Source organism: Vicugna pacos, chromosome 26 (assembly GCF_048564905.1).
Source record: "Vicugna pacos chromosome 26, VicPac4, whole genome shotgun sequence".
Lineage (NCBI taxonomy): Eukaryota > Metazoa > Chordata > Mammalia > Artiodactyla > Camelidae > Vicugna > Vicugna pacos.
The window spans coordinates 3,109,894-3,356,597 of NC_133012.1; the positions used below are offsets into that span (position 1 = coordinate 3,109,894).

The 246,704-nt window shown below is 45.2% G+C and overlaps 6 protein-coding genes and 2 long non-coding RNA genes across 12 annotated transcripts; 4 read left to right on the plus strand and 4 right to left on the minus strand.

The window, feature by feature from the left end:
- Positions 1 to 2,004: 2,004 nt before the first annotated feature.
- Positions 2,005 to 11,933, minus strand: SMIM19 (small integral membrane protein 19). Its single transcript, XM_072950164.1, has 4 exons — positions 11,794 to 11,933; positions 7,657 to 7,794; positions 6,023 to 6,147; positions 2,005 to 4,158 (listed from the first exon to the last, which is right to left on the minus strand). Exons 2-4 carry the CDS (start codon positions 7,788 to 7,790, stop codon positions 4,094 to 4,096), a joined length of 324 nt encoding a protein of 107 aa, XP_072806265.1. The 5' UTR covers positions 7,791 to 7,794; positions 11,794 to 11,933; the 3' UTR covers positions 2,005 to 4,093.
- Positions 11,820 to 104,049, plus strand: SLC20A2 (solute carrier family 20 member 2). 3 transcript variants are annotated; one of them, XM_072950162.1, is made up of 13 exons: positions 11,821 to 11,958; positions 15,891 to 16,190; positions 17,366 to 17,465; positions 66,273 to 66,826; positions 71,823 to 71,963; positions 73,325 to 73,410; positions 76,360 to 76,456; positions 84,354 to 84,470; positions 88,534 to 88,734; positions 89,670 to 90,243; positions 93,256 to 93,441; positions 94,387 to 94,471; positions 103,253 to 104,049. In XM_072950162.1, exons 4-13 carry the CDS (start codon positions 66,538 to 66,540, stop codon positions 103,415 to 103,417), a joined length of 1,941 nt encoding a protein of 646 aa, XP_072806263.1. In that variant the 5' UTR covers positions 11,821 to 11,958; positions 15,891 to 16,190; positions 17,366 to 17,465; positions 66,273 to 66,537; the 3' UTR covers positions 103,418 to 104,049. The 3 variants fall into 3 exon arrangements, with proteins under 3 accessions (XP_072806264.1, XP_072806263.1, XP_072806262.1); XM_072950163.1 differs by lacking the exons at positions 15,891 to 16,190; positions 17,366 to 17,465 and having other exon boundaries at positions 11,820 to 11,958; XM_072950161.1 differs by lacking the exons at positions 11,821 to 11,958; positions 15,891 to 16,190; positions 17,366 to 17,465 and adding an exon at positions 42,266 to 42,563.
- A 5,644-nt stretch (positions 104,050 to 109,693) lies between these two features.
- On the minus strand, positions 109,694 to 122,485 carry VDAC3 (voltage dependent anion channel 3). 2 transcript variants are annotated; one of them, XM_072950200.1, is made up of 9 exons: positions 122,303 to 122,485; positions 120,050 to 120,118; positions 119,206 to 119,255; positions 115,306 to 115,458; positions 114,262 to 114,314; positions 112,998 to 113,225; positions 111,558 to 111,708; positions 110,607 to 110,664; positions 109,694 to 110,196 (listed from the first exon to the last, which is right to left on the minus strand). In XM_072950200.1, exons 2-9 carry the CDS (start codon positions 120,114 to 120,116, stop codon positions 110,105 to 110,107), a joined length of 852 nt encoding a protein of 283 aa, XP_072806301.1. In that variant the 5' UTR covers positions 120,117 to 120,118; positions 122,303 to 122,485; the 3' UTR covers positions 109,694 to 110,104. The 2 variants fall into 2 exon arrangements, with proteins under 2 accessions (XP_072806301.1, XP_072806300.1); XM_072950199.1 differs by lacking the exon at positions 122,303 to 122,485 and adding an exon at positions 121,642 to 121,782.
- Positions 122,486 to 122,625: 140 nt separating this feature from the next.
- DKK4 (dickkopf WNT signaling pathway inhibitor 4) lies at positions 122,626 to 135,681 on the plus strand. The gene is made up of 5 exons (XM_006215147.4): positions 122,626 to 122,844; positions 132,203 to 132,425; positions 133,479 to 133,629; positions 134,148 to 134,300; positions 135,181 to 135,681. The coding sequence occupies exons 2-5, from the start codon at positions 132,315 to 132,317 to the stop codon at positions 135,429 to 135,431; spliced, it is 666 nt and encodes a 221-aa protein (XP_006215209.1). The 5' UTR covers positions 122,626 to 122,844; positions 132,203 to 132,314; the 3' UTR covers positions 135,432 to 135,681.
- An 898-nt stretch (positions 135,682 to 136,579) lies between these two features.
- Positions 136,580 to 158,130, minus strand: POLB (DNA polymerase beta). Its single transcript, XM_006215148.4, has 14 exons — positions 157,891 to 158,130; positions 157,562 to 157,619; positions 155,157 to 155,223; positions 151,699 to 151,773; positions 151,035 to 151,093; positions 149,597 to 149,646; positions 147,759 to 147,810; positions 146,168 to 146,222; positions 145,998 to 146,070; positions 144,800 to 144,870; positions 144,076 to 144,162; positions 138,426 to 138,490; positions 137,835 to 137,974; positions 136,580 to 136,824 (listed from the first exon to the last, which is right to left on the minus strand). Exons 1-14 carry the CDS (start codon positions 157,949 to 157,951, stop codon positions 136,730 to 136,732), a joined length of 1,008 nt encoding a protein of 335 aa, XP_006215210.1. The 5' UTR covers positions 157,952 to 158,130; the 3' UTR covers positions 136,580 to 136,729.
- Positions 158,131 to 158,202: 72 nt separating this feature from the next.
- LOC140689430 (uncharacterized) lies at positions 158,203 to 171,086 on the plus strand. The gene is made up of 3 exons (XR_012064363.1): positions 158,203 to 158,252; positions 158,754 to 158,911; positions 170,765 to 171,086. It is a non-coding gene; the product is annotated as an uncharacterized lncRNA (long non-coding RNA).
- IKBKB (inhibitor of nuclear factor kappa B kinase subunit beta) lies at positions 170,732 to 217,310 on the minus strand. The gene is made up of 22 exons (XM_031691563.2): positions 217,171 to 217,310; positions 216,489 to 216,622; positions 206,429 to 206,523; positions 205,471 to 205,588; positions 202,956 to 203,025; positions 192,104 to 192,192; positions 191,056 to 191,145; positions 188,893 to 189,017; positions 185,381 to 185,488; positions 184,087 to 184,216; positions 183,609 to 183,803; positions 182,909 to 183,023; positions 182,014 to 182,137; positions 181,343 to 181,494; positions 181,129 to 181,190; positions 179,565 to 179,674; positions 178,386 to 178,435; positions 178,200 to 178,299; positions 177,880 to 178,027; positions 175,370 to 175,491; positions 173,120 to 173,210; positions 170,732 to 172,073 (listed from the first exon to the last, which is right to left on the minus strand). The coding sequence occupies exons 2-22, from the start codon at positions 216,591 to 216,593 to the stop codon at positions 172,008 to 172,010; spliced, it is 2,265 nt and encodes a 754-aa protein (XP_031547423.1). The 5' UTR covers positions 216,594 to 216,622; positions 217,171 to 217,310; the 3' UTR covers positions 170,732 to 172,007.
- Positions 216,515 to 219,315, plus strand: LOC140689428 (uncharacterized). 2 transcript variants are annotated; one of them, XR_012064362.1, is made up of 3 exons: positions 216,515 to 216,613; positions 218,126 to 218,184; positions 218,846 to 219,315. It is a non-coding gene; the product is annotated as an uncharacterized lncRNA (long non-coding RNA). The 2 variants fall into 2 exon arrangements; XR_012064361.1 differs by lacking the exon at positions 218,126 to 218,184.
- The last annotated feature ends 27,389 nt before the right edge of the window (positions 219,316 to 246,704 follow it).

The following is a 246,704-nucleotide window of genomic DNA, read 5'->3' on the forward strand; positions in this document are numbered from 1 at the left end:
CTGCCCCTCATTTGTTTAGGGGTGAGAGGTCCAGGATAAGAGAAAGATGACCAGCTGCTGGAAGTTTCCATGTAGACCTCACCTGCTTAGCTCTTGGCTTACTTCCTTGTTTCCCACTCTCAAATCCTCAGTCAAGACCTGTCTCACCCATACAGACTGATGGGAGGATGAAGAGGGGCCAAAAGATAGATGGGAAATTTTTCAGGAGGAGGATATATATAGTTCAGTGGTAGAGCATTTGCTCAGCATGCATGAGGTCCTGGGTTCAATCCCCAGTCCCTCCATTAAAATAAATACCATTAAAATAAATAAATACATAAATAAACCTAATTACCTCCCCCATCTAAAAATTAAAAAATAAAACACATCTTAAAAACAGAGAAATTTTTCTTGCTTTATAGTTTTGTGTGAGTTTGGCTGGCTTTATTTGGGAGTCAAGAGGGAGGCAGATGAAGACTACGCTCCCATCTCTCTTCTGCGATCTATTTATTTTGCACATAGCTTGGAGATAAGCCAAGTGTCCTTTGTCTTTCCAGTTCTCCAGCACCTATGTCTACTTTGAGTCTGTTATTAGAATCAAATAGCCAACAGATGACATGTGGCTACTTCATAACTTTTTGCAGAATGAATCACCTGGCTCCATATGGTATATTTTGGTCACTTCTCTAATTATATGTTCTAAGATACATTTTTGTGTGTGTGTGTGTGTATATATATATATTTATTGAAGTAGAGTCAGTTTACAATGTTGTGTCAATTTCTGGTGTACAACGTAATATTTCAGTCATACATGAACATACATATATTCATTTTCATATTCTTTTTCACCATAAGTTCTACAAGATATTGAATATAATTCCCTGTGCTATACAGTATGAACTTACAGTGTATCTATTTTATATATATTAGTATCTGCAAATCTCGAACTCCCAATTTATCCCTTCCCACCCCTTTCCTCCCTGGTAACCATAAGTTTGTTTTCTATGCTGAGAGTCTGTTTCTGTTTTGTGAATAAGTTCATCTTTTTTTTTTAGATTCCACACATAAGTGATATATGGTATTTTTCTTTCTCTTTCTGGCTTACTTCACTTAGAATGACAGTCTTAAGGTTCATCCATGTTGCTGCAAATGGCATTGTTTTATTCTTTTTATGGCTGAGTAGTATTCCATTGTATAAATATACCACAACTTCTTTATTCAGTCATCTGTTGATGGACATTTAGGTAGCTTCCATGTCCTGGCTGTTGTAAATAGTGCTGCTACGAACATTGGGATGCAGGTATCTTTTTGAATTAAGGTTCCCTCTGGATATATGGCCGGGGGGATTGCTGGATCATATGGTAAGCCTATGGTCAGTCATTTGAGGAATCTCCATAATGTTTTCCATAATGGCTGCACCAACCAACATTCCCACCAACAGTGTAGGAGGGTGGGAATGTAGTTCAGTACAGCTGTTATGGAAGAAAAGATACTTTTATTCTTAATATCTGAAATTTTATTACCATTTTATCTCTTATTTCTACTCAATGCTTAAAAGTATTTCCAACATCACAGCAATTTTACCATACACTCCGAATCCCCTTTTCTGTTCAATCACATCAGGAACTCCACCTGAGCGGGGAGGGTGCAGCTCAGTGGCAGAGTATACGCCTAGCACACACAAGATCCTGGGTTCGATCCCCAGTGCCTCCATCAAAATAACTAATAAATAAATGTGATCAACTCCCCCTCCCAAAGAAACAAACAAGCAAATGGAAAACCCATCAACAAAATAAATAAAATAAATAAATATATTTTTAAGTATGTGTTATAAAAAAAAAAAAAAAGGGAAAGCCACCTGAAAGGGTGTGAGGTTGACAGCAAACAGCTGTATCCTTGGAGCAGGAGGCTGGCCCCGGCGGGGCACCCAGGGAGGCGGACTCCCCCCGCCCTCTGCCCTTTCGTGCTTACTGCAGAGTATCTTATGCAGTAAAAGAGGAAAATCATGGAAAAGGAGAACACACGTGCTAGCGATCAGTTTATTAATCCTTCCATTTTTCTTCCAAAGAAAACAGTTCCATGGGACCCTTGGCAGATTCGGGGGCAGAAGCAGGACAATAAGCTGGTGTCACTTTGAAGTGTGGCTGCAGGGCTCCCCACCCCCCTTTCCCAGCACAGCTGTTGAAACTTCAAAGTCGGACCTGCTGTTGATCCTGCCGGTGGGAGGGTGCAATTTCCACCAGTGGGCTTAAGAGAAAAAGTGCGGAGGAATCTTCCTCTCTTACTTAGCAGAGTTGGATGCTCTCCAAACGATCTACTAGTTTCTTGTTGTTGTTGTTTTTTAATATTTTATTTTATTTTTTTAGCGGCGGGTGTAGGGACCGGGGATGGAACCCAGGACCTTGCGCATGCTAAGCGTGCACTCTACCGCTGAGCTACACCCTCCCCTGATCTACCAGGTTTTAGTTATGACTGTCTCTACCTAGTGGGTGCAAAGAAAAAAGCCATCCTTGTCACTTTCCTGTGATTTAAATTTATTTGACGCCATTTTTACAGATCAGCTTAGATAGCCAGTTTTCATAATTTGTCCCGATTGTGCCACACTTCAGTGACAGCAGGTAACCACATAAACACTCCTGCTCCTGATTACACAGTAGTTTCCAAAGAGCAAGGTGAAGTTTAAGGAGATTGTCTCCTTGTCTCTCCACTCCCCCCAGACGGTAATTACAACTGTTTACCATACTTCAGTCAGTTTTGCATTCCATGCATAGGTGGTGCATTCAGACTCACACGAGTTATGAAAGTATCACTCCATTTAGTCAACAATTTACCTTCTACTGTATATGTGTATATATATATATACATATATATATATATTTTTTTTTTTGGTAGGAGGAGGTAATTAGGTATATTTATTTATTTATTCTTAGAGGACGTACTAGGGATTGAACCCAGGACCTCATGCATGCTAAGTACGTGCTCTACCACTTGAGCTGTACCCTCCCTCCTCTATTTTCAAATGATACAAATTTTAAAAGCAAATGCAATTTCCCTGAAATGATTTCCTTTGGTCCAAGCTTTTTCCTTTAGAATTTATTTTCTTTACTTCACAATGATGAATGCTTGAAATATTAATTCTAACTCTAAAAATTAAGAATAGTTATTGATTCAAAAACGAATTCTTGGGCACTTACATGGATGGTTAAATTTCCCTGGCACTACCTCTAACCAGCTTTGATTTAAATAAACATGAAAAATTAGAACAAACATTTCCAAATGCTCATTAGCAGGAACATTTCAGTGTACGGTACCGAACGGTACAAGATATGAGAGTCTTCAGGCAAGGCTGTTGTGCTAAAAAAGTGTAAGTAACCAGTTATATTAAATATTGACAGTCATGTGACCAAAGAAGCCAGTCGCTAACACCGATCAGAGGTGCCCACGCACTCAGGACTTCCGGTGGGACACACTCCTGGAAATACCATGAACGGGAACAAATTCCAGGCACAGAAAACTTCCACCATCAGCAGGTGCGTGTGCTTCACGATATCATGATGTAGAAAAAAAGTGTTACTGTGCATATTCTGAAGAAGCAAAGATGGTTAATTCAATTAAGAGGTAGCAACAGGAGTAAGAACACCAATTAGTCCGTTATCCATATGACATTTATCCCAGAATACAATCTAAGAGGAAGTTATTCTGATGCCTGCATTTTTCTTTTTTAATTTTGCAAAACAGGTCACATCAGAGTGGCATGAACACTGGACTCCTGCTTCTGAAGATGGTTTTTTTTTATTCCTGATTGTATCCTGAAGAAGCCGGAGGTCTTCACAAGGTAAAAATCACTGTCTCTGGTTACAGTCTGTCTCCCTAGGCACGTGCAGACTCTTTGTGGTCAGGATTTTTGAGGCATTTTTAATTTGTCTAACAAATGATCTGGAGATGTCGTTTTAACAAAGAGAAACGAAAGACACCAAAAAATGGGGAGAAAGTCACAAGTAAGATGATTTTACGGAGACACAAGTTAAAAATAAGAAAGGGCTGTTCATGATTTAGTAGAATCAGGAGATCACACTCGAACAACCATCACGCACGTTGCTCATTTTCTGAGATGTCATTCCAACGACAGCTGCACACTGTCAGCTTGGTTTTGGGGGTGCTGACAGTCATATTTCCTGGCTGTTAAGAAATAGATGAAACAAAAAACCAAAAAAAAAAAGGAGATTAAAATGAATACAGTATCAAAATAATTACTAGCTCACTTCATCACATCACAGTCATGATTTTCAGTAACGAATCAGCTTAGAATTAAATTTTCTTAAGGATTTTTTTTTGGTGGTAAAACATAAAAACATAAAATTTGCAGCTTCACCATTTCTAAGTGTGTAGTTCAGTGGCACTGACCACAGCCACAGCGTTGCGTTACCACCAACACCATCCACATTTTGACCATCCTGGGCTGAACTCTGTCCTCGTTAAACACGAACTCCCCATTCCTCCTCCCCCAGCTCCTGGCAACCACCATTCTACTTTCTGTCTCTATGAATTGGCCTCATATAAGTGAAATCACACAATATTTGTTCCTGCGTGACTGGCTGACTTCACTTCACGATAAGGATAATTACGAAGCATAATGTCCTCAAGGTTCATCCGTGTTGCAGCTCGTGCCAGAATTTCCTCCCTCTTAGAGGCTGAATAACGTTCCATCTATGTATTTACCACCTTTTGTGTATCCATTCATCATCGGTCAAGAACCCTTGGGTTGTTTCCACCTTTTGGCTACTGTAAATAATGCTGCTGTGTTCTAGTAAGTTTTACTTTTAACTTTTTAAGTTTTACTTTTTATTTTGAACTAATAACACAGGCACGTGATACAAAATGCAAAAGCAACACAAGAGGAAACAGTGAAAAGTGTTATCTTCCTCCTACCTTTCCCCAAAGGAACTGCTGTTCTTAGTTCACAGGATAAAATTTATGCTGAAGAATTTTCTAGAAGCTCTACTTGTGTAAAATACACATATATACTTTTTTTCCCTACTTTTCACCTGTAATTGCACTCCACCTGAGATATATTCTAGTAACATCTTGCTGATCATTCTTTCTTCCTTCTTTTTATGTGTGTGCGTGCACACGCACACACACACACATTTAAGTTTTCACTAGAGACACCCGTCTTTTAAAAATATCCGTCTTTTTCCTTTAAATCCCACAGTGTTCCCATCGAGGTAATGAATGTTATCAATCTGATGTGTATCTTTGCAAGGCTTCCTCCATGCCTATGTAATTACACAGAAAATTTTTATTACATGTAGATAGGGATGCTTGGTCATTTGATTTGAAAGGAGTGGTACCCTAGTAAACGTACAATTAAATCGTGCTTTTTTTCTCAATTGATGACACACTGCGGACACCACACCTCATTTTTTTAAATAAAAGGCTGTGGTTCGGATGTAAGACTCATCCTGGCTCCGAGCACTTTGACCTTTGTGTCTTCCCCACCCTACATACTCACAGCGTTCAGTCCCACAGGACATATTAACACTGAGGCAGGACCTCTGGCCTTGCACGTGGATGCCACATTCTAGAAGCCATTCCCACACTGCTGTGGCGGGCTGTACGCGGTCGCTTAATTGTAACAGAAGCGGCTGCAAACTCTATAAACACAAAATTCAGACCCAAACTAAAAGCCGCCTCAACTCAACTTGCCCTCAGACAGATCCCCAAAATGCTCTTGGCCACTTGGATGTCACTGCCCACGAGGGAATTAGAGCAGGACGAGACAGCAGGCTTCCCCAGCGTTGAAGTGTCTTAAGTTTGGCAAAATCTACAAAAATGCAATCACATGAACACATCGGGGTCTTGGAAGGATCTGGAGGCACTAACTTCACGCCAGCCTGGTTTGCTGATACCGTGAGGAGTAGCTAAAAAAGGCACAAGGTTTTCATTATCAGCTATTTCTGGTAACTTTCACCAACTAGACCCAATTGCCAAAATCCTATTTTAAATTGGTGCCTGTATGTAGTTAAGCACAGATTATACTCACAAATGGAATACATTTCCAGTTGCTGTCTTAAACGGATTTTGCTTATTGTGTCATAAAAGTTGGGCTCCGACAAAGCCTCTGCTGTAGGTGGCACGCTGAATATTCTCATAATTTTCCTTTTATTCCTGAAACACAAAACCAATGCAGAAAAGAGATTTGGATTCACGGCTACAAGACTCTCATGATTATACAAATCGGAAGCTGCATTAAAAGCACATTAGTGGCAGAGTTCGTCTTCTATTTTGTCTCTGTGAGATGCTTCCTTGGCTCAAAGATTCTTTCTCTCATCAAAGTATGAAGTGCCTACCTGTAAAGCCACAGAGGTACAAGAAAAAAAAATAAAGTAGGTAAACATACCTCCCTGCAAAAAAAAAAAAAGCCATATTATATGAAAAAATGCACAAACCGAAAAAATGTGATTTTTTTTTCTTCCTCCCTCTCCTGTCTTCCACATGAAGCTAAATGACTGGGTTGGGGGATAACAGTAGGTGAGCAGACCTTAATTTTGGAAAACAATGAACAAACGGATTTCTTAAACGGAGCAGCCTGGCCTTAGTGGGATCATCTCCTGGTTGAAATTAACAACAGTGCTTTTCTGCTTCGAAAACGGGCGTATGTGGAGGCGGCGGGGGTTAGTTTTAGGGGGAAGCTGGTACCTGTCTGTGGCCCCATGCTGATTTGTGGAGCCTTCTCCCAGCCACCCCCGGAGGGTCCAGGCGGCCACTGGGCCAGATGCTCAGAGGTCCCAAGGTTGGACACGGGGAGTCTGTGTGTCTGATGCCAAGTGTGGGCTCTGAACTATTCCCCAGGGCAAACGTCAATTATTCTTGGATGACTAATTATTTTGAACTGTCTAATGTCTTTTGACCTTGGTTAGAGGACTCCATGAGGCACGCGGCTATGCGCAGAAGCAACTCGGTCCAACTATGACTGTTTTTCCTCTTCCAAGCAGCCACCCCGCCCCCGCCACCTCTTACTCACTGTACTTAGAGGAAAGGAGTCAGGGGATGTGGGAAAGCACAGTTAAATCATGCTACAGCACCTGGAATTAAGGCAGGAAATAGTAATGAGGAGTTACACCCTGTGGCAAGTCAGGGACACAAAGGTCAAAGGTCCTTGTTCTCGGGGGACTGCGTTTTTGTGGGATGGATGGACAAGTAATCAGATCATACCAAAATGATTCCAGTACGTGCTATGACATAGTCATGCACAAGAAACAGAAGGGAAAGCTTGAATGTGCAAAGACAGAACTGCTGAACACGCAGGAATCAGTGTTTCTGAATTTCAGGGACGTGGGCCAAAAACGTGCGCTCATCCAAGGGTGATGGTGAACCCAGGCTGAGTGATAAAACTGAGCTACGTTAGAAATGATAGAACGAGACTCTACAGCAGCTGGTCCAGGCGCCAAGAGCTGCCTGAAATCCCCGGCTCTTGAAGCAACGGGGTTTTCAAAGCCTCATCTCGGGTGTCCCATATTTGAGGGCAGACCTGAGTGTTTTCACAGAGGTGAAAAAAAAAAATGCTGATGAAACGATTTTTGTGTATTTAATTTAGATCGAACAAGCAAACAAAGCAGCCTGCAAAACTGTTAAAGGCCCAGTTTCTTATCTACCCCGAGACACCAAAACATTTACCTCTTGGCATACATGAAGAGCCCAAAGCTGACAAGGATCACGACCAGGTAAACGTTGGTGGCTTCATTCCAGGCCTCGTGTACGCTGTAATCCATGGAGCCATCAGCACCCATCACTCCGTAACCGCCAGGCATGGGGCTGTGGGGCCACAAAGAAAACAGGGTCTCTTTCAGTCAGTGATGGGGTGACCTGGACAGGGGCTGGCCCACGTATGGCCTGCTGGCCAGCTCCAGCCTGCCGTCTGTTTGTGTATCGCCCAGGAGCCAAGAATGGTTTTACAGTTCTTTTATTTTTTTTAAAGAACTTGTTTTACAAATTTATTTTATTTTTATTTTTTTTTTTTGGTGGGGGAGGTCATTAGGTTTATTTACTTTTAGAGGAGGTACTGGGGATTGAACCCAGGACCTTGTGTGTGTATGCTAAGCATGCGCCCTACCACTTGAGCTATACCCTCCCCAACTGCTTTTACATTTCCAAATGAATATTTTATTTTATTTTATTTTATTCTATTTTATTTTATTTTTAAATATAAGATTTTTATCCATAACATAAAAATCTCACCACACATAAAAGAACAATATTTCTATGAAAATATTTATTTTCCTGTCATTTTTTAAAAATTGAAGTACAGTCAATTACAATGGTTAGAAATACCTCCAGAGTAGCTCCCATATTTGCCTCCCAGCCCTCAAAGCCTAAAATATTTGCAACCTGGCTGTTTAAGAAAAAGTTGGCCAACCCCGGTCCGGCTCACTAAGACATGTAACATATTTCCCCTGAGTTTTGGCTTTGAGACATCATGAAAGTTAAAACTCAGGATCAAAAAAATCATATTTCTAAAAGTTTATGGGTTGAAATGTCAGGGCACGGTGTCTAAATTGGAACTATTACTCAGATAAAAGTGACTGAGCACTTGACATCCAGGCTCAAACAACTGGCCGTGATGCTAAAGAGGACAGGGACAGTGTGGGACTGGATAAGATGCCACAGCCACCACCCTGCTCTTCACAGGCCCCTGACGCACCTGGAAAACGTCTGGAGCTTTCTCTAACGGCCTCTCGGCTGAACGGGGCTGAAAGGAGCTGTGGGATAAAAAGTGACTTTTGCTATTTATACAGCTGCGACTTCTGTTTAAGGAAATGCATTCTTTGGATGTTCCCACAGAAAATGAGCGTGGTAACAGACAGTGTATCAGATCGCAAGGGAAAGCGTAATGGTTTCCTATTTGTGTTTGGGAAGTTAAGTGAATTTTTCCTTCAAGAGAAAGTTCCTCCCTTGTGTTAAATCTAAACTAGGTAGGGCTAAGTAAGATGACCTAGTATGTGAAAGAAATTCAGAAGTGTTGTTTGAGACGATTTATACAAAGGAGAAACACTGAACCAATGACAGGGGATAACTGTACTGTAGTTTCTAATGAGAGTCATTTTCTAATACCAAGAAGAAGTATCTGGAAGGTCCAAGAAATTGTTTTGCAATTTTTCCTAGACATTCTACAACAATAAAGCCATCGCAGAAATTCCTCCACTAAAGTATCTTGCAATCTGTCCTATGAGCCTCCAAAGCGTTCTTTAATGCAGATTTGGCTCAGCAAGTTACTAAGCATATATTAAGGGTAAAAAGTCTGTCTTCTTTCTTAGAGTTTGCCTCTGCATAAAATGAGTGAAAGTTCCCCCTGGGGTTGGCTCCCAGGCCAGGTGACATGTTTGTCCCTTTCTGATATCTGAAGTCTCTGTCAGACATTTGGGGACAGGATTCTTCATTTACAATAAACTGAGTACCATAAATGGCCATTTAACTTCAACTCTAGACATCATGGGCAAGAATAATTTCTCTGAAGCATCTTTTGTTGTCTGATGAATAAAAAGATTGGTCTCGTAAAAAATTAGCCAGGGGATAATAAAAACAGGACTTAAATTATAAAAAGTTACAGATGCAAGATCTAAACATTATTTCATCATTAAACCACGTCCAATTCCTAGATAGTAAAGACTAGCTATAGATTTTTTTTTTTAAGAAGAGGAGGAAGCACAGGGAGATTTCACATTTTTGGTTTTGATTCTTGTTCCTTAACACTGAACTCTAGAGTTTCTCTGAATGTAACATGATTTATAGTAAGCAATCAGCCTACTTTAGAAATGGAAACCTTTGGAAGATCAGAGACTGTCTTTATGATTTATGGACTCTAGAATTTTTTTCCTAGATTTTCATTGGTGCCAAAATGTAAAATAAAAATGACTGTGTTTTTGGCAAATAAGAGATGTCTTAGCTGTCTGATCTGAGATGCGGCAGAAGGCCTGCATAACTATGTAGCGAGGGTGTAGGTTTCAGGATGGGGGAGTTACTAACATATCAGAGTAGCATCAGGGAACATATATCACAGTGGCTCCTGGAACATTCTGCAGGTGCCCTTTACTTGACACACTCTGAAGGTGTTTCCGAGCTGTTTTCTAACACCTGACTGGATCTGAGGCAGGTTAATTTCTTGCATCCGTTATTCACAAAATTCTGTTCATGTGCCACTCAATAAATGATGTATGCCTACAGAGCTTGTGTTCCTCCTGCTACAAAGAGGCCAGACTTTAATTACATTTAGAGGATTCTGAAATACTGACAGAATGGTACATTTTTCACGTGCATTATACAGCATACATTATACAATTTCATTAGTATGCAATGACACCACTGTTCCGAAGTTCCAGGGACACGCTCTGGAGTTATTTTTGGTAGTGCAGTTGTGAAAGATTTGCACTGAGGGTAGGCCTTTCCTGCCCAGTCCTCCATCATGACCAAAGGCAGGACTTTGTAAGACTGCCAGGAATAAGGAATGGTCTTGTTCAAGGTCATCATACAGACCCATGGGTCCCATGCGGCCTGAACTATGACCAGTCCCCTCCCAGCCTGCCAGGGTCTAACCAAGTGTGCACACACACACCTGCTGAGTGGTTACTGCATACCACCACAGCCTTCCTCTTGAGTCCAAAGCAGAAGGCCCAGGGGCATTACAGCAGTTCATTCCTGGTAAGTTAATGAATGTTTCAGCAAGATCACCACGTGCTTGGTTTGTCATTCAAAGCTTTTTTGAGAAAAGCGACCTTTTTTCACATATTTTTCCTGTAAAGTAATGCTCGAAATATTTCCGTAAGGAGACGCTATGATGAGCTGAACGTAAGTATCCAGAAAGTTGGCAAAACATGACAACCAGGGCTTGATTTCAGTTAGACAAAGTTTTACGTGGAGAACAAGAACTCCTCGGCTATATCGAAAAATTTTAAAACAGTGTCCTCATTTGGGGTTCCTGATACCATGTCTAGGTGGTTCAGTTTTGAAGATCACTTATCAGCCTATCTCGAATGCTATCAGTTTTGTCTCTCATTTAGAGTTTTGTTATTGCGACACAAATTCAGATTAGAATCACCCATATAGTTTCAAGAGTTCCTTACACCACCATCCAGCGCATAAATGTGATTTTCTTTCTCCCAATCCTCTGAAATGCCAAAGGTTTGGGTTCCGGAAGCCAAAGGGTACAAGCTGACAGGCCTTCAGCCACCAGGGGGAAAGGCAGTTAACACAAAGTCATTTAATTTTCACAACCACCCTGCTGGGAGGCACTAAAGCACCATTTGACAGAAGCACCGGGGATGGAGGTGGTGGTCATTCAACTTGCCCCAGGCCACCCACGCTGGGGAGTGGGAGGGAGGGTCGTCACACGTCCGGCCCCGACCCAGCCGCGGGAGACCGGCTCCTCCCGGGAAGAGATGCGGTGGAGCCGCTCCGTGTCATCGTCTCCCGGGAGCGGCCCGAGCGGCCCGGGCGGGCGCGCGGCCCGATCCTAAAGCGCGCCCGCTACATCCCAACCCTCCCGAACCCTGCCGGGCGCCTCGCGCTGCGAACTCGGGGCCCCACTGTGCCCGGAGGGGCTCCGAGGCCGGGCGCGGCGGCGAAGGAGCAGGGCCACCGGGGGCGCGGGGCTGGGGGCGCCCTCCCCACCCCCACTCCCCTCCCCCACTCCCCTCCCCCACTCCCCTCCCCACCCCCACTCCCCTCCCCCGCGCGGCGGGGCGGGGCGTGTGGCGGGGCGTGGCGGGGGCGTGGCGGGGGCGTGGCCGGCCAGCCGGCGTGTGGCGCGGGTCCACTCACGCTGCTCGCTCCGCAGGCGGCGCGCGGCTCGGCTGCTCAGCTCGGGGCTCTTTCCCCCGCAGCCGCGGCCAGACGCGCGGAGCCGGTTACCGGACGGACCCGGACGACCTCTGCCTTCGTCATTTCCTGCCGGCCCGGCGGCTTCCGGATGGAACGAGGAGCCAGGTCTTTCCCCCCCCACCCCCCTCTCAGGGTTTGAACGGGAGAGACGCCGCGACGGCCCCGGTGCCGCCCCCGGGCGCGTGAGTGGAGCCCGGCCCTTTCCCTCCCCGGCGGCGCGGCGCCGGCCCCGCCCCCGGCCCCTCCCCGCGACCCCGGGCCGCGCGACCCCGCGGCTCCGGTGGCGGAGGGTCTGGCCGTCCCCGCCTGGAGGTCCACGTGGGTCTGGCAGCGGCGAGTCCGAGCGGGCGGGGAGAGGGGACGGGTCCTCCCGGGAGCGCTGCGCTGCTTCCCGCCCCACCTCGGCGCGCCCGGGCGCCGCTCGGCGTGGGAGGGGGGTGTGCCTTGGCCCACGGTGGAGATTAAGCTGGAAACGCGAAGATTTGTCTTTTTTCGTAATGAGGGCATCGGGTTACTTTTACTATTTACTTAGGAAAGCACGTGTTCTCCAAAGTGTCTTTGCATTTTCCCTATCGCAATAAATGATGCATGGCGGAGACTGTTGGAAGTGTTTTAAAAACTGGATGTGCCCAGGATGCTTAATAGTGTCAGTTTAAGCGGCATTGGGGTGTTGAAACATTTTTGTGTTGGAAGAAGTTGAAAAATTCTGGCATGAGACAGGTAATGAATTTATGTAGGATTTCAGCATCAGTATTGAAGTAATCAGATTTCAGGGGTTGGCGCAGCCTTGCAAATAAGTGGCCACTTGTCCACGTGCTTGAGGTCTTAACTACTCATTCTGAGCTAGTTCTCCAGGATCAGCTGACTGCTGATTATAATTCATAGTAGACCATGTGGAGCTTGTGTTAATTGATAAGCAGAGATTAGAGCTAACATTTAACGCTGTACTCCTTAGCAAGTTTTCTCTGCTGCTTTGTGGATTCTGTTACAGTTAAACTCACCTGTGTCTGGATGACGACCATTACTTAGTGCTTAACATAGAAGCGTTATTTTTAGTAGTAACACATACTAGCTTATATATATATACATATGTTCCCACATATATAATTTTATTTTTATTTTATTTTTAAAAATTTCATTTATTTATTTATTGGGGGGCAGTTAATTAGGTTTATTATTTATTTTTAGTGGAGGTACTAGGGATTGAACCCAGGACGCTCTTACATGCTAAGCACAGGACTCTTCCACTGAGCCATACCTTCCCCCTAGCATATATAATTTTATAACTATTTACTTTGACTTCAAGGTTGGAAAATTAGGAACAAAAAGAATGATTAGTGTTGAGTACTAATTGTTTGCCAGGCCTATGCCAAATAGTCTGCGTGCTTTATCTCATTTAATCTTCCGGATTACTTTTTGCATGAACACAGGTTGCACAGAGTTTGATTTGAACGTGTCCAAAAGTGGAATGTGTGCATTTCATTCCTTTGTTTCTGGTTTTGTAAAATATGGGTGTCAGCAATATGAAGTGACTCATAGAGTAAATTAATAGCTTTTTTTCAAGTTAGAAGATGGGTTTCCAATTGCATAGAACTGCAGTGAGTCCCTTTATTTGGCTAGTCAATAGTTTGCAAAGTCCTTTGTCTCTTCTTTATCCAAGTTCCCATGACACATCATTGTTACCCAAAGAACAGGCTACGTTTGGATATTGGAAAAAGGTAAATATTGGGAAAGACTTAATGCCCCTTCTGAAAGGCCCCCTGTTTCCATATTAAGTTTCTAAGGGACGTTTCTAATTAAGGGTTAACAGATGACAATAAAACAGAAAGAGTACTTTTCCAGTACCAAACCAAGGAAATAAAAAACTGGGGGTTGGCTGTTACTTTGTTGATGAGTCTAACATTCATGGGTATAAGAACATTAAGCATGTTAGGTAAACTACATTGTACGAGTTCTACATAATTTTTCAGTTTGCCTTTCAACGTCTTAAACATAGTTAAGTCCAGTACTTTGTGCATTAAGAAGTTACGTTTTGGCTGGATTTAACTGAGTGCTTTTGACTTCCTTCATCAAGAAGTGTATTTTGACTGTGTTTCCAGAGATACGCTTTAATGATTTACGGAGGCATAGCAATGATGAGAATGGTGGTGGGGTCTAACAGTTGGCATCTTGTCAGAGTAAAAGTAGATGAAAGGCTGCAGAGGATGAGGGAAATGTGTCTTGTTTGTACTTGGAGCATATTGGGCTCAGTGTGTCTTTGGATTCTAGTGGTCCATCCCTGGAGAGGGAATGACTGGGAATGCTCTGCCAGGCAGTGTTCAAAAAAGGGTTCCTTTACCTAAAGGCACTCTCTCTGGGGAAGGGATGGGTGGAGAGTTGTCACCAATGGAAGAATGTGAGAAGAAAAAGATCATGTGTTTCTTTTGGAGTTAATACGTCCTCCCATCGTGGCACCACATGGCATCTTCGGGCCCTTTCCTGGCAGGTATTTGATGTTCGTGGGAAAAGGGCCGGAGGAGACAGAATGGGGCTTTAATTGTGACTTTCGTGTGGGCGGCATCCATCAGCTGGGAAAACCGTCCCAATAATACTGACTGTGTGTCTGTCGGTCTCTCATGTTATTCGTGTCCAGAAATTTAGAGGCTATCCCTCTGGTGTGCTTTACGGACAGTGGTACATATTTATTTAGATTACAGTACACGAAAAGTTGTGAATTTCTCACGACAGCCATTTTTGGATGTTCACCATTGTCGGAAGCGGGGGTGACCGCAATGCCGGCGTCAGCTCCTGTGTGTAAGTCCTTTAGGCGAAGATGCGTGTCCTTGGATGGGAAGACCAGCCCTTCTTCCTTCCTTTGGAACTCAGCCCTCACATGACAATTTCATCTTTCCTGGCTTTATATTGTTGCGTGAGTGTTGCCTGGGTTTTGTTTCCCCACCCAAAATACAGGCTGCTTGAGGGCAGAGAAGACACAGTGCTATGTCTGAGAACTTCCTTGTTCACCCAGGGTAACAGTATGTACAGAGTTGGTTTCTTTTTACCTATTGAGTGAACACTAGGTGGGGAAACATCAGAAATATTCAAAATGTGGTCCCAGTCCTTGAGTGGGTAGTATTTTAGTTGAGCAAACGTTGTGTACTCACGTGGGACAGTATGAAACGTTGGCGCTAAATGAAGGAAATAATGATTGATCACATTTATGTAGGACTTAAAACGTGCCTGACACTGCCCCCGGTCCTTCTCCGTGTTACTTTATTTGCATGTCACAGCGATCTGTTGAAGTAGGTACAGTTCTAATCCCATTTTTCAAATGAGGAAACTGAGGCCCAGCAAGGCAGTTAAGTGACTTGTCCAAGATCACAATACGAGCCGTAAGCAGGGAGACAGGCTGTGAGCCCGGGCAGCCTGGGTCCTGAGTCACTGTGGGCCCTCCAGGGAGATTTACTTTATCAAAGGCAGACAAGAGGTCTAAAAGCTGACACTTTTCTCAAATTTCCAAGTAGCACACACAACTGCAGTGGCTCTGGGCTGCAGAAAAAGGGCTGGATTTTCCAGGTGGAAGAGGTTGATAATGAAATAGTGGCGGGGACACTGTATTTTGAAATGACTAAAGGCAAGACGAGAGAAGCTGAATTTTGAACCTCAAAGCTAAGTGAGGGATGTGACTCTCCCTAGGAATGGAGTTCTAGGACAGTGACTCACCGGGACGTAGGGCAGTGATTTTAAGTTACTAATCAGTGTCAAATAACTCATGCGAAATAAAGCAGTACTGAATGACACTTGTTACGACTTTAAAAACACTTTTAAACCCCTAGTGGACATAGTTTCCCAGCGAAGGGGAGTGTGACTGAAGGTTTCCTGTGCACGTCTGTCCATTTGCTTTGTCCATCTGTGAAATCTTGATCCACTTTTTCAGCTTGTCTTGGACAATAGAGAACACACATGGGGCTCAGAGGCCTCTTCAAACCAAGCAATGTTCTTTGGTAGGGGGAAAAAAAACCCCAAACCATAAAATCACGCTGTTGATCTGGTGACAGACCTAGAACGAAGTCATTTTGAAGCCATGTGGAATTGGATGAGGGCCTACAGACAAAATCCAGCAAGAGGAAGAGAAATGATATTCTCTGAAGGCCCAGTCTTGTATCCTTCTTGTCGGGAGCTGACAGTTATTCTGGGGGTGTCGGGCATCAGCAGAGTCCACTGAATCCAAATGACTCAGCAGAGAGGGGAGTCCGCACGTCTCCACACCCACTGCCCTGGAATCAGAGGAGGAAGTACCTTGAATGAATCATGGGCCGCAACCCTGGTCTGACGCCGGGGAGACACCCGCTCTGCAGGTACGGTGCGGGGGGCTGCAGGTCACCTCTTGTGGGAGGTCATGACGGGGGCCTTGGGGGTGGGCAGGGCTTTGTGATTCAAGTAAGAAATGGTCCGTGCTGTGGTCATTTTCGCATCAGCTGGTATTTTGGGAGGGCCTGTCATAGAACCAGCTTCCAGCTATGAATATGGTCCCACAGTTGTGTTCTGTTGTAATATCCGAGGAAATACTTTGGAAAACTTGAGCTAAGATAATCCTTCCTGAAGGGTTTATCCAGTTGGCATGTCAGCCTTAATCTTAATTTCGAGGTCTTCTTGGAACGGAGGCTTTTTAGGGAAAGAGGTGATGATACACCAGTTCATCTGCTTTAAGGCGGTCAAGCTGGGAGAATGTAATGCTGTCTCTCCTGCCCCATTTGATGACTCTGAGAACTAGGTCCCGAACCTGAGCCCCTGGGGCGGTTCTTTAAGTATGAGTGCCCATCAGAATGACCCAGGGTTTATTACACAGTAACAGTAGCAGATGCTTTAGCTTAATCCCACAGATTCAGATTTTTCAGAGCAGGAGCTGAGCTGGGCGTCGGTGTTTTAAACCATCCTCAAATGGTCCTAGAACCTCCCTCCTCCGTGAGAAGAACCAGCCCTGGATTTGATAAGAAAATCAGGGCAAAGTCAAATAAATGACGTGCCTACAGCTGATAGGGTGGTATCAAGATTTTATCACCAGATAGAATGTAATTTGAGAATTTTATGGCTGGAAGAAATTTTCCAGGTCATCGGTGCTGTAGCTCACTTTATAGCTGGATATAAAAACCGTGCTTGTTTGTACCATCGCCAAGAAAGATAGGGATGCAGAGAAAAAGTTGTTCTCTCAAAGCCCATCTTCTGTCCTGGCCGTAGTAAAGATCAAAACGTCCATCACCAGACTTTCTTTACAATTTTGACTGATATTTCCCATTAATTTCAGAAACAGTCAATAATTTGCAGTATTTTTGTCGTATGGCCTATAATGCCCTTTAAAACTTTTTTGACTGTGTAGTATATTTAAAGCTGAAGTGACAGATGAACATTTTTGTTTAGATTGCTTATTTTGCAGTCTTAGGATGCAACAGTGTGAAAATTTTCACTGCTTTATTAAGAGTTTTTTTTTGTTTTTAAAATCTGGTTGATTTTTAACTTTTTTTTTTCCCCCAAGGCATCTTACCGTGGAAACAACACAGTTTGACTTCCATGCCATCTTTGAGGATGGGAGAATCCTAGTTTCAGCGTGTCCTCAGTAGAGACCAAAGAACCAGGTTTGTTCTTTCAAGAAGTGTCCCAATGCCTCGGAACAGGAGCCATTTCCAGAAGTAAATAGTAATGTCCGATGCCTGTGAACCGGACTGTTTGGCCAAGTGACTCGTTAAGATGTTCATGGAAGAATGCTTAAAAAAAAAAAAAAACTGAAGAAAAGGCAATTTTCAAGAAGTGACCCCAATGCTATGTAGGATTTTTGAGCAGCTGAAAGAAGATAGTTCTGCAAATCCGAGTGACAGGACTCTAGCGTGTTTCTTTCCGTGTGTCTTACATTATCTTTGTGAACCCATTGCTTTTGTGTGTGGTTTTCAAGTTAGTTTCCTCTACTGCAATAGCTGGTCATCTGCTTATGATCAGAGTTTTACTGTGTGTGGGTGGAGAAGTAGTAGCTAGAGTAGGAGAAATGGGAGCAGTTCACTGGGGCGGCGGCCCCCAGAAATTGACCTTCCCTGGTGAATAACTGAAGCTGGAGGACGTTGAAGAACTGCTTTGCAGTGATGTGCCGCCGCTTGTTCATAATCTTCGCCACTTCAGTTGCCTCTTTCTTTATCTTCCTCTCGGTCTCTGCGTGTGCCCGTTTTTTTTCCCTGCAGTTTTTTGGACTGAAAATCTGATGACCATATTTTTTCAGCCTAAAAATAAGAGTTAGATGAGTTATAGCTTCATGACTAGACTTTTGATATGGTAGCTCTGTTACCCTGGGTGGTTTTGTGGGTTCGAGAGTAGAATAATTTCCATCCTTGTTCAGAGTGGCCCTTTACTACTTTTATGTTCCTGTTTGGTGTTTTGTTTTCTTCTGCTGTCTCTAGATGGAAATGAAGGATGATGGCTATGTTCTGTTCTCAGTTACCTAGGAGCCCAGAAAAACATGGGTCGTAGAGATTTATAGAAAATTTATAGCATCTTTTCACCATTATTGTTTAAACCTTGTGTGAAGCTTCCATGAAACTTCTTTTTAGCAATCTTGATGTAAATATTACTTTCTTACTCTGCTTTTTGTTTTTTAGGGAGGTAGTTAGAAGCAGGGATTTCTCCAAACCCTTATAAACAGAGAGAAAGAGAGAAAGCTTTTGTGATTAACAAATGAAGCAGTTGGGCATTAAGGTCAGTAATGTGAATGTACACGTGGTTGGTGTGAATTAGTTTGTGAGTTAGAGCTAAGATTGTTAACTGGCCTCAGTAAATTTTATTGCTCTTAGCTCTTTCTTTTGCTACTAAGTCAGTTGACCTCATCAATCATTTTCTCCTCTGTAGTGTTCTTATGACTCAAGTTTTTACCCTGTGGAGAGAAAGAGAAACAAAAGAACAGACTTTAAATTTTAATTTAATAAAGTGAAATTCCGGAAACCATTTGCTTTTTAAAATATTCTCTTTTCAGCCCCATAGGCTTTTTTCACTTCATCCTTTCCTCGCCTTTCTACCCTGTTTATCACCTATTTATCTCACTTCCACGCTTTTTTTTCTCATCGGTCCAGAATTTCTTGTTTGGAGTCTTTGCATTTTGCCTACTTCCTGCCTTGTCTGTGACTCAGCCTCCCATTGAAAATTCTATTCTCCTTACCCTCCGTTTCCTTGGGTGTGCCTCCTTCCTCACCCGTCTAGTTCATCTGTGTAACTCACTGATCTGTCATGAGTTTCACCCAGCTCCGATTCCTTCTCAGCTCTGAATCTGTGTTGTTTTCTCCCTGTACCTTTCAGTCTTGTTCACGTGCTCCGTGAGCTCTTTTTCTATTTCCCCTGTCCCCGGGGGGCAGGTATTACTCGATGGATTTATTGTCAGTATTTGCAGAGAACACAGGTCTTTGCTGTGTTTTTCCTGGGTAGCCAGGATAAATCAATTATTATTAACTTTTCTCAGAACATTGAGCTTCCTGTATTTTCCGCTTCTAAGAATTAGATTGGTGTTCTACAAGGCTAATATTACTTTGAAGGGAGTCAGGACAGAGATATGATGCTGTCATTTTAAACTCTTGATTCCAGAGTTCATGCCGTTTGAATCCACTGCCTTGTCTTAAAAAGTTAAAGATGACATCCAAAGTAGGTTTGGGGGTGGGGGGGGTGGTGTGGAGGATGGGGAGAGAAAGATAAATTCTAGAAAAGGACCCATAGTCAATTTCTAGAACTGGGAAGAAAACTGAAAACACAAACTGCATACTCAAAGATTTATTAGGTAAAAAGACCCCTGAAAGAATAAAAAGTATCAGTAATTCTGTCAACTAGTCTGGATACTAGATCGTCTGTATTTTTATATTTTCCTTTAAATTCCAAGACTTTAACAGAAGAGAAACTTAATCTTATGAATATTTATTTTATTTTGAGAGACTGGATGCCTCCTTAAATGTTAACTTGTATCATTTTGTGAATATGTCGTAACAGCCTCAAAATGTCACTAGGAACTGACCCCGTTAGTTTCTTGTGTAGAAAAGCACAGAAATTGTGTGGTTTTGCCCCTCTGGGCTCTGGAGTCAAATTGTAATGAAAAGGTAGCTTTCTGGCAAAATTTAATTTTATGCAGTTTATGATTTACATTGTCATGTATTTTTTCTTCATCATTATATGTACTATGAATGTGGTGCCATCCTGTAATTTAGTTTTCTGTAATGTGGGTGAACTATTGGAGGTAGACAAATGTGAGTGCAAATGCATTTTTATTAAACGTGAAAAAGAAAAACCCTACACATCACATAATGCATTGTCTAAATACGCTTTTTTTTAATTCTTGTTTTTTTTTATTGAAGTGTAGTCAATTTACAATGTTAGTTTCCGGTGCACAGCAAAGTGATTCAGTTATACATACATATGTATTTTTTTTCAGTTTCTTTTCCATTATAGCTAATTACAAAAAATTGAATATAGTTCCCCGTACTGTACAGTAAGTCCTTGTTGTTTCTCTCTAAATACAATTTTTAAGACCAGCCCTACAAATGGAGGCTGGTCATGTTGAATCTTCCTTCTGCCTGAGCCGGCCCTAATTGTGGTGGTTGTTGGGTGTCTTGAAACTAAAAGAGTGGCTCATGGTTGGGTAATGGTTCTGTCATATTCACCACCTGTGAGCAGCTAGTAAAATCAAAATCAGAGCCACCGTTCAACTACCGAGAAACATATGCAGATATGTGAAGTACAGGACTGTGTCCTGGGGTTTCAGAGAGGAGCTGGGTATGGTGCCTCCTCTCTGAAAGCTCATGACTGAGTGGGGAGTGTTGATAAGTGAACATTTATGGGACAGTGGGGCAGGTGCAAAATGGACGTGTAGCAGCTATTATTGGAACAGATTGATGGGGATAGCCAGAAAGTATCGGCCAGAAACCTCAAAAAGTCAGATATGATGTGTACGTGATGTGTGTGTGTGTGCGCATGCATGTGCGTGCTGACTGTGAAGTAACTGCTGGTCTCCCTTATTACCTGTGTAAACTGGGCAGGTTACTTCAAACTCTCAGACTCAGTGTCTTCACCTTGAAATGGTGATAATTTTCTAGTCATGTTACCTGAATTAAATTAAGCTAACATATGAGGTGCCAGTATGGCCCCTTATTTGATTAATGTTTAAAATTCAGAGAACAAAACAACCAGTAGAGAACATGGTAGACAGATGTACTCTGGTTTTTTTGAAGTGTAGTCAGTTACAGTGTGTCAGTTTCTGGTGCACAGCGTCATGTCCCAGTCATGCTTATGTACACATGTATTTGCTTTCATATTCTTTTTCATTAAAGGTTATTACAGGATGTTGAATATAGTTCCCTGTGCTATACAGAAGAAATTTGTTTTTTATCTGTTTTTTTCTATCGTAGTTAATGTTTGTAAATCACAAACTCCCAGATTTATCCCTTTCCACCCCCTTTCCCCTGGGAACCGTAAGACTGTTTATTATGTCTGAGTCTATTTCTGCTTTGTAGATGAGTTCATTAGTGTCCTCCTCTTCTTTCTTTTTTTAGATTCCACATATGAGTGATACCATGACAAGTAATACTCTTATTGCATAGCTAATATTGTTGCCCAAAATACTTGGAATTCCCATTTTTAAATTTGCTTTTATAGTTTTTAGGAAAACTTACCCTACTTAAAAACCATATAGTTAATCCCCCCCTTTTTTTAACCCAAAGTAGTTTAGCTTGATCCACTTGCCAGATGTAGTTCTCAGTGACAGTTATCTCTTCCCATAAATCATGTCCATTCTCAACATTTGCTACAATTAAGCATATTTGACAAAAATGTGCCACAGGGTTTTCAAGGGTTTAGCTGGGATGACATCATTGGGCCAGATCTCCATCCATGATGACAGCTTTCAGGAAAGCTGGAGTAAGACTTATTGGATACAGACGCTTTGGAGCGTGTTATAAAATCAGTCTTTGTGTCATTGTAATCCCAATACTGGGGTTATATGCACCAGCTGGAATTTTGTTCCTAGATTGTACCAATGTTTTTGTTGTTTTAAAAGGTGTTTAAAGTAACTTCCTGTCATAGAACCAAACTGAACAGTCTGCATTTTCTAATGTAGTGGGAAAAATTGACACAGTGGTTTAATACTGTTTTTGCTTATGGTTGACTAGTTTCTTCCTAAATTAGCAAGTCTTTAAAATATGGGTCTAGTCCTAGACCATATGATAAATCAGGCTGGGTAAACTTTTCTCTTGAAACAGATAATTTTTCTTATCTCCAACAACAAGGTTGTTTAGCCTTGTTGTAGAAGTCCAGTAATTCATAGCATGATTAGACTTGTCTGTTCTATTGTGATTTTTGTCTATTATAAGGGTTGTATTTGGGATAATTAAAAAAAATCAGTATTGGGATACCAGCTCAGAATTTTGATTAAAATCAAAATATATGCCTCATCTAAAACATCACTAGTAAAGTTCATTATTTGTAATTAAGGGATTTGACTAAGTTTTGTATTTTATGGCTGGTGTTAATTTGTATAGACATTACATTCATAATAGGTAGGAAAACTGTATTTCCTTAGAAAGGGAGACTTGGTGCATTAATATTCCAAAGCTTAGTTTCAGCCGGCTGTGGTCGGAAAAGTGGCTTTCACTCGTGTTCTCTGGAAGACTCCCAGCCGGAGTCCTGGGGGCTTGTTCACAGCACTTGGGATCCTGGCATGAATGTCTTATGAGCAGAGGTGTTTGCAGGAATCCCTACAGATGATGTGAAAAGAGCCGAGGTGCTGGCTTTGTCTTCTCTGCTCCCAGTTATGTTCTTTGAGAAATGAGCGTTTTTCTGACAGCGTTTTATTTTTTCTTGGATGTTTATTGATTATTATCATTGGTAACAATGACAGTGACCATGGCGAAGTCTCAGTAGGGCCAGGCTCTTGACATTTGTTGAACGCTTTGCTTCTCTCAGGTAATTTTCTAATAAAATTTCATGTCATGAAACACATTGTGTGTAGTACGTGTTTATCTAAAGTATGCAGTGTGTGTTTATGTTGATGAATGAAGGAGCTGATAAATGTTAGGGCGTTCTGCACATCGTAGGTGTGTTGTCTTATCTCTTTCCCACGTGGAAATGAGGAAGTGGAGGGAGGTTATTAACTGTCCAAGGTCATATAGATGGTAAATGGTGAAACCAGGGTTCTACTCCAGGTCTGATTAAATCCCACGCTTTCCATCACTATTCTGCACTGCCTTTTAAAATACTTCCCCTTGGAAAAGTAAAATGTAGCTGTTTTATAACCACGTTATTTTGAACTTAGGTGTACTCTATTAATTCTGTGCTGGACACCTAATTTTTTCCAAAATAAAATAGCTGTGTTCTTTTTTTTTTTTTTTTTTTAGTTTATATATGTGTACTGATCATTGTTTCTAAGAACAGATTAGAGCTTTAGGTTTTTAAACTTACGTAGTTATCAAAGGAATAAAGCCAACTACAAAATAAGAATCAACAGAATGTGTTAATCCAATCATAAAAGGACAGTCAGATGTGCTTAGTACACATATTGAAGAAATCAGTCATCTAAGTTATAAATAATAAGTAGTAAGTAGTTCATTTATATCCAAAATAACTATGTTCTTGATTTTAGAAGTAATGGGACTCAATGTTAAACTGAATGTACTTCAATTAAAAATATGTATATACAAAAAAAGACAGAAGTAATGGGACTCAATGTTAAAAGTAATTAATGCTTAGTGGAAAACAAAACCAAATAATAGAAAAGTATAAAGGAGGTGGTGAAAATCACTGGTACTTCCACCACCCAGAGGTTAACATTTTAATGTATGGTTGGTCTTCCAGACTTTGGTGTATATGGTGTGTAGACGTATATGTATATGTGTATATGTGTATTTTTAAAAGAAAAATAGACTCATAACATGCATATTGTTTTTAAATTAAAAAAATTTTTTTCAGGGAGATAATTATGTTTATTTATTTATTATTGTTATTATTTTTTTAATGGAAGCACTGGGGATTGAACCCAGGACCTCACGCATGCTAGGCATGCACTCTACCACTGAGCTATCCCCTCCCCCGACATGCATATTGTTTAATAACTCTCCTTTTACTTATATATTGGCCATCATTCCACATCACTGGAAGTGTATTATCTTCATTTAAAATTTTCTTTGTCATTTTAAAAATAATAATCTTTCCATTTCGGAACAGTTTTGGACTTGCAGAAAAATTGCAGAGGCAGTCCGGAGAGTTCCCAGTCTCCCCTGCGGTTAACACCTTAACGTTAGTGTGGTGTGTTCGTCCCAACCGGTGAACCAACACTGATGCACTGTTACTAACTGAAGTCCATACTTCTCTCAGGCTTCCTCAGTTTTTGACCTCGTCTTACTCTTTTCCCGGATCCCGTCCAGGATCCCACACTTCAATCCCCGTGTCTCCTTGGGCTTTGACTGCCTCTGACAGTTTCTCAGACTTTTCTTGGTGTTTCATGACTTTGACAGTTTCAAGGAGCGCTCCGGTCAGAAGTTGTGGAAAGCCCCTCCACTGGGATTTGTCTGAAGGTTTTCTCATGGTTAAATGAGAGTTATGTGTCTAGGACAGAGAGACCCCTGGGGCCGAGTGCGACTCTCACCACATCATGTCCAGGGTCCCTCCTGTCTGCGTGCCGTCTCTGTCCTGGTGTTGACCTTGACATCCTGACCGAGGGAGTGTCAGTTATCTCCACTGTGAAGTCACTCTCTGTCTCCCCTTTCCGTCTTGTGCTCTTGGGAAGAAGGCAGCCCCCCAGGTCAGAAGTGGGGGGTTCATTCTCCACCTCCTTGAGGGCAGGGCAGAGTATCACCTACATTATTTGGAATTCTCCTGCACAGGAGGTTGCTCTGTTCTCACCATTTATTTTTTAAGTCCAATCCTTTATTTATATCAGTGTAGGCAAATGGAGATTTATACTTTGGGTTATAATCTGATACAATACATCTTTATCTAATTGCTCCGGCTTTGGCCATCGAGAGACCGTTCAGTAGGCTCCTGTGTCCGTTCGCCATACCCTGCTATTGGGGGCGTAATATCTTCATTTTTTTTCACGTGGCTGCTTGGTATTCCATTGTAAGAATACACCATAGTATCTTTAATACCTTTTTGATGATAACTTAGGTATCAGATTTGTCACCATCATAAACAATGCTGTGATGAGCCATCTTCAAAAACTATATTTAAGAAAATATTGTTTGTCCATTCAGGAAAAATTGCTGCTTTAAAGGGACAGCCCAGTTTACATTTGATGTGGTCTGCGACTCTTTCTCAAGGATATGCTGAGCAGATGTCTGAGGAGTGAGCATTTTCACCTAACTTAGGAAAACAGTGGCATTTATGACTGTAGTGGCCTCCTTTCTTTCTGATTTTTTTTTCATGTGATCAGAGCTGGCGGCAGAGGTAGGGAGTGTAGAGGGGCGGGGTCCTAGAAACTGCTTTGAGATCACACCTTGTCTTGAGACACCTGTGCGTCCTCAGTGTAAAGTTAGTTTCCGTAGACAGTTAAGATGAATTTAAACTCAATTTGGAAGAACGAAACAGCATTCTCATAGAGTGAAAACTTCAGTACCGGAAGTGAGCTTAGAAGTCACGTTCCATCCCTGCACGTTAGAAATAGGAAACTGCGATCCTGTTGGCTGAGTCATTTGCCTGGGGCTGTGCAGTAGCAGAAGCATTCAGGGATCTGGAAATTTGATAAGCATCGCAGAAGCCGTTGTCACGTGGGCATACTTTACATCCCGTGCAAGGATCCACAGAACTCTCATGCTGGAAAATTTCAAACCTATTTGCATTGGCTTCATCCTAGAATTGCCTGTTTGAGGACATGCTGTTAAACAGTGACCAGAACTGGAGTAGAAGTGTGAAGACTGGCAGGCCTCTCCCTTCTGCTTTTGCTGAACCCAGCAGAAGCCAGTTTTAACTGCAGGATTGTATTTAGAACTATTTTACTGCAAATAAATATTCATCTTGCTGACCCCTCACCTTGCTCATTATGTGCAGATTCCTGTGGTAATTCTGCCCTAGTTCAGATTTTGCCCCCTTGCCTTTGACAGGATTGCCAACTTTCCCTTTTCTTTCTTGAATGGGCTTTGTGGCAGTCCGTCAGCTTTGTTTTCCTCCCGTCTCAAGTGCCCTGCTTGGTGCTATTTCTGAGTTTTGGGGCACTTCTCCCCCACCTATTTCCATTCAGCAAACATCTTTAAAACGTGTTAGTTTTCTTCTCATTTTCTAAGCGAAAATCTAGAGGTTAAAAGAAAAACCACCATTTCAAATACACCTCTGGCTAAGTGCAGTCACTTAACCGAGCCTAGTGTGTCTGTGGATCTTAAGTTCTTGGAAGACAGATCCTTCAGCATGGTATGCTGTGAATGTGGGTGTATCTGAGATTTTTGTCTGTAGCAATTCACTCCTCTGTTTATTTTAAGCTACTTTTTAAACCCCTTCTTGATACAATAGTGACACTTTTTTCCCTTAAAAATCCTCTTTGCTTTGAGATGGTCTTTTCCTAACTTTGACATGGTTGCTCCTTGCTGGCTGTGTGACCTTGATTGAATTTCTTACCTTCTCTTTCAGTTTCCTCATCTGAAAAGTGAGGCTGTCCAGTAGCAGCCCTCTCACTGGATTGAGTGTTGAGTTGAGTGAGATCAGCGATAATGCCTGGTGCATAAATATTATTTCAGCAACTTTCTCTCTCCAGCTATCTGGTCTACCTTTCCCGTTACTTGTTTATGCATCACTCAGATTCAGAAAAATGGTTGATCGTAAATACGTGACCACCTTCCTGTTTTCCTCAAACATGTCTTAAAGTTTTTGCTCTGAAATGGCTACAGATTCACAGGAAATTGGAAAGATACGGAGAGATCCCACGGGTCCCTCTCCTAGTTTCCCCCAAAGATAACTAGTACCAGAAATAGACGCTGGCACAGTCCACAACAGCTCGGTCAGACGTCTCCAGTGTCAGACGCACTCACGTGTGTCTGTAGATCTGTGCGGTTCCATCACGTGTGGTTAGTGTAACCACCACCACAGGTGGGATACAGACCTGACCCATCAGCCCAAGGCTTCTCCTTGCTGCCCCCTTTGTGGCCCTCCCTCCACCCTCCAACCCGTGGGAACCACTCATCTGTTCTCCAGCTTTCTAATTTTGTTATTTTGTGAATATCGTGTAAATGGAACCATGTAGTGGGTGACCTTTTGAGATGGTTTTTAAAACTCAGTCTCATACCCCTGCGATCCCTTCAGCTGATGTGTGTATCAGTGGTTTGTTCCCTTTTAGTGCTGAGTACTGGTCAATGGTGTGGATGTATCACAGTTTAACCATTTCTCCATTGGAAGGACATTTGAGTGGTTTCCAGTTTGGGGGATTAGAAGTAAAGCTGGTGTGAGCATTCGTGTGCAGGTGTTCTGTGTGGACCTGGGTTTTCGTTTCCCTAGGATCAGTGCTTGGGAGTGCCACTCCTGCCTCAAAACCTTTTTGAAGGACCTTTGTAAGAATCTTTGAAAATATATGCTCATACCATCCACACGTGTAGATATATATAAAAGGCAATTATTTCCTAATGCCAGTCATTATAAAATACACTGACCTTTGTTTTAAAATATCTTTCTGTATGATTTGTGGCATGAGTCCAAAGGATAGAATCCTGTCTTTTTGTGCTGTAAAATGATGTGCACTAAATAAATACTGCATTTTGTTAATGAATCCCCTTTTCATATTTCATTGACATTTTTCTCAAGTACGTTACTGTTCTCAGATACTGAATTTGAATGAGGGAGAGATTTCAAGTAACGGTTTTTCTTTTTATCCATTTTCAGCAACGTACTTAGAAAGACTAGCACAAAAAAAACCCCAGAAGTCCATTAATTGATGTTATAATGTCCAGCAACATTTCAAATAATCAGTAGAGTGGTGTTGGCACTCTGGCTTCCAACATAGTGTTTGGATATTTCATAAAATCATAGTCTCCAAGGTTTTATAATAAATGAGAAATCATTATTAAGGTGAAGCTGCAAATACTCTTTGGACATGTGAATGGCTTCTAATTATGATAGCCACAGACTTAAGTAACTTTGTTTAAGTCTAGGTTAGGATGTCAGAAGTCCACATCAGGATAGTGTAAATTCTGGACGGTGGACAGGCATCAGCTGGTTGATCAGTTTTGGTTTTCCCAAATATATCTTCTAGCCTTAAAATAATGATTAAAGAAAAAAGCTCTGTGAAAAATTGGAGGATGGAAAGGAAATGGATGAAATGTAAAAAGCAGTGAACTTAATTAACTCTGTTCGAATGATCTAGGTAGCTTTTCAAACGAAGTAAGTACCAATGTCCAGGCCAGTTAAACCAGAATCTTGGGAAGTGGCACCTGGGCCCTGATATTTTTTAAAAAAACGCTTCCAGGTAATTCTAATGTTTAGCCAAGGTTGAGAACCACCAAAGGGACAGGAACGGCATCTCTGCTCACACGTCTTCCCCTTAGAGTTGCTGCACACATCTGTATTCTACGTGCTGGATGGATATGGATTCCACATCCTTTGCTTGTGTTTATGGCTCTGCTGAGATGCATATTTTCCTAAGGGGGAAAAATTACACTTGTGAGTTGTGGCCACATTTAACCTACAGAACACAGCTGTAATATGGATAACAGAAGAGTGTGGGGACGTGGAATCAGGGACCCAGAACAGCGAGAAACTCAGAATCATTGAGAAGTCAAAAAAAGGAAGTTAGATTTCATCCAAGACACTGTGGCTGGGAAACTTGGGGAAATCAGGTATTTAGAAAACCTGCGTGGAGTGCCGGGGTGAGAGATCTGAGTCTGTTTATAGATCCTGCCATCAGCTTTATTTTGTTTCTTTTCTTTTTTAAAATGTGTTGCTTTGCTAAGGCAGTATTTATTTGTAGCAAGTGAAAGTATGCAAGAGTGAACAAAGAAAACAAGAATTAATCCCCCTCCCGTGTTCACAGCGTGATGTGAATTCGTCCATGTCTTTTTCTGTATTCAGAAAAGTATGTTTCACAACATAAGGTTTGTGAGGGTTTTTGCTTTTTAAATAGGATCATACTATGTTATTCTGAGGCTGGCCTTAATATGTCATTGATACATCATTAATATGAGCTTCCTTAATATGTCATGGATCTCTCTCCAGGGCAATAGATCAGATGTAACTCTTGTTTTCGAAAAAAATGAATAAAGTATTCAGTATACCGTAATTTATTCAACCATCTCCCTGTGAATGGATATTTAGATTTTTTTTCCCCCACTACAAACGGTGGTGCAACACTTATCTTTGTGTTTATAACCTTGGGTGCTTGTGCTTCTGTGTCTGATGGGCTCTTATAGCCTGTGGTTTGGTTCTGGTCAGATTTCTTAGTTTCTGGATACTTTCTCTTGATAGATTAGTGAGTTAATGTCAGTTAATTTCCAGTTAACTTGCTCCTTTTGGGTATTAAGTTGGGCATTAGATAGGAGAGTCAATTATTTTAGAAATGGATTAGATGAATTCTAGTGACCGGAGATGGCTTTCATAGGTCCTAGAATCCTTAGCAGGAGGCCAGTCGATGGGCTTTCTGAGGGTCCAGGAACCGTCTGATACTGACTGCAAGACTGTGTGCATTTTACTGCTTTCATCCAATTTCCAACAGGGCTGCTGCCCGAAGAAAGGCTAAAAATTGATAATATATCAGAGAGTAGTACTTAGCCTAAAGATTCTGTAGAGGGATCTTGGGGATCAAAGGGAACTGAGTTCATCACCGATGGCACGTTTGAATCGCAGTGTCCTCTTTCTGTAAAGATCTGGGTGGAAAGAAGTTTATTTAATTTTCCAGACAACATCAACCTGGGAGAGATGAGTAACCCCACAGACAGCAGACTCCAGATTCAGGATAATCCAAACGGGCTGTCCTGATGTTCCCACATCAGCAAGACGAAGCGTGCTAAGGGTGAAGCACCTGCGGGTGTTGAGGGATGTGCTGATGGAGGACCACCTCCCGCCCACCTGAGACGACAAGGAGCTAGGGGTTTATGACTGCAGGCTTCTGTGAGTCTCCCTGTGACACTGCTGCTGAAAATAGGAGTTGGACCACTCTTGAGGGGAATATGTTTATGCCTGTGACCCATGTTTATGAGAGGCGTTAGCAGGGGAGGGAGACGAGGAGAGTGATGGGTTGAGAAAATGAGGTCACGTGAAGAGTCACTGGGAAAGAAGCTGGGTTGTCGCAGTGGAAGGAGACCAGGTGGGTTGTGGACTGGGAGGACCAGAAGCGTGGAGCGCTGGTTTGTGTGGCTGTACAAGTGCTCAGTGAACGTTTGAATGAATGGAAATTACAAGGCAAAGGATTTTGACTTGACGTAAGCTCTGGTGAGAGTTCTTCTGTGCTGGGCTGGGCGGCCCTGGAAAGTAAGGACTTTAATTGAAGTGGCAGGCGACCAGGACAGGGGCTGGAGGAGGAATCCCTGCTCTAAGTGAAAGGTCACCCAGTAGGACTTCAAACCCCTTTTAATTGGAATGTCCTAATTTCCTCTCTCAGGAGACAGTTCTAGGATAATATTGTAGGCTCTTTTCAAGCACTTTCGTGGAAGGAATGCTTTTAACTCCAAGGCTGCGTGATTGCCAGTTACAGGTATTTCAAAGGTGCTGAAAAGTTGAAACATAACATATTCTGATCTGAGACCGTGGCGCACAAGTTATGCCTCTGTGAAACCTGAAGCAACTAGTCTAGACTTGCAGAGTGTGGTTTAAGACTATTTTTGTAACTTTAGAGAGGAGAAAAGCCACATTCTTTTCAAGCTACAAAAAGAGAATAAAAAGGGAAATTTCACCATTTCCTGGCTCCGTTGTGGCCTCCGGAAGCATAGGACACTATCTCCATTAGACTAATTGTTCTGAATTCTGACTCAGATGATGATAACACCACATGGAACTGTGTCATGCCTGGCATCTGCTTAGGCCTGCTCCTGAGTCTGCACGCCGCCCCGTGAAGTGTCTCTCTCATGCTGCACGTGGTTGAGAGGCAGAGGTCTCTTATTATCCCTCAAATGATTGAAAATATAGAAAAATCCTTTAGGTTATGGAAATGGGTAAATATTGGAAAAATTGTTTATATAAAGCTTAGAAAGAAAAAAGAAAAAAACCCCAGTATCTCCTACACCTTCTATCACCACGGCTCTGACTCAGCTCTTGAGTGCCTGTCTATTTTTTCCAATTAACAGATATTGTCGCCGACATGCCTTGTACTGTCTCGAACACAGCCGATCTAAAGCTAGTTTTTCTATCCCCACCCCCACCCCTTCCTTCTCTCACCCTAAACCTACTTCTGCTCCATCTTCTCATCTCTTCTAATTAACGAGGGCCGCTCTCCAGAGGTGGTACCAGAAGGGTACACCACGAGCTCTGAAATCTTCCTGTCTGGGATGAAATTCTTGTCCCTCCGCTTCACGCCGTGTGACCTTCGACAAGCTACTTAATGTCTCTAAATCTCTGTTTCTTCAGGAATGAAATACATGTGATAGCAACCTGTCTAACAGACTTGGGGAAATTCAATGAGATAAGTACACGTTAGAGTGACGTTAAGGGCTGAGTGTGGTTCCGGACACTTGGGTAAGCACACCAACCCATGTTAGTTTTACAACTCAGGCCAGAGGTGTCGGCGTCCCCCTGAATCCCTCTGCCTTCCCCTCACCTGGGCGTCCTCGGCGCTATTGATCCACCTCAACAGTCTCTCCTCTCCCCAGTCACTGCTCACTGGTCAGGGCTTCTTAACTTGAATCCACTACTCAAAGAGGTTCACAATCCCCTGACATTATAGGCACATTTTGTTTGGACATACATGCATTTTTCCTGAGGAAAGTGCTGTTAGCCTTATCTCTGATAAATACAGGTCAGTGACCCATCAAAGTTTCCCCTCTACTGGCTTCGCCTCATCTCCCGTCTGTAGTCAGTAACCTGTAATTCACCTTCCGCCTCTGGTCTCTGTGCCTCTGACCTGCTCTTCACACCGTTGCCCAGGTGACTGTTTTAACATCCTTACCTCCCCATCCTGCTCAGTCATGTTGACTCTCTGTGGTCTGCAGTGACAGTTCTCAGCCCAGCCACGTACTAGAGTCTCATGGGAAGCCTTTTAAAAGACACTGATGCCCAGGCCCCACCCCAGACCAGTTAATTGATGCTGACAAATACCAGACATCGATATTTTGTTTTAAAGCTTCCCAGGAGATTTTAATACACAGCCAGAGCTGAGAGCCTCGGGCTGCAGGACAGTGGACTAAAGAGTTACCGTGGCACATAAGGAGCACGGCTCTTTCAGCCTGATTGTCCGTCGTCCATGTCCTGTCCCTCACACTCTGGGCACAGACTTTTTGCTATTCCCAGAGCACGCTTTGCACTTTCCTATCTCTGAGCTTTTGCCTGTGCTGATCGCTCTGCCTAAGATGCCTTTCAGCCTTTCTGTGCCTGGTCATTTCCATTGCAGACCCTTCCCAGAAGCCCTGAAGATAGTCGCAGCCCTTATTTACTTTTTTAATTGAAGTATAGTCAGTTACAATGTGTCTGTTTCTGGTGTGCAGCATAATGTTTCAGTCATGTGTGTACATACATAGATTCGTTTTCATATTCTTTTCCATTATAGGTTACTACAAGATATTGAATAGAGTTCCCTGTGCTATAGAGAAGAAACTTGTTGTTTATTTTATATATACTAGTTAACGTTTACAAATCTCGGCTCCCGATTTATCCCTTCTCTCCCTCTTTCCACCCCTGGTAACTGTAAGTTTGTTTACTATGTCTGTGAGTCTGTTTCTGTTTTTCTGTTTTGTAGATAAGTTCATTAGTGTCTTCTTTTTTCTTTTAGCTTCACATATGAGTGATATCATATGGTATTTTTCTTTCCCTTTCTGGCTTACTTCACTTAGAATGACAATCTCCAGGTCTGTCCATGTTGCTGCAAATGGCATTATTTTATTCTTTTTAATGGCCGAGTAGTATTCCATTGTATAAATGTACTGCAACTTATTTATCCAGCCATCTGTTGATGGACACTTAGGTGGTTTCCATGTCTTGGCTACTGTAAATAGTGCTGCTATGAACATTGGGGTGCATGTGTCTTTTCAAATTAGAGTTCCCTCCAGATACATGCCCAGGAATGAGATTGCTGGATCAGAGGGTAAGAGTGTTTTAGTTTTTTGAGGAATCTCCATATCATTTTCCATAATGGCTGCACCAAACTACATTCCCACCAGCAGTGAAGGAGGGTTTGCATCCCTTACCTTTGTACGAACTCCTTCTTGGGGCCTTACACAGTATACTATTTTTCCCTGCGTTTGTCTTCCACACCACACTGAACCCCTAGAAAGTAAGACCCTTCTTTATTTCATCTCTCTTGTGCTTGGCCCCAGATCAGGAAGCTCCCTGAGCGTCTAAAGAGTGAGTAATGGGGAGTGTGAGCAGCAGCTGCTCTGGGAACCAGGAGACTCCCAGGGTTGGGGAGCAAGTCAGTGCGACTGTACCAGATGTGGTGAGGAAGTCTTGGCGGAAGTTTATCCCCCGCCACTGCGTTTTTATACTTTTGTAAAAAGGAAAGATCAAAGCATACAAAGTTTCTCATCTGGGACCAGGAAAGTGGAGTCCAGCATTGAAAAGGCCCCCAGATGTTGTTGAACATAATTGAACATAATAACATGAAATCACACCGTATTTGTGTCCTGAGACGGTGCCGAGCTCTCCAAGCGAGAGTTGGAGAATCAGCCCTCGTGGTGATGGGATGGCAGCGGCTTTTTTCGCCCAGTGGCTTGTCCTAACTTAGTTACTGATTTAAAGATACCCTTATATGGACAGTTCTCCAGACGTTACATGCTTCTAATTTTGATCTCCCCTCTGGCCTTTGTGTTTTAGCTGCTCCCCGGTCCCTCTCTTGGCTATTTTTAATACTTTTTTTTTTCCTTCAGCCTGTCTCAGAATTGTCCAGCACATTGTAAGGAACCATAACTGAAATGTGATTTATTCCTCCTGTTTCTTCAGTGCCCAGAATTAGTTAAATTTTGAGAGAGATGACTGTAGCAAATGATCTCAGAGAGATTCGTTTGGATCTTACTTGGGGGATGTTTGGGGTTGTTTTATCTGAATTATTTCTCCTGAACACTGAGCCACCCCTACACTCTTAGGAGAAGAGATGGCTTATTTAACACTTAGACAGAGAACAGTAAGTACCAGTCTGGTGTCATGATTTGTGTGTATATAATTCTGATATGCTGTGTGCGGACGACCAGAATACCCTGTCTATGTGGCTGTTCATTACCCTGTAATCCAACATCATGTCTTAAAATCGGTGATAAGAACAAGATTTTTCTTATTCAAAATCAAAATGTTAGCTGGAATTTATTAATATGCTGCTCTTCTACCCTTCCATTGTCTTATTTAAAAAGAGGGTTTTTTAAAACTTTTTAAAGTTGAAGTATAGTCGATGTACAATATTTTATAAGCTACGGGTGGACAGTATAGTGATTCACAGTTCTTCAAGGTTCTGCTCCATTTATAGTTGTTATAAAATACTGGCCATATTCCCCACATGAAGCCTTAGAGAACTCTGGATTTATCAAGAACCCCTCCTTTCGATGGAGTTTACATGAAAGGATCTTAATTTGTAAAACTAAAAAGAAGAATTATTTTTAGTTATTTTTTTAAGAGCATTAAAAAAAAAAAACCAAACCAGATCTGACTCAAAGGGCTGGGAAAGGCACCCCTCCTGGCATACGGAGAGACAGGAATCGAATGTCAAGAAAGAGCAGAAACCAAGTTTTACAGTGCAAGCGTTAAGGTCTAAAACGGGTAGCTGTCCCGTTTCACGGTCCACAGTCCACCACAGCCACCCCAGGGCTGTTTGCCCGCCCTTCTTTTGGTGAAGGAACTGGTCTCTGTGTTTCTGAGAATGGCCTCTTGGATCATTACAATTACTGGGCTATTATAGTCCTAAGAGCCAAGTTGTTAATCCTTCTGGGTTTTTGCTTATGGCTGCTACTTTGAAAAATGAGTAGTCACTGGAGTTCTTTTTTAAATGCAATACAGAGTGCTTGAGAGATACAGACATGTAATGTACATTTATCTCAAGACGCCAGGCTTCCTCCTCTGCACTGAACTCACCCCCAACTGGATTCTTGCAGCCAAGTGAAATGAGAATCTTAGGACAATTTCAGCTCTTTTCATTGGAGGGTGATTTTGAACTGCTTACCCTAAAAGTGGCTATTTCTCAGTGTATCTGGTTGGGAACAGACTACATCCATTTACAACAAAACTAGTAAGAATTAGAAAGCAGATCCTTGATTTCCCTGCTCTTGGTAAATCGGTACCAAGTGTGGTGTTCTCCCACACACGTAGGCATCCTGTGAATGTTTGGAGACTGGAGAATGGGATACAGGAGCCCTGGGAACTTATTTGAAATTATTCATAGTAAAACTGGCAGCTTTGGGCTGTTATTAAGAGGGTCCTTTCTGAGGGGGAGGTGACGAGGCTTCTTCATTGATTTCCGCTTGGAGGAGGTGCTGGGGATTGAACCCAGGACCTCCTGGGTGCTGAGCATGCGCTCTACCACTTGAGCTATACCCTTCCCCATTAAGAGGGTCTTTTCAACCTTACCCTGCAATTTTCCTTTAAAAACCCAGAACCCCAAAGTAGGTTCTCTCCTATGTACAGCTGATTCCAACAGGAATTCCCCTTCGTTTTTTTTTTTTTATTTTAAATTTTCTTTTATTTTTTATTATTTTCTTTTATTTTTTCTTTTCTTTTCTTTTTTATGTTTTATGTTGTTTCTATTTGTATTTTTCAGTTTTTGTAGTGGAGGGACTGGGGATTGAACCCAGGACCTCTTGCATGTTAAGCATGTGCTCTACCACTGAGCTATTACCCCCACTGTTGTTGTATATAGGTAAAATATAATATATATTTAAAACACATCCGAGCCAAGAATGGTTCTGAGTGCAGCACGTGCACTAACTCATTTATGTAGCAGTCTGTTAACCTGCCTATGGTTGCAAAGCCAGTAGGAAGTGGCTTTGGAATTTGAATGAACCCATCAGTATGGCACTAATAAAGACCACTCCTACAGCCTTCTTTCCTTAGAAAGTCTTAAGTGTCAAGTTAAAAAGTAGGATAGCCCTGCCCCTAAAAAGATGGTAGATGCTCTTGAAGTGGTCTTGATTGCTTGTGAAGCAGCGTGGGTTGAAATAACAGAAATTAATATTTAGTGCCAATGTACCAAAAGATTTCAGAAGTTAATAGCTCGTTGTTCGATTCTTAATAGTTTTCCTGTAATTGAATGGAGTAAATTGAGAAGTGGGCATTTATGATCAGCAGTTCAAGACAACTCGTTAATTCAGATTATTTTCACCAAGGCAGAACTGACAATAACGTTTGATTTGTGGCAGATGGAATTTTTACTTTTGCGTTGTCTATAAAAAAGGGACAAATAATAATAGTATAAGATTGCAGGAGAATTTGACTTATTTCAACATAGAATATTTTCAAGTACTTTCAAGCAGTATTTTTTAAAATATAGTCTGTTAACTGTCTTTAGTATTTTATCTTAAAAATGGAAGAAATTCAGCTGAACATTTTGTTAGTAGATTCAAATAATAAAACTTTGCATTTAATAATATTTTCGGTTTCAATACGTAACTACTTGAAGCCTAATTAGACTGGAATTAATAAGATTTTGTTAACTCACCTTTTGAGTTACGTAGCTTTAAATATCATGTCTTCCCCCCCAAATCTCAAAGGAGAGGGCATTTAAGGTTTCTTGTTTTAGATTAGCTTGAGTACTAATGAATTACAGAGGTTCAGATTGTACTTAATAAGGCTACACTGCTTTTCCCAGTGAAGGTGTGTCTATTCCCTAAGACAGCAGGACACGTTTGTTTGAACCTGACAGCCATGCTGTGTCTGTCTGGCAATTTCAAGCCCAGCCTCTTACGTGCGGAACTGCTGCCCCAAGAGAAAGGAGAAGGACCAGTCTCTGACCATTTAACCGAATGGAGGCTCGTGTTGGAGCCCGCGAAAACACGTCTGGCCGTTGTGCTCCAGCGCAATTGTCTGTGAACTTCAGACGAATGGTGAACTGTAAAAAATATATTTAAATATATTTAGCACTTACATACAGGCTCTGTCCTGGTGATCTGTATCTGTATGTCGTATTCATACACATCTGTCTGTCTTACTGTGTACACGTGAACGTGTGCGTTTATTTAACAGAAAGTTTATATATTAATCACCATTGTTCTACATGCTTTACAAATATAAACTCATTTAACCGTCATAATAACCCTATGAAGTATGCATATTGTTTATGCCCAGTTTAAAGGTGATGAAACTGAGGCAGTGAGAGAGTGATTGCCCAAGGTCAGCATCTAAGTGATGAGGCCAGAAAAAACCTGAGTTCCGCACTCTCATTGGATACTTCATAGCGTAGACTTGGAGAAATTAAGGAGTTTTTCAGTGGTCAGAACCGCTATTGATTGGTGGAGCTGAAATCCATTCCCCAGACATACATCATAGCCTTTCTTTTTCTCTGTCTTTGCTCATCTTATTGGTTCTGTATAGGGTCCTTTCCGCTCCTTTTGCTGTTGAAAGCTTATCAGCAGGCAGAGGCTCAACTCACATGTCCCTTTCTCCAAGATACCTTTCCCAGCTAACCCCAGTGGAGGCTTCTTCTCAGGTTTCTATTGGAATGGATTTTTACCCTTTGGGCTGCTTCCTCATTACTGTTACATGATAGAAGGTTACATACACTGTCATGTCTCCATCAGTTTATAAGCCTCTTGAGGGCAGAAGTAGTCTTGGGCATCCTGCCATTCGTACAAATCTTGCAGGTGCTTGGGAGTTTCGTAACAGCAGGAAGCAACTGTTGAACAAATGTTTGTTAAATGGATGACTGTTAGGAATGCGCGGTGAGGGTAAAATTTCCCCCATAGAATTCTAAGATACTTAAAAAAATCAGCTCTGTTAAAGTAAGTACACAAACAACAGCAGTAATGATCCGGCCTTTACTGATACGAACTGTTATAAATTATGTGGAATTAGCTCTTTATCAAAGTCTTAAAAAAAAGTCTTGAAGAATTTACTACTATGTATGTATATATTTTTTAGCTTACAAAAAATACTGAAGGAAAAATGATTTATCCTTTTGAGTCAGCTTTCCCTGTTCGTGTGTGTGTAAATTGGGACTCTTCATTCATTTCTGAAGTATTAAGACAGACTGAACAGCTGTGAATGGTGTACAGAGGGAATCCCTCTGAAGGCCAGAAGGAAGAAGTCATTTTTTTAGCATGTGGAGTTGTAGCATTGAAGGCCACATATATTTGTTTCAGATTATAGGATAGAATAAAAGAGCACTTAGCATTTTAGCAGTTTTATAATCAGACTGTATCAGTTTCATTTCAGCCTTGCTTAACATGATAGTTGATGTGACAGCATAAAATGTAGTCATCAGAATTGTGAATTTTTTATAGCTTTGTGAATCTTTGAGACTAAGATGTAAGATAGATGTAGATTAGTCTTACAAGATTTCATTTGGAGGGAAAGGGATGGAATGTTACAGGCCTTCTGAAGATTGTATATCTGCAAGCTGTTGCTGCGTAACAAACCATCTAATTCTAGCCCCTTAGAAAAACGAACATTATGGCTCTCGATTCCGTAGGTCACCCAGGTGGCTCTTCTGGTTGGAGCTAGCCCGGCTGGTCTGTGCAGTTAGCTGGTGGCTTGGCTGGGGCCACATGGCCTGAGTTGCCCTATTCCCCACCCCTCCAGCCCCCCCAGTAGGCAGTCATCTTGCTGGCTGGGGCAGGGCTTCGGCAGCAGATGAATGTGAAGATGAGCAGCCTTGCTCCACGTTGGTCTCTCAGTCTGAGGGTAACCAGGGCGCACCATGCCGTGGTCTCAGGGTCCGAAGCCCAGCAGGGGAGGGTCTGCACTTGCTGGTCTCTGGGCTGTGTTTGCTGCTGTCCTGCTACCTCATGGTGTGGATACCAGGAGGTGGGAGCAAATAGGGGGTTATTTTTCCACCATCTACCGGATACAGAATTTGTACCTACAGTCAGTCAGTGTCCCCAAGTTCTGATCCAGCCTTAGACTCTCAACATGCACTATTATTATTATAAAGAAGAGCTGAGCAGGCTGTCCAAGCTACAAGGTTTTCAGAGGGACAGTTTACAGACCCTGGGTTTCCCTGAAATACTTCACAGTCGTTTGAAGGCCCTTTCAACGTGTTGTTTCCTTGAAGCTCTGAACTGTAAAAGTAGGGAGCCTTTAATCCTCACTCAGGGACACCCCACACTGATGTGCAGCGAGGACCGCACGGGTGGCAGGAGGGGCGTGGCCAGAATGGAGCCGCCATCCCCGCCAGGGAGTCCTCACGCTGCCCCTTGATGTGGGCATCGCCAGCCCTGTTTTACGGGCGAGGAAGCCGACTCACAGGTCAGCTGAGCCGCCCGAGGTCGCGTGGCTGGTAGGTGGGGGCTGCCTTTTGACCCCAGGTCTTTCTGACTCCGCAGCTACAGCCTGGAGAAGAGTTTCTCCCCTAGTGGGCAGGTGATGTCTTTGTCAGCACAGATCCTTTGCTTAGAACTTAGTCATCCTCTGGAACACTGGGAACCATGAGGAAACGTGACTTTTCCCCCCCCTTTCTACTCTTTCCCGACCCTGCACCTTCACTACTTGGAGCAAATAACCAGGTTTGAGTTGAAACTGATAAATAGCTCAGTATGGAAACTTTACTGCTGGTTCAGAAGCATGTATTTGCCAGGGGCGGGGGGTCTGTCCCTCCCACTCAGACGCGAGCTCCTTGAACACAGAGACCTCATCTTTCCTCTCTGTGCCCCCAGCACCTAGTCCCGGGTACTGGGGACATTCCAGTACTCGCTCCAGTACTTATGACTCTATAACTGGAGTCCAGGCCCAGAAAGAAGCTCTTTTCTTCTCCCCCCTTTTGGTCGATTCGTTCTCCTTTTAGACCTTTCTTTCCCTTTCCTAAGCCGGTTTCCTCTTCTCTCTGAGTTCATTAACTTGCCGTGTCTCCCATCATCTCCTTGGCCATGTTTATAGTCAGGGCATGTTGAAATGATAGTACCTTGGATCTATTGAGGTCAATAAAAATATTGTTATAATTGATTTCCCCTGTCTCTTTTCAGTTTTTTGATGTGACCAGAGAACTTTAAATTACACAGGTAGCTGCTCCAGAGGGTTGCTGTCTAGGTTCGTTCATTAATGCGAGTTCATGAAATGAGTTGTTTCTGTTTTAATATCCTGGATCTGCTGGACCGAAGAGCCCACAGGTCACCGCCCTCCACTGGCACAGCTCTGCCTCCCCCATCACCGGCTGTTCATGAGGACGAATTGGAAGGAGTGACCTTGCTTTTAAACGATGCCCAAGGATTTTTTTCTTTTTCCCTCTACTGTCATAGGTGCACCTGGAACAAATGTGTGGTTAACTCTTCAATTCTTTTCACGAAGAAAAAGGAAGCAGCAGAGTGACTAACTTACATTGGAAGATACACTGTTTTCTTTGGAAAGTTTTGGTTCTTGCATTTTGGAACAGGTGTGGCCACTGTTAAAAGTGGAGTCGCACTCAGCCTGTTTGACACGTGAGGAGTTGGAAACCTGCTCAGCATCACCCGCCTCCAGTAGACAGGGGGAGGGGTCATTGTCCTTTGTTTTCTTCTGAGGCTTAAATATTTACGGCGTATTTGCTCTTTCTTTCTGGTTTAGGGAAGAAATAACGTTTTGGCTTAGAGACTCTTTGAACTGTGATATATCAGGATAAAGATAGTTGTGTCAAAAACAGCCTCCTGATGTCTTTTTGGTGTTAAGAATTCTAGAGCCAGTTTGCCCTGGATTCTCCGAGAATTAATCACGTTAATCAGAGGTCAGCCGTCGTTGGTAAGTGCCAACAGAGTGGGGGTCCTGCCTCCAGTGACTCTGGCTGGGGTGGTGGCCAGAGCACACTGGCCGCCGTCTCGTGGGGGTGGACCAAGTCCTGGCTCCATCCAGCTGCCTCAAGTGCTGGGGGTGGCACGCCAGACCGGAGCCAGCAGTTTCCGTAAACAACTGGGAGCAGGGTGGGGGGCATGCTGGTGGTTACCAGCTCACAGCAGGGAAAACCAACCCATTCGCCACATTGCGTGGCATACCACAGGTGGACAGGGCTTTGAAAGGACACGGTCAGGTCCTGTGGCTCCGTGTGGCAGGATGCCTGCCTGTACTGGAGAGTCAGGGAGGGGGATGGCCCCAGAGCTGAGACCTGGGGTTTGGGAGTTGAGTCAAAGAAAGCTCTGGAGATCGAAACTGACATATGACATTTTAAACTGAGGAAAACAAACAGCTCTGAAAAGATCTGTGGGATTATAGCTAAATAGTTAATACGGAAGACATGTCATAGAGCAGTTAGGAGGAGGGCGCAATAATCCCTTGTTGATTCAGAGGGAAGCCTCGAATGTCCCTGTGTACCCATCTGTTTAAAAAGCAAAGTGGGATAATGACATCTCCCAGAGATGTTTGGAGATTTGATTAATGTTCGTAGCATGCTTTGCTATGTTTCATAAAGTGTCCAGTAAGAGCAAAATATGTCATCAGAACTTAAATGTCTATAACAAACTAGTCTGAACCACCGTGAATGGATATTAAGCAGTTCTGTGTCTTTGACTCAAGTTTTACTTAACGAGACAGTTTATATTTTTTCAAAGAAAGTTCCATGTTACTTCAGATTTTCCTTTGAATATCAGCCGTGTACTTGGAGTCTTTAACTGTCCAGTTGAGCCTCAACACGCTTTATGGATGGTCTGTCACCTGCAGAGGACAGTTTACCAGTTCCGGCGAGCCAGGCAGTGAAATGCACTTCAAAATGCTTCTTACCTAGGACGGTGCCTCTTGCGAATATTTGAGATGTTTATTGCCGGTTGTAATTTATTAGTGAACCTGTATGCTCATAACTCCTTGGGAGGTGCAGAAGACAAAGCCAGAAAACAAGTAAATGAAATTAGTTCATCATGTGTCCAGAGGGAAAAAAAAAACCCTTTCATTTAAGGCTATTCATCGATGGGCTTACTGGTGTGTGTGTTTGATGCCTGTTTAATTTCACATCATACCACGTCTGATCGTGCTGTTTAAATAATCCCACAGAACATCCTTTAACTTGGTTTTCCCTCCTGAAGAGCACACAGCACTGCCACCTTGTTGCCAAAGTCCTGTCTGCTCTGAAAGTGCTCAAAAAACCAAGTGAACGCCTGTGGTGAAAAAGAGCTTACTCTTTCTCTTTGTCAGTACTTGCGAAAACAACTTAAAAGAAGATAGTATTATTGGCCTCAATTCAATAATTAGCATAATCATGATGCTATGTATTGTTCCCCAGAGCACGCCCCTTGGCCAGATCGCCCATTAAGAGGACACCGATGTTGTCCCAGTGAATAAATCCCCCGCACACATGATGCAGATCAGCGAGTTCCTGCCTGCTGCGCCGGTGCAGTTAATTTTAGCCGGGGTTTGTTCTAGGAGTTGTAAAACTGTTTACCCAAGTAGAAGTTAGTAAGCTGAAATGTGCCTTTGCGGCCCGACGTGAGAGGAGGTCTATTTTAGACTTCAGATTGTGCTGGTGATCGGGAAAGCAGCCTTCTGAGAAGTTGCAGCTCTGCTTTCCTTTGAAAGGGCTTGTAAGTACTGGGTGAACTTTTAAGATTTCTCTTTGCTCTCTTCTCCTTAAATCTCCCTAATGTTGCTAACAGAGTCCTTGTTTTATCTCTTGGGAAAACTGGAAACTCCGGGGTGACTGCTTAAGAGAGCGCTAAGAATGGTGGCAAAAGGTTTTTCTCTTAAGTGGACCCTTCTGCAGGAAACCTGTCTCACTCAGTTTTCCCAAGAAGAAAGTATTTGGTTCTTACTGTTTTTATCTTCGCAAAAGCAGTCTGTAGATGATTACTTTATTTTATTTGTAAAAATATTTGATTAATGGGATGGTTGTGTCATTGAACTTTATTTTCTATGGTAACGTAACTCCTACAGAGAAAAAAAAATGTTAAAAGTGGATTCCTGTTACATCATACTTACTTGTGAGCTACAAGTTTATGGGCAGAAATAAAGGCAATGGCAAATATAATTTTGTAAAATGTGTATATAGTTGGACAGTTTTTTGGGTTTTATTTTTAAGGAGGATTTTTGTGTTTAAAAGTAGACCTATGCACTCCTAAAGAGAAGTCCTGAAAAAATAAAACACATTTAGAAGGAAGCCTTTGGAAAGCAATTGAAAGCATCCTCTGGAAAATTTAGTTCTCAAAATTTAACTGAAGTCATGAAATCCCCGAATCTTAACTGCTCTTAATTTAACAAGACGTTGCCCACTGACATTTGGACTGAAGAAAACGATAAAGATTTTAGTATAGAATATTTTTAATTAAGTCTGAATCACCTTGCTTAGTTTGAAGTGTGTTTTAATTCAGAGTATCCTGACTTCATGCCAAACAAGTTGCTTAGAACACGGAATCAGGCATTTCTTTATCAATTGTCACATAAAGTCCCCCCTCTGGGAATGTGGATTTTAATGAAGCAGTTCTGATGGGCCGGGTGGTAACTGCTGGCCGGGCTGCGTCTCCATCATCTGTGGGCCTGGAGGAAGGCATTACCCTCAGATGCCATTTTCCGTTTGGAAAGCTTTATTTAAAGACCTCTTTGTTATGATGTATTGTCTGATTTTAAATCCTAACGACCCGAGGTGCCAACAATGAAAGGAAATGTTTCAGTGGTACATTTAGTAGGAAAAGAATGTAAGAGGGAAAAATAGAACTGAGTTCTTGGGCTATTTTTAGAAAGAAACTTAAAAAAAAAAACTTAAGTTTTTTGTTATTGAACAGAAGAGAAATTTGCAGTCCATATTCATTGAAATGATACCAGAAAAGTCTGTCATGTCATCTTCAGCAGTAAAAGAGACTTTTGTTCCAGTATATCCTTCAGAATGTATACTTTAGCCAAAGAAAGTTAACGTTCTTATTCTTGCTTTTCATTGTTAATAAGGCACCATGGGAACCTCAGTGGAGTGCTCTTAAAGGCACACTGCAGTCGGATATTAGATAATTTTCAAGCTATTTTTCATCTGCTCAATTGTAGTTTAGTCCTGCAAAAAAAAAAAAAGAAAAGAAAAGAAAAGAAAAAGCTGTTCAAGATTAATTCAGTTTTTAATTTAACAGATAGTAGTTTCCAAAGATGTATTTCCTACGAGGCAGCTTGCATTCTTTTAGGAGGAGCTGCTAAAACGCTCATAAACACATTCGGGGTGTTTGTTTCCATGATTTATGTGCTGTGAGAGAACGAGATAGGCGAGGAGCTTGCTTCCATTATGTCAGTGTCAGTGTCAGAATTTCTCATGTTTGCTGCTCTGCCCTGCCTGCTGTTCACCCCGTGTACCTGCTGAAGTGACACTGGTTAGGAGAAGAGGCTCTGTGGACTAGTTGTGACCTTGGCCTTGACAGATCCCAGTGAGCTCAGCCCCGAGTCACCAAGCTGGGGGTGGTGTCCAGATGCTGAGAAACATAGGCAGCTGTGTGGCTGCACCTCCCGTCCCCAAATCCCCCCCTCCCCCCCGGACTTTACCAAGTGTGTCTCATCCTCCAGCCCTGCGGAAGCTGCTTTCACTGGCCACCCGCCCTCTCGTCCTTGTCCTCCCCCTCTTAAAATAGAGCCCAGAGGCTCTGATGGAGCAACTCCTGATTGCAGTAGATTTGACTGTTCCTTCATCCCTGGAGAATAGCCTTCGGCTCCGAAGCTTTGCGGGGTTTTCAGGGAAGCAGAGGGGAACCTGTTCTCTGGGTCCCCCTCATCCACCTGCAGAATTTACTAGGTAACTGCATCCCTCGACGGGTATCCGGTTTGGAGAAGCTCAGTCATCACCTCTCTAGAATGATCTCTTATTATTTAACTGAAGTGCCATCAGTTACAGTGTGTCGATTTCCGGTGTACAGCACAATGTCCCAGTCATGCATATACACGCATATAGAATGATCTCTTTCAAGAGGAAATTTTGTCGGAATAGGATTTGTGATACTGAGTTTCAGCTGTTTTCACTGAAATGAAGGGAGGGAGTGGGGAACAGCTCAGTGGTAGAGTATTTGCTTAGCATGCATGAGGTCCTGGGTTCAATCCCCAGTACCTCCATTAAAAATTTAAAAAATGAACCTAATTACCTCCCCTCCCCCCCAAAAAAGCAAAAAATAAATAAGGGGGGGAGGGTATAGCCCAGTGGTAGAGCACATACTTAGCATGCATGAGATCCTGGGTCCAATTCTACTTAAACCTCCATTTAAAAAAAAAATTGAAAGAAAGGGAGCGGTGGGTAGAGGGGTGTCCTCTGCTCTGCCCGTCTTTGCCCAAGTAGCGGTAGTAGGACCTGCCCCTCGGCGGGGGTGCGGATTGCTCCTGGAAATGCTAGCACTGCTGTTATTATTTAGCATGTATTAAGCGCCCCCAGAGCACATCACACAATGCACAAAAGAAAGCATAGTTCTTACTCTCCAGGAACCCACGTGCTCCAATTAGGCAGTCCACAGAGCCTGTGCCCCGACAGACACATGAAGTAAGCTGTTAGAGCAAAGAATGTGAGAAGGAAGAAAAAACAAACAAGATGGGGTGGGGACGGTCGGGGTCGCCCCCGGGCCAGCTTTCAGTTCATCTGGGATTCAGGCGGCTGGTGGTGCCACTGGGCACTGCTTCCCAGCCACTTCCAGCGGGGGGGGGGGGGGGGGGATGAGGGAGAAGGCGGCCCCCGGCCCCAGTTCTCTGAGATGACTCCCAGAAAGGGAGGAGACTCAGTGGTTTCACCTGCACCTAGAACTTTTATTCCACAGAAAAGGAAACTTGATAGCATATAAAAGCCAGCAAGTAGGGGCGTGAGGAGGGTAGAGTGCATGCTTCGCATGCATGAGGTCCTGGGTTCAACCCCCAGGCCCTCCATTAAAAATAAACAAATAAAAAATAAATTTTAAAAAAATGAGCAAAGGTTAAAAAAAAATGGGATGACAGAACCAAAGACAAAGATCTTAAAAAAAAAAAAAAAGCCAATAAATGGAAAAAGTATCTTTCTCCATAGAGTGATACTGGGTTAGAAATCTGAATTTGGGTTCCAGGTTTTCTCTGCCTTGTAAACTGATAACGCGATTGAGCAAGTCACTTAACCCTGCTCTGGTTTGGGACATTGAGTCAACTGTTAAATTAGTTAGAGAAGGGCTTTGAGCTGCTCAGAAGAAAGGCATTACGAAGGTCCCCTAAACATCCCCGCAGCTCATAAAGCAGTCAGCAGGACATGAATCAGAGCTGAAAGGCAGGCTCGGGTATTGGAGGTGAATAAACAGGATTCTGTATGCATCTGTGAGTCATTCTCCCTTTATACTCAGCCTCATCCCACCTCTGGCAAAGGATCTGGATCTAGTTCACAGCTCCACGACAGAGACTTGGAGAGAGCGCCCCAGAGAACCTCAAAAATGATTAAAGGGTTGAAAAATAATGCCTATAATAAGATGTTAGGGAACTTCTGTTATTTAGGCTGGAGGGAAAAAAACTGACCAGGGGACTCTTGAATTGCTACTCAAGTATCTGTGCGCCATGGTACCGGTGCACGGGGGCTGGTCTGTTGAGGATGTCAGGTTCGGTGAGAGCTGTGGTCCTCACAGTGCTGCCACAGTTACCCTCTGCATCAGCACCACCTGGGAGTTCGGGAGAAGTGCACCCACGACCCCTTGATTCAGAAACGATGGGGGTGGGGCCCAGGAGCATCTGTTTTAACTAGCCCCCCAGTGATGTGGATGCATGCTGAAGTTTGAGGACCACGCGACCAGATACAAAGATAACATGAGGGATTTGGGTACCAGAAAATGTAAACTCTTTCCCTGGAGTCATCTAAAAGGGGGCTCATATTTGTTTGCAGTGTTTTCAACATCCTGTCTGAAGCCAGGAGTTAAATAACCTCTCAGAGCCCCCTTCTAGCCCTGACTGTGCTCTGGATTTCCTCTGTCACTTAGGGAAAATTAATCGTTAACCAAGAAAAATTTGCGGTAAACTTTTCTGAACTCAGTTAAGACAGTGCCCATTTCGACAGAGGACCAAATGAGATGTGGTGATGGTAGTAATACTGTGTTATCAGATGCATCCTCCTTTGCTTCATCCCCGTGTTTTTGAGTAGACTCTCTCCTCCCCGTGTGACTTGTCATCATCCACCTGAAGGGAAATTGAGGCAGAGGTTAAAGTGAGGAGCCTTTGATGGTAGGTAACCCATGATCCTTTTGTGTCCCAGATGGCTGCCTGGATCGGCCCCCATGCTCGCAGAGCCCGTCTCAGAAGAAGGGTGGCTGTAAGGAAGGTTTGACCCCACCCCATTTCCCCCCTCTGTCACTTCCAGGGGAGAGGTGGGTCAGCAGGCTGCCGAACCACCTGCAGGAGTACCGTCTCTCTTGGCTGCCGTGGGGGATCCTTCTGACACCGTGGAGGCTGGGGCATTAGGGGACCTGAGTGTATTGTGTTGGTGGGTCTCCCTGAGAGGCAGAGGACGGGATACACGTAGTGGGCACTTGATACAAATAAACAGTTACTGATTCAGTTGAAATGTTCAAGGCCACGGGAGCTCTGCCCTCGCCTGCATAATTAACGATCTCGAGTCAGGAAGTTGGCAGTTCCCACCATCCCCAGTCCAACCAGTCCAAATACTTACTCCTAAGAGTCCTTCTTCTCACCACCACCACCCCTACTTTGTGTATAATAGAAATGCATCATAATTTAGTTGTCTTTGCCCTTTTGTATAGTGTTTTTTTCCTTTGTGCATTTGCTCGAAGGAATCGTCTTGGGTCAAAAACCCAAACTACCGGGAGGGTGTCTGTTTGTTATACTTCGTAGAGCGTTTAGTACAATGAAAGCTTTCTGTGATCTGAAGGAAGGAGGGGTTCTCTGAGGACATGATTTGCCTGCGCTGCCTAGAAAGTGTCACCCAAGGATCACACTGCTCTCTCCAGAGAGGACGTGCCCTGCCTTGGCCAGGGCGCTCGGGCCCTGATGGTTCAGCCCTGAGAATTGGGATGAATAGAACCCCTTGGCTTTTCTAGCTGGAGTTAATTACGCATTTGCAGAGCATTAAAAATTCCTGCAAGCGAGGGCAGCCTGGCTCAGACTCCAGTTTGCCTTGTAACGGGAGATGGAGGGATAAAGGTGGCAAGTGTATATCCTGAGTTTTCAGACCTTGTTACGGTGGAAAACACTGACCTCTCAGACCTGAAGCCACAGGCACGATTATTTTCTACATCTGCACCTACGTGCAGAGTAGGTGTCTCCCAAGTCCTGAGGGCAGAGATAGCTGACGTTTAACACCCTGGATTCGTCCCTGAATATCAAATACTGTCTTGAAAATTCATGAACTCTCAGTGACGATCTGTCCAGTGTTAGAAAACTCCCAAGTGGCTGGTTAATTTGGTTCTTCAGGGGAGCAGGCAAAAGGCTGTTTTCCTTTCTATACCAAGAGAAATTACTCCACAGTCATTCTGTTGGTATTCCACCCTGGCAAAAATCATTTTGTTTCTAAAATCAGTTGTATCTAGTCTGCAGATGTGTCATTAAAAGTGAGCAAGCGGCTTGGGATTAACTTTGTCTCATTATAGTTGTTCAGAAAATTAAACTTCTTCAAAAGGAGAGAAAAAAACTCCTTTGCTTACTATTAGACTACACAAGAATTACTAATCTAATCATTCAATAAAATATCCCCAGAAACAACCTAGTAAGGTGCTAGTTAAATAATTTATGGTGTTACCATATAGTGCCACACCCTGCAGCCATTTGAAATGATGATGTCAGATCTGTAGTGAGTAAAACCAGCAGGTTACAAAATACACGTGTATCACCGCGTTTTTTAAATGGAGGACATTTTTTTAAATGGCTTAATGGTTTTAATTCCTTTTTTAAAAGGAAAGACTGTATATATATTATATATATGTGTGTGTATATATATATATATATATATATAAAAGGAACACTGTGCACCAAATGTAAATAATAGTTATAAGATGAGTGCATGTGTACCATTTTCCCTTTGCTTTTGGCCACCTGCATTTTAGATTTTTTTCTTCCATGAACATGTATTACTTTATGGAATAATGAAAAACCTTCCTTTCAGAAGAAAACTACTGTAATTCATGTTTATTTTCGACTTTCATGTTTTATTAAATTCACCACTGGCCTCTCCATGGCTTCCATCAGTTATGCCTACCCCAGCAGATAAAATTAGTCCACCAAAAAGTGCCCAGAAACAGTGGTTGTTTTGCATTGGTGGGCTAGGAGCGTTTTGCCCTGGTTTACTTTCTGCTTTTCCGTATTTGCAGAAAATTTTAAAAAATATATTGTATTTATTTATTTTATTTTGGGGAGAGGTGATTAGGTTTGTTTATTTATTTAATGGAGGGACTGGGGATTGAACCCATGACTCCGTGTGCTAAGCATGAGCTCTGCCACTGAGCTGTACCCTCCCCCTTTCCCCCTTGTATTTATCTAAATTTTTATCTGCACACATATTATTTTTACAGTGGAAAAATTCAGCTTGTCTTCCAGGCAGAGACATGAGATCTCGGCTCTTAGGGGGAGACCCGCCCAGACTGATGTGTCGTTACTGATGCAGGTTCGTTCTGTGACTTCTGCAGGGTGGAAGGTATTCAGCAAGGGGCTGCTGTCCCTGCCTGGGGCTCTGCAAATTCCACGAGGTCTTAACATGAGTCTCCAGTGGGCCAGGATCTCAGGTTAAGTGTTATCTGGAGAGCAAAGGTGGAGAGCAGGGGAATCCAGCATTTTTTTTTTCTCTTTTGAGTCATGAACATAGTACCTCTAGTGTTACAGTTACCCAGGTAAGTGTTGTAAGGGGCCATCATTCCAGATCTAAGCTGTAGGGTAGTGAGCGGTGGCGCCCGATGTCCTGGGCCTCAGGTGAGACTCGGGGGGACAGCAGTGAGGGGTGACAGTGGTGGCCGAGCTAGGATGCCCACAGCACCGCTCCGAGTGGTGTCAGCGTGGGACTCACCCGTACTTAGTGAGGTGATGGCCCCCTCGGTCATTCCTGCCAGATGCTGCCCGCATGTCCTTGCGGCCTCAATCAGGACGCTCTTTTGGGGAACTGTTCTGGTACTGGTGGCAGTTGATTTCAGAAAATCTTGAGCAGAAACAGTAGGCCTCGCTTGCACCCCCTTTATATGACGACATAAGAGAGTAAGCACTTATGATGGTTATTTAAAGGTTTCTCTTTGAAGCCTGACCCTCGGCCTCAGCCCCAGTGAGTGGACCAGGTTTACCTGGGGACAGAGGTCTGCACTGAGAGTCAGTTGAATCCACTTTCCATAGGACCGATACCTTGAACTTAATTTAAAGCCAAAGTGCCTTGAAAAACCAGAAGGAAGCTAGTTTCTCGTGCAACCTACAACCACATTTTGGCCTAGCCTTTGGTTCAGAACCTTTGTTACTCATCAAGAGCGTTTCCTGGAATCCTTCGAACTGAGAAAGCTGGTTTTTCAAGTCTCCTTCTTACCATTTGCGTCCTTACTGGAGCGCCCTTCCCCTCATCCTCACCTCCCTTTCTTCGTCTTGTCTCTGTCCTGCGATCCTGTGGTAGGAACGATCGCGTCCTCCTTCTCGGCACTCTTGCCTCCCCGAGGAAGTACAGACACACCCTACATGGTGTCTTCAGTGTCTCTGGGAGGGGGTGGGGAGGAGCGGTGGGTGGACCATTTAATGGTCAGATACTCGGTGGATGGAATCCTGTTCCACGCAAGGTTTGTGGTGGCCTCATCAGCACATCGTGGCTGCCAAGCACCTCCAGCCTGCGTGAGTCACAGATCTCTCCGGCGCACAGTGGGAACACAACTCTGTATCAAGATGCAGTAAATGGGTGGTTACAGCTTAATTGCTGCAAAGCTTTGCAAGGGGAGTGGCTCGAAGGAAAAGGAAGAACATCTGTTAAAAGGGGTAAAGCAGGTAAAAATATTTCCTGAGACTCTAGGCTATCTTACAAAAGGCAGAAAACTGGTGGCTGTTGAGGGGAAGGGTGGCTTTTGTAAGAGAAAGAGGAGCATGAATCGTGGCTTAAAATTTTGGATTGAGTTCATTTTCTTCCTTTTGCTGTTTTTGTTTGTTTGTTCATTTGTTTTTGTCTTGTTTTGTTTGTTTTTGCCTTTGCTCCAAAGACTAAAAGCAAAAGTGAGGGTGTGAATGTACTCAACAGAGTGAAGTGGTTGGTTATGGTTGGTTCCTTTTTTTTTTTTTAATATATATATTTTTATTGAAGTCTAGTCAGTTTACAGTGTCTCAATTTCTGATGTACAGCATAATGCTTCAGTCATACATGAATATACATATATTCTTTTTCATATTCTTTTTCACCATAAGTTACTACAAGACATTGAATATATCCCTGTGCTGTACAATATAAACTTGTTGTTCATTTATTTTAAAAGAGCGAGGTGGTTGGGAGTTTTCAGTGAGCACGTCTGTTCTTATGAAGGTTTTAAGAAGGAAGAGTGATTGCTCTCACCCTGATCTGAGATTGAAGTGGCGGCTGGAGCGGGAAGACAGAGTGGCTGGGACGTCCTGTCACTCCATGCCTCAGCCTGCTGTGCAGAGTTGAGCATCCCTGGGGACCTGGCAGGTAGCACTTCTGGTCTCACACCTCCTCTGTCAGGCCTGATTTTTGCCATCTCTGCTTTTGTCCACATTTGATTTATTTTTTATTTTTTATTTTTTATTTTTTTGCCCCTGATCTTGAAGTCATAGTGTCTTCAGGCTCTGTGAGACTTGTCAGTACCAATTTAGTAAATCCAGAATTTTTACCAGAAGAAAACTGACTTGAAGTCGAATCCAGAAGAGACGTCTTTGATCAAGTGTAAAAGTGTGACATTGTCATCCTATTAAGTATTAGAGTGATATGATCTTTAAGTTTAGTTGAATTGTGTTCTGAGAAGAAATGACCCACCATAAGCAATAGTATAATAAGAAAGATTTTGTTTTCTGTCTCCTCATTAAATATCAAGTCGTGAACTTCGAAGAACTCAAATGATCCAATTGGATCCAGCTATGTAAGAGGAATATGTAGGTGTTAGTGGCATCTTAAAAGGCAAATTCAGTCACTTAAAAATTTATATGGAGTAAAACTCACTTTCTCTGGTGTACGTTTTATGAGTTTTTACACATGCTCAGGGTTTTACGACCACCAGCACAGACAGGACGTAGAATAATTCCAACTCGCCAAAGATTGCTGCCTTTTGGGATTCAGACCCCCCCTCCAGCCCTTGCTCTCTGAACTGTGAAAGTGGTCTCTAAGCCCCACACGTTGTGGTAAAGAGTGAAAGTCTAACTAAGGGGGTGCTTAAGAACAACCTTTGACCAGTAAGTGGCTTATGCTGCCCCACGGGTGAACCCTAGCAAGCCAGGCTAAAATACAAAAACAAAGGGAGATATTTGAGCAGGCCATCGACAGCTGTTCGCTGTAGGGAAAATAGACTTTGCAGAGTTAGTTCAGCCAGTAAACAAACAGCCAAACAACGTCAGACCTCTGGTGGGCTGGGGGGTACCAGTGACCAGAGTTACCACAATGTATTATTAAAATGTCCATTTTTCAACAAAAATTATGAGACATGTTAGGGAAAGTGTGACACACAGGAGAAATAAGCAGAGAGTAGAGACTGCTTTTGAGGAGGTCCATTTATAGAACTTAGCGGACAGAAACTGCAAAGTAGCTATTAGTTTATTATTTCAATTCAAGAACTAAAAGAAGCCATTCTTAAAGAATGAAAGAAGGTTCGGTGGCAGTGACTCATCACATAGAGACTATCCTTAAAGGGATAGAAATGATAAAAAGAGTCAAGTGTGGGTATGACACCAAAAGCAAAAGCAATAAAAGTAAAAATAGATAAATTGGACTACGTCAAAATTAAAGCCTTCTGTACATCGAAGGACACAGTCAATAGAGTGAAAAAGCAACCTACAGAATGGGAGAAAGTATTTGTAAATCATTTATCTGATAAGGGGTTAGTATCCAGAATATAAATATATAAAGAACTCCTATGATTTGAACAACAACAACAGCAAATAACCTGATTGAAAAAACAGGGACAGGACTTGAATAGACATTTCTCCAAAGCAGATGTACAAATGACCAGCAAGCATGTGAGAAGATGCTCACCGTCACTGATCATTAGAGAAATGAAAATCTAAATCACAGTGAGATACCACCTCATACCCATTAGGATGGCTACTGTTAAAAATAAGTAGAGATAGAAATAGAATGTTGAAGATAGAAAACACATTGGTAAGGATGCAGAGAACTTGGAACTCTGTGCACTGTTGGTGGGGATGTAAAAAGGTGCAGCTGCTGTACAAAATAGTATAACGGTCCTTCAAAAGATTAAAAACAGAATTACCATATGACCCAGCAATTCCATTTCTGGATCTATTCCTAGAAGAATTGAAAGCTGGGGCTTGAAGAGATATTTGTACACCCATTTTAATAGTACTGTCATGATAGCCAATAAGTAGAAGCAACCCAAATGTCCATCAGCAGACAAATGGATAAACAAAATGTGGTCTATATGTACAGTGGAATATTACTCACCCTAAAAAACAGAAGGAAATTCTGACACATGCTACAACATGGATGAACCTTGAGGACATTATGCTGAGTGAGATGAGCCAGTCACAAAAGGAAAAATACTTTGTGATTTCACTTGTATGATGTACTTAGAGCAGTCAGATTCATAGAGACAGAAGGTAGAATGGTGGTTGCCAGGGAGAATGGGAAATTATTGTTTAATGGGTACAGAGTTTCAGTTTTGTAAGACGGAAAGTTCTGTAGGTGGGTGGTTGTGATGTTTGCACAGCAATGTGAATGTACTTAATGTCATTGAAAATGTTTTTAAAGAATAGAGATTTTGGAGTTGAAAAGTACAGTAACCAAAATGAAACACTCATTTGAGTGATCGGAAGAACGAATCAGCAAACCTGAATGCAGAACAATAGAGATTATGCAGTCTGAAGAACAGAAAGGAAAAAAGATGAATGTAAACAGAACCTCAGAAAAATAGAGGCCACTATTAAGTGTACTAATGGGAATGCCAGAAGTAGAAGAAAGAGGCAGAAAAAAATCATTCAAAGAAGTAATGGCCGACAGTTTCCCAAGTTTGATGCAAAACACTAATCTCCGCACCCTAAATGCGTAACAAATGCCAATTAGGATAAACACACAGAGAGCCACACCCAGATGTATTGTAGTCAAAATTTTGCAAGACAAAGAGAAAATCGGAAAGCAGCAAGGGAGAAGTGACTCATTAAGTGTAAAGGAACCCCAGTGAAACTGACAGCCGGCATCTCATCAGGAGAGAGGAGGCCAGCAGGCAGTGAAGAGACGACTCTAACACAGGGAGCTGAGAGAATCCTGCGTCCTGTAAAGCTATCTTTGAAATAAAAACATTCCCAAGTAAATTAAAAGAGAAAGTCTGCTGCTAGCGGATCTGCCTTACAAGAAAGACTTAAAGAAATTCATTAGGCTGATAGGAAGTGACATTAGACAATAATTTGAATACACACACGCGCACACACATGTGCGCTCCAGTAAAGGTAATCAAGTAGGTAATGATAAAGGGCAGCCTAATTACAAGTTTCTTTTTCTTTCTTCTCTTAACTGATTTCAAACATCAGTGAAGAGCAGCTTCTATCCAGTTGCCTTCTCGTTATTATAAGAAAGCTCTTTATGTTCATATTAAAGCATCCTCGCCAGCTCCAGGTTTTCTGACGGAAACACTGAAGCAAAGGGAGCCAGTGACTTGCCCGGGAGAGCTGGTCTTAATCACACGTAAGGAGTTAAGTGCCAGGAGCACTCTCAGAGCTGGGAAGTCAGTGTCAAAGAAATCTTATAAACTGTCTTCTCGCTCTCATTTTTTTTAAACTTCTATTTTCATGGTTCTTTGAAGGTGATGTCAAGCAAATGCTTATGGTTTCTTAATTTAGTAAAAAAAAATTTAATTTCAGTAGTCACAGTGGGAGATATTTGTCACCCAGTGTACCAGCCAGGTGGACAATTTCTGGACGTACTGCCTTGTTTAGACTGTCTACACTGCCGTTTAGCACATTGTTGGTGGAACTGAATCAAGTCTGCAGACTTCTGATGGGGCCCTTCAGGGACCTGAACAGACTTCGCTGCATCGCAAAGAGCCAAAGTCCAACCAAGTCGATTTAATAATCACTTGTCCTCTCTTGCTTCTGCTACCGAAGAACGGGTGCTTAAAAAGGATGAGAACAAGAAAGATGAGGCTGTAAGCTGAGCATGGAAAACAGCTAAGATAATAATCTCCCATCTATCAACTCTTCTGTTTCCATTACTGTTCCATTAATAGAAATAATATGGAGTGGTATCAGGAATCAAGGTTTTTATAAGCATCATTCACATTTTTATCAAGCTTCCACTATAAATCGGAACAACATTAGCGGATAAATATGTAAGAACCAAGATGTCTATTTATATACATAGTTCCATTTTAAACCGTGGCGGAAGGGAAAGTATGTCCCTAAAATAGCCCCTGGAACTTGGCCGGAGGACAGCTCAACGTTTCAGGGCACAGACCTGGAGCCAGTGGTGCTGGGTTTGCCATTTAATAGAGGTGATGTTAAGTGATTCGCTCGTGAAAACGAATCTATTTTTGGTTGTGAGTGAAGAAAAGTTACCTAGGCTGCTTGGACGGAATCTGTCTATAGGGTATACAGAAAGGGGGAAATATTTAGAAGCCATTTCTGCCTTCGAGCGGGGACAAGTGTCTAAAGCACAGCTCTTCTCGTCCCTTACTTGCAAGGAGTATTCTTAAACACCCCGGCAAGGTTGTAATAATCTGCTTTTCAGATCTCTGCTGCAGGTCATTCTGCATTTTCCAATGGAAACTCCTTTCAGTTACAACTTTTTTTCCTCCTGACTGAGGTTAGTTTTTCTTATGACATTGAAAGACCGCTGTATCTTCAAATTAGGTGAAGAGTGGCTGATAATATATTTCCTTATAGTAACCTTTTCGTGGAATCATTTGCCTTCTCAGTTTAAAATGGAAACAGTAAATACGCGCTTTCTTGCTGTGACCTGTGGTGCAGGCGTTCAGATGCCATGGAGTGTCTCCAAGGACACAGCAGGTGCCCCTCGAGAGGCAGAAGGCTTTAAAAAAAACTCTCAGTGTTTAAAAAATACGTTTAGTGTCAGTCCTGTAGGATGGTCTCTGTCTTCCCTTCTGAATCAGGCCAGATCATCCTAACTCCTTTAACTTTACCTCTTTTTTTATTAATTCTGCTTTTATTTCTTTATCCTTTTAAAATATATTTCCTTACTAGATTTACGTAATGCCTTCCCAGAGAGCCAGAGGCTGTTTGGAAAACAACTAAGTAATACACATGCTCTGTGAGCCAAGAAGAAATTTAAATGTCAGAATGACAAAAATGCGGGACGGAGAATGAATACATCAGGAGTGAGGTCGGGTCCAGGAAGGCTGAGCCCACAGGGTCTGCGTGGAAACTGTAGATACAGGACCAGAATAAGTTTGTTCACTTTCCAGAAATTCACGAAGGCCGTTGATGGCACGGCTTGCGAAAGGGTCAGAAGTTTCCACCCCCTTCTCCCCACAGGACAATCCTGTGGTTCATAGTTCCAGGCCATCCTGCCTCTTCCCGGCCCTGTGGTCTCTGGTGGACATAGAATAATGGAGTTGGAAGGAACTTGAAGGCATCGTCTGACTTTGAAAACTTCCCGGGATGCAGGCTCTGCCGCACTCATAGTAATCCGGTCTCTTCATCACCCTGCCCTCCTTCCCACTGTCTCTGCCTCTCCATCCCTGGCCTAGCTGAGCCTCCAGGAGCGGGAGCCAGTGATGTCAGCCAGGGCGTCACTTCTGGTGCCTTTCATCCAAGCACCTCCCACGTAGCACGTGGACAATCCTAACCCGGACTCTCAAGTATGACAGTCACATCTTCAGGTGACCAGATCGGAACAGGTGACCTCTAAAGTCCCTTCAAGCTCTAATGTTCTATGATTCACTAGTTCTGTGAACCAAAGCAGGATGAAAGAATTCATCATAGGTTGTCAACATTAACCTCAAGTTTGGTGAAGCACTCGGACCATCAAACTAGGACATTTTCTTATTCTTGGGTGAAGTTTGGTCCTCACAGTCAGCTCTCCGGTGAAGCGAAAGGAAGATGAAGGAGGAATCCAGAGAAGGTGCAGGTGTGACTGAGGAGGGATCCTGCACATAGAAGCCCCAAACCACGCAGAGACCTCTCCCCCGAGGGCTCAGAAAGGGGCAGGCTTCAAAGTCAAAAGCAGAGATAAGATAAAGGAAACAGAAACTTTTCACACCCGAAGTTGTAGCTCGTAAGGAAGAAGGAAGTGCCTGTGAGGCCTGGGTTGAAAACAAACAGATCATGTGAAATTCATTTTGTTTATTGGAAAAACTAAGCATATTTTGGTAGTACATTCCTCACTTAAAAAAAGAAAGTAATATGAAAACAAATATATGTATGTATGTGCATGACTGGGACACTGTGCTGTACACCAGAAATTGACACATTGTAACTGACGGTACTTCAATTAAAAAAATTAAAAAATAAAAAAGTAAGAATGATAATCTCACAGAAAGATGGGCAAAAGAAATAACCAACATATAAAAACCTGCCTTTTAAGTATATGAAAAAAAGAATAAGTACTTTGTAGTGTTTTAAATGTTTTTTTCTGTGATAAATGTAGTAATGGCTCCTGTGAGAAGATTTTGATGATATCAAAAAATGTAAAGGAAAGCTAGCAAGAGTCCTGCTTGCCTTGGGCAGCGTTTCTTCAGTCCCGCTGCAGGGTCGAGATCATATGGCCCAGGCCCTGTTCTGTACTGATTTTCCACTAGCATCATTGCTGTGTTCCAAAGTCATGTGAAAACTCTCAGGTGACACCCTTTTAGTGACTGCATAATATTTCATCTTTTGAAATTGCCAGTGCTTTGTCCGCCATACTCCTGTCTGGGGACAGTTGGGTGGTTTCCTCTTTTTTATGATCAGAATAAATGACACTGTCATAAACGCCTTTGAACATGAGCATTTGTTCACATTTCAAAAACTCTGCTTCTTTTCTTGAGCTTCTGAGATGGATATCACAAAGACCACCCATGCCCGGCCTGAGTCCTGGTTCAAGGTAGAGAGCTGGGGTGGCCATGCCTCTGGCCCAGCCTGGCGTGTGTACAAGCACCGTTTCCCATGGGAAGGTAAATGCTGTCGCTTAGAACCTCTGCATCATTTCTAACTGTGCTTCTGGGAGATCGCAGTCAGGCCTGATGGGAGAGTTTGGGATCGAAGTTGCAGACAGGGTGACACTTTTATTGTCTCACACTCTCATTCACTTTAGTTGAAGCTGTGGTACAATGAGGTGTCCACGAGCCCAGATGTAAAGTATCTCCAGGCGGTGACTTTCCGGACAAAAGATGTTCAGCTGAGATGCGTGTGTTGGCCCCAGCCCTGAACGCTGGTGGACCGCCACCACCCCCTGGGTCCCATGGGACTGACAGACGCTGGTCTGCATGGAAAGACTGGCTGTTCTTTCTCTTGGAAGAACCAAGTGCCTGCCCGGCTTCAAGGGTGCTCAGCAGGCTGTCCTGGCAGCAGGCCTTCCTCTCGCATCTCTGGCCTCAGAAGAGCTGTGTCTGAGTCCCTTTCTATGGGGCTCTCCACGTGCAGGGCAGTCCCCTCCTCGAATTGGTCTGTATTTGCTCTTTGCTTCGAGAAGCGTTGCTTTACACAGGGGGCGGCAGCCTGTCCCCGAGCCCTTGCTTGGCCAGTTGCACTGGTGGGTGCTACTGTGTCTGAGGGCACTGGTCCCTCTTTCCTTCAATAAGGGAGCTTCTTTCTAGGGGACTCGGAGGCGGGGAGGGGGGGGACAGGGGTGGCTGTGCAGGAAGGGAAGACCTCCAAGGCGACCAGTCTTGTGTTTTGGTTTTTTTTTTTCCTTTGGCTCTGTTGAGGTGTAATTGACAAATAAAACGGTGAGGTATTTACAGTGTACACAGTGATGATTTGATACATGTACACACGGCGAAAGGATTCCTCTTACCTAGTTAATTAATACATCCATCACTCCACGTATTTATATATATGGAAAAAATCAAGTATGGATTGATCATAGTATTAGAAATAACACGTGTTATATGTATGTATATTTACATGGACGTGTTATTTCCTAATCAGGTTTACTGAGGCATGATTTATATATATTCAGGCCCACCCCTGCAGGTGTACAGTTTCAGGGATTTTGACGTGCACTTGTAGCGGCATAGCCGCCACCAGACTCAAGGCAGAGCACAGAAAGTGTCCCGTGCAGATGTGTGTGTCTTCATTTCTCTTGGGTAAGAGGTCTTGGGGACGGGACTGCTGGCTCGTGTGGCAGACACATGCTTCACTTTAAAAGATACCCCCAACCCGTTTCTTCAAAGTGGCTTTACCATTTCGTGTGATTTTTATTTTCTCCTTTCCTTAGCACCATTTAGAGTTCCCTTTTCTCTGCCTCTTCCCCTCCCTCCAGCCCTCAGGGAAGTCCCTGCGCCTTGCAGTGTCTGTCGGTCCTCAGCCGAAGACCAGACCAGGGCTGGTGCTTCGAGGAAAAAGAGCAGGACGAGAGGGAGGCGGGGGCGCGAGAGTGAGAAAGATCCTTCCAGAAGGATTTTGGAACCTCATGCTGGTTTTCTTCCTGTGGTGATAGCATAACCTCGGGTTGCTTGAGGCCAGCTGCGGTTTCCCAAAACACTTTGCATATGTTAGATCTGATCCTGACATTAATTCTGAGAAGTACATGTGTTATCTCTGCCCCCACCCCTTTTCAGATGATGAAACAGGACGTCCCTGTGGTCACATGGCTGGTCAGTAGCAGAGGCAGGCTTAGGCCTCCGGTCTCCTGACCACAGCCCGGGGCTTTACCTGCTAGCGTGGGCCTTCGCACCACCACGCGGGTACCCTTCCTCCCACGTCCAGGCGAGGCATTTTGCCACTTGCCCAGGGCTGTGTAGCTGGTAGCCGGCTGGCCTGGCGTGGACCCAGGGCCCCCAAGTGGTCCTGTGCTCTTTCCCCTTCTCCCAGCAGGAGAAACAAATGCTCCCCTTAACAGCAGAGAGGAAAGGACACATGAGGCTGAGCGCGTGATGGCAGGCGTCCTTTGCCACTTCTGTTCCAGCTCGCGTGGTTAACCCAGCTCATCTTCTTCCCTCGTTGTTACCAGCTCTGTGAGCATGCCCGGTCCCCCGTGAGCCCACCTGGCCTGCCTCCATGACCTGCATCCTTTGCCCCCGTGTTCCAGGCCGGGCCTCACCTTCTGCCTCTCCCCTCCTCGTCCCCTCTGCCCCTCCCTCCTTCCTGCCTCTGCCCTGCCAGAATCCTCTGTGCCTTCCTCCAGGTGCCTCTGCTCCCAGGACTGCTTTGTTTATTGGTTAAAAAAAAAAAAAGTCATTTAAAGCTAGTTGAGGCAGTTTTCAGACCTGTTCTGGTCATATTTCTGCTTTTTATCACCAGGGTGAAAATACAAAACTCAACTTTTCTAACCTAAATATACTCTGACTTTCAAAACTATTTTTGAAAATTGAAGAATGTACAGGCAGTGTTTTGGGGGGCTATTCAAGAACGAGTTTGCTAATAGAAACTTCTTACGACAAGATCTCCATCCTGAGCATTGAAGGGAGAAAAAAAAGCTCCTCCTGTATTATTCTGCAGATAGGAAGATTCCAAAAGTGAATCTTCCAATTTGTTTTTAAGGTTACCAGGAGAAAGCCAGTGGTTTTAATGTCTGTGCAGTCAGGCTCCCCGCAGGTCGCAGAGAGGCACTGGATTTGACATCGCGTCCCTGACGGGGGTACCTGTGTGCCCATGTGTCCACGTGGTCAAGTGTCAGAATTCAGATCCAGTCCCAGCTTCCAGGAGAGTGCATTTCACATTTTTAGAGAATGGGTGTGAGGCACCCTGGGCCTTAGGGATGTGCTGGAAAATTCCTTAAGCATCCCCGGCCCCCCCGATCATGGGGGACCTGTCTCCTTCCCCTCATGTGTCATGGGGAGAGCCTGGCCCGGGTGTAGTGCACGAACCTCAGGGAAGTGACCCCCCTCTCATAGGCCAGAAGCAACACAGTGAAGATCTCCTGGTCTCTGCTTGTGAGTGTGTTCAGCTACAGAGGATGTAAGAAGCTATTCATTATGACTCAGCTCATGTCCGTAAATAGGATTAAACTTCATCAAGTAGGACCTTGCCCTACTTAAATTGTTTCCTAGCGGACCCACGACAGGAGACATTTGATAGATTTATTGAATTCCTTCTACCTCCCAGCGACAGGACAAGGACTGGAAAGTTGTTGGGTGATACGCGAGGCTGGCTTTCTCAGTATCCTTCCGGATGAGAGGCGTTTATTTTGTTTTTAAAGCAGGATTTGAGATCGACACGTGCGTTGTTGAAAATAGGTGTAAACGTCATCTTTGGGGTTCTTCTCTGAGTGCATGTGAGTTTCTGAACAGCCCACAGTCCACCGTGGACCTGGTTGTCTGGGGCCAGTAGCGCCAAGTGAGGGGATGCTGAGGGGAGAGGCGTGTGGACGGCGGGGCTGGAGCAGACGTCCCGCAGCATGTTTGCTGGGAGGGTCAGGGGTCTCTGCTGATGTCACCTTGGCAGCATTTCAGAGCAGGACCCTCCCACCTAAACGTCTTTTTGCATAAATGTCCATGGAGTGCTGCAACCCTGCAGCATACCTGCTTTTCAACAGCACACATATCCGACTAAAAGTATTCAGAGAATGTGTGTGTTCACTCTTTCTCTACCATTCCGATTTCTGGGGTGGGTAAGAGGGTATTAAGGGTGAAGCAGGACAAGGTGCCAAGATGGTGGAGTAGAGAGACTCCCAGCTCGCCCTTTCCCACAAATACACCAAGAATTACATCAAAAAACCCATTGCATCGCGCAGAACACCTGCTGACCTCTGGCAGAATGTCCCTCGCCTCCAAATTCAGGAGGATTCTCACAAAACCCAATAAATAGCAAGTTCATACTGTAGAGCACAGGGAACTATATTCAATATCTTGTAGTAACTTATGCTGGAAAAAATATGAAAGCAAATATATGTATGTTCATTTATGACTGAAGCATTGTGCTGTGCACTGGAGACTGACACAACATTGTAAACTGACTAGACTTTGATAAAATATATATATACACAAAAATATATATATACAAAAATATACATATATATACACACATACACACAAAAATATATATATATACAAAAAAAAGAAAAGAGTGAAGCAGATGCTTGTAGAGGAAGCTGAAGAGAGAGAATCGATACTGAGTTTTGATTATCAGTAATCGATCATGAACACCACACGTTTGGGAGACAGAACTTCGGAAACCCCTCAGTACCTCTTGCAATGATCCCCAACTCCCTAAGGTCTCCGTGCCTCAAATGCAAGAGGCCAGTGGCATCTGTAAGTGGAAGAATGTCTTATGACCTTCAGTCCTGGGCATCCCAGCCACAAGGGAAAGAGAGGGAAAGAGCTCAGGCACTTGTTCCCACCCCTCCTTCACCTTCACGTTCTGACCTTTCTCAAAAAAAAATCCTGTGGTGGGGAGTTAGAAAGAACACGGCACTAGCTGGAGAGTCTAAAGGCGTTGGCCCTTGTTAAGGATGGTTGCTGAGGAAGAGAAGAGGCGTTTGCAAGTGATGCTGTCCCACTTCGGACCCTTCCACCTGTAGCTGCGTGATTCCTGTGAACTCACAGACATTCATTCTTTCTACTAACTGCCTTCAGTGTCACGTCTAGGGGTCCCCATCCCAATATTAAGTAAAAATTTACCTGTGGCTTTTTTGTTTTAGTTTCTTCAGGTTCCAGTTTTCACATTTAAATCTTTCATTTATCTTGGTGTGAGGTAGGGATCGAACTTCTTTTCTTCCTTGCAGAGAGTTAGCAGCTCGCAAGTTGTCCCAACATCCTTTACTGAACGAGTCACATTTCCCCACGGACGTGACCCCCTGCCTTCAGAATCCTCCTTTTGGACACCAGCACTCTGAGGTGTCATCGTGTCAGGTCTCAGCCGCTCTGGTTTGGGGCCGAGTTCTTGACCAGTGACCGTCTTGGCCTTGTGCGCGGTGGTCCTCGGCCTGCCAGGGGCTGGGTTTCAGCAGATCTTTTTCTGTGCCGCCAAGTGTGTAGTTATTTAAGTGCTTTGTTTTTACTTTGCTCATGTTTGATAAAAATGAATGGACTGGGGAGAAAATCAAGTTGTTGGTACTTGAAGTAAAAACCAGGCCAGGTAAATATCACACAAGATGGAAGTCATTTGGTCTCAAAAAAGTGACAAGCCCTTCTCCTCAACCAGGTGCTTGTTGGACTGGTTGGCAGAGGGTTGGAATATGAAGGAGAAAACATAGGCGTGATCGTGAAAACAAGTTATCTAAGGCCATCTAAGTAGGAGAGGGGAGCCCTGGTCTGACATGGTGCCAGAGGTATCAGAGACGATGAAAACCCTCTCCAAGCAAAGCTGGGCTGAGGGCATCACAGTGGCGCTCCTGTGACTGACCTCCGTGTGCACCATGCCCAGAAGGGACGCGAGGTCAGACCCCCCCCCCCAACCCCCGCCACCCGCAAACAAAACCAAATGCAGCGCAAAAGGGAAAAGACAGCCTACTCAGTGATTTTGCAGCCCAGTCACAGGTCTGTCACCAGCTCTCCTCTCTCAGCCCTGGTTTACAAAGCAGCACGGCGTCCCGTTGGCTTCGGTCCCTGAAACTCCTCTTTCCATCACTTCCCTTTGTCACCCTGGGCTCAGGACTTCCCATCTGTGCCGGGGCCACGCAGTGGCCTTGTGGCCCGTCTCCCCACATCACTGGTGCTCTCGTGACGCTGTGACAGGCGCCTCCTGCTTCAGTAGCACCGACGGCAGCGTGTAGTCTGGAGTGTGTGTTTCTGGTGAGGGTCTGGTCCCCTCCCTGGACGGTGGGCTCCGCCCCCTGCGCAGGGCCACACCCACCTTCACTCAGGTGTCCTGACTGGCTCGGAGGAGGCTCTCGGCAGGTAACTGAGAGATCCATTGGCAACCTACCCTGACAGGCGGGGGTGCATCTAGAATTTTTTTACCTTTCAAGGTAGATGTTATTGTTCCCACATGCTTTTACTTTGTGCTGTCATTTTCAGATTCAGTGTGCCTACCGTGTTACTAAAACTTTAACTCTCTCAGTGGAACATTGTCTTTTGCCTTTAAGGTGATCTTTTCAAGTATCTCCCTTGGGACCTAAATTTCCAGAATCACATGGGCTGCAACTCTTAGGGTCTGTCAGTTTCTGTTTCATTGTAGCCCACAGCACTGCCTCCCCTCCCCTGCCATTCCCAGAACGTGCAGTCACTACATTTCAGTTGACTGTTAAGAAGAATTAACAATCTTTTAACAGAGTAAAAAGTTTTAAAAGTAAAAAAGATTTAAAAGCAAAAAGGATTTAAAAGTAGAAAAGATATAAAAGTAAAAAACATTTAAAAGTAAAAGATTTAAAAGCAAAAATATTTTAAAGTTAAAAAGATTTAAAAGTTAAAAAGATCATTAAAAGAAAAGATGGTCCTCAATAAATATGTATGGACTTATTTATTATATTTTTTTAATTGAAGTCTAGTCAGTTACCGTGTGTCAGTTTCTGGTGTACAGCATCATGTCCCAGCCATGCATATATATATACTATTAGATATTGTTTAATTTGAAAACCACATCACTGCAGTTTTTGGAGGAAAGGAAAAAGTGGCTGATAACGCTACTCAGACTTGACCCCTGTGGTGCTGTTAGTACATTCCCTTTGGGGCCCTTGTATACGCCTTTTAACGTTGCCCTAATCACACGCACGTAAAATTTTCTGTCCTGGTTTTTTTCCCCTCTAAATAACCTTAATCTTGGTTGATCATCACGTTGTGTATGACATGGTCTAGGAGCCTGATTATTCAGTTCAGTTCAGTAAGCATTTATAGGCACCATCCCCTAGGCCTAGTGCCGCTCCACGGACGTGGCACCCCGACTGTATAATGGTAGGACCATAGTTGCAAAGCTTGTAGTGACATTTTTGCTTCACGGATGTGTTCATTTTGTGACGTTTTCTCTCCATCCCACAAAGAGCAGTAGGCAAGAGTTTTCTTTCTTTGTCTAATAGCTTCTTTCTTCATTTATTCAGCAATTTTGTTAGGGCTTACCACGTGCCAGGCACGGTTCTGTGTCCTGGAGACACGGCAGTGAAGCCAGCAAAGTCCCGGGGAGAGGAGGCAGGGAGGGAGGGGGTGAGGGAATGAATGAATGAGGTGATGAGCTGTGAAGACAAAAGGTAGAGTGAGCGGGAGGGCCGGGGGCTGGGCGAGGGCCGCTCCGCTGGTGACCTCTGCGCAGAGACCAGTGCTGAGTGGGCGGCGAGCTGTGCGCAGTCAGGGAGGCTGTTTCTGGCTGAGGGACCAGTGGGTAGAAGGTGCCTGAGGGGAGCCTGCTTGGTGTTTTCAGGGGATAATGAGGAGCCGGTGAGGAAGGGGTGGGTAGGAGCTGAGGTCAGTGAGCCAGGTGGAGGGGGGTCCGGAGGAGGTCTTGCAGGGACTCCGAGGTCTTGGGGGGCCCTGAGGAGATCTTGGGCCCTGAGGGGATCTTGGAGGGGGGCCTCACAGGCCACGGTAAGGCCTCTGGCTCTCCCCCTGAGTGAGGCGGGCAGCAGTGGGGTGGGGACGTGCTCTGGCAGGATGGCCTCTGCTCCAGCTCTCCCCGTTCCTTCCCCAGCTTGTCCCCTGCTGGGCGAGTCACCTCATGCTAGAACCCCGGGATTTGCTTCCAGACATGCGCACGATGCGCTCACGACGTGAAATGTAAACACGCAGGTAGACGGTTTGCCGCACCCCATGGGGTAGTCACTGCTGCGAGAAGTGAGGCACCTTCCACAGATGTGAGGAACTCTGATAAAGCTCTGAATTTCTCGTTTCTTCATCTTTGGCTCCTCTGAGGCCATGTTTTCTTTCTGAAAATAATGACCACATGTATTTTTCAAATTGCATAGAATCGTATCCTATTAAGACTTCCGGTCAGTCTGTAATTACAAAGCGTGCTTCCGCCTCTGATGTTCTGGAAGCCAGCTTTTTTGGGGGAGGGGGCGAGGGGAGGGGGAGTTAACCCAATTATAATCTTCCTTGAGTTGCTTTATGGTCACATCTGCCACAAGCCAGAGTCAGATCCCATTAGTGGTTTCAAAAGACTTATTTTTGACAAAACGAACTGTTGTCTCAGGTTCCTCGGGGTAATTGATGTCTTTTGTCTTCTTTCTGTTGCAGGAGGAGACCTCACAGCTTCCCCAGATCGGGAGGAAAAATATGGAATGTGTTTTACCGCTGACTGAACACAACCCGATGAACTGGCCTGACAGTAGCTGGAAAACCAGCAGTTAGCAGTTCGTGCGGATCCAACACTGCCCAGCACTTTCCAGAGCAAACTCACTGTTTACAAGAACTCTCGGCCTTTACGACGTTCAGAACCTCAAGCTTTGTTTATTTAAAAATTTTCCCGCAAGAGACAAGTACCCAGAACCCACTGTTCAAAATGGCCATGGATGAGTATTTGTGGATGGTCATTTTGGGTTTTATCATTGCTTTTATCTTGGCGTTTTCTGTTGGTGCAAACGATGTTGCCAATTCATTTGGTACCGCTGTGGGCTCGGGCGTGGTGACCTTGAGGCAGGCCTGCATCCTGGCTTCAATATTTGAAACCACCGGCTCAGTGTTACTGGGGGCCAAAGTCGGAGAGACCATCCGGAAAGGCATCATTGACGTGAACTTGTACAATGATACCGTGGAAACGCTGATGGCCGGGGAGGTCAGCGCCATGGTCGGTGAGTAGCACCACCCTTCACACCTGTGGGAAATGTGGCCACAGACCCTCTTCCCTACCAGGCTTTTGTCACCTCCATGAATGTCATTTTCTTTTACTTTAATTTTTTTTTTCATTGAAGTATAGTTGGTGTACAATGTTAGTTTCAGGTGTACAGCAAAGTGATGCAGTTATACACATACATACATACATTTTTTTTCAGATTCTTTTCCATTATATGTTATTACAAGAAACTGAATGTAGTTCCCTGTGCTCTGCAGGAGGTCCTTGTTGTTTATCTCTTTTATGTATAGTAAAGTGTCATGAATGTCATTTTAACTGGGACTTTTCAAACACTGGCTTGATGTTTCTTATTATACTGTGTCTTCTTTTTGTTTTCTGTAGTTTAATTCAATTACAGTTTTGTCAGTGTTCAAGTATCAAGTACCCATTTAGTTTCTCGAATTTGTAGCAGACTTGGCTGTTTAGAAAAGCACCAACGTGGCCAAAATCTGTTTAAAGTACAGAAAGAGATTTGTAGCCTAGCTTTTTCATTTGAAAGTTGTTTGAAAGTTATGGCAGAAGTAACATGTCCGAGTGAATACGTTCGAAAGGTTTACCTAGGAGATTTCCTTCAGGTTTATTTGTATTTTTTCATAGATTTTTCATCAGTTAGGATGCAGTGTTTTGAAAACTTGGGTGCCAGAAATGGTATTTTATTAACTTAACTTTTGTATTCTCAGTGTGAATGTGAGAGCAGTTACCAAATGAATCTTAAGTGCTTATGTTTCAAGAAATTCTGCTCTTCATCATTTGTCATCCTTTTGTCGGCCTTTGTTTTGATTCTCTGATTCCACCTCTGGGAGCTGCCCTCGTCCTTTCTGTTTGGTTTCCAGCCAGAAGACTGTGTGTCACCTGTTTACAGTAGGACCTTTTACTGGTAGCGTCAGGTTGTCTGGATGGAGGAGGAGTGTGGAGGGCAGCGAGCTACGTTAATACGCAGATCGCCTGGTCGGACATGGTCCTCCACCTCCCAGGTGACCACGGACTTGCAGGGCCAGGTACGCCCCCAACACTTGAGCTGGAAAGAAGATCGAGGCCACTGGGCCTTAGGTGCAGCTGACAGGACTCCTCTCTGCATGCCTCCAGGTGGAGGTGACGCCCAGCAGACAGCAGGTGTGCACAGGGAGCGGGCAGGGAGCGGGGAGTCCTGCCACCTCTGCATCCAGCAGGGCACCTGCTTTTGCAGGGAGAGTCCCTTAGTAGGAGGCGGGATGCTGGTGGACCAGGAGCACAGCTGTATCCCACGGGTCCCCTGTGACTTACCAGCCGCTAGCACTTCTTTAGCTCCTGCAGTTGCAGACCATTTCCCTCACTTTGCATGGCCCGCCATCTTTCTGTTCCCAGCCGGTGAGTTTGAAGTTGTTGAGGCCTTTGATTGGAAGCAGATGGATGTACTAAGTAAGGTATTAAATACTGGCAGGCCCAGTAGGCTGGTTGTATGTGCTAAGGAGTTCCTATTACTCAGCTCAGCATTTTACGTTTTAAGGATATAAGGCTCATGATTGCTTTAATTAATAATTATGTTAATATTTAATAACATAACATGTATGCAACACATATAATACACATAATATATAAAAGTATACACTGTAATATATAATACATATTTAATATGTAAAATTATATAATATGTAAATGATGTAATATAAAGTAGTATATAATTATATATAATATAATATAAAATTAATTTAAAATAATTTAATACAACAGCTATTGTAATGATTGACTTTTACTCCCCTTCACAGAACGTACATTTCTCGTCATCAGATACAGTGGAAATTTCTCTTAGAAAAATAACCGTTATTTTGTTAAATTCACCCTTGGTAGTCATGATCGATCTCTAAGACATAATCATATCAAGCAGGAATTAAGATTTTTCCAGGCAGGATGATGCGGACAAGATACGTTGAAAGCAGAGGAGAAATACCGTAGGGTATCACTCATGTGGACTCTACAAACAAAACAAAAAAAGGACACTATGAACTCAGCTACAAAACAGAAACAGACTCGTGGACATAGTAAACAATCTTATGGTTACCAGGGAAAGGGGGTGGGAGGGGCTAAATTTGGGAATTTGAGATTTACTAATGTTAGCCACTATGTATAAAAATTAAAAACAAAATATATTATTAGATTAAAATTTATTTAGTTTTTTTTAAGTTTCTTCTGTATAGCACAGGGAACTATATGTTCAATATCTTGTAATAACCTTTAATGAAAAAAAATATGAGAAAAAATAAAAAAGGAGAGGAGAAATAAAAACACTGATAGAGTTCAGTCCCAGCAGAGGCTTCTCCTTGCGTTGGATGAAAGCTTTGAGGAGGGTGGTACTTATTAAGGGAGATATTCGTGCGGCTGCACCAAGGCCCCGGGTGGACGGAGGGGCCCCGGGGGCTGAGCTCTGCGTCACCACTCGCTTTCCGTGTGGACAGCGTGACTCGTCCAGGTTTTCGGTTTTTTCCAGCCCTGGCCTTTGTCTCTGTACTCAAGAGGATGAAGAACACCGACCTCAACTAGAATTTAGGTTAACCAAAGCAATTTGGGGTTTGGTTGAATAACTCAGTTTTGTTTGCTTTGGGGTTTTTTGTTGTTGCTTTTTTTTTTTTGTGGTGTGTGGGTGGGTTGTGGGTAGATGGCTCTCAAAGCCTATTTTGTTGGGAATTTCTAGATTTTTTTTAATTGGGTTCCTTGCAGATGGGAGCTCTGTAATTTTAAGATGGTGGTATGATTGTTATTGGCCAAAACCAAGGTGATTCTGTTCTGATGCCTGAGTTCTCCCAATCTTCCTCTTTTAAAGTCAACATCCTTTTCTTTCCCTCCTCTCGCCACCCCCTCCCTCGTATTTTCACTCTGTTCTATTTTTTTTCCTTCTCTTTTTCGCTTATAAACTTCGCCCCAAGCCCGTGGGTCTCCGCGCCCTCCGGTGGAGCTGTGGTGGCAGGAAGGTGGCAGGGCAGAAGGAATGTTCATGCCAGCTAACCTTCCTGAACGGGGTATCTCTGGGGTAACAAGGTATCTCCACCCTAAGGTAGCCGTCAGTCCATTTAGTATGAAACCACCAGAAATCTACTGAGAATCCCAGACTCTTCACCGTCTCAAGGGAACACCCACAGCAGCATGAGCAAGCCGGCGCCTTGAACCACCTCGGCAGTGCTGAGTCCTCTCCCCCACGCACCCCCCCGCCCCGCCCCGAGCTCACTGGCACCTGCCCATCTGCCCCTTTTTCATCCTCCAGGAGCCTGGGGCCTCAGAGACGTCTGCCCATCTTAACTCCTACTTTCCCCAGGGTTTGTCTTGCAGCCTTATCCTGTACGCAGGACATCATTGTCTTAGCTTAAACTGCATCTTGTCCCCACTGTTTTTCTTAGTGTTAATGTAATCGCGTTTACCTTCAGAAATGCCAGAGGTCAAGGAGGCATCTCGGCCCCCTCGCTTTGCTGGTCGCCCCCCTCCCCTCCCTCCCTCTCTCGGGCAGCCCCATCTCCCCACCTTTCCTTACAAACCTCCTGCTCCGGGACATCTGTTAGAAATCAGCCAGAGAGAGGGGAATGGCTTTCAGGAGGGAAAATCTCCTGGTCAGAATTCACGTGGGTGGGTTTATCCCCTTCTCTTAACACTGCTATGTTATTTTCATTTTTTTAAGAATATAAATCATAAAGTTTGCTTAAGTTATGGTTCTGTGCTGTGAACCGTGCTCCAAACTCTGGCTTTATTTTTAAAACAACCTGTCCCTGAGGAGCCCAGGGCTTAGATGTCCAGGCTTAGAGGCCTGTCCACGGGGGAGCCGGGTGCTGCCACAGACCTGTCACCAGCTTGGTGCACGAGGCTGGCCCTTCCCCTCCCAGCACACGTTTCAGGGATAGACACAGGGCCACAGCCTGCCTCGGCTCAAAGGTCAGCGTGCCCGGCGCTCGTGGGGCAGCTGTCAGCCTCGCTCCACCAACTGGGACCTGCACGGCCTCTGATGATCCTCTGTGGCGCGGATATTTCTGGAGAAAATGCCAGCCAGGGGTCTGTTGAAAAGTGCTGCGGCTGCCAGGCAACCAGATTTCCAGAATTAACATTTGGGATTAATAACGTGCCCTGCTTACCAGCCAGACCCTTTGTCCCCCTGAGAGCTGCGGGAGCTTTTTCCACAACTGTTTCTGAAAGTGATCTCGCCCCAGCTGACGCTTTTAATACTCACTGCAGAACTTGATCTGCTGGTGGAAACAGCCCAAGTGAACTGTAGCCTAGAAAAAACACGAAGCCTGGAAACGGCGGTGAAATTGAGGTCAAAGGACACAGAGCCAGGACCCAGGGATCCTCTTAGCTCCTGAGAAGTGGACGGCTGGAGGGAGCAGGCAAAGAAAAGGCCCAGCGTGGGGTTAAACGTGCTCCTCACAGGAGAGGCAGACATACGAAAAGCAACGTGGGTTACACACACGCTTGCTCTCTTTTTAATCGAGGGGGAGCCGATGTAACACCACGTTCATTTCAGATGTCAGTATCGTGATTTGACACTTGTATTTTGCACTCAGATATATACAGCGGGTGTCCAGCCTCCTCATTATGTGACCATAAGGCGTGACTACAGCGAAACTGTTCACTAGTCTTTAATCTCCTGCTTGCAAGGTCCTGGCCACACTTCTCAGCACAACCAGTTCCTCTTCCGCCCCCTGACCTGAACGTGACAAAGGCAGCCAGTAACTGACACCAGGAGGCTTTCCTCTAACGACTTTTACATACTTTTCTTTAAATAAGTCGTCATCAGCCCTTCAGGGCGGAAGAATGTTCCTTTGGCTCAAGTCACCTGAGTGATTTTGGTCGGGACTTAGGCACGTTGTAAAGAGATGATCCGTGGACAGTTAACCCCAGGAGGAGTGTTGGGTTTCTCCCTTTGTGGCTGTCGGAGACACCATCCTGTGTGTCTAACTTGTTTCTTCCTTGCTTGTTCTTTCTCTCTCAACCCGTAGGCTCCGCCGTCTGGCAGCTCATCGCTTCTTTCCTGAGGCTCCCGATCTCGGGAACTCACTGCATCGTGGGCTCCACCATAGGGTTCTCCCTCGTGGCAATTGGTACAAAAGGTGTGCAGTGGATGGAGCTTGTCAAGATTGGTAATTGCCCTTTCTTTTACCCCTAAAAGAAGGAAAGTGTACGTTTTCTAGAGTAAGTTGTGTTAAAAAATTACCATTAAAATGTATTTTTCCCTTCACATGTTAAGATTTAGGAGACCCATATGGATAATACACTTTCCCTTAAAATTTCTGTTAACAGAGATCATGAACTGTTACCTTTTAGACAGTTTTTTAACGCCAGGCTCTCTTTCCAATTGTTAACTGGTCAGCTAGCTTTGAAAATCAGTTATCTATCTGTTGGTCACAGGAAGTGAAGAAATGTATCTGGTTGAAATCAGTCTGTGTAGTCAGAGAAAAACTGGGCCCTTGGGGAGTCAGGGTTCCTGGTCGTGGGGGAGTGTGGAGGTGAGCCCCGGGGCACTCACCTCCCTGCGTCCTGGAGACTCCGGTCGGCCTGACGCAGACTCGCCCTGGTGTCCTTCTGGGTTGTGGGCTGCCCAGCAGGGACTGTTCGGAGAGGGTTCATGACCTGCTTCCGAGAGAGAAATCCTTATTCAGCCCTACAGGTACCACCCCGCCCATTGTAACAAACACTTCAGAGGCCCATCCCCATCCTTTTAAGAACCACAGTGGCCTCACTGCCAAGCAGGACACAGGTGGCCAGAACCCGCCTGATCCCAGGAAACTCACCTGATTCCAGGAGACTCAACTTAGCTCCCGGGAAACTCACCTGAGCTCCCAAGAAACTTACCTGAGAGCCCAGGATACTTGCCTGAGTTCTGAGGAAACTCACCTGAGCTCCCGGGCTTCTAGAACAGTGGTTCTCAACTCTGGCTGTGTTGTACAATTACCTGGTGGAGCAACTTAAAGACAAAAATGCCTAGACCCCATTCCTAACCTTTTAAATCAGAATTTTGGGGGTGGGAGGGCAGAGCATCACTAGTTTCTGAGAACTCCCCAGATGTTTCCAGTGTGCAGCCAGGGGCTCCAGGCTGACAGCACCAGGCCGTGGCTGGAAAATGCAGCCCCCTTTTCAGGTACCCTCAGTGCTGGCACAAGGACCAGGTCTCCCTGTGGGACTGATAAAAAGGGCAGGCAGAATGGGCTCAGTAGGGATTGAAAGAACTGTCATCTGAGACCAGAGCTCGGGGTGGCGTGTGTGACTAGGGGCTGGAAGAGCACGCAGCTGGGGGACTGGGGTTTGGGTCTGAGGATAGCGACCCCTGTGTGGAGGTCAGTCTGCCAGGGCAGCGGGGTTTGCTGGGTTCTGAGTTCAGATGCATAATTCCCGGAACGTTTATCAATGGACTTGCTGTATGTTGGTTATCACTGTATTATATAAATAGGACCTGAATTATGTAGAATTTTAACATTCATTAGATTTTTTTTTGATTATTCAGTTGCTTCTTGGTTTATATCTCCACTGTTGTCTGGTTTCATGTCTGGCGTGCTGTTTGTACTGATCAGAATGTTCATCTTAAAAAAGGTAAGTGAGGCTGTCATATATATATTTTTTTTTTAATAAAGTTTTAGAACTAATTTTGGTTCTACTCAGTAGAAATGAAAAGCAAGAGGGGTCAGAGGAATCACTGTATTTTTGTGTTGTCAAGGGCGGGCCCCCTGGAGTTGCAATCATCACGTAGGCGGGAAGAGTCGGGGGGAGGTCCAGGGCACCCCCCCCCCCCAGAGCAGCACTGGAAATGAGGCGTCTTGCCCTATGATTTAGTTCATTGGTCAGCCCTCTCAGGCACTGTGCTCAGACCTCAAAAAGGCCAGGTAATTATTTCCCGAATGGTAAACAGGATAGAGTGAGAGAGTTACGATTTTGAAATTGACTGTCACTAAAAACAGCTGGAGAATTTCTTTCCCCAAATGTAAGGTGTTTTCTGTTTTTTGGGTTTTTTTTTTTTCTTTTCATGAAGAAAGGAAGCTTGAGACACTGGCTTTTTCCCTGTCCTTGAGGCTTAGGATAAAAACAGGGAACTCTACCTCTTGCGGGGGGAGGGGGGTTGCATTTTTATCAAAAATAAACTGAGATGAAAATGAAAATGTACTGAGATAAATATTCTAAGAAAAAAAAAAAAAAGCCCAGGTAGCATTTTTTCTTTGACTGTCCCGGGCTTGTTGCAATATTTTGCAAGCCCCGCCGCTGGCCTGCGGTCCCTGAGTTACACACACGCCGAGCACATCCGGGGCACGCCTGCCTTCAGCGGTCTCCTTGCTTGAAGACGCACTTCTCCTTCCAAGCGTGGCCTGGCAGCCTCCCCCCCCCCCCCCACCGATGGTCACAGACTCACCATCCTTCCCCGGGGCTCCAGCCCTGCTGATACTTGTTTGCATCTTGGAAGGCACCACGTTCTCTTGCCTCCTCACTTGGAGCCCACCCTTGCCGGGCACACTCCTCCTCCTCGTCTGCCGTCAGCTGTCCCTTCCTAGGAAGCCTGTCCTCTCCCCCCTCCCCCCAAGTTCCGGTTGGCATCCCCTCTTTGTGCTCCCACAAGGCTCAGTACTTGGTCGCTGTCGCACCACCAGCAGTGGGCTTTATTTCTGGCTTAGTTGCCTGTTGGCTGTTTGACCGCAGGGCCTGTGAGAGTAGGAGCCAGGACTGCTCGTTCACCTGTCCGCTCCGCTGCCCAGCTAGTGACACCGGCTGAGTATTTGCGAAGAAGGAATGAGGGATGCTCGGGTGGGTGGCAGATGACGGAGGGGTGGAAGGAAGGAAGGAAGGGAAGAAAGGGAGGGAGGGAGGGAGGGGACAGGAGGAGGAGGAGAGATGGGTCTCAGGGAGACAGCTGTCACTTGTGTTTTAGGAATAGGTTATTTGAGAAAGCGTAGGTGATTCAGCTAGAACAGACTGAAGACTTTACACCTTCAGAAGTTACTGGTTGGGAGTCTTTCTTTCGCAACTGTTGTCCCCGAGAAGAAAATGTTCTGGGACCGGAGGCGGTAGGCATGTGAGCATCTCAGCATTTTGTTAGCCTGGGTTCTGTCCGAGGTGCAGGACGGATCAGGAGACCCCCAGCCCTGCCCATCCTTTGTTCGTACCTGTTCCTTACTTGCCCCGTCTCTGACCATGGCCGTGACTCTCAGGTGGCTGAGTCACTTTCCACCCCACTCTTACTGTTCCTTACACAACACGTCCACACAACTCAGGCCTCCTGACAAGTGTGGATGGCTCCTTGAGACTTTCCAGAATGGGTTTTTTTAAATTGACATATAGTCTATTTACAATGTTAATTTCAGATTACAGCATAGTGATTCAGTTATACATACATATATATATGTATATACATATATTTCATTTCATATTCTTTTGCATTCTGGGCCATTACAAGGTACTGAATATCGTTCTCTGTGCTCACAGTAGGACCTTGTTGTCCAGAATGGGCTCTTGATGAGCTGTGCCTTCTGTGGACAGCCTTGATTTCCACGCGTTCACATTTGACACTAGGACTCTGAGGTAGTCAGTCTCTACCCTTACTTCTGTAGCTCCCGTCAGTTTTCCTAGACCTAATTTTCCTTTTATCATGAGTAGGTAATGGATTCATATAAAGGTACAAGAGTGTCTTACATGATTATTAGAAATTAGTCCTTTGTTGAATTATTTAAGGCAACATCTTTGTGCTGGTGAGGCACTGGGGAGTTCTCAGTTCATATTTTCCTTCAAAATCCTCCGTAGATCCAAACTCTAAATTTTTGCTCTCTAAACCCTGCATTTCCAGTATTCTCTTGGGTGTTATTTTGCCTCAAACATGTGCAGTACTGGTCTTGGTGAAGTATTCGATTTAGGAAATGCTATACCGGAAGCCTAAGGTTGTAAAAAAAAAAAATTTTGTTAGACAAAGAACCCACAGTTCTTGTCAGCTTTGCATGGTTGAAGGTTAAATGCTCTACCTAGTGAAAAGATCTTCAGCATCAGAGTGCGCGGTGCTGTATTGGCTTTCTGTATTTCAGCACAGCTCACCTGGCTTGTGTCGCAGAGTCACCTGCAAGCGGTAGTAACATGTGGTGTTGCAGTCACTTGACCCTCTTGGGGCGTCCTCAGAGGCTCAAGCCTCGAAATATATGTTGACAGTGGCTTTTTAGAGCCAACGTGAATGTAGTTAGAGTAGCAAGTGGCCAGGGCTCTGAAGAGGATGCCGGCTCTGGGCTTCGGTCCCCGGGAGCTGGCCTCCCTCACATAACAGCCCTTCTCTGCTCCTAAATCTGCCGCCAGCTCATGTGACCCCAGGGCTGTAGCACATCTGCTGGCCGCTATAGCGGGTCCTTTGGCACAGCGTTTGTGTCTGGAGGTGCACGGAGGTGCACATGTGCAGCCCAGGGCAAGGACAGGGCCCGCGGGATTGGGGGGACCACCCCGTGACAGCGCCTCCTGCCGCTTTGCCGGTGCAGATGCCCTTGGAGTCCTGACCGTCCCTCTCTCATTATCATGCAGGAGGACCCCGTTCCCAACGGCCTCCGGGCACTTCCCGTGTTCTATGCTGCTACAATCGCCATCAACGTGTTTTCCATCATGTACACGGGGGCGCCAGGTAAGAGTCCTTGGAAGCGCGCAGCCGGGGTGTGTTTGGGGCTCGCAGTGCCGGTGGGTTTGGTGCTGGCACCGTTGTGGACGGACAGTAGGAAGCATCACTCCCGGTCATTTGGGAGCATTGAAAAGAGTAAGTGTGCTGACTCGTGTCACGTCCTCGGGAGGTACGGGACGTCCAAAGGCAACAGATGTTCAGGTTTGAAAGGGAAATGGACATCCCTTTGCTGAGTCTCAGAACGTGATCCGGCTGCGCTGGGAGGGCCCGGGGCGGGCGTGGAGCTCGTGTGAGCAGGAGGTCCACGCGGGGTCGGGGGGTGCCCAGTACACACAGCTGGTCAGACCAGAGAACCCAGGGACTGGGGCGAGGCTGTTTTGTTTCCTAAGATGCTGAAACCAATGGTAGTTGTCTTTTTTAGAATTACCCCTTTTCTTCCCAGTCTTATGGCTTTTGCTCTTTTTTACAAGGGTTACATTAGCAGGGTTGAAAGTTCCTTTCTTTCACGCTTTCAGTGAGTAAAGAAAAACGTATACAGTGTATCCTTACTTGCACACATTTCTGTTGATGAACTGGTGACAGTCTGATTCAGGACTTCTGCACACGTTTTGGTGGAGAGGCTTCCCGCTTCTCTTTCTGAGATACGCCTCCTCCAGCCGGATCCCGGGTACGCCCGTTATTGTGGGGCGACCTGGAGTCAGCAGAGATGTTCGCTGGTGTAGGTTTTCTTCCTGTTAACGTCCTTTAAGGATGAAGAGTCAGGTATTGGCCGTATCTGACAAAAACCTCCCTCCCCCTGTTCAAAAGATGACGTTTCTGGGTTGGGGAGGGTAGAGCTCAGTGGTAGAGTGTGTGCTTAGCCTGCATGAGGTCCTGGGTTCAATCCCCAGTCTCTCCATTAAAATAAATTTAAAAATAAATTAACCTAACCCCCCCCAAAAAAACCCCCAGAAAAATGGAAAGTTTTTTTAAATTTTGGGGGGAAGGTAATTAGGTTTATTTATTTATTTATTTAATGGAGGGACTGGGGATTGAACCCAGGACCTCGTGCATGCTGAGCATGCGCTGTACCACTGAGCTATACCCTCTCACCCCTTTTATTAGTGCATGCATGCACGAGGCCCCAATACTACCACTAAAAAAAAATCCCACAAAACTAAACAAAAAAGCCCCACATGATTATTAAAAAAAAAGATAAAGTTTCTGCTAAATGATGTGTCACATTACAGTTGAAAGCGCCCTCTTTCAGAATGGGGGAAAATCCTTGATTTTTCCAAATGGGTTTTCTCAAAGCAGTTTTTCTCAGATGTGAGAGTCGTGTCTAATCGTACGTTTGCAGACTCTGCTCTTTCTGAGTGATTCTTAGCGTCGTGTACCTGTCCACGTTGGCATCTCTGCAGCACTCAGATCGTGGCTCTTCCAGCTTGGATGCTCGTGGTCAGGGCTTTCAGACTTTGGGTGAAAGCTGGCGGGGTGGTGGTGAAGCATCTTCAGGTTGCAGAGAAGGCACGGGGCTGAGCGTCGAGGGTAGAAAGAGAGCTGACACCCTCGCCTCGTCCACAGCAGGCTTATGGGTCTTCGGGCTTGATAATCCAGGGACCATGAAGTGTGTGTCACGGGCTGTTTTCACGATACAGGAAAAAATGAGGCAGAGAGAAAACAGTCCCATGCCGTTAGTGATTTCAGGGACTGAGCGGCTGAGGGCTGGGGTGGGCGGCTTTGTCTGTGAGTCCTGGAAATGGGATTTGGTGTCACTGAAGATCGTTCATTTCTGTTTCTGCATTTGAGTTTTTTTCTAACCTCTCTCCTGGCTGCCTGGTTCTTGGTCCGAATGTCAGAAGACCACACCTGCGTGATTTGGATTAAATTTGACTTTTTCGATCCTTGACCTAGTTTTTTCCATCTCTTCTTTTTCGTTTTCTCATCGTTTGCTGCAGTTCTATTGCAAATGTGTTGAAAAAATCATATTCCTCAGAGAGTGAATTATTCTGGAGCCAATTAAACCGTGTAACGGATGAGGCACGCGGTATGATAGAAACACTTCCCAGAGCAGTTGTGAAGAATAAAGAATAAATCAGTGCTTTTACTGAGCTGAGTTTTACATGAACTAATCCTTTGTGTCCTCTGAGCTCCTCGGAGGCGTTGGTAACGTTGCTGAGTCCCCTGTCCAGGTGGGAAGCACGCACAGCAGTGCTGGCTGGGTCCCCAAAGTCACATAACTGTTAAGGTGCAGAGCCAGACCTTGAAGCCGGCAGCCTGGTCCCCGGCTCTCGGTCGTGCTGTTACGCTGATTCACAGCGCAGCGCGGGTCACACACCCAGTAGGTAGCGCCTGGTACCTGATGTCGCTGAGAATGACAGACTACGTCAGCCTCAGACATCCTTTCCCTTCTGTTCTCTCTTTAAAAGCGGCTTCTGGTACCTTTGGAAACCTGGCTGTGTGTGTTGTGTAGCTGTGTAATATGCAGGCAGGGTCTGGAGGGTGGCCACCTCTTTAGTTAGGAATATAGGAAAGTCAGTCTGAGAACCCCAGAGAGCCTCGCTCACCTGAGAGCACACACGCCCCTCCCGGTGCTGGTGCTGATCCTGAGCACTGTGGTGGGAGCATGCTCGTCTTCGCTCCCGGAGCCTCCAATCGTCCTCACAGTGGAAGGATGTAGGGGGACCCCTGGGGGAGGGAGGCCACGCCACAGGAGGTCCCGCGGGCGGGGCGCTGAGCAGTGTCTGCACCTAACGATGCTGCGGATGCGTCGGTGCTGTTTTATTCCCATCCAGCAGAAGTAGCCTCATCTTCCCAGAGCATCTCTCTGTTCTCCCTACACGGACTGCTATGGGAAGTTCCGTACGGAAAGTTCCCAGGGGGCTGGCACAGAGAAGGGAGGAGGTCAGGACTGAAGGTCCAGCACTGTTCCTCCCCTCAGTCCGAAAAGGACTGTGTTAATGTCTTGGCTCCTGGGGTGTGTTTCTGGAATATCCAGGAGGTGAGTCCAAATCCTATTTTTATTTAAACATGGAAGGGTCACTTTCGCCCTTCAAACTAGACATTATTTACACCCTGCCTCCTCACATGGGGCTTCTCTGCCCGTCCGCTGGGTCCCCTGGGGCCGTGGGGTCACACGCACGCGGGACGTGGTTGAACTGGGAACAGGCACTTCCACAACGGCTCCATCCTCAGCCCCTTTCGGAGTCTGTCTGCGTTTCTACCAGTCGGAATGTACCCCTCCTAGTCCCTTTCTTCCTTAGAATGTTTCTAGTCAACACATAGAGCCGCAGAAATGAAAGAACAAAATTTTCTAACAACAACTAAAAAAAGAGTGGCAGCGTGAACCTTACCGGGTTTCAACTTTCAGATTCTGATCGATAGCATTTTTATGCATGGAGGTGGATTCAACGGGGATGTTGACTTAGAGCGTTGTTTTGACTTCCCCGGCCCGCCTCTCTGAATTATTCTGAAGTTGTTTATATCTTAGGGTTAGCCTGATTTGTTTTACTTTGCGTTTGACAGGACTCTTCTCAGAAGTCATCCTTAACGACTTCAAAGACTGAGTTAGCCCTTGAAAAAACATCGTCTTTGCATTTTTTTTCCTTAAAAAAAAATAATTTGCAAGAAGCAAAAAATAACTTTAGGAAATAAAGTGCTCGCTCGGGTTGGGTTGGACCCAAGCCTGAAGTTTATTGGTAATGAAAGTCTTTGGCTGTGTGGGACCTGGTTTTTGTTCAGCGTTTGACAAATGAACGTGGAGGTTCGTGGCTCGTTGCTTGGAGTCCTCCAAGCCAGTCAGCTAACGCGGCCTCCGGTGGTTGTAGATAAACGTCCGTTTGGAGAACCACTGCTCTAACCACCACTTTACCATAACCTTTTACCATAAACACTGCTGTCTTTTTAGGGTTCTTATGTCAGGGTTGCTCTTCAAAAATTCTAACCAGCCACCTTTGCTCACTCCTTAGTAGCAAATGAATTCTCACACTTAACCAGGCCTGATGCCTGGCTTCCCCAGAGCAGTCTGCGCCTGAGACAGGGTACCACTGCCTCCTCTCTCTCCTCCTCCTCCTCCTCCATCCCCTCCTCCTCTCCCTCCTCCTCCTCCATCCCCTCCTCCTCTCCCTCCTCCGCTTGAAGCTCTTCTGGTCCAGTCCCAAGGAAGTCGGAGCATCAGTCAGCCACCCTGCAGGTCCCTGCTGACTTGGGAGACGGAGCTTTGTTCCCAGAGGACCTCTGTCCCATGGTACCGTTTTTAAGATCCAAGCTATAGAGAAGCCAGGCATTGCAGCTCTGCTGATTCCCAGCTCTGGTGATTGCAGTTGGGATGAAAAGAGTCTCCCGTATCACTAAGGGCTCAAAACAGACTGATTTAAATCCACTTCCTTCTCAGAATTATTATAAATGCACCCTCGTTTGAGAAAGCTGGTACCATATGCAAAAAAAAAAAAAAACCCGATTACAGGACAAAGTAGGAAATAGCATTTTTTTAGATTTCAGAAAACAACGCTTTGTTTTCTTAAAGTTGCTGGAGGATTCCTTTTACACTAGGGAGCTCTTCTGATGCTATGAACATGCTGACCTAAAACAAAACAGAAACTAGAAACTCCATTTATCGGGGAAGGGAGGACTAGTGAAAAGCGATTGTCCAAATGAGGTGAGTGTGTGTGTGTGTGTGGACAGAGGAGGTCCACTCGAAGGCGCACAGCAATATACACGGTGTGATTACATCTATTAAACTTGAGGGGAAATAAAAAGAAATTCTCACAAACGCTCTGCACTGTATGTTTCGTCTAGAAAATGCCAGGAAAGATACAGACCAAGTAGATGACAGTTTCTCTGGGAAGTGGGTTCGAGAGAGGAGGGCGATGAGGAATTTTCCTGTTTGCACATCATACAATTTTATATTGCTGATATGTTTACAATAAGTATATATTATTGATCAAATTAAAACAGAGAGAAGGGAGGGCCCAGGAGAGGCTGAGTAGTATTATGGAACTAACATGAGCTAAACCTTACTGGCTTTACAGATGTTTAATTTATTTCACTCGATTCTAACGATGATTGTTTTATACGAAAAACGAGAGATGGAATGAAGTAATGACCCCAGAGGACTATGAGTGTTTCTAAAAAGCTCTTTGTACCCCTTCTCCAAGTCAGTTGGATATTCTGGTCTCCAGTGGGTTGGGGAGAGAATTGCAAAGATGCTTGAGGTTAGAGCTGAATCACTCTTCATCATATCTCTGCCATTCAGAAAATGAAAGGGCTTGAGATGAGAGGCCGTCGAGGGGCTGGAGCAAAGCGTGGGTTTCCAAGTGCCCCATTTGGGTTCCCAGCCGCCTCCATTGGCCACAGGGCCGGGAGCCAGTCGAGCCGGGTCCTCCTTTGCCTGCCCACAGAGTGATGGACACACATGCCTCGTTGCCCTCTTGAGATGCGATTATTGGAAAACGATTTGAGGTCCTCCCGGGAAGACAACTCAATACAAAGTCGTTTTGTCAGAAATTCTGTTGTTGAAAAAAAAAAAAGCCAACCTTGAATTTTCAGAAGGGAAACAGTTTTCCCCTGGAGGAGAGCACATTGATTCAAGTACTTTTCTATGCTGGGCTTTTGTATTTAATTACTTTTTTTTAAATCTGTAAAACTTGGTTTTAGCTACTTCGTACAGCTTAGGGCTGTGTCCCGTGAGTAACCGTCGGTCTGCGTTTCTCACATGCAGGCTTTAGAAGTGCGTCCTGGTGCCGTTTGATGCTCTTGTCAATGACTGCATTGCTGGAACAATTTATAAGCTCCAAATTCTGTCCCCGTTCTGCTCCTCTCCCCTCTCTTACTCTCCATGGACATTTCCTCCATTTTCCTGCATCCTTTGCCCTCCCCCAATCCCTTGATTTTTCACACCCATCTCCCACCCCTCCCACCCTTGGTGATGTGTTGAGTCCCCGATCTCCTGTCCAGTCCTTGTGACTCCAAGGGTGATGTCAGAGCTTCCAGGCCACTTCCCAGGCCAGAGCGATGGCTGAGGTAGTTGTGATGGTAAGGATTCAAGGGGCAGGTGACATTGTGGCTTATTGTCTGAGAAAAGCATCAGAAGTCTTGTAGCCACCCTCAGTTTTTCCCCTTTTCGGATGCTTTTCCCTCTGGAACCCACGTGACCTCGACAGAACGCCCACGTGGAGCAGCCGTGCTCTGTGTCCGTCATGGGCTCTGCTCAGCATGGAGGGGAGAAAATGCGCCTGGGAGCAAAGCGTTCACTCATTTCAATATTCATATATTTATCTCCCAAATCGCACCGCCCTCCTCACAGCACCCTAAGTGCGCCTGTCTTGGATCAGGTTGACTCAGCGAAGCCAGAAGCAGCACAGAGAACAAATTTGCCATCAACCAAACCAGGAGCCACAAAGGAAAGGGTGAAACGTTTTCAAAAACCACATGCTTCTAAGCTGTAGGTGTGAGCGGTCAGTGGGTCAGTGAGGGGTTGGTCATTCACAGTTACCACTCAGCTGGGCAAGAAACCGCCTCGGAGTGGTCCTTTATCACCTGTATCAGGACACTGATGTGAAGATGTGAAGCAGAAACGGGAAACCACGGCCGCAGGCGTGGCCGGTGAGGTCAGGCTGAGTGGTTTCACAGGCAGCTCCAAGCCTCAGATTCCGGGGCAGAGCCGGCGTCCAGCTGCCTCGATGTAGCCCCACGGGAGCTGGCAGCCCCCTGGTGTAAGTGGGAGCTTAGGGGTGGAGCAGCCTGGTCCCTGTGTGTCTGCTCCCACCAGTGACACCACCCCGCTGGCCACCACTGAGCTGGGTGATTCTGGGGGGTTTATTTTTCATATTTACATATGCTAATTAAACATGCTAATTACAACATTTACATATGTCATACTATTAACTACCCATTCTCCCTCTTACCGTCCCCAAAATGTCTAATAATACCCTAGCTGAGTAATTTTGAGTTGGTTTGTGTATATTAAAAAAAAATGGTTAACAGTGTAACAAAGCCGGCATGATTCTGATTTTTTTGATCCTGTAGCAAGCGTTTAAATAGTTCGCTCCTTTCAAACTTAAAAAACAAAAAAAGTTTCACAATTAACAAAACTGTGTGCCGGTTAGAAATTTTCAGAGTTAATGACACAGAAGTGTTCATAGGGAGAAGTGACAGCCCCTGCCAGCTTCCCGTCTCTCCACAGGCGTGACTGCTGTGTCTTTCCAGAACTTTGTGTGTGTAGTCACACACAGGGCAGGAGTGCACGTGTGGGTTTGTTTTCTCTTTTGAACACAAATTGGATCGTGCTACACTCACCGTTAGCTGGCCAGCCTTTCTTACTGAACTAAGCAGACCTTGGGCCTCTCTTCCTTGTCAGTGCATTTAGATCTGCCTCATTTTTTATGCAGCGGACTCTCCTAATTTCACATGTCCGTAATGACTCAGGTCTCGGTCATCTTGCAAATTCTTACGATCACAAATAATGCTGTGGTAAGCCCTTGGAGCGAGTGTGGGCGTGAATTGTGCCTGTGCCCCCCGGGGGCGGGAGAGGCGTGGAATTGCGAGGCCCGGGCTGCGCAGAGACCACCGGGCTAGGAAGCGTGATGTTCCCCGACCATGTGCACGTCTGCCCTTCTGTTGGCTAATGTCATGGCAACCAGGTGTTCTTGATGGAACATTCATGAAAAGGTTCTCTGTGTTGTAATTCCAGGAGGTGACACTTCAAGGAAGAGTTGAGTTTGAAGGCCGTTTCTACCTAGTGTAGCGTGTCTTAAACACAGCTTCCTACCCCAAAAAGTCGGGCACGTTTTCTTGGTTGAGAGTCTGGTTAAATACAGACGCCAGGTGACTGGTTTCAGGTTTGGGCAGGGGAAAGTATGTGGGTGCGATGCTGCCTTTCGGGAGCGTCCAGTGACAGCCGCTGTGGCACCCCTTTATCCCGCAGTGCTGGGCCTGGTCCTGCCCATGTGGGCCATAGCCCTCATCTCCTTCGGGGTCGCGCTGCTGTTTGCCCTCTTCGTGTGGCTCTTTGTGTGTCCGTGGATGCGGAGGAAGATAGCAGGTAAGGGCTTTTTTATTCTTCGGATTTACAAAAATGCTCTGACTTCTGAGACCTCAGGTATGATTCATGGTTATCGTTACTAACAGAGGGAGGCATGGGGAACCCCGGAACAGGCACTGAGACATGGGCCCAGTCCTTTCTCTTGGCGCCTGACTGCTATCTGGCCCAAGCTTTTCCTTGATAACTTGTGACCCAGGAGAGAGGCAGGTCCTCATTGCCAGGGATAACCGGAAGTTATCAATGCCCGATGGAAAACATTAACCTTCAGGGAAATTTAAATTAACATCACCATAAGATACCACTTCCCTCCCTCAAGAATGGCTAAAAGCAAAACAGACCAGCCATTCCCAGTGTCGATGAGGAAGTGTAGTAACTGGAATTCTCATCCCTTGAGGGTGAAATGGAAACTTGGTACAACCCCAGGGCAGGTTCGTGTAACAGTTTCCCATAAAGTTAAGCAAGCATTTACCATGTGACCAAGTAATTCCACTTTTAGGTATTTACCCAAGAGAAATAAAAATACTTGTATACAAATTGTTTAATCATAATAGCCAAAAAGTGGGAACAACCCCCATGCTCATGAACAGGCAGATGGATAACCAAATTACGGTATATTCATTCAGTAGAGGACAACTTAGCGATGAAGAGAATGAACCACCAGGAGAAGCCAGACACAAAGAGTACACACTATATGGTTGCAGGGAAAATTAATCCATAGTGATAATGACCACTGGTTGCTGGAGACCCGACTGCAAAGGGGCGTGAGGGAACTTTGCAGGGCTCTGTCTTAATTGGAGAACGGTTATAGGTTGTACTCATTTGTCACAGGTCATCTGCCCGCACATTTAAAATGTATGAATTTTATTGTTGAGAAATTTTACCTCAATAAAAGGAGTTTTTAAAAAAGAAGAATATGGCTTAGAAAATTGCCAGAGCTATTTTCCTGTCACTAGCAACATGATTGAACTCCATGCCTTGAGGCCACATGCTTTTACAGGACTCTCAAAAGAAGTATTTACCTTTGGCCTCAAGGTGTACCCCACAATCATGGTTTCATATGGATGTATCTGAATTTGAAAACCCGTATTTCGGGGGGAGGGTATATCTCAAGTGGTAGAGTGCATGCTTAGCATGCATGAGGTCCTGGGTTCAATCCCCAGTACCTCCTCTAAGAATAAATAAATACATAATCCTAATTATCTCGCCCCCACCCCGCCAAAAAAGGGAAACCCTTATTTCAAAGAAGACCAAAACAAACGAGGAGACATACCATGTTCATGAATTAGAAGACTCAATATTGTAAAGATGTCAATTCTCACATTGATCTATAGATTTAACACAATTTAAAGAAAAACCCCAGGAGAATATTCTATAGATTTAGACAAGTCACTTAAAAATTTTTATATGGAAAGCTAAAGGAACTAAAGCCAAAACAATTTTGAAAGAGTAAAGTTTGGAAGACCCATACTGCTCGACGTTTAAGAGCTACTGTAAAGATACAGTGTGGCATTAGTGAAAAGATAAGACACTTAGATTAACAGAACAGAATAGAGTCCAGAAACAGACCCACACAAATATGGCCAATTAATTTCCAACAAAGTACAAAGTCAGTTCAATGGAGAAAGACTAGTCTTTACAATAAATCATTTTGGAACAATTGGACATGGAAAGCTTCAAAAAAAGAACCTTGACCTAGACTTTACACCTTGTAAAAAATTAACTCAAAGTATATCATAGATATAAATGTAAAGTAGAAAATTATAAGACTTTTAGGGGGAAAAAGAAAACTTTTGAGATTTTGGTAAAACAACGTTTTTAGATGTGATGTCAAAAACAATTCATAAAAGAACTTGGTAAATTACACTTCATCAAAATTAGAAACTATTGCTTGGTGAGTAACATCATTAGAGAATAAAAAGACAAGCTACAGACTGGGAGAAAATGTTTGCAAACCCCTCTCTGACAAAGGACTTGAATGCAGAATATATAAAGAAATCTCAGAAAACAGCCCAGTTAAAAAATGAGCAAAATCGAACAGACATGCCACCAAAAAAGATACATGAATGGCAAGTCGATCCATGAAAAGGTGCCCAACATCACCAGCTGTCAGGGAAATGCAAATTAAAATCACAGTGAGTTCCCACTACACGGCTATTTGAATGGCTTTTAGAAACTGGACATGACGAAGTGTGATGAGAGGCTGAGGGAGCACCTGAAGTGCTCTCACGCTCCTGGTGGGGATGCCAAATGGTACAGCCGCTCAGGAAAACGATCTGGTGGTTTCCTATAAGATTAAATATACACTTACCCATGCCTAGGTATTTACCCTAGAGAAATGCAAATTTAAATTCACACCAAAACCTGGATATGAATGTTTGTGGCGGATTGATTTACGATCACCAAAAATCAGAAACAACATGGAGTATCTACAGGACGAATAAACAGACGGTGGTGCCTCCGTGTATTGGAAGAGACCTCAGCAGTGTGGAAGAGTGACCTCCTGATGCCTGTGACAACACAGATGGATCTCGACAGCATTAATTATGCCGAGTAGGAGAAGCCAGTCTCAAAATTACATGTCTTACAGTTTCCTTTATATGACATCTGGAATAGACAGAACTGCAGGGACAGAGACCAGGTCAGTGGTTGTCAGCGTTAAGGGCTGGGCAGCGGGGAGCTCTGATGGCTGATGGAGCCTTTCTCTATCTACCCTGATCATAGTGGGAGGTACAGGAATCTAGACATTTGTTAGCATCGGGATTGTACACACAGAGACAGAGCCAATGTACTGTGTGTAAATTTAGAAACTAATCACAAAAAAACTAGACCAATCCATGCAACTTCCAACCAAGAAGTGAAGCCACCTTGATGATGGGTTGATGTCGCCGCATGTCTCGTTCGTAGCCGCTCCCTGCTCTCTGCTGAAGATAAACAGCACCCCCTCCATTCATACGGAGTATCAGCCCAGGAGGAGCCCCCCCAAGACGGACTCCTTGTCTGATTTAACCACATACAAGTAAAGAACTGTACTCACTTGCTCTGATGTTCAAAGGCTTTTTCTAATAGCTCAGCCTTGATGTCAAATGGACCTTAAAGCTTTGCTTTCCAGCTTGAAGCTGTAATGTCACTGCAGGAAACTGACATTGCTGCCCATTATGGCTTCCTAGGAGATTTTTTTTTTTGTCAATCCCACATATCTTGATATTTCAATGTCTATTTCCTGTTCTATTCTTTTAAGTGCAGACAGACTGCGGCCAAGGGCACAGACATACAGTAAACTGTCCGCACTTCATTACTTGTGTGACCTTTGGCAAAATGACTTCATTTCTCTGGGCCTCCATTTGCTCATTCATAAAATAGAGAAAAATAATACCTGTCTCATGTGTTAACAGGTTTTTTAAAATTATTAGAAGAAGAGCTTAGACATTTGCTCAGGGAAACGTACAAGCAGCAAGATTATAAAGTCAGCAGCGCCGCTCACCAGGTTTGATTTAAAAGAAGGTTATCCAGCTTCAAAACGGCTTTTTAAAAATCCCTGGTTTCTTTGGAAAGGAAAGGATTTTCAAAAGTAAGTAGAATCTCTCTTTTCCGTTTGAGGAAAACGATTTGCTTGTTTCCTAAGACCTGGTGACCTGAAGATATCTGAGACCAGTAATTTATTGAACAGAAGAAAACCACACAGACTGTAACAATATAAATGAAGACAAAAAGGATAAACATTTCAGTGACTCAGAGGTTAGTTTAAGAAAACAGGAGGCTAGTCTAGATGGTTATAGAATTTACAGAACATTTGACCGTGGGGGTCAGGTCGAACCCTCTCTCTTTTGTTGGTTTTCAGATGAGGTAACTCAGGCCTAACCCTCCATCTTTTCCTCAATAAATGAGTTTTCTAGCCTGTGTTTCCCAGCTAATTAATTGAACTCTCCACTTTACTTTCTCTAACTGTGACTTTTTTTCACTGCCCAAGTAAGTAGTAAAGATGAAAATAAATGTTTACTTTATAGTCATTTTTCAATAACAAGAATTCTGTTGCAAAATTTTCAGCTGTGACTGTTTTCTTCAGGTAAATTACAGAAACAAGGTGCTTTGTCCCGCGTCTCTGATGAGAGCCTCCACAAAATTCAGGAGGTGGAGTCCCCGGTATTTAAAGAGCTGCCTGGTGCCAAGGCCAATGATGACAGCACTGTCCCCCTCACGGGGTCGGCTGTGGAGTCTGGGACCTCAGAAGGCACGTCCACGGGACACCACCCCCGGGCCACATACGGTAAGACCCTCGGGCTGGGGTTAGCGTGGGGCAGAGGGCGTCGTCCTGGGAGGGCCAGCCAGCCTGCACGTGGCAGGAAGGTGCCAGTGCACGAGGGTGTCCCCCAGTTTATGCTTTGAGAAAACCCAGGGCCTCATGAGGCCTCCAGGGACCGTCCGGTCTTACAGCAGGCTTATTCTTATCCTGTGACAGTCTTCCAAGAGCCCTCTCTGTACGGTGTCCCAAGCAGCGCCCAGGCCCCTTCCTTGCCACCACACCTCTGAGCCCCTCACCTGTGGCTTCCACCTGCCCAAGGTCGGTTCATCCAGCTTCACGAGAACGCCCTCCTCCTGGGAGGTGCAGAGAGAAAGCTAGAACTGGTGGTCCCATCAGGACCACGGCGGGATCAGGGTGGTAGTCCTTTGTCCCACGGGGTTTGCGGACACTGACAGGTGGCAGCAGCCTCTGCCAGGCCTGCCTCCCTGCACAGGTGCGGCGGCACCACCTCCCAGGGCTGCTGCCTCAGCTTCCCCAAAGAAAGCAAACCAACTTGGCCCACTAATGTGACAGATCCGCCTCGCACTGTCCCCAGTGGCCCTTAAGGAGCACCTAGCATGTGCATCACACAGTGAACCAGGTGGTGCCCCTCTGGTGCCACATTTTTCTAAACTAAGCTCCTTCGGAGGATTCTCCCCGTATTAGTGACTAGAGAAGGAACGAGCGCTATGGTAATTTCTGGAAGACACATTTTAAAAGAGCTTAACATCCTCTTTAAAAGACCCCATTACTAGTTTTACCCCTTGTATGTTTCCAAGTTCCCCTTGTCACCTTAACCAATGGGCACGTCCTTCAGAAACAGCCTGGGGCAAACACGAAAACCGAGTTCGGAGCTTGCAGGGGTGACCCCGGTGACGCCGCGCCCCCTGCCGGGCGCTAAGGCGGCTGTCCCCCTCCAGGCCGCGCGCTCTCCATGACGCACGGCGCCGCCAAGTCGCCCGTGTCCAACGGGACCTTCGGCTTCGACGGCCCGGCGCGCGGCGACGGCCACGTGTACCACACGGTGCACAAGGACTCGGGGCTCTACAAGGACCTGCTGCACCGCATCCACGACGAGCGGCCAGGCCAGGACGGCGGCCCGCGGCTGCTGCGGCGCAACAACAGCTACACGTGCTACACGGCGGCCATCTGCGGGCTGCCCGGGCTGGCCACGCTCCGCGCCGACGCGCCCGCCGCGCCCGAGGACAGCGAGAAGCTGGTGGCCGACGCCGTGGCCTACTCCAAGAAGCGGCTGCGCTACGACAGCTACTCCAGCTACTGCAACGCCGTGGCCGAGGCCGAGATCGAGGCCGAGGAGGGCGGCGTGGAGATGAAGCTGGCGGCCGAGCTGGCGGACCCCGACGGGCCGCGCGAGGACGCGGCCGACGAGGAGAAGGAGGAGAAGGACGAGCCCGAGGTCCACCTCCTGTTCCACTTCCTGCAGGTCCTCACCGCCTGCTTCGGCTCCTTTGCTCACGGCGGCAACGACGTGAGGTCAGTGCCGCCCTCGGCTCCGCGCGCGCGCGGGGCAGCATCCCGGCCGGCGAGGGTGGGGGGGCCGGGGGGCGGGCGGCGGACGCATACAGCCCACCCTTCACCCGCGCGGGTTTGAGCTGCCCGCGTCCGCTCACACGCGGGCTTTTGTCAGTAAATGTCCTTGCATGTTCATGTCACCGATCCCTAAATTTACCCAGTGTGGAGGGAAGGTTTGTGTTGGATTAGTACATCACAACACGTGGAATCGAAAGAACTGGGCTTTGGGGGGCGGGCTCGGCTAAGTGGTATTGCGCATGCCTAGCACGCACAAGGTCCTGCGTTCAATCCCCAGTCCCTCCATCAGAAAAAAAAAAAAAAACTAAATAAATAAACCTAATTACCTCCCCTCTACAAATTAATTAATTAAAAAAAAAAAACAAACCACCCCCAAACCAGGGTTTGAGCCCCGATTCTGGCCACACTGTTTCAGCTTCCCGCCCTGGGGTGAGTCACTCGTCAGTCCCCTTAGTTTTTGAGGCAGAAAGAGATGTCCACGGATTTTCCGCTGCACAGGGGGCCGCACCAAGGCTGGGGACTGCCCTGTCGGACAGGCTGCTGGGGCGGGAGGGCTCGCGCAGTGAGGCCGGAAGGGACTGAGGGAGCAGCCAGAAGAGGGAACCGCAGGAGCGAAGGCCTGAGGGTGGTGTGTTCCAGGAAGAGCCAGGAGCAAGAGAGTGAAGACGGAGAGGTCAGCCAGTCATGGGAGCCCCGATATGTAGGAATACGAGGAATCTACTGTCTTACTGCCTGGGGAGCCCTGGACCCGTCTCCGAGTTTCCCAAAGCCTCAGTGTCCCGAGCTATAAAATGGGGGTAAAACTAATACCAGCCTCATGGGATTTCTATGAAGATTAACTCAGAAGCTTTATATAACGCGCTTTGGACAGTGCTCCTCCCACAGTCAATATCTGTACATTTCACAGTTACCATTGATTCCGGTTACAACGGTTTACGATCACCATGGTTACCACACGGGGCTAACGTTTCTGCCATGGCTGCCTAGTTACCTGGCTCCATTTTACAGCTGTGGGCTTCCACAGCCTACACACGTGCAACTGCCTTTCTGTTTTTTTAAAAAGAAATCTCCCTGCCAGGCAAGAGGCCCGGACAGCTTGTGTTCTGCTAGGTGCTGCCATGTTATTTTGTTTGAGGCACCAAGTTCTGTCCTAACTTTTTTTTACCAACCCCCCCCATCCACCCACCATCAGCCCACTTCCTCCTCCTTATCACAAATTCTTTATTGATGGCCCAGAACTAGCAACGTGCTATGAATTGGGTCCCTGTCCTTTAGAAGTTTAAATTCCAGTTAAGGAGATAAGAAAGACATATAGGTGGGAAAGTCACAGACATTTCAAGGCCAAAGGAAGAGTCTAGGCAGTAATTGCTACAGGTGCCCAGACTCTGGAGCAACTGTTTGCCGTTTGGGGGCTGGTTTTGAGGCTCCTGAGCAGGGATAAGGTCTGATAAAAGCAAGGTTTTAGAAATAATAGTGTGACAGTGAAGAGGGGGCTTCTGTTTGTTCAGCCAGAGGTGATTAAGTTTGTACCAGGCTCAGTGCTCTACCACTTGTAACGTACTTGAATCCTCCTCAAAACAGTCTTTTGTGGTCGTAAGTGGTATCCTTCAACCACGGGGAATCTGAAGCTCAGAAATGGGACATTTGTGGTCACACAGCAGAGAGACACAGACTTGGAAGCCGATTCTTTGTGACTCGGTCTACACAGAGTGGAGGGCGGGCTGGGAGGGGGAGATGCAGCCACAGAAGCCGCTAAAAGCCCGTGAGGAGGAGGAGCCTGGACGTGGTCGCTGCACGCTAACAACAGGTGAAAACCAGAGACAGAAAAATCAACAGCTGTTGTTGGATCCAGAAGAGAGAGAAAGACACCGGGCAAACTACTGCCCCCTAGATTTGGGGGCAGTGAAAACACTCTGTTTGATCGCCTAATGGTGGATACCTGTCTTCACACATTTGTCTAAACCCATAGAATGTCCAACACCAAGAGTGAACCCTAATATAAACTAGGGACTTTGAGGGATTTTGAGAGAAAAAAGAACTTGATGTTTGTGTCCACTTCTTATGATTTTTCAGTACTTAAAAAAAAATTATTACATCACATAACCATTAAGACGACATCTATGAAAACAAAATGCCAAGTGTTGGCAAGGGTATGAGAAATTGGAACTCTAGTGCCCCACTGGCGGGAAAGAAAACTAGTGTGGCCACTGGGAAAACAGTCTGAAGTTTCCTCAGAAAATTAAATACAGAACTCGCATATGATCCAGCAAGTCCTCTTCTGGGTATATACCCCAGAGGAACTGAAAGCCGGGACTCAAAGAGATATATGCACACCCGTGTTCACAGCAGTGTTATTCACAACAGCTCAAAGGGGAAAACAACCCAACTGTCCATCAGCAGATGGATGGATAAACAAGATACGGTGTATACATATATAAACAGTGGGATATTCAGCCTTAGAAAGGAAAGAAGGTCTGTCAGATGCTACACCAAGGATGAATCTTGACAGCGTTATGCTAAGTGGAACAAGCTAGTCACAAAAAGATAAAAACTGGCTGCCTGCGCTCACAGGAGATACCGAGAGCAGTCAGATTCACAAAGACAGAAAGTAAAACGGTGGTTACCAGCGGATGGGGGACGGGGCAAAGGCAATTCGCATTTATTAACTATAGACTTTCAAATTTGCAAGATGAAAAAGCTCTGGTTTCACAATGTGAACAGCCTTAACAGTGCTGAATTGTACCCTTAAAAATGGTCAAGATAGTAAATTTTCTGGGTTTTTTTAACCACAACAAAAATTAATCATTTTTTATCAGCACTAGATTATATTGGCAAGCCACAACTGCGGTTTGATGGGCTATTTCTCAACACAGAAATCACCATGCATTGTGTTCAGTGTCATTTGCCTGTGTGTACAGTGTTTGTAGAATTAACCTTTTTTTTTTCCCTTCCCAGTAATGCCATTGGCCCTCTGGTAGCTCTGTGGCTGATTTATGAACAAGGCGTGGTCCTGCAGGAATCGGTTACCCCCGTCTGGCTGCTGTTTTACGGAGGGGTTGGGATTTGTACAGGCCTCTGGGTCTGGGGGAGAAGAGTGATCCAGACCATGGGGAAGGACCTCACCCCGATCACGCCGTCCAGGTAAGCCAGCGCGGCCAGCCTCGAAGCCTTGTGCCTGACCATCCACCCCAGGGCTCCCCATGCAGCCTCACCCATCACCCTCACACACTCCCCAGCCCCGCTCGCAGTGGCCCTGACACGAGAGAGAAGCAGAAAGGGGAGAGAAAAGGCAGACCCCGCCCGCATCCCCTATTCCACTCCCCCTGGTGGTCTTCCCCAGGTGATGGCCTGAGAGCAGGTGGGGAGGGCGGGCTCCCCCCAGGTTCTCCGCTCACCAGCTCCACCTGCTGGTTGAAAGCAGCTCTCACCTGCATCCCCTGAGGTTGCTCTGCTGGCTTCCCCAGGCTCAGCCACCTGGAGGGGCGCCCCTGCCCTGGGCTTGGGGTCTGGAGCCCCTCCCACGTGGGTTTCTGTGGTCCTGGCTGTGTGTCCTTTAGAGATAGTAGGGGTTAAATAACAGAAATTTACTAGAGCACTTTCCAAATACAACTAAAACTCAGAACTACCTATTGTAAGAGATCCTTTCTCCCTTGAAGGGCATGTTAATGAAGGAGTCTCTTGTAAGGTTGATTTTGAAGAAAAATTAGTAATCTGAGGGAAAAACTCACTCTTTTATCATAAGTACACGTTTTTACATTGAGGCCGTAGTTTCCCCTCTGCCCCTTTAGAAATGCCTCTTTGGCACAGTGGGAATTTCCGCCCCGCTCCCGCCAGCGTGTGGGTTTGGAAGACGTATCAGGACAGCGAGGCTGGTTCGGGCTGTACGCCGCACCATGCCGAGTCTAGTGTGGCTGCTGCCTCTGCGCGGCAGCTCCTTGTTCTGTTGATGTCATCGGACCTGGTCAGCAGCCAGCTGTCCGCCCCAAGAATGAGTTCTGGTGAGAGTGGGCCCCCCGGGGGAGCGGGTCAGCGAGCCCCCGCAGCCCCCCAGAGGCACCTGTGACCGGTGTCCTGTCTCCCCCGCAGCGGCTTCACCATCGAGCTGGCCTCGGCGTTCACAGTGGTGATCGCCTCCAACATCGGGCTTCCCGTCAGCACCACGCACTGCAAGGTGGGTCGTCCACGGTTACCACGGGCCCTGAGGGAGGCGGTGGTGGCGCTCTGCACGTGGTGGTTGGTGGGGAAGTCATCGCAGGTCACTGCAGGATGTGCGCATCCTGTGTCTGCTCGGCGCTCAGCTGCCGGACGCCTCCCTCCTCCCGCGTGTCCTGTGTCCTCCCCCTCCGTCCTCCCGTCCTGTTCTCTCCTCGTGTCCGCAGTGGGTTGTGCACTGAAGTCATGCGTCCGTGAACCTTAATCAGCTTTGTCTTCATGCAGCTGACAGTGGCCACCTTGAACGCAGAGGGCAGTCTGTGGGGTCTTTAATAGGAATTCAGGGTGGTGGTATTAAAGTGTTTTAATTCTATGTTGGGGTGGTTTGGGATTCTTTTTTGCGAATCACCCACATTATTCATCTTTATTGATGACGTAGATGATTACTCACCTAGCCTGTGGATTTGGTACAATTCTCAGGAAATGCTACTGATTTTAAATTTTAGGATTAGAGTTTCTAACCTGATTTTCTAATTCTTGCTCTCTGGTTCTCCTACTTGTCAACAATTCTATTGCTGTCAGTGCCTGGTGATGGACTTAAGCTGGAAACACACTCGGTTTATTAAGAGGGAAGTCAAAGACAGCAAAGAATGTCACTTTATATCAGATGAAGACCTCATCAGTAGAGAAGACTGTGCTCTGGGCTCCTTGTGGTCCAAGTAACATAACTAAAAACATGAGGCAAAACTATTCGAACTCAGACGTTAGTATTTCTAAGTCTGTGACAAATGAAGACAGTACTTGGGAATATAAAGGATTTGAATAGATTGATAGCACTGTGATTAATAAATGTGTATCAAATTTTTACTCAGATTTTTTTTCCTTCTTGTCAAGTATCCATTATGTTATTATAAGAAATTGAATATAGTTCCCCATGCTCTACAGCAGGGCCTTGTTGTTTATCTATTTTATACATAGCAATGTGTGTCTGTTAATCCCCAGCCCCTAATTTATCCCTCCCCACCCTTTCCCCACCTTCCCTCTTTGGTAACCATAGTTTGTTTTCTATGTCTGCGAGTCTGTTTTGGTTTCTAAGTAGAATTTGTATCATTGTTTTTTTTAGTTTCCACATATAAGTGATACCATGATATTTGTCTTTCTGTCTCTTGACTTACTTCACTCAGTATGATAATCTCTGGGTCCATTTATGTTGTTACTTGCAAGTGACATTATTTCATTCTTTTTTATGGCTGAGTAATATTCCATTTTGTGTCTGTGTGTGTGTTTATGTACACACCATATCTTCTTTATCTAGTCATCTGTCAGTGGACATTTAGGTTCTTTCCATGTCTTCGCTAAATAGCGCTGCTATGAACGTTGGGGTGCATGTGTCTTTTCAAGTTAAGAGTTTTCTTCAGATATATGCCCAGGAGTGGGATTGCTGGATCACATAGTAAGCCTACTTTTATATTTTTAAGGAAGCTCCATCCTGTCCTCCATAGTACATTCCCACCAACAGTGCAGCAGGGTTCCCTTTTCCCCAAACCTTCTTCCCTTTCTCCATTTATAATTTGTAGACTTTTTGATGATGGCCATTCTGACTGGTGTGAAGTGATACCTCATTGTAACTTTGATTTTCCTTTCTCTAATAATTAGTGATATTGAGCATCTTTTCATGTGCCTGTTGGCCATCTTGATGTCTTTGGAGAAATGTGTAGTTAGGTCTTCTGCCCATTTTTTGATTAGGTTGTTTTGTTTTTTGATATTAAGTTATATGAGCTGCTAGTATACTTTGGAAATTTTAATCCCTTGTCAGTTGCATCATTTGCAAATATTTTCTCCCATTCTGTAGGTTGTCTTTTCATTTTATTTATGGTTTCCTTTGCTGTGCAAAAGCGTTTAAGTTTAATTAGGTCCCATTTGTTTATTTTTGCTTTTATTTCCATTACCCTAAGAGCTGCTTTGAAAAAAAAATTGCTGAAATTTATGTCAAAGAGTGTTCTGCCTATGTTTTCCTCTAGGAGTTTTATAGTATCCAGTCTTACATTTAGGTCTGTAATGCGGTTTGAGTTTATTTTTGTATATGGTGTTAGAGGTGTTCTAATTTCATTCTTTCACAGGTAGCTGTCCAGTTTTCCCAGCACTGCTTATTAAAGAGACTGTCTTCTCCATTGTATATTCTTGCCTCCTTTGTCGTAGATTGATTGACCCTAAGTGTGTGGGTTTATTCCTGGACTTTCTATCCTGTTCCCTTGTGTCTCTTTTTGTGCCAGTACCACACACTGTTTTCATTACTCTAGTTTTGTGTACAGCCTGAAGTCAGGGAGCATGATTCTTCCAGTTCTATTCTTCTTTCTCAAGATTGTTTTGGCTACTCAGGGTCTTTTGTGTTTTCCATACAAATTTTAAAATCTTTTGTTCCAGTTCTGTGAAAAATGTCATTGGCAATTTGATAGGGATTGCATTGACCCTGTATATTGCTTGGGTAGAATGGCCATTTTAACAATACTGATTCTTTCAATCCAAGAACAGGGTGTATCTTTCCATCTGTTTGTGTCATCTTCAGTTTCTTTCATTAGAGTCTTACACTTTTTGGATACAGGTCTTTTGCCTCTGTAGTTAGGTTTATTCCTAGGTATTTTATTCTTTTTGATATGATGGTAAATGGGATTGTTTCCTTAACTTCTTTTTCCGCTATTTTGTTGTTAGTGTACGGAAATGCAACTGATTTCTGTGTATTGACTTTGCATCCTGCAGCTTTACCAGACTCATTGATGAGCTGTAGTAGTTTTCTGGTGGTGCCTTTAGGGTCTTCTATGTATAGTATCATGTCATCTGTGAACAGTGACAGTTTTTCTTCTTTTCCAATTTGGATTTCTTTTATCTGATGGCTGTGGCTAGGACTTCAAAAACTATGTTGAATAAAAGTGGTGAGTGGGCGTCCTTGTCTTGTTCCTGATCTTAGAGGAAATGCTCCAGCTTTTCACCATTGAGAATGATGTTAGCTGTGAGTTTGTCACATATGGCCTTTATTATGTTGAGGTATGTTCCGTCTGTGCCCATTTTCTGGAGTTTTTATCATAAATGCATGTTGAACTTTATCAAAGGCTTTTTCTGCATCTCTTGAGATGATCATATGGTTTTTATTCTTGCATTTCTTAATGTGGTGTATCATATTGATTGACTTGTGGATATTGAAAAACGCTTGCATCCCAGGGGTAAATCCCACTTGATCATGGTGTATGATCTTTTTAACCTATTGTTGGAGTTGATTTGCTAGTATTTTGTTGAGGACTTTTGCATCTATAAGTGATATTGGCCTGTAATTTTTTTTTAAATATCTTTGTCTGATTTTGGTATCAGAGTGATGGTGGCCTCATAGAATGAATTAGGAAGTGTTCCTTCCTCTGCAGTTTTTGGACTAGTTGCAGAAAGATAAGCATTAACTCTTCTTTAAATGGTTGGTAGCACAGGGAAATATTTACAGGACCTTGTGGTAGCTCACAGAGAAAAAAAAGTGACAACGAATATATGTGTGTGTTCATGTATAACTGAAGAATTGTGCTCTACACTGGAATTTGACACAACATTGTAAAATGACTATAACTCAATAAAAAAAATGTTCAAAAAATGTTTGGTAGAATTCCCCTGTGAAGCCATCTGGCCCTGGACGTTCGTTTGTTGGGAGTTTTAAAATTACTGATCCAATTTCAATGCTGGTAGTTGGTGTGTTCATATCTCCTGTTTCTTCCTGATTCAGTCTTGGGAGATTGTACCTTTCTAAGAAGCTGTCCATTTCTTCTAGGTTGTCCATTTTATTAGTATATTGTGGTTCATAGTAGCCTCTTACGATCCTTTTGTATTTCCGTGATGTCGGTTTTAACTTCTCCTCTTTCATTTCTGATTTTATGAATTTGGGCCCTCTCCCTTTTTTTCTTGATGAGTCTGGCTAAAGGTTTATTAATTTTATTTACCTTTTCAAAGAACCAGCTTTTCGTTTCATTGATTCTTTATTATTTTTTTTTGGTCTCTGTTTCACTTATTTCTGCTCTAATCTTTATGACTTCTTTCCTTCTACTAACTTTGGGTTTTGTTTTGTTCATTTTCACTTGTATCTAAATATTTCCTCTATGATTACTGTTTTTGACGTCACATTTTTACATTAGTTTTGTCTCTTAACTGTTTCAGTAGGCTGCCTTTTCATTTTGTTGATGGTTTCCTTCACTGTGCAAAAGCTTTTTAATTAGGTCCCATTTGTTTATTTTTGCTTTTGTTTCCCTTGCCTGGGAGAACATATCCCAAGAAATATTGCTAAGACCAGTGTCAAAGAGCATATTGTCTGTATTTTCTTCCAGGAATTTCAGTTTCAAGTCTTACGTTTAGGTCTTTAATTCATTTTGAGTTTACTTTTGTATATAGTGTGAGAAAATGTTTTAATCTCATTATTTTACATGTGGCTGTCCAGTTTTCCCAACACTCCTTATTGAAATGATTGTCTTTTTCCCATTAAAAAAGTGACAAGAGTGGGCATCCTTGTCTTGTTCCTCATCTTTGAGGACAAGCTTTCAGTTTCTCACCATTGAATATGATGTTGGCTGTGGGTTTATCATCAGTGGCCTCTTTTATGTTGAGGTATGTTCCCTCTATACCAACTTTATTGAAAAGTGTTATCACAGAAGGATACTGAATTTTGCCAAATGCTTTTTCTGCTACTGAGATGATCATGGGATTTTTATCCTTCATTTTGTTTAAGCTGGTGTCTCATGTTGATTGATTTATCGACATTATACTCTCCTTGCATCCCTGGAATAAATCCTACTTGCTCATGGGGTGTGATCTTTTTCGTGTACTGCTGAATTCAGTTTGCTGACGTTTTGTTGCAGATTTTTGCATCTGTGCTCATCAGGAATACTGGCCTGTAATTTTCTTTTTTTGTAGTGTCTTTTTCTGGTTTTGATTATCAGGGTAATAGTGGCCTCATAAAATGCGTTTGACGTGCTCCCTCCTCTTCTGCTTTTGGAATGGCTTGAAAAGGATAGGTACTAATTCATTGACTGTTTGGTAGAATTCCCTTGTGAAGCCATCTGGTCCTGGACATTTGTTTATTGGGAGTTTTTTTGATTACTGAGTTAATTTCCATTCTAGTTGCTGATCTCTTCTGGTCTTTCCTTCCTGATTCAGTCTTAGAAGATTGTAGTTTTTCAAAAACCTGTTTCTTCTAGGTTGTCCGTGTGACTGTAGTAGTCTCTTATGATCATTTGATATCAGTTGTAGCTTCTCTTTCATTTCTTTTTTTCTTTATGAATCTGGCTAAACGTTTATAAGTTTTGTTTACTTTTTCTAAAAATTAGCCCTTGCTTTCATTCATCTTTTCTATTAGGTTTTTGGGGGGTTTTTTGTCTTTTTTTTTTTTTATTCTCTCTCTGATCTTTGTTATTTCTTTTCTTCTGACTTTGGGCTTTGTTCTTTTTCTACTTCCTTTAGATGGAAAGTTAGATTGTGTTTTTTCTTGTTTCTTGAGGTAGACTTGTATCCTCTTTGATTTCTTCAGTGACCCATTTGGTTTTTTAGTAGCATGTTGTTTAGTCTCTATGTGTTTGTGTTTTTTCTGTCTTTCCCCCCATAATTGATACCTCGTTTCAACCACAAAAGTGGTTGAAAAAGATGCTTGACATAATTTTTATGTACTTAAATTTATGGAGACTTGTTTTGTGGCCTACTACGTGATCTAGCCTGGAGAAAGTTCCCCGTGCACTGGAATGTGTACTCTGCTGTTTTTGGATGGAATGTTCTGTAGGTGATCATCTGATCTAATGTGTCATTTAAAGCCAGTGTTTGCTTATTGATTTTCTGTCTGGATGATCTGCCCATTGATGGAACTAGGGTTTTAAGTCCCCTACTGTTATTGTATTACTGTCAATTTCTCCCTTTATGTCTGTTAACGTGTGTGTCTTTAGCTCTGAACTGAGTCTCCTGTAGGCAGCATATAGATGGGTCTTGTTTTTTCCATCCATTCAGCCACCTATGTCTTTTGATTGGAGCAGTTGGTCCATTTACATTCAAAGTGATTACTGATAGGCATGTACTTATTGCCACTTTGTTATATGTTTTCTGGTTGTTTTTAAAGTTCCTTGTTCTTTTCTTCTTTTAGTCTCTCCTCTTGTAGTTTGATGGTTTTCTTTAGTGGTATGTTGAGGTTCCTTTCCCTTTGCTTTTCGTGTATTGTAGGTTTTTGATTTGTGATTACCATGTAGTTCATACATGTTGAACTATGTCTACTTGTTTTAAATTGATAGTCGTTTACGTCTGAACACATTCTAAAAGCTCTACTTTTTTTTTTTACTCCCCCCTACCTCCCACGCTTTATATTTTGGTGTCATATTTTGCATCTTTATGGAAGAGACAATTTTTATATGTAAAGACTAGAGGGAGTAAAACTGAATAAATAAAAAGTTCAGCCTGAGTAATTAAAGATATGCAAATAAAAGCAACAGTAACATGTTTTGTTGGTTGGTTAGCAAAAAAGGAACAATTCCCAGGACTGTTACAGTGTGCCAAAACTCACAGATTATGGATGACCCTGTACATTTACAGCTGTTTGTGAAACTATTTGGCTGTATGTACTAAGATGTTAAAATAATTAGGAAAGAGCTCTTTATCAAAGTAACATTCCACATGATACATGGGAAGGGAGTTGGTAAATCAACACTTTGCAGCCCCATAACAAAGATTGGATTGCCAACTCTCTAGCAGAAGGGGAGGGGGAGGTTGATAAGGAGCAGGATATTTTCATGATATAAAATGTTTCTTTATGATTTTGGCAAAATGTTAGAAATCGGTGAATCGGGATAAAGGGTATATGAGTTTTTGCAGTTTTTCTCTAATTTCAGTTAATTTTAAGATTTTTAAAATGCCCCCTGTAATTAATAATCCATCTCAGGGAATTTTATTTTTCAAAGCCTAAATATAAGCTATATGAGTAAGTATATTAATCATGAAATTATTTCTAATAGGGAAAAATTGGAGGCAAGTTGGAAATGGTTAAACAAATTAAGGTACAGCCACCTAAAGGGTGTACCACTTCACACGATAATTGTAAAGGCTGTGAGCACTGTGGGAAGATGCTTTTAACATAAATTTTCTTAAAGGAAATTGTGTATCCTATTTACAGGTAAAGGTATATTTATAAAAATACTAAAAAGGAATATATAAATATTGACAATAGCAGTGTTCTGGGTGATTGTCCACTCTTATTACATAAACTTGCTATAATATGTTCATATTACTTTTATGCTCTTAAGAAAAGTGTGTTCAGAAAGGAAGAGTGCATAGATAACCTTGAAACTGGAGAACACTCTCCGTGAGGTAGTCCGGCAAGCTGGTGTGCACTGCAGACGGAGAGTAACAGGGAGGGTTTAATCTCAGAAGCTGGTGTTAGTGGCTCTGACCGTATTTGAGGACCAGCAGAACCTAGCTAATCCTTCTGCAGGGGGGAAGTCTCAGTTGGCATGTTCTAGGAACAGCTGAGCGGGATTATCAGGTTCACACGGTACACTGGGTACAGACACAGAATCTACATAAAGTAGTCATTTTGATGTCCCTCAAACAGCTTGTTAGTTGCTACCTGGAGATGGACGGCATTGCTGATTAATCATGGCTCAGGTTGACGAAGTGTCAGACTAAAGTCAGTCAGTCAGACTAACTGCCTTTAAAAATTGCTGGGTTTGGTGTTCCAGTTTGCTTCCATAAACAATGTAAAATGTTGGATTTTATTTATTCTGTTGACCCCAGAATAGACCCCAGTTGCTATTTGAACCTCACTGGCCACTGCTGAGTCCAGAGTCAGCAGTAGGTCAGCAGGGCAAAGCTTGTTTCATTGAGATCTTTAAGGGCCACCTCCCAGTGGCCAAGGACAGCCTCATGAAGTCTCTGAGCTCCACACCTCCTGCCCCCCCAGCCTGAGTGAGGCATGTGATGTTACATTGTACTTTCTTATGATTTTCATTTTTAGATATTTAAAGTTGTGGGGTGGTTTTTTCCTTTGTAAATTTTCCACAAATCATAAATGAACTACAAGTATTTAGAAAAATACTTGAATCATTGTAAACATTCTGATTCTCAAGTATCATTTTGTGAGGCACAGTTGACAGTTTAGATCCAATAATATTTATGCTCCATTTGCTTATTTTTTAATCAACTAAAGTAGAAAGACTGCAAGGCAGTTGGAGGTAGTGGAGAAAACCAGCGTGAAATCAAGACGCTTCGTGCTAGTCCTCAACCTGCCATGACTTACAAACTCCCGGGGGCCCTAAACCCTCTGAAGATGTTTATTCTCCACAAAATGAGCGACTGCATCAGCTAGTCCCAAAGGTCTCCACGCCCACACGTTATGATGCTGTTATTCGGAGAGAGGGGTACATTACTGCCGTTTCACTGTGCGCTTACAGCAGACGCACATCCTGTAAGCAGTTACCTGGGGAATATTTAAAATCAGGGTGTTCATAGCTAGTTTATAAAGTGCAGGAGAATAGAAAACTAGTTAAGTGGCTGACCTTCCACTCAAATAGAGCAGAATACAGGTGGCAAAGTGCATCTGAACTGTTTATTTCTAAATAGGACAATCCTAAAGTTATTGTAGCTAAAATCTAAAAGTATCTTTAAAGCGTTAAGCACATTTAGGGGAAAGAATTAGTAATTTTATAATGTAGTTGATTTCTTAAGAGTAGCCAGTTAACGTTGGTGGAATGCAGATTTTGTGTCTCACCTTTAAATTTGTACCTGAAATGCTGTGCTCCTACAGGTGGGCTCGGTGGTGGCCGTGGGCTGGATCCGCTCGCGGAAGGCTGTGGACTGGCGCCTGTTCCGCAACATCTTTGTGGCCTGGTTCGTGACCGTCCCCGTGGCGGGGCTGTTCAGTGCCGCTATCATGGCTCTCCTCGTGTACGCGATCCTTCCATTCGTGTGACTGGTCTCCTTCCAGCCGGTGCACAAGGGACGGTCTGGGTGAGTGTGTGTGGACGGTGTTGCCCACGTTCACACGCGCGCCCGTGGGCGGCCCACAGGCGGGCTGCCTCCCAGCCAGCTCCTCCACGTCCCGTTCAGATGTTCCAGACCCCACTGTTCACCTAGGTGTAGAGTCATCCCCCAGAGCTAACTTAACTACTGTACATAATAATGTGCATTAAACTGGTGTCATGGTGGTAGGACATGGTGCAGTTACTTATATATTAAATATATATTGTATACATAGATTACTAGGTAGTGTATTTCAAACATACTCACAATGGGAGTGGAGAGATTTGCCTAGAATGCAATATTCAACAAATTTTTGTACATATTGATTTCAGTGGCAGGTTTTAAGACCCTTTTCAAAGGAAAAGAGAGATTGGAAAATGGTATTTTTCCCCTTTCATATATGTAACGTAAGTGAGCTGCAGGATGGATGATGCAAGTGTGGGCAGGTGTACGTGTGTCAGCGTGCTGTTGAACAATACTGGAACAGGAGTTCACAAGTGCTTTCACTGAGGAATTGTTCATACACTGTGTATTGATTATGTAAAATACCATAATTGCTTCTGTAAATACTTAAAACTGTAATTTTTTTAATGGTGTGCTTCCCTTATACTTTTTTGATCAGAGAATTTTGGAAAGTACCAAAGAGGCAGGGGAATAGTTTGCCAGTATTATATTTTCATATTGTCTCCCTTCCTCACTGATCCTACCGTTAACGGGGATGTAGCAAGACTGCCACGCTCTGCCCTGCCCTGGAGCGGTGTGGATGGTGACGCACCAGCGCCCCCGTGTCCACGTCCCCCCTCCTGGTCCCCCACCCCCACTGCTGCCACCCACCAGCTCTCGGCCCTTCGTTGTTGTCGGTGCAGAGAGCGTAGACGGGAGGACGCGTGGTCAAGCACTACATGTCAAGTCCAGTTTCCATTTCTGCTCCCCTTCTCCCCCGCAGCCTGAAGAACGGAATTCTAAACTCAGACACTGAGGCGAGTGCTCTGACATTCTAGCAGCTCAGGGGTGGGGAGAGTCGGACTATTATTAGACAATACACTGGATTTGAGGATTTCCTTGAGGCCTTGACTAAGCTGAACATCTTGACGCTCTACAGTGGTCCCACTGGAGGCTTCTTTTTTGATTGCGGGAGGACGTACGACTAATGTTAGAGCCTGAAACTACGGAAATGCTGCTAAAATTTTTATATTGACAAACATTTTCTCGGTACTTCATTGTGATTTTTCATTAATCAACCATATTAAATTTATAATAAAAAATGCCCCTCAAAAGTTTGCCTCTGAAGTCTTTTTCTAAATACAATGTTTTTTATTCTGAGTCTCCACAAAAATAAAAGCTAATTTGTTTACTTCTACTTTTCAAATTCCCTTTTTTCCCTTAGTTTACTACTATTAAATGTCTGTGCAGAAAATACACAGGAGCAAGAAGAGTGTGTGAAGAGTGCATGACCCACACAGCCCAGCACCCCGAAAGCCCCGCTGTGTACGTACACACACACACCCACCCACCACCACCACCTCCCCCCCCCTCCCCCCTCCACCCCCCCTGCAGTGATGAGCCGTCCACCTGGAGGCTTTGTCCCCGGATGGGACCTTCGTTAAAGGGACCATCACACTCGGCTCAGCCGTTCCCACTTCGCTCTAAAGTCAGCGAGACTCTCGGGGAAGTCGGGCCGGTCGGCTCACGCGTCCAGGGCTGACCACCCAACGGGCACGCACTCCTGTCCTTCTTGGCTTAGCAGCCGGAAGCAAACCACAGCAAGAACACAGCTCCTCGGAGCATCAGAAGGAAACTCCTCCAGCCTCCTCTCCTTCTGGAGTTAAGAAGGTAAGTGAGGAGGAGAGCTGGCCAGGTGTAAACAGCTCTCCACATCCACAAGGAAACTTGCCCTCTCTGATTTTTAGAACAGCATTTTAGGCCTTTGCTTTTCCCCCCTTCTGATAAAACCGTAAATTCAAGTTCTGCGTCCTCCTAAGCTTTATTTATAAGAAAAACAACAGCATGACACAGCGCCAGCATGCAAGCGCGGCCCCGGCAGCCAGGGTGGCCGAGGCCCTGAAGCAAAGTGGGCCAGAGGTCACCCCCACGCTGGGTCCCCAGTGACTCAGCAGTGAGCAGAGGGGCCGTGCCCATCGCCTCCCCACGTGAGCAGAGGGGTCCCCTTGGAGGGGAGGGGACACTGCTGGAGTCTTTCCTTTGAGTTAATCAGCCTCTTCCTTGGACGAGGGACCCGCCTGCGTCCCTGGCATCTTACCGCAACTCTGTTACCAGATCGCTGCTGTCTGCACACGAGAGGGCGGTGAGGAGCCAAGGCTGAGGGGAACATGACCCCTCCGGGGCGGTCTGCCCGCAGAGAAGCCCGCACTCAGAGGACGAGCTACTTCATTCTCTCCCTTCCAAAAGGACTGAACTTCCGAGCAAATACGTAAACACATTTGTTCATTTCCAACGAGATGATTTTAGAAATAAGTTCTCCCTGGCTCCTTAGAATAAACTGCATGATAGAATTTAAAACCATTCCACTCCTCAGAAAGTGGTGAAACATTCCGAACTATGGCATCAGCGAGCTTACTCAGGACAGAGCGAGGCAGGAAAAGGGCGCTTCCAGGAGATGAGCAGCGCTCCGCTGAGCCTCGGGTAAGGCTGTGTGCAGACTGCTCACCTGTGGGAGGCCGGCCCTGCGATGATTCCTGGGGTCAGTGGAGCTCAGGTTCCTCGCAGGCAGTGGTAAGACCACCGCAGGGAGCCGTGGGAAATCTGGCAGCAGTAGTGAAATGGGCTGCTCCACGCCTGGCCTAGAACAGGCGCCTACGTGAGGGTCTGTCTCCCTCCTCTGTGGGTGGGTCGTTACTCACTGCCTCACTTTTTAAGGGTGATTCCCCTGGGGAGGACTGCTCAGATAGCATTAACTTAAATGATGGAAAAAAGGAACAGAACATACACCATACTTGGCTGAACGAGATGAGGAACTGTACAACAGGTTCTCTGCATGCTTGCTGAGACCTGTAGAATATGGTTAAATTCTCACGAGGCGAAATAAAACTGTTCTCAAGTTAGCTGTCACCTTCTTAAATATAGCACGTCATCCTTTATTATTAAAAAGTCAATAAAATGACCCGGAAGCATAATATTAAGAGAGGAAGAAATCACCTATACTCTTGTCATCCCACTACCATCCTTTTTGAAACACTGGTCTTTGAAACCTGGAGCTGGCTGGGCACTGGGGAGACTGAGGCACAGGATGAGAAAAAGTTTAGCAGCAAAACAGAAACAGGACAGGAGCAGCCCAGGCTGGGGACTGTAGCCAGCCTCTCCCTGTTCAGCAGCTGTCAGACCGTGTCCACCACCGTGGTCCCTAGAAAAAGGACTGGGCCATGGGCGTGGGAGGGAGGGAGGCTCTGAGAAGGAACACGACATGTGACTAAGAACTTGGCTCAGAGGTTTATCCTGCCTGTTTCTGTAAAGGAAACACGAGGAATTAAATCTGATTTTCAGTAAGGAATTTCAGACCCAATGAAGGTGACCACTGTTCTCCAACCCCACCGGCCAGAGCAAAACAAGACCTTCAGCAGAGCCAGACTAGGATGGAGAGCGGCTCTGCCTTGACATTTACAGATTAAACCAAACCCTGAATGTAGGTTCCAAACTGAGTGGGCAGGTGTTGGGGAAGGGAGCGGGGAGGTCAGAAAGATGAGACTGATTGCAAGGGCAAAGGCACAGACCCCCTGGCTGGCCCAGCATCTTCCACTGGCAGCCGCCACAGCGGCACCCAGTGGGCTCAAACATAACTGCAATTACGACCCTCTCCAGAACCTTTTTAAACTGCACCAGTGCAGTCACCTCACAGAGTGATTACAGTTCAGAGTTGCTAGAAATGTCAGGAATCATCTGGGCTGCTTTGATGCCCCAGGGCACTACAAGTACCCGCGGGAGGAAAGGAAAACCTCCGCCCGCACGCAGAAACCCCAAGCCCGGCCCAGCCGCTCCCAGCAGGGCGGAGGGAGGGTCTGGCAACGGCTGAAAACACACACACATGCTGAGCGCCGCACCCCATTCTTCCCGTTTATGATTTAACATACTGCTGGACAGTCTCAACCTGAAGTCCCTACGCTCCTGTCTGGACTATTGTATCAACAGAAAATCTGGTTTCTTAGCTCTGCAAGAACCAATCACTTAAAAGGAATGGTACACGAAGGAAGGAACACTGGCCCAAAGCAATCTCCTTCCCATCTAATTCAGGCCATCAGTGCGACTAACCTCATCACGTAAGTAACAAAGAAGTTGCTCAGGGGAGCATCTCGTCAGCGTTTCCTCGTATCTCCTCATGTCTCCCACCACCGCCGTCATTTCCACCCTGTGTCCTTAACACCCCCAGCCCAGAGAAACGCCCACAGCCACTGCCTCTAACACGGGCGGCTACGCCTCCCACCACAAGGGAGGGAAGGCCCGCGTGGCACGGTCCTCCCAGGAAGACACAGGCAGCAGCAGCACAGAACGGTCCTGATGTTTACCCCCTACTCCCTTTTCCTCTCCTGTTACACTTAATCTCCCGTACTGGAGGGTCACCGCACAAACAGTGAGAAGATAAGACCACATCATGTAGCTGATATCACAGGTATTTTCTGACCCCAGAAGCAGTGGTTGGAATTTGGGTTCCAGTTAAGATAGCCTTCGGTGGTCGCAGGGAGAAACTCCTTGCTGCGCTGAAATTTTCCAAAAGCAACCGTGTCTAGTTGGTTTTAAGATGACTCATTTGCAAATGAGCAAGGAATCCCAACAGGCAAATCAGAGACTCATAAACAATCAGTAAACACATGAGAACAGCTCCATCTCACTGGCCAGCAGGGAAATGCAATTAAAACAAGATACCATTTTTACCTCTAAAACTGGTTAAAAAAAAACAAACCTTAAAATCTGATAACATTCAGTGTTTTCGCAGGTGTGGACAAATGAGCACTCTTCACCACCCTTGGTATAAATACAAATTGGAACAAAATTTCTCAAGGGCGACTGTGTTACTTATCAAACGTGCACACACATGCCATGACTCGGCAGTGCCACTTCTGGAAGCCGGTCCTAGAGACCTGCACCAGCTCGTCCAACAGCCACTACTGGACATGCGGATATTTAATTGCAAAGTTGACTTTTAAAATGAAATATAATTAAAAACTGAGTTCTTCCACTGACCTATTTGCATTTCAAATGTTCAACAGTCACACGAGGCTGGCGCTGCCAAAAGGGATGGCGCAGACACACGGCGCCTTCAGCACCACAGGAGGGCTCTGGGCAGTGCTGCCCGAGGACACTCGTGGAAGTGGGCAGACAGCCTGCGCAGCGCTGTTTGTAAAGCAAACTGAATACAGCAAAAAGGGGAACAGATAAATGTTACATTTACACAAGTATAAAAAGTATGAGGCGTTATCTATATGCCGAACAGAGGACGTGGCTACGGTACCTTTAGACTTATGCTGCAGAGCAAGATATGCATTTTAATATGTATATACGAATAGATGTATATGTAATCACATGAACGTCTGCAAGGATACATGTCAAACTATTAGTGGCAGGGGAAGAAAGGGGATGGAGAGAGGAATGGGAATTTTCACTTTATTCACATCTACACTGACTGAATTTGTTGCGACCAGCATATATTCTGTTGAAAAAAAAGATTTTCAGAAGTTCTACTTTTAGAAAGATGCCTTACTAGTAAGCCCTGAAGTTCTTACAGTCCACTCATTTCTTTTCTAAAGTGGTATTTCCAGCCTTTGGTTTCCGCATTTTCCTGAGGCGGGGGGAGAAGGGTATGGTTCTGGCGGTAGAGCACATGCTCAGCTGCAGGTGCCCCCCCTCCAGCTGGGAGCCCCCTACCAGCCTCTCCCCAGCAGCACGCCCCAGCTGTATGCGCTCCTTCGCCCTCTTTTCCCCCAGTCACACCCCCACTCTTTGCCGGCAGCTGTATAAAACCACCAACAGGATACTATGCTGTGACACTGCAACAGTGGCAAGGACCTCACTGGATGTGCCTCTGCCCCGCAGAACTAAACTCGGTCTCAGCCCTCGGCCTGACTGCGCAGGAGCAGGAGGGAGGCCCGCAAAGGCGGCAGGGGCAGCGGCAGCATGGGCACCTCAGACACAAAACCCCACCGATGAGAAGGGTTTTACAAAACAAAGTCAACCACACCGAATATAAGAAAGCAGCACCAGCAAGTCAGATGAGCAATTATGTTCCAAATGTGACGGGTTTATTTTATTTTACTCTGATGCCAAACCAAAGGTTCCACTACCGCACAGAGACCACTATGTGACAAGCCACGAAGGAGTGGTGTGGGCATGCAGGGCGCGGTGACAGCCAGAGGGCCGGCTCCCTTCCTTTGGAACACGTTTAAAGCAACACTGCGGAACTGAACTGAAATGTGGCACAAACAGGACCACTTCCGGGCGTGCCTTCAAGCACCTCCCTTACCACGGACTCGATCTCTAGCTTCAGTGTGGGGAGGATTACAATTCTTTGGAAGAATAAAAAGTTCACACTTTTGAAATTTCACAGAAGAATTTTAAGGCCAAAACATAGTGGGTTCATTTCTCTTCACCTCCAGGGACAAAGCGGACGCTTTACTCAAAAACCCCCACATTAAGCTTCCAGTTCAAATCCCAGCCCCACCTTGTGACCACCGGCATTGAAGTTCTTTCCATCGATGAGAGCGGACAGGGTCAGCTTGACTCCTAGGAAGAAGGAGACAGACACCACAGTCACTCGTAACAAGCATTAGTCAGAACTGCGCTCTCTGGAAGCAAGGCTGGGTGGATGCCATGGGTTCCAGCTGGCTGCGGGAGTCACGGCTGTTACTGACCCGACACCAGTGACCCACAACCACCCACCTGCAACGAGAAACGCACAGTCGTGGCACACTGTATGTGGAATTCAGGGTTAAGACTAATTAGTGATCAACCAAACTCGTAAGCCAGAGTAACCGACTTGTAATTAGACAAATGTTTTTAAACAAGAGTTCTTGATCTGTTCTTTGAACCAAATGTTACACAACGGTCTGAATCAACCTGCAGGTTGTGGGTTACTTTCATTATTCCTCTGTCTCCTGCTACCCCAACCCAACATTACTCATTCCTTTACTCACCTGGTCGAAGGGTCTGAGTATAACCCAGTCCAATCAGGCTGGCATTGTTTACTTTAGCCTAAGATTAGGAGATGAAACAGAAACAGAGAACAATTTCAATTTCATAATATATCATTCCAACACAACCACTTCACGCATCAGATTTCTAAAGCTGAAACACCTCAGGGCCAATCCAGAATTACTGAAACTGAAAATTAATAGAAGATAAATCTTTCAAGAATTCAGCAAGACTGGTAGGAATGGAGCGGACCTTAAGAATGCATGCTTAGAGGCCTGAAGCAAAATTTTAAAACACTGTGCAGCCAAATACCCCTCCCCGTGAACTGAATTCTTCTGATACCAGTTTACAACACCTGACAGTGGTTAGAGCATGAACTCTGGTGCCAGACAGATCTGGGCTGAAATCTTGGCACTGCCTCTTATTGTGCAGCCTTGAGCAAGTTACCTGACCTCTCTAAGCCTCAGCTCCCTCACCTCTAAAATGGGGATAAGGATACAGTACTCACCAAATAGGATTAAATGAGATAATACACATAAAGCCCTTAGCACAGTACTTGACACTTAAGAGCTCAATTAGTGGTATTAGTAACAAGAATTACTAATAGCAACACGAATAGTAATCGAATCCCAGGAAGCGACAGATAAGAAAATTTTGAGGCCAAAGAGATAAAATGACTCAAGAAGGTCAGACACTGTGCGCCAACTGCACTAACCCCTGGCAGTGTTTTGCTGCCTGTGAGAACAGTGCAGGGAGGTAAGAGGTCCACTAAGGCATTATTACAACAAACACATGGGGAGCTGGGACTAGGACCCGTATGTCCTGACTTCACTACACGATGACTGACTAGCTCAACGTTAACAGAGAACATGCAAACAACAAGCCTTCTGCAGCAGCCTTTACAACGTGGATGAAACCCTAAGAGCCCATCCGGTCTGGCAGCACATTCTTACAGAGAGAGAAGTTCTACAATCCAGCTTGTACTTAGCAGCGATGCCAAAACGGGTGTTGTTACTGCCAGCCGTCCACGCCAGGTTTATTGACGTTTCAATCTTCTCATTCACCTTCTGGTAGATTGACCCTCCAAATTCAGTGCCATCGTTCCTGTTTTCATAGCAAAAGAAAAAGTCATAAAGATCTAGCTTGTACCGTTGTTACAATACAGAAACAAATTCTAAGACCATCTAAACCAGGGTCTCATTTTGCCACTACAGATCTCAGCAAACTTCTAGCACAAATGACTGCCAAACAAAGCAAGGAACCGAATCTAGCTGTGTAATTTATAACCGCCTAATTAAACCACAGTAACACTGGATTCATTCACTTGGCTCCTCCACAGGATATAAATTTCTCAGACACCATTCAATTATGCACAAAAGCAGACACCTCCGGTAAATACGATCTGTGTGTCTCTGAGATGTTCACACTGAGAAATTTCAGAGTAGAGTTCTATAAAGATCCTGCTAAAAAAAAAACTTACAGTGGTACAGGCCAACTCTGGATTTCATTCAAAACACAATCTTAGCGTTAGAAAGCAGCCCCTTACAATCTGTCAGTGCGCAGCCCCAGAGAAGGACCCAAGGTACTGCCTCAGAGCATCCCAGCAGTCAGTCCCCGAGTCCTCATGGTTCCCTAACAGTGCTGTTTCATCAGTTTCAATGCCTCTGTCTACACCACCGCTGACTTTATTTTAGTCATCACAAGTGGATTAGTGTCTAGTGGAGACCGACCTGCAACCCTTCAAAAATGCAAAGCTCATCCTCTGCCGTTCTTCCCGGGACAGCAGCAGTGCCCAGGAAGTCAAGACAGAAAATACCATTTCAAAGTTCAAATTCATTTAACTAACAGACTGCAGCCTACAGACTTGAACCCAGGACCGCTCTGAGGACTTGTGCTACTTCTAAAAGCAACAGGGGTAAACTGGGTTCTGACCAGGACACCTGAAAACCTTCACAGAATTACAGGGGCTGCTCCAGGATGCTCAGTTCAATGAGGGGTTTGTTCTCCCTGATCCAAACAGACCTGCTTCCAGAAACTGCCAAGATGAGCAGGGAGCCAGAGGAAGCAGGAACATCTCCAAAGGATCCCTTCTGACAGGAGGCGACCTATGCCCCGGGCTCTCTCCAACCCAGTGGTTCTTCTACAGATCCTAGGGCAGTCCGAAGTGTGAGGTCCAGGCTCCGAGGCAACAGCACAGCACTGTGCGCCAAGTGCGCTAACCCCTGGCAATGTTTTGCTGCCTGTGAGAACAGTACAGCGAGGTAGGATGTCCACCAAGGTGTTATTACATGCAAATACCACCCCTTCTAACCTTCTCAACATGCTAGCGGCTACCATCTTTGTGGGCGACGGCACCGGCACTAAAGGAGGAAGGCTGAATTATGAACACTCACACGTGAGTGTGCAGCTGGAAGTCTGCAGCCTTGTAACCCAGGGCGAAGTTGTTCTGTGACAGTTTGGATTTGGCTGTGTCAAAACTCATCTGATAGCCAGCAAGCCAACCTTCAAAGGCCAACACAGCCCAGCCATAGATGGTTGGTCCAGAAAAATCTATATCAACATTACTGCCAAGACTGAAACAATCCCGTTTATAGGAAGCCTTCAATTTCCCACTCTTCTTTCTGTAAAAGACAGATAAAAACAACGTAAGTTTTTACTGCTGTCCAGGAATCTTTAGGGTTGGATCCCTTCTCTCCCCCAGAGTAAACACTATTTTCATAGATGGCACATATATAGTAAAAATGTTTCAAATGACCTGGCTCTACAAATATAATTTAGTTAGGATTAGAAATATATATATTATTTTTTAATCTATTCCTCACTATAATTTCAAATGATGGGCATTTCATGATTAATTTCATGAAAGCATAAGGGAAGTACAAAAAGGTGTTAAGAAATTTCAGTACAAATCAATAATCTGAAGGTGTATGTACCTAGATATACAAGAAGCCAAATTTCTTCACATATTCCCAAATGCTATAAAAGGTAACACCCAACACACTTCTAAATGATTAACCTGCCATGCAGAGAAGTGCACTTATTTTTGGTAAGCTTATTTACTTTTCTTAGGTCAGTGTTTTCTCCCTGGATAACGTCAGACGGATGGAAGAGAAGTGTGCATTTCTGAAGGACAGTAGTGAAACACGAAATTAGCTCCCACTGGTTCCTGTGCTGGTCCCATCAGGCCTTTTAGGAGAACCCTTGTCTGAAGATAGTCAAGTGTGGAGCAGGAAGGACACACCTGTCGTCACAGCTGAGTTGTGCCACGTGGCCCCCATCGAGCACGGCTGTCCTTACACAGCACTGCCCATGTCAGCCAGACAGGAAGCAACGTAATCTCCATTTCTCACATGAAATTGAGGCAAGAGAAGTTCGGAGATTTATAAAGGCTAAGAATCAAGGAAGCAGCAGAGCTGCTCTCTGCGGTGTGCTGGTGCCAGGAGACTACTCTCTTCTCTTAGGATATTAACATCGTAGCCAGCATCACCTCCAGCCTAAGAACCATCTAGTCTCAGACCTCGCCCTGCTCCAGGGAGTCTCACCGCAGCCTCCTGAGCACCGCCTGCAGCTCAGCGTCTCACTGCACCTCCCTGTCCTAAACCTCCCTATCCCTTCAGGCCCCAGAATCATTTCAGAAAACGGGGTTTAGATAATTACCCTGTGTTCGGTACAAATATGGTATCAAGAGTCAGTTTCAACCCTTCAGCCAACTGAAAAATAAAGATTTAAAATGAACAATTAGTAATTTTCAATTCTTTTCTTGACTTGAAAAAACAATTCTAAAGTTTTTTCTAACTTCCTCTCTAACAACAACTAAAAGGAAGTCATTAAAGAAAGCCAAATATGAAATTATTTAATAAACTGCCTCTTCATCCTTCCCTGCCCCTACCCCAACTCCCCCCAGGATTCATCATGAATCTCTCACCAAAAAACAGGCTAAAACATACAATTATTACAATCCCTCCCCTATTACAATCAATAATGTGCACAAAACAATAAAATGCCAATACAACAAAGTAATCGTGATACTCCTTTTTCTTCTTTTTATCCTTTAATTTTTTTGTGGGGGCAGGTAGTTACGTTTCTTTATTTTTAGAGGAGGTACCGGGGATTGAACCCAGGACCTTATGTATGCTACACATGCGCTCTGCCACTTGAGCTACACCCTCCCCCCGATACGCTCTTAAAATTATTGTGATAACTGGACCTGTCACAAGCCAGCCTAAGTAACTTATTCAGCCATACGTATATACATTATCTACATATGGTACTGTGCACAGACACAGACAGCAAAAAACAGTGCCCTGAACATAGCAGGCACTTGACAAATATTTGCTGAAAGATTTTCTCTATTAAAAAAATTAAGGAATTTTAGAAACATTCTTCTGTGGAGTCAGTTTTGCAATGATTACAAAACAGAATTAAACTAAATCACTGCAAACAGCTTGGTCTACTCAGGAGAGGCTCAGCTGTGAACAGTCAGAAGAACCATCAGAAAAAAAAAATGTGACAATTACGTGCTCACCAACAAAGCATTACTTTCGAGAAACATGAAACATACCAAAGGCGGCCATGCGTAGAGAAAAAATGCACCAACTGGACAGGGTGCAAGCTCTCATGCAGATTACATCTGGGGGTTTGCTCATCATTTTACCTGCAAGGTGAATTCACCCTACTAATAACCTCTAACACCCCTCTCACCTTATTCTCCAAAGAGATCTCTGTCCCAAGAGTGTTGTCTGTGTTCCACTTCTGGGTGAAGGTGAGCCCATAGTTGCAGATCTTGTATTTGGTCTCCAGGTTGCCTGATGCTTTCCCTGTATCAGTGTAAGCATGACCCGAAGTCGCAAATTCCTGATAAGAAAAAATAATTATTTTAAAATCAGCTCATTCCAGAAACTAGTGTTCAATGTACGGAAACCACAGCCCTGTTCTGCAGTGGCATGTCCCTACTTCCCTTCCTCCATTCTGACCTCTGAACATTTTACCAGCTTTAGATCTTCCCCTTACTCCACCTCTTACTGACACTTCTTGTGCCATATACTCTCTTCCTAAATGGGAATCTCAAACTCTCTCTTTTGGAAGAAAAATACCTTTATTGAAAATAGATGCCTTTCCTAAAAAGACAAAACTATTGAATCTTAAATATTTTGCTTCCACGACCTGAAAAAGACTATCAGTTCACCAAATCTTTTGAACTATTAGTTAATTTTAAGGCCCTTAAAAAACCCAAAACACTAGAAGCCCTAAACTCCCCTCTTTTTGAATAAGGTCAGACCTTTACTGCATTAAAATTTTTTTTATTTTTATTGTGGTGAAATACACTTAATATAAAATGTACCACTTCAACCATTTTTATGTGTACAGTTCACTGGTATTAAGTACACTCACACTGTTATGAAAACTTTATTGCTTCTGTCCACAAAACTATAAAACTTTCAGCATAAAGAACATCAATATTTGAGCAAGGCTATCCTTTAGAATAGAAGGAGAGAGAAAGAACTTCACAGACAAGCAAAAACTGAAAGAGCTTAGCAACACTAAACCCATGCTAAAAGAAATATTGACAGCTTTACTCTAAATAGAAAAAAAACAAGATGTGACAAAAATGAGAAACTCGTAACTGGAAAAGTGATAACTACCATGAATTACAAATAGAATAAACACAAAATTGTAAAAGAAGACATCTAAATCGTTAAGAGTGGGAGAGGGAAGCAAGGAGAGCAACTGTGGAAAACAGTATGGAGATTCCTCAAAAGACTAGGAATAGACTTAACATATGACCCAAGGATCCCGCTCCTGGGCATATATCCAGAAGGAACCCTACTTCAAAATGACACCGCACCCCAATGTTCATAGCAGCACTATTTACAATAGCCAAGACATGGAAACAGCCTAAATGTCCATCAACAGATGACTGGATAAAGAAGAGGTGGTATATTTATACAATGGAATACTGTTCAGCCACAAAAACCGACAACATAACGCCATTTGCAGCAACATGGATGTTCCTGGACAATGTCATTCAAAGTGAAGTAAGTCAGAAAGAGAAAGAAAAATACCATATGAGATCGCTCATATGCGGAATCTAAAAAAAAAAACAACAAAAAAACAACAACAACAAATACAAAACAGAAACAGACTCATAGACAGAATACAAACTTGTGGTTACCAAGGGGGCAGGGGGTGGGAAGGGGCAGATTGGGATTTTAAAATGTAGAATAGATAAACAAGATTATTCTGTATAGCACAGGGAAATATATACAAGATCTTGTGGTAGCTCATAGCAAAAAAAAAAAGTGACAATGAATATATGTATGTTCATGTATAACTGAAAAATTGTGCTCTACACTGGAATTTGACACAATATTGTAAAATGACTATTACTCAATAAAAAAATGTTTAAAAAAAGAAAATAAAGGGTGAAAAAAAAAAAGAATGTCAATATTTGACAGTATCTACCCACTTTACACAACAAAATGGAATGTTGCCAACTCATCCCTCTGCCCCCACCCCCCACCCACTTTTCAGAGTGCGTTCTGTCAAAGTTACTATGAGTGCCTTAAAATATATCCTCTTCCCTAGTTAGGTATCCCTTCAGTCATATGACAATAAGCAATTAGAAATAGCTCTCCTTCTAGGGGGAAACAAACAGTCAACACCTGCCACTGACAATCTATGAACTGTCAAGGAAAAAACATTCTGTTTTTAAAGAACGTTTCTGAACTATGGCCAACAGTAATGAAATGCCACCAGCCCTTGCCAGTTGCTTCACTGACTGCAATACGAGTCCTCCTTTCACCAAATACCCTGCTGCTCCCTAACTCTCGTTCTCCAGGCTGATGAAACAACTGGGGAACTGTGATCTGTTTATCAGCGCTGCACAGAAAGTCTTCAACGGGAGTATCCTGCTGCACACTTGGGGCACGGCTTTGGGAGAACATGATAGAACGTAGTCGTACTTAACAGGTCACATCGCTTTCTTTTAGTAGATCCAGCTACCCAGTGTTATCACTTTTCACATTTACCTTTTATAAACTTGAAAGTGTAGCAAAGATAAACCTTAATTCTGGTGCAAAAACATTAAGGTAAAAGAGTATTTCGTCTACATTTCTTTCGTACCATCATCATTCCTTAGCCTGAAGCTCTGCCAAAATTCTAAAATGCCAGAGGTACAAAACTCAAAGTGAACGCTAGAATTTTCCTAAGCTGAGTTCCAGGCTCATAATTGCTTCAGTTTTTGGTCTAATTTCATAGTTAGATCAAACAGTGCAAAATATATTTATAACATGCAAGTTCTGCATTCAACACTAGTATGTGACAGAACAATCATTAAAATGTTAGTGTTATAGACGGCATGGCACAAAAATATCGAGACAATCTAAGAAATTTGGAGCAATGGATGAAGTTTATCCTAAATATCAGAGAACAAAAGCAGTCATAAAAACAAGCACACAAATATGCTGTTTTTCTTACCATCTGAATGAATATCCCCACACAACAGCAGCATGAAAGGGAGATAAAATTTCAGTTGTTGATTCTTGCAACACAAACCTACCTTGAGCAAGTTCTGAAGCCCTAATCAAAATGAGTATAATTTTTCTGTTTTAACCAATGATATAACAACACCCCATCCTAGTTGGGTAGTTGCACACATACTTAACCACTAGAAAACCCAGGGAAAGAAGAACGGTGACAAACCAGGGTTATTGTAAGACAAAGAGCCATAAATACTCCACATGCTTCCTGCCCTTCTAATTAAATCCTTATGTCCAGAAATAAAATGTGCACTGGTTTGAAAGGTAAATACCAAACAAAAGAGATGCAGCCAGTAAGGAGAAATCAGAGAATAAGGTGAATGTAAAATTGATTTATTTGCTGAGACTCACTCAATAAAAGCTCTGGTTAGTGATGCTTTGATAATGTGCTGATATATCCTTTACCATAGCCTTTTTTTTTGTCTTTTTTTGGGGGGGTAATTAGGTTTATTTACTAATTTTTAATTTTTTAATAGAGGTACTGGGGACTGAACCCAGGACCTTGCGCACGCTAAGCACACACTCTACCACTGAGCTATACCCTCCCACCCTTCCTTTACCATATTCTTAACTTAAAACAAAAAAGACTACTAACACCAATAAAAACTGAAGGCTAATCTTCTACATGCTTTTCTACATTCGTTTTTACTAATCATGAAGGGACAGAGATGAAAATTAATCTGCCTTTGTAAAAGGGCAATAAAGTTTGCATGAAACCCAGTACAATGGAAGCAAAGATTTTAGTGTCCATGTAGATATTCATGAAAGTGTAAAGATATGATATGGGTCAAAATAAACATATACTTTCTGTACCTTCTGAGGATAAGACTCAGAGTATGCTTATTACAACAAACACAAACGGTCTCCCAAATTCAACCTGATTATCTTCGGGCTCAAACCGCCAAGCGGCTCACTGAACTCTGAGAAGAGAGCAAAGTTGCAGGGAAGATGGCGTAGCACCAGAAGTATGCTGTTTCAAGTAATGTGACTAAACAATGATTTTTAAAAAAGGTTCCTTTATGTTACTTACGCTGCATTTATTAATAATATATTAAGTACTTACCACTCCACTACATGACTTGGTTCTCAGATCTATTTTGACCATGCCAAACCCTAGACACACACACAAAAACACAGTAATGTACAAAATGTGACATGCACTCTAGTCTTAGAGATTATGAACTTAGAAATCAGCAACTTAGAAATTAAGAAAATGGTCCATAATACATTCCATGTGGAAAATACAGTGTTCTCATTACATGAGAGTTCCACAAGAAACTGAACTGTAACAAAACAACTTCAGTGTAATTTTTAAGCCCCTCAAAATAGAGAAATATTTTTAAAATACAAATTAAAGAACAAATGAATGAAAGGAATATGCATTATTTTAAGAACCCAAATTATCAGAAAATATTATGCAGATATACATACAATTAACATTACTAGTTAATAAAAAATCAAATGTGTGGGGCACAAAAAGACTAAATTTTAAAAACTAGAAATAAATGTCTACTTGGTTTCAAATACTAAATGTTATTCCAAAGCCAAAAGCTGTGTCTTCACTCTCATGAAAATACTGCCATTATTTGGAGGAGGAAAAATACACTCCCTACTTTAATTGTCCCCAGGGCTAGCCACAGGAGGCATACATATTACAGATTGATATTATTTCACCTAACAGATAATATTAAATACACACAGGTATGTGTTCATGTATACCATGGCTTTTAATGCTGGTGGGACTCTACCTCTAAAGAGGTCTAATAACCTGCTAACAGTTATCCCTTTAAATCTGGTGAAGTAGATTAATGTTGATTTAAGCTTATTTTATTAAGCAGAGTATTTTGCATATAGCAGGCAATTACTGATGCTTACCCAAAACTGGTCATTTACAATAGCATACTTACCATATCCTTTGTTGAAGACATCCTTGGCAGCCTTTCCTAGGTCACAGTAAGTCGGTGTGTTACACATATCTTATAAAGAAAAGTGAGGACAGAAGAATAAAAATAACCATTTAGTATTTACTCACTGTCCCTCAACTGTTTAGTCCTCTGAGAAGACGTATGCAGTTTCTTTCTTCCTTTCCATCATTAATGCTTACACCCTAATGCAAGCAAAGTTAAGAGAAAACATTCTGCTCCTTTAAAAAGAGCTTTCCAGAACACTGGAGAATGAAAGGGTTTTTTCATGAGAGTCACAGAGGTCATCTTTCTGATTGCATTTCAAAGAAAAGAAATTTCTCACAGGCTGAAGGAGATGCTTTGTTAAACTGGGCTTTTACTTCTTAAAAAAATGCAAAAATTTACATTAGAAAAACATTTCTTGGGCTGTTATAAAGCCAAAGAGATGTATAAGATGAAAGGGAAATTTGTTGAGGAACTGTAAAATAGATGCATTAAAAATGAACATTTTTGTCACTCTGAAATTCAGTTCTTAAAATAAGCATTACCATACTAATTGAAATGTATTCATCCAGAATATGCCCTCTCTCAAAGCTCTTCTTAAAGTGCAATAATCTTACCTATTAGCCAGAAATAGGAAAGATTCTACCTACAGTAATCTGCTTACCAAAAATTGGTGTACACTTTGAAAACCCAAGGTGCCTTGACTTTTTCATCCTGCCTACTTAGTATTCAGCCAGCTTTTCTACGGCCAATATGACCCTCACAGTCCTTTGACCCCTGTGCATCACGGGAAATCTCTCCCTGCAGCACCCTCAAAAGCCATATCTAACCAATTGTAGGACCACCTCAAGCGACCCCATTAGCTCCCTTACTACATCAGAAAAATGCAAAGCACCAGTGAGCCCCTGCAATTACTATGCCTGAACCACCTACAAACTCATATTTATTTATATTTAGCCTAGCTCATAATCTGGCCTTCTGTAAGTCTTTGCCTATTTCATCACACTTGAAAACAACACACTATAATGCACTTCTTAACTGTGAATTCATTTAAAATGTGTTCCTTAACCTAACCGTGTCAAATATGACAGACATATGTTAACACACCCGAATACAGTACAAACATATATATATAAAGTTAAGAGGAAAGAGCATAGTAAAAATGAAAGAAGATAAATGTACTGACTCACAGCATAATAAAACCATGTTCTAAGCCACAGGGTTTCATAGTTCACTTTCAAAGCAATTAATTTACAATTCAGTCCCTTGTGTTCAAACGACCAAATTCTAGGTTTTTTACATATTGCCAAACGCAATTTTATATCACTCTTTATGATCACAACTGATGCTGGCATCTGTTGAAATTTTGCCAGAAGTCTATAATTTGGGGAGGTTAAGCATAGAAATGCTAAGGCTTTACCGTCTGGCTTTTTATCTACTGACAAGAGAAAAGACAGACTTAAAAGTTTATAAACATCCATCTAGGGGCTAAATACAATCTTTTAGCATTTTGCTTCTTCTTCAAAGCCACTGCCAGATACTTCGCAAAAGTGTAGGTGGTTTGACCTCAGTTTTGCCTAGTTCAGTCTTACTTTTTCAGTCCCACGATTCTGATCGGAAATGCACTGCTGGTATGATCAAGCAAAAACTCGAGAAGACACAGAGACTTCATTTTACACACATTTTCATTACGAAAGCATTTGTCTGTGGACTTGCAAGGCGCACCGGGGTTGCATTAGCCGCAGTCGGAGGGTGGGGGTAGCGGTAGGGGTGGAGGGTGGGGAGTGGGGGGGTGGGGAGGGGGCTCTGTAACAGCTTTACACAATTACTAACGGACAGTCGGCCCGTTTCGCCTCTTTAAGTTGCACATTCAGCATCCTCCCTTTAGCGGCAGGGAGTGGAAGAGCTTCCCTGATGCTGGAAGCCAATTCTGGAGGGGAAGCCGGGAGCGGGGGTGTGTCTGGGGTTCAAGGACCCAACTTCCCTCGAAACCAGCCTCGCGTCCGGCCTGACGCCGGGACAGAGTCCTGGGGGCCGGCCAGGCCGGGGACAGGTGGCGGCGCGGCGGCCCCGTCACCTGAGGCGGCCAGCGCGGCCAGTCCCCGCCGCCCGCCGCCCGCGGGCCCGCGCCCCGTTACGCGGCCCTCCCCTCGCGCGCCCTCCGTTAGCCGCCTCCCGCCGGGGCCCTGCCGGTCGCCGCCTGCCCCGCCCGCCCCGGCCTGGCCGCCGGCCCGCGAACCCGGTTCGCCTCACCTCCGACCGGAGGGCCTGTCCGCTCCACCAGGGTACAGCTGAAGGTCTTCTTCAAACCAATGCCGTCCGCGCCTGCGCGGCCCCACGCCCGCGGCGCCTGCGCGCCCCGAGCCCCACGCCGCGGCTGCGCCGGAGTGTCGCGCCGGGGTCGCGCTCCGCGGGCTCGAGACCGACCAACACCTCCAACTGCCCGAGCGCGCGCGCGCGTGCGCGGCAGACCCGGCGCGCAGGGCGGGCGGGGGTTGACATGGAGCGCGCAGGCTCGGGGACCGCACCTTTACCCCTAGGTGCTCGCTCTCGCGAGAAGGCGCGGGGGTTACCAGTTACTGTTGCCAGGGGAGGGGCCGCGGGGCCGCCTCGGCGGAGGATGCGGTGGCACCGCCCACTCCGCGGTGGATGCTGGCACCCGACTGCGGCGTTTGGTTCTCTGGCGGGTTCCCAGCAGATCTGTATGGGGATTTCATCTCCGACTGACTAAAATTCAAGAATGTGGCCCTTCGGTCATCTCATCTTAACGATGAGAAAACATAGGTCCCCATGGGGTAAGTGATGTATTCACGGTGACACAGGGTAGAGATAATTTCAAAGGGAGAGAGGAGGTGGAGGAAGGAAAGCGCTTCTTTAGAGAAGAATACCAACTAATACGTGTAGAAGAAAATTATGGAAATAGAAAATCACCACTTTGGAGCCACGGATAATTGATTCGGGCAAAAATTATCGATAGATGCTGGACGGTTGAGGATATTCGTACGGTTCCAAAGCATCATCCCACAGATTACTTATTAAAAAGAAAAGGGTACCTTCACATCAAAGAAATCACCCTTGACCGAGTGATCAAACTTAACATCACCGGGGACGGTACAGACGGACATCATATGCTCCCTTATATGATGCACAGAAGACACAGATAATATTCCTGCCAAAGGGATGATGTCTCTTTATTTCTAAGGAAACAATCAGACAAATGCAAATTGAGTGATTTATTCCACCACCTGGTCTCCTAAAATGTAAAGTTCATGAAATTTTTAAGAAAAAGGCTAGTGAACTGTTCAGATTGAAGGAGACAAAGGAAAGATATGACCCCGAGAGCAATATGATCCTAAGTTGCACCCTGGATCAGAAAACAAAGTTATTATTGAGGATCATTATTGGGACAATTGAGAAAATTCGAATGTAGTCTGACATTATCTGCAGCACACTCTTAAATGGTCAAGAAAAAAATAACACAAAATGTTAACAACTGATGTATCTAGGTGAAGGATATTTGGATGTTCGTTGCATTTTTCTAGAACTTTCCCTGTAAGTAAATTTTTTCAAAATAAAAAAAATGGGAAGAAAAACTCACAAAGCCTTTGATTCATTATTGATTCAAGCAGCAACCTGGTATCAATAATAAATATTGGTGGGAGGGGTATAGCTCAGTAGTAGAGCACATGCTTAGCATGTATGAGGTCCTGGGTTCAATCCCCAGTCCCTCCATTAAAAAAAAAAAGGCAAATACTATTTCCCTGCTATGTATGAGACACACCAGGTTAGTAAGAGACAAATAAAATAAGTCCTCCCAAAGGACTCATAATGTAAGAGTTGGACAAATATCTGCCAAATGAGGTAGAATATGATAAATGTTGTCAGCAAAGCAGTCTAACTTAGTAGGCTAAATAAAATGAGTTTTGGAGTCAAAATTGGCTGGGTTTGTATCTCAGATTGGCCAACTCTGTGGTCTTGGGTGAGCAACTTAACCTCTCTATGCCTCGCTTTCTGCGTCTGTGAAACAGGACTAAGTAAGGTCTACTTTGGAGGATTGTAGTGGATACTAAATGAAATAATCAATCCAGAGCTCATAATAATCCATCTGGCATATGGGAAAATGTTCATAAGCTATTAACACAGATGAAGGTGAATGTGCTATAAGTGATTAAAAGCTACACACGGGCAAACCTGTATTTCTTCACTTACATAGGAATATTAGAGCCATGACTTCAGCCTGTACTTTGGCACAGACCTGGCCTTTGTCCTGTACAACAGGCCATAAAGAGTACTTTGAAGGGGAATTTGGCAATATTCCTTCCTTTGGCTTCTTTATCCAAAGATGGCTTCTGTTCTCCAAAGATCTTTCTTTGGGGCCTGACACCACCAGTCCCAGGTCATGCACGGAGAGACTTCCTCTCTCTCCCAACACCTGATGCCAGAGGCGAGGAGAAAAATCGTTAAGGAAACAGCAGCTGCAAATTTTGCTTCCCTCTCTCTGGTCCTGACAGCTTAGCAGGGTCCACGTTAACATTCAGTGTCTCCTGTCAAGACACGGGCCTCAGGGGGAGGGTGTAGCTCAAGTGGGAGAGCGCATGCTTAGCATGCATGAGGTCCTGGGTTCAATCCCCAGTACTATTTCTAAGAATAAATAAGTAAATCTAATTACTTCCCCCACCCAAAAAATGAATAAATAAAAGTGTTTGAACTCAAACATTAAAAACAGTCCAAATTACTGCCCATTCCCATCCCCCTATCCACCCTGGGCTCTAAACTCTTGGGAAGTGTGAAATTTCTCAGTCCAAATCCTTATTATCCAGCATTCTTCTGTTATCATTTGTGAGACATTTACTAAGTGCTTTCTATGAACAGCAGAGCACCAGGCTCAGAGCTGATGTCCCAGCAGACACCCAATCTGTCTGCGCTCTGTACCTCCCCAGGCCACAGGGAGCAGGTCCCCAGACACACGTCATCTGCTCTAGTCAAGAAAACCTGCTGATCTGCCCCTGTTACCTTTTTGAGAGAAAAATCTCAGAAGATTAGTATAGTTTTACCCTCAGAAATGAAAAAAAAACCAAAACCTGAAAACAGAAGCTCCACTGTGAAGATTTGGTGGCTTGATTGCCTTAAGGGTAAGGAAAATTAAGATTCTGAAGCCAGCCTTGTTATTTAATCCCCTCTTTCTTTAAAGGGCCCACTTGCGTGTTCTCAGGGACTGCAAAATTCTGACGGGGGTAGGGGGGTGAGGATCTCCTAGTTACTAAGGAGCTGAAGGCAGCTTTGAAGAAGAGGAAGTATAAAGCCACATCCCTGGCCCTCCTCCAAGGAGGCAGCAGACAGAGACGGTGATCCAAGGCTCTGTTATGTATTCAGGATATATGTCACCCCCCCGAAATTCGGCATTTGACGACACATCTCAAGGAAACAGTCAGATTTGTGCAAAGATTTCTCTTGAATAGCTTGAATGAATTACAGTAGCCAAAAATTAAAAGCAACCTACATGGCCAACATTTAGAGGATTCATTAAATAAACTATCATATATCCATATTCTGGGATATGGTACAGCCATGGGCTCTAATAATATGTTTGATGATCTGGGTTAAAAAAAAAAGAGGAAATAAAAGTTTAAGAACAGTGTAATCCCATGTCTGTGTGTGTGTGTGTTTTACCTTAAGAAGAAACAAGGGAATGATAAAAATAAACATCAGTGAATACCTTTGATGGGAGACAGACCGATTAGGTAGAAGCAGCTCATTTGGGTAAATCTAGGCATTAGTAATGGCTAGTTCTGGAGCTGGTGATAAATCCATGATATATTATACATATATATTAAATAAGTAAGTGCTATATATATGTTCATGCATTGAAAGAAAATCGGGAAATTTTCCCCCCAAAATTTGACAGTGACTATCTCTGCTGCATCAGAGTACGTGTGATTTTTATTTTCTTCACACTTGTCTGTGTTTTCCAAAATTTCTAAAATTTGGAAACACATTTCTGTTGCAATTAGGAAAGTTAAACTCCCTTTCATAAGGTGGGGAAGTACCTAGGTTCATGAGAGGAGAGGTGCTAGTCCCTGGGGAATTTCCACCCAAAATTGGGAAATGTACCTGGAATTTACATGGGGTATTCTGGGCGCTCACGTCACTCTTGGCCACTAGGGGGCGGAAGGAAACAAGGTAAAAGATAAGCTAACCCTGCTGTGTGTGCCGGGCCTGGGATGCCAAGTCAGGGGTTGGCTCCTGCCCTCCCCTTGCCCCCAGAGCCTCCTCCAAGTTCTCCACAAGGTTGTGAACACACTTCCCTACTGAAGTCAGAGTCAAGTTAAATGTCAAAAGGGTAGCAAATATTTGGAAATTGTTTTTATGAGGAAACCAATGTTGTCAAGGCTCCTCGGGTGGATCAGGGAACAGCCTGGCAGACACAACCTGCGACTTCGCTCATCTTAACCACTGGCTAGTGATGCACCGTGATCACGTTCACATAAAGGATAATCTAAGAAAAGAGGGTGACCTACTCCTACAGGTCTATGAAGCCTGTTAGCAACAGGCAGTGTACCCCGTGATTTTATTCCTTAGTGAATCTACAGCTGGGTTTCAGGCAGTGATGTTTTGGGGCACGGCCTTCAGTGAGTGTGGTGCAGAGGAAAGAATAAACTCGAACCGGAAAACTTAGGTTCAAATCCGAGGTCTGCAAGTCACTTGCCGTGTGACATTGGGCAAGTTGCTTGACCTCCCTGAGCCTCAATGTCTTCACCTTTAAAAAGCAGATCCCCAGAAGTAAACTGTTCACATGGGGCCCCCGGTGCCTTTTCTAGCCTGGTGTGGAGTCAGAACTGAGGCTGTTGCTGCGGGGAAAAAGGAGGTCCCAGCGCCACGTGGTTTCACAAATCCAGAGGGGGCCCGGAGTGTGTGACACCGTGGCTGGGCCCCCACCATCGCCAGCTCCTAGAAAACCGATCACGTCGTGGTCGTGGGGAGCTGAGGATGAGAGGTACGTGGCCTGACCAAGGCGGCAGAATCAGAGATAGGCTGGACCGGTTTCCCTGGCTCCTCCCAGGCCAGCTCCGGAAGCTGCCCACACTCAGGGGTGAGACACGGGACAAAGCCTGCTGCCCCGCGGTTCCGATGGCCTGCTCCACCTGCTGACCTCAGGTAACTCACTGGTAGCTCTTACACTGCCCGTGATTATGTACATCCTGCAGTCTTCATGGGCCCTCATCCCGCCCCGATCATCCTTCATTTATTGAACATTTCCTGTGAGATTCTGCCAAAGACCTGCTTGTTTCGGTTACTTTGATTTTCTTTTAAGAAGAACAAAATTTATGGAAATCCACCTGGTTTTGACCCAGGAGCCGTCACGAATAGAACTTTCCATTCCTCAGTGAATATAAATCACAGAGCTGACTCTCCCTTTGACGTGAGCTGCCGCAGCTGTCACCGGGAGGATACAGGTGTCAGCGCTCACACACCGGCCCACACCTCTTCCCCGCTGGGGATTACCCAGAGGGTGGCATCCTCCGCCCTCAACACACAGCCGTGTTGGGGGTGAGTGGCCTTGGGGAATTTCTTCTCGGGAATTTTCACTTCCTCTGAGCTCAGTCAATACCGCTCGATTCCAGCGTACCTCTTACCCAGGTGCTCACTGAGGCACAGAGAGGATCAGCTGGAGATTTTTAATTAGCCCACAATCCTTGCCAGGGGGTGCCCGATGGCAGCATCCTGGCCAAAAGTGCACGTGAGGGCTTCCTTGGTTGTGTGGCCCACGGGGCCAAGGCTCCAGGTGCTGCTTCCAGCTCTGCACAGGCTCTGCCAACTGCCAACTGCAACTGTGAACTCCAGACCCTGACCTAAGAGCAGAGAAAATGCCTTTTAAGCAGAAACATTCCTAAAGCCTTCCTCTCCCCGCTGCTCTCCCTGTCATCCTCTTCCTGCTGCCCCATCATCCCTGATCCCCAGTCACTGAGATCAGCTTTAGGGCATCCTGGCTGAGGAACACTACGATCATTAACAGGTAAGCAATCTCGGCTGATCTGAAAATACACCAAAAGTTGGGAATGAAGTTTGGTGCAGCCATTATGGAAAACAGTATGGAGATTTCTTAAAAGAACTGAAAATAGTCTTACCCTATGATCCAGCAATCCCACTCCTGGGCATGTGTCTGGAGGGAACTCTTAATTTGAAAAGACACCTGCACCCCAATATTCACAGCAGCACTATTTACAATAGCCAAGACATGGAAGCAACCTAAATGTCCATTGACAGATGACTGGATAAAGAAGTTGTGGTATATTTATACACTGGAATACTATTCAGCCACAAAAAAGAATGGAATAATGCCATCCGCAGCAACATGGATGGACATGGAGATTGTCATTCTAACTGAAGTAAGCCAGAAAGAGAAAGAAAAATCCATAAGATATCACTTATATGTGGAACCTGAAAAAAAAAAAAAGACACAAATGAACTCATTTACAAAACAGAAACAGACTCACAGACATAGAAAACAAACTTCTGGTTACCAGGAGGGAAAGCGATAAATTGGGAGTTTGAGATCTGCAGATACTAACTACTACATATAAAATATATAAACAACAAGGATCTATACTATATAGCACAGGGAACTGTATTTAATACCTTGTAATAGCCTATAATGAAAAAGAATATGAAAAGAAGGAAACATATATATTTATGTATGTGTAAACAAGTCACTGTACACTAGAAATTGACACAACATTGTAAACTGACTATACTTCAACAGAAAGAGAAGGAAAAATAAAATACACCAAAAGTCTTCTTCCAGGGAGACTTCGTGTACTTATATCCTCAAAATTGCTCTGGCTTTGGGGAGACCTAGAAATAATAGACCATTTAGGGGAGATTTTTCTTCGGTGCTTTGGATTGAACAAACTTCTTTTTTGGGGGGGGCAGGCAATTGGGTTTATTTATCTATTTGTTTTTTAATGGAGGGACTGGGGATTGAACCCAGGACCTTGTGCATGCTAACCATGTGCTCTACCACTGAGCTATCCCCTCCCCACCGAATAGAACAAAATTTTATTGACAGCCTCCATGGAAGGGCCATGTGTTATGCTAGGTACTGAAGTGTATGTGAGGGTGGAAAGTTCTGGCCTGGAAATGAGTGAGAGACACTTATTAATGGAGTCTTACGAGTGCAAAACACTCTACCAGGCCTTCCACACGAATTTACGCATTGAACCCTCAAAGAGAGTCCTTATGGGGAGGTCGTGCCCGCTGTACGGTTGAGGAGATTACAGCCTAGAAAGTTGAAGTAAGTTTCTCAAGGTCACAAACTTACTGTGAATCCATTTATTCGTGTAGTCATCCATCACGCAGAACAACTTACGGGGCATCTGTCAAGTGCTGGGCCCTCAAAACACAAGGATACAAAGATGAACAGCTCCGGCCCTACCCTCACAGAGCCGATCACCTTGTTGTAGAGAAACAAGCAGACAATCCCAACAGAGTGTTAGCAACATCACGGTGGGCAGGTGGATGCAGTGGGGAGTGGGGGTGTCAAGGGCAACAGGGGAGGCCAGCATGGTGGTCAAATCAAGTCGGCCCTGAGTCCAAAGCCCTCTTACAAGGCGGAGGAGGGAAAGCCAGAGACAGAGAAGTCTGCTTTCAGGTCTTGTTGCCCAGTTGGTAGCCCCGGCATCTGGCGCCTGCATCTCTGCCTCCCCTCTGTCTGTGGGAAGCAAAATAGAGAGCATCGCTCGCTCGTGGAAGACATGGGGGTTCATCTTCTGTCTCCATGTTTGATACCCAGCAAAGACCCGATGATGTGGATTGCGTCTTACGCTGCTGTCATCCGGCCTCCCCGAACTGGCTTTCCATCCTGAATTCCCTGTCTTCAGTGCTCAGAATTAGAAATGGTCAGGGTTCTCTCGGCTCCTCCATCTCACTCACTCTCCACCCCACTACATCAAGTGAAGGAGCTTCGGTGCAGAATCCTACTCTTGGCTGGTTCTCGTGGTCACCGTGTCACTGCCTTACCCTGGCCCTCCTCCTCCGCATTCATCATTGGCTCAGCGTCCACTTTCATCGTCTGCAACCCCACTGCCACCAGCACTGCTTTCCTAAAAAGCAAATTAGATCCTGCCAAGTTCCAGCTCAGACATCCTCCAATGACTTCCCACTGAGTATAAAATAATTTCCAGTTTTCTTCCTCTGTGTATCAGGTTCTTTGCAGTCTAACTTTTCTCTCCATCACCAGTCCCACAGAATCTCTCTCTAGAGCCGAAATGCACCTTCCTGCCCCTGCACACACTTCCCTCTCTGAGCCTGGGGTGAGACCATCCCCTGCTTCTCAACCTAGGAAACTCCTACTCATCCCACAAAACCCAGCTCAAATAATACCTCCTCCATAGATGCATTCCTTCATTCCTCCAGAAGGTCCAATCATGCCCTTCTCTGTGAGCCTGCAGCCCCACATTCTACCTTTATCTCAGGGGCAAGGACTGTGTTTTATCTTTTATTCCCAACATCCAAGCACAGGTTCTACTATGTACAAAGTGCTCAGTGAATGTTTGTGCCAGTCCTTTTCGTCTGTGTGTTTTGCTAGAGGCCTTTGTTGTCCAGATATTCTCTCTTCAGTTAGATAACAGGAAGCAGAGAAATCCAGCAGAGAGTGAGCCCTGGGGTGCTCTCCTTTATCTTTGGTCATAATTGTCCAACTTCAAAATAAACTCTGGAACACTCCTCGTCACCAGGCCGATCATACTATCAAAGGGTGTTTGATGTTGTCGGTGTGTATGTGGGGAAAAAAAAAACTCGCAGAAGAAGTGGCTCCCGCTGCTCCATAAGATAGTAAGACAGGCAGATCTACAGACAGGAATCTATAGCCAAGTAACGGGGTCTCAGACCACCTGCGTCAGTCACTGGGTCACCAGGCAATGCTTGAGGCTGAGAGTGGTCCCTTGGTATAAAATGTCTAGATTCCAATGCACTGATGTCAGCTTGCTCTGGAGGAAGACCCCGCAATGCTAAGATTGCCACTGATGGTGTAGAAAAGATGCGTTTTTAGATTTTAAATAGCATCTGTCCATGGGGGGGAGGTGAGAAGGTACAGCTCAAAGTGGTAGAGTGCATGCTTAGCATGCATGATGTCCTGGGTTCAATCCCCAGTACCTCTTCCAAAAAGTAAATAAATAAACAAACCTAATTACCTCCCTCCCCACCACAAAGAAATTCAAACTCAGAAAATTGAAATGCGTGAAATTCCACGTGAAATTAGCTAGAGGCTCAGAGACCTGTTCTGCTGGAGTCGATTTAACATCACACAACACAAATTATCCACTGCAGATCGAATGCAACTTACATCATAAAATGTATCTGAACCCCCTACTGAATTGTGTGAATTTGTATAAAATGAGCTTTCGGTGGTTGTCCCCCCCATCAAAAAAAAAGGAGGAATTTTAATAAATCTCCTTATTTTCTTAATTAACTAATCCTAACTTCCAGCAGTTCAATTTTTATTTGAAGGAGAATTATTTTCCAATTGACGTTTAGTTCAGAACAGGTGTGGATAGGTTCACAGCTCTGAAGCTACAGGGATTTTTCCATCTGGATGCCAGGGCTAATCCGAGGGCATTTTCTCTCTTTCCCATCTGCCTTCGCTATCTGAGCACGATTTAAAGTTTCGCAGTATATTTTGTAATTCATTTGCTTCTGGCATCCTGTATCATAGCATACTGGCTAATATGATTCATTCTTTCTTGGAGCACAATTAGCTGTGAAAACAGATCTTAGAACAGACTCCTTCCACCCCTAAAGGATTACTGAAGGTAGGAAATGCAGGTGATTATCAGAGTCTGTCTTTGATATCGACATCCTGCTCTTTTGCTGGCCCTTTGAACTAACTTTGATAGCAATAATTAAGAGGGATTCAACCCCTGAAGGAGAAGCACAGTGTGCTCCCTCCATGGAGTCCTTGTTTTGAACTATTGATCAAACAGATTTGAAGGGATTTGTTGAAGCCTGTGTGGGGTAAGAAGGAAGGAAATGGAGGCGGGGGGAGGGAGAGGGGAGGAGGGCACACATCTATAAAGGGTTTCAGAGGGAGCCTGCTGGTCGGACTTCGCTCGTCCTATTCACACACCTGCCTGAGACAAGGACTGGCTTCTCTTTCAGCAAAAACGATCACAGGCCACTCGCTGAGTTTTCCATTTTGGCAAAAAACTCCCTTGTGGGTTGAGTGCAGCCCAGCTTCGCGGAGGACTCTGGGAGCACTCGAAGGTCGAGGATGGTGGCAGTGGTCCTGCTGGGGCTCGGCTGGCTGTGCGCTCCCCTGGGGGCTCTGGTTCTGGATTTCAACAACATCAAAAGCTCTGCGGACGCACAGGGGGCTCGGAAGGTAACGCACAGCGAGGGAGGAGGGCTGAGCGCTCGCGGTGGGGCACTGGATTTCAGGTGTAAACCATCACTCAGATCTGTGGCTGAAAGGTCTCATCCAGACGGCGCGTTGGATTTAGGAATTGGGAAGACACCCTGGTAGAATCCAGCCGCCTTAAATTTTACTCACCAAGTAAGCAGAGTGACTTGTCAGGACACTGAGCTATAAATTGGCCCATCAGTCAGCAAGTAAACTAACCTTAGAAAGCTGTACCATGGGCCAGGCCTCTTATGCACAAGATCTCATTTCCTCTTCCCCACGGCTTGAGATAGTTATCACACCTCCTAATTACAGGTGACGGAAATGGGACCCAGAGATGCTGAGGAATTTAACCAAGGCCACACAGCCAGGGAATGTGGGAGTTAGGAGTTAAATGCTGCGTGCCAAGGTGCACGGGCTTGTCACTGTCTCATTTCACAGAATCATTTTATGGATCCTTTCATATACATTTACATGAAGAAGCATCAACTGTAGATGAGAAAAACCAGTCCTTGGTATCTGTTTCCCTGCAAATGAGATATCACAAAAAATCAAAGGACATTTGACTGGGTTGAGATTCACCGAGGAGCTACCTGGCACATGGTGATTGATATGATTCACTAGAGTAAAAGGTCAAACAGAAAAGCCACAAACACCAACATTACATTTAATTAAACTGCAGCATGGCTTCTAGAGGTATATCAAAAATCTCACCACCTTCTGTAAGACACACACGGGAAAACATTTTCTTCCATTTTCACAAAGAGCACAAGAAAATTAAATTCTGATTTTTGAAAGTGGGACGATTTTCCAAACATGAATAACCTTTGCAGCACATAGGTCTCTGGGTTGGTGATCTGAGCTCTCTCCTTTGTGGGAGAAAATTGATTACAGTGAAAAATTGAGATGCTGCCGGAGGTTTGCCTTTAAAAGTGCCACGCTGATCTGGCTTCCCCCATCTCCCGCCTGGAATATAAAAAGTCATCTTCATTGCGCTGGATTCTCTAGCCCTATGACAAGAGTTTCTCCTCACAGGGTTCACAGTGCTTGTCTGACAAGGACTGCAGTACCAGGAAGTTCTGTCTCAGACCCCAAGATGAGAAGCCATTCTGTGTTACCTGTTGTGGACTGCGGAGGCGGTGCCAGCGGGATGCCATGTGTTGCCCGGGGTCGCTCTGTGTGAATGGTGAGTCAGTACAGAGCTGCCCAGGACGGCTGTGCTTCAGCGAACTGGGGACAGCACCCCAATCTCATAGACTAGTATATTCCATGACAGGCACTCTCTAAAGGTTTCCTGGACTCATTCCCTTTTTTAAAGGAAATTTTTATTGAAGTATAATTGATTTACCATGTTAGTTTCAGGTTCCTGGATTCATTCTTGAAGTGAACTTATGCAGCTGCCTTTTCTCGACGCAGCAAAGTAGCTTCTGTCCTGGCAACAGCTCTTGCCAGCAACTTGGAGATGATTTTAAAGGAAGGATTCAAGTTGGAATCTTTCAAATTCTTCCCCTTTTCACTTGGATTCCATTAATTACTTCACCGCCTTCTTTGCCATATGTGAGATGTAAATATTTAGTGCCTATGCCCAGAAATCTAGTAAGTTATATATAAACTGAAGGCAGAGGTACCGCCAAACTGTGTGCCAGTATGATAATGAGCCCGTCTATGGTTCTGATCCTCTAACTACACCTGGTTGCCTCTCAGATGTTTGTACTGCAATGGAAGATGCCACCCTGATACTGGAAAGGCAAACTGATGACCAAGATGACTTGGATACAAAAGGAACAACTGAGCATCCCACGTGGGAAAACAAACCCAAGAGGAAGCCAAATATTAAAAACTCACAAGACAGTAAGGGTAAGAGCAGCATTCTAAGCATGTATGTGTGTGTATGTATATATATATGTATATACATATATATATATGTATTTTTTTTTTAAGAAAAACATTTTCTCCTCCAAGGCTGTTAAGGATAGGCTGAAACTGACTTTGTTTCTCTCCACCCTAGAAACACATAGAGAGCATGTCCTGTTTCTAATCTCTTTCCACCAACAGCTACGGGGATCACGTGGGCAGCAGTAAAAGGTAGTCGGCAGACCAAGAGGACCCGGGAAGAGCCATGATAATGGACTGATTAGCAGAAAAGCCTTTAATTGTTTAATTAAGTTTTATAGACACATCTTCTTACAGCCTATAATTTAACAAATGGAAATTTCCCTTCCTAGAGCTTTAGAATCCAAAAGAAAAGAGAGATGAACATAGATGCAATAACTTTTCATCCTCGGACAAAATACAACCTTCTCCAAGTTGTTTTTTTTTTTACAAAATTGTAGTCTCAAATTCCAGTCTTTGATATAAAATCGCTAGAATGTTGGAAGGTGGTGAACTGGCCATTCTTGTTTGTGTCTTCCGCTTAACTGGCCCCTGTGCAAGCAATGGTCCCTCACCGTGTCAGGACAAATCCCATTGAATAAAACACTGATGGGTGATATTTATTTCATTTCTCAAGGCTAGACAGCCCATCTTTCTTTGATCAATGTTTTAACTTTATAAAACAATAAACTGTTAGGCAGGGCTGAAATGTGCATTTCCTGGTGGTTCTTAGCTCAGGAGGCTGGTGCACTGCTCTGCCTTTGGTCTGTGGCTTGTCCCACACCCTGCGCCTCGTCCCAGTCGCACCCCCAGGTGCCACGGTGCTCCCCGCTCATCACTAAAGCCCGTGTCGATCCTGTTCCAGGACAGGAGGGAGGAAGCTGCCTCAGAACTTCCGACTGCGGACCTGGGCTTTGCTGTGCTCGTCACTTTTGGACTAAAATCTGCAAGCCAGTCCTGCTGGAGGGACAGGTCTGCTCCAGGAGAGGGCACAAAGAGCCTGCCCAAGCTCCAGAAATCTTCCAGCGTTGTGACTGTGGTCCTGGACTGTCCTGTCGAAGTCCAGGGGCTGGCACCCGCCAGAGCGCACGGCTAAGAGTGTGCCAGAAAATCTAAAGAGCGGCTCGTCTTCAGCCAGGAGTCCCAGACGTTAACTTAAAACTTGTCCACACGAGTATCTCTCAAAACCAAATCTTGGAGCAACTAAAACAGACTGAGCTGGAGAACTGAGGACGCTGCCTTGTGATGAATGGAAACTAGCTTTGGCTCATTGTCTATTTGAGCAGAAAAGTGCTGTGATTCTGTAACGAATTTAATTGTGATCCAGCAATTCAGTTCAAATAAATCTTTAAGTAATTTCTGGTGACATTCTGGTGCCTGACAGTACTTGGGGGGGGTGATAGTATCTTGTTGTTAACCTCACCAGTGAAAATTATCCCAGCAAATACTTTATTTTTCCTTAAAACCCTCTATTGTTTATATTCTTTGATTTCTTGGAAGGGAAATGCCATTTCACTCCAAAATAATTTGGTTAACAAAGAAAAAAGATTCAGAGGGTAATATCTTATATAGTTCATATAGTTCTTTGCAAGTAATAAAGCATTTTCACATATTTTGTTTTTAGTAGCTTTACTTACCATTTGACAATTTTTTATATTTTGTATTTATCTAATTTCTGTATTTGAAAGCTAGGGCTTTCAAGGAATGCTTTTACTTACACATTTTGACCATCTGAACTTAAAAGTTATGTCGGAGGAAAACCAGGGCAAAGAAGTGAAATTTTGGTTTGTTCGAAGTTTAAGAGGCCATATTTTGTACGTATGGGTGCATGCTGGAGGCGGTTTTAATTAGGGAAGCTCTTATGGATGGATTATAATCCACTGCTACAGATCTCATTTGAGAGATAAACCACACATCTGTTCTTCTATTTAGGTCATACATATTACAAAATTGAATATGGGGCCAAGCAAAGAAAAAAAGGTAAATTTATGAAGTTCTCTAGTTTCTAAAAGATATTGAACCCTCTCCCAGAGACCAGCCTCTGGATCCACCTTAATTGAGTAATTTACACTCAGTGATACAGGAGGAAATGTAGTGAGGTGATGTGGTTTATAGCCTAAGGGCAGAAAAATGAGAAAATAAAACTTCCCATTTAAGATCTGCTACCATCTCGTCTCTTAATTCTCTCTTACTGACCCTTAGCAAACTGTGATCACAAACAGTACATGAATTTAAACATATTTGCTAATAAAATAACAAGATCATCTGATAATAATACAAGAGGTTTTATTGACTATTAGTGCAAGCTACAGCAGGAAGAAGAAACCATTATTTAAAAACACCACAGACCCTTACATAGCGAAGGATAAGAAATAAATTAAGACCCCTGTGGGGCTGTGCCTGGGAGGACGGCCTCATTCACTTCGGTCCTTGGGTTCCCGGTATTTCCACTGGATGTAGTCAAAGATGTCCTTCTCACTGTCCACCGGCAGGGGCTCCCCAGCAACTCCTGCAAGGGGACAGAAAAGCACCTTCCTCCTGAACAGGTCTGGGCTCTGGTTACAGAGGGTGCACGTCTGAGAGCCATATAAGACTCACCATCAGAAGAAAAACATGAGTCACCAAGCCACTAAAACAAGACATGGACCACCCCCATCCTCCCCCACGAGCCTGGTCCGCACCGTGTCACACGTGGTGACCGGGGCTATGAAACGAACCCGAGTATGCTGACTCTGACCATCTGAAGTGCCCCCAGTTCATGGCCTTCCTCTCCACTGGACCCCCACCGTAGTTACCAGGTGTCAGAGAAAATACTGGAGTGAGTTTCTCTGTAACTCAAATGTGGTCCCTGGGCTAGCAGTGAGGCACCACCAGCCTACCAGCAATGCAGAAGCCCACGCCAAGCCCACTGAATTAGAATCTGCATCCATGGGGTCCTCATGTGGTTTGCATACACACTGACTTGGGAGAAGTCCCGCCCTCGTCTACCAGGGACGAAAGCCCTGTTTTACACTTTGATGACAAAAAGACAAAAATCTTCCTTTTCCTAGCAGAGAACAGTAAACCACACAGTATATTGTGAAATGTCAACAAGATCTATAAAACAGAGATTAAGCAATCCTTACTCTGGAAACTTGAAAAGCTTGGGGCCGAAGCTACCACGTTTGGCCTGGCACTAAATGCAATAAAACCCGGGCTCTTCAGAAGTCTTGGAAGTACATTTAAAAAGACAGAAACACTTGAGATCAATAAGATTTTTTTTTACTGACCATCAAAGGTAGAAAGGATTTAATCCATTTTTAGCAGAGCTAGAAATAAATAAATCTTGTCATCATGGGCCTTCAGTTGAGGGCTTGGAAGCACCTATGGATTAAAGCCTCTTTTGTTGCCTGAGGGACTAACAATACTAAAGAAACTACAATTACCCGGTACAGTTACTTAAAGGCTTTTTAGAAAAACCAATTTGCTAAACCAAAATATCCAGATGCCTGTGATTATCTCTAAGACACAAACACTCACCAGTGACGCCCAGGGGACGGATTGTGTACTCGTTGATTGTGAAGCCTTTTTCGAGGGCATGAGCTCTCATGTTCTTATTGAAAATATCACTCCCAGTGAAATAGAGGACACCGCAATAATATTGATCCTTGGGTATCAATCTAAAAAAAAATTAATAAACAACTGACTTTTCTTTTACTAAACATTTCAAATTTAGCAAAAATAGGACTTTTAAAATTGATGAGGCACAGAACATCTAAAATAAGTCTATGTGGTCCTGAAGGGGAGACTGCCATCAGGTAGACCCTGCAAATGACCTCAACCTTGTAGTCAGCTGAGGTGGGGAGGGAGGCAGAGGCGTATCACTATGACAACCGACTCTCCCCAGGCAGGGTCTACTCTGAGCTGCGGAAGGCATCGTGGTGAGATGCAAACCCAGAGAAAGTAAAGGAGATTCTGCAGTCATGTCGGGCTAGACATCGTCTACTGCAGGAACATATGGAACTTCAGAATGAAAGGGGGCCCAGACATTGATGCAAATTCCAAGATACATGGGATGGGACGGGGAGAGGGAAAAAGGGAAAAAGGTAATAGGTCAGTTTTGAGTCATACCTGATGTCAATTCTCCGGTGTGGATACACCTTTTCATCATTTTTACCGGGAAGCTGGCAAACACCCTAAAATGGATATTTAAAATAATGCTGAAAGTTTTTTTTTAACTTAAGGCTTAATTTGAATCAAACATTGTTAAATGTGAGATTATTGGTGCTTTAAATGGAGGCCGTTTTAGAATTCTGAGCACTCTTAGTAGCTTTTCTATGCACTAAATATTACCATCCCCTTCCTACCGTACTTCGTGATAATTAAAGAACTGCAGGAAACAGTAGCCAAAGATTCTGGTTATGAGGATCTGGCTTTTGTGTGATTCTAAACAACAAGCTAATCAAGGAAAGCATGAAAGACAGAAACCAAAACAAACAGAAAAAAGCAACTTGGAAGAAGCAATGATTATTGAGGGAGAAGAAAAGAGACACCAAAAATATCAGTAATGTTCTCAGATAACAAGATATTTTATTTATGCAATAAGGGCAGAATGCTGCAGAAAAAGAACACACAAGGAAATGATTTAAATCAAAATTAAAAATATGATAGAAAAATTTGAAACTGTGGGAATTGCCCAGAAATTAGAAAAGACAGAGATGAAAATTAAGAAAAACTTAAAAGATTAAAAAAATTAGGGATTAAAAAAAAGAAAGTTAGGGATCATTTTCTTCCCTCTCTACAGGTGACTTTTCATGATATCTCTGCACTTTTCGAACAAAAATGATCAAGGTCTGTTTCATTATGTTTTTCTTTTCTAGAAAAATTGAGAAAGTTTCTGGACTGGGCCGCAAACCATGAATGTGTAAAACACACAGGGGACAGGCTTCTGGTACACGTGTCACTAAAAGCCATACTTTGCATGCAGCAGCACACAAAAATTAAAATCTAAGTCTAAAGCGGGTGTTTTCTGAATATGAAAGCAAATATGTGTATGACTGGGACATTGTGCTGTACGCCAGAAACTGACACATTGTAACTGATTATACTTCAATATAAAAAAGTAAATAAATAAAAAATAAAGTGGGTATTTTCTTTAGCTACTGCTATGGCTGACAGATTAATGAAAGCTGTTCATCTTCAAATTCTGAAACCTCCCTTCTCAGGCACTAACAAGTTCCAACTCAACCTTCAAATGGAATTACTGTGAGGCACTACCTTGTGGATAAGGACGCTGGAACACCAAAAGCAGTAATCTCAGTGTCTGTCACATCAGTAATAGGATTTCATCTCATGGCTTTGTTCCTTTCCTCAAGGCTAATTTTATTTCCTGCGTTCTTTTCTGAAGTGCCGATGTTAAAGAATTTCTCTGTATTACTATAAATTCTTTATTACATTAAGTGGATTAGTTTTGTTTGCCATTTCAATTAGGTAGCTTCATGCCCAGTGTCTGAAATAAAACCCTTTCATTTCCCCAGCGTGGCCAAGGTGTCTTCTATTGTCCTGTAAATCCTTCCTGTAGATATGCTACAGAAGAGCTTCCTCCGAGGCCAAACTTGCACAGAATTGGAGTGGTACTCATCATATATAAAGCAAATAGGCAGAGGAGATTTTTTTTTTCTTCCAAATGTAATTTTATTACACTCACAGGAAGAATAGCTGAATTAACTAAACACTACACTGGGGGTAGGGTATAGCTCAGTGGTAAAGTGCCTGCTTAGCATGCACAGGTCCTGGGTTCAATCTTCAGTACCTCCATTAACAATAAATAAATCAAATTACCCATCACCAAAAAAAGAAAAAGAAAAAGAAAACAAAGCAAAACAAAAAGACCATGATGTTACAGGAAGATCTGGAGTAACCCTGGGTTTCCTGAGGTTTAAGGACTATGAGTTTAAAGGAATTCATGTTTTGAAGAGAACTGAAAAAAACACACAGATGACTGCATCTTTAAAACTATTTAGTTGGTGGTTTTAGCAATGACAGATTCTGACTGAAACCAAGTGGATATGGAGTGAAAATGGTTTATCCCACTGGATTCATTTTGCAGCCAATTTCCTTTCAGAAACCCAGGAATCTTAACTTCATTGGTTATCTCTGCTAGTGTTCGTGTACTCAGGGTCACAGCTCTGACTTCCGTCTTCCTGGCTTTTCTGAGATACCTGCTTGGCTAACTCCCTCACCGCAAGCCTTCCCCCAAGTCTCAGCTTCTCAATAAGGCCCTCCTATTTAATGCTGCCTCCTGCACTTCACCCCCAATTCCCCGCTCTCTCTTTAAGATATAGTACTTATTATCCTAACCTAACATGCAATTTGCCTGCTGAATATACTGAATGTTCATTGTTACCTTGTAGTCCCTTCCCACACCCCTCAAATAAGAATCCTACTTAAACTCACTGATCTGTCCCACGTTCCTAGAATGATGCCTAGAATTTAGTAGATGCTAAGTATCTGCTGGACTGGGTTTTTTTTTTTTAACATTTATTTATTATTTTATTTGTATTCATTTATTTGGGGGGAGTAATTAGGTTTATTTCTTTATTTTTAATGGAGGTACTGGGGATTGAACCCAGAACCTCGTGCATGCTAAGCACACACTCTACCACTGAGCTATACCCTCCCTCCCCTGGGCTGGTTGAATACACTGTCTCATCCTACAGACACTCATCCTCCCAATTCTGTTCTTTCCCAGCACCATCCTCTCTTTCTTTCCCTTTTTCTGTTCCCCCAATTTAATCCGTTCCAGATTACTACCTTCCTCTAACAAATCCATTTCCAAACAGAAATATATTATTTTTGTATTATTATTATTATATATTATATTAGTATAACATGGCACAACTCTTTGAAGATTCAGGACCTTCAAAAGATATTTGTACAAACTCTTCAAAGTTTCCACGTATATTACTTAATTTGATCTGCAAAAGGGTTCTCAGACATAGGGCGAGGACATCATTTTATAGATCAGAAAACTAAGGCCTTACAGGAGTCAAGCAACTTGCCTAACATCACACAACAAACTGGTAATGGAGGTGAAAGCTGTCGTGTCCTTTGTACCCGAACCTACTCACCTACAATGCAGTATATCCACACCCATCCTGTCTTTGCAACACGTGCAGATCACTTCTTACTGCCTCCACAGTCAAATGATTTGAAAGTTGACCTGGAGTGCCTCTCATCCTAACAAATACTAATTACACGTCAAGACAGCAGGCATTTTTGAAGCTTCAGCAAGTACGTGAACCACACACGTAGGGGATCCCAACTTGGTACACAAACCACCCACTCGGATGGATTCCTCTGTCACAACATAAAGGCCTTAGCTTCTCATAACGTCAGGTCTGAGCCGGCTGACTCTGCAGCATTGCTGGGAGTTGCTGCCCAGAGCCAGCGACCAGGAAGGCAATTAAAAAGGTAGAAGCACTTTTTGGTAATCTCTACAGTATTCTGCTGCGCTCACAGGGCTCCAGAGGAAAGACCCACCGAGGCTGTGGAAACCCAGTAGCAAGAAGAGCAGGGAAAATTACCAGCTGGTGGGCTGGGTATAACCTGCAAGGGAAGGGGGGTACACATGTTCCTGGTCGCTCGCTTCCCCAGGAGAGAGTCCAGTGCCCGTCACAGAGATGGCCACTGGAGAAGAGGCTTAGGCCAGGGGGCTTCTCAGAATATGCTAATACCAGGACACTTTCCTACTAATGTTAAAAAAAAAAAAAAACCAACTTGTCTAGCACGTAGTATTTTTAGAATTCTATCTGATTGAATGTTATTTTAATTTTTTTTAATTGAAGTACAGTCAATTACAATGTGTCAACTTCTGGTGTACAGCACAACATCCCAGTCTTGCATATACATACATATGTTCATTGTCATATTCTTTTCCATTAAAGGTTATTACAAGATTGAATGAATGTTCTTTAAATGTAAGATTAATGCACATTCATTTTGAGTGAATCAAAGTCAATGTAAATTTAAAGGGACGTCCATGAAGCATTTACAAACTCCATTTTAAAATAACATCTCATATGTGTACATACTTTTGGACATAGAGGAAGAACTCAAAACCAGACAGATTTGGGAGATCATAGATTTAATTCCCAAAGACTGTCTAGCATTTTTATTTTTTACCTTTCCCACGGTTCTTTTGAAGATGTTGATAAAGTGTGACCAACTCAGGCAATACACTTCTATAGCCCATTAAAATCACCATGCTAATATAACGACCTGGGTTTTTTTGTATGTATGATTAAATATACATAAAATTTATCATTTTAAGTATTTTTAAGTGTGTGGTTTCTGGGGCATTAAGTACATTCACATTATTGTGTAACCATCACCCCCATCCGTCTCCAGAACTTGTTCATCTTCCCAAACTGAAACTCTGTCCCCATGAAACTCTCACTCCCCCTCCCATAGCAAGGACCTCGCAACCGCGACCACAACCACCTTTCTATCCTCTGAGCGCCCTGGTAATTTAATTATCCATCTCACCCATCCTTTTCTACTTTCGGCTAAAACCGTCAAATCTAGGCATTGAGACTCCTGCTAATTTTGGTGTGTCCACTCTCCGAAAGCACAGCCCCTTTCCTTTCAGTCACATAACTCAGGGAAGGGGGAGTATGGAGAAAACAGGGTCCACAAGGTGTATTTAAGTGAGCGGCAGGTACAGGTAAGCCTTCAGCACCTTAGTCCTAGATTTCTATTGGCTGTCCTGTCAGTGTTTACACGGGGCCATCTGTTCATCTGTGTTTTTTTTTTAATTGAAGTATAGTCAGTTACAACGTGTCAATTTCTGGTGCGCAGCACAATGTCCCAGTCACACACATACACACACACACATGTATTCGTTTTCATATTCTTTCCATTAAATGTTGTTACAAGATACTGAGTATGGTTCCCTGTGCTATATAGAAGAAATTTGTTTTTTATCTATTTTTTATATATATCAGTTAATATTTACAAATCACGAACTCCCACATTTATCCCTTCCCACTCCCTTTCCCCTGCAGAACCATAAGATTGTTTTCTCTGTCTGCGTATTCATCTGTTTTTATTCCGTTTGCCATTTGTCTTGAATCCTCAAATCTTACTTCGTTAGGAAGACTGCAGGATTTTGACAGTTCGTCAAGATGGGTTTCACTGTGAAAATCTCTGCAAGTCCCCCCACCCCAACTCTCCTCTTAATCATCTCACACAATGTGTCTTCCCTCTCCCTTCCACTACATTCCCTGATTCCTTCTTTCTTTGGTGTCATGATAGATTAATACTCTCCAGACAATTTTTTTTAAGGTTTATTTATTTATTTATGTTAATGGAGGGATTGGGGATTGAACCCTGGACCTGATGCATGCTAAGCACGTGCTCTACCACTGAGCTCTACCCTCCCCTCCTCTTCAGACAATTCTAATCTCACTATTAAAAGATTCTGAGTCAAAGAATATCTGCTATTTCAGGGAAAAACTTACTATGTGTCAAATTTCTGATGGATATTTAAAAAATAGTAGATTATGCCTAATTATTTATTCCAATGCCACAGATTGCTTACAAGTAGGGAATTTAAAACAAAACTTTCTGAAAACATTCTCAGGTGGGCATCCTGCTGCGTCTCCTGCCCTAAGGTCAGGATGTCCTGTTCACTGACTGAAATACCGAGCAGCCCTGAGGTCACACACTGAACGGGCTCCAGTGGTGTTTTTCAGAGGTGTTAACTCAGGCGAGTACTTACCATGAACTTTGTTTCCCCTTTTGACAGTGTGTCTGTAATAAAATGGACCTTTTGTAACTGCTCCACAACACGATGTAGCAGCTTTGGCTGTAGAATCATTAATTAGGGAATAAGAAAAAAAGCGATTACTTGGTTATAGCAAGAAAGTATTTTTAACATGAGTTTTCTCATGCTGTCTGGAGGAATGCCTATTTTCCTCTGTTCTGAGTATTTCTTTTTCTAACAGAAAATTTACCTTCTCAAATGAAACCACTACTTTTCAGCAATATCACGATACCCTCAAATGAACATCATTTGTGTTTATCTATTTCATTAAAGAAAAAGTTAGCTGCTTCATCTTTCAAAGGTATGTATTACAAAATCAAAAACATTTTGCCTTCATTGGGTCTTCTAAAAGACATGAAATTTCTTAATTCAATTTTTTTAGTAGAAAAAGACTTCTTTAATGAAACCCTGAATTACACTGGGTATATCTATAAAATATCTATACATCTCACCTTTTTCAAATGTTAGACTGTCCTGCCAGTTGTGTGGAAAAATTATGTGTATCCCTTCCAACAACTTAGTTTGCCTTTCCCAGAATTCAATCAGTACAAAACATTCCAACTGACTTCCAGAAAGAGTAAAACAAAAATGCATTCTGAAAATATCCAACTATCATTTTAAAATGATTAATTCACTGCTGTGGAAGACTGATGACATCTGATGATAAATTCTGAAGTACCTGTTTGGCTGATTCAGAGGTAAAGCTTGGGTGAGTCAGCAGAACATCCATGTCGCCACTGGACTCTGCACCTGTGACAGCAGAAGACGTGCATGGAATTCTCCGTGTGGATTTACCAATTAGGCAAACGTAGGACCACGGTGATGACACACACGGAAGAGCCTTACTTCTTAGAGCCTAACTTTCTATTTCACACTGTGCTTCATTGTCAGAATTAATTAAAAGACTTCAACTTTCTGCCCAACTATTCAGGTATATAAATGTAAACAGCAGAAATCTGGGATAATGGTAATTGACATTAGATATACAATGCGTACAACCGGTTAAATATTATTAAAAATGCATCTAAATAACTACTCAATAATGAGTAAAAACAACATTTAAGTATAGCCTTAAAATACATCTAGGAGCACTAAATATCCAAAAACCTCAAATAAAGCAATACATTCTAACCCTATGAAGGTTAATCAAAAAATTCAGTTCAATTCTTAGGAATGAATTCATTTAATGAACAGTGGTAACAATTACTGTACGAGTATCATGGATAAGAACTCTAGGTTCTTACAGCAGCTACCAGAGAATTTCTGACAGCCCACAACCACTTTCTAAGCAGAACTCCAGAGGCGGCCAGAGGTTTAGTCAGACATCTATTCTGAAGTTTTAAATAAAGTTTTTCCATTTCAACTTTTTAACTTAATATAATTTTAGTTATGCTTCCAAAATTCGGAGCCAATAAGAGACCAGGATTGTGTGGTTCTCACTTTGCCCACAGTCACATAGTGAAACCAACTGAAGAACCTGGTTGTTGCGAGAATCAGTTTTGAACTGGTGTTTCTAGGCCATTAAACTTAAGAGTCATTAGAGAAAACAAATAAAATAAAATAAAACAAACAAACAAAAACTACCCACAGCTTCACTAGCATCTAGCCAGACAACCACTATTAGTATTTAATATATACAATTATTTTATACATTTTATTAAAACTAGTCATTAAAAAAATCATCCTATAATAAAGTCAGGATCTAATTTTTAATACATATTGCCATTTATAAACAAATGAACTTAGCTAATACTATTGGATCTTACAGTAAATCTATGAAGTAACACAAATTACATCTCTTTAATCCGGGTTTTTCATATATACTAGGCAATTTTAACATCAAGGCATGGATAACCTAGGATTAGGAAGTAAGTTACCTCTTCTGAAACTGCCACAGACTGTAGCAATGTATTCAGAATCCACTTTTTTAACTTCATTTAGTACAATATCCTAATAGAAGAAAAATTAAGTTAGTATTCTAAAAATGGCTTTTCACCAAGTGACATTGTTAATTCTAATCAAAGAATACAATTCAGCATGCTCTTACTTGCATTTGTAACATCTCTTCACGAGGAATTCTTTTCTCAAAGTCCTCAAAATATCTATAAAGACAGAATACGTAGACAAAAGGTTTTTGTGAAATTTAAATCTTAAAAATTAAACTGACTACCATATCAAATGTTCTTATGTAAGCAGATCCTTCAAAAATCAAGACTAAAATTTATTAAGAAGACAAGAGTAAAACTGGGGGGTGGGGAGAGGTTTATTCCTTAACTTGGATCAAAATCCTGAAATGTCATGCTTTGTGATATTCCAGACGTTCCATCTAGATTTACTTTAAGTAAACTTCACATTCATATACCAAGAGTAAATATATTTGTTAGTACGTCCCAAGTTAGACTGCCCCCTACTGGCAAATCAAGGGGTTACAGTTCATTGCTCTTAAGTCCTGAGAAATTGTTTTTTAAAATATTATCCTACAATATAGATAAATGAAGACAACATTAGGCAAGTAAAAGAAGCCAGTCATAAAAGCCCATGTATTATATGATTTCATTTACATTAAAAATTCAGAAAAGGCAAATCTATAGAGACAGAAAGTAGATTAGTGGTTGCCAGGGGCTGGGGAAGGAAAGGGCAGCTGGGGAGAAATGGAGAGTGACCAGTAACGGATCTGGGCTCTTCTGGGGATAACACAAATGTTCCAAAACTGACTACAGTGCTGGTTGTACAACTCTGTGAATTTACTAAAAACCACTGAATTGTACACTTCCAACAGGTGAATGATACGGTATATGAATTGTATTTCAATGAGGCTGTTTGAAAAATATTATCTCAGTATTAAACAACATTGAAGAATGATAAAGTGACTGTTCAAAACCAATTCTTACAACAACCACGTTCTTCAGAAGACTTAATGCAAAGAGAGTGAGAACCACACCATCCTGATCACTTCCTGCTCAGTTTAGGTGGGGCAGCCTGCGTGTTATCACATTGAGGAAACCATCAACAGGGAAGTTCAGAAGGTAATCAGGACTGAATGAGTAACAAGGCTGTAGAAGACGAGGAGGTCCATGTGTACAGAGCTTATGCCCTATGCATCGCAAATAATCAATTAGAAAGTGATTTATGATGCTGACAGACCACATGTCTACTAGTTATTCCTATTCCATTATTTGGGAGTCTGGGGTTTTGTCTCTTCCTTTTATTAAAAAAATTTAGCGTTTCATGTTCATGTCTAGTCTTCTTACGCAGACTCTAAACTTCTTAAGAGCCATATCAAACCTGTTTATATCCTCACTTCAGACCTAGTGCGGTGCTGTCTGCAATGTAAGTGTGAAATAACACCTGCTGACTGACTGAAGCCCTCAGTTCTATGTATTTGAAGAGGAAGCTCCCAGCCAAAGTCAAGGGAATGAGGGATATACTCAAAACAAGCAAACAAACAAGAAAGCAACAACAAAACGTGTGAATTCAGGCACATTCCCTACAGAAGTCTCCAACAAATGTTAGCATTTCTGAATAGTAAAATGGTTGTGTTTAGCTAAGTTTGAAGACTTATTATGGTGTATGAAGAATGGCTATTAAAAATTTTTACTTTTATATCTCAAGTGTCAAAAGAAAATTTGCTATCTTACTTTAGCCCAATTCGTTGATGATGGTTCAGTTTATCTTCATTTTTTCTGAGATCTGTATAGAAGATAAAGTTGAGACACATATTTTAGAAAAAACTTTTAAATTCAGTGATCCTTTTTTCAAAGAACTACCTGGAAAACACACTGTAATGGTTTTGAAAATACAATGAAAAAAATGTTCAGATATTAAGAACTAGATAAAAGTGATTCTTCAAATCAATTTAGTAAACCTAACAGTTGATTTCATGATCATTTTTTATTTACTGAATCAAAATTTCAATTACAGTTACAGAGGCTAGTAAATAAAACTTACCAGGATGGTACCAAATTTCACTGACTAGAGCAAAAAGGAGCCTCCTAAGAACCTATATTGCTTAGTTTATGGTAAATAGTAGCAGAAGTTCATTCATATTGTTCATTTTTTCATTTACTCCTTCATTCAATTAGTATTTATTGAGTACCAATTTCAGCAGATCCTATGCTAAAACTCCTGTTGAAAGGAGAGGTATTATCATCATTTTTTAATTTAAAAGATGTCATATCTTAAATTATAAGTGACTTAGTTCCATCTGGGCATTCCTTCCGTGGCCATGAATACAGGAGGGGGCCTTGTTAAAGGAACAGCAAGGTAAGTATGCTTCAAAAGGAGTTCCTCTTGTCACCTTTATATTCACAAACATGAATTTTCTCTGGAGGTGTAAAGTGGAGAAAAATAAACTCTTTATGCTACATGGAGCACATAATATTTCTCATAGTTGTGTGCACACAGAAAACATTAAAGTAAATGACAGAAATATTGAGTTTATTAATATAGGAGAAATATCAATAGTTGTATTACGTATCTGTAAATTGTGAAATAATGTAAAAACCATTACAGTAAATCCTTGATACTCCCAAGGGATGCAACTGAATACCTCTGAGAAACAAATTCTTGACCTCTTTAACCAATATTTCACTCAGATAAACTACACATGCCACAAGCAGAAAGGCATCTCCAGCTATGTGATTCACACAAATTCTTAACTTAGTAATATTACTAATTAATCAAGCCTCTTAAGTCAGTTACTATCCTTAAGTACTTATTAGGTACCAAGCACTCTGCTAAGTCTTTTACATACATTATTGCTTTAAATCAAATGTGGGAGAAATTATAAGATTTTGTAGCTAAGAAACTGAAGCATTACAGTCATCCTTGCCAACACAGTGGTGGAGACTGGATTCAAACCCAAGTCATTCTCTACAATCTGTCCACCTAATCATTTGGGTTGCTTACAAATAGTTGAACCTACAAATATTAATCCCACAGAAGCCACAGATGTGCTGTAATGACTCCATATGGTATACATCCTTGAAAACATGAAGAGAGACACCATATTTAAAAGATGGCTATATCAGATTTAAGGGAAATGTTTTATAATTACTTGACTTCTATATCACTTCTTTGAAAGCAAAAATTCCTTCCATAAGCATTGCAAGCCTCCGACAGAACTTTTGCCAATATACATAACTTGGCTTTTAGGCTGAATGTGTAGGACTTTATGGTCTAAAATTTTATTAAAGAAACAAAAGCAATTTAAATAGTCTAAAAATCTGGAAATGAAATCACTGCCTTTAAACCAAGAAGCCACTTCTTGATTTTCTTCTGACTTATAAACCAAAACATGCTTAAAATGGGAATATAAACTTACACTTTATGTCTATTTTTTACTGTTAAAAAGAAAATCTTGTCACTCGTACCTACTAATTGAAAAAGGGTTTTTCAAGTTCCAGATTGTTAGCGCATTAATGATCCTTCAGGACCATATCTAACCTGAAGTTCGTGACCTATTGTACATACTTACCTTCTAATGTTTTAATTCCTTCATCTACAAACTTCCTTGCAGCAGATGGGCTACAAAGAAAGAAGATTATTTCAGTACCGAGTGAAACTCACGATCCTTGTAACAAATAACTAGTTATGTCTTTGCTTGTCAAACATAAAGAGTTACTATTGGGCTACAAAAGACCTGCTAAACTGTTGCGTGGTTACTTCGGTAACATTCAGTTTCATCCAAAGAGGTTTCCTGAAGCCTTAATCTAGGAAGACAATCATGAACTTAGACACGAAAAAGATGTCCGAGCAGCCTGGTGCCACGATGCCCGTGCAGTTTATTCATAAAACATACACACAGGCACTTGAAACTGTTCACCCATTCAGATGAGATCTGATGAGGGCCTACTACGTGTCAGATACTCTTCCAGGTGCTGAAAATACAGCACAAGACAGATAAGGGCCCTGCTCTTACCTACTTACATTCCCATGGGTAGAGAGAGACAGTAAACAGATGCAAAGAAAACTACCGGGTAGATGAATTAAAATAGGGTCGTATGACAGTGGCTGGGTCTACCTTAGACTGGGTGGTGAGGGAGGGCCTCTCAGGTATTTAGGTGAGATTTGAATGACAAAGAGCCTTTGTACAGAAACTGATACTCATATCAGGAAGCCAACTGGGCACAGAAATAATAGGTCTGAGTCGCAAGTCAGGAGACCTGGGTCCTATTCCTGGCTCTGCCGCAGCGGTCTCACGTTAAAGAGAATAATGTTAGCAGATGATGTCTAAGACGAATGCTAATATTTTATCATTGTCTTGGGTCCCCAGGGAGTCAGGCTCCTTTTGTATACGAGGTTTAGGAATTTAATATATTGTAAAATAGCTTTTATCAAAATGTTGCCATTCAGGAACCGTCATCATGTATCTAAAAGACCGCCTCATTCCATCAAGACAAGAGTTAGGTAAAGCATTCACTGCAGCTCTGGTATTTCGGTGTTCATCTTCACTCTGCCCAGTGCCAAGGGCACTTCTGCTAGCCCAAATTTAAGATAAAGATGCTTTCATTAAGAAATACCTGAGTGTTTGGTCCAAATTCTTACACAAGCTTGAATGTTTAAGATAAATATCACGCACACTGAGGCAAAAGAGGTAGATTCTGGAGGGAGTGATAAGCTGTCCACGGAGCAAGTGCTAATGGGTTTACAGGAAGGAGAGATGATTTTGGGCTGAGGACTCAAACTGAATCATGAAGCCGGTAATACGGGCCTTGAACGAGTCTTTTAGAGTACAGGCGGCTTGTGAAGGACCAGCCTCCAACACGTTAATTATGGAAGAGCGCGCTTCCCAGGCAAAGACATGGAGGTGGGGGGTGCAGGTTTTCAAAGGAAACAGCAGGTACTTCAGTTTGGCTGACATACAAAAATTAAACCAACCCTCTACTGTGTCTGCTTAAAACAGTAATTCTTACCCAATGCCACTAACTCGAGTCAGGAAATTGATGGATGAACTCGTATCATCCTGCCGAATCTTTAAGAAAAAAAAAAAAAGTCTAACGATGATTTAGGAATGCTTCAAGGGCTCAAATACTCTTATTGGCAATACACCAGTCAGCTAAGGGACTTGAAGAGCCGTTTACAGTCCCCTGGATAACCCGTGCAGAAGCGTTTCATACATAACCCCAGTGGGTACAGGTGAGTAAGATGGATGGAGATGTCCCGTCTCTAATTTATCCAACACTTTTAAAAGAGACCAGAAATGACAGAATTACTATCATCGTGGTGAAATAAAACAGTAAAAATGCTTGGGAGAGTTTAAGCATATACATTCTAAAAGATAACCATCACTGAGTCCAAGTTTATCACCTCCCTTCTGAATGGTACTGAAAATGGGGAGGTATTTCTATTACAGATGCTGACAGTCTCTTAAATGCCACGTAAAAATCAGTGAACACGTATAGGAACAATATTCAAAGTTTAAAATATAGGACACTTACAAAGCCATAAACACTACTCCCTTCTCCTCCTGCATCTCAGAGGGTGAGGCCATCACTCGCCCTGCAGCGGTGGTACATGACCGCTGCCACAAAGGCAGATACTGTCATCAAGCAAGCAAGCAAATAAATGAAATGTTACCTTTTCCAGTTTACGCAATTTTCCAGTAGCTAAAAACTCATCAATCTTTTCAGCAATTTTTGTTCCTACTCCAGGCTACGTAGAAAATCAAAAATACAAAAGTTACACAAATATAATGCTGACCAAATCACTAAAAGGTAAAGTAAGAAATGAGAAATGCAAAACAAGTGATCATCACATGACCAGCTTTGAAACAAAGGACACAGAAAATTGAGCACCAGTAAAAAGATGTCCTCCCAAAGGCAAAATGCTTCAGTGATCGACAAGAGAAGCCCTAGTGAGACAATTCTAAATGACTCTTTTTTAAAATTAATTTTTCTTGCAGAAAAATTAGAAAATACAGAGTTGCATAAAGAAAAATACTAAAATCACTTGCTAATTCCATCACCCTGAAAATGAAAATAACTTAACACTTAACATGTTATACACCGACTTTTTTGCTTATACACACACACACACACACTCCTACTTTCTTTAGAATCATACTGCTTTGTTAAGTGCTTTAACTTAAAAATGCATCATGAACAAACTTCCACATCAATAAAGAAATACAACTTAAAACATCTTTAATGACTGCGTAGTGTATCATTGTACGAATGTAACATAATTTACTTTAAAAATACTTTAAAAATACAGGAGAATATTTAGATGGTTTCCAATTTTTGATAGTATAACAATGCTGTCATGAACTTCCTCTAGAACAGACGTTCTCAAGCTGTTGCATACACCAGCATCACCTGGGGGACACGTGAAAACGCAGAATGCCAAGTCACACCCTAGAGTATCCGACCCAAGAGGCTGCATTTCTAACAAGTTCCCAGGCGATGCGGATGCTGCTGGTCTGGGTACCACACATGGAGAATCACTGCTCTAAAACTGCACAGGCCAACATGGTAGAGACCAGCCACAGGTGGTAATTTACACTTACATTAATCAAAATAAAAAATTCAATTTCTTCGTCACACTGGCCACCTTTCAAGAGCCCACAAGCCAAATGTGGCTCATGTTTACCAGCATTCCTCTAGAATACACGCTCTAAGACAGCAGAGATCCTATCTTTTTGCTGCTTTATCCCTGGCTCCTGGATGAATACCTGGCATAGAGGTGCTCAAAAGTTATGAGCTAATGAATCCTTGTATAAATGTATCTCTACTGGGGGGATGGTATAGCTCAAGTGGTAGGGCGCATGCTTAGCATACACACACAAGGTCCTGGGTTCAATCCCCAGTACCTCCTCCAAAATTAAATAAACCTAATTACCTCCCCTCACCAAAAAATAAAAATTAAAAAAAAAATCTCTGCTGGTTTCCTCAGGATAAATTCCTCAAAGTAGAACTGCTGGGACAAAAGATATACACATTTTGCCAACATTCTGCAACCTTATCCTTCCTTCAGAAAAGCTGTAAATAACCAACACTTTGCTCAGCAATAAATGAGTCTTTTTTCCCACATTTCTGTCCACACTGTGCATTATATTTGATAATGTGGTAGGCACTCACTATATATAGCACCTTGTTTGAATTTGCAACTCTGAATATTAGTGGAACATTTCTTCATGTTTATAGGTCGTTTTTAGTAATAAGCGTGCAACATGCATAACGTGGGCCAGTTACTTCCTACTGTCTCTTAGCCTTAAATTCACCCTTCTGTATTCTTGATTTATTTAAAGATTAATACCTGTCCCAAGACTGCTGAATGCGTATCTGAAAATAGCAATTACAAGTAGGAACAAACCAAATTTAGGAAGTAGGACAGAAAGGGGAAAGTACTGGGGTTTCTCATTTCCTCTATCACAAGATACTTACTGATCTGAGGCAGCTTCCAAACCTAACGTTAAAGGATAAAAGGCAAAACACTCATTTTGGAAACTGCAGATTACCAGGTTTTTGAGAAACACTCATATGCGCCAGAGAGGAGGTCTGTGATTTTTAAAAATAATGGTGACAAGGAATAATGATGACCTTTTACGAGGCCAGCCACATGCAAAAGCAATTTTGGGTGCTTCTGTGTCTTTGTCAGGGATACACCACAGGCTCAGATCTGGGATGAAATGCATCACGACATGTCAATAGTTTGCCTCTAATAAATGAGCAGGCTATCTGCAATTAACATGAAGACGGAAATTCAATGGTGATAAAAGGGGAACAGAAGAGATGCAGAAGTGGCTCCTGAGGTTACCACTGAGTCAGCTCACCAAGACAGAAGCTCAGAATGAGAATCTAATGTATTTACCACTTGCTTGGCTAGCCCACTGCAGGAGAATACACTGATGTGGAGAACCGTTTATGCCACAAGGATTTAAAACCCATACACCAGAGTGAATTTGTACTGAGTAATACATTCAAGGTAAAGCTGTGGCACATAATTAATGAGGATAACTTGTCACTCAGTCATAAGATGTACACGATTTATGGGAATGTTATGACTGCAAGGTGAAAATATAAGGACACTTATAGTTCACCCTCTAAAGGCTCACATGGGAAAATTAAGGACAATCAAATATTGATACCTAAATTCTAGAGGACTTTAGAAACACAGATGGGGAAAGAAAAGAAGGTGGTAACTGTCAGGACCTAGACTAATCAAAAGCCATGTCAGCTGGACACCTTTCACGAAAGATGAATACGACGTGGTCCTTAACCTTGAGGAACTTGGAAACTTGCAGTGAGATTTAGATGACAGAGAACCATCTATCAATAGGTAGACTTTCCGAGGATATTCTTGGTGATATTAATACAAATTAATGACCAAGAGATGCAGCTAAACCTTTAGAAGCTGTGAGACTACCAGCAGACAGGGCTTCATGGAAATTACAGAGAGCGGGGCTAAGTACCACCATATACAGAAGGGCTTAGTCATGCGCCTAGTGCTAGGTAAGATCTCTTTGGGAACACAGACTCTCACTAACTCACTGAAGTTCCTATACCTGGGGATCCTGGAAACACAGCTACGGAGCAGACACGCTAGTACCACTCTGATCATATTCTTTTTTTATTTTTTTTATTTTTTGGGGGGGTAATTAGGTTTATTTATTTATTTATTTAACGGAGGGTCTGGGGATTGAACCCGGGACCTCGTGCACGCTAAGCACACACTCTACCACTGGGCTATGTCCACCCCCTTCCCACCATACTCTTCTTGAGGACGAACATTCAAGCTGAAATGCAAGGTGAGAATGGGTATATATATATATATATATATATGGCGAAACAGAGAAAGGAAAATAACCACATATAGTTTTTAAATGTTTAAATCCACCCCCTTTCCCAATACAAACACTCTGAGCTTGAAAAAGTGTGATTGAAACAGCATTACTATTCCAAGAAAGCAGTGAAATCTGCTTGTGTGGGTCAAGGTAGCTTCAGAGGCAAATTCCGTTTTTTGGGGGAACCCACCAAATTTGCATATGCATGAGCCCTTCAGTCAACCTGCTGCTAAACTTACCAGCTTAAACTTACCAGCTTCTTAGCTTCCGCTCCACTCTTTATCTTCTGTGGGTACTTTGCTATCACAGATGCTGCTTTTCTACAAGTTAAAGGAAAAAAGAGGAAAACCAATTAGAAATCGAGTGAGGTTTCAATTTTTCTTAAACTGGGATAATACGCATAAGAGCAAATATGCAGCTTAAACTCACTAAGATAACTAATTGTCCACATCCGTGTAAAACTTTAAAAAGTCAATGAGCTGACAGGACTCCTGCATCTCTGACTCTTAAGAATCATGAAAATCTTCACATTTGAGAATAATACAATTTTAACTGTATATGTAAAACTAAGGAGAGTCAGGAAATCAGTAACCTTTCCTTTTTGGGATTAACTGGAAAACATCACTGAATTTTTTGTTTGTTTGTTTTTAATAGCTAATTTTTAGAAATAGTTCGTAACTCTCTTTCATAAAAAATGTGTAACCTAGTAGTATTCAAACAACTAGATACCAAACTGGCTTATCTATGGTCATTTTTAAATTCATGGTTTAAAACTGTATCCCCATGTCCTTCTGCCGGTCCTTTTCATCTGTCTCATCTCAGTTCCACATAAGGTAGTGACCTGTGACCCTTGTCCATCTCCACACACACCCAGCTCAGTAATCTGGTGACAGACTGGGGACACCCGGGGAGCTCACCGATGGTACCCTCTCTGTCATTTCAATGCTAAATGCCCTTTAGCGTTGATGCTGGTACAAAGCAACAGTACTTCTAAGTCTAAAGCATGAATATTGGATAGTCTTTGGAGAATTAGTTTTTCATTCTGTTCTAGCACATACAAGCTTGAGATGTGGATTTCAACTTCTCTATCAGCATATTACTGATGACGCATCTGGAAAGGTAGGTTCAAGGCAGTTTGTGGAGGACATGTTTCAGCAAAGGCAAGCAGCGCCACATGACTGGCACTATGGCACAAAGCCTGAAAGGGAAGAATTAGATCTTGGAAGGCCTTGCTTATGCCCCGATGCTGCGGGGTTTTATCAAGGTAAAGAGGAAAGGAGGGGTGGGTTATAGCTCAAGTGGTAGAGAGCGCATGCTTAGCACGCACAAGGTTTTAGGTTCAATTCCCAGTACCTCCTCTAAAAATAAATAAACCTAATCCCCCCCCCCAAAAAAAGAGAAAAAATGGGGGAAAAAAAGGTAAAGAGGAAATATTTATTTAATATGGAAGAATGACAAGATCAGCTAACTATTTTCAAAAGAATACTTCGGCCACATGAAGAGGACTGTATATGGGGGTCGGAGGTGGCAGAGGAGCACGCAGGGTTGGGGGATGTAGGGCATCACCTGCTTCTCCAGACTTGTTTCCCACTCAGACTATATCCCTTAAGCAAACTGAAATACTGACTTTCTAGAAAACCGTATACCCCTTCATGTCTCAACACCTTGGCATATTCTGTTTCCCCTCTCTAGACTGTTCTTCCTCTCCCTTATTTCCTGATGGGCCCCTTTAAGAGTAAACACCACCTCCCTGAAGCCTGCTGAGACTCAAATGGAATATAGGGTTGAATATCTCTCTGATTTCGAGATCATCAAATGTGTGGACAACAGTGGCTTTACTTTATATAGGAATCCACAGGAGGTAAGGAAAGGGAGGAGTGTAACCAGTCTGTAATTATGGTGAGTGGGAAGGGAGGAAGGGAGTTGAGTTTTGAAAGAGTAGAGATAAATGTAAGAGAAGCTTGAAAATCTGAAGAAAAGCCCAGCGAGATACAGACTTGGAGTCTCCAAATGCCACTAAGCGCCTAATAAGGTGAGATGAGATGAGTGTCTAGTAAGATGAGCATTTTCAGAGGAATGGAAGGATGGAAATTACACTGAGATAAGGAATGACTGGGGATGAGGAATTCCAGGCAAGGAATACAGGCTATTCAAGGTTCACTGTAATGGAGAAAAGAGGTAAGGTGCTAGCTAGAGGGCAGAAGGAAGTTAGAAGTAAAGGGATGTGGCCTTAATGGCTAGGATCAGGCCCCTGGTGAAATCGACAAAGACAGGATCCCAAACGGTGAATGATCAGCCACAGATCAACCAGCTGGAACGATTTCCTTGAAATAAATCTATTTCATAGCACAGATCTCACCCGCTGTCTTTCACTGTAATTTAAAACCAAACTGCATTTTCAGTAATTCAAGTTTGATGACGGGAAAAATAAGGATCAGCCTATTCTCAATCAGAATAGGCAACTAATCAACTGATCCTACAGAGCTCTGCCCAAACTCTCCCAGAAAAAATCGCGGTAAGGTGTCACCAGAGTCAATACCCTGAGTTCTCGCTTTTTTTCCTCCCCCTGCAGATGGTCCAAATATCCACTGGACCCTCGTCCTGTTAACTGCCACACACCTGGAACGCACGGTACCCGAGAATGCCGCACCGACCCACCTGTAGGCATTGTACTTGTGGATAGCCTGGTTCACGTTCTTCTCAAAGTTTGCGAGTTCTGAAAAGGCAACGAGATGCTCCGGTGAACAAGAACCACGAGTAAACAAATGAGGACCGAGTTTCCTGGAAAGGGACTAACAGCCTCTTACGGGACAGTGGCCCCGGCTTGTACACCAGCCAGGCCAAGGGCAGCCCAAGCGGCCACGGAAGAGTCCCCGGCAGGGCTGACAACCAGCCAGAGGCGCTGGGCTGGGGGACCCGAGAGCAGGGAGGGAAGGCAGCGGGTGGGAGGAGAGGAGAAAGCCAGCGGCGCCCGGGCCGGCGCTCACCCGTGAGCATGTCGGTGATGCCTCCGTTGAGAGTCTCCTGCGGCGCCTTCCGTTTGCTCATGGTGGCCTGCACCCGAGGTCCGCAGGGCGCTCACAGCCAAGGCCTGGCCCCCTCTCCCAGCTTCAGGAGCGGCCGGGTCTTGGAGAGGGGGCAGGGGGCAGGACCGACCCAGCCGCGCCGAAGCCAGCGCGACTCGCTGAACAATGGCTGCCTCTGACAGGGGGAGCGGCGCGCGGCGCGGTGACGTCACGCGCTTGGGCGTGCCCGGGGCGTGTCCATAGCGAGGGGCGGGTCCAGGGGCGGGGCCTGGACGGCGAGCGAGTGAAGGGAACCTAGAGTGCGCGGAGACTTGGACCAGGAGGTTGGGCCAGGGCTTGGAAATGGCGGATGGAAAATGGGAGCCCGAGATTACATTTCGAGGGGGTTCCTATGAGAAGACCTGGATTTCTAACCTAAGACGTACCTGTCTTCCCAGTACGTTTCTCCGGAATCCTCTCGGAGATGGGAGATGGGAGAAGCGTTTTGACTCTGAAGTCAGAACATCAGAGGTGGGGCATGTAAGAAGTCAGAACATCAGAGGTGGGGCATGTAAGATGCCGGGGTAGGGGATGGAATACACACCATATGTGCACAGTAATCGTTATTGAGAGCATCACATGCTTTATGTGTGATTAGACGCCAACACCAGCGTCAGACCTACTGCCCAAACTTTCTGTGAGACTGCATTGCGGTTCACGCTGCAAAGGAGTCCTGTAAGGCTGACTGGAATGTTACTTACCCATCATAGGAAAGCCTCCTAAAATTTTTAGCAGATATGCCAACCAGTGTCAGAAGATTATTTTTTATTCCCCTCCTTCTGCAGTAGGGACCAAAGTGGAAAAACCACTAGGAAGAGAAAAGTCCTTACCCTAGATGATGAGCAATGCACCGTCATTTACAACATGACGACGTGTATCTGAGAAATTTAGAGGTCTGCTCGAGAAGCAGAAGTGTGACATCAGCAACGTTTCATTTACAAGGGTAAGTCTCCTGGGGCTCATACTCAACTGCCAATTCCAGGCAATTGTTTTGTGTGTAAATGAAATTAAAAGCTTAACAAAATGATACATGGTTGCTGTGGCAAAATCTGAAAAGTATATAAAAGGAGAAGAGAAAGTTAAAAACAGTGATTATCTCACCATCCAGCTTAACCATTATTATTTTGAGGCACATACTTCCAGTCTTCTAATCTAGTCCTTTAAAAATTCCCATTTTTGTCAATAATGGAACAATTATTTAGATATAATTAGTTTCTGTGATTAAGTTGTGTGTGTGTGTTTTTTTTTTACAATATCAGTGTACATCCTAAGTTATGCTTATTGGACATTGTATTTCTTTTGCGAATTCCTATTTATATCCTTTGTTCATTTTTCTAATGGGGTAGTTGTCGGTTAGTAACATACTGATTTTTAAACTATTACTACTAACCTTTTTTGTATACTGTACTTGTAAATTTGTCGTAAATATTTGCATTATCCCCTTATCCCTTGCATTTTAACTTAATTTTTTTAGAAATTTTTTTAACATTTTTTAATTGAGTTATAGTCATTTTACAATGTTGTGTCAAATTCCAGTGTAGAGCACAATTTTTTAGTTATACATATAAAATATACATATATATATTCATTGTCACATTTTTTTCACTGTGAGCTACCACAAGATCTTGTATATATTTCCCTGTGCTATACAGTATAATCTTGTTTATCTATTCTATGTTTTGAAATCCCAGTCTGTTCGCTTCCCACCCCCCTCCCCCTTGACAACACAAGTTTTTATTCTAGGTCTGTGAGTCTGTTTCTGTTTTGTATTTATGTGTGTGTGTGTGTGTGTGTGTTTAGATTTCACATATAAGCAATTTCATATGGAGTATTTTTCTTTCTCTTTCTGGCTTACTTCACTTAGAATGACATTCTCCAGGAACATCCATGTTGCTGCAAATGGCGTTATGTTGTCGGATTTTGTGGCTGAATAGTATTCCATTGTATAAACATACCACTTCTTCTTTATCCAGTCATCTGTTGGTGGACATTTAGGCTGTTTCCATGTCTTAGCTATTATAAATAGTGCTGTAATGATCATTTTGGTGCAAGTGTCATTTTGAAGTAGGGTTCCTTCTGGATATAAGCCTAGGAGTGGGATTCCTGGGTCATATGTTAAGTCTATTCCTAGTCTTTTGAGGAGTCTCCATACTGTTTTCCACAGTGGCTGCACCAAACTGCATTCCCACCAGCAGTGTAGGAGGGGTCCCTTTCCTCCACAGCCTCTCCAGCATTTGCCATTTGTGGATTTTTGAATGATGGCCATTCTGACTGGTATGAGGTGATACCTCATTGTAGTTTTGATTTGCATTTCTCTGATAATTAGTGATACTGAGCATTTTTTCATATGCCTATTGATCATTTGTATTTCTTCCTTGGAGAATTGCTTGTTTAGGTCTTTTGCCCATTTTTGGATGGAGTTGTTTGCTTCTTTCTTGTTGAATTGTATGAGCTGCTTATATATTCTGGAGATCAAGCCTTTGTCAGTTTCATTTGCAAAAATTCTCTCCCATTCTGTAGGTTGTCGTTTTGTTTTACTTATGGTTTCCTTTGCTGTAGCCTTTTAACTTTGTGCTAAAGCTTCTTAACACCTTGATTCCCACCTTCATTTGGATGTTCTCTGTTCTCCTTTTTCCCTCTGCCATCTCTGTTCTGGGTTATAGTCATATTATTTTGTTCTGAAGAATGATCATTTCTCATTTGGAAAAAAAAAAAGGTTTTCTTCACCTCTGAATAATGAAAGTAACAACTTTAGGGAATTGTGGGATCATTTTTGGTATGTTATGCCAACTTTAAAAAAAAATCGGCACCAGAAAACCCCAGGAAAATGATCGACTCTCTGTCCTCAACTTCTTCGACCAACCAGTAACATCTGATTCACTTAATCACTCTCCTGTTGAAATGGTTTGTTTACACTTGGCTTCGAAATTAGCCCCACCTCTGGGTTTTCCTTCTTCCTTACCAGCCACTCCTTCTCCAATGCTTTGTTCTGTTTGTTTCTGTGTGTGTGCTGGTCCCAGCTCCTCCTCCGCACTCCAGCCTTCATGGGAAAGTGCCTTAGGCCTTGGCCCTCTAACCAGCTTTTCCACCAGGTCCAGTTCTACCCTTTTAGATGCCATTGTTGCAGAAAAATGTATTACAGCTCGGTGTTACAGCTCAGTTGTGACAGCAACCTGGATCTGGGCGAGAGATCAAGTGACAATCGAAGAGTTGAACTCAGGTTTACTACACCAGCGGGCCCAGAAGAGTTAACACTCCAAGCTCTGGACCCTGTCTGTAGGTTTATACCGGCTTTTATAGGCTGCCAGTTTACTCTTTGCAACATCATATGCAAATAAGGTATAACAAATTTGACTAATCAAGAACAAGATTTGTAGAAATGGACCAATCAGGAGGGAGAGAAATAACCAATCAGGAGTGAGGGAAATGGACCAATCAGGAGTGAGAGAAATAACCAATCAGGAGTTAGCTCAGGTAACCAATAGAATTTTAGGGGTAAGTTCCATGTTCCTAGAAGTAAGCTGTTTCAGAGGCAAAAAGTGAGACAGAGCCTCTGGGCCAGGGAACCAGATGGTGCTGGCAGGAGAGTAGTGGCCCTGCCTGGGGGTCCTGCTGGTCTTTTTTTATGGGGCTTCCCACCTCACCATGACTGAAGACTGATGACTCCTAAATTTATATTTCTAGCCCTGATCTCCCTTAGCTCTGATCTCCCTTAGCTCTGGTCTCATATCAAACTGCCTAGTGGATCTCCCTCCTTGTCCATAACAGGCATCTCAAAGATAAACTGTTCTACAAACTCTTGATTCGAAGCTTCTCCTTAACTTTTCCCTGTCTCAGTTAATACCATTTAATCCACCCTGCCACAGGCCAAAACCCTAGGAGTCATTCTCAATTGCTCTTTTCATATGCCGCCTCCAATCTGTCAGCAAGCGTTGTGTGGTCTGTCCCCAGAATATTTATCCTGAGTTGGATTACCTCTCACCACCTGTACTGCCACCACCCTGGTCCAGTCTACCATGATCTGCCTCCCCAGTTACTGCTAGAGCCTCCTCAGGGATCCCCATTTCTGCTCTTGTCCCCTAAAGGCCATTCTCCACATAGGATGAGTGATTTTTTAAAAAACACATGTATCAGAAAACATCACTCATATGCTTCAGTACCCTCTTATTGCACTTAAAACAAAATCCACGCTCCTTTCCAAGGCCTAACATGACCCATCTCCTACTGTTGCCGGTAGATATAGCTCGCATCCAGGTCCTTGTCCCAGAAAGAATTCAGAGACAAGATGCAGAGATTAATAAAGTAAAGTGAGGGTTAACTTAGGGATGGGTAGTTTGCTCTCAAGGGGAGAGCGGGCAGGCTCAGGTGAGCAGATGCCCTGAGTTTCTTCGGCAAACTGGTTACACAGGGTGTAAAAATGAACGGGTGGAATATTCATTGGGGAAGGAAGGGTTTGGGATCGTATTCCCTGACTTTCATCCCAGCTCCACCTTCCTGAAGGGAGGAGGGATTTTTGTCCTTATTTAGTCTGGATCGGAAGTGTCTTGGCATCGATGCATGATGGGTGCTTCTAATCTGCAAGGCTAATTTTATTGAAATGAGGGCATAATGGACAAAAGGTTACATTGGGACACTTGAGATTCCTGCCTTTTCCCATCTTTCTTTGTTGGCCTCCAGGCCACTTGTCACCCCAAAATGTGTGATCACTTATCAGCCCAGAGGTTCCTGCTTTTCCTTCTCTGCCCAGGGACCCCCATTGTTTACATGATGTAGGGTTTCCTGTACTTGGCCTGTGCCTCTACTTTTTGCCCAATTCCTGCCATTTGGTCTGTGTCCTCTTTCTCTGCTCATATCTAGCTACCTGTCTGCTCCAGCACTACCAACATCCCTGCTTCACTTCTGGCCACTCTCCCCTTTGTCTAGGGCACAGTGTCGTTCCTTCATACCCAGGTACCTGCTTCAGGGCTCTTCTCTCGTTGTTCAGGTTTCTGCCTGGCTGCCCTCTGCTCATCATTCAAGTCTCAGCCTGGGAACTGCTTCCTTGTCACAGTCCTGATCAACCCTAGGCCCTCTCCATTCCATTACTATGTTTTATTTTCTTCTTAGCATTGAAACTGTTTGAAACATACCCATGTGTTACTTGTCTGTTATCTACTCTCTGTTCTACCCTTCCTCCTGCCACAGCGGATTGTGAGCTCCATGGGAGTAGGGATTTAATCTTGTTTGCCACACAGAAGAGCTCAATACTTGGATAAATATCCTAAATTGTATTTTTGCTGAAGTAAAGTGTCAAATATTTCAAACTGTACATGATATTGACAGATTACGATGTGGGATGGCTAATCATCCAGGCTGGCAGGGACCAAAAGGTTTACTGGGATACAGAACTTTCAGGGCTAAAACCAGGAAAGTTCTGTGCAAACCAAGAGAAGTTGGTCCTCTTAAGATTTGTCACCATCTTAACAAATCGTGACACTAACAAAATCTCATTTGGAATGCAACACTGATCACTGTTTTACAGTTCCCAACTGCAGCAATTTAAAAAATAAGTATTTATTGAATGTAAAATTGAGCGTAGTACAATATCAGTAATTATCAGAGAAACACAACTCAGAACTATGAGGTATCATCTCACCCAGCAGAATGGCCACCATTAAAAAGTCCCAAATGATAAATGCTAGAGAAGGTGTGGAGAAAAAGGAGCCCTCCTGCACTGTTGTTGAGAATGTAAACTGGTGCAGCCACTACAGAGAACAATATGGAGGTTTCTTTAAAAAACTAAAGTAGACCTACCATATGATCCAGCAATCCCATTCCTGGGCATGTATCTGGAGGGAACTCTAATTTGAAAAGATACATGCACCCCAATGTTCATAGCAGCACTATTTACAATAGTCAAGACAAGGAAGCGACCTAAATGTCCATTAACAGATGAATGGATAAAGATGTGGTGTGTGTGTGTGTATATATATATATATATATATATATATGCCATTTGTAGCAACATGGATGGACCTACAGATTGTCATACTAAGTGACGTAAGTCAGACAGAGAAAAGAAAAATACCGTATGATATTGTTTATATGTGGATTCTAAAAAAAGACACAAATGAACTTATTTATAAAACAGAAAGAGACTCACAGACATAGAAACAAACTTATGGTTACCAAGGGGGGAAAGGGGTGGGAAGGGGTAAATTGGGAGTTTGAGATTTGCAGATACTAACTGCTGTACATAAAATAGATAATAATTTTCTACTGTACAGCACAGGGAACTATATTCAATATTTTGTAGTAACCAATAATGAAAAAGAATATTAAAAGGAATATATGTATGACTGAAACATGATGCTATACATCAGAAATTGACACAACATTGTAAACTGACTATATACTTCAATTAAAATTTTTTTTTAATTTTTAAAAAATTGAGCAAAGTAGAGAAAAGCAGGAAGAAGGCTTGAAAGCTGTAGAAGCCACAGTACTAGCTGGGAGAACTGGAAAGGTTCACACGCAACACTAAAGTGTGAGGCGGAGGTGGCTGGGATCAGGGAACCAATCAAGTGATGAGCAGGACCTCAAGGCTCCACCGGGAAAGAGTGGCTCTTGCCAAAAAAAAAAAGCACCATTCTTTACTTTAGAACCCAGAAGTCTGTGGACTCTCTTGGGGAAATGGGAGTAAGAACTGTTGCTGGGGATACTCTTTTTGAAATGTGAATGGAGAGAAAAAGTGCTCACTGAATCAACAAACACTGAATACCCACTAAGAGCCAGGCACCGCCCTGGGGGCTGGGTATTCAGCAATGAACTGACCAAGTCCCATCTCTTGGGAAAATGGGATGTAAGAACTTGTGCAAAGGATTCTCTTTTTGAAACGTGAACTGTCAGTTTTCTCCTCCCTCTCACCCATCCCAAACAAGTAATTGCAGTTGTTTCATTTTCTCAGGGGAAAAAAGGAATACAGCAAAAAGTCTCTTATTTCAGGATTCCCAAAGCCTAAATCTTTTAAAGAGATAGTGCTCAGTACGTCTAAGGCCAAATGTGATTAAGGGAGTTTCTTGGAAATAAAAAGTGCTCATTGAATCAACACTTACTGAAAACCTACTAAGAGTCAAGCACTGCCCTGGGGGCTGGGTATTCAGCCATGAACCGACCAAATCCCCTCTTGTGGAGTTTTTCTTTTTTTAAATTGTGGTTGATTTACAACATCATGTCAGTTTCAGGTGATTGGCAAAGTTATTCGGTTATACATACATACGTGTATATATATACTTAAAAATTATTTCCCATTAAAGGTTATGAAGAGATATTGAATAGTTAGTTTCCTGTGCTATACAGTAAATTCTTCTCGTTGATCTGTTTTATAGATGGTAGTGGGTATCTGTTAATCTCATGCTTTGTGGAGCTTTTTAACTGGGGGAGGGACAAGTAAATATATCACATGCTGACAAGTGTCATAAAACAAAAGAAATCAAAATAACAGTGTTACAGGGCAGTCCCGGGGAGGGGGAGTAGGGATGGGTACCAGTAGAGAGAGGATGGCTGGGAGAGGCCTCTCTGATGAGGCCACAGATGAGCAGGGATGTAAACAAAGCAGAAGGGGCCGGTGAGGACATCTGGGAAGAGAGTGATCCAGGCATTTCTCTAATGACTAATGATACTGAACATCTTTTCTTTCTTTTTTTTTTTAATTTTTTATTGATTTATAATCATTTTACAATGTTGTGTCAAATCCCAGTGTTCAGCACAATTTTTCAGTCATTCATGGACATACACACACTTATTGTCACATTTTTTTCTCTGTGATTTATCATAACATTTTGTGTATATTTCCCTGTGCTATACAGTGTAATCTTGTTTATCTATTCTACAATTTTGAAATCCCAGTCTATCCCTTCCCACCCTCCACCGACTGGTAACCACAAGTCTGTATTCTCTGTCCATGAGTCTATTTCTGTCCTGTATTTATGCTTTGTTTTTGTTTGTTTGTTTTTGTTTTTGTTTTTTAGATTCCACATATGAGCGATCTCATATGGTATTTTTCTTTCTCTTTCTGGCTTACTTCACTTAGAATGACATTCTCTAGGAGCATCCATGTTGCTGCAAATGGCATTATGTTGTCGGTTTTTATGGCTGAGTAGTATTCCATTGTATAAATATACCACATCTTCTTTATCCAGTCACCTGTTGATGGACATTTAGGCTGTTTCCATGTTTTGGCTATTGTAAATAGTGCTGCTATGAACATTGGGGTGCAGGTGTCATCCTGAAGTAGATTTCCTTCTGGATACAAGCCCAGGAGTGGGATTCCTGGGTCATATGGTAAGTCTATTCCTAGTCTTTTGAGGAACATCTTTTCCATGATTGCCGTCCATGCACCCTTTCTGGTGAAATGTCTCTCCATGTCTTTGTCCATCTTCTAATCAGATTGCTAGTAAAAAATATTGAATTTTGAGAATAATTTATCTATTCTAGATGAATCCTTTGTGAGATGTGTAGTTTGCAAATATTTTCTCCAACTCTATAGCTTGTCTTTGCAGTCTCTTAAGTATCTTTCACAGAGCAAAAGTTTATAATTTTGATGAAGTCTACTTTACTGATTTTTAAAATTTTATGGACCATGATTTTAATACGTCTGAAAGCATCACCAAGCTCTACAAGCCAGAAGATTTTCTATATTTTTCCTCATAGTTTTGTAGCTTTACATATTACACTTTATGATCCATTGAGAAAATTTTTATATAGTGTGAGACTTAGGTCTTTTCTTTCTTTCCTTTTTTTTTTTTTTTTTTTTTTTGCTAATGGATATCCAACCATTTGTTGAATTATTTTTGCACCTTTGTCAAAGATCAGTTGCTTGCACTTGTGTGGGGCTATTTCTGGGTCCTCTATTCTGTTCACTTGATCTATGTGTTTATTTCTCTAATATCACACAGTCTTGCTTACTGTGTGTATAGAATGTCTTGAAATTGGGTTGAGTCATTACATCAGTTCATTCTTCTTTTACAGAATTCTTTCTGCTATTTAGCTCCTTTGTCTCTCCATATAAATTTTAGAATGATCCTGCCTATATCTACAAAAAGTATTGCTTCGATTTTGATAGAAATTCTGTTACGTGATTATCAATTTGGGGAGAATTGATACTTTAAAATGTTGAGTCATTCAATCCATGAACATGGTATTTCTGTCTATTTAGTTCTTTGGATTCTTTCACCAGCATTTTATAGTTTTCAGCATACAAGTCCTATACATGGTTTACACCTAAGTATTTTTTTTATTTTTGACTTTGGGTCTATTTTTACTTCATTATTTTATTTTTAGATTTCTTATTATTTTTAATTTTTATACACTTTTTAAAGGTTACACTCCGTTTACAATTATTACAAAATATTGGCTCTAGTCCCCATGTTGTACAAAACATCCTTGCAGCTTATCTTACACCCAATAGTTTGTACCTCCTGCTCCCCCAACCCTATACCTCCCCCCTCAACCTGGTAACCAGCCACTGATTTGTTCTCTATATGTGAGTCTGTTTCATTTTTGTAATATTCACTAATTTATGGTATTTTTTAGGTTCCACATATAAGTGATATTATACAGTATTTGTCTACCTCTGACTTATTCCACTTAGTATAATGTTCTCCAAGTCCATCGATGTTACTGCAAATGGCAAAATTTCATTCTTTTTTATGGTTAAGTAATATTCCACTGTATGTATACAACACATCTTCTTTATCCATTCATCTGCTGATGGACACTTAGGTTGCTTCCATATCTTGAAGACTATAAATAATGCTGCTATGTCTAGTTTGGTACCATATTAAAACTGGCTTCATGAAATGAATTGAGAAGGATTTACTCTTACTCTGTTTTCTGGAAGAGGTCATGTAGAATAAGAGTTAATTCTTTCAGTGTTTCATAGAACTCTCCAATGAAACCATCTGGGCCTGGAGATCTCCTTTTTCAGGAATTTTTAAATTACAAATTTAATTTCCTTCAGAGGTATGTGGCTATTCAAATTGTTTTCTACTTGATGAGTTGTGGTAAATTGAACTTTTCAAGGAATTGGTTCATTTCATCTAAGTTATGTTTATGTGCATAGAGTTGTTCATAGTATTTAGTTATTCTTTTGATATCTGTCACATCAATACTAGTATCTTGTGTCATTTCTGGTATTAGTAACCTATGTCTTCTCTCTTTTCTCTTTGTTAGAGGTTTGTCCATTTTATTGATCTTATCAAAGAACCAGCTCATTTTTAAAATTGATTTTACTGTTTTCCTTTTCTTCAGTGCCATTGATTTGTTTTTATCTTTGTTTTTTTCCTCCTGCTTGCTTTAAAAAAATTTTTTTCCCCTCCTGCTTGCTTTTGATTACTTTGTTCTTTTTTTTCCTAAGTCCTTGACGTCATCTGGTGTTATAAATTTCCCTCTCAGCTGCTTCAGCTGTGTCCCACAAATTTGACGTTATTTTCATTTTCATTCAGTTCAATGTATTCTTAAAATTTCGTGAGACTTCCTCTTTGAGTTGTGAGTTATTTAGAAGTGTGTTTTTTTAGTTAGCGTGTTTGGGATCTTCCTGATATCTTTCTGTGACTAACCCATAGTTTGATTCCACTGTGGTCACAGAACACACTCTATATATCAATTGTTATAAGTTTGTTGAGGTTTGTTTTATGACCCAGGCTTTGGTCTATCTTGGTATATGTTCCATGGGTGCCTGAGAGGGAAGATGTATTCTGTTGTTGCTGTAACTGTAGACCTCCACGGTCACCTGGGGGCAGGAGTGCCTTGTTACTGCTGAGCATGTCCCATATGGTCTCCAGTGACATCACTGGGAGAGGCCTTGTTACTGTCTAGCATCAGTAAAAATCCCAGTTCCTCACCCTGTCTTCACTGACGTCACTCGGGTGAGGCATGTAATTACAGCCTGATGTGTGTGGAAGTTCAAGCTTCCCACTTGGTCTCTGCTAGCGAGGGTGGGGCCAGTGTTTTCTGCGGTGTTTGGCTGCAATCGAGTGGTTATTGTTTCAATGTTTCTGTTTTGCCAGGCTGCCCCTGTCCTGATCCTTCAACTAATGTAGTGAGTCAAATGGTGCCCATTCCCCAGGCATGCCCATGTCCTAACTCCCAGAACCTGTGAATATTATATCTTATAAAGCAGAATATGTGATTAAGTTAAGGATTTTGAGAGGAGGCGCTTCTCCTTAGGTTATCTGAATTGGCTCTAAATCCAATGACAAGTGTCCATTAGTAGAGTAAACTAGGTTGGAAATGTGCTAGCCTTCAAGAAAAAAGGAAGAATCAGTCTGAGAGCAGAGCCATGGGTGCAAAGGCAGAGGCTGGAGGAGCAGGTGCAGAAGCAGTGGGTGCAGAGGCAAAGGCCTATGAGGCTGCCTTGGGCCCAGTGGGCAGATCTTCAAGTGACAGGAAATTATTCTCAGCATTTGCAACCTAATAGAATTTACCCTGGTAGATTTCAAACTTCCTTGGGAATGGTGACTCCTTTATTCCTTCACATTTCTCCTCTTTAATGGAAATGTCTACCACAGGCCTGTCTCACCACTGTATTTTGGAAGCAGGCAAACTGTTTTCTAGTTTCACGGGTCCACAGATGGAGGGATTCTGTCCCAGGATGGATCATGTCGAGTCTCAGCCAAACCTGAGATAGATGACGAGATTCAAGACTTGTGAGCTGATGATATTGAGATTTTGATCTCAGAGTTGATTCCGTAGTGGGTTGAGACTTTGGGATGGCGTGAAAGTATGTGCACATGGGATGCACGTGAATTTTGGGGGGCCAGTTAGTGGACTGTAATGGATTCAATGGTGGCCCCCCAAGATGAAATGTCCACACCTTAATCCCCAGAATCTTTAAATACCGCTTTATATTGCAAAACGTGATTAAATTAAGGCTCTTGAGAAGAGGGGCTTACCCTGGATTATCCAGATCAGCCCCACACTCAATCACAAGGGTTCTTATAAAACGCACACAGGGGCGATTTGACAGGTAGAAAAAGAGGTGGCAATATGACCACAGAGGCAGAGATGCAGCCACAAGTCAAGGAGCTCCTGGACCCATCAGAAGCTGGAAGAAGCAAGAACAGAATCTCCTCGAGAGACCTTGGGGGAACTTCATTTCAGGTTTCTGGCCCCCGGAACTGTGAAAATACATCTCTGTTCTAGCTTGTGGTGGCTTTTTTGTTTGTGCCTGTTGGCTGGCTTCTCCAGCACCTGTCAGGGGCACTGGAGTCAAGAGGAACACCTGGGAAACTCACCACCACCTCACTGCTCAAGTCCAAGCTGGTCTGCCTCCTCCTCGCTACCTTGTGGAGTCATCTTCTATTTGTTTATCAATAACGTCCAAGGATTTGAGCTGTACTTAGCAGGAGGAATAGGAAAAGGTATATCTGCTGCACCTTTTTGAAGTGGAAGTCCTACGTCTGGAGTTTTTGCTTTTTTAGTCAATAGCATATTCTGCTTATATTCATCTTTTTAAACATTAGCTTGGGTGGTGATGTTTTCTTACTCAAAATTCTTCAGTGACTCCCAACTGCCTATAAAATAAGCCCATGACTCTTAGCTCAACATTCACTCCCTCTCTGATCTGACCCCATCCCAGTCTGTTTCTGGTCTTATTTCCCACATCAGTGTTTCCAAAATCACGCTTTATCAAACCCTAGTTCTTTGGGATGTTAATAAATGTTTTGTACACACAGGAGGAAAAAAAAGGCTCTACCGTCAAATGAGTTTGATAAACAGTGGATTTACACAAAGTTAAGCCAGTTTATTTTTACAGGACTTTCAGATACTTTAATACACCAGTGCACAATGTGAATCTCCGAGAGGCAGTTAAAGCTGGAAGCATTTCCCAAATGACTTGACGTGGAATCTACTGTACCGCCTTCCTGGAAGCCATTCACTGGAAGTCTTCTAGCCCAACTTTCTTCTCCATCCCAGCTTGCCAATTTGTTATCATCTGAACTCATCTTGCTTTCCTGCCATAATACAAAGGCGAAGTTTCGTGAAACGTCAGAGAGGCAATGTTAGTGGTGCAGCATTTGTTTGATCAGGCACGATTCGACTGCATAAAATTTTCAATTAAAGCTGGACTTCGAGTTCTTTCTCTATTTTTTTTTTTGACTTTTGAGTTCTTAAGTCCTAACTGGAGGTATTACAAAAATAGACTGTGGGATTTGAGTCATGTTAAAAATAGAGAATCTATTTTTTTAAATAAATCAATTGAATAATCCTGCGGGATGACACGAGAGGTGGGGGATGCCCCTGTCGCACCACCGCCATGCACACAGACAGGAGGTGGTCAGCAGGCTGACGGGTGACAGACACCATTCTTTCCTTCTTCTCCATGGCAATTCGCCCTCAGGGGTCTTTGGGACCCAAAGGAAGGGAGGTGCTCTTCCACCCTGGCTCAGACGAGTCGTGGAGTCTGTGGCTGAAAGGACTGCAGACGGGGGGAGTGTCACGATCACCTGCAGCCTTGCCGAAGGGAGGACAGCCACCAAAGTCGTCGGCAGAAGGCAAACAGCAGCAGTGCAATGAGAGGGGGAGGGGGAGGGGGCACCAGGCCAAATCCATGATTTAAACGTCTGTTTCAGAGAAGCTGCATCCAGGTGAAACCCTGGCTGTGAAGATGGGTGGATCGGGGATTCTGGAGATCAGGAGGGGTCAGGAGGGGACAGCTGGCACCAAGTGCCCTTCTTACTTTGTCCAGAAAGTCACGTTAGACATTTGTCTGCTGGTCTGTGGGGCAACCATACTTGGGGCGCTTTGCTCCAAGCAGAGGAAGCGGCGGCTAGGGCTCTGTCTCCCTCAACGCCCGTGCCTGGGCCCCTTCCAGTGTGCAGCCAAGTTGCTGGCAGTGGCCACAGAGGGCCATACCCTTGGTCCACGGCGACTGTCACAACCGCTGGGGAAGCGAGACCTCCGTCTGGTGCCGAAGACCGAGGGACGTGATGACCGCGAGGCCCTGGTGGGGAAGGGGCTCAGGCCAGGCAGCCCGTCCGGGTCAGGGACCCCCAGGGTCACGAGGCCTGCTGCAGGCCGTTCTGCTCCTCCTCCACCGTCTGTAACCAGCTCCAGTCTAGAGACTGAAAGTCAACAGGCACGTTAACAATACAGCGGCCACTCACGCACCTCTGGCTGCTTTCTGTCTGCGGGAGGCAACCAGCACAACTTAGAAGGAAATTTCACTCATATTAACAACAACAGTCTTGTTTTGCAGGGTACCCATGACCTAAAGCTACATGTTCAAAATTGTGCAGGAGCTTTTCTTCAGATGGGCTTGGAGCCCGAGATTCTGGAAAAGCAATCTGGTATGACTGTAGCTCACAGCACTCACTTATGCTCCCTGCGGGTAGCGGGTACCCAGGGCCAATCTCAGCCCTCAGCTTCCAACCTCACCAGGTGCAATGGCCTGGCCAGACTTCCTTTTCCTCTGGCGGAAGTGCGAATAGGCAGTGAAAGGATCAAAGTACACAGTGCCCGGAGGAGGAAGGGCAGCAGGAAGAGACACCGAAAGCCCCCAAAGTAGAGGACACGTCTTATTTAAGATGTGGTTACAACCAGCAGTATCCCCTCTGATTCTCCCCCACACTGAGCAGTTCGGGGGATGCTAGCTCACAGTGGATTGGTAGGAAGAAGCCACTTAAAGATCCGAGTGAATGATTGAACATCCTCTCGGCAATTTCAAGCTTTGTCTTAACATACCTCCGTGTGGACTAGTTTTTCTCTAGGTTTGCTTCCCTCTAACTAGTACTGCCAACTGCTAAGTTCTGAGAGGTGGGGTGGTGACGGGCTCTTGGTTTGTCCCCAGAGTCCAGCACAGCATCCCCTTCAACGGATGCTCTGCAGCGGTACAGAAGGTGCGGGGGGTGGGGGGGGAGGCCTTCTCACAATCAGGTTGTCTTCTCATCAAGATTAAGAGCGGTGAGGATTCAATGAGATAATGCACACAATGAAAGTTCCCCTTCAACAGTCATCAGCACGGGAACCATGGCGAATAAAACGAATGTACTAGAAACTCCTAAGTGCACACTGAGAGCCAGGAGAGACAGCATCGCCTTTCTATGCGCTTTTTCTCACTCGCGGGAGGAAGGAAGAGCATGGAGCAGCTGGGGTTCACACGGGCCATTACCCTTAAGCTCTGGTCCTGCTCCTTCATGGTGTCTTGCAGTGCATTTTCTAGCTGGGTGCAGAGTGTGTGCGCTTCGGCCACCAGCTCCTCGCTGAAGAAAATGATTGAATTATTAGAAAATGGTCAATATTATTTTTTTTCAGAGACAATACTAACTGTCTGCAAAGACGCTGAAGAGCTTTCGACAAGGTTTTTAAAATTAAATAACAATTCTTTTGATGCAGTGTCTTCAAACACCATGTTGTTGCCTAAGTGATTTCATTCATCTAGTCAAGTGCTGCTCAGAAGCCCAAATCCAGCCACAAGCATTACTGTCTACAATGTGAAAGAGCAGAGATCCCTGCTTGATAAAAAAAAGTTAGAGGTAGAAGAGCTCTTTCTGACTTAACTAGACAGCTGAATAAAAATTCTCTCCAAACTGCCCAAGTGTGAAGATCTCTCCCAAATCACCTGTTTTCCAGTTTTTGAAATGGAAACAAATACGCTGGCCATGCAATTTCCCCAGCTCCTTGAGGTCTGCGAGGAGTGACTCTTGCACTGTGCTGTGTCCTCTTCTATGATGGGAAACGCATGTGTCCCACCAGGAACGGGCCACGTGAGACAGAGGAGAGCACGGCTGGCCATCGGTCCTTTACTAAGCTCGCCTCTAGGACGGGGAGAGACTAACGGCAGCCTGCGCTCCGGGGATGAGTCTTCTAGAGCTTTGAGTATCTCCTGGATGGAGTGTGACAAATCCAGGCAGAAGGGCCCCACGCAGGTGGGTGGAAACAGCTGAGCACACTGTTGTTCAGCCTCACCTACGGGCTACTGACGAGAGTCCAGCCTTGGTGCCGGCCCCACGGGGCCCTGTGAGCCAAGTAGGACCTGGTTACTATCCTCAAGGAGCTTGTAGCAAGTTGGGGAGGGAATTCAAAACCTGAGGCCACAAGTGATTAAGTACCAAACCAGTACAGGATACAGACTCCCCGAGTACAGGAACGGGATTTTTACAAATAGCTTTATTGAGATAAATTTATCAAACCGTAAAGTTCACCCACTGAAGGTGTACAATTCAGTAGCTCTAGTGTATTTACAGAGTTGTGCAACCATCACGATAATCTAGTTTTAGAACATTTTCGCGCCCCAAAGAGAGATCTTAGACCTGTTGTCAGTCATCTCCCATTCCCCTCCCCACCTGCCCTCGGCAACCACTAACCTACTTTCTACGCCTAGAGATTTACCCAGAGGAACCAAGGCTACCCATCTCCAGCGCTAGGGGCCCAGCGCAGAGAAGGTGCTGAATAAATGAATGTGAGACAGAAGCAGAAACAAAAAACCCCACGGGTGGTCCGGGAGGAGAGCATCCCCGTGTGTGCATGCAGTCAGCGTCTGCAGAGGGAGGCCGGCTCCAAGGGAGGGCATCGGCTGGAGCCAAGGTTCTCAAACCTCAGGGTGCGTGAGAGTCAGGCAGGGCTGGCTCCTCCCCATCCCGGGCTCCTGATCCTGAATCCGCATTTCCAACAAGTACCCAGAACCCACTGGCCCTGCTGGTCTGGACCAGACTTTAAGACCCCCCTGGGCTAGAGGAAGGAGGCTGTCTAGGAACAGGGCATCAACCTGGAGAAGAGGCTGCGAAGGCCTGAGCAGGCTCAGGCTGGAACCTCGAGGCAGCGGGAAGCTATGACTAGGTGCTGACTAAGGAATAACTCGATTGTAATGGGGTTCTGTGAAGACTGAGTTGACCAGAGGGGGCTTGGAGGCTGGACTAGACAGGATGCAGGGAGGGAAAACCTTGCCAGAAGGGCTGAGATGCTCTGTGGCAGGGATGCAGGCGAAGCCAGGGCCAGGAGGGGTGAATGGAGGTGAGGAGAGGCCACAGGAGGAACCAGGGACTTGTGACTCCAAGTGGCAGTGGGATGGGAGGGAGGAGGCGAGGTGACACTGGCGTGGTGCATGGGGCATGCTCTGCAGGACCTGGTTCTGAAGAACATACCACAATGTATGGACTAGCAACCAGCAGGGGACTGACCAGCACTTTCAGTATCTCAGTGAAGAGCGAGCAGCCAGCTCTCAGACAAGGACATGTAAGCCGACAAGTCACAAGGGACTCTGAGAGAAAAAAGCCACATCTGTCCCCACAGTGCCCAGCATACAGAGCAAACACCAAAGAGCACGCACAGGGTCCCCGACGGGTGAAACACGCACTTCCGTTCCCACGACCTCGTGACGTGCCCTTGACCGCTACATCTAGCACTGCTGACAGGGACGTACCTTTTCTTGACGGCCTCGCTGTCGGGGGCAGTGCAGGGCTGTGACATCAGCTGGCCGGGGTGACTCAGGCGAGAAGCGTTCATGCTGTCCGGGCTTCCGCTGACAGGACCACGGACCTTGCTCTGGAAGGAGGATAAAACCAGAAAGTCAACACAGGTTTGGAGCAAAGCAGGGACTCAAGATCTGCACTCACTCCCGGGTACTTTCTCCTGGGACAACTGGCCACGGGACACGTGCTGTTCCTGGAGAAATCGGCCAACATCGCTATCTGACAGTTTGTGTTTCAGTTTAGAAAGTGTTTCTGGATCTGCAGGTGTACTTTTGGATAAAAGGTTCTAAATACGGGGAGACTTAAGGGCCTGGATTTGCAGGCTCTATGTCATTAGTTTGATTGCTTAACAAACTCTGACAAGGAAGCAAGAAGGAAAGTGTGTTTACTCTCACCAAACAGAAGACAAAGGTCCTAAGTGACTTTCTGTTACTGGCACCACCTGTGCGACAGGCGAGAAGGAAATTCCAGGCTGCTGCAGCCGCTCACCTTGGAGCCCAGGAGTCACACCAACGGCCCCTGCACCCCCTCACCCCTGCAGCCGGACGTGACCTCTGTCAACCTTCTCAGCACTTCACGCCACCTCTCCCTCCCCCGAGCTCCAGCAAACGCCCTCTGCTGGCCCCACATACTTCTCACAGCCCTCACCCTTCCCTCACCGCCACCTGCCGCTCAGGCTTTGTCTGGGGGGACCCATCATGACCCCCACTATCTCTCCCCGCTGAGAATCAAGGTCCAACTTCACCTGGACATTCCGACATCCAGTTTCGCCCTGTTCTTTGTCCCTCTGCTGTGTCTTCCTGGCCGACTGTGGCCCATGGAGACCCAACCACTGCCCCTTACCTCCTGCCCTGGGTCCTCGAGTGTGGCAAAGGCCCCCCCCGCCACACTCCCACTGTCCTGTCCTGTGAGGACGGCAGGAGGGGCCCTTCACTTCCAGTGGTGAGGGCCTCCAGCTGCCATCAGAGTAATTTTTCTAAAACCCAAATGTGATCGTGTATCACACACTCAATATGAAAGGAAAACACCAATCCTGCCACGGTTCCTCTACACCTTTATATGTAAGTTGGCTGTGAAGCTAGCCCTCCCTACCTGCCCGACCTCACCCACAGCGAGACCCTCTCCCCACCACACACCCGACACACCACTCTGTCGGGCCTCCAGGCCGAACAACGTCTTTGTCCAGAAATACCCCATCCCCGCCCGCGCACCTGCCTAACCCCTGCTCGGGTGAACTGACACCTCCTCATATACATCTCCGGCGGGGGGCCCTCCCCTCTGTCTCCTAGGGTTCCCTCCCCTCCAGAACTGGCGCCTGCCTTCCTGCTGTGGCTCCCGCTTACCACTCCTGCCCTAAACTGTTCTTGTTCCCCATCTGCGCCCGGGCACGCCTTCCCTCCTGTGTCTCCGGTTCTCAGCACCCACTGGGCAGTCAGCACTCGAGGGTCACCTCTCCCCTTCGCTTCTCCTCCCTGCATACGGGAGGGAACGCTGCCCACCCGACCCCCTCACACTCGGGATGCTGAGCTCCCCGCTGTTCCGGGGACTAAGACTTGGCTCCCTGCCGGGTCTGTGACACCGTGAACCCCCGGTACCCTGTCTCCTTCTGCTTGGCCTGCAGGTGTGCTCCCATCTCCATCTCCTCGATCCTGAGAAGCATCATGTTGTACCCGACTTCCCCCTTAAACAACCATCTTCCCCGATCGGGGACGAACTCGCTCCATCATTAGCCCCTCTGCAGCCTTCAGGGCGGCAGCTCTGGCTTCCACCACACGTCTCCCACCCAGCTCCTCTCCCTTCTCTGTCCTGAGCTCTCTTTTCTGTGCTGCAACATTCCGTGGGATCAGAGCTACGCTAAGGCAGTGGGCACAGAAAGTGGGGGCCGCGGCACTGACAGCAGACTCGGGGGAGGAGCCACCAGCCGCAGGCGGCGTGCGCTGTGCAGGGCTGCACAGAGACCTGTCCGCATCCTAACTCCGGGGACCTAGGCATGTGACTTTAGTTGGGAAAGGACCTTTGCAAGTGTATTTAAGGATCCTGAGATGAGATTATCCTGGACTATTTGGGTGGGGCCTAAATCCAGCACCTTGTGTTCTGATAAGAGCCGCCCAGAAAAGAGACACAGAGGAGAGGGCCACTCGGAGACAGGGGCAGAGACTGGAGTGATGTCGCCACAAGCCAAGGAAAGCCAGAAGCCCCCAGAATCTAAGAAGAGGCGAGGAAGGATTTTCCCCCAAAAGCCTCCCCTGGAGGCAGCCCGGCTCCACTGACACTGTGACTTTGGACTTGTGGCCTCCAGAACCGTGATGGTAACTCTGCGGGAATATATTACAGTTGCCACGTGCGTGAATAAAAGCGAGGGCCCAGGCCCCACCCGGCCCCTCCCGGCCCAGGCCAAGTCTAGGAGCTGAGCAGTGGCACAGCTGAGTGGCTGGGGCCGTGGCTGCCCGAGCTCACTCACACACGCGATCTTCAGGAGGTTCCAGAGCTCCTTCTGCCGCTTCTCCTGAAGCCGAACCACCATCTTCTCGTCTTCGTTCATTAGACTCACCACCTCCTCCACCTTGGGCAGCAGCTCCAGGGCCTTCTGCTTGCAAACCACCGTTTTGCTGGAAAGCACAAGTGGGACCAGCTCAGGGCATCTGGGCTGGAGAAAGCAGGAGCCCACTCAGCCGTGGCGGATGGAGCATCTTCCGGGGGTTAAAGGGGTGACCAGGGCCCCCACCCCATCCCGCTGCCTCTACTCCGCCCTCGCCCTCGGGAGGAGAGGCGGGCCGGTACCTGAGCTGCGTGTAAATCACTCGCACTTTCTTCTCAAAGCCCTGGATGGCCTGAAGGAGCAGCCGGACCATTTCCTGACTGTCACCGTCAGTCCGCTGGTCTGCAAAGAGGGATGGAGCCGTGTGGTCCGCAGGTGGCCGGCCTTGGCCTGACGGACGTGGGACGCAAGGTGGGCCCCCCACTCACCTCTGGGTTTCTCCCTCAGCCTCCTGTAAAGCTCCCTCGCTTGCTCTTCTCTGAAACACACAGAGGCAGCTCCGTCAGGATCTGAGGTTGGTGAGTACCTGACCTAACTCGTGCCGCAGGGTTAGGGGTTTCTAGAAGCCAAGCTGGCAGCCCGCCCTGACTGGAGGAAGTTATTCTTCCTGGTGACATCGCAGGTGACATCTCTGATAAGGGAAGGCTCGTCCTCACTATCAAAACGCAGATACCCCAAAGGAAAGGAGTGTCTGTTTGTCTCCTGGAATTTCCCAACCGCCCAGCTTCTGCAGTTGATTCCAGGCACCATCACTGGATCTGTGCCCGGAGAACGTGCCCCCTCTTCCCCCAAAAACTGCAGCCCAAGAGCAGACACAAACTCCTCTTGCTTGTGCCCCTAACACAGCGAGACTGGCCTACATTTTTCTGGGGTGATTTTCACTGGAAAACTAGTCGAGAATAAAGGGTTAAATAATTTGAGAAAATACAGACTACAAATAATCAGATTTCTGATGTTCGGGCTTCTTGTCCCAAGAACCCCAGGAAAAGCATCAGAGGAACTGCTGAGCCCAAAGGGGATGCGGCTTGCCGGCCCCCTCCATCTGCGCCCCCAGCTGTGTGCGGTTACCCGCAGGCAGGACGGCCCCCCCCCACCGGCGCCTCCCGGAGCCAAGCTGAGCTCCTGGTCAAGACTCCAGTGAAGTTTCCAGGTCCCACCTCCTGAGACTTGCCAGGCTCCTTCCCTCTTCTACCTCCCGCTCTTCCGGCCACACCTGGTGGTGGGGCTGGATGACAGCGTGGGACCTGACACTTTGGTAAAGGCTCCTTGTTTGGCAGCCTTCAAGGCTCATGAGCTCTGGGCGTGGTCTGGGTCGGTCCTCATAACTGTGGGGTCAGACAGGTCTTCTCCCCACTCAACAGACGTGGAAACTAAGGCTCAGAGGGACGGGGATTTGCCCGTGCTCATCTCTGTAATGTGCCAGGATGACTTCCTGGGGACAAGCTCCACAGAACAGCCTCACGGGGCTCCAGAGGCCCACAGCTGACAACCCCGACACACACACACACACACACACACACACACACACACACACACACACACACACACACACACACACACACACACACACACACACACACGCGGCAGGCCGGCGCGCTGGCACTCACAGGTCATCCAGCGTCCCGCCCTGCTTGCGGCCCATGGGGCTGCGCTGCAGGTCCACGATGTCGGTCTGCAGCGCCATCATCCGCTCCACCAGGTGCTTCACCTCATTCTCCTGGAGGAAGAGCTGGGCTGCAGTGAGCTGACCTAACGAGAGGCCCGAGTCGCGAGATTCTCGGGGGTGGGGGGACCCTCCAGCCTCGCTGCGGACTCGCAACGGAGCGGTTTGAAAGCATACGGACTTGGAGCCACGGGTCTGGCCATGCAGGGGGGAAATAAGACAGAGCTGGGGGAGCACCCAGCACAGTCCTGGCGCAAGGGAGACACCAGCACACTCTCCTGGCCTAACGTGCCCCCCCATGCCATCCCCAGTGGGGCGACTGGGACACCTTGTTCTCAGGGATCTCGTCCCCGAGCACTGAGATGGGGAGGGGCACTCGCTGTCACCGCGAGGTCCTGCCGATGGACCGCGCACCTTTAGGGTGCACATCAGTGCCAATGACAGAAACAGATGTTAAGATGGAGGTGAAGCTCCTTGACCAAGTGCACGGGGAGAATGGTGAAAAGGTCCAGAAAAGCCTCCAAGCCCATAGTTTTCAATTCGTGAGAGGTTCAGAGTCACCCTTCCTTCCTTGCCTCATGACCAACATTTTCATGGGCACCTGATTTATACTGTGCTAAGACTTTCTTTCCTGTGGGTTGAGTGCCCTGATGAGGTTAGGAAAATCTTTGACGAGACGGAGCGTTGCTCCTTCATCCGTGGCCCTTTCTCATGGGAAGAGGAGCCTCAGGGTGGGAACATAAAAACTCAAAGAGGGACAGGGCAGAGTCACTAGGGGAGACAGATGTGTCACGAGTCAGCGCAGTGAGAGTCACATGTGCCGAAGTTGGAGAGCTCGGGGGAGTGGTGCACAGGGTCACGTCTGCCAGGCAGGTGCAGGGTAGGCCTCGTCACAGGGTGGTACCCAGCCCAAGTCTTCAAAGATGTGCAGGTGCGCCCTGGGCAGACAGGGAGGCAGGTATCCCCCAGGAGACGTCACACTGTGCTCCTGATCCAAATCCCTGCGGCTCCCGGGCCTGTCGCAGGCAGGCCCCCTTTCCCTGGCCACCCGCCTGCCAGCCTCTTTCCAGCAAGTCCTAGCTGAGGGCAGAGAGCTGGGCGGGGAAGACCTAATTTTCCTTTCTTTTTTTTTTTTAAGTGGCAGGGGGTGGCGGTGACATAATTAGGGTTGTTTGCTTATCTTAGCGGAGGTATTGGGGATTAAACCTAGGTGAGGAAAAGAAGCTAATTTTCTTCTTTTGGGGGCAGTGTTTTTTTTTTTTTAGTTATTTATTTACTTATTTATTTATTTGTTTATTTATTTACTTACTGATTGATTGATTGTACTGGATATTGAACCCAGGACCCCATGCATGCTAAGCACGCACTCTACCGCTGAGCTATACCCTCCCCCTGAAAAGCTAATTTTCAACACGCAAGCTCGCCCTAGCGTTCAGCGAGAAAGGGGGAGGCGGCAGCGAAGAACCTTGCATCCTCAGCAGGGCTGTGAGCCCAAAGGAGCCTCCTACCCGTCCGCAGAGCTCCACGGCCTGCTCCATCTCCCTCCAGGCCAGCTGCAGTTTGTCTGACGCTGGAAAAATGAGAGTAATTAGAGACAAAACGAAAACACCCCCAAAATGAAGCAAAAAGAGGCGACTCAGTTCTCAGAGGACAAGAGAAACCTCAGGGGGAGAAAAAAGGAAGGCCGGGCCTCTACAGACTTCTCGCAAAGGGAACACTCACTGATGCCGAACTCCGTCTGCTCATTGTACTTCTCCAGGTCGATCTGGATGCTGGTCTTGAAGAAGTCCAGCTTGGCTTTGAGCTGCTGCGACATGGAGGCCATGGAGTTCTTCATCTTGGACAGGCAGCTGTTGTTCCGGAGCAGGTTCATCCTGTGGGGCCACCAGACACAGACCTCGGGGCGTCTTCGGGATCCCAGCACCACTTCCCGGACAACCACAAACCTGCCGCCAACACCCAGGCTGGCCCCTGCTCTCAGCAGTGCAGTTATAGCAAGAGCAGCCACTTATAACCAATTGCCCAGCCCGAGGCCACACATGAGGTTCCGCACCAAGCCTGGAATTAAGCAAAGGACCGCATGAGGTAACCCAAAGCAGCCGGCAGCTGGGGAGAGAGCCAGGCAGGCCCAGCACGACAGGGGAGGGGTGCCGACCCAAATTGCAGTGGCTTCTCCACGGGTCCAATTCCACCCAGTTCCACCCAGTCCAGCCAGCCCCACCCCATCTCCACCTGCCTGCTGATCATATGCCCAGTTGGGTCTCACGGGGCCTCCCTCAGCCAGCCCCGCCGACCGCTGCCCACCCCGTCCAGATCCGGGTCTCCCTCCCGTCTCTGGGCCAGGGCCACCCCACGGTTCCAAACGAGCGAAGCCCACCCCGCCGGGCACATACATGGCGGCTCGCTGCCCCTGCTGCAGGCGGTTGCAGTCCTCCTTCAGGGCCTGGATGCTGTGCCACACCTGGCCCCACACCCTCCGCAGCTGGAAGAAGGGGAGGTTCCTCTTGGGCTCTTGGACTGGACAGAGACACAGGGCCATCAGAGCGCGGCCCCCGTGATGAAGCACATCCCGCCTGCAGGGCCCGCTGGCACGTCTGCGGTGTTCAGTTAGGTTAACTGCTCTGCCGTTAGTAACTGGTCACCTGCTCACATGTTCCTGCACCCCACGACAGCACAGGCACGTTACTATTTAAAGACGCATGGAGCAGGCAGCCCGGAAGGCAGACCGGGAGCCTGGCAGTAGGCGGAACTGGAGAGATGGCGAGGAGCTTACTTGTCACTGGATATTCTTTTGTGCCTTTTGATTTTTTGGTATCATGTACATAGATTAATTATTAAAATATAAAGCTTCAAATATAAATAAAAGGGCCATGTGATTGAAACTCAGGGGCCTGTGGGCAGCATGCCGTGACCTCCGTTTAAATGAGGCTGAAATTAATCAGAGACATTACTCTGTCTGGCTGCGCTACGCCTCAGTGTCCAAGCCCGAGGACTGAGCGGGTGGACTCACCTTCTCGGGATGGACCCCTCCCACGGCCCAGGGCTCTCCCGCCTCGTCCCAAGTGCCACAGGTGGTTATTTTTCTAAAGACCATGCCGAGTGGGGAGTTATAGCTCAAGTGGTAGAGTGCATGCTTAGCGTGCACGAGGTCCCAGGTTCAATTCCCAGTACCTCCTCTACAAATAAATAAATAAATAAACCTAACTACCTCTCCCCACTCCCCCCCCCAAAAATATAATGAAATTCTAAAAGAAATTCAAACAAAATTAAAGACCGTGCCACTCTTACGGATGCAGCTGACGCTCTCAGGCTGGGGCCGTGGCGAGACCTGGGTCTCGTAGGTGACTCTGCTGTTGTCGAAGAGGAAGACCAGATCCATGTCCAGGGTGCGGCCCTCATTCAGCTGCAAAGGCACAAGAGCAAAATGAGGTCTCGCGGAGGCCACCCCTCCTCGCCCAGGTAACAAGGGGGCGACTTCGGAGCCTCCCAGCAGCATCGCCCTCAGCCAACAAGTGCCCTTCCCGGGGCCTCCGGCCTCTACCGCCCTGCGCTCCTTCTGCACGTGTCACTGGGATGCACGCTTTATGTACCACCTGCTATGTTCCATCCGGCTCTGATTGTCCATATGTGCCGGTCAGACCTCCGCCACCTCCTTTACTGTTCAACGCCTGTTTCTCCCACATTAACCATCCAGCTCCTTTCAGGTAGGGACCCCGTCTTATGTGACCGCAGTTGTCAGCACAGTTCTGCACACCAGAGGTGTGTCAAAAATAATTTTGGTTGAGTCGGGAGAATTAAACATCACTTAGGAGGCAAAGGCAAGAGGAAGGCTCAGTGGTCTGGGAGGAACAGTCGAGTGTGGAGTGACTGGTGTCTCCCAGCGGGCCACAGGGGCTCTCACAGAACAGGCTCCCACCCCATGTGGTTAACAGGCTGCCCGGCTCGGCAGAACTGAAACTAAATGCACGCGCGGTTCCTCGGGGCCCACCTTGCCGTCTGAGATGCACTGAGTGGCAGGCTTGTCGGGGATCAGGGCCAGCCCCGCCTCCTGCAGCAGCTCCTGGTCCTCCTCGGCGATGCCCGTGTCCTCCTGGATCCTGGCCTTCAGGCTTTGCAGACTCTCGTCCTCAGTCACAGGGTAGGTGTGAATGGTGCCTGTGACCATGTTCAAGATATGAACCAGCTGCAACACAACCAGATGTTACTGGAAAAAAAAAACCACTTGACAGAGACGCCCACCTAGGGCCTGGGGCCTCTGCTCCTCCCCACATTTCCAGCCCCACGAGGGCCTGGCCCGAGCAGGGGGTCCAGGGCCGGTGCACACACTCTCGTCTAGACGTTCCGGTCTGTCCACAGCGACGGCCTGACGACACGTCAGCAAGCGGTCCCACCACCCTCCTACAGAGTTGCCCTCACAGGGGCCCACATGTCCCACTGCCCAGGCAGCCCCAGGCCTGCTGCCTCACCTTCAAGTTTAAGATATCATCCAGGGCCTTGAAGCAGCCGTTGGGCCCGTAGACGGGGTCGGTGCCCCTCTGCCGGGGGTGCCACGTTAGCATCAGCTGCAGCCACTTCTCCAGCCGCTGCGCCAGGATGCTGAGAAGAGGAGGATGTGGGGGGGCCGCTCATGCCGGCCGCGGGGGCCCCCTGAGCTGGAAGCAAGTGCACCTCCCATGCCCGCCCCACCCCCAGCATGCACAAGCAAGGTGACCCCTGGGGAGGAGCTCATCTGAGAGGAGAGGCGTGTCCTGACGCAGTTAAGCACTCGGGTCACCTCCAGCACCTGCCAGAACCCTCATGTCCAGGACATCTCGGCAGGTGGCTGGGCGAGGACCTCCCGGGAGCTTCCTATGCGCTTTCCTGGCACGGCCCCACCCCAGCCACCCACGCACAATCTAGACCCCACCCTGCGGGATTCACTCCACCAACCACCTCCCTGAAAGCATCCGGTGAGCGCACACGACAGTTCTCACTCCCTCCCAGCTCTGCGGGGGCCCCCCACAGCCCCCCAGCTCCATCATCACCCTAAGCAGCCCCTTGCTGCCCCTCCATGGAAGCCCTCCAGAGGTCAACATCGCTACAGGCCGCGCCTCCGCCTCGCCCCCCAATCCCATCCCCCCTGAACTTCCTGTCTCTTCATCCATCCCTGTCCTGCACACCTTTCCAGATCCTTCCAGAAAATTCCAGCCCATCTTGTCATCCTGCAGAGCTGGTCCACAGGGTACCTCTCTCCCCATCATCCAAACACCTACAGTAGTCACCCGGGCCCCTCAGCTGTGTGCAGCTGCCTGGTAGCTTTCTCTGAACGATTACCCGATTCTGACTTGATTATCTGACTGCTCACATGCTCGCTCTAAGGCCAGACTGTAACGCTGTTCAAACTGCAAAGGTTTACTTGTTGACGGTAACAGAGCACCAGGCTGCGTGAGCAGTGCGAGAACTTTATTGAAAGCGTGATCTCCTTTCCTTAAAAGGCTCACAGTTGACCAGGAAGTAAACCCTCTGCAAACCCAAATATAACACAAGGTATAAGCCACTGAGGGTGAAGAGAAGCCCAAAGAAGTTGTGACGTGAATTTAGAAGAGAGATTTCTGGGCGGGGGTGAGGGGTGGGAATGCATCCTAAATTTAAGACTGAGATGGAACATCGGTTCACACCACAGCACGCTACCCTGAAAACCATGCAAAAGCCATGGGATGTCAACTCTGACACCCATTTCTCGAAAGGAAGGCAACTGGAGAGGGGCGTGCTGGGCCTTACCTGTTGAGGTTGTTGGGGTAGGGCAGAGAGCTTGAGAACTTGACCGTCCCGTTCAGGTCTTCGCTAACCACAATGTCCGTCTCGCTCTTCTGCCGGACTTTGGAGTGCCTGCGAACGGGGGATCCAGTCTGTTATGTCGCTTGTAATGACCCTTACATCACTTGGTGGCCAACAGCCACTCTACACTGGGAACAGTCCACTGTACAACCAGACGGGACACCCCCACGGCCGCTTCTTAATCACCTGGGATGCCGGCCAGTGCGCCTGCGTCCTGCGAGGATGGATGCCCTGAGTTTAAGGCCGTCAAGACCGCCAAGTATCACCTAACCGTGGTGCCCGGAGTTGTACAGACAGCCCTACTGATTCTTTTTCTCTTTAAACAGTTCTTTTTTTTAATGTATTTTTTATGGGGGGCGGGGAGAGGTAATTCAGCTTACTTATTTATTTACTCTTAGAGGAAGTACTGGGGATCGAACCCAGGACCTCGTGCATGCTAAGCATGCGCTCTACCACTCGAGCTATACCCTCCCCACCCCGCCCCCACCGCTGACTCCTGACATCACCCCGGGCTGGTCCGTACCATTCTTCTACTTTTCATTTGATCTAATACAAAACCCTCGGGTTTTGGCAGAGGATAAAATTAGGACTTGCACACCGAGATGACTGCACGCACACCACGAGCACGTGAAATCTGCAGGCAACACACACGCCACGTGCTTCCCTCTCAGTGCACGTGGCTAAGTGTTACTTCTGATGGTGAATGAACCCTCACACTTCCCAACTTTAGAGACTCCTTTGATGCATCAGAAATAGTAACTGAAAGAAAAAATGTTTAAACTGGTTTCAAATCTTCTCGGTAATGAAGGTGACGCACAAATGTGACTAACGCTTCACAGAAAAGCAGGCATCAGTGGTGAGCACGCCCGTCTCTGCATGATGACCCCAGGTGGCGGGCTCAGCGGGGAGGGAAGGAAGGTCGGGTGGTCAGCCCAAGGGCACAACCCAACAGCGGCAGAATCGGGGACTCAGACCCAAGGTCGGGCGCTCTTTCTACTCTATCTGAATGCCCTCATCCTTCCTTTCCAAAGACACGTAGGAAATTCAAATAAAAAATGCTTTAGCCCTGAGGTCTCATTGGCAAAGGGTGAACTGGACCACGTGGAGCACATAGGAGCCTCGATGGGCTGGGGTCTGGCTGAAACAACTATCACTACACACAGGGGGACAGTCCCCTGATGGAAACCTAGTCTGCCAACGGGAAACTGTGTAAGTAAAAGGACACAGTAAGTGAAATGCTTATTGCTCAGACTGGTCCCAAAATGTATTTCCAAGTGGCTTTGTAATAGGATAATAGAGCTCAAATTCCATTTGTTCTGAAATTACTATCCACTTGCTGTCTGAGATGAGAATGCAATTTTTAAAAGTTGCCTAAGACATTACAAGACAGTCATGTCTCACAAACTAGCCCAGAAACAGCTCCTTATTGGGTTTTAGGGAAGTCCGCTGGAAAGCGGTCACCTGGCCTTCCAGAGCCGTGAGGGAGGCTGGTTCCGCAGACAATGAACTTACTATGAATGTGCGGAGCCGTCTGGGAGAGTTTCAAATAGCACGTCTTCCAGTGTTAATGGATTTTAACTCATCTTGCTATAAATGATGAAAAGACTCAACATTTGAACTGGGGAAATGCAGAGATTCCTTGGTTAGTTAAAAACACTACAGAGGCACAGCTGTCTAAAGCAATTGTCATGATGGTGACGTTACAAGGTGTGACTACAGATGAATGAGCTAATTCCTCAATATCCCAGAACGCAGCTGGGGAGCACCGCTTGTTCTAAAGGAAGCCCCCACAGGAGGGCGCTCTCTGCCACCCAACCAGACTCCTTAGTTGCTGGGACAGGGCCCGTTCATCTGTTCCAGGCTCTGGTGACTGAACCGGGCTGCTGTCTCATAAAACTACTCCTCTGGGATTGACTTCAAAGGCTGCGTCTTATTCTTATAAATAAACAGTCTCATGATGTAAGTACCTGTCCTTTGAAAAAGTTCATGTTTTTACTACTTCCAGAAAGACTGAAAAAGAGGACAGTAGCTCGTGTTGGCCATGGTGTGGTCCATGGGGCAGCTTTGTGCGTTCCTGGTGGAGATGTTTTTTATACAAGCTTTCTGCTGAGCAATTAGTGCACATCAAAAATCTTTATAATGTGCACCACCTTTGATCTGAAAATTCTAGGAATCTATCCAAGGGAAATAACTGTGGATATACAAGGATTTCCCTACAACAATGCTATTTTTGATGTTACTTTAAGAAGCAAAAACTATAAACCACCGAGGCTTCCAATAATGGGAAATAAGTTAAACAAACTACATTACGGCCGCTCAGCGGAACACCAAACAGACGTGACAAATAACATGGAAAAACATAAAGCATTTTCAACAGCAAGTTTGAAGAGCAGGTTTTGTGAGAGTGTGTATGGTAACCTATTTTTGTTTTTCAAACAAACACACGCACACTGAGCCTGGAGACACAGAAATGTTCATGGTGGCCGTTTCCAGGTTATGTGAAGGAAATTCTCACAGTATAAAAATCCTCTAAGAGCACATAGCGGGTGGTGTTCACAGGATGCTATCACTGGGGTGAAAAAAAGGGGCAAACACACAAATGAACTAGCAGATACACGCCCATCCGCTTGCACATGTACAAAACATCCTTGGAGGCACACCCAGAACCAATGGTGCCGGGGACCTGTGGGGAGGGACCAGGTGGTGTGCGATGACTTTCACTCTTCTATACTTTTTGAAGTTTGAACCATGTGAACTTATCCCTGCTCCAAAAAAATAAAAACTGGAAATGAAAAAAAATTTTGCACAACAGTAACCTCGTTTAAATTAAGGTGTGGCCTCTGAAGGAATCATTTGAATGAATCTTAACTGATTTAGGGGAATGTTAATTTTAAAATTAGGCATTTTGGGGTTGGGAGTGGGTACAGCTCAGTGGTAGAGCCCGTGCTTAGCCTGGTGTGAGGTCCCGGGTTCAATCCTCAGTACCTCCATCAGAAAATTAGCTATCCCCTCGCCTCCTCCTTTATTTTTTTTTAATTAGAAAATCTTTTTGGTAATTTATTTAGTTCACATTTTAAGCTACTTTCTTAGGCGTTAAAAACAAAAATTTGTATTGAAGTGTAGTAAAACTTGCCAACAACAAATTTTCACGTAAATACTTGTCATTATTTGTTGTGTGAACACACCCTTTGTTCACTAGCACTGAGCGTTTTCGGTGTGCGTGCACACTGCACACACCATCTGTAAAGGACTGACTTCTTGCTACTGAGCAGAGTAGTCATTCATACGGTTTTAGACTTCAAGCTGTTAAGGTTCAGGGTCCACGCTGATACGTAACAACGCTCCGTCTTTCTAGGGCTCTGGAGTTCAGACGGCCCACTGGCCGGGTCCTAACACAACCTCCTCTGGGAGACCGATCCCAGGGGTCTGGGCCCCAGCCCGGGGCGCCCACTCACCACTGCACGGGCTGCCAGTTGGGCAGGAAGGGCCGGAAGCCCGTGATGCACTCGAAGGCCAGGGTGCCGAAGCTCCAGTAGTCAACGGTGACCGTGTACTTCTGCTGCTCCAGCAGCTCCGGGGCCTGTGAAGGACCATGGCGGGACACACCTGAGCCGCCCCCATCCGAGGGGCATCCAGCCTTCTGATGGTGTCCCACGCTCTCCATCCAGTGAGGAGATGACCACGTGTGCAGTGGGGGAATCTAGGATTTCTCTGTACTCCATTCAATCCCGAGGCTGAGATAAGGGCCTGGGGTATTTTTAGGTGGGCCAGAGTGCACTGTGCCCCCTGCTCCTGGGCACTGTACAGGGAGGGGACGATGGGACACACACATACAAAGGAAAGTGATCCAGGCCACGCACACCCGTGCACAACACACGCACTGGACACTGGCAGAGTCTCCCAGAGGAGCGCGGTCCAAGGCGTGTGGTCGACCAGTGGGATGGAATATCACAATCAGGCAGGAGAAGCCGGGTGCCCGGCTGCTGCCCCAGCAGAGAGAGCTGGGGTGACCGAGGAGAGCTTCCCAGCACAGGCGGGACGGGACTCGGCTCAGGAGAAGGCTCCTCGCACGAGTGTCTGGGGGCAGACATCCCAGAAAGGACCATCTCAAGTGAAGGCATGGAGGCAGGACTGAGCCAGCCTGGCTGGAGGCACAACACACGGAAGGACCGCGGAGACCCAACCAAGAGGAAAACCGTGGGGATGGTCGAGTCGGCCTCTGTTGTGGTCTGGTTATAGTAGAAGTTTTAGCCCCACAAGTGAATGATCTGTTCAAGCACCCTGATCAGGGCCTGGGGTCCCCCACTGACCGCTGCTGAGCTGACAAGGGTTCCAGGACACCTGGCAGGGCCCACAGGATCTCATTACACAGATACAGGTGCTGAATCTCAGCCCTGAGCCCCCGCTCTGAAGCCTCTGTCCCACAGAGCAAGTGATGAATCTCAGAGCCCACTGCCCACCTAGCTGGGGAGGTTAGCAGGAAGTGAGATGCACTCAAAAGACCTCAGAGGATAGATTCTTCCCTTTTTAGTTAAGAATTAGGTGGGTTATTTAAGCTCATTGAGCCCAGTGGCTTTCCACCTTTTCTTGTTTTTCTTCTTTAAACTGCAGGCTCCTTTACTTAATCCACATTTACTGGTTACCACCAGCCAGCAGCCTATTATCAAGTCTAGCTGAGCCTCTTCTAGGAATTTCTTGAATTATTCCTTACCCGGCAGCTCAGAACTGCCTATTGCAATGTCCTCCTTACTACCTGCCCACTACCTGCAGGCCACCCTCCACACTTCACCAACAGTGGTCTTTTCTAAAGGTAAGCCTGCTCCCTCTCAAGCTTAAAACCTTTCAAAGTCTCTGTAGAGGTTTTAGGATAAAGTCTAGAATCTCTAACTCAGCCAACATGAGCCCGAATGATCCATCCTCTGCCTCTCTCTTCAGCTCCAATTCAAGTTCCCCTCTTCCTTCTCCGTTGGTTCCAGCCAAACTTTCTGGTCTCCCCATGTCCTATCTCTTTGCCTGGAACTTGCTTTCCATCCCCCACCCCCAGAGCCCATTCACCCCCTCATCCTTCAGGCCCCAGACCAGGCTAGGTCCCCCTAAAATAGATTCTTATAACCTGCTGCACTTTCCTCACTTGTGTAAGTATAACGGTGATGCCTGCTTTCTTCTTAATCTCTAAAACTATACGCGGTCAATACTTCTTGGATGACAGAGTGACTCAAATAGAACCCAATTACTCAGACCAAATAACAAAAAGAAAGGGTGGGGGGCGCGAGGCTCAGCCCTCTTCTCAGTGGCCCCTGAGATGCTGTCTGGAAACTGAGACCTCTACAGACCAGCAGGGATCTGGTTTAAACTCTCTGATCTCAGATAAAATACTGAAGCACAAGAGAGGGTATGGGGTTTGAGCGAGGGCACACGAGCAGAAGATGGCCACATCCTTCCAGAGGGCCTCCACTGACTTGAATGGATTGAGCCTGACCTCACACAATTCCTATGCCTCCGGGAAACAGCCAAAGAGCCGGCAAACTTAGACGGCAGAAGGCAAGGACGGAGGAGGAGCCCCAGGGATACGGCCATCAGAGTAACGGACCCACAAGAACAGGAACCCCGCTTCTTACCAGGTACTGCAGGGTCCCCACAAAGGACGTACAGAGACTGCCCTGATCCAGCTCCTTGGCATATCCAAGGTCAATAATTTTGTGTATTAACTGAAAAAAAAAAGGGTGGGGGTGGGGAGGAGGAGAAGTCTGAGGGTTATGAGAGTATATCGTCCTACAAGAATTCTAAATGTCTCTGACAGAGCAGAGGGTATTTCTGAATTCCCAGTCCTAAGATCCTAAGTTCCTAAGAACCACCGGATACACAGAAGACGGTCCTCGAATTGCTGGAAGAAGGTCAGGATGAGCAGACCACGCACCAGCCCCCAAGATCGCTGCAGCTGGACTTTACAGATGAAGGACCAGGCCAGTTCCTTCTCAGTAAATCCCCAAATCTGAGATTCTCAAATCTGAGCAGTAGAGGCAGGAATGAGTGTGAGCTGGGACAAAGGTGAGGGCCACGGTGGGCGTGGGCTAGGCCTGCGATGCTGGTGGAAGCCGCACCAGCCAGGTGAGAGGGCCCATGGACTGAGCCACTCACTCCACTCAGCTGCGCCCTTGCTCGTGGCCCAGCTGAACAAACAAGGCCGTGGGGAGGGCAGCGCCAAGCCCTGTGGCGGGGGAGGGGGGTGACCCCATGCCTGAGCAGGGGGACGCCAAAGAGGGTCACTGAGAGCCCCGGGGAGACCGCAGGCTGGACCAGGTTCCCACCATCCAGCTGGATTTCGTGTTCGCTTCAAAAGCTGAGGCTCTCAGACAAATGGAAGACAAAAAGTCTGTTTTCCAAGAAGCGTGGGTCCCAAAGGCTGGGGGGTGGAGGTTGGAAGCCAAACATTAGTTTTCTTATCAGATTCCTGCAACTTGGACGATGAACAATGTGGGCCATTCAATCTTGTCTCAATCTGCGAGTAAGAACTTTTAGCTGGATTTTGAAGCACTGAATCAAAAGGCACTCCCAGGGAATCAAAGCAAACATGCGTGCAGGGCAACAGGGACAGAAACAGACACACAAGCGCATTCCGGCTCCACCCACCGAGCCCCTCCCCGAGGCCAGCCCGGGGTCACTCACCCTCTGCTCCCCTTGTTGCAGGACGATGTTTTCTGGCTTTAGATCCCGATGGATGATTCTGTTTTCATGAAGGTATCGAAGCGCAGAGGCTAATTGGGTGGAAAGGGGAGTGAACTTCCCCAAAGCCTGGACGAGGCTTTTCATTCGGCATCACCCACCCCGGACACATACCCTGACTCAGCTCGCGGGGCTCGCGGCGGGCGGGACCGGGCTGGGCAGACACCCCGAGGGTGCAAGGAAGGGGATCTGGTTATGTGAACAGAACTTGCACCAGCACCAGAATCGAGCTCTTTTTTTTTACTTTTTATTTTTTTAAATTTAGTTTTTATTGGGGGGGTAATTAAGTTTTTTAAAATTAATTTGTTTACTTACTTATATGGAGGTACTGGGGATTGAACCCAGGACCTTGAGCATGCTAAGTACGTGCTGTACCACTGAGCTATACCCTTCCCCCCGGAATCGAGCTCATTCGTGCAAAGAACTCTGAGCCTTGCATCCACGAGGTCACCAACTACAGTCTCCAGCAGTGGTCCTCAAGTCGCACAGCGGGGACCAGCAGCATCCAAACTCAGTAGAAACGCAAGACCCTCGGGTCCCACCCCAGGCAGAGTGAATCAGAAACTTTAGGGGTGAGCCCACAGGCTGTGTTTCACCCAGCCCTCCAGGTGCTGCTGCTGCGGACAAAGTTTGAGAAGGGGCACTTCTCCAGCCTGAGGCTGGGAAATCTAAATTTTGCGGGGCGGGTAAGAAGAAGGGCCCTCTGGGCAGACGGCACTTGGTCACTGATGTGGGGTCCACTTGGAGCACGCGGGGAGCGCTGCAGGGAGATAGCAGGCGTCCTGTTAATACCCCTGACAGTTCGACATGTGTTCCCTACGTGCCCCCGTCCTCTGCGAGGTTCTGAGGGATGTGGTCCCCAACTTTAAAGGGCTCGGAACCTAGCTGGGAAGGAAGGAGCCTGCATGCTGGCTGTGAAGTCACAGGGCACCACAGCTGTTGCCGGGAAGAGGGAATGTGACGACGTCACACAGGAGGCCAGGCACAGAGCAAGGGGGGAGTGGGTCTGCAGCTCAGTCTCCAAGCAGGATGTGATTTTTTTTCCCGTAAGAGAGGTTTGATAACTTTAACAGGAGTCCTAGCTAACTGTACTACAAGAGAAAAAAAACGAGTAAGTATTGGAAAGAGATAAAATTATCTTTATTTGGAAATGAGCTCTGTGTCTAGAGGACTCAACAGACTAAAAACTGGGAAAAATTTCGTAAGTTGTCTGGAAACAAGTATATACAAATCAATAGCTTTTCTCCCTGTCACAATATCCAGCTGAAAGGAAAAAAAAAATCCCTTTCACATTAGCAACACAAATTTTAAAATACCTAAGGATAAATTCAGCAAAAAAAAAAGTAGCGTCATGTGAGGAAAGCCATATGGCATAAGAAAAAGCCACACAAAGAGGTTTTAAGTTTATGGCAAAGGCGGGGAGGGTATAGCTCAGTGGTAGAGCGCGTGCTTAGCATGCACAAGGTCCTGGGTTTGATCTCCACTACCTCCATTAAATAAATAAATAATAATAATAATAAAAAATAAACCTAATTACCTTCCCCCTCCCAAAAAAGAAAAAAAGTTTATGGCAAAAGACACTATATACAAAGCAAAAGACCAAAAAAAGGGGAAAAAAATACCTGCAACGTGCTGAAAAGCAAATAGCTAACAAACAAAAGCTCTTACAAATCAATGAGAAAGCAACGCAGGGGTTAGAGAAGCAAGAAGACTTTTGCTTTTCCTTTTTTGAACCTCTGTTTTTCAAAATCACAATGCTATGTTACTTCACTAGTGAAAAACAAAATTCCACAGTTTTTTCCTTTAAAGGAACATAAAAGAAAATGAAGAGGTAGGTTCGATACGTGTTCCCAGGCGTTTCAATTCAAACTGGTAAAATTAAGAATAGAAAGTCAGGATGGGGTCCAAGAGAAGATTACTGTTTTTCTTTTGCCAGGTTAAAGACATCTAAAAGTAATAAATATTTTCTACTATCAATGTAATTTAATGATTAATAGAAAAGGCAATTTTAACACACACACACACAGAGAAAGCAACCCAGTAGGAAACCGGGCGAAGAACACGTGAAGGAGGAACTTACAGGAGCAGAAATTCAAACCACAAGAAATCACGCGATTATGCAAAAAGTCACTCAAGCTCACTGGCCGTCTACAAAGTACTAATTAAAAGCACCTATGAAATGTCTTTTTGCTTCTTCATCCAGCAAGCATATTAGATAAGAACTACAAGGCACTCCCATACACTGCTTGGAAGGAGTAATAATAATAATTTGTGCGCATTTGGAGGAAAGAAACATGGCAAAAGCTATTAAATTTTAAGACGCACAGATTGTCTGACCCATCATTTCCACCTCTGCTAATCCAGCTTACAAAATCCAAACCATCAGTGCATACAACTGCGGGTGAGCACTGCATAGTGTGGAGTGAAATAATTAGAAATAAACTGAAAGTCACCAATCAGGGAGGGATGGAACAAGTTATGGGAGACCCACATTGGAACAGGCAATTATTAAAAATTACTTAAGTTTGTATCATCTGACTCAGAGCGATGCCAATGGTATAAGGCATGAGTTGTTTTTTAATAGTGGAAAAAAAAGTACAAAGCTGAAGCATTAAGAACACTAAGAGAGTTTACCCCGAGTCCTCCTGGGTCACCGCCCTCCCAGGTCACACCAGGAGAGAAGGCGGCCCCGTGGGGACGGGGCAGGAGGGCGGCCCTCGCACACAAACCGAGTGATCAGAGATGCTGGGGAAAGATTTTCATGGTGAGTATTTCCCGGAGACACAGGAGAAGGAGAGCCAAACACCTAACTTCCCTATTCTCAGGGAAGCTCCACCTGCACAGTAAGTCAAATTGCAAAACCGCTCATGAAATCTGCCATTTTAAGCCCAGCCTGTGACCACAGAGTTTCAACATTTCACACTTGTTCCTTCTTTTCCTTTTCTTTTCTAACTGGATACGGGAGACTGGCTTAGGTCCGACAAACGTCCAAATGAAGCAACAGACTCGTTGCTTTCAAAAGGTGCCTTTAAAAAAAAAACCCACCTCGATGGGGAGGGGATAGCTCAGTGGTAGAGCGCATGCTTAGCATGCACGAGGTCCTGGGTTTAATTCCCAGTTCCTCCATTAAAATAAATAAGTAAACCTAATTACCCTTCCCCACAAAAAACCAAAACAAACAAAAAAATCCCACTCAACCTTGTTCTCAATTACGTTAACTTCTGAAAGACAGCTTCTCCGTACCAGCACTTGCCTTTTGGTTTTACTCATTTTTACTAAAGAATCAAAGCACAGTGGAACAAAAAGTTCTAACAATGCCAGACGCAACCTCGCACACAAGGATGCTACTTCCACTGGACATGGACTCGGGGCTGGTGGGGAGCACCGTCGTGGGTGCTCCCCACCAGCCCCGGAGCCTGTCTGCTCAGTGACTGGGCCACAGAAGACCTGCCTGGGTGTGGGTCACAGGTGTCAGGGTGTCATACAGAAAGGTGGGGGTCAGTCTGTTCAAAGGCAGATTGTATGAAAGTGGAGACTCACTGCATTTTGAGCAGGTAGAAATGCCCAGACTAAGACAAGGATGTGAACAACTCAGTGCAAAGGACATAGGGGCAGGGGAAGGGGCAGGGGAGGTGTCCTGTGAAGCCCCCCAGGGAGGGGAGCGCATTCAGATCAGGCTGTGAGCCCTGTTCTCTACGCCACGCTGATAAAAGAGTTGTCACCAGGTCTTCAGTGAGGACGGAGGGCGAGGAGGTGACTAACCCTGTGTTCACTATTAATAACTGTCTATTTTTACACTTAACCAACAGTCCGTGACAAACCTCAGTCCCCGTTTTAGGGAAGTCATTTATTCACAAATACTTTTTTGTCAACTTAATAAAGCCTGGATTAAATACTGCAGGTAACGACACATATGGTTTCTTGGACAGAGTGAAACAGACAAAACTCTGAGGGACAAGACTTCTTAGAGAGCTCCCCTTACGGAAAAAGGCTTTAAAGGGCTTAGTTCGGTCTGATGGTGCCTCGTTTGACAAAATAGTACCCCAAGAGCAGTGTCGTGAAATGCATGAGAATTGTCTCAAGCCGGTGGGGGTAGAGTACAGCTTAGTGGTAGAGCGTGTGCTTAGTATGCACAAGGTCCTGGGTTCAATCCCCAGTATCTCTATTTTAAAAAAAATTTTTTAATAACATGAAGATGTTAGGAGCAACCATAGGCCAATAAATTTGACAACTTAAATGAAATGAATACATTCTTAGGAGAAAAAAAAAAGAATTGTCACAAGCCGAGAGAAACTGATTCCATTTCAATTGGATGGAAAATGAGAATCTGAGATTAAGAAAAATAGTTTTGTGTCTGAATGTTTCTCAAAAAATCTAAACTCCTAACAGTAGAAGAGATACTACATGCGTATAAAAATGGAAAACCACACCACAAAGCATAAAAGCCCACGAGTTAATTTCTCACGTTCTAGTTACAGAAAAGAGCTGCAAAGTACTCTGTGGATTTTTAAACCAGAGAGTGGCATTTCCGAGGACAGACACTGTACAGAGAGGGTCCGAGTTACGCACCCCCCTCCTCGCGGGATCCTTGTCAGGAAGGGCACTGGGGTCTGACCCCAGCTTTCCCTGCGCTCCTGAGGCAGACACAGACACAGACTGAAGAATGTGAAATGTGACACTCGTGGGGCTCCTATGTATGAACCACAACCCCAGACCTCACTCCGGTGTGTTTTTTTCAGATCACAGACCACACGTTAGGGAACAGATGAGGACCAGCTAGATGTCCACACAGAAAAGCAGGTGTGTGAGACTGTGTCCCTGGTCCCTACTCACCACACTATGATTTTAAAAGGATTACTAGGCTCTGCTGGGAATATTTCTGCCTGGGATACATTCCACAGGGAAGAGATGGAAAGATAAATAGGCTGAAAAGCTGAGATTAGAAGAGAAAAAGAAGACAGTCCCAATGGGTGGCTTCCAGGGCCAATGAGTAAACAGGGCAAGAGGGTGCGCGTTCACCCGATAAAAACTGGCTGCGTGCCTACTGCATGCCAGTCACTCTGGTGTGACACTGAACTTTCCAAGCAAAACAGAGTGGAAGGCCAAGTGTGGGCACGCGGACAAAGATTTGGCCCAGCTAATGGTTTCTTGGCTAAAAGCACCTCTCTGACTCATCGGCAAGGTGGCAAGGCGGTCACACCAAGTGCAAGAGAAAAGTGCAAAATTGCTCTCTTGTTCATTTGACAGCACTTAGGATGTGGCTTCTATTTGCTACGTGCTATAGAAAACGTGCCATTGGATCGATGCGTTTTCTTCCCTCATGGCACAGGCAGTCTGCTCAACGTGCCGCAAACCTAGAAGTCAGTCCTAACTGTCACGAGCAGGCAGAGGTCACGTGAGCACAGAAGGGAAACCAAGTACCGAGTGGAGGAGACCACGGGACAGAACCCCTAGAGGGAGACCCCCTGTGCACGAACAGGTCAAGGCAGTCCCTGCAGAGACGGGGAGTGGTGGGGAGGTCCCAGGGCAGCATCCTAACGAGAGACGCATGTGCAAAGCTAGCAGGAGGCCTGAAAAGCGGGTGCTGAGAGTCACGGACACGTGAAGTAGGCTACAGTCGGTTGGGAGAAATGGGAGGTTGAGAGGCCTGGCATTGCCGGTGGGAATGTAGTTTGGTGCAGCCACTATGAAAAGTATGGAGATTCCTCAAAAAACTAAAAATAGACTTATCCTATGATCCAGCAATCCCATTCCTGGGCATCTATCCAGAGGGAACACTAATTTGAAAATACTCATACACCCCAATGTTCACAGCAGCATTATTTACAGTAGCCAAGACATGGAAGCAACCTAAATGTCCATCAACAGATGGCTGGATAAAGACTGTGGTATATTTATACAATGAAATACTACTCAGGCATAAAAAAGAATAAAATAATGAATGCCATTTGCAGCAACATGGATGGACCTGGAGATTGTCATTCTAAGTGAAGCCAGAAAGAGAAAGAAAAATACCATCACTCATATGTGGAATCTTAAAAAAAAAAAAGAAAAAAGAGGACAGTAATGAACTCATCTACAAAACAGAAACAGACACGCAGACATAGTAAACAATCTTATGGTTATCAGGGGAAATGGGTGGAAAGAGACAAATTTGGGAGTTTGAGATTTGTAAAAGTTAACCACTATACACAAAAATAGATTAAAAAAAGAAGTTTCTTCTGTATAGCACAGGGAACTCTATTCAATATCTTGCAATAATCTTTAATGAAAAAGAATATGAAAACGAATATATGTATATATATGCACAACTGGACATGATGCTGTACACCAGAAGTTGACATATTGTAACTGACCACACTTCAATAAAAAAATAAAAAGATAAAAAATAAATATATAAAAGAGCACAAAATTTGTAAGACCTTGATCTCGTGGTGGATTGGGATGAAAGCATCCTTGCAGGAGCGTGAAAGGTGGATGAGCCCCATGGGAACTGGGGACCCGTAAGAGGTATGCTATGACACTGAACTGGTGAAGGCAGGGGGAACAGAAAGGGGAAACGAGACAGACAACATGAAGGAAGGGTGAAGGGACTGGAGGCTGTGAACAGGAGGGTGTGGAGCTGGGAGAGGGGCAGAGCCTAAGAAGAGACGAGATTCAGAATCGGGGCTCGGGTCTGGGTGACTGGCAGACACATGGGACTAGTGACAGAGGATAGAGAAAGTCAGGAAGGGATGGGGTTAGGAAGGAAGTCCAGGACTTCCATTTGGAAGTGACTTTGGGAGTAATACTGTGCAGACGTGGACACAGAGTTGAGGATGGGGGTCAGAGTTGAACGCAGAGGCTTCTAGGAAGAGATGGCGGAACAGATGCCCTGAGAACAAACAGAAAACTGGGAGCAGCGGGCGGTCACCCAGGTGCACAGAGGGACACACAGGATGGGGAGCGAATAAACAGAAAGCATCGAGACAAATCTCTGGGCAGATGATGCACTAAAGGCAGAGGAGAGAGAAATGGAGGGAAGCAGTCAGGCTGGGACAGAGCAGCAGACGACAAAGACTTCCCCGGCAACCTTTCTGAGAATCAGAACCTAAATGATGAAAACTGAATATTTAGCGTCAGAAGCAACCCAAGAGATCACCTATCCAAGACCTCATTTTAAAGTTGAGGACACACAAGCCCAGAAAGTCACCACAGTTTTCCACAGAGCGGGGGCCCCGTCAGAGGAGACAGCGCTGGGAAGCGGCAAAGGCAGGCCTGAGAGCGGCCGTCTTCTCTTGTATCATTGTTACAGTTGTTCATCTGGTTATTTACGCTTCTCAACGTACTTTATACTCAAATTATCTGAAGTTCTGAGACCAGGAAATCATCTTTCATTACCACCCATAGCGCCATCAGAACCTAAGTAATGAGCGGAACAAACTAGGAGACCCGCAGTGACAGCGACACCAGGTAGGGCGCCCAGCGTCCTGATCCCTACAGGGGAGCCGCCTTCCCCTTGGAGCCCTCTCTGCTCTGCAACATGGAAGGGCTGGACGCTGGGGAGAAGCAGCTCCAACAGGGACCGAGACAGTGACTCAGAGAGCGAAACACAGGGGACCCCTGAAGGCTCAGAGGACAGGACAGCCAGACACCACGATGCACCAGCCACCTGGGGAACCAAGATGGATTCAGATCTAAGATCCCGTGGGGCCGTGACCCCAGTCCTGCTAGCCGGTGTGGGCATGGGCGGGTCCCCGCCCCTCGGACACCAGAGACCTGACCCCAGGGTGCACAGGAGTTTGCCCCTCTGCCGGCAGAAGGAAACAACACATCAATGTCTTCCAACGGATAATGAGCAAGACTGTTTAAATGAAGTCCATTTAGACAGAACTTCCTTGAGCTATTTTTGGGTCCCTTTATGTGGAAGACAGATCATTTCTAGTGCCTCTGTACCTGTCCCCAGACCTCTTACTGGCCCGTCCGGGCACAGGAAACAGGGCTCACCCCCATGCTTGCCAGGCATCTGCACAGTCCCTTGGGCGTACTCTGCGAGATCTTCCTGGACAATTCAACGTTCACTGGAAAAACCCAGCCCCCGTCTATAATCTTGACGCTGTTCCGAGTGAGCAAGCCGGGGAGGCCAGGAGAGGTTTAACCCGGAGCAGGCCACGAAGCCAGACCCGGCGGGCAAGGGCGTGGCTCTGTTGCTTAACCGAGCCCACGTGGCGGAGACCAGCAGGACAGCTCCGACAAAGGGAACTCGGGGCCAACACTCGGGACAAAATGGAACAAAATACGCTCAGGAAACGTTTCAGAATACAAAACGGTTATGTTAGATGAGCTTCCAGAAAACCCTTTGAACTCGGGCTCAATGACGACATCCTTGCAAAAGAAATAAAAGTGATGAATCTTGGACACAAATCAGAAGTGGAAACGAAAGCACAACATGAGCTTATCAGCAGCCTCCACGCAGCCTCTAGACCAGGGGGTGTGCCTGCACCCAGGAGGCGGCCAAGGGGGATGGGGTCTGATCCAGGTTAACCACTGCCCGGGAGGGCAGTCTCAGGAGACAGCCCCCTGCCTGGCTCACGGGGGCCCAGCCTCAGGGCGTGACCCAAATCAGGGCGGCTAAGGGTTCCCAAAAGGGGTGCTAGACATCCAAACGCAGAGTGGGAAGGACAGAACAGGACCTGCATGTGTGACTGCTGGTTAGTGCTGGGACCACGGGTTACCCCCCCATTCTCCCAACAATTCTCCTGCGGTGAGTCATGTTCCCATTTCACAGCAAAGAAAACCAAGGTCACACCACAACAGGTGGAAGGGTGGGTAGCTGACCCGGAGGGTCAATTTAATTATATCTGGACATCTGTTCTTCTTCATAAAAAACATATCCTGACTTTAATTTCCTTTGGGATCTAGTTCATTCATTTGAGCAATATTTATAGAGAAGTTCCGGATGCTGGAGACACAGCAGTGACCACAGTCTTGGCCGTCAGGAGTTTAATTCCTGGGGATTAGTACTTCAAAGCCTCCTTATTTCCAAGTCGGGGCCCCAGAGAGGGAAGACGGGGAATCAGTGACTTAAAGATCTTTGATATTCATCCACTGACAGGAGAGCTGAACACTCGAGCACATGGGGTCTGCCTACCTTCGTTATTTTGATTTACACGTAACTTACACACACACACCTTGATGACATGATAGGAAAGCTACCACAGGAGGCAACGGTAACTGGATAAGACACGTGCCCACATCAAAGAACAGCAAACCAGCAGAGGCTCTGTTAATATCACTGGAGCATCACTCAAGGAAGTGAAAGGTTGCATGAGGAAGCAGACAGTTAAGTGTGCTTAAGCCAGTAGTTCAAAGACTTCCTTAACAATGATTTCCTGAATGCACGAATCATCTAATGAGGGAAGGCACAACATCTGAGGGAACAACATCCCAAAAGATGACCTGAAGTTCTAACCAGAGGGAAACAAAATGAAAGCTGCCCGTGAAGAGCAAAAGAATATTCCCTGACTTACTAAGCTGCCTTCAAGCCAACTCATCAGAGTGAATTGATGATCTGGCCACTGCGGCAAAGGACACTAGCAGGGCAGTGTCTTAAGCACAGCCTGGATGGGCCAGCATGGGCCAGGTGTCAAGGGAACAGGTGGGATTCTTGGCCTACGGACTGGACCCTCTAGGGAATCAGAGGAATCCGCCCATAAAGCAACACAGGCTGACGCCCACTCTGCTCACATAAAACTGGTGCGACGGTTTTCACGCGGCACACCTGAAACTTACACGTGTTACACGTCAGTTTTATCTCAGCGGGCACAGAACCACCAAACCTGTACAACGTCAACTTGCCCTTGCGCTGAACTCCACCCACAGGGCAGAGGCACAGGACAGAGGGACAGGGCCTCTTCCAGGCCTTAAGTGTGTCATCATTCAACCTCCCTCTTCGTTTCCTTCTCGCCCGGAGTGAGGAAGAGGCAGGCCCGCACCAGCGAGGCAAGCGCTGCGGGGATGGGAGGCCCACCCGCCCCTCCAGGCCGAGCGCTGGCCATACTGATGCTTGAAACAGTATCAACTGGTGAGCCTGGGTGAAGGGTGTGTGGGTTTCACTGTGCTACTCTCTCAGCTTTTCTATATATTTGACTTTCTTCTAAAAAGGAAGTTTGAACACAGAAAAAGGGAAAAAAAAATCACAGCTTCAAACAAGTTGTGGCAGGAGAGGGGTGGAAATGCTATCTTCCTCCCCCATCTGGGGGCAAGTGCTTAGTCATCAGCTCTGGGCAACTCCAACTCCAGATCTCAAACCATCACCGTGCACCCTTGGAGATTTTCCAAAATAAAAAAGGGCAGGTGCCAGAGTCGGGAAGATGGCATCTGACCTCTGCAGGCTGACGTCACGCTCCCCCTAAGGCAGGCCAGGCCTTCTCAGAGGGGGCGGCTGACACCCTCCTCGGAGGACACGGTGGCACCAAAGGACTAAACGAGCCGTTTTGCCTACGCCGGCAGCCAGCAAAAATTGCCAATGTGGAAGTGGAAAAACTCATTGCCAGGGGATGAAATTCACTCAAATGACAACCTACGCTGTCGCTGGCCTTTCCGGGAAAACAGGGAGTGGAGCGTTTTAATGGGAAAGGAAATCTATTATTCGATATACATCATAATTTACTTCATGACTTAGTCCGGAAGGAAGGGAAATCTATTCAGCGCCTGCCTGACCTGGTGACGACCCCTCCGAACTACCCCCTGCCCCCGCCGACCCCCTGGACGTCTCCCCGCTGTGCCCTGGGAGTCAGGCTGCGCCTGGGTTTACCAATGTCACTCAGCAAGGTGAGGATGGCTCCTTCCCGCAGGCCACAGCAGTTCTCAAACTGGTTCAGGTACTGTCAGGAAGGGGAGAAGAGGCGTCAGGGTGAGTGGGTACCGACCACCAACACGTCCACAGGGGTCGTTCACCAGCCAAAGCCACCTGAGCGCTCCCTGGCCCTGGCCTTGGGGACTTGGGCTGACAGGTGGCCTGACTGGCAGGGATGGTCCACGCCGGGAAGGAGGAAGCAGTTCTGAGAACTCCTGGTACACCCAGCGTGTCTGAGTCATTCGAGGATGAGGGGTGTTCGAGTCTCACCTGTGCAGTGGTCCTGAGGGAGGCAGGCCCGGTCTGAGCTCAGCCACCACAGGCCCACTGCTCCCGGGAGCCCTGAAGGACCCACTAACACCTCCCTCCCACCCCTTCCCCAACGTGGCCTTGCTGGGGGGTGGGGACAACAGCAGGAACCATCAGTGGGCACCTATGACGTGCCGGCACCAGACAGAGCTGAACGGCTGGTCAGTGAGGCTTTACCTGCACCACCTCACTGCACCCTCCCCCCCTCACCTCTGAGGTCAGCCCTGGGGGAGTTTCATCTCCCAGGAGAGAAACTGAGCCTGGGGTCCACCACCCATCTGCTCCCACAGCCTCTCCGGGCAGAGCTGGCCAGTGACGCACGTCCACCTGAGGCCCGTGCCCAAGCCTCTGGGCCCTCCTGGCCCTGTCGGGGGGCTCCCTGTGGGGCTGGAAGTTGGCCTCAAATGAAACAACTTCCCACCTGGGGCATCTGGTCATTAACTAACACCGACATCCATGCCGTCTGCGAGCAGGTCCCCCAGCCAGGCCCAAGCAGCCCCTCCCTCCCCCAGCTCTGCCTTTTACATTTGCTCACACGCTGGCCCAGCTTGTCTCTCCGGGCAAAGGAGTGTGGATTTTGAACTTTTTAGAGGAGGGAAAGGCAGGCCACCTCATCTGGGGATGCAGGACAGATCTCCAGCGCTCTGGGCAGCAGCGCCCTCCCCCAGCTCCCCTAGGTCCCCAGGGACAGCATGGACAGAGGCCCCTCAGGGTACAATTGCCTCCTGTCTCCCCCTTATCACCTCGCACCCCGTGCTAGGCCAACCACGCCAAAGCGTGTATCCGCCCCCACCCCGGCTGACACGCTCTCTGCTGCCCACGAGATGACGTCTGCCCGGCTCAGAGCCTCCGTAATCTGGTCACACCCACCTGCCTCCCCTGCCACCCCGAGAACTGTCCACCCAACTACAGTGATACGACTTTATCTCCTTAAATAACTGCAATTAGTAATCGGATGACTGTCAAAGGTTAGGAAGATAACAAAGAAAAATGAAGCACTGTCAAGTCCTCCATTTCTCATCGGGGATCAGTCCCCAGCCTGTGGGTCGTGCCGGTGACTGTGTTCACATCCTGCTGCGACACTCCCAGGATGTGCCCAGCTCCCAGGGCGGAAGAGAGCCACCCGGGCAGATCACCCCTCGTGGGAAGTTTCCTTTTGAAACAGAGGCAGAAGAGGCCAGAAGAGCAGTGGGAATGTCACGTGACACTGGGTCCGGGAAAGTGCCTTCCAGGGATGAAGAATTACCTGGGAACCCCCCACAGCCCCCACAGCCCCCACCCAATACTGTGAACTCTCTTCTAGAGTGAGAGGTGAGGGAGATGTGGACCAACAGAGCCAGTTCTTCTCAATACAAAACCACCTTCTGGCTGGAGCTTCCATGCTCCTCACGCTTTGAGGCTTTAATCACATCAGAGGGAGGGGGCCTGCGGCGAGGGTCACACGGCCCAGACCTAAGCTCTGCCCTGTAGCTGTGTGATGTCTGGTGCCCCGCCCAGCCTCTCTGGGCCTCGGTGCCCATCTTTTCTGTGGAAATCCAATCGATTTTACCAATGTCACAGGGCTGCTGAAAATCCACGAGGCCACATGGGAAAGCAGGCAGGGATGCTACCCTGGGCAAGCGGACACAACTGTCCCGGAGACCTGCGGGGAGGGGCTGCCACCGCCCAGCCCGTGATGTGCGTTCTGGTAAAGGGACAGGAGTGTGGCGGGAAGGAAGGACGTGGAACCCAGCAGCTGAGTCAGTGGCAGGAGGCTCCGGTGCTGAGCCAGTCCCTTCCCGACCCACCGGGTGACCTGTGTGCAGGTTGCCAGATCTGGGAGACAGCCCTCCTAATAAGGACAGCAGCCTGGCTGTCCCTGCAGGGCTGAGGGGCCCCGACCAGCCCAGGGAGGAAGGTTTGCTTTGGAAGCCGGCCAGGCCCCCCCAATACCCGAGACCCACTGGCTGTTGCCTCATCATTTCAGGAATGTTCGCGCAGCTCACCGTGCAGCCAGCCCTGCCCTGCCCTCCACGCAGGAGCCCTGAGTCACAGCACACATGCCACCTGCACTGGGCGTGGTGGGGTATCTGAGAACAGAGGTCACCCCAGGGGCCCCAGCGCTCCCGGCTTCCTGGTAACAGCTCCCCACCCGGGCAGGGGTGCCCGCAAGCCGGGGACTCACCTTGCGCAGGTCGCCCCCCTGGCAGTACTCCATGGCCAGCAGGGGCAGGTCGTTGGGGGCCAGGCTCTGCATCCCCTCAGGGACGTCTCGGGCGGCCACCACGTTGGGGTGGTTCAGCCTAGGAGGGAAGGGGACTGGTGAGGGAGGGACCAGGCCCCGGCTCCAGCCCCCTCTGTCCTCGGCTCAGCCAAGCTCCCTCCACCCAGGCCTGGCTGGCCTCGAGAGGGAAGGGAAGGGAGGGGGCAGGACGGTCAGTTAGCACCCACCCAGCTCCACTTTTTCAGCTCCACAAGCTCATGGACCCGGGAGCGCATCCTGGCTACCTTCATTTCCCCCAGAACGCCCCAGAGCCGGGCCTCTCTGTCCTGCAGACAAAGTCCAGGGGCTTCCATCGCATGCCCCGTTAAGTGGGGAGGGATGTGTGTGTGTGGTGGGTGTGGTGTGTGTGTGTGTGCACATTCATATGCAAACAAGGCGAGGCCCCCCTCCTTTTCAAGAGGTCTGGGAGGGCATTCCTGTGCGTGGTCCTGCAGCCGACCAGGTGCTAGTTTATCTAAGGGCCTCCCATGCGCCCAGGGCGCCGGCAGACCCTGTGCCCACCCGGGAGGCACAGATACCAGCAGTGCGTTCACAGCAGCAGAGACTCATGTCCCATCTCAGAATTGGAAATACAGGAGGGAAAAGGATTTTTGCTGACGAAGGAAAATCCACCATGATAGCTATTTTAAATTATTTAATGTAATGAGCAAAACTGACCAACAGGGTCCCGTGGTGGACAGTCATCTATCTGGACAGCCCAGCCGGCGTCGCGTTTGAGGGGCTGGGATTTAGGACTCTTTTCCACATGCAGGGTGGGGGCTGTGGTGAAGCTTGGCTGCCCCCCTTGTGGGCCTTTCACATCCCTGCCCCCCAGCCCCTGTGGAGGCTCGGCCCCTGCATGTGCGCACCAGGCCCTCACCTTCTCATGATCTGGATCTCCAGGCACCATCGCTCTCGGTTCCGGGGACTGAGCTCCTGCCGGCACTGCTTGATAGCGATCTGCTCACCTGTTTCCTGCAGAGAAGACCATCCGAGTCAAATCCGAAACTGTCCCCCAAGGCCCAAAGCAAGGACTGTGATCACCTCCAGCCTGTCCTGCTGGGCTCCTCCAGCCCCACCTCTCAGCCTGCCCTCGCCCTTCACCCTCTCCATCCCGAGTCTGCATGGAAGCACTCAGGCTCCCCCTCCTCCACAGGACCTCTGCTGACCACACCTGCCCGCAGGAGTCCTCACTCCTCCGCCCGGAAGCCACTGAACTCGACCATCCGACCCCCCCTGAACATCACCTCCACATGCGCCAACCTAACGGCTCAGGCACGGACATCGGGGTTCATCTGCCTCCCTCTGGGAAGTTCCTCTCCCCAGACGGAACAAGCCCAGAACACGGGAGATTCAACTCCCATGCAGCCGTTCACCAGCTCTGGGACCCTGGGCAGGCCCCGGCATCTGTAAAGTGGGATCTGGACACCCACCTTCAAGGGCTGCCCTGGAGCAGAGCCTGGAGCCGAGTTCAGCCCTGAGCAGGCGTTCAGGAACACTCCGGGGGGCACCCCTGTGTCACACACGGACTCCTGACATTCACAATCCTCCGAGGCTGGGCTCAAACCCACCTTCCCCCACCCTCCATCAGACCACCGCCAGGTCCTGTGCTGTCTGGCCTCCGTGCCAGCTCTCATAGGGGCTCAGGCACTGCCCCCCGCCCACCCGCCCTGCTGCAGGGGCTCCTGCCCTCCTCTCTAAGCAGGTGACCCTTTCATTGCACTTATTATCAAAGACTTATTTTCTGCAGGGGCACAGGGCTATTTTCTCTTTTCTCTGGTAAATTATAGGCCTGTCCAGCCTCCGGCTGAACCCCTATGCCAGTAACTGGCACGGTGCCCTCAGTGGAGGTTTCCGAACAGAAAAGAAAGCATCAATGCAACTCCTGTGGATGACGGACTGCTGGGTCCTGAGGATTAACTCTGCTCTCCCCCTGGTGTCCAGGCAGCACTCAGGACAGACTCAAAGGGGAGGGCCTTGAACCACTGGCATTGGGGGTGGAGGGACCACACTCAGCCACCACCTCCTGGGTCAACGGGTGCCGAGGGGCAGCAGGTGCCCTGGGGGCAGCAGCCTGGGTGCTGGCCCCCTTCCATGAGCACGCCGACCTCTTCTCTGGCCCTGCGTACCCTCTGCACCTGCGGCGAGAACCCTGACAGCCCCACACCGCCATGCGCTGGGATGGCCTCAGGGAGGGATGGATGATCAATCTGGCCAGAAAAGGTTTCAGAGCAGGACAAAATTCGACTGGTACCCAAATGAAGGATAGATGTCCTAGAGGCCCTGTCAGGCCAGTTTCTGAGTTTATGAAAGTGCACCCTGAAAAGAATGAGTCGAGTAAGCGCAGGAACTCATTCAGCACCGAGCAGGACTTAACACAGGCCTGTGGGGGACGCGGCAGGACCTCCAGGGCCCAACGTGCCATCCTGACGGCCACAGAACTGCATCGCGGTCACACGGCAATGAAACCGGCCACCATGCCCACGGGAGCAAGGACCCACCCGAGAAAAAGAGGAAAATGGGAGTCCCCAGGCAGACAGATGGACTGACGGTGTCCAGTAAGACCATCTGGTCAACAGATCCGTCTCTAAAACTGACGCTCAAGATGGAAAGCCTCCGAAGAAAGGTGGAGGCACCTTCCGACCCTGACAGCTCCAAGGTCAGACGCAGATAATTCCAGCGCCTCCAAAACACTCTCAGAAGCTGTTTTTATTAAATCCCAACGCCCTGGTTAAGTCCCCCGTCACACAGTTACCTCACACGCCTTTTTTCTTTAACAGTTCTACTGAGATGTAATTTGTGTCCCAGACAATTCATCCATTTAAAGCGTGCACTTTAATGGTCTGGGGTACGTGCAGAGGACTGCGACCAAGGCCACAACCAACTTTAGAACACATTCATCATCCTCCAAAGAAACCCTACAACCATAAGCCATCGCTCTGCATATTCCCCAACACCCCACTCCCATCTACTCTGTCCGCACACACTGAGCTGTTCTGGACATTTCACATCAAGGGACTCTAACAGTCATGCAGGGGTCTTTCGTGGTGGCCTCTCTCACCCAGCCCAGCGTCCCCAGGCTCGCCCCTGCGGTGGCCCCCACCTGCCTCTGTGACAGCACTCCTTGGTGCCACCCTGAAAGCAGGTGCCGATGGCCAGGTTCTGCCACATCATTCACTCACTTTGCTGCTAGAACCCTGATCTTGGGCCGAGATTCTGAGGCACTGTTGAAGAGCTGACCTCTTTGTGAGATCGTAAATCCTGTTGCTCTTGGACCCATGAGTACAGTTACAGGTGTGAACTTGGGTGGAAGTACACCTCATATTTCTCGAGAATTAGGGGATGTGTCATGATAACATCATTTCTTCAATCAACGTACAAACGGACTGAGTTACAGCTCGCAGACGTTACACCCTCCACGGCATGAACTTCCCGAATCCTCCACCTTCAAACCGATTTGAATCTGATTTCGTTTCACTTCCTATTAGTGTTTAGACTCTTAACGTCCTGGCCCTGTTCTCCGGCAACCACACTGATGCTGCTCTGAAGTGCGTTCCAGATACTCATCCCTAGTCAGGTGGGGGCCTCCATGGAAACCGCGACAGTGGGATGCAGGGTTCTACAAACGAGAGAAGACGGATGGCCAGGCTGCACCCACTGAGCACCCACTCAGCGTGGAATGTTTTCATGGACTTTAAGCAACAGTTTGGCAGCAGATGCTGCAACTCGTGGTTTGTTAACTCAGAATGAGTCTGAGAGTTTAAATTGAGACACTTAAAAATCCACACTATTTTAACTTCAGTCCACAGAAGAGTGTACTCCTTTCTATCGCTGCTGTGACAAACTGCCAGGAACCTACTGGCCTAAAACCACCCAAATTTATCCCCTGACAGTTCTAGAGACCAGAAGTCTGGCATGGGTCTCGCTGGACTAAAATCGAGATGCTGGCAGGGCTGTGTCCCTTTCCAGAGGCTCCAGGGAAGAACACGTTTCCTTCCAGCTCCAGCTTCGAGGGGCTGCCCGCGTCCCTTGGCTCATGGCCTATTCCCCCATCCTCAAAGCCAGCAGTGACCAGACGAGTCTTTGCCACGTTGCATCACCCTGACACTGACTCTCCGGCCTCCAGCTTCCACTTTTAAGGAAGCTTGTGATTCTGCTGGGCCCACTCGGATCACCCAGGGTAATCTTCCCACCTAAGGTCAGCTGCTTCACAACCTGAAACTCCTTTGCCGCATAACCAGACATACTCACGGGTCCAGGGAATGAGGACGTAGACATCTTTGGGAGGGGCCCTCATCTGCTGACCACAAAGAGTACGCATCCCTCATAAAGATGACAGATAAATCAAACCCGAAAGGCAGATTTATTATGTGACTGGGAAATATTTTAGGGAATCGGTGTACACACTGGATGACTGTAGATAACTATACACAATTTTGCCCCACACAAGCACTCGAGCTAACACATGGCTGTCACTTGGCCCACTCCAGAGTCCAGGAATAGATTTTGATATTGAAGGTTGATATTGATCTGACATTGGCCTCAATATGCAAACTCAAACTAAAGCTTGAACTTAGTGATATAAACACAGAATACATCGTGGAGTAACTAGGCACAAACACTGAAACCGACTTTGTCCTTGCGGACAGCTCAGCCCAGCCCCATGGCTGCAGGGGAAGTCCTGACTTCCTGGGCCTGGGGCTGTCCCACACAGAGACAGATACACACATTTTCTTACAAGGTTGCCCTCTAGGAAGTACTCTAACATATTCCAGTTTTTCCATGAGTCATGTTGCATTTGAAACGGAAGCTCAAATAGAATGACTTTCTGTTGCTAAAAACATACCTGCCCTGGAAAGCAAAATTCAATTCAACAGTACAGAAAAAGCAGATGATGAAGACTGGTTTGAAACCCTGAGGAGTTCGTTCCCCACCAGCAACGAGACTGAAGAGCATGGAGGACTTTCCCCATGTGGCTTGGCACCTCCTAGTCTCAGCTCAGTCCTCTGGACACGGAACCTTGGCCAGAACCATCTCAGCATCTAACTCCTAATAAGTTGGGACACAATTTAAAATCGGTTTGTATTTTGACAAAATGGAGAAAGGGGCCAACCATGGTATCTACATTGAAGGCAGTTGATCGTGAAGGTCCTTCAAGTCCCTGTGATAGTTAGCCTTTTGTACATGAAAACGTGAACCCTACAATATAAACGTGAGTGCACTCTGAAGTGGGGGTGGGGACACGCATCCTCAGACTTCTGAGATCACCGAAGGCTCTAGGAAAATTGAGCTAGAAAACCCGGCCTCACACAGTCAACCTTCTTCTAAAGACGAGGGGATGCTCACAGGAAGCCAAGAAGTTCCTTCAAACCCTCAGGTCACAAAGCTGACTCCTGTTACCATGGCGACCCTCCAACTGGTTCCTTCTGAGGACCTGTCCTCCAAGATGAATGGTTCCAGAAGGTGGTGCACAGCTGGACCCAGAGAGGGAGCAGGGACAGAGCCCAGGGCTGAGAGTCAGAAGGCTGAGGGTCTGGCCCCAGCTTCATCCTGACTCAACAGCGGAGATCAGTCTACGCTAAGATGGCTGACTCCAACCCATTCCCTTCGGTGTGAAACCCAACAGGCACAGAGGTCTCCAAACCCACCCGCGGGGACTCAGGGGTGACGCAGGTCCGACTGTCATCTCTCGTCCTTCACCTGGTGAACGCGTGACCTGAGGCCTGTGATTTAAGCTCCCGGGTCTTTACCCACAAGGCGCAGGTGACTCTCCCACTTCCGGAGACATCAGTTAAACCGAGATGAGCAGCTGATACTTGAGTCAATCCTGGGAGTACCACTTCCTTTCCAAGACCCGTGCAGACGTGGCTCTACCATCTGAACTGCCTTCTCCTCTCCTGTCAGGCCATCAGAGGTCCACCTCCTTTCAAGTCCTGCTTCGGGAGCCTTCCGTCACCCCTGAGCACGTCAAGTGCAGATAAAGCGCCCAGCACATCAGGCACGTGCCGCTCTCGACACACAGGAGCCGTGACCACTGCCACAGGATCCGGGGCTGAGTTTTACACTTATGCAGTGTGTCCCTAACTATTCGTTTCATGCCCTCGATCAGAGCACAGGCATGTAAGTCAGGGCCAGCTCTTTCTTTCCCTGATGGGTCCCTGATGGCGCTTAGGCTAGTGCTCAATAAATTCTTCCCGAACTACTGACGAAAGTGTAAGACTTCAAAAACACACAGACCAGGAAGGGAAGGGTATAACTCGGTGGTAGAGTGCGTGCTTAGCATGCACAAGGTCCTGGGTTCAATCCCCAGTCCCTCCCTTAAAAAATAAACCGATAAAAATTTAAAAATAAATAAACCTAATTACCTCTCTCCCTTAAAAATTTAAAAATTTTTTTAATTTATTTAACACACACACACACACAGAGGCTAAAGTGAGCTCAGCGTTGTCCAGTGAGGGGACAAGGATAAGCCAGCACCACTTCATGGGGGTAGCTGGTGTGTCCTTGGGGCCCCGGGGCAGCATGTCCCAGTGCCTTCCCATCACAGCGCACAGAGAATGTGATATTTGCAAGGCATGCTGGGACGTTTCCAGACTCTTCCAGAGGGGAGCTAGCGGCTCCACATGGAGATCAGAGGGGACCGGTATCTCAACATCCTTGAAACCCACATGGGATGCTGCGGCCCAAAGCCACGCAGCTGACAACACCAGAGTCAGGACTTGGGCCCAGGTCTGTGTGAGTGTGGGTCCTGTGGGTTTCTCCCGGTCACTCCTGCAAGGTGCTGCAGGCTGAGGTCACTCGGGTCACCCCCTTGTCTTCTGCTTCTACACTTAACAAACATCCCACTGAAAACGTCAGCCTGCCTAGACGGTCCTGACTCTTGGGCTGAAGTCTTGAGGCAGCATCCACGTGGCAAGGACTGTCGAGACCCATGCTTGGTAAGAGAATCAAAAAACTCAGGGACAACGGTAGGGGGCTCATTTGTTACACAGCCCTTCCTTCCTGGGAAATACTCATTTTAGGGTTTTCTGTGTAGCAATGGGGATGTGTATTTTCTGAGAGGGGTTTCCCTGTAGTGCTTCGAAACTGTTTAAATTGATGGTGGAGCTCTGAGCCTGTTCCGGGGGTGCCCTGACCTCGGATCCCCACCATAGAGAAGCCACAGGCCAGTGGAACAAGCACGAGGCTGGGATTCAAACCCATGTAGGTTCAGAAGCTTCCAGCTCCTTTATGTGCTAGCTCTGCCGCTCTGGGTAAGTGACTTGACCTCTTTGTGCTTTAGTCATAAAAAGGGAGAAAACCCATGCCGGCACGCAGTCCGTTCTCGATAAACGATGGGTCTGATGACCGGGCACCGCTGAGCTGACTGAGGATACCGATGCTCAGGCTCTCGTCTGTCACTTCTGTGATGAAGTGAAAATGCGCTCTCTCGCAGCCGAGACAAAGTACGTGGAGTATTAGGAAAACGCACATGGTTATCGTGTTTAGTCGCTCTGTACAGCTGGGGTTTGGGGATCACCGACCTAACCCAGTCTCTTTCGTCAAGAGGCTCTGAACAGAGGGGCGTGCACAGGGTGCACACCATGTGAGCCCTGATCCTGACCGCCGGTCACAGAGCCTCCCCTAGGCGCCAGGGCGGCCCCAGAGGCCTCCCCACAGGAGGAGTGCTCCAGGCGGACCTGGAGAGCTTCCTGGACTGACCGGGGCCATGGGCGGGCGCTCACTAAGCACCTGTAAATCTTGACCCCTCTCCCTTAGCCCCTCCCTCGCCTATCCCACCATTCAGTCCTGCTAATTTCACCCCTATAAGAGCTCTTTTTTAATTTAGTTTTTTTGGGGGGGGCTAATTAGGTTTATTTATTTTTAGAGGAGGTACTGGGGATTGAACCAAAGACCTCTGCATGCTAAGTATGCACTCTACCTCTGAGCTATACCCTTCTCCTAAAATAGCTCTTAAATCTGCCCCCTTCCCTTCACCTGCACCACCACCGGCCCAGTCCATCCTGTACTCCGGAAGCCTCAGAACTGGTCTCCTCCCAGGACAGGGCAGTGCCATTCGGGGTCCCAGTACCAACTCCCAAGAGCTGACTGTTAGATATTTGGGATTCTTGTGAGAAAGGTCATTCGACTGTCAGTGGTTTGAAATAAGCTGCTGTTACCCTGTACAAGTCAGGGTGTTTCTCTGAGAGCCGACCTCCCAGCACAGCCCTGCCTGGGTCCTTTCCAGTGGGTTCGTGCAGCCAGAGCCGGGCTCCCTATGGCAGGGCTCGACTCCCATCTCTTCTGCCCGGCTAACTTCCACCAACCCTCAGGTCTCCCCTCCAGGGCGGCTTCCTTGCAGAGGTCTTCCTGTCCCCTGAGCAATCCTGCCCCTGGCAGAAGGTCTCACCACACCGGGCCCCTCCCCTGGGTCACAATGATCACAGTTGGGAGCTTATGTTTCTCCTAATTGACTAGTGGGACTTTCCCTTTTCTGATCAGGTCTTTATCAAAAAGTGGATGATGGTGTGCACCGAACAGAAAGGCAGTCGTTGTTGGGGAACTGAACGAAAGCCAAAGCCAGACAGAGCCTAGGCTGACGGGGAGCAGTCCTACGGATAAAAAGGCGGTGCGGGAAGCTTGCTGAATGACAGGGGCCAAAGGAGTTCAGGGAGAACTAGCTCCCACCCAGTAAAGGGGTCCAGGACTGGGATGTGGAAGAGGTTGCCTATAGCGGGTCCTGGAGGGATGGGCAGACTTTACAGAAAGCTGTCCAGGAGAGAGAGGCCTGTCCCAGAGGGGGCTCAGCTGACCCACCTGCTGGGAGCCCCCAGGGGAGGAAACGCTGGAAAGACAGACAGTGGAGGGGCCTCAACCGGCAGGATGAGAGCTTGGTCTTTGGCTTATTAGAAATAAAGAACAAATTAAGGTTTTTGCAGAAGGCACTTGAAAGTAGTCATTCTAGAAGATGAATACACACACACACACACACACACACACACACACACACACCCCCTCTCAGGCTCACAGCTATAAAGCCAGGAACAAACTCCACGTGATGACAGCTTTCCAAGCCCGGATGGAGGCCATTTAGGGCAAGAGCAGGTGGTACATTCTGACAGAACTCTTTTTGAAGGAAATCGAGATGTCTCTGGTTCAGCTGCAGAGGGACATCTGCCATGGTCAAGACTCTGAGAGCCACTGCCTGTCTGCGAGCAGCCCGGCCAAGGTCTCTGAAGGGCGGTGGAATGACCTGGCTCTTGCGTCACAATGGCGGGCCTCTGGCTAGACTCTGACCAGAACAAATTTGAGAGCGGTCCTCTGCCCTCCAGCTCTGGCTCCCACATTCCTCCAGGGGCCTGTTCCATCCACTCAGAGCTGACAGGCCTCAGGGCGGGTCCTAAAATGTCTTTCCATTGATAAAGGAAAGGAGGGCGGCTGTCTGAAATGGCTCTCTGCCACCCTGGCCGGTGGCCTGGAGGACCTCCCTGCTCGCTGCAGCCAAGCTCCTGGGAGGCAGTATGCAATCTGCCATCTCTCCAGTCCAAAAAGTTACTCTCAGCCCTTGATTAAAAAGTAGGTGCCTGGAGGGGAGGGTATACCTCAGTGGTAGAGCACATGCTAAGCATGCATGAGGTGCTGGGTTCAATCCCCAGTCTCTCCTCTAAAAATAAATAAATAAACCTAATTACCCCCCATATACACACACAAAAAAAGTAGGTGTCTTCCTCCTAGGACTTCAGGGTGTCTGAATTTGGGGCCAAGAAGCCAATTTTAGCTGTTTGGCAAGTGAGGGTTCCCTTGAGCAGTGATTTCCAAACTGGGCATCTGTAGGGGTTACCCAAAACTGGAATCCAAGAAATTAAAGCTTTTCTGATACTAACTGTATAGATCAGAGCATCTGTCGGGTCACGTGACACTTCTGACACTCAAGGCATCGCAAGGAAAGTGGGCATGCCACAGGCGGGGGGGGGGGGGGTGGACGGAGGCCTATCGGGACATGTGGCAGGTTTCGTGTGCCCCCACTTGAGTAGCATTATGGATGGTATTATCCAATTTTAATAAAATAACTCTTGGCGGAGGAGACAGCTCAGCAGTAGAGTGCCTGCCTAGCATGCACAAGGTCCTGGGTTCAATCCCCAGTAACTCCACTTAAAAACTAAGTAAATAAATAAACCTAGTTACCTCTTTCCCTAAAAAAAAAAACTTTCATAAAATGGACGAATGAGTTAAAGAGATTCCTGTGAGAACTTCAGTGCATGTTAACACCTATACAAGCAAAAAAAAAATGTGGAAGAACTAACACATGTGATGTGATAAACTCATGTCAGACACGTAAGGAATAAAAACAATGAGGATCTATCAGATCTAAAAAGAAATCGGTCCAAAGAATTCAAAATTATAAAAACTTCACATACGGATGTTCATCTACCATCCTTAACGATTCTCAGTTTCGTGTGTATCTGTATAATTCGAGGCCATGAAGTAAGTAGACAATACTGGGAAAGACACCATCATGGGTAAATACTTAAAACATGTTTTAAATTACTTTTTAAAACATTTAAAAATATTTTACTATTTTCACTCTTTAAATTTTTCTATTTTTGTGTTTCATAACATGTAACATATTAGTAGGTGATAATCCAATGCTGGCGTAGATACAGGATTTTAAATCTAGATACAGAAATGAGGCTGAAAGCTTACTTTTTTTTTTTTTTTTTTTTTTTTTTTTTTTTTACCATTTGTTTCGGAGCACAGTCAATAAAGCTGGGAGACCACTAACCTACAGTCAGCTTCAGGGCCCTGAGGCTCCCTTCCTCACTCTCTCCCAGGAAGCCCAGGGCCAGCGGTGAGCCCCACTCACCCACGGAGCCCAGTGTGGGGTAGAGGCAGAAAGAGCAGAGTCTGCCTTCCCCGCCCACCTTGCCGCCCCTGGCTCTTCCCAGCAGCGCGGGGCCTACCTGATTGTGCCATCGGATGACGTTCCCAAATCCCCCTGTCCCCAGACGCTCTTTCATTTCCCAGGCCCCACATGTCTGGGTCGGCAGGGAAGGCGACCAGCTCATAGTGACGTCCTGCTAACTCCGTAAGCAATCTGGGTGGAGGACACAAGGGGAAGGTTAAGGGCAAAGGGAACTCAAGGAGATGGACAAGAAAAGTGACAACGTAGCCCTTCAAAGTGAAAGAAGAAAACTCGGAACTGGTTTTTATCTTGTCAGTAAACCAGGTTTTTGTTTTGGGTAGCAAACTCCAGGGTTTCTCCCCTGACCCAGCAGCCCCACCTCGGCTGCTGCGTGGACGCAGCCGGGAGGACCGGACGCCCCACTGCCCTGCACCTGAAAGGGGATTCCCAGCCGGGACCCTGCCCGGGCGCCCAGCCCCGGTGGCCGGGGGCGCCTCCCCTTCCGAGCTCCGGGGCGCTGCGTCATCGCGGCGCGGACGAATCACCGCCGCGTCCCGGGCCCCCACCTCGCGGCCGCCACCTGGCACCACCCCGCCGGGCCGGGCTCCGGGGCCTCCCGGCTCCCAGCCGCACCGGAACCCCGACTCGGGACTCGACGCGAGCGTCTCCGGGAGCCTCCGCCGGGAGCGGGTGCGAGCCCGCCGGGCAGCAGGCGCCCGGGCGCCGGCCGAGGGACTCACCTGCCGGGGGCGCGGGGCCGGGGCGCGGGCCGGGGCTCAGGCGCCCCCCCGGAAGACATTAAAGTGCGGGAATCTCAAACCCGCCAGCCCAGCGCGACTTCCTCAAACACTTCCTGCTCTCACGTCACGGAGCACGTGGGCCGAAGCCCTTAAAGGGGCCGCGCGCTCCAGGCCACGCCCCTCCCGGCCAGCGGGTGATTCCGCGGGGCTCCGGGCTGCTCCGGACCCGTTGTGCCCCGGGCGATGGAAGAACAGCCCAAAAATGAGCCCGAAAACGCCGGAGTTCTCTTTAGATGGGCGGCTTTGATCTGAGCGGTTTCTGGGGCAGAGGAGATGGGAATTTCCTCACCCCGACCTTCCCGGGGTCAGCCTGACTCGCTTCCTAGACTTTTAACTGGGGGAATTTCCCGGCCCCCGCTGGGATTGATCTAGGGACTGTTTACAAGAATCGCCGCGGGCCTCCTGTCCTCAGGCTGCATTCCCCTCGTCTGGAGGCGCTTTGGCTCGCACGGAGAATGATAAATCACACCTGAGATCCTTAGAAGTGACAGCCCCCGCCCCCCAGCCTTAGAAAATAAAGAGCAGGAAAAAAACCTATAGGGTAACACTAAACAGCAGTTTCAGCCCGCAGTGACGTAGGGAAATTGTGAGAACGGCTCTTAGCCCTGGGGTTAATGGTCCATCACCTGCCTGCTTGGCATCACAGTAAGGTTTTTACTATTGAATTTCTCAGTTCATCCGCATCATACGAGCAGACAAAGGAGTTGTGTGCGTTGGTATATTTACTCAAGCAGGAAAAAAGTATTAAAGGCAACCTGAAGTTACCGGCTCACTTTTATGGAGTGCTTACTAAGTGCCAGGCACTGTAAATTCTGTACTTGGATCTCCTCCTTCAGTCTTCAAGGCAACCCTACAAATTGGACAATACTGCATAATCATTACCCCCATTTTACAGATAAGAAAACTGAAAACTGAAGCACAGAGAGAAAAAGTGTATTCCAAAGTCACAGGCTAGTAAGTGGATGTTAATCTGATACTCAAACCCTAGCAGCTTGTTCCTGGGCCCAAGCTCTTAATTGTGGTTATAAGCAGCATACTAGGAAGTTCAGAAGGAAGCAAACTGGGTTTTGAATCCCGATACTGCTGTTGCCTGCCTCAAAGCCTTTAAGGCAAGTTACTTAACCACTCTAAGCATCCATTTATCTTCTTTAAAACGTAGGCAATATTAATGGATGCTCCTGGAAGGTATTATGCTGAGTGAAATAAGTCAGACAGAGAAAGGCAAATACTATATGGTATCACTTATATGTGGAATCTAAAAAATAAAAACTAGTAAATATAACAAAAAAGAAACAGACTCATAGATCTAGAGAACAAACTAATGGTACCAGTGGGGCAAGGGAAGAGGGGAGGGGCAAGATAGGGGTAGGGAATTAAGAGGTACAGACTACCATGTATAAAATAAATAAGCTACAACGATGTATTGTACAGCTCAGGGAATACAGCCAAGATTTTATAATAACTATAAAAGGAGTATAATCTATACACATTTGGCATCACTATGTTGTCCACCTGAAACATGCAATATTATAAATCAACTATACCTCAATTTTTAAAAGGAGGCAACATTAGGGTGAATTGCATGAAATTGTCTTTTTTTTTTTTTATCAAACAGAAAGAAGTGAAACGTCAGCAACAAAGATGAGCAGTTCCATCTGGTTCGGGAACAGCAGGAGGCCAGGAGGGCACAGAAACCAGAGACAGGAGGTACCAGCAGGGCAGTTGTGAAGGTAGATGTGATAAGATGGTAAGAGCCGTGCCTGACACGGAGAACGCGCCTGCCAGATCAGAGCCCGGGGGCTGAAGTTAACTCTTAGGAACTGAAGTCAACCCAAACCGCGGATTCAGCCCCCCAGGGCTGCGGCAGGCACTCCAGGCTTCTTCGTATTTCTCCATTTCTCCACGTACCCTATTGTCTCTGCTAAATAGCACACTCAGCCTCAAAGCAGCAAGAGAAAGGAACCTGATTAAAGAGTCGTAAAACACTTAAGACTAGTGCCTACCATCTTCTCAGTATACCGTATTTCTTTGGTAAATCAATTTTTAAAATCAATGTATTTTCATAAATAAAACATTACTGAGTTCCTTGGTCTGCTGGGACCCATGGAGGGTCTGTTTCCTGTCTGATATCACATAAAGGTTTCTTTTTAATCCTGTCCCCTCTGAAAATCACTATCCCTGAGAAATTCAGTGAGACATCTACTGATATACCCAAGGTTTACTCTGAACCACTATAATTGAAGAATTTTCTCCTTTGCTCAGCTCAGAATAACTTTCAACTGAATATAAATCTCTCTGATAAGACACATGTTACTGGATTTAAAAAAAAAATTGATGACGGCCCAGGAAGGAGCCTCTGGGTTTTATCAAGTCCTGAGATGTTTATCATCTTAAATCTCTTTTTCTCTCCAGATAAGACCTGTCTGCTGGCTACCATCTGGTCTTTATCCTGCTCTAGAGATGTGAGTGAGCAGATTGTTTACAAAAAAAATATTTTCAGATGCAGCAGCAGCAGATTCCTTTTTCTTCCTGTTTTGGGGCTGGATGTGCTATTTAGCAGTGACTGACGGGTAATGCAGAAATACTGAGCACCCCGAGTGCCTGGTACAGCCCTGGGCACCGCTGACCCAAGGGATTCAAGCAATGGAACTCTCATCAGAGGCACCTAGAATCTTCCTGGAGGCGTTAAGACTCACAGACAGCCATCAAGTAATGAGAGATGAGAACCAAGCAATACAAATTCCAGTGCTAATTTGTTCTGTGGTTGAGGCAGTTACAGTGTTGGTGATAAGGGGGTTATTTTAAAATAAAATCTTCTTCCCAGATTAAGTCAAAGATAACTATACTCTTGCTCCGACTTTGAGAAAACTGCTCTCACCTAATAATGTCCAGACAAAGCAGCACTGAGAGCCTTTGAGTGAGGAAAGGGTGGTTTTCTGAGCAAATCTGGGAGCTGAGCCACAGTAAGAAAAGCCAGTTTAAAAGATAGGATGGTGATAAAACAGACCACTCGGCACAGGGAGGATTTCCCCAGGCTCCCGGCCAGAATCAGCTTTGGTTCAGTGACCTCAGCAACTTCATTCTCCTTCCAAGTTTATTTTATCCCAGCCCTGCAGGGAGAGGACAGGACTGTGCAAGTCAGGACTTGTCCCCCCACCCCCCACCCCACAAAAATTCTTTTGTCAGCCAAGTTGGAAGACTTGTTTAGTTGGAAGACGTGAAGAAATCCACCTTTCTTCTCGGGAAGTTGGTGGGAGGTGGGGGTGGGCTAGCCGAGACTGATGGTCAGAATGAACTTCTGTCCAGACCCCTCAGGGCTCAGCGCAGAGCTGGCTGCAGAAGATGAAGAAAGTGCAGCTAACCTCTATCTCTGAATGAGACATGGGCCAGGCAGGCATCATGCCTCAAATGTTGGGTGGCGCACTGAAAGCTGGGGATTTGGGGCCCTGAGTCACCCTTTTTGGAAGAAGGATAGCTTAGAGTAGGAAATCACTTTGTAAGCTTCCTTCATTTTTACATACACATGTTTTTATTCCAGTAAATTCAGAGTAAGGAGGAAGAAGTCACTAAATTACAGCTGCCCATCCCTTGGCTGCGTTGTCAGGGAAGCCAGGGACGTGGGCTGGGCGTGTGTATTCATATCACCTGGCAGCTATGTTTCTTAGCGCATCTTAGTTCAGAACTCCTACCTGTGTTCTATGGGAGCAGAGGTTTTGCTCCCTGCTGCATTCCCAGTGCCTGGAATACCATACGTGCTCACTAAAATAAAAATTTACTGAATGAATGAGTGAGTTGGCCAATGCAATGACTAGTGATACTGCACCCTTTAGCATCTGGTTATAAGTGGTCTCTGGAGTCTGAGAGATGTGGTTCTAATGCCGGCTCTATGTTTGCTTGGCTTTGTGAACTCAGGCGGTTTAACTGGACCTCACTGAGCCTTAGACATGAGTTTTCTCTTCTGTAAAATGGGGGCTAATAAAACCTACTCCTCGTGGATATATGGTTTAAGTGAGATAATATATATACATTATCCAGTATAGAGCTTGGTGCTTTTAAAGACCTCTTTGAATAGTAGTTATTAATTCTGTTATTTTTTAGATGCAATAATCCAGAATTCAGGCGAGATCCCTGTCCTTTGTGTCCCTCACTTACAGTGAAAGGCCCCATGTGGGTTCACCTGTCACGTCTCTCCAGGAATTTGATGTAAGAGATGGTGGTATGTAATGGTGGGTGAGACAGGTCATATGTTTCTCAGCATCCTCTGATTCTGAGCTCCCACTTTTGCTAAATTCATCACCGTACTTTTTAAATCTGTCTTCCTTTCCACCACAATGAGCTATTTTGTTACCACACTCTATTCTAGTCCTAAAGAGCAGTTATCACTAATTGTTTTTTTTTTTAAGAATTCAGCTTTTTATTGAACACATTACAAAAGAGGTTTAATCAAAAAGACCCAAGCCCATGTTGTAACCGAGCAGGACCCTAGTGTCATCAGTGACCATATGCTATTTGTAACTGCTTAATTGTTTAACAGTTTGAATGGCTCTTCTCATGCTCTTGCCAACCAGGGTTAGGCTGAAGAGGAGGGGGGCTTGGGTGGTCCACCCAACTCCCTCGTGGTGCTGCCTGCTCAGTGCCCTCCTCTTGCTCCCCGACACCTCAGAAATGGCAGTTGGGTGTTTTGTGCATTTTGCTGTTCAGAGTTCACCTGGCCCTTCCCCTTGAATTCATCCAAATGATCATTCACAGAAGGACTTCACCAAAGGTTTGGAGAGATGGAGGAATATACATCCCAGCACCACAAGCAATTTGAAACAAACGCCAGACAGCATCCTTCTAGTCCCACCACCTGGCCCAGCCCCCACCCCATCTCCTGCTCCTGGACAGAGAACCAGAGCCCTGCAATGTCTCAGGTAGAGCAGCCCCCTCTCCCAAACCACAGCCCCCAGTTAGGTCCTGAGCAGACTTGCAGCCAGGGGCCCCGAGGCGGCCCGCACAGCGTCTGACTTTGATTTTGGATTCAACTGTCTTAGGCTGGGGCTCAAAGCCCATCGTTTCCCCGATGGCCCCCCTTGTCTCCGGCTCTCCATGTGCTGCCACTCAGGCTCTTATCACCTACTCCAGACCCTCCATCACCCCTCGCGGACCTCCCCTTGCATGGCCAAAATCCTGAGCTAATGGGGACATCTAACTACACTGGGTCTCATTTCTTTCTCTGTCCCCGCCCAGCCACTACCCTCTAAGAAAAAGGGACCTGTAGCGATTTGGTAGGATTTCAACTAAATACTTCAAATAAAACAAAAAGTTTAAAAAAAAATAGTACTGCTATTAGAACTTAGGAGATGCTTCAGAATTGTTAATAAATATCATTTGGATGAACTGAAACAAATAAAACTTTAAAAATAAAAATAAATTTAAAATTACCTTGATAGAGATGTATCATTTACAAACTTGAAAATTGACCGATTTTAAGTGTACAATTTATTGCGTTATTTTACAGCTGCGTGTAGCCTAGTAACTCTCATGAGAATCACCCCACGAAATATTTCCATCACCCCAAAGTCTCCCTCCTGCCCGCTTGCCGTTGACACTCCCCCCCACCTCCTCCACCAGCACCAGGGCAGTTACTTGTAGTTATGCAGTTTGGCCCCTGTTCATTTAACCTCTTAGCTACCATTTGGAGAGAACTGGTAAGGGGTGGCCAGGCTGCTGGCTTGGGCTGGGTGTCTCCGGCCGAATGAGGAGTCAGAGGCCAGGGATGACCAAGATAATGCATCTAGGAGGGATCCGGTCAGCTGCTCCAGACCCGGCTGAGCTAGGTGAGGCAGGAAGGATGGCTCAGCACTGAGCCCCGGCCAGGAATGAGGAACAGAGAGAAGAAAAGGGACAGGCCGGGTGCTCTCCAGAGGGAGGAAGGGGGAGGCCACATGGCCACAGAGATGGGAACTTTCATTAAAAGCCTGTGCTATGTTGCAATTCAACTGTCAGACCCAAATCCATCCTGAGTCCAGGCCCTACCCCTGGCCAGGGGTGTCTGGCCCACCTGCCTGCCTGCCTGCCAGCCCCGACTTGTCCTTCCTACAGGAGGCTGCCGCCAGATCTCCAAACAAGTCAAGTGGGACTGAGCCTCCAGCTTGCCTCTGGGCTGGGGCTTCTTTCTGTCTGAACACACCACACCCAGCTTCCCTGATCCTCCATCTCCAGTTCCTTCCCTTTCCCGTGAGTGGGACAACTCACAGGGGCATTTGAATGTTAATTGGAAAAAGAAGAGGAGGTAAATTCACATCTTGACCTATTACCAGAGGGAAGAAGCAATTCAAACAGGAAGAAAGAAACGAAATGAAAAGTAAAAACAAAATTCTCTCCCCAGGTCCGACTTCCTCGTCTGTCCTGCCAAGAGCCAACATCTCTTGTGCATCCTTTGTAGGGGAAACGGGATGTTGTCTTAAAGCAGAACAACCCATGCATGTCTCTGGGTCTTTCCTTTGTCACTGTATATGCCATCCTGGAGTCTTTCAATGTCAGTATATACACTAAGTTTGATATAATTTCAAACTTGCGGAAAACCTGCAAAATAGTAGAAGGAACTCCTGTATATCCATAAGCCAGATTCACCAATTTATTTTTTTTAACGGAGGGACTGGGGATTGAACCCAGGACCTTGTGCGTGCTAGGCACGCATTCTACCACTTAGCTTTATGCCCTCCACTCCAAATTCACCAGTTACTCACATTTCACCCCTTTTGCTTTATCGTTTCCTCTGTATCTATCTCTCCATCTGCATACCTACATAGCCATTTCAGAGCACATTAGAGACAGGGTACACTTTCCCCCTAATTACTCAGCGGGTATTTGCCAGGAATAGGACCTTCTTTTACATAACCTTTGTTCAGTGATTAAAATCAGGAGTTTCAACCTTGATACAGAACTGTTTCCCGGTTCACAGTCCGGACTTACATTCCTCAGATGTTCCTATCACATCCTTTACGGCTGTTTCCCCAGTCAGCATCACAGGTTGCATTTCATTGTCCTATATCTTTAGTCTCCTCCAACCTGGAAAAATTCCCCAGCGTTTCGTTGTCTTCCTGGACCTTCATGTTTTTAAAGAGCACACTCCAGTTGTTCTGCAGAATTTACCTCAATACGGGTTTGCCTGCTGTAGTATTGTGTCTTTCTCAGTGTATCATCTCAGGGGGTACCTGACACAGCTTTAGCCCAGGGATTACTGGCGCTGTTAACCTCTATCACTTGGGTAAGGTGATGTCTACCAGATGTCCGCACTTGTAAAGTTAGCATTTTTCCTTTGTAATTATGGTGATTTGTGTAAATATCCAACTCGTTGCACTGTCATCCATTCGTTTAGTATCCTTTGATGATTTTCCATCATTCTTACAGTTGATAGTCTACTATAAAGAAGAGCCTTCCCAGGGGAAGGTGTAGCTCAGTGTTGGAGTGTGTGCTTAGCGTGCACGAGGTCCTGAGTTCGATCCCCAGTCCCTCCATTAAAAAAATAAATAAACCTAATTACCTCCCCAACTCCATGAAAAGAACATTAAAAAAAAAGTCTTCCTTTCTCCACCATTTATTTTTGTTTTTATTTATATTAGTATAAACCCTGAGATTCTAAATGAGTTGTAATACAATGCTATTATTTTCATAATTAATCATTAAAATTAATTAACATTAATGTTAATGCTCCATGTGTCTCAGATGGCCAGTGAAATCCCCTTCAGGTTGGTACTTGTGTCCTTTTGATGTGGCCCCATTACTCTTTGAGCCCTTCCTTACATTCTGGAACATCCTGGCAACAAGATGTTCCAGAATCTTCTTAGACTTTCTATGCTGCAGTCCTGGAATCATCCTTTTCTCCAGTGAGTCCTGGTTCCTTTCAGTAGAGAACGGTATTTGGAAACCAAGCTCAGGGGGCTGACGGCACACACATCTTCGCCCAACTGATGGATCAGGGGGTACTATTGTACATATGTAATATGACTTATAACCAGTCACCTATTATAAGCATTTGCAGTATTATCAGTTTTTAGCTATTACAGAAGTTTGCTACCGTGAATAATCTTACACATACATCTCAGCTTACTCTTGGGAACACACCTGCACAGCGAATTCCTAGCAATGAAATGCTGGCTCAGGTTTATGCATTCAAAAATACGCTAGGTGTTTTCAGTTATTCCCTGGAAAAGATTAGAAAGAATGGGCTGACTCACATATATGCTCATTAAGATTCTGGTTAACGTGTATGGGAGAATCAATTAACTAGAAGCTTGCTAATTCTAAGTGTTACCTACAACTGAAAATTTTGTCAATTTGATGATGGTTTTAAATGGATTTCTTGCGTTACATGTGATACTGAATATCTTTCATTGGTTTATTGGCCATTTATATTTCACACTGCCTGGTGGAATCCTTTTCTCATAAATAAACATATTCTTATTAATATACACCTGCCTTGTAAATGAAAGCACCAGCCTTTTGACAAATTTTCCCCAATTTATATTCTGATGCTGCTTCCTGTGATTTAAAAAAAACACTTCTGATAGCCGATTAATTGATATTTTGTGGCTCTGAGGCTTTATACTCTGATTAGACAGGCTTTCCCTACTACAAAATTATCAATAAACTCCACTCAGATTTTAACTTGTACTTTTGTGGTTTCTTTTCTTTGGTTTACTGATCCATTTAGAGTTTCCTTTTGTGTGAGGAGTGAGGTAAGGATTCAGCACTATTTTCCCCTCAAAAGGCTAACTTATTGTTCCAGCCATTTACTGAAATATCCATCTTTTTTCTCACTGCTTTGAAGTCCACCTTTATCAGAAACTTCATCCTCACTTGTTTTGAATCTATTTCTGAGCTCTATTTTGTTTAATTCAGCGCTCTTTTATTCTCCAGGGTTGGGGGGGTGGCTATTTTAATTATTGTAGCTTCCTGCTGTGTCTTCAAAGCTGGAAAATGATACATGATCTCATTTAAATATCAAAATCAACTCAGCGAGAAAAATGCCTCTCTAATCATTGCTCTTGAGAAAATGGAAAAGAGGGCACAGCTTGCTCCAGGCTGCAGAAAAGTTTGTAGAATGCCAGGACCCATACCACCTTCTCCATTGCTCTCTGGGGCGATCGTGAAAGTGTGCCTCACAGCAGGGCAGGGTTTAGTAGGTTCTGATGTCCTATCAGAAGGCGGAAGAGTCCTTGGGTTTTTCCCGGGACAATCAAAGCTCTTACAGTCAATCTTAGTCCCAGTTAACAGCCATATTCCTTGCTGCATGAAATAGATGTTTCTGAAAGGCTGTCTATACCTATTTCTATAAAGTAATCCTTTTTCAATTGAAGTAGAGAGGGTCTCTGTTGAAAGAACTCTTCAGAGATCTAGCAAAACAGAGTCCTCTTATGATTGTAAAATTTCCTCCTTCGCTGATTTCTTTTGTGATTCAAATTTGGAGCGGATATCTGGACCTCGGAGAGAGAGACCTACCCACCCTGTTAGAGTCCAACTGCATGTGGCCAGTGTGCGTGAACCAGAGGGAATGGTGAAAGGAGAGAAGATTGGACTCCGAGGTGAAGATCAGAGCTTCCTGGAGAACATCCTTCTTCTTTACCAGTATCTAAAATCACTCAGCAGTTGTCTGGGAGAAATGACCTGCAAGATGAAAGATGCTATCAATGGTCTCAGAAGCCAGTTCATCTTCCTTAGACAGGAAGTGAAAGTATAGTACAGAAAGTGAAACTCTCACAAGAGAAACTTTCACAGAAAGAAACTCTTCTGCAATTTTTTTCCACTTCATACTTTGTCTTGAAAGTCTGTGTCAGTTCTTGTTCTTTTTAACAGCAGTTTCATATTCCATTGGATGGATGTGGCACTTTTTAACCATTTCCCCGCTGATGGTTGTTCCAAGTTTTGGCCACCATGATGGTGTTGTAATAAACATCCTTGTACGTGTATCTCTGCACATATGTCAAGAATATCATAGAAATTCCTAGAAGTGGAATCAGAAAGTCTGCAGATGTAAATATTGGGATAGTCTTTGCCAAACTGATCTCCAAAATGTGTATGTTTTATAGGCATTTTCCAAATGAGGGCTCTGTGTCTGGTGAACCAAGAGCTGCCTTTCCCCTCTGAGTCAGAGAGTCCTTGATTGTGGTCACAATAAGATGAAACTACCGGCTCCTGGAGGCAAGGGCTGACTCTCCCTTTATCTTGCTGTCACATGCGGGCTGAATGGTGTCCAGATGAACCATCACTGCTTTCCGCCTGCCCATGTGATACTCAACCAGCCAAAGGCTTCTCCGGCCAGAGCTGGGGACACCTCTGAGCTCAGCTGACAGATGGCCGGTGACCTGTCACTAAGCCTTTGTGTGTACAATCCGTCTGCTGTACTGAGGGGATGAAGTGTCCTGATCTGTTCTATTGCTTCCCTCTGATCAGAAGTTGCAGACCCATGATGTCATCCACTCCCAAAACTCCCACGGCTTTGGGGGTCCAGATGGGAAAGGAAGAGGTACCCCTAATATGTACAGTTGTCAAAGCGTGGTTTCTAAACAAGGGACCCGAAAACCCCTTTAGTTCAGATCTATCCAGACGTCCTGTGATCTCGCCCTTCACTGCAAATGTGCCCTCTGTCTGGGGAGGGACACACAGACCTTGGCACAGCTGACTGAGGAGCAACAGATAAACCACGGCCTCCGAATCCCACTGACTTCCACTCAGAGGGGAAATGCACTTGCTGGAGGTTTTCTTTAGAATCGCACATCTATTTCTGAGCTAGTCAGTGAGGGAATCAGTATCTGAAACTGAGTCTTCCTGATTCAAAAGCCTGTCTAGGGAAAGGATGGTCTTTTCTTTTTAAAAAATATTTATTTATTTATTTTTCCCTTAGCGGAGGTACTGGGGATTGAACCCAGAACCTCATGCATGCCAAGCACGAGTTATGCCCCCCACCTCCCAGGACAGTCTTCTCAACAGCTGGTGTTGGGAAAATTGGATAGCTACGTGAGGAGGACGGAACGCGGACCTTTACCTTACACCATATGTTACAAAAATTAACTAACAAAGGGTTATACACAACTCAACAGCAAAAAATAAACAAAACAAAGCCCCAAGGACTCCAGTTTAAAAATGAGCAAAGGACTTGAATAGACATTTTTCCAAAGAAGATACACCAATGGCCAATGAGCACATGAAAAATATGCTCAACATCACTAATCATTAAGGAAACCCAAATCAAAAGAACAATGAGATACCAGCTCACATCCATTAGGATAGCCATTATCAAAAAACAACAAAAATAACCAAAACCCAGAAATAACCAGTGTTGGCGAGGATGTGGGGAAACTGGAATGCTTGTACATTGTTGGTGAGAATGCACAATGTTGGAGCCACTGGGGAAAACAGTATGATGGATCCTCAAAAAATTAAAAATAGAACTGCCATATGATCTAGAAATCCCACTTCTGGGTACAAACACAAAATAATTGAAATAAAGGACTTTGGAATATTATTCATCCTTAAAAAGGAAGAAAATTCTGGCACATGCTACAACAGAGATGAACTTTGAGAACATTACGCCAAGCAAAACAAGCCAGGCACAAAAGAATACATATTGTTTGAGTCCATTTATATGAGGTACTTGGAAGAGTTAAACTCATAGAGACAGAAGGTAGATTAGAGGTTACCAGGGGCTGGGGGAGAGGTGAGTGTGGAAGAATTGTTTAACGATACTTATATTGTTTAGTGGGTACAGAGTTTGAGTTCTGCAAGATGACAGGAGTCCTGGAGACATATGGTGATGATTACACAGCAGTGTGAATATACTTAATGCCACTGAACTGTACATTTAAAAATGGTTAAGATGGTAAATTTCAATATATGTGGATTTTACCACAATTAAACCTTTTTTTTTTTTTTTACAAGTGCATTCTAGTTCTCCTCCAATGTTGGATCTACATTGTTGCTCAAAAGAGTGCCTTGTGGGCCATCAGTTTCTTAAAAGTTTGGACTCCTGGACCTCACCCCCAACCTATGGAATCAATCGGACTCCAGGACAAAGAACCCAGGGATTGGCCCTTGGATGAGTTCAGATGGTACCTAAGCCCACCAGTTTGAGAACCACTTCCCTACAACCAAGTGGCCAGCTAGGACATAACTGCTTTCTCACGCACACCTCTCTGCCCAGAGAAAGTGAGGGCTCAGACTTGGAAAACAGAACGACACATGACATCACCTTGCTTTTGATGCAGGGGCGTGGTCTGTGAGTAGCCAGCTCCTCACCTGCACCAGCCTCCCTGGAGGCTCAGGATATGGCCTTACAGCTGGGGCCCCCTACACAGCTGTGTCAGGCCTGGTTCTGACATAACTGGTAAAGTGGGGCACTGCAACTGCCTCATTAGGCTGGTGTGAGGATGAAATGAGAAACACATACAAACTCTGCTCTAAAGTCATATGTCAATATAAGTTACCATTATCTCGGCATTTTGAAAGTAAATCATTTTGGCAACAACACATTCTCAGGTTAGCCTCCTGAATGCATCAGAAGATCTTCCTCCATATGATATAAAATAGATCACAGGAGCATAAGTGATGCCAGTCCATCCTGGTACACTTTAGAAAACAGTCCACTCTGCATTTCCTCGGTCTGGTTACTGCCTTCCAATCCTGGTCCAATTACAGGAGCAATCCAGGGTCACTGGATAGTCCATTGATAGCTGACAATTTATCTTATAAAATTAAGTATAAATTACTTCTCGAATCATTGTTATTCCAACACAGAGGATAGTCAAGAAGATTAAAAGAAGCAAAAGGAACTTGGCACAATTAAATCTGGTCTATTTCCTCAGAACATAATCTGTAGCATCGTGTGTGTTCAAGACCCTGCTTGTTCAGTTACATGTCTAGTAGCCACAGCCCAGGGACAGCCAAGGACACGTTCCCCCTCATTTTCTAAACAGGAAACAGAGTGGACTCTGTTTTACTTGCTTCTTCCCCTAAACAGAGTAATTAACCACCTGGTGCCAAGAGCAGGTCAGACTAGAAAACTGTGACGGTTTTAGTTAATTAATCCATTCCAATGAAGGACCCATTTAGTTAGTTAATTAGTTAGGTTAGTTAATTAATCCATTCCTGACAGGACCCATGCATTGATCTGGATCTTCACATTTTGGTTGGAAGACCTCAAAGCATGACAAAATTCCCCAATAAAATAATGAATACATTTTATGAAAGTGTTCAGAAGTAGTTACCCACCCCGCCAAAATAGGACCCTTGTTTTGGAGTTTATATAGACAAGGGGTATCCAGCCTTGAAGTCAGATCCCCTCGTGGGGTAACTGATAAGAAAGCCAGAAGCACTCAGTGATTAAAGTCTTGCATCTGAGTTCAACCAAGTTTCTGTCTATATTTTGATTTTTCAAGTATGAATAAAATTCTAGACCACCTGCAATTCTAAAAGCTCAAGGATTATGTGTCCAAATATAGATGCTCTTAAAATTATTAACCAAAAGACCAGGACTGTTCACTCTTATTTTAATGTTCCAAACACCAGTCCATCACTGAGCTCACCTGAAGTTACAAACCTGGGATTCCTCTCAATATCATCTGCTGCACTGGAACTCAGTGCTGTGACCTCAATCAACCTTGAACCTCAAGGCCTTAGGCAGGTCTGTGAGCAGCAGCACAAACAATTTTAAGTGCTATGCTGGAGAGAGTGTGGAGAAAAGGAACCCTCCTACACTGTTGGTGGGAATGTAGTTTGGTGCAGCCATCATGGAAAACAGTATGGAGATTCCTTTAAAAACTACAAATAGACTTACTCTATGATCCAGCAATCTCACTCCTGGGCATATATCCAGAGGAAACTCTAATTCAAAAAGATACATGCACCCCAATGTTCATAGTAGCACTATTTACAATAGCCAAGTCATGGAAGCAATGTAAATGTCCATCAACAGGTGACTGGATAAAGTCATAATATATTTAGAGAATGGAATACTACTCAGCCATAAAAAAGAATAAAATAATGCCATTTGCAGCAACATGAATGGACCTGGAGATTGTCATACTAAGTGAAATAAGCCAGAAAGAGAAAGAAAAATATCATATGATATTGTTTATATGTGGAATCTAAAACAATGACACAAATGAACTTAATTACAAAAATAGAAACGGACTCACAGACATAGAAAACAAACATGGTTACTAGTAAGGGAAGAGGGGGTGGAGAGATAAACTGGGAGTTTGGGATTTGCAGATACTAACTGCTATATACAAAATAGATTAAACAACAAGGTCCTACTGTACAGCACAGGGACCTATATTCAATACCTTGTAATGCCTATAAGGAAGAAGAATATGAAAAGGAATAGATGGATATGTATAACTGAACCACTATGCTGTCTACCAGAAATTAACACAACATTGTAAAGTGACTATACTTCAATTAAAATTTTTTAAAATAAATTTAATTAAAAAAAGCATTTCACACACTAGCTGTCATTCTGCTGTCGATCACGTTAATCAATCTTTTTTTGTTATTATTATTCATCATGACCACAACTCAGGGCCGTGGTGGGCCAGAAGACCCCAGAGATGCTTGGGGCTCTGAGAACACGGAAGCCCCGTGCCCATGTCCAGAATGGCCAGCCTGTTATCTGCAAGCCTGGTTCCCCAGCAGTCACATGGAAATGGGGACTAGGTGTGTCCAGACCTCGTGTCTCAGCCCTCCCGGAGGGCACCAGGAGTGACTAGTGCTCGGCAGGGATGCGGGGACACCATTCCCAGATGGGGCACTGGCTTTATAAGCCAGAGGCTACGGAAGGACCGCGGGCAGCAGCAGCAGATTCTGCAAAGAAGGAGGACAATGACCAATGACCAGGCAGAATGGCTTGACGTCTTTGTGGATGGTGACAGAAAGCAGCACAGGACCAGCGTGCTCCCCAAGCCCCTGCAGAACTCAGCCATAATTCACGGACCAACCCCAACCAGAGAGTTTTCATTACACCTTTATTATTTCTTATCGGGGTCCTGCCTCCTTTATCCATCACCTTGACAATATCTACCCTAAGTTCTCTAAGTCTTCTACTGTTTTCAGTGCACAGAGATGCTGTGAAATGAGGCTTGCTAGTAACAGCATCTAACATCTGCAATATGGTTCTATTCAAAATCCCAGCTATTTTTCAATGCTGGAAAATTTTATCCCAACGACAGGGCTGGTGCTCTAAACCATCCCTGCTTTAAAAGGATGCTCTCTGCTTGACCATATTAATGAGGTTCTGTACTGCGATATAAGGAAACCATCTGATCTGAGCTCGAATTCCACACACTTCCACCAATTCCACCAGGGCCCTTTCTCTCCTCCTACAGTATTAACAGCTTGGCTTTTACCACTACTACCTATAAGCACGCAAGCTTAAATTTCCATATTAATTCTACAAACAGCAATGGCGTTCTATTTCTTTTTTCATTTGTTTCAAGCGTGTTGGCAGTCACTCACTGAAGCATTTTTATGACAGCTGCTTTAAAATCATCATCAGATAATTCTGACATCTCTGCTCAGTCTTGGCATCGATTTAAAATTTTTTTTTTGTTTTTTTTTTTGGAGGGGAGGTAATTAGGCTTATTTACTTACTTAAATAGGGGTATTGGGGATTGAACTCAGGACCTCATGCATGCTGAGCACGCATCCTACCACTGAGCTATACCCTCCCCGCTAGTCTTGGCATCTATTGGTTGTCTTTTTTCACTTGGTTTGAGATCTTCCTGGTTCTTGGTAATGATGAGTGATTTGGGGTTGAAATCTGGACATTTGGGGTATCATATTATGAGGCTCGGGAACTTTCCTAAGCCTTGTGTTTTAGTATACTGCCTCTGACACCATTCTGGCAGGGAAGATGGGGAGGAGGTGTTGCCTCATTAGAGCCAGGAGGGGAAGAAGCCAGTGTTGATCCCCGAGGGTGGGGTCATTACTGTTGGGTTGGGTGGGCGTTCTGGTTCCCCACGACACCCATGTGGGGAGGGGGTGACCTTGTTACCACTGGGTGGTAGAGAAAGCCCTTGTTCTCCCCAGTGCTCCTCTGACAGCCCCCAGGAGGGAGATGGGAGCACCTCGTTGCAGCCAGAAGAGGGTGGAGGTCCAGGCTCCCCCTCGACCTTTGCTGATGTAGGTGGCTGTGTGTTCAGTTTTCTGCAATGTTTGGCTTAGGGTAGAGGTGTTGGCTACAAGTTTTTGTCTTACTAGGCTGCCCCTCCCCTGCTCCTTTGGTAGAAAGAACAGGCTTTTCTGGAGGGATTTTTTTTTTTTTTGCACCCACTGGTGTTCCCAGGTGGCTCTCTTCCAACCCCAAGTCTGGGAAATAGGTGAGGCAAGAAGAAAACCCAGAGAGCTCACCTCCGTGTCTTTCTCTGGGTCTCGCGATCCCTGGACAGATCCCTGCCTTCTCTCCACCTTCCAGTCTTCTTAAGTTTGTTGTATAAGCGATGTCCTGGGTTGTACTCAGCAGGAGGAATAAGGAAAAGCACATTTACTCCATCTTCCCAGAAGCAGAGACTCTATCCACTTTTAATATTGCCTACCTGGGATATATTTATAAAAAGACTTAAAAAAAAATCACAGGTTGATGTCAGGGATGGCATAGCTCAGTGGCAGAGCACATGCTTAGCATGCACGAGGTCCTGAGTTCAATCCCTAATCCCTCCACCAAAAATAAGTAAACCTAATTACCCACCCCTGCCAAAATAAAATAATAACGAATACGATAATAAAAAAATAAAATAAAATATTTTTTAAAAACCACAAGTGGCTTCTGCATTCGTAAGTAGTAGCAGCAACACTAATTCAAGCATTGAAGGTTTCAGGGGCTGAATCTCTTATACTCACTCATGATTTAACATCTATATTATTCATTTGGTAATTTAAATTGTAAGGAGATTTATAGCAGTGCTATTTACCTGTGTGAGGATTATAAACATTACTGTCAGCTGACATTAATAAACTTTTTCCTCCTATTCATCTAATTGGGACAAACTTGTAACTAATACTTTTTTCTTTTAATTAAGCATTACTCCTTTATTAATAGGTTCAGATTTAGTAATTACAGCCCTTTCTAATTACACAGTCATCATAAAAGAATGTAGCATGTGTATATACCATTTTAATTACACTAAACCGTCTTTTGTACATAAACGTGACCACATGAATTTATATGTAATCTATCTTCTACTATAACTTAATCCTAAAGTTATTCTTTGGTTCAAGTCCTGTAAATACAATTTAAATCAAACTTCGGACTTTGATTCTGGGAAGAGAAGCTCATTACTTCCTACTTACTAAGAAAAATTTTAAGAATTTCTAATTCCGGTTACCTTATGTAACAGTGTTTTTCTTAGATTTTAAATAATGGTTTTTGATTTTTGGTTTCAGGAGCCAAAAACTGGGTAATACTCCAAATTTAAAAGTATTAATAAATTTAATCCTTCAATTAGAAACCTGTTGATCACTTTTCCTACATTATCCACATACTTGCATAAATTATAGCAATATTCAGATTATCAGATTATATTCAAATAGCTTGCCACATGCCTTCATAACTGGTCTTCTTCCTGGTCCTACATTTATTTATTTTTTTAAACTATTTTTTTATCTTTTAATATATTTTTACTGAAGTCTAGTCAGTTTACAATGTTGTGTCAATATCTGGTGTACAGCACCATACTTCAGTCATATAGGAACATACATATATTTGTTTTCATATTCTTTTTAACCATAAGTTACTACAAGATATTGAACATAGTTCCCTGTGCTGTACAGTATAAACTTATTGTTTATCTATTTTATATATATAGTAGTTAGTATCTGCAAATCTCAAACTCCCAATTTATCCCTTCCCACTCCCTTCCCCTGGTCCCCCATTTATTAATGCAGGTCAGGTGAGTACCACCGCAAACCCGCACTGACCAACAGTGCAAATATTTAGGCTAATCAAAAACGTTAAATTTGATTTTGTTTGAGAAACTTTATTCCTACTGCCTTTTAAGTACATGGTCAGTTCTGAAATTTTCAAAAATGAGTAGATATTTACTCAAATATTAATCAATTACTCCAAAAAGTCACCCTCATTTATAATCACTATAACAATTACCCCTAATAATATTTTCAAACTTTTTATTGGGTAAGAAGCATAGAAGTCATGTATGTCATTAACTGGTTAACAATGTGGTCAAACAGTAGCAAACACAGTGTCCTCTCCAGTTCTCTGTCATTGTATTGAAAGTTCAGCTTTGAATCAGGTTCTGAAATATTTATAATTAACTCTACTTAATAAGCTTTTAAGTAATTTTTATAGTCAGCTCTACTTGGCTACCCATTTTAGGCTTCCTGAGAAATCACCCCGGTTTGGCTTCTGGTCATTACTGTCTCCTACAGCACAAGTCTCCCACCACTAACAGCTCATTCCAAGACAAGAGTGCGAACAGGATTGGTTTACAGGAATCTGAGTCTAACATTTCCTAGAGAAAATAAAACAAAATGAAACATCTGTTAATAAGCCCAGATGGCAATCTAAGCTCCATGAAAAAATTATATTTTAAAATGATTGCTTTTCCAATCTACCCCTGGGCATATATCTGGAGAAAACTCCAATTTGAAAAGATACATGCACCCCAGTGTTCATAGCAGCACTATTCACAATAGCCAAGACATGGAAACAACCTAAATGTCCATTGACAGATGAATGAATAAGGAAGATGTAGTGTATATATACAGTGGAATACTACTCAGCCACAAAAAAGGATAAAATAATGCCATTTGCAGCAACATGGATGGACCTGGAGATCGTCATTCTAAGTGAAGTAAATCAGAAGGAAAAATACCATATGATATCACTTATATGTGGAATCTAAAAAAAAAGACACAAATAAGCTTATTTACAAAACAGAAACAGACTCACATAGAAAACACACTCGTGGTTACCATGAGAAGAGTGGGTAGGGAGAGATAAATAGAGAGTTCAAGATTTGCATATACTGGGGGAGGGTGTAGCTCAGTGGTAGAGCACATGCCTAGCATGCATGAGATCTTAGTACCTCCATTAAAATAAATAAAAATCTAATTACCTGCCTTCACCAAAAAAAAAAAAAGATTTGAAGACACTAATCACTATATATAAAATAGATAAACAAGGACCTACTGTATAGCATAGGGAATTATATTCAATACCTTTTAATAACCTATAATGAAAAGGAATACAAAAAGGAATCTATATATGTGCATGTATGACTGAAACAGGATGCTGTACACCAGAAACTGACATGACATTGTAAACCGACTATACTTAAATAACAAATAAAAATAAAATGGTTGCTTTTCAATCTTTGACCTACTAAGAGTGATAACAACACCAACTGAAATTAATCAAACCTACTTAAAAAGAAGCAACAATGGGCAACAATGATGATGGGTCCATGTAGGCTCATCAACTGAACCAAATGGACCACTTTAGGGGGGATGGTGACAGGGGCAGGGAGGCTGCGCTACTGTGGGGACTTGCGGTATATGGGAACTTACCATATCTTCCACTTAGTTTTGCTCTGAACCTAAAAGTGTTCTAAAAATAAAGTCTGTTTTTAAACATTTTAAAAACTCTTGCTTTTTCAATGTTCTGCCTATTAGGAGTAATAACATGCCAACTGGAATTAAGCCAATATACTTAAAAATCCTTTACCACTAAATGTGCGCTTTGTTCAAAGCAGTTTTATTCATGGCTTTATGAATTCCAGCTTTAAGGTTGAACAGACAGTCTGTTCTCAGCTTTCCTTTTTACAGCTGGTATCTTTAGCAGCTGCTAGCCTCACTTTAGTTGAATGCTTGTTCTTATATTTTTTAAAAAATATAAATTGTGAAATATTTCAACCTTCAGGAAAGCCAAGAATGCGACAACCACACATCTACCATTAATTTAAAAATAGATGTTAACATTTTACCATGCTCGCTTTATTAACCTTTTTAAATGACAAGGTGCCTTTTACCTGCCATATCGCATACTGTTTGTAACCTTTTTACCATACACATTATCACCCCCATTCTTTCCTTGATCAGCAAACTCATGAGAAACCAGCAACCCTGTCCACGAAGATCCTTCCTGGCCCTGAACCGTTGCTCAAAGCAGTTTCTAAGCTGAACCATGGCCAGATGGTATCTGGTCCTTCCTTCGAGATCTTGGAACCTAAAACTGCCCTTGATCCCTCTTAATTAAAACATCATGACAGTGAACTCATGACTCACTGGTCCACAGTCACGCAGAACTGTGGTTTCATCAGCTGGATGGCTTTGTTTTATTTTGTTTTCATGTAACCTTAACACCCATGCAGAGAAGTACATAAATTGTGAGGCTGCAGCTTGACATCACTCAGATCACGTGGGATCTTATTGAAGGAGATGCTGTAATCCAGATGTGGCTATAAAAACCTAAGTATAGGCTAAGAACTTGCAGCATGTGATCTACAAATGCTATTTTCTTACTGTTTTTGAGACATAAAATAAATCTTCATTTTATCAGAAGCAATGGCTAATAAAGATATGTACATGGCCGCAAATGTACATGAGTTAATTAAGCATAAACAGAAAATAAACATAAAATTAATTAGGGGGGAAGGTACAGCTCAAGTGGTAGAGCGCATGCTTAGCATATATGAGGTCCTGGGTCCAATCCTTTAGAGTACCTCCTCTAAAAATAAATAAATGAACAAACCTAATTACCTCCTGCTCATAAAAAACAAACAAAACAAGCAAAAAAAAATTAGGTTAGTTGGCTGAAAACCCTCCTGAAACACCCTCCTTGAATTTCCTAGCCCTATTACTTTAAGTATCTTGCTATACCTCTAAAGTAATCTTATTACATACAACAGCAAAAGCTATTACCCTATATTAAAAGACTACATTTTAGGTATAAATAATGTTAAAATTACTAACGTATCCTTTAGAATCTTTACCTTGGTTTTACATATACGTAAAACTACGTAATGTAATTTTTTACATTAAATTAGGGATGACCTGTCCTCCTGTCATAATGTCTGCAACTGACTTTCAAATGATGGAGCAAAAGAGAAACATAAATCATACAACTGCACATCTATTGATCATTGACTGAGCTATCCCTATGTAATTTTACATTAAATTAAAATAACTGATTTTATGCTTTGAAGAGACAACAGCACACAAAATCTCCCTGAGTTGGCCTTGCTTAATAGAATCCTGGCAATGGAAATGCCCACACAGGCTTTTTACAGACCCACAAACCTAAAGGCCAGGCCTGGCTTTGTCGTCAGTTGTCAGCAGAATCGCGTGTTCAAGCATCTGCCCACCAAGAAGAAGGGGTTCTGACACACGAAATCTGAAAGTCCCAGCGCCGAGGACACCATAAGGCAGCTCGCCGCATCTTGTTTGACCACGTTCCCGTGGAATCAGATTTATCCACAAATAATTAAAAATGATCAAACAATACATGACGGTTTGACCAAGCTGTCCTTAGAATGGTAAATTTCATCCAGCAACTGGGTTCATAGAGTCAACCCCAACCAACCAGCCTTCCCCACTGCAAAGAATTAAAACGTCTAAGAATTAAAAAGTGCAGTTAAAATTTAGCTGAATTGTGGCTAGCTCCAGCTGAAATAAACATGAAGATACTTCAGTATTTTTCCCTTTTTTTTTGCAGGGGGTGGGTAGAGTAGATTTCAAACACACAGAAAAGGTGAAAGAATGGTACAGTGAAAATCCTTATACCTGCCACCCAGATTAAACAACTGTTAACATTTCAGCATATTTGTGCACTCTCTCCCTCCCTCAATCTCTCTTGTTTCTCTAGAAGGATAGACAGACAGATGGATGGATCAGTCGATGGATCAATAGATGTATGTACGGTTGTATAATTTCTGTTTCTGTTTTGCTTTGTCATTAGAAAGTCACTTGCAGACATTATGACAGGAGAGCAAGTCATCCCTAAATAATCCAGCATGAGTCTTCTAAGAACAAGGACAACCTCCTGTGTAACTACAGTACTGTTTTGTTTTTTTTAAATTTTTATTGAAGTATAGTCAGTTACAATGTGTCCATTTCTGGTGTACAGCACAATGTCCCAGTCACACGTAAACATACATATATTCGTTTTCATATTCTCACAGTACTGTTATCACACCTGAAAAGATGAACAATCACTCCTTAAGAGCATCTATACACACTCCATCTTCAAATTTCCTTGTAATTGTGCCCAGAATGTATTTATGGCTTTTATTGCCTTGTCATTGCTCTTTACATATGCTTCAGTCTTTTCCAGACCAGCAGTCTCCTCACCCCCTTTTTTTGCCTGAACGACCTTGACTTCTTGATGAGTCCAGGGCACTTGTCTTGTGGAAAGTTCCACAGTGTGATCCGCCTAGATTTGTCTAACTGGTCTCTTACTGTCATTTAACTTGTTCCCCCTTCTCCCCCGTGCTTCCCGTGAATAGGAAGTTAGGTTTACAGCCTTGGTAGACTCAGGTCAGACATTTTGTTTGTTTGTTTTTTCTGGAGGGAGAAGGTCATTAGGTTTATGTACTTATTTAATGGAGGTACCGGGGACTGAACCTGGGACCTTGTGCATGCTAACCCAGTGCTCTGCCACTGAGCTCTACCCTCCCCCAGGTCAGCCATTTTGGACAAGACTTCATGAGGGCCGTTGTATGCTTTTCCCATCCCATTAAGAGGCTCATACAGTCAGGTTGTCCAACTATTTGTGACTAGTTAATTTTCATCATCTGATTAAAGTGGGGACCATCAGATATCTCCAATATAAAGATACATTTTCTCTTTGCAATTCATAATTAATTTGTGGATGGTGTCACGAACATATGCTGTTCACTCACAATCTTTGTCCTAATGTTTTTAGTATCTACCGACAGAATAAATTATAACCTCTGGGCTTGCAAATTGGTGATTTATGAAATTGATTTTTAGAGACCAAGTCAAGACCCTGATGAGAATTAGAGACTTCACAATGCTTCACTCTAGACTAACACAGACAAAGCATTTTTTAGTAATGGCTTAAAACTCAAAGAATGTGCGGTTGTTGACTCTCTCTGAGAATCTGTCCTATAATTGATTGTCCGATAAACCTTAGCTTAGTTACCTTTACATCAGCAAAGTCTTGGCTGAGTACAAAAGTAAGTACAAGATTAATCATAAAACTGTCAGGAAAACAGTGCAGTGTTTGAGTTGAGAACAAAGGAGCTACATTCTCTCATTCAGCGTATGTGGTCTATGAATGTCTCCATGGTTAAATAGTCCAAAGGAGGATTTGATATTTAATAAAAACAATCTATTACCAAAAAGCAATCTATAAAGCAATCATACACAACCTCAATGAAAAACCCACCATTTAGAATCTGATGTATTTTATTGGAACTTTTACAGGAGGTGGGTCAGAACACGGGAACAGACTGTAAGACTGTAAGTTGCATGAATCAGTTGTAACTCAGTCCAAGCCCCCAGGTGACTTGGGGGTGGTTTGGGGGACACCTGATTACCCTGAACTCACCCTAGTCCTTTCCTACGTCTAATTAAACTATGCTAACATTTCCTCAAACATTCATGTTCACTTAAAGAAGTGAAAAAATACTGGGGATTTTAAGAATGTGTTTTAAGAAAATGGCAAACAATCAAAGTAACTGTAAAAGTTAGCAAAGATCGAAACTTACATCTTTTGGCATCAGAAATTAACCAGAATGAGACGACTAAATCTTATCAGTTTAAAATTCCGTAACTAGACCAACAATTCCACGAACAATTAAAAGAATGAAGTCATCTATGTTGCAATATCGTGAGAAGATTTGTTAGGAAGGGAGAGAGGCCAACTCCACCTGGACAGTCAGTTAAGGGAAATCAAATTTAGATTAAACTATAAATACACTTTTAGCAATAATAACCTCAAGGTTATTTTAATAGAAAAAGGAAGTATATTTTTGAAATAGGAAATATTCTTTGTTAATAGATAAAAATAACAAAAATTCATAGTCAGCATCAGAGAAGGCATCAATTTAAGTGGCTTAATTCCTCTAATCAACTAGCACTCTGAACAAATCATTGAACTACTCTACATATGTTAGAAGAAGTAATACTCATATAAGTTAGAAATAAGAAAATCAGATTTCTTAGCACACCTTCACTTAAAGGATACTTAGGACACAAGACTGGAAAGGCGAAGTGAGGACTAGACAGGAGAGGCCCTTTCTAAAGAGTCTGCACTTTCTTCCATCGGTAGTAGGGAGCCAATGAAGGTTCTTGAGCAAGGCGACAATAGAATGGCGACTCATGGTCTGCAGAGTGAATATTGCCCCGGTTTTACAAACAAGGAACAGGCTCAGAGAGTGTATATCTCACCCAAGGCCACACTACTGGCGAATTATGGAACTAAGATTCAAAACAAGCACATTGACTGAAGCTGGTCGGCTTTCCTCCGCTCCAGGCAGCAGCCATGCAGAAGGCGCCACTGCCAGCAAGGGAGAAGCTCACCTTCTGTGCGAGGGAGAGCACTGGCTGGGCCCAGGGCCCAGGGCTCAGGGCAGTGGGGTTTCTGCTGTCTTTCCAGGGACAGTGCTACCACCAGGGGACCCTTGTCCCATCCCTCGCCACGTGACTAGCCGTGTGGCCTTGGAAGAGAAACCTTACCCTCGCTCTAAACCTCTAATGGCAAAAGAATGGAGAAGTAGGACACACGATATACATACTGTACGTAAGATGGGAAATCAGGGCTGAGGCATTTGGCTCTGACTCTCAAATGTGTCACTTTACAATTTTTCTGCTCTTACTTCCTTCTTACCCACCCAACCACTATCACTGTTTGAAGTCCACCCACCCAACCACCATGGCCCCTAGAAGCAGGTGCAGGGCAGGTACTTGCTGGGAAAAGAACAAGGGGGAGAGGTGGGGGTGGGGCAGATAATGTTTTCAAGAATCAGAATAAAGCTGGATTCATAACGTATAAAGACCAGCGCTTTAAAGGTGACTTAAGAATTGAAATGGAATTAGTGACCATTTCTGGGTACGGTTGCAAAATCATATTCCCAGTGTTTCTTAAACCTAAAAGGGCGTATGAATCACCTAGAGATCTTATTAGAATTAAGATTCTGATTTAGCAGGTCTTGGGAGGAGCTGGAAACTCTCCTGTTGCTAAGTCCATGCCTGGAGCAGCCAGGAGCCAGATCTCTGTAAAGGGCAAATCTCTGTAGGTCTTGGTGTGGAGCCAACGTGAAGAACCAAATAAAAGGCATTTGTATAAATGATACACTTTGATGTTCATTATTAAATGCAACCATGGTTGAGTGCCCACCAAATGCCAATCACGCTCGCTTTCACAGCGTGGACACAGAGAACCCAAATGTTCGCCAACAAAGCAACCATGGAAATGAGGCCCCAGGAGGAGCTGGGTCGGGGGATGACTTCACGCAGGAACCCCTGGAATTCCTCTCACTTCAGACCCCAGGCCCTGCGGGCTCGGAAGGGCACAGGGACACGCCCTCCCCGCAGGGTACCAGGCTCCCAGCCAGCTGTGTAGGATTCCCCTGCCTGACCAATGGGTGACCAGTCAGCACCCCTTCCCACCCACCCCCAACCAGCCATGGTTTAACTTTCTTCCAACTCAGAAATCCTGGCATTCTTTAACCCTTTCCTGCTGGCAGGGGAGGCCAAGGCGTGAGAGAAGGGAAGGAGGGGTCTTCAGGGCTCAGGTCCCATGACAGGCAGCGGAGAGCGGGCTAGGGTCCTGGCACCAAACACGTCTGCCACTTAAGGGAAGCGGTGACCTTTGAGCAAGTGTTTGCACCACCAAATGGGATTAATAACGCCAACCTCACGTATTTTGTGAGAATTAAACTGAGATTGCCTATGTTAACTATCTGAAATAGTGCTGAATGCAGACGCCTCGTGCCTGTCTGCTCCTCTTCCCTTTTGCCCTGAGGACCAAGATCAAGTCTTTGGTGGGGCTCTGAGCCTTCCTGAGGGCTCTCCCCTTCTCTAGCCTCCTATCTGGCTCCCATTTCCCCCGGTCTAGTCACACCACTGGGTTGTGGCTCCTGAAGGTCCCATGCGATACTGACCACAGGGCCTTTGCTCTGCCATGTGCCTTCCTTTCCAGCCGTGCTGCCCCTGGCCCAGCCCACACGGCACATTCAGATTCCTTGATCAGCTCAGCACAGCGAGGCCTCCCCCACCAGGCCTATTCCATCCTAAGTGCCGGCCCCCAAACTGCAGCTTATGGGCCAAACCCACCTCGCCACCCTACTCAGTGAATCAGGCTGAATCAGAACATGGCCCCACTCCCCAGCTGACACGCACAGCTGTCCTCATGCTGCAGTGACAGGGTTGTGTCATCACGACCAAGACCCCACTGGCCCTGTACCATTTGCAATGCACAGAGAATTTGCCAGCATCTTCTCTTGGACATTCTTGTCTCCCCTCTCTGGACTGTCAGCTGCCTGAGAGCAGAGGTCATCCGCCTCAAAGTCCCCAGCAGGTCCCACCCTGCTGGGCACATAGCAGGAATCCAGCCAACATTTGAGAGGTGAAAGAATAAACCCATAAATAAAGGAAGGCACATTTCGTCAGTTTTCCTATCCCTGCATAGAGTGGGGACCCGCCATGTGGCTTGAATGTAGAGGTATGGGAATTGTTTGATTGAGACAAGGTCTCCCGGATCCCAGAAGCACATCAGAATGAAATGGTGACAGAAAGTAGCTTCTCTGGATGATGAAAAGCTTTGGTCTCTGCCAGGTGCTTCTAAGGATGCCACCAGGATGCCCTGGGACCGCAAAACAGAGTTCACAGATCAGAGGGCAGCAGAGAAGCTGTGTGCACCTGCTTCTGTCCCAGGAAGGGTACACAGATTTTGTAAAGAAAGAAAACCAGGGATCAAATTGGTGTGTCACGAAGTGGTGATGGCTTCGAGCACGAAATTGCCCAGGGCTTTCTAGATCTATTTTCGTGGAGGGTCATGGCTGAGCCTGTCTTCAGACAGGCAGCATCCTTACCCTGTGGCCATATTTATCTTCATCTCAGTCATTTCTTTGGAGAGATAAGGTTTATTTCATGGTGTTCTAGAAAGAGCCCTGTCCAAGGCTGCTTCGAGGTCCACTTGCTGGGGCCAATAGTGGCCACTGACACCCGTGCCCCAGCAAGTCGTAGGACCCCAGGGGCCATGTTCCTCCCCATGTCATCGGGTCAGGGTGGGATGCCCGCAGATTGATGCAGAAGCACAGAACTGTGTCTCTGTGAACCAGCTCACGTGGCTGGAAGTAAAAATGCTGGTTTCCGGGCTGCTGAGATGTGCTGGCCAGTGGGGTGTACTGCTGTGTGCTGATGGGGGTCACGGTCCTCTGCTGTCTCTGTTGCAAATGAGGAAGTTTAGACTCTTGATTGAAATCCCTCCTTGATTTGGCATCCACAAGGGTGTTTAGCTTTTTGTTCATCCCCCAGCTGGACTGGACCACTTCAGATATGTTTTTGTTTATTGCTTTACCTTGAATCATTTCTAGGATTCGGTACTTGGGCACGTTTCCTGTTTAGGACAGGCAGGGTGCTTAAGAGAAATGATGTGGTCAATCTCTCCAGCCCCCCTGCTCCCTGAACCGTCCATTCCCCAGAGAGTCAGCCCCCATCCCGCACAGCTGGATGGTCCCAGGGTGGCCTGAGCAAAATCCCAGAAGCAGAGTTGCTGGATGGAGCGTGTAGAGGTAACTCACTTCCCCGCCTGCCCTGTCCCCACCCTACCCTCGATAAAGGTTCTTCATAGGGAGTCATAACTTAACTGATTCTTGCTTAGCAATGTCTCACCCTTGAGCATTCAAGCCTCCAAAACCTCTCTGAAGGCCCAGTGTCAGATTTCATTCCCATTTTACAGATGAGCAAACTGATCTGAGAGCTTTGGAGGCACCCGGCGAATGGCCTGGGACCTAGCTTGACTTCTAGACCATGTTAGCGCTAATACAGACAGTTGGGGAACCTTTGGGCAGATGTGTTCAGAATGTGAATCCCTCCCACCTGCCTCCTGCTGCACCCCTGACCCCCGACCCCACAACATCCTCTGCCTTCCACATCCTGGGCTGGCTGACGACCTACAGTCACAAGGGGCTCCTGGCCCAGTGGGAGGGCCCACTTTGGCTGCAGCCTCGAGGAAGGGGTCTTCTAATGCCCCCAGTGCGGGAGACAGGCAGGAGAAAATAAACTCCCTGTCACAGGACTGCTCTGTGGTGACAAGAGCCCGCTAGGTGGCTCTGCCTTGGGGCCACGGGGAGCACGGGGTGGTGTGTGCTACCGGAAGCCTCTTGGCAGGCAAACCCACCACAACAGCATCCTTTCTGGCCAACACACCGTGAAAGTCTGCTTCTGATGTGGTGTGGGTTCTGCTGGGAGCCAGACAGACGAAAACATCAACAGAATTAATCCTCATTCGAATTGCCGCCTAGGAGAGGCTGCGGTGGGACCGCTCCCTGCCCACTGACAGGTGCCCGGAGCCCCTCTGCTGTGCGCTGTCCCGGCTGAGCCCCGATGTTATTTCACTTGACCTCGCTGGGCTCCCGCCTATTCCAGGGAGCAATTCTGGGGCCACAGGCCCGTTGTCTGCCTCTGGCTCTGTGAATCGGGTGACACTGTCTCAGTCCCACTCCTAGGTGATCACATTTGTGAAGCATAGATGTGATCAAGTCTGTGGAAGAGCCTGTAAAAGACAGAGCCCTGCATAAAACTAGCGATGACCAGCATCACGTGGTGTCTGCCAGGTGGACTCACCCTGGAAGCATCTGGCATCTCCTTGTTTGAAATCTCCTTCTCTATTTCCTCTGCAAAGTCTCAGCAACCCCTGGGAATTGCCGCTGCGGGAATGTGACACGGGGACCACCCCGCCAGCACCACCCTGCAGGGGCAGCTTCTCCCTTCCTTGGTGACTCAGGTGACCTTTCATTCCCCAGTGAGACATCTTTCTTCCCGGCTACATGCTGCCCCAGAGCCAGCCCAGTTCCCTGTCTCCAGGGCCTCAGATCTCCTCTGCCCTCCAGTTTCACCCTGCCCCACCCCTGATCCCTGGACCCAGCAGCGCATCCCCACAGCATCCTTGAACATGCTAGAAACCCTTACACTCTGGTTCTAAATCCAAGCTTAGACCCGCCCCTCTCAACACTCTCTCCTGAGGGGCTCACCCACTCCCTTGGTTTCAAATACTATCTTGGAGCCGTTGTCATCCAAGTCTTCAGTTATAATTGCTCCTATGCTATTAACCCTCGGGGAAGTGTGTGTTTTTTAAAGGTTGGCACCAAAATATTTGGTCATCTAATTATGTCTTCACTTTCCAAAGCAATTTCCCTCTTAGCCCAAAACCCTCAAACGCTAACTTGAGAATGGATGGATCTGTACCCTTGACCTGTTACAGTCGTGATGGTTGGGACAGGTAGGTGGGT

What these genes read in the sequence shown, in the direction of transcription:
- VDAC3 (XM_072950200.1), bottom strand. Translation starts at nt 120,116, where the DNA reads ATGTGTAACACACCGACTTACTGTGACCTAGGAAAGGCTGCCAAGGAT. An exon ending in TGTCTTCAACAAAGGATATG is followed by an intron (nt 119,256 to 120,049) that starts GTAAGTATGCTA and finishes GTGTGTGTCTAG; the next exon opens with GGTTTGGCATGGTCAAAATA. An exon ending in ATTGTAGAACTTCTCTCTCT is followed by an intron (nt 110,665 to 111,557) that starts GTAAGAATGTGC and finishes TCCTAATCTTAG; the next exon opens with GCTAAAGTAAACAATGCCAG.
- SMIM19 (XM_072950164.1), bottom strand. Translation starts at nt 7,790, where the DNA reads ATGCCTGGCGGTTACGGAGTGATGGGTGCTGATGGCTCCATGGATTAC. An exon ending in CTCTTCATGTATGCCAAGAG is followed by an intron (nt 6,148 to 7,656) that starts GTAAATGTTTTG and finishes TTTGTGTTTCAG; the next exon opens with GAATAAAAGGAAAATTATGA. An exon ending in ACTGGAAATGTATTCCATTT is followed by an intron (nt 4,159 to 6,022) that starts GTGAGTATAATC and finishes ATTTCTTAACAG; the next exon opens with CCAGGAAATATGACTGTCAG.
- DKK4 (XM_006215147.4), top strand. Translation starts at nt 132,315, where the DNA reads ATGGTGGCAGTGGTCCTGCTGGGGCTCGGCTGGCTGTGCGCTCCCCTG. An exon ending in GGGGTCGCTCTGTGTGAATG is followed by an intron (nt 133,630 to 134,147) that starts GTGAGTCAGTAC and finishes GTTGCCTCTCAG; the next exon opens with ATGTTTGTACTGCAATGGAA. An exon ending in AAACTCACAAGACAGTAAGG is followed by an intron (nt 134,301 to 135,180) that starts GTAAGAGCAGCA and finishes ATCCTGTTCCAG; the next exon opens with GACAGGAGGGAGGAAGCTGC.
- IKBKB (XM_031691563.2), bottom strand. Translation starts at nt 216,593, where the DNA reads ATGAGCTGGTCGCCTTCCCTGCCGACCCAGACATGTGGGGCCTGGGAA. An exon ending in AACTGGCAGCCCGTGCAGTG is followed by an intron (nt 185,489 to 188,892) that starts GTGAGTGGGCGC and finishes CCCCGTTCGCAG; the next exon opens with GCACTCCAAAGTCCGGCAGA. An exon ending in TGAGAGCGTCAGCTGCATCC is followed by an intron (nt 182,138 to 182,908) that starts GTAAGAGTGGCA and finishes GTCTCTGTCCAG; the next exon opens with TCCAAGAGCCCAAGAGGAAC.
- POLB (XM_006215148.4), bottom strand. Translation starts at nt 157,951, where the DNA reads ATGAGCAAACGGAAGGCGCCGCAGGAGACTCTCAACGGAGGCATCACC. An exon ending in CACAAGTACAATGCCTACAG is followed by an intron (nt 155,224 to 157,561) that starts GTGGGTCGGTGC and finishes TTTAACTTGTAG; the next exon opens with AAAAGCAGCATCTGTGATAG. An exon ending in AGGAATTAAAACATTAGAAG is followed by an intron (nt 147,811 to 149,596) that starts GTAAGTATGTAC and finishes TCTTCTATACAG; the next exon opens with ATCTCAGAAAAAATGAAGAT.
- SLC20A2 (XM_072950163.1), top strand. Translation starts at nt 66,538, where the DNA reads ATGGCCATGGATGAGTATTTGTGGATGGTCATTTTGGGTTTTATCATT. An exon ending in GGAGGTCAGCGCCATGGTCG is followed by an intron (nt 66,827 to 71,822) that starts GTGAGTAGCACC and finishes CTCAACCCGTAG; the next exon opens with GCTCCGCCGTCTGGCAGCTC. An exon ending in GATGGAGCTTGTCAAGATTG is followed by an intron (nt 71,964 to 73,324) that starts GTAATTGCCCTT and finishes TTGATTATTCAG; the next exon opens with TTGCTTCTTGGTTTATATCT.